Source organism: Cynocephalus volans, chromosome 5, assembly GCF_027409185.1.
Source record: "Cynocephalus volans isolate mCynVol1 chromosome 5, mCynVol1.pri, whole genome shotgun sequence".
Taxonomy (NCBI): Eukaryota; Metazoa; Chordata; class Mammalia; order Dermoptera; family Cynocephalidae; genus Cynocephalus; species Cynocephalus volans.
In genome coordinates this window covers 75367713-75618088 of record NC_084464.1, presented here as the reverse complement: position 1 = coordinate 75618088, position 250376 = coordinate 75367713, and the positions used below count along the sequence as shown (strand labels likewise).

At 35.6% G+C, this 250376-nt stretch overlaps 1 protein-coding gene across 1 annotated transcript; it reads left to right on the top strand.

The window, feature by feature from the left end:
• The first annotated feature begins 69183 nt into the window (after nucleotides 1-69183).
• LMBRD1 (LMBR1 domain containing 1) lies at nucleotides 69184-184999 on the top strand. The gene is made up of 16 exons (XM_063097218.1): nucleotides 69184-69471; nucleotides 78039-78215; nucleotides 86385-86445; nucleotides 108731-108828; nucleotides 121832-121899; nucleotides 130922-131010; nucleotides 134403-134476; nucleotides 144657-144782; nucleotides 150751-150903; nucleotides 165195-165259; nucleotides 165603-165705; nucleotides 166375-166479; nucleotides 168212-168361; nucleotides 169732-169810; nucleotides 184223-184314; nucleotides 184488-184999. Exons 1-16 carry the CDS (start codon nucleotides 69391-69393, stop codon nucleotides 184599-184601), a joined length of 1635 nt encoding a protein of 544 aa, XP_062953288.1. The 5' UTR covers nucleotides 69184-69390; the 3' UTR covers nucleotides 184602-184999.
• The last annotated feature ends 65377 nt before the right edge of the window (nucleotides 185000-250376 follow it).

Here is a 250376-nt window from a genome sequence, read left to right as displayed (position 1 = left end):
GCTACGAAAAGGACAATACAGCAAGTACAAGCTTTACAAGTGGCCGACCCCACTAAGTCTTTTGAGTTAGACATATATATAACCCAGGAGGGGTTAGGATGGGGTTTATGGCAGAGACGAGACTGATTCCGCACATCTGTAGGATTCTGGTCTCAGCTCTGGAAGGGTGCTGAAGTGCATTATATCCTGATAGAAAAGCAGTTAGTAGCTGTGTATTCTGGCTTGATAGCCACTGAAGCTATCACAGGAACTCCCAAAGACCTAGGAAGGATGGCATACCCCAGAACAGATTGGCTGCACATGTGGGCAACCAGCCCTAAAATGGGTGTAGCTCAGACTCCCACTCTGTCTAAATGGGGAGCATATATAGAACAAAGGAGCACTGTGTCAACGAGTCCTCTGTCCAAAGAGCTGCAAACTGTGCTAGGCCTGGTAGAGGTTGTGGAGGAAACTTTGACACAACCGTTACCCATGGAGATGGAGGCTACACCTTTCCATGAGTGATAGAGACCTATCACAGAGCAAGCTTGGTATACAGATGGCTCTAGCATGGGACCTTCAGCATCATGGACAGCAGTTGCTGTCCAGCCCTTAACAGATACCACGTGGTATGAAAATGGTACAGGGCAAAGCAGTCAATGGGCTGAATTGAGAGCAATATGGATGGTGATAAAAAATGAGCCTGGGGGCCAGCCCCGCGGTTCACTCGGGAGAGTGCAGTGCTGGTAGTGCCGAGGCCGCGGGTGTGGATTCTGTATAGGGGTGGCCAGTGCGCTCACTGGCTGAGCATGGTGCAGACCACACTGTGCCGAGGGTTGCGATCCCCTTACTGGTCAAAGAAAACAAACAAACAAAAAAAATGAGCCTGGGCCATTAACCATCTGTACTGACAGCTGGGCTGTATGCAAAGGTTTAACCCTTTGGATTTCTACTTGGAAGTATGAACGGTGGATGGTAGGCCACCATCCCCTGTGGGGACAAGCCACGTGGCAAGAGTTATGGGAATTAGGGCATGAGAAAGAAGTAACTCTTTTCCATGTCACAGGACACTTCCCCTTAGCCAGTTCAGGAAATGATGAAGCTGATGGCTTGGCTAAGGTAAGATGGCTGGAAAGAGCCCCAACTACTGATGTAGCCCAGTGGTTACATTGACGAATGCAATGTGCTGGCAGTAAAACCATGTGGATGGCAGCTCAAAGATGGGCCCTGCCTATAAAATGGGAAGATGTAGTGAATGCTTGTCGTGCTTGTCCAGTGTGTGCTCAAAAGAGTCCACACCCCCGGCGGGTGCCCCATACAGATGGACAAATAACTTGAGGAACAGTGCCCCTGACTCAATGGCAGGTGGACTTTGTCAGACCACTGCCAAGGTCAGAGAATTTCAGATACATCTTCACAGCTGTTGATATGGCTACTGGTCTTCTGTTTGTATGGCCTTGTAAGGCCCCAGACCAGGTAAACACCGTGAAGGCACTGAATAGCCTTATGGCTATGTATGGTCGGCCTGTAGTCATAGAGAGTGATAATGGAACCCACTTTGCTGGACATGTGGTTCAGAGGTGGGCCTCCCAGTTGTCCATTCAGTGGAAGTTACATGTGCCATATCATCCCCAGGTGGCAGGAATGATTGAAAGGTACAATGGCCTTTTTAAAAAGGGACTAAGGCTATCTGCCCAACCCCCATCCCTGAAGCGGTGGGCACAGCGATTATGGCCAACAGTCAGAATTCTAAATGAGAGACCCTGCAAGGGCAGGCCCACTCCAGTGGAAGCTCTGTTGTAGTGGGCTGTAGCACCTATACAGCTGCAAATCACTACTAAAGATAAGCTTTTGAAGCCAGGATATGGCAAGAATGGAAATATTCTCTTACTGGCTCCAGCCTATTTGCAACAGGGACAGACAGTACAATGGGAATGGCTTTGGAGAATAAAAGCCCCTCGTCTATGCTGGGTAGGTTTAATAGGGCCTTGGGGAAAAGGATTAGAGGAAGGCTTGCAAGTTTCACCTTGGGTGACAAGTACCTGGCTTGCTCAAGTAAAGGTGACATGGCCTGGAACAGATGAGCACTCCATTCCAAAAGGGCATATTTGTATTATCATTATGGCCAATTATGAGTACTCTTATCCTGTTACATGTAGAACCTACAGATCCAACAGTGTTAGCAGATAAAGTATGGTATCATAAGCCAGGTAAGATACCTACCTGGTTGCAGGACAGGATGGCAATCTGTCAGATGGTTGCAGGACAACCATCCTTTCTCAGGATGGCAAACTGGTATGTATCTTACCAAAGGGGCGAGAACTTCTCCTATTGGTACCAATAACTGTTCTGTCTTTTCGCCCATAGTCTTCTGGCTGCAGGCACTGCACCAGAGTCACATGATCAACGTGTCGGCCTGCTGAATATGCATTGAACTTCCCATCAGTATGACTGCAGGATTTGCATGGAGGATCACACCAATGGTGACTACTAACCAGACATATGCAGCTGACAGTTAAAAGGACAGAACTACAAGCTTTAAGGCATATTGAAGGGACAATAGGTTATGTAAATGTAAGGGTCATTTATCCTCACGAAGGGAACATTGTGGAAGATTCTGAATATGTAGATTCTATGGCAAGGGACCCTGAAGGGGTGGATTGATGGGAAAATGGAGCAATGTGGTCAGGCTCCCCTCACCTCAGAGCCGGTTCAGGGTTGTTCAGTAAACATTTGTGTGGGTGGGTGGAGTAACTGCACCTGCAACATGTGCCACTTTGGCTGGTGTTTAACTGCCTCAGGCACCTGCCCTATGTGGCCATGTTTTTCCAGACCTGCAGTTTCCAAGGACGGTGTGGCCAGTTACCTAGCTTATAGACCTGCGTGAAGGGGTCTGGTGACCCAGCCTGGCATGTGAGGGGTTTGTGACCCAGTCTGTGAATGGGCTTGAGGGGTTTGGGAGCTCTAGAACCAGCCCTAGCTCAACCATCGGCTCAGTCGGTGCAGGATTACCAGCAGGTAAAAAAGCCCGACAACTGGCATGGTCGCCTAGCTTTACAACTGGCATCATAAATGGGACTAAGAGCTAGACAATTGGCACTGTGAGCAGGATACATGACATCAGCCTTAGCCTTAGCCTCACAGTAGCCAGACAGGAGTGCATGAGGGACAACTTTAGGTGGAATAGCAATGGAAGGCATCTCTAACTAAGGTGATGGTATTAAAGCTGAGACCCAAATGCCAAGGAGCCAGCTCTGCAAAGATCAGAGGAAGGCAACAGCCGGTGCAGAGGCTCTGGGTGGGCAGAGCTGGGCCTGCTCAATAAACATAGAAAGGTCTTCAAGCTGGAAGTGGGTGAGCAAAAAAGGACCAAGTAAAGGATGATGTAGTCTGGGACCAAATCCTTCAGGGCCTTTTAGATACCAGTAAAGAGGTTATATTATATACTAAAAAAGCAGGAAGACATTGGAGGGTTTGAGCAGGGGAATGATATGAACTGATTTATGTTTTAAAAAGATCACTGGCTTCTCTGTGGAGAATGGACTGTAGCAAGGCAAGAATGGAAAAGAAACTATAAAGAAACTATTTCTGAGGCTGTTGTATCCAAGTAAGAGAAGATGGTGGCTACAATGAGAACACTGGTTGTAGAAGGTAAACAAATTCAAGCACATTTTAGAGGCAGACTTGACAGGACTCACTAAAGAGCTGGATATAAGGGCTGATGGAAACAGAGAAGCACAGAGCAAACATATCTCAGAGATACAATCCTTAAATGTGGTTTGGGCCAATCATGTTTCTATGCTCATTTTAATCAGTAATATTAAATTAAAAGTTGCTTTGCTTTCGAATGCTCATCCTTTAGGGAAGAGGGGAAAGAGAAAAACTTCCTATATAAATGACAGATAAGCCAATGTGTTACGATTTGTATTAAGTGCTATGGAAGGGTAGAAGCCCTCCCTAGTGATTTTCCATCACATGGAGGGGGGCAAAGGAGACAGAGGACAGAAGGGTTTACCTAAAATTACATGAGCTTCTCCAAGATTAAAGAAGTTTGCCAGATTTTCCCCATAGAAAGTAGGATGTTAATAGCAATTCTTGTTCCCTGAATCTGAATTGGAGTTGCTATAGCCCTGGATGACTCCTGTCCAATTACCTTGGACAAACTTAGAAAAAAAGAAAAGGGGACAGTGAAGGAGGAGGAGGGGATTTCTGAAAAAGGACTCAAGTAAACGGACTTCTTTGCATTTCATGAATCATAATTATAATTATGAATACAGAGAGCCTTACAAATATAAAGGGATAAAAGGGAAATTGAACAGTATTTTTTTGAGTTGTTTTATGGACTTGGAGACATAAATCAAACTTAAAAATTCTGTGTTTTTCCAGTGTTTGGGTTTCTTTGAGACTACAGCTGCTTGCGTAGACTTGGGAAAATACTATTTTAATAATCCAGTGATTTGAATCAGGTATTTTAGTTATATAAATGACCATATTTACTCACACAATTCCCTGATAGAACAGAGGAGTTACTTCGTGAGTGGCCGAGGCCATTTTTCAAGTGAGTGCCTTCAGTCACCTTGGAGAGTTTTGGCTCGGTGTAAAGAACCAGATCTCTTATGATGTTAGGTAGCAATCAGTAGAAAGAATAGTTGGACTCAATTTCCTCACATTTCTTCCTTTATTTAATAATCCTTCAATGTTTGGGAGGCTGTAGATGGTGATAATAACCCAGTTATTTTTTTAAAAAACTGGTATTTGGTGTAATTTTCTTTTTTTTAATATTGAGGCTCCAATAGCATTCATATGAACAAGACTGAATTTAAGGTAAAAAATTGTTCACATTTTAAAATCATTTATATACACATATGAAAACATTGAAATAATTTACAAACAGCAAGATGTGTTCTTTAAATGATCAAATCAATTCTTAGGCCTTTCTGTGTCTTTCATTTTAATGAGCCTCTTCAACGGTGTGGTCTGCAAAGAGAAATAGCAGGGACGATTCCTGCCTTGGAAACAAAGAAGCTTTTCACTTGATTGTATACAGAGCAGTTTAAATAGAGTGGCAGAGTGACCAGATAATCTATTTCCTAAGAAGGACACTTCCAAGAATGAAAGACTTTAAAGGCCTGTACACTGGCCCAAGATTTAAAGCATGCAACAAACCAACAAAACTTCAAAAGACACAAGGGTCTAGTGTATTTACCTTTATATTTAGAATTTATTTTCGAGAATCATATTTGGGACATAAGTAACTGTGGACCAGTAAAAGCCCCTTATCACTGCTCTAGTTTTGTACACTTTTGTGCAAGTATTGTTCATTTGCTACCTTACCTTTCGGTGCCTGTGTCACTATACTGTGTATCTTACAGTTCTTACATACTGTTGATACTTGCAAGAGTTAAGTGCTTCTGCTTTCTACTAGAGCAGGATTTGCACTCTAAGCAAAACTGTTTCCTGTTCTAACATCTGTTTGTTGCATATTTAAGGTTATAGTTCTTAATACTATTGTCTAATTTCTTCATGGTTTTGTATTGGCATCCATAAAAATGACTTAATTCGTATCACAGGTATTTTTTTATAGAGAAAGTAAAAACCTCAGTCCTATATTATCTTAACACACCCTGTATAAAAATAATGGACTTTTAAAGTGGATGCGTGTGTGTGTGTGTGTGTGTGTTCTTCAGAGAATGTTGAATACTGTACATTGTTGGGCTTAAGGGAAGCCTCAAAAAGATAGATTGTGTACTGTGAAAAAATTGGAAGGCATGAACAAGAGAGATCAAATGCTATATAATACAAGGGAGAACACACACCCATTGACTTATAAAAAAGGGGTATTTATAAGTTGCAGCTGACTTGGTTTAATACCTTGGTAATTTATAAGGTTGGAGCATTTAGCTTTCTGTTTTAATTGGAGGCACAAGAGAAAATAGAATCTTTCTTCATCAAATAATCAAGTAAGAGGTTCTAATGTCATAAATCTTTGTATACAGTAGGATATATACATAATATATGTATGCAAACATATATGTATAATAATTCAACAAATACTTCTTGAATTTCCTACACTGTTTTTACTTCTTTGGAAATATTCATCAACAAAACAGATAAGATTACATGTTCCTTACATGAATTATAATGGAAAAGTTAATTGACATGGAAATAGTTCTAAACCTTTCCATCACTATTTTTGGTTTAACTGGTTGTATATGTGTAGTGATTCTTCTAGGTAAAATGAATGCATGGCAATTTTTTTACATGTGCCAATACTACATTCTAATTGGAAAATTGAATTTAATTTCTGTGAATAATTATCTCCTATAGGCGTAGTAGAGTGAAAAACTTCCTGAAAATGCTTCCTTATTGTGCATTCAACTTTCATTTTTTTCAACAAATATTTATTGAGTGCAACCATGTGCCAGGGACTGTTGTGGTCTTTGAGATACAAGAGTGAACAAAATGAACTTTCTTCCCTCATAGAGCTTATATACCAAGGGAAGAGATGAGTAGTATTTGTAGAAATAAGTGAATAATATATAGTATGTCAGATGGTGATACAGGCCATAGAGGAAAATAAAGCAAGGCAAGAGACAGTGCCAGGATGGCTGCTGAGGGTGGCACAGAGTATGGGTTACTCTTTTACAAAGGGTAGTCAGGGAGGCCTCACTGAAAAGGTAACATTTGAGCAGGAACCTGAAAGAAGTAAAGGAATAATCTATGGAGAGACCTAGGGGGAAAATATTGCAGGCAGAAGGAAAGGTTAAGGCAAATGTTCTGAATTAGGAATGTGCTTGGCATATTCAAGGAGCGCCACAAATGCTAGTGATGCTGAAATGGAGCAAACAAGGAGGAGAGCAGCAAGAGATGAGGCCTGAGAGCCTGTGTTGCCTCTAATTGCTACCTGGTGGTCTACTGTACAATATAAGCTAGCAATAGAAAGGAGTGTTCACTTTAGTTTATTTATGCTATTAAATTGTTTCTAGGCTTTTATTTCTAATCCTTGTGATAAAAATGTTTCATCTTCAGACTATGTGTGCAAAATAAGATTTCTTAACTTCACTTTCCTGAGATTTTTAAAAATTTGTTTTTTGGCAAAAGATATAACATCCACTCACCAAAGTGTTATTCAGAGGAGAAGTGAGAACATTTATTTCAGTTCTGGAATTTGTGATATATTTAGTTACCAGACAAGTGAAAGATTTCCTTATGATCTGCTATGTGAGGGAAAACATATTCTTTCTCTCCTATACACATATATATGTGTGTGTGTGTGTGTGTGTGTGTAACGATGTACATGCAATATGCATGTTTTCATTTTTACAATCTATTTTTAGCATATTAACAACCTAACCCTGTCTCAAATTACATAAAATTCTATAAAGTTCTGTATTTGTTGGCAGTTTAAGTTGTGGATTGATGGGGAAGATAGTTGATATTTTCTTACAGGGTTAGGGAAAAGCACCAAAGAAGAGAAAAAAATAAACTCCTAGAAACAGAATAGTTTGCTCCCTTTCATATATGTTAATCTGTATCCGCATCTGTCTATCTATCTATATATCTCTAGGTTTGTAGATTTTTAATTGTCTATGAAAAGACATTTTTCTGTTCTTATGATTAAAACCTTAGGCATCATAGAATAATGGTTAAAAGCTTTAGGGTCAGACAATCCCAAGTTTGACTTTCTCCTTTGCCTCTATAGGGTAAGTAACATACCCTCACTCTAAATGCCTACCTCACAGAGAAACTGTAAGTATTTTCTGATACAATGTGTATGGAAAATTCAGAACAATATCTAACATATAGTAAATGCTCAACAGCATGGTAATTACCATTTCCTTACCTCCTCCATATTCTTTCAGTTCCTGTGTTTAGCTAATCACCATTCCCTATTAGCCCTTCACCAGAAAGGGTGTGAGTTCTGTTCCTTTATCTGTATTTCTAATGCAATTAATTAAAGCACTTGTTTGTTTATTCAACCAATTCTTATTGAGTACCTGCCCTGATTGGTGAAACTGGAAGAAAAGTCAGTAGAAATAACCAGATGGATGTATGAAGACCAATGAATAGAAGCTAGTCTAAGTCATCTGAGACAAAATAAAATATCTAAGCTATGTGTAATGAATCCCTGTAGGAAAGTATATAGAGAATAAATCAATAATATATTGGTTAACAGACACAAAGAATCAGTATGTTTTATAATGATGAATATGCTATCTTGATTTATCATCAGATATTGTACACATATACCCCACATATTTGTACACATATTGTCTACTCTATACCCCACAAATTTGTATAATCAATTATGTTTTGATAAAATTTTTTAGAAATTCTCAAAAAAGAAAAAAAGTGTATTTAAATATAAAATGGCCAATATTTTTCCAAGACTGGTGAAAGACAGAAAGCTACAGATTCTAGAAGTGCTATCAAACCAAAGCAGGAATAAGAGAGAGTTCTTCAAAAAGTTCAAGGAAGAATTTGTATTATTTTTTAATTCATTTTTTTCATGAACTTTCAGAAGTACCCACATACAAGGAAAAATCACATCTATGCACATTATAATAAAACTGCAGAAAATTTAAAGGCTGTGGAGTGGGAGAAAAACACAGTTTTAAATTGGAAATGCAAGATAGACAGCTGACTTCTCCGAAGAAATGTAAGCCATGGGCAATGTAATAACATCTTTAAAGTGTTGAAAAGAAATAACATCCAACCTAGAATTTTAGACCCCGAAATTATTTTTAAACTAAAGAGAAAACAAAAGCATCTCCAAGCAAACAAAAGTGAGATATTTCATAACCAATGCATCCTAACCAAAAACAATAAAGGGAGTGTTCAGACAGCAGGAAAATAAACCTAGATGGTAATAAAAAAAATTCAGAAAAAGAAAAAAGATCAACAGAAAAGGTAAATAAGTGAGTAAAGTAAAATAAATAAATTTTGACTAAAAAAAACAAAATATAATGCATTTTAAGTTTAAAATACACATATAACATATATATGTGTATATATATAATAGCACAAAGGAGGGGGAAAATATAAAAATTGCACAAAAGAAGAAGAGGTGTTCAAAGCTTATTGAATTGCTTGGGGGTAGTAAAGTAACTAAATTTTATGGGAGCCTAATTAGTTAAGTATTCATGTTTTATGCCGTAGGATATTCACTTTGAAAGAATAACAAAATAATGCATAGCTAATAGAATAACAAAGGGGAAAATGAAATTTAGAAGTACTTGAATAATTTAAAGATGGCAAGAAAGGAATAAGAGATATAAGGATTGGAAAGAAACAAACAGAACTTTCACATTTTTATAGATAACATAATCAAATGATAGAAAATTCAAAAGAATTTTTAGATAAACTACTAGAATTAGTAAGTGAATTCGACGATGTTACTCACCAATGAACTCACCAATGTTAATTGTATTTCTATACTAGCAAAATAATTATAAAATAAAATTTTCTCTTTAAAAAATGTATAATAGCAACAAAAACATAAAATACTAAGAAATAATTTTAATAAGGTGGTGCAATACCTCCACACAGAAAGCTGCAAGACACTACAGAGGTAATTTTAAATACCTAAATAAATGGAGGTATATACCATGTTCATGATTTAGTAAACATGCTGTTGTAAAGATATCAGTGTTCCCCAAATTAATTTACTTAAATGTTATCCTAATCAAAATTTCAGGAGTTATTTTTTTTAAGTGTATGAGCACCAATCAACAAGCAGATTCCAAAATGTTTATGGAAATGCAAGGAACCAAAGCAATATTGTAGATAATGAAACTTTGATTTTCACTTCCAAATGTCGAGATTTATTTTTAAAACTCCAGTAATTAAGACTGTAAGGTTCCGGTGCATAAATAAATAGACAAATAGATCAGAATAGATAATCTAGACACAAACCCACATATACACAATTAATGTCAAAAGTGGTATACAGGACAGTGGAGAAAGGAGTCTATCAAAACATTTTTTCAATAAATGATGAGGAGGTAACTCCTACATGACACCATATTTTTTGAAAAATCAATTCCAACGAGACTATAGATCTAAATATAAAACATGAAAATAAAGATTGTGGAATTATAATATAGCAAAATACACTTATTACCTGGTGATTAGCAAAGATTTTTAAACAGAACACACAAAAAATATGCTAATCAAAAAAATGACTGAACTTTGCTTTATATTTAATGTAAATTTTCATTTAAAAATTTTGTCACTCTAATTAGACTCTATATTTTTACCACCACAGTGCTTTGCACAAGGTACTGTGGGGATGCTGGTCAGACCTTACCCGACTTTTGCAGCATTCAAAGCTTCCCTCTGAATGTTTACAATCTTTCCTTTCACCTGGTCACTTAGTGACTAGAAAAATGGAATGATATGTTTGTGTAAGATAAGGGACCAATCACTCTAGGTCAAGCAAGCAACCCCTAGGATAAACAGCAGGTGGTTGCGAGGTGTCTGGGAATCATCCACTTCAACAGACTTCTCTCTTTGGCATAGTTCCATCTTTGTCTCTAGCCTCAATTTCCCTCCCAGGTGTTGTGAGACACAACTGCAGATTTCTGGATTGTCACCCATCCGATCCTTCCCATATGCAATTTACCCATTAATAAACTCCTGGTAATACTTAATGGAGTTGCTTGCTTCATTTTTCGGTCTCAAAGTCCCTTCCAAGGTCCAAGGCTATTTTACCTTAGCTCCGTCCTCATACAGGTAAGTATTTGAAAAAATCTTGTTGAACGTTGAGTATTCAATCTTGGGCTTTTGCTCCATACCCCCCCCTCCCCTTTTCTATAACTTTTCTGTAATTTATGAAATATTTATGCATGTGACAAACTTTTAAAATGCATTATTTATATTATTGTTTGTGTATTCTCCCACCGGATGGTAATGTTCCATTTCCATAGAATCTTGGTAACAATATTTTGAAAGAATTTAAACTAAATCTTGCTCTATGCTCATTATTTATAAGCCATGAATTACATAATTTTAGAGTCTAGAAGACTGGAATGAAGGCTTTGTATTGGTTGATGTCTGTAGTGAAGAAAACTGGGGTTCACAGATGTTCAATTTGGTCCCCACAGTCACTAGCACAATTAATGTCGTCACCAAGAGAGAAGCCATGGTTCTTTACACCCAGATGGTGCTCTTTTTTAAAATTTATTTCAGCAATTAAAAAAATTCTGACTACATTGTGGGTGTTTGGAACAGAAAAATAATGCTTGGTACCCCTACCATTCAGACCATTCTGACATAATCTTGGTTTCCTTTTTAAATGTTTACTTGTTTGTATAATAGTAACACACATAGCATACTAAAATGGCTTTTTTTTTTTTTAAGTATGAAAACAAACATTTTGTTTTGGTCCTAATAACCTGTATTTATAGTGTCTATATAATAGTTCATCAAAAAGATGTAGATAATAGTTCCCCTAGTTTGAAATGTTTAGTTTGTTTCCACTGAAACAAACTAAACATTTGTTTAGTTTTTTTACTATTGAAAACCATGATGAACATATTTACAAATCTAGAGTTTTCCATATTTGAGGTAACTTCCTTAAGTTGTATTCCTTAAAATTGCTACGCTCCTATGACTGTTGATACATAGACTGCTAAATTATTTTTTTTAAGTTCACAACATTATTTATTTATGTAAATCATTTGTATGACTTACCTTTCATGACAATAAAATAATCATTTTCTATGTTTATTTTTCTTTTTTCTCTTTTAAATTTTTTAGCCATATTCTTTTCCTACATAGACATATGTTTTAGAGTTTTTTGCCCTATTTATTTCCCATCTATTTGTCTATCATCTATGTATCTTCTAGAAGTAGGATAGTCATCCTATATCTGTTATATTTGTTAAAACTTTTTTTCTTCTTTCTTCTTTAGCCTCTTCTACTATCCATTACAAGGTAATCTGGTCTTTAAAAGTTATAATATTTACTAAATCTACCTAGAAGAAAAGGTAAATAATTATCCTTATGGTTGGTAGATTTTCCTTCTTTCTCATATTTTAGACAATGGTCTGAGGATATTTGTGAATGTTCATTGTCATTATGAAAATCTTACTTTTCACTTGTGTCATGATAGAACTTATGAATTGCAAATTTATGCATACCACAACTTGGATGAGTATATCATTGACTTCTTCATTTCACTATAATTGATTAATTTCCATGACCCTGCCCACATTCAGAAGTGGGCACATGACGTAGCCCTCCTCTTTAGTCAGGGCAATTGGTTCAAGGACGTGTGCATAATCTAGGTCGTCCAATGGTACTTAGTGATGGGATTTTATTGTAATTATTCAGAAGAGAAACTCCTTTTAACTGGAATAGCTAGCATTAAGCCTAGACTTTCTGGAGGCCACCTAAGGTAGATGAAGCATATAACTGACATAAAGCAAATTTGAGCTGGAAAATGAAAACAGAAAGATTTAATTTGAGCCTCTGAATTTAGTAATCCCTGAATCAGGACCAAACACTTGAGTTTTTTATGATGTTAGTCAATGAATTCCCTTTTTTGTTTTAGTCAACTTGAATTTAAATTTCTATCACTTGCAAATGAAAAGACTGCTGAATAATATAGACTGTAATGTTTTTATTGCATACCTCCCCATTGCCAAGAGTTTATCCACATCCCTTATAGTTCATTTAGATTCTTTTCAGAGGACTAAATTTAGATTTCTGTGGAAATGCTTTCTATGTCATGATCTATGTGAGAGTAATAGAGTTTCTGTTTATTATCTCTCAAAAGATATTATTGTAATTGAGTAAAGAATAGTGCCTTGCAGATTGTGCATATATAACAATTTTAAAAAACAACAAATCAACCAAACAAACAAAAAAAAAACAGGTGGTAACAACTTGGCGAGAAATTACTCATTAACCCCTGCTGGCATCTCATTTCAAGTTCTGAAAGGCAACACTTTTCAGCTACTTTAAACATGAAGGCAAATCTAGTGACAGAAATTCTATCACTAGGAGGAATAATCAACTACAATATTTTAAAGTGGTGATAAAATGTAAATTACATTTAAAATGTATGATGGTTGGTTGATAGATGACTGAAAGCTTTTAGCAGGATTTGCTTACAGATTATTCAAAAATTTTATTTTAAAGCATTTTTGTATATTCCTAGAAGATTATGGGCCAATATATTAACTTTTCAACAGCAGCAACAACCTTTAGCCATTACAGAAATTGCCTTATCTAGATTAGGATTTCTATAAAGTCTGCAAAAGTAAAGATTTTCATTTTTAGTAAGTTAGCCATAAAGATATGTGGGGCATCCATATTACAGGCATAACTCCCAGCAAAACTTTAGGATTCTAGAGTATCTCAGAAATAATATGTATCTTAAAAAATATACCATGAATTTTACCATGGGGTGCTGTAGAATAGGAGGGGATAGTCTAGTTATATCATTAAGAAAAGTTTTTTGACAGGCTAAATACATTCATCATGTAATTGTAGCATGCACATTATGTATCGAACCATGTATACTGTTTTAAAAATTAAATATGCTATACTTGTTTCTAAGTCGGCTTAATGCATAATAATTCTGTGTAGTCTCAATAGCAACAAAAACAGGAAGTTTTCATGACTCATTGCTATTTATATTTTTGAAAGATTAAAAAAAGAAATCAAAGTTTTAATAAAATGGAGACTGAGTATGCTGTCATCACAATTTAAATATGCGAAATCTAGCATTATAAAAATAAACCAAGTTTGAAACTAGGCCTTTTATTAAATATGAGGATACTTCAAAAAGTTCTTGGAAAATGGAATTAAAAGATAATATTAATCTTTCCATGACCTTTTTGAAGGCTCCTCAAATATACGTATATGTGTATATATATTCAATCTAATTTGAGGGAGACAGACTCAACACTGAGTGTCTGAATTCATTAATAAAGCTACACACTGCTTTCTTCTCACTCCATGTAATTCAGCTGGCAACACATGATAAACAGTAACCTCATATCTTCCTTTAATAAAAATTGACTGTCAGAGTTGGGACTTTCTTCTCATGAGTAAGTGATCCAAACAACACACAAACCTTCATAAAGTGACTTAAAAATCATAATTGTAGCAGCAAAATTAGTCCCACCTCAAATTTTAAGCTTTCTTGGAAAGAAAAACGTTTAAAAAACATGACAAAATGTAGCATTTTATTTATTTATTTATTGGTGAAACACTGTTCTGAAACTTTTAAGAAAAATAAATAAATTGTTTTTTATCCAAGCCAAAATGTTAAATGAAGCAAAACATTTCAAGCAAAACTTGTTTCCTTGCCCACACTTTTAGCATAACAAGTGTAAAGTGGAAATCTTTATCTGTTTGTCTAAAATGTTGATAGTATTTTTAAAAACTTTAGAAAAATTACTCTGATGTGATCCTAGCCTCCTTTATGATGGGGGAGGCTATCTGGCAGTGCATAAAGAGCATCAATCTAGGAATGCCACACCCACCCACATAACTATGCCTTTATCTATGTCCCCCTTGGCATTGTGTTTAATTTCCTTGTTATGCTATACTATCAATTTTAGTTTGTTGTACAAGAACCACTTTGAGAGCAAGCAATAATTTATTTATCTTATAATCCAGATGTTTTGTATTCCGAGGTCTATTCAAATATTTCTTAAAGGGATGACTAGTTAGATGGAAAGGTAAACAAAAAATGAAGAGCCCAGGTTTACACACTTGGCTCTTACACTTGGCATGTAAGGTTTATCCAACATTGGATAAACCATCTAACCTCTCTGGATTTCAGTTTCCTAAACTGTAAAGTGATGAAGTTGAACTAGATGATATTTGAGCTTTTCTAGACCTAAAGTTCTATGGATTGCTTAGAGGGCTACAGCCAAACAATCAGACACTTTCTGAGGCAAGCAACCCTGAAATGTTGTCTAACCCTATTCTAATGTTTTATAACTTCATAATAATAAAACTCCCTGAACTTAATATCTCTTTACTGTCTTACATAAAATCCATTAATATCCTCCATGATGTCTTTTTCCCACACCTCTGTGATGCCAGTAGTAAATAAATATAACATAAGAGAGAGCTCTGGGAAGGTAGATTCCTTTCAGATTTCTATACCTTTAATATCTCTCTTAGTGATTGTAGATAATATGATTCAACATCTGTTTATTGAGGAAGTGTCTAACAAATCCTGATCTTTAACCTTTTTTCTTGCCTATTTTATAATGTTTAACTTCTTTCCATTTTTTTCAATTGATATTGACAATTCTAAATATACCATCTGACATACTGAATTCATATCTCTATATGTAGCATAAAATTTTCAAATTTAAATGTAGATAATTATTAAATCATGAGCTATGCAAATAATCATCCATGTATTTTCCTAAAGCAAGTATATCAACACAGGGTGAATGATTATATTTGGGTATCTAACTTTTGCTTTAGCATAACTGAGCCTACACACATCTGCTACTCACAGATGAAAATAGAGAAAATGATTAAAAATAAGAGTCAGGAAATCAAGAAAAAACAATTTGAGAAGAAATTCAGGCAAGAGAATTAATACAAAATAGAAATTGTCTTTTGAGATTGAAAAGCAGTATAGTGAAAAGAAAAAGATATTACAGAAAAGAATCAATTCTCTGAGAAAGAATATGAAAAAAAACATTTCTCAGGTCCAAGCCTACAAATCTAGACAAATATTTCTATTGGAAATAGATGCTTTAGTCCAAAATAATTGTTTTCATATTTCAGTTCATGTTTCAAAGGTAAGCAATAAAAGGAAGTGAAGATATTTTGGACTAATAGTAGATAATGATTTTGCAATGCCTCTAAACACTAGAAATTAGCTAAAATGGAAAAAGCATGTCAGGATACTCTATTATGGAATCACTAACTGAGAAAAAGGGAGCTCGAAGACAGAGAAATTTGAACTCTCAGGGTATATGGAGAAATTTAAAACACATGATCTCATCAAAGTCAAGGGTGTGGAAGAATGATAATGCTTTGGACTTTTTCAAAAGCTGAGATTGAATAGGAGATAGTTCTGTGAATAGCAGGTTGAAATGTAAGCAATACAGAGCCTGGCTGGTGCTAATAAAAGAGAGAGAGAGAGAGAGAGAGAGAGAGAGAACTAACAACAGATCAGGGAAACAGACACAAACACAGAGACAAAATGAGAAAGAATTCATCCACTAAGAATATGTGGTAACGCAGTAAACAGTTACAGTGCACAAGTGTTACCAAAATGATATTGTGGAAAGACCTTTGATCTGATGGAATTCAGAGGAATGGTTTCAAGAGTCCCTTCCCAAAGTTAAATAGCTGAGTAACAGGCAAGTTAGCTATTGTCTAGGATTATTCAGTAATAAACATCTCAGATTGCATTTACATATCTCTGAGCCAAGCACCACCAGGAATGGGAGGTATAAGAAAGGGGACACGGAAAAGAGTGAGATCTGACTTTTGCTCTCAGGGAGCTTAGATTCTAAAGGAATAGACACACATGTGACAAGGGCTTTCTGGCTCAGAGTTGAAAGATATGAGTGGTAAATAGCACACTATGAATAGGGAATAAAGAAAATTAATTCTCCCTTAGGGGAGCGGAAGAGAAATGTTTTAAACTGAGTTAAAAATTTGGCATGAGCAAGGGTTCAGAAGTAACAAAGTGCACAATCCATTTTAGGGGCTAATGAGTAGGCTGATGTCACCTGAAGTGTAGGGATGGTGCAGGTAAGTCTGGAAAGTTGTTAGGGGTCAGGTTTTACAAGAAATGTCATACTTAATTCTTTTGGCAACTGATTGCAACTACAAAAGTTTTTGCAACATGTGTAATCTGATCTAACCATTATCTCAAAAATATTTTTTTAAATTGACTATTTCAATATCTAAAATAGCATTTTTAGCTATTTCAAACTCCATTTAAATAACTGTTAATGCCATCTGAAAATTAAAAGGTAATAAAGTACATGAAAACAGAAAGAATAACAAAGGTCATGTGCAAGTAAAAAAATTCATTAATTGCTGCTTATTATTTTTAACACCTTGATTTTTAAAAATCCATTTTCTCACCAAGAAAAGAAAAGCACAAAATCAGAAGCTTAAGTAGATATTACATATATATATATATATGTATATATATATGTATATGCCAATGAGGAGATACCATGCAAGTTATATCAAATATATTTAAATATCACCTTCCCCAGAAGACAGGACAGTTATTCAGATGTGAATACATTTTGGTCATGTACATTCTTTTTAAGTTCTCAGCTATGTTTGTGCCAAAGAGAACTTGAAATTTGTATTGAGAATAAGAAAAACTTTAATTAAAAAAATCCATAAGAAACAATGTACACTATTCCTAGAAGAAAACAGAGGGGGAAAGTTCCTTGATATTGGCCTTGACAATGAGTTTTTAGATATTACGCTCAAAGTTCAAGCAATAAGAGCAAAAAATAAACAACCGGGAGCACATCAAACTAAAAAGCTTCTGACAACAGAATAAACAATAAAATAAAAAGACAACCTATAGATTGAAAGAAAATATTAAAAAACCATATGTCATAAAAGGGGTTAATATTCAAAAAATATAAGAAACTTACACAATTCAATAGAAAAAAAACCCCAAATAACCTAATTTAAAAATGGGAAATGGAACTGAAAGATATTTTTTCAAAGAGGACCTACAAATGGAAAAGTATATTAAAAGATGCTCAACACTGTTAATTGTCAGGGAAATGCAAATCAAAATCACAACGAGATATCACCTCATCCTTATTAGGATGGCTATTTTCAAAAAGTTAAGAGATGATAAGCGTTGGTGAGAATGTGGAGAAAAGGAAACACTTTTACACTGTTTGTGGGAGTATAAATTGATACAGCCATTATGAAAAACAGTATGGAATTTCCTCAAAAAAATTAAAAATAAAATTACCATATGACCGAGACATCTCTCTTGGGTATATACCCAAAAGAAATAAAATCAGCATCTCATAGGACTCCCATGTTCATTGCAGCATTATTCACAATAGCCAAAGTATCCATTGACAGATGACTTAGTAAAAAAATTGGGGTATATATCTACAATGAAATATTTTTCAGCCTTAAAAAAAGAGATACACACTGTAGGAATGCTGGTCAAAACTCACTATATCTACATGGCCTTTGGGTCTCTGGCTTCAATAGTTAACAATTTTTCCCCTGAATAAGTCACTTAGCAACTGAGGGAGGATCGGGAACAGAATGTTATATTTGAGATAAGGGGAGTGACACTGGCAATCCCAAAGATAAGCAACAGAAGCTGCAGAGTGCTTGGGAATCTTGCACTTCTACAGCCTTTGTCTCTTTGGCATAGCTCCACTTTTGTCTCTGAGTCCTTTAGAAACCTCAGCTCTCCCTGTCTCTCCTCCTAATCCTGCTCCACCCCACCTTCCCAGGGTGCAAAGAAAGCAGCTGCACAGCACTGGGATGGATACTCAGGTGATCCCTGTAAGTAACCATTCAATAATAATAATAATAATAATAAAACTCTTTGTAAACCATATGGAGTTGCTTGCTTCATTCTTTGGTCTCAGGATACCTTATCAGTTTGGTGGACATTAATTATACTGTTAACTCACACTTGGACCCAGGCATACCTCAGAGATATTGCAGGTTTGGTTCCAGACCATTGCAATAAAGCAAATATTGCAATAAAATTTCATTGCAATAAAATTTACACAAGTTTTTTGGTCTGCCTGTGCATGTAAAAGTTATGTTTACACTATACTGTACTCTATTAATTGTGCAATAGCAGTAGACAACAATGAACATACCTTAATTAAAAAAATACTTTATTGGTACAAAAGCTAATGATCATCTGAGCCTTTGGAGAGTCATAATCTTTTTGCTGGTGGAGGGTCTTGCTTGACGTTGATGGCTGCTGACTGATCAGAATGGTGGTTGCTGAAGGCTGGGATGGCTGTGGCAATTTCTTAAAATAAGACACAATGTGTTTTGCCACATTAATTGACTTTTTCTTTTACAAAAGATTTATCTGCAGCATGCAATGCTGTTTGATAGCATTTTACCCACATAGAACTTCTTCCAAAATTGGAGTCAAGTCTCTCAAACCCTGCTGCTGCCTTATAAACTAAATTTATGTAATATTCTAAGTCATTTATTGTCATTTCAACAATATTCACAGCATCTTCACCAGGAGTAAATTTCATCTCAAGATACTACTTTCTTTGCTCACCATATGAAGCAACTTCTCAGCTGTTCAAGTCTTATGAGATTGCAGTAATTCGGTCACATCTTCAGGCTCCGCTTGTACTTCTAGTTGTCTTGCTGTTTCTACCACATCTGCAGTTACTTCCTCCACTGAAGTCTTGAACCCCTTGAAGTTATCATGAGGGTTGGGATCAACTTCTTCCAAACTCCTCTTAATGGTGGGAAAGGGGGAAGAAGAGGCAGAATCAGGGAGAAATTGGTAAAGGACCACAAAAAATGTTTACATTGTGTAATGATAAATTTTTTTTAAAAATTTTAAAAATAAATTAGAAAACCCCAGACGTTAAAGAGATTTGCCCAAATAATTTTTAGAAAGTTGATATTTTGACCTCCCACCATGAATCACAAATGTTCTTAATGGCATCTAAAATGGTGAACCCTTCGTAGAAGGTTTTCAATTTACTTTGCCCAGATCCATTGGAGCAATCACTATCTGTGGCAGCTATAGCTTTATGAAATGTATTTCTTAAGTAATAAGACTTGAAAATCAAAATTACTTCTTGATCCATGGGCTGCAGGATGGATGCTGTGTTAGAAGGCATGAAAACAACATTAATCTCCTTCTCCATCTCTATCAAAACTCTTGAGGGACTAGGGGAATTGTCAATGAGCAGTAATATTTTTAGAGGAATCTTTTTGTCTGAGCAGTAGGTCTCAATTGTGGGCTTAAAATATTCAGTAAACCATGTTGTAAAGAGATGTGTTGTCATCCAGGCTTTGTTGTTCCATCCATAGAATATAGGCAAAGTAGATTTAGCATAATTATTAAGAGCTCTAGAATTTTCAGAATGGTAAATAAGTGCTGGCTTCAACTTAAAATTATCAGCTGCATTAGCCCCTAATGAGAGGGTCAGTCTGTCGTTTGAAACTTTGGAGCCAGGCATTGACTTCTTCTCTCTAGCTGTAAAAGTCTTAGATATTATCTTCTTCCAATATAAGACTGTTTTGACTACATTGAAAATCTGTTGTTTAGTGTAGCCATTTTCATCAGTGATCTTAGATAGATCTTCTGGAAAACTTGCTGCAGCTTCTGCATCAGCACTTGCTGCTTCACCTTATACTTTTGTGTTATGGAAATAGCTTCTTTCCTTAAACCTCATGAACCAACCTTTTCTAGCTTCAAACTTTTCTTCTGCATCTTCCTCACCTTTCTCAGCCTTTACACAATTGAAGAGAGTAGGGCCTTGCTCTGGATTAGGCTTTGGCTTAAGGGAAAATAATTTGTGTTCACTGGAGTAGCACTTTCAATTTCCTTCATCAACTTCTTCTATGCATTCACAGCTTGGGTGTTTGGCACAAGAGGCCTAGTTTTCAGCCTCTTTCTGCTTTCAACTTGCCTTCCTCACTAAGTTTAACCATTTGTAGCTTTTTATTTAAAGTGAGAGACGTGCAACCCTTCTTTTCACTGGAACACTTAGAGGCCATCGTAGGGTTATTAATTGGCCTAATTTCAATATTGTTATGTCTCAGGGAATAGGGAGGCCCAAGAAGTGGGAGAGAAATTAAGAAACAGCTTGTCAGTGCAGCAGTTAGAACATACACAGCATTTATCGATTAAGTTTGACGTCTTATATGGGAGCAGTTAGTGGCACCCCAAGACAATTACAATAGTAACATCAAAGATCACTGATCACAGATCACCATAACAGATATAATAATAATGAAAAAATATGAAATATTGCTAGAATTACTTGTATACGACTAAATGAGCACATGCTGTCGGAAAAGTGGCACCAATAGACTGGCCTGATGCAGGATTTCTACAAACCTTCAATTTGTAAAAAATGCAATAATTGTAAATTGCAATAAAGCGAAGCACAATAAAGCAAAGTATGCCTGTGCTGCCATTTGCAACATCATGGATGAACCCAGAGGGCATTCTGCCAAATGAAATAAGCCACACACAGACAGAAAAATACTGTATGATTTCATGTATATGCAGAGTCGAAACAAAGAAGAAAAAAGAAAGATTGGATAAATTGAAACAGAGTAGAGAGTAGAATGCTGGTTACCAGGAGCAGGGAGGAGAAGAAATGGGGAGAAGTAGGTTAAAAAATACAAATTTGCAGTTAGGTAGGATGAATAATTGTAAAGGTCTAATGTATGGCATAAAGAATATTGTTAATAAAATTTGCTAAGACAGTAGAGTTTAGGTGCTCTTAACACATACACACACACAAAGTAACTATGGAAGGTGAAGGATATGTTAATTTGTTTAACTTTAGCAGTCATTTTACTGTGCATATGTATATCAAAACATCATGTTGTACACCTCAAATATATACAATAAAATTTTTAAAAAATCAATAAACAAAAATGAATATTAAATGACAATGATAAAAAATCCCTAAAAGTCAGGAAAATAACCAACTTTAAAAATCTCTCTTTTCTTAATCTTTAAACACAAGTGTAATTCACTGGCTAGAAGATACTGAAGCAAATAGTTTTGTAAGAGTGAAAAATGATACATTTATATAGCTAAGAATAGAACTAGCAGTTATAGTACCTAAGATAAAATTACAAGGAATGCAAATCTTTATCCTTTAGGGTATACTTCTGAGATTAGGAAGAAAATCTATTTAAGATTTATGCTCTTAATAGTTTTGAGATTTCTAATGGTTTTCTTCCTTTTTTATTCCTTATCCCAGCTTTGCCCAACCTAACTATGGAATTTGGAAGATACATTCTGTAGTGGAAATACACCGTATGAGCATGATCTATGTTCAGTGTCTTGGTAACAAATATTCCTTATTAATACATATTATCAAAATATTGCTTCTTGTGAAAAATTTTAAGTCCAAATCCTTAGTATTTCAGAGTATATCACACCAGGAAGTGGAAAGAGATGAAGTCAGCTATGAATGTGGATCAAGGTGTTTCATCAGCCAGACAAAGCATATATATATATAAAAAAAGCATATCTATATATATATATATATATATATATATATATATATATATATAGACAGAGCACAGCCTAGCCGTGTTAGGAGAACACAATGAGAAAAAGGAATACTTTCTTTAAGGTCACTTATTAATATCCCTATAGCTCTGTTCATAGAGAAAATAAACTGCTAAAGAGAGACAACGATCTGTCTTTGGATAGACTGGGCAGTATTTTTTTAAAAAGTTATTTCAGTTCTTATGATCTGCTTTGATTGTTTATATTGATGAGATCCACTAGATAATCACCCAATTCCTCAGGCATCTTTGAGTTATAAATGGATATAAGCTGGTTATCCAGGGCAAAAATAAATGAGTTTTTTACTGTAGTACAGACCTATGAATTCCAAATGGGAGTTGATCAGAACCAAATGTCCTAAATAGCTTGATGTAAATGTACGGTCAAAGTTGCAGTGACACACGAGTGGAGGTAATGTAAAAAACACCTAAAATAAGAAGAAAATAATCTCTGTGAAATTTCAAGATTTGTGGGATTTAATGGTAAAGATGTTTTTAAAAAATGTTTATTATAAGCTTCTTGAATTTCCAAGTAGGCAACTTATTAAGCCATTTTTGATGAGAAGGTGTTGATTTAAAAACAAAAACAGGAGCAGAATTAGAGTAGGCTAATAATAATATAGAATAGGCCTATGACCTCCAATTATTGGCATTTCCTGCTCTTCACTTTCTGATCTTGATTCTTTAACCACCTAAAGGAAAGTACAGAGAGAGAATGGTAAATAAAGAAGAGCTACTCTCAGCACGTATTCCCTGATTTCGTCTGTTATTATGGTCTCATATCCTTTACCTGGCTGGAATGTGCTTCAACAGTAAAATGTATATCCACTTCATTTCTGACCTCAAATTTCTCCTGATATATCCTGGTAAATTTTTATTCCTTATAGATTGCAAAGAGCCATGATACATTTTATGCCATTAAATTCTAATAACACCTCTGTGAGAGGCCAAACTGTTTATCAAATCTATCATGTAGAAGTACACAGAGAGCCAGAAGAACAGAGTTTAGCCTGGGTTTGAAGCAGGGTTCTGCTACTTGCTAGCTGTGGGAGTTAGAGAAGTCATTTTAATCTCTTGGTGCCTCAGTTTATTTAACTGTAAAAGAGAGACAAAAATCCAGAGTGGCTATTATAAAAAAAACAGAGAATAATAAATTCTGGTGAGGATGTGGAGAAAGAGGAATGCTTCTGCGCTGTTGGTGGGACTGTAAATTAGTACACCCATTATGGAGAACAGTATGGAGGTTCCTCAAAGTTCTACAGATAGAACTTCCATATGGTACAGCAATCCCCCTACTCAGGATATATCCAGAGGATTGGAAAACATCAGGTCAAAGGGATACGTGCACTCCTGTGTTTATTGCAGTTCTGTTTACAATAGCCAGATGATGGAACCAACCTAAATGTTCATCGATGGATGGCTGGATAAGAAAATTGTGGTATATTTACACAGTAGAATACTATTCATCCATAAAAAAGAATGAAATTCTACCATTTGCAGCGACATGGATGAGCCTGGAGAAAATTATCCTAAGTGAAACAACCCTATTACAGAAAGAGAAATACCACATGTTCTCGCTCATAACTGGGAGCTGAATTCATAAATAATCAACTAAACAATAAATAGAGACAGAGAGAGAGAAAGAAAGAAACAACAATCACAGTAATATGTTGAACTTTTAGAAAGAGAGAAAAGAACTGTGATTACTAGAGGTGGAAAAGGAGAGTTGGGGGAGAGATAGCAGGGCTAACAAGGAATTGGTTAACAGACAGAAAGAATGATTGCATATTGTAATGCTGAATAAGCTAACTATCCTGATCTAACCATCGCACATTGTACACAATTATTGAAAATCAACATTGTACCCCATATGTATGTATAATAAATTACCTAAAAAAAATAGAGACAAAAATAGTACCTCACTCAAAGGGTTATTGTGAGGTTTGAGTTAGTTGGTAATTGTAAAGTGCCTAGAGCCATGTATGATACATAGTAGCTGCTAAATAAATAGGAGTTGTTAGTATTTAGAATTAGACCTAATTTTGAATTCCAGTTCCATGGGACATTTTAGCTGTGTGCCTTAGGAAAATCCTTTTGCTTAACTGCTCTCTTGTTTTCTCTTGGGCAATTCGGAGATTTAAAAAAAAAAAAATCAAGGACTATCTGGTTTAGTTCAGTTGGTTAGAGCACAGTCTTATAACATCAACAGCATGGGTTTGGATCGCTATACCAGCCAGCCACCAAAAAACAAACAAATACTCGGGAGAGTGCAGCGCTGGGAGCGCGGCGACGCTCCCGCCGCGGGTTCGGATCCTATATAGGAATGGCCGGTGCACTCACTGGCTGAGTGCCGGTCACGAAAAAGACAAAAAAACAAAAACAAACAAATAAAAAAAAAACAAATAAAAAAAATTTTTTTTAAAGAAAACAAAAATAAATATATAATATAAAAAAGAAAGCTCACAGAAGCATCGTGAAGATTTAGTGGGATAAAATGTATTAGGCTGTTGTAATTTATAATGAATAAAAATTGACCAGGATGGCTAAGAAGTTTTGGTGTCAGAAATCAACTGTACATAAATGATGCTAATCTACCCAGAACCAGTGTTCCCTGACTTTCTGACTCTGGGAGTACATTCCAGATTGGTCTGGAAATAAATGAAAGTAAATTGATCCTCAACCCATCAGGCTAACCTGAACCTACCATGGAAAATAACAACATTAAAAATTACACCTCTGACAAAAGTTACACTTTCACAGTAGCATACCATTCTACAATGAGCATCATTCCTGGTTACGCATTAATACTGTCATCAAATGTTGAGAAAAGCTAATGAAATACTGTACTATAAAATGTCAACTATAAAATTAATTTTAGTGGAACAAATTTGAGAATTGGAAAAGAGAGTAAGATCATCCTAATAATTAGCCATCAGAAAATATCTCACTGTGCATAACCAAGGTCACCTAGAGGTCAGCTGCTAAGGTTTTGAATTATCATGAATTAGAAAGTGAATAATATTCAGAAATTAGTTGAGAAACTAAAGACTTAAACCATGCAGTATGATCAACAATGAATTACACTTTAAAGATAAACACTTTAAGTCTTCAAATACATGGTAATCATGACAAGCTACACAGAAGTAGGTAATAGGTTGAAGAGGGAAGAAACACATCTTAACATCTGGTGATGGAGCAGTTTTAAGGGTCCCTATGCAGATATGGGTTTTTTATATACCAGGCAGGAAATAAAGACCTTGTCCTGAAGCCAATAGCATTTCTCCTAAATAGCAAATGGTTTCTCCAGGACTGTTTAAACAAAGGCATCCGTGACTGGGTGTGGCAGTACCTGGACATGTCTTTGTTCCTCAGTCCTTTTGGTCAGGGGCTCTAACCTAGTGTTCCTTCTATCTCCTGCAATGCCTGGGAAAATTTGGCATGTAGTAGTCAGTAAGTAAATGTTTAATGAATAAATCTTTATACATGTCTCAGCCAGTAGTTTATAAGAACCTGCAGGAAGAAATCATGTCTTCTATTTCTTTATATTCTTTAGTTTATATGGTATGATAAACATAAATGTAGACAATTGGTAAAATTTAACTGGAAGAGTTTTTATTTGTGTTTTTGAGAAATTATGGTCATAACACATATTGCTGATCACTCATTGACTAGGAAAATTGTGGATCAAGATAGTGTGTATCACTTATAGGAAATAAAGCAAACAGCAAAGATTTATGAGTTGACCACTATCATGTGCTTAAATTATACCTTAAAACAAAAATTTATTGTCAAGGGATGTAGCCTTTTTTTGGGATACTGCCACGGACTGGAGATTTGAGCTTGGAAATTTCACTTTTTATTCATAATGTGACAGAGTTAGCTATTCAATTAGATAATATATAGGGCAGTACATTGTACAGTATAAACATAGAATTATGGCATGCTCAGTAGACAGAAACTAGGAAAGAGACTATAACTGATTTTCTTGGATGTCCCAGTCACAGTTACAGGAAACCCCATTTGTTCTGGAATTAGAGTTGTGGCTGAATCTTTAATCTAATACTTACTGACTGACCTTAAGGAGTTATCCACCTGAGTATTAGATTTCTCATATGTAAGAGAGAGGTCATTCATTCACACCTCCTTTGATTGCTTCAAAAAAATAAATAAGGAAACATATGTAAAGTACTTAAATCAGTGCCTGACACATGGAATATTCTTCTCCTTCCTTTCTTTCCTTCTGCTCTTCTATCATCAGACCCTCAGAGGGGTGGCAAGGAATAATAAAGATATTCAGGAAAGGAAGCAAAAAAACTGTGATGATGGAAGGAATAGCAACAACCAGGTTTCTTTCCTAGCTCTTCTCTTTCTCATAAATGGACTTAGTCTTACTAAACATCTTTACTCACCTTGTTATTTGGTAAGGTACCTAGTCAAGATAGGTCAATGACCTGAATGTTAATTCTGGCCAACAGTCTGACTGTTTGTGTAACACTAAATATCCCCATTAACTATTACTCTAGGACTTCAGTTTCTTTATCTAACACTAGTATGTATGATCATTTTACAGGTGGTAAATAAGAGTTGAGAAATGGGATAGGGAATAACTAGGGAAACAAACAGGGGAAACACACCTCTTACTCCCTAGAAAAGTCTGTGGAAGAAGAAAGGGAGAGAGGTCAAATCTGAAATTCATGATACTTCCGTAATAAAACCCTTAAATCCAACTGCTCTTAATGTCTGGAAATTGGCTTGAAGTACTACAACTCTAGAGCACCATCTAGTTTTGGCCACTAGAACTGCAGCTGAGTCTTCTGATTCCCAAAGGTATATGAAGTAAATTCTTTGGGGGGCATGGGGAAACTTACTTTTTAGTGTTTTGAGTTCTTTAGTATTAAAATTCTAAATTACAGCTGTTGCTTTCCTGTTGCGTCAGAAAAATAATCATGATTTGCAACAGCTGCTGTTCATTTGATTTATTAGAGTTTTTTGTATGAACAATAAATGATTTATAGGTAAATATGAGATATAAAACAGATCATAATATCAAAGGTATATGTGTATTTAAGACGATGTCAGTGCTTTCATTATGAACTTTTTTTTTCTGAGCTTATGAACCAGCTCCGTAATTTATGGCAAGTGTAATCTTGGTGTATAATGTACTCAAGTGTATTTTAGAAACAATCAGTATTTTATAAAAAGAACAAGATTTCACTTAACCCAACAGTCTTGAATGAAAAATTAAGTTGTAGTTCCCTGGAATGTTCTTGCCCTCTTCATTTTTCTTTGGCTTAGAGATTAAATTATACATTTTGGCTAATCATGTATACTATCCTTTTTGGTCAATGCAAATAATCCTGCAGTTGAGTTTATTGTGCATATATAAGTATTTAGAAATATAAAAGGAAGGGAATAAAATTTTTACAAGAAAGATTTTTTTAAAAGTTAAACTACAGATTGATTTAGTTAACTTGAGTTATGTTTATAAAAAGACACCCTTCATGCTTGGCAACTCACCATCGTATATATGTTATATTTCTACATAAGTTTTAAAAATATTCATTAACTACAATGAGGATAATCATATGTAGTTTGACAAAAATATTTCAAAAGTTCAGATTGAAGAAAATGACAAATTATTAATGTTTCAAAATCATAATACTTAGAGTTTATATAGCATCATGGTATCTTATAACACTATTTAATAAGCCACTCATTTAAAGAGGAAGGATCATTTCTCTGACAAATCAGTAAGTTTTATGTAAGAGAACACTTCCACCACTTTAATATTTATCTTCTCTATTCTTCAGTTGTTCTATCTGTAATAAATTAAACTTCTGGGAAATCACTATTTTGCTAATCTAGTTAACAATGTGTTTTTTACTCCAGGGAGATATTTAACTACCTGATTCCAGGGTTCAGGGGATATTGGGAGCAGTGAAGTCCTAGTATTCAGGCCATGCAGACTTTGAGGCTCCTCAGGAGCTGAAACATTATTAGGTAAAACTGAACCTGATGAAATGTAAAATAAACCACCCTTCAGTATAGTTACTTCTATAATTGTGTGATGAATTGGTTCTATGCCACCTGACTCAACTATGCACAGCTCTGAAGAGGATTCACACATTTTTCCGTAACTCTTAAATAATCACCTTTATTCCAGTTCCAGCCCTCTAAGATCTTATGATATTGTTAGTTTCCATAGAAACCCTATTTCCAATCTTCTCCAAAATATTGCTCTGGGCTCTAATCCAAAGCAAGCATAATTGAGTCAGTTTTGAGAAAAAAATACACCTATCAGACAATTGGGAAGCAAATTCAGTGGGCAGCTAAGAGGTAAATGGTCAAATTGCTGGCTTTCTAGACATAACAAAACTGTTTTAGTAAGGGACAAAATGTGGATTTCAACTCTGTCAAAATTAAATTAGAATGTTTTGGACACAAATTAAATTGGCATGTATAATTATGCTTTTATTTCTAAATCGATTTTTGATGCCCAAAGCAAATATTTGAAATTTCAAGGGCTAAAACTGTTTGTTAACCAATTTACAGATATGAACATATTTCGTACTTTGCAAAGAGTTACCCAATATAGTATTTTTAATAGATAACTAATTTGTAAACATTCTTTTCTCAAAAATAAAAATGTTCTCATCTTACAGTTTTCTACAATTCAGGAACTATTTTTGAATACATAACTGCCTAGAGATTATTATTTATAATTTTATTAATCTAGATAGAAAATTTTAAAAATAACATGTGAATCATACTAATACCCCTGTGCAATATTTCTTAGAATCAGTAAAATACAAAAGTTAAAGAGATAAGTTTTCCAATAGGGGAGCCAGGGAAAAACTATCAAACCCTTATAGAACTATTGCAGCAGGTGGCAGATAAGACAGTTAGGCTGCATTAATCGAGAACCAAATGTACAAACACATGGAACTTTAATCAATTACGTAAAATTTCTCTGGGGATCATGATGAATAAGATTACAACATCAGATGAGAAAGAACCCTAAAACAAGTATTCTGTTTTGGGCACTTCTATCTTTTGCTTTGTACTTCTTAAATTGGATCATGTCTTTGGTTATTAAGGAATTTTTCTCTAATCCCAATTTTTTTCTGGGATAGCAACTTTCTTTTAGCAAAAATGTTAACTAATTGCCAGTGGTATCTTGAAATTAAAGGTGTTCCATGGTAAATGTGTGCATTTTATAATGATATAACTACTCAGGTCTTGAATTACATGGAATCTTGTCCATTAGTGTTGATTTGCTATCAGAGGTTGACCAGACAGTGACAAGAGAAAGAGATGAAAAGCAGAAAGAAAGAATTAGCTGAAGTACAGAGTTGTGAGAGGTGCAGAGGCCAACCTGAGCAGCAAGTCATAGCTGACAATGCACAGAATGCTGGCAGAGTGGGATGAGATATGTCATCTCACGTCTTGAGGGACATGACAGCCCCACAGATGTAGAATTCGTTTTCCATTGATTTCTACTTATTCCCATAAGCTAGAATAGGCAGCACAGTACAGAGCTGTAGAATTCTATCCAAACATTTTCCCTGTTATATTTACAATTACTTTGAAAATAAATTCAATGAAACATGAAAAATAAACCCAGAACACTAAGACTAATGGAAAAAGTCAAATCTATCAAATGAAATTTAATTTATTCTTGGTTCACTTTCCTCATATATTTATTGGAGCGTTCAGTGGTTCCAGAATTTAACAAAAAGCTAACAGTGACAAAAAGATATTGATCAAATTCCCACATCATCTCTATGATACTTTTCTTTTATCATTTTTAAACTATTTAGTTTGAGTCCACATTTTCTTATTTTGTTCTGTTATAAATTTAAGTGACAAATGGAGTTTTTTTGGTACTTACTGGACAGGACATAAATGATTCAAAATTAACTTATGTACTAATGTACACTATTAAAGAATATAGACCAAATTACAGTTTCTTTTGTCTGCCACATTATAAACTGAGGAAAGTATAGTGAACCTTATGGCTGTCCAACACATGAGCACATTTGCAGAATTCCCACCACATGAAGCAGAACCTCCTTCCTACTATAAAAGTTGAAATATGAGATACTCTCTTTCCCAACTAAGTGCACAATACAAGTGGCAATAGGTGTGGAATACAAGTATTCCACTGGACTACTTTTGTGGTGTGAGTCAGTCATTGTTTCTTGCTGCTCGCCTTGAGGAAGTTGTGTGAGTTACCCAGTACTTGTTTAACAAGTCCATTTGCTTCTTAAATCAAACATAGCTGGTTTCATTTGTTAAATGGTAGACAGAACAGATAAAGAGGCATGGTTGCAGAGCATGATATCATGGAAAAGAAGGAAAGCTAGGGGTGTAATATCTGTTCTCGTTGGAATTGAGAGCAGTGAAAATCTAGTTTATATTAATTGATGGAACTTCAGAACTCACAGTATCAAATTATTTATTGGATCACCTGGGATGAAATACCCATTGAAGACAAGGCTTTGGGGAATCAAGTAGCCAATCCCCTGGAGCAGTATGAAGGGCTTGAAGAATTAAAGGACTTAATTCTTGCAGAAAGGTGGTTATTTCTAACAGCACCATACAGCTTATATGAGGGTACTTCAAAAAATTTGTGCAAAATGGAATTAAAAGATAATACAAATATTTCCATGGACTTTTTGAAGACCCCCCCCCATATATAAAGAGAATGACAAGGTCAGAGTGGATAGCCAAGAATCTCTGTGTACTACATTAACAGAGAAAATTTATGCATTTGCCTGACTTTGTTCCCTGGGCATATATATTTTCCTCAAGGAAATTCATAATGGGATGAGTGCCCCATAGAGCAATAATATTGACTAAAATCTCTCACAAAATGTTCAAAATTAATTTTGCATTATTTTCCCCATATTGGAAAGAGACAGACACCATTAAATAATAATTAAATCCAATATAGGTGAAGAAGTAAGAGAACATGTAGCCCATAAATATGTTAAAATTGCCAGGTCCAGATAAGTAAATTATGTCATTAGTTAAGTAAATTAACATATAAGGCATGCTTCAGTTCTTGAAAATGCAGAGTGGTTTAGAGAAAAGTGAATAGGAAGCTGAGTGCAAATGTACGGAATTTGAAGACTGGAAGAAATTAATGTGACTGCAAAGATTATCCCCAACTAGAGAAGCAAGTGTTCAAAGGAGGCTCAAACAAAATTCTAGCAAGCATTAACACCAAACAATTTAATCTCCTACCCAGGGTTCAGTAGCAAGGGAATCAGGTTAATTGTCTAATTCAGAAGTTAGCAGAATCTCCACCCCTTTACATTTCCTAGGGAAGGGGGACTTACAGTAATTAGCTAAACCAATGAGACCTCAACCACTGGCTTTGGTTCAAGTTGGTGTCTTAGGAGACTATAGTAGCTAAGATAACAAGAGAACTAAGATAATTGGGGACTAATATATAGACTTGGAGGTGGGAATCCAACCTGTTAACTTATACCTACACAGAAGCTGAATAAGTAATACAAGATTTAGTATCACTGTAGGTACCTGACTGATAGCACAGGAGTCTCAGGGCAGCACAGGAGTTATGCAGTGCAATTAGATTCTTGATATAGGAAGTAAGGCTATTTTCAAAGTTCCTGATAACAAAATTTCCTGCTTCAATTGTAAGAATTGGCTCTTCAGGAGCTAGATTGATACTAATTTTTAAAATTGTGTGGCATTCATTTGTATAGCACCAGGAAGTCTGAAGAAAACAAAACAAGTCACGGTTGCAAAATTACCCCAGAGATAATCTTGAAGATTTTTGTCATCATGTTTTAGAGTGTTACAAAAGACCAGAGATGGTAAATGTAGCCTCCACTTTCAAAAAAGAAAAGCAGAGAAATCATTTTAAATTTTAAAAAGTAGATTAAAACAAAAATAGACCTTGCTTCCTGAAAAAATTCCATTTGGATTATTAAGTAGAGGAATTGTGAACTTTGGGGAAATAATGTAGCAAACTGAATAAATTAATGAGTTACCTAGATAATATATGCCAAAACAGTATCATTTTCTTTTCTAAAAAATAGGGTTTCTAGACAGAGGACAAAGTAAAATTCACATATGTAGTGTACCTTGAATTGAGCGATGCATTTGGTTCAAACCCTTCTTGGAAGACCCATGGAAAAGATGGTGAAATGTTAATTGAGTAAAACTGTAAATTGTTTGGAAAGTGTAAATTGTGTAAATTGTTACACATTGGATATGAAGTTGAAACTTACTTTTTTCTAACTATAAAATACCTTCAAATATTAAGAACATTAGTTACTTAAATTTTTTACAGAAACATAACTTAGGCCATGTGGCCTAAGATAGAGTTAATACAATTAAAAGAATGTATATAATCATTAAATAGCTTTACAATCTCCCATTTCTTCAAATTTCCACATCTTCGCAGTTACTCCTGTTGAGTAGGCTTTGATGAGGAAGAATCAGATGGAATTGAGATTTGTATCTTGCCTTGGCCTGCATTTCATGGCACCCTTGTGTTCTCTTTGTTAGATGTGTTATAATGAATGATGCTTTTTCCAACATCCTGTAATTCCTCCTATGAAGGCAGGACCACCTGGAGGGCATTCTGCTTTCTCTTTTTACAGGTTCTGATAAGAACAAACTTTGATGGCAGTTTCTCTATTTCTGAGAATGGTTTCTGTGACCCCATGGCTCCTCTTGCTTTGATATGTGAACATTCATCTTGAGTAGCACACTTGGAATGCAGAATCTTTAGTGCCCGGGAGATTCTGAAACTTTTGCCAGGCTGATGATAGTTCATGCAGACAAGTAATAGTCACAAATATTGAATGAAACTTCAAAAGTTCCCCACTTGTCTTTCTGATAAGAGCCTACCTGTTCATCAGGGACTGTGAGATGAGAGCCTAAATTGGAATGAAGCTGGAGGAGATACTGCCTTACAGTCAGGGATGTAGCTCCTTTTAGATGTAAGTCCTAGGCTTGTGCCTGCAGGTGGGCTTCCCGAGGCCATTAAGTTCCACAAGTTTTTGTGAAACACACTGATCTGTGTTTTCTGCACCCCTGGGTTCCCAGGGTGGACACAACTTTAAAAGTGCAACTCTGCTCTTAGGCTTCCTTTTTTCTATTTTTCCTATATGACTACTTCTCTACTTATTGGATCCTTACTCTTGCTTTCCTACCTTCCAAACGGTGGGCCTTCCCCTGGGACCTTTTAGCCTATTTTTTTCCTACTGACCAACCGTCTGTTTTGATGACTTATCTAATTTTAGAAGTCTTCTACCATCTCCTCTATGAGAATGACTACCACCTCCTATTTCTAGTCTAGTCCTGAACTTCTCTACTAATATTTAAATTAAATTTTGAACTACTTGAGTACCTTCATAGCATATACAACTCAAAATTTCCAAAATTTATTCTCTATTCCCATACTCTGAATTCTCAGAAATAAAAAAGATAGAAATTTTGCTTCTCTAATTTAAAAATATCCAAACTTCTAAAAGTGGCATCACTGATACTGTATTCCCATTCTCTAAACATGAAAGCTCAGGGTATTTTTTTGTTTGTTTGTTTGTTTTAACTCCTTCATCATAGACTATGTTGCTTACTATAATATATTTTACTTTTAAACTTATATATATATATATATATATATATATATATATATATACACACCCCTAGTTCACACGCATTTTACTTAAACTATTATGATATTTTCTACTACATCCCTCAACTCCAAAGAATGCTGTATACTGTTGCAATGTTTATTTTTCTTAAGTGTAGGAATAATTATGTCACTCTTCTGCTGGTAATCCTGAATGGCTCCCCATGGTCTGCCAAATTCAATATAAATCCTTGCCTCACATCTTGACAGCACCCTCTCATCATACCTTTTGACTTCATCTTCCACCATTTACACCAGAGATGAGTGAGTGGTTTTTGCATCACTTGCACACAAATTCCTATTTATTTCTTAAAGTTTTTATTTCCAGGACCTACTTTTTTACCTACTGAAGCAAAATCTGTAGGAATAGAGGTTTGGGACTTTGAGGTTTAAAAACCTTCTTATACACTATAAAGTTTTAGAACTATTATCCAAAGTGAAGTCACAGCTGACTGCTGATTGTTAAACATGTCCTATGTATTCTCACCTCTTTCCGTTTGTTCATGCTCCTCCCTCTTTCTGGAATGCCCTCTTCCTTCCAATCTGTATGTATTTAAATCCTACTCATTTTTCAAGAACTATATGTACTACATGCCAGGCCCAAGGTAAGTGTTCCCAGTAAATAAATGACTTTTTCTTAGCAAGTTCCTAAACTTTTCCAAATCAGAATTTCCTCAATGTCAAAAATGTTGTTGTGAACTAAATTATCTCTAAAGTAATGTTCATCTTCTAAATTGTGATTCTTGTTTTTATGTCCCTTTAGTGCTTATCACAATCTGTCTAATGTTATTTATTTGTATAATTGTCTTTTCACCTTTATACTTTAGGGACCGTAAGAATACAAACTACATCTGTTCATGCCCTGAGGTGCTTGTGGCAAGCATGTTAAAAGTACTGCAGGTCATGATTAAAAACAGGTGGTATTCAATAAATGACTATTTCATTGAATTGATTTAAAACAGGTAGATATTTAATTTTTCATGGCCCAATGGAACAGAATAGAGAAGCCAGAAATCAACCCACATATTTACAGCCAACTGATCTTCAACGAAGGGACCAAGAACATACAATGGGAAAATGACAGCCTCTTCAATAAGTGGTGCTGAGAAAACTGGATATCCATAGGTAGAATGAAACTAGATTTATACCTCTCACCACATACAAAAATCAACTCAAAATGGATTAAAGACTTAAATTTAAGATGTGAAACTTTAAAACACCTTGAAGAAAACATAGGGGAAACACTCCAGGATACAAGACTTTATGAATAAGATCCCCAAAGCACAGGCAACAAAAGAAAAAATAAACAAATGGGATTATATCAAACTAAAAAGCTTCTGTACAGCAAAGGAAATGATCAACAGAGTGAAAAGACAATCTACAGAATGAAAGGAAATATTTGCAAACGACACATCTGACAAGGGGTTAATATCCAGAATATACAAGGAACTCAAGCAATTTTACAGTAAAAAACAAATAATCTAATTTTAGAAATGGGCAAAGGAGCTGAATAGACATTTCTCAAAGGAGGACATACAAATGGCCAACAGGTATATAAAAAAATGCTCGACATTGCTAATCATCAAGGAAATGCAAATCAAAACCACATTGAGATATCATCTCACTCCAGTTAGACTGGCTATAATCAAAAAGACAGAGAATAACAAATGCTAGCAAGGATGCAGAGACAGGGATACTTTTCTACACTGTTGATGGGACTGCAAATTAGTATAGCCACTATGGAGAACAATATGGAGGTTCCTCAAACAACTGCAGATAGAACTGTCATATGATCCAGCAATCCCTCTACTCAACATATATACAAAGGAATGGAAATCACCATGTTGAAGGGGTACCTGCACTCCCATGCTTATTGCAGCTCTATTTACAATAGTTAGACAATGGAACCAACCTAAATGTCCATGATGGATGACTGAGTAAGGGAAATGTGATATATATACACAATGGAATACTACTAATCCATAAAAAAGAATGAAATTCTGCCATTCACAGCAACATGGATGAGCCTGGAGAAAATTATGCTAAGTGAAACAACCCAGGTACAGAAAGAGAAATACCAAATGTCCTCACTCATAAGTGGGAGCTGAATTCCTAAATAAACAAATAAACAATAAAAAGAGAGAGAGAGAAAAGAACAACAATCACAATAATACATAGAACTCTTAGAAGAAGAGAAATGAACTGTGGTTACTAGAGGTTGAAAAGGGAAGGGAAGGAGAGAAGGGGGTTTAATGAGAAATTGGTTAATGGACAGAAAGAATGATCACATATTGTAATGATGAATAAGCTAACTATCCTGATTTGACCATTACACATTGTATACAACTATTGATAGTCAACTTTGTACCCCACAAATAGGTATAATTAAAAAAAAATTACTGTGCTTTTGCATCCTTTATTTATTATGCTTTGACCATAATAATTTAGGCATATGCACTTCATTTATATTGAGAATGAATTTGAGATTCCTTCCAAAATTTTGAGTGATTTAGTACTTATTAATTAAACACGAAGTGTTAAGGGCATTTATTGTGGTATTAACATAAAAGAATGGGAGGAGTGAGACACGGAAATGAAAATTTCATAAGAAGTGATATTTTTAGTTCTCTTCAGAAATGTTTTTATAGTTCAGTGTGTTTATGATACTAGTAGTTCCTTAATATGCATAACAGATCAACTGCAGTGCAATGTTATCAAAGAAAAAGCTTTATTTGAAAGAAGTCAACACATATAAGTTAATTACATTGAGTTATGAAATGCAAAAATCCCAGAAGGGATTATGCTTTGTATTTAAATATTTTAAGAAATGTGTCTGAAATTTAGCCTGCAGATTAGCAGGGTGTCAAGGGATTTGACTATTTCTGTATATATGCAGATATACTCTCTGATAGTGAGTAAAGATTTATTCTGGGGTATTCGAGAAGGAATTAATTAAATAAGCTGTAGCAGGAAGAAGAATGATTACCTATGAGGAGGAATTTAATATCACTATAAAGTCTATAAAGTCATAGAAATAATATTAAAAGTAATAATATTAGAAATAGTGTTAGAGAAAGGAAGTATGTAGGCTCTTCATAGAAGATGAAAGGATTGCTATCTTTTCAGTCTGCATAATGCAGAAGTGGTCATAGCACTTACCACTTATGCCATGTGTAAAGATATGAAATAGGGCTTATTAGGGGAAAACTTACAGAAACAAGCAGCAGAGGGCACACAAACCACTGAACCCATTAACCCATGGCTTAGGACAGGCAAAGATAGCTTGCAAGCACCATGCCTCAATGGTCCAGACAGGACTCTCTTCTTCAACGTTCTGCGGATTTATAGGATAGAGAGTAAAAGAGCATCTATCTATATGAACATGTAACAGTGAAAACTCCTGCCTGAGGAAGTGGCCTTGTTGGTTACACTAACTCTGACCTGCAGAATCTTTCCCCTGACAAGCCACTGAAGGGAAAGAAAATAAGCTTCTAAAACTATTCTGTCTCTCCTCAATCTCTCCCCTTGCCTCTTGGGATTCATTAAATCTAAGTATCTCCATCAGCTCCCAATGACTCTAGGTTGTAGTGTTTTCAATAGTGTTCTTGGGTTCTTGTTCTGCAGCATTGTCTGGGAGGGAGGCATCATTTTGATCCTATGCCAGACTTCTGGTGCTAGCTAAGATGGAGTAGCCCTCTACACTAGCACTCTCACTGATTACAACCACAAAATTTGGACAAAATACAAAAAGAACTAACTGAGGACTCCGAAAAGAAAATAACAGTAAGCAGGTAAGAGACGAAAACCAATACTTGAAGAATGACTAGTATAGTTGGGTTGAGTTTCTTGGTCTTCTTTCCTTCCTTCCACCCTCCCTCCCAACCTCCTTTCCTTTCCTCTTTTGTCTCCTGGCTTTGATCCTGGGGTGGGCTGAGTCAGATGGCAGCAGACACTAAAAACTCTGAAAGAAACATCATTCTAACGAGAGGGCCAGAAAAATGGGCCCCTGTGAGCCAGAGGTGTGGGGGTGGGAATCCTTAATTTTTTTCTTTCTTTCTTTTCCTTCAGCCCTTCTGAGATCAGCAGTAGCTGCAAAACTGAATTGCCATCACTATGAAATCTGTAACAACGAACTTTGAATCACTGTGAAGTGATATGCCTATCATATGCCTGTGGTGATGATACAGGCACCTAAAACCCTAAGGATTTGGATAGAGGAATTAGAAAAACAACAAAAAAAGGCACCCTGTTGTGCAAAAAATAAGGGGAAAAAATTCCTATCAATTTTCTTTCTCTTGATTTTCTTGAAACTTCATACTGAGGGTACTTCAGTCACACAGCAAAATTGCACAACAGTTTGGGGGACTAAAATTCTGAGAGAATTCAAACTTTTTGGCCAGAGGAACCAGGGGTCTCTGGGAGCCAGAGAATATGGGATAAATTCCAGAAAGTAGAGAGATAACTGACAAAAAGTCTCAGGCTTACTCCCAAGCTGCATGCACAGAACACAGCCAAAGAAGCATAGCAAAGGCTTTGAGGAATAAATTGTGGGATAATCCACTGTCCTAGTCTCAGACTATCCTCTGAGTGCCTCAGACAAAGAGCAGACACAAAGAGCATAGCAAAAACTTTTCTACTAAACCAACACTGCACACAAAAGATGGATCAGAACTTTGCCTATGAAAACACACACAAAAAAAAAACACAGAGGATTTTTTTTCTTTTTAATTCTCAGTAGTTCAAAATACTGGGATCTCCAGAGGAATTTAACAGGATACAGAGCTTCACTACATAATACACAAAATGTTCAGGATACAATGTAAATTACTTAACATACAAAAAAAAAAAAAAACAGTAAATTTTCAAGGGATAAAACAATCAATAGATGGAAACTCCAAGATGATGCAGACTATTGTAATTATCAGGCAAAACTTTTCAGTAACAATTAGAACCCTCCTCCTTGAGGTAAAGCTGAACACTCTTGAGATAAATGGAAAGCTGGATGTGCACAGAAGAGATAATTTTGTGAGTGTTCTCTGTGTGCTTAGAAGGAAGAAGTATTCTGCATTTGTTGGTTGCCATGTCCATTAGGTCAAATATGTTAACTGGACACTTTAAACCTTCTATATCCTTGCTGATTTTTTTGCCTGCATTTTCTAGCAATTACTGAGAGAGATTCTATAATTGTAGATATTGTTTATCTCTCCTTGTGACTATGCCAATTTTTGATTTATATATCTTAAATTTTTAAGTGCATACAAGTTTAATATTTGAAATCTTGTTTAAAAATTGAACATTTATCATAAGAAGGTTACTCTGTTCTTAGTAAATATTTTGAAGCTAAAGTCTATCTTTTATTTTAATATATAATACTAATCATATAAAATATATAAGAATATAATATATATTATACATGTTATATATATAATATAACCAGCTCTAGTTCATTTAGAATCTGCTTGTTGTAGGATTTTTCTTTATTTTTCACTTCAAACCTATCAGTATCTTTAGTTTTTTATGTGTCTTTTATAAAGAGCATGTAAGCAGAATTTTTTAAATACAATCCGATGACATTTGTATTTTATGGAAGCATTTGGTCCATGTACATAGAATGTAATTACTGGTATAGTTGGGCTTTAATCTTTCATCAAATTTTCTGCTTTTTATTTGTGGCCTCTTCCATACTTCTTTTCTCTTGTTCCTTTAAACTGATTATTTTTAACATTTCATTTTTTCCATTACTAGTCTGAGAATTAATACTGTTTTTTCTTTTGAGGTTACTCTAGAAATTACAATACACATTACTTCTCAAAGTCTAACATTAATATTTTTATTCTTTGCAAATAATACTAAGAACACCCACTATCAATATTGGATAGATCATCCAGGCAAATAATCAGCAAAGAAACGCAAGATCTAAACAACACTCAAGACCAATTGAACCTGGCAGATATCTACAGAACATTCCATCCAAAAACCTCAGAATATTCATTCTTCTCATCAGGACATGGATCATTCTACAGGATAGATCACATGTAAGGTCACAAATCAAGTCTCAACAAATTCAAAAAAATTGGAATTATCCCATGTATTTTTTCAGACCATAATGGATTAAAATTAGAAATCAATAACAAATGAAATTCTGGAAACTATACAAACACATGGAAATTAAACAGCATTCTACTTAATGACATATGAGTCCAAGAAGCAATCAAACAGGAAATCAAAAAATTTATTGAAACTAATGAAAACAATGATACATCATACCAATCAATACCTGTGAGATACTGCAAAAGCAGTACTAAGCGGAAATTTATTGCATTAAATGCTTACTTCAGAAGAATGGAAAGATGGCAAGTGAACAACCTAATACTTCACCTTAAAGAACTAGATAAACAAGAACAATCCAAACCCAAATTTAGCAGATGGAAAGAAATAATTAAGATCAGAGCAGAACTTAATGAAATTGAAACCCAAAAGATGATACAAAAGATCAATGAATCAAAACGTTGGTTTTTTTAAAAGATAAATAAAATTGACAAACCATTAGCATGACTAACTACAAAAAGAAGAGAGAAGACCCAAATAAGAAAAATTAGAAATGAAAAAGGTGATATTACAACTGATAACTTTGAAATACAAGGAATCATTAGAGACTACTATAAACGACTATATGCCAACAAATTTGAAAATTTGGAGGAAATGGATAAATTTCTGGACACATGCAAACTACCACAACTGAGCCAAGAAGATGTAGAAAATCTGAACAGACCAATAATAATAAAAGAGATTGAAGCTGTTATCAGGAGGCTCCCAACAAAGAAAAGCCCAGGACCAGATGGATTCACAGCAGAATTCTATCAAACATACAAAGAGGAATTAACACCAATTCTCTACAAACTATTCCAAAAGATTGAAACAGAAGCAATTCTCCCAAACTCATTCTGTGAAGCAAACATCACCCTGATACCAAAACCAGGTAAAGATACAAGAAAAAAAGAAAACTACAGGCCAATATCCTTGATGAATATAGACGCAAAAATCCTCAATAAAATACTAGCTGATAGAACACAGCAACACACATGCAAAATTGTACACCGTGATCAAGTGGGATTCATCCCTGGGATGCAAGGTTGGTTCAACATATACAAATCAATAAATGTGATACACTATATCAATAAAATCAAACACAAGGACCATATGATCATCTCTGTAGAAGCTGAAAAAGCATTTGATAAAATTCAACACTCATTCATGATAAAGACTCTCTACAAGTTAGGTATAGATGGAAAGTATCTCAACAGAATTAAAGCCATATATGATAAACCCACTGTCAATATCATCCTGAATGGGGAAAAGCAGACAGCTTTTCCTTTAAGAACAGGAACTAGACAAGGATGCCCACTCTCACCACTCCTATTCAACATAGTGTTGGAATTACTAGCCAGAGCAATCAGAGAAGAGAAGGAAATAAAGGGCATACAGATTGGAAAAGATGAAGTCAAACTGTCCCTGTTTGCGGATGACATGATCCTATATATCGAACAGCCTAAAGCCTCAACGAAATCCTCTGGGAGTTGGTAAATGATTTCAGCAAAGTTGCAGGATACAAAATCAACACACAAAAATCAGTACCATTTCTATTCTCCAATAGTGAACATGCAGAAAGAGAAATCAAGAAAGCTTGCCCATTTACAATAGCCATTAAAAAAATAAAATACTTAGAAATAGAGTTAACCAAAGATGTGAAAAATCTCTATATTGAGAACTACAAACCACTGCTGAGAAAAATTAAAGAGGACACAAGAAGATAGAAAGATATCCCATGCTCTTGGATTGGAAGAATCAACATAGTGAAAATGTCCATACTAACCAAAGTGATGTACAAATTCAATGCAATCCCCATCAAAATTCCAATAACATTTTTCTCAGAAACAAAAAAAAACTATCCCGACATTTATATGGAATAATAAAAGACCACACATAGCCAAAGAAATTCTTAGCAAAAAAAAATAAAGCTGGAGGCATAACACTACCTGACTTTAAACTGTACTACAAAGCTATAATAACCAAAATAGCATGGTACTGGCATAAAAACAGACACACTGATCAATGGAATAGAATAGAGAATCCAGAAATCAACCCACACACCTACAGCCATCTGATCTTTGACAAAGGCACCAAGCCTATACCTTGGGGAAGAGACTGCCTCTTTAGCAAATGGTGCTGGGATAACTGGATATCCATATGCAGGAGAATGAAACTAGACCCACACCTCTCGCCATATACTAAAATCAACTCAAAATGGATTAAAGAATTAAATATACACCCTACAACAATACTTCTTAAAGAAAGCATAGGAGAAACACTTCAGGAAGTAGGACTGGACACAGACTGCATGAATACGACCCCAAAAGCATGGGCAACCAATGGAAAAATAAATAAATGGGATTATATAAAACTAAAAAGCTTCTTCACAGCAAAAAAAAAAAAAAAAAAAAAAATTAACAGATTTAAAAGACAACCAACAGAGTGGGACAGAGTGGGAGAAAATATTTGCAAAATATACATCTGACAAAGGATTAATATCCAGAATATACAAGGAACTCAAACAACTTTACAACAAAAAAATAAGTAACCAAATTTAAAAAACGGGCAAAAGAGCTAAATAGGCATTTCTCAAAGGAAGATACACGAATGGCCAACAGTCACATGAAAAAATGCTCAACATCACTCAGCATTCGGGAAATGCAAATCAAAACCACACTGAGATACCATCTCAGTGTTAGGATGGCTAATATCCAAAAGACTGTGAATGATAAATGCTGGCGAGGTTGCAGAGAAAAAGGAACTCTCATACATTGTTGGTGGGACTGCAAAATGGTGCAGCCTTTATGGAATGGTATGGAGGTTCCTCAAACAATTGCAGATAGATCTACCATACGACCCAGCTATCCCACTGCTGGGAATATACCCAGAGGAATGGAAATCATCAAGTCGAAGGTATACCTGTACTCCAATGATCATTGCAGCACTGTTTACAATAGCTAAGAGCTGAAACCAGCCCAAATGTCCATCATCAGATGAGTGGATACGGAAAATGTGATATATCTACACAATGGAATACTACTCTGCTATAAAAAAGAATGAAATGCTGCCATTTGCATCAACACGGATGGATGTAGAGAGAATTATATTAAGTGAAATGAGTCATGCACAGAAAGAGAAATATCACATGTTCTCACTTATTTTCAGTAGCTAAAAATAAATACACAAATAAACTGGGGGCAGGGAGGGAAGAAGACACAACAATTACAATTCCTTGAATTTGATAGGACAAGCAAACAGATATGGGGTTGTTAGGAAGGAGGGGGGTGAGGGAGGAGGGAGGGAGGTTTCAGTAATGGGCTGCAATAATCAACCACGTTGTATATTGACAATTAAAATAAAATTTTTTTAAAAACCCAGAAATTATAGCACCACACATAAATGGGAAATGAATGTATTGTTTAAAAAACCTGTCTAATTCCAAGGAAAAAAATAAAACAATTCACACTGAGTAAAAAAAAAAAAAAAAAAAAAAAAGAATTTGAGGCAAAAATCATAATCTCAAAACCATATCAATAAAAATAAATAATAAAAATAAAAGCAGAAATTAATAAAATGGTAAAACAGTGAAACTAATAAGTAAATCAAAATATTGGTTCTTAAAATCAACAAACATATGAAGAACACAAGATAAAAATGACTAGAGGAAAATAACAACTGAAAGAGAGGTATTTTTAAAAAATAAAAAGTCTACCTTGCACAAACTTTTTCAAATAATTTTTAAAACTTGGATTAAGTGGATGCTTTTCTAGGAAAATACAGCTTACCAGAATTGACCATGATTAACATAGAAAGCTTCAACACACTATTTTCCATGGAATATAGAAAATTTTTAAGCAGTCTCTACTAAAGCTAGACATATGTATACTTTATGACCAAGTTCTTGCAAAGAACTACCCACAAAAAATATTACAGGAATTTTTAATAATGGAATTGTACAAAATCTTTGAAATTAATAATTGATTGATAATTACATGTTTCAGAACTTAGAAAAAATAGAGAAAACTTCTAAATTATTTAATGACGCAGGTATAAAATTAACAAATAGCCTTAAAATACACGAGTAATAACCAATTAGAATATGTAATGTAAATGAAAGTCCTATTTACAATCAAAACAAAAAAGATAAAAATACTTAGAAATAAACTCAACAAGAAATATGCAAACCCTATATTTTAGTCCGTTTGGGCCACTACAACAAATATTGTAAACCAGGTGGCATATAAATGATAAACATTTATTTCTCATAGTTCTGGAGGCTAGAAAGTCCGAGATCAAGTCTCTAGCAGATTCAGTGTCTGGTGAGGCCCTTTTTCATAGATGGCACCTTTTTCTTGTGTCCTAACATGATAGAAGGGTCAACACTGGGCCTCTTTTATAAGGACACGGCTGTAGACTGGGTGATCTCAGCCCAACTTCATTGAGGCTTAATCCCCACTGTCACTGTTGAGGGTGGGAAATCCTATGATGGTAATTGAAAGGTGGGGCCTTGAAGAAGTGATTAGATTGTAGTACTATGCCATAGTGAATGGATTAGTAATGATGGTCAGGAGTGTGTTCTGAGGGCTTTAAAAGGAAGTGCACTAGTGACCCCTGGGTCACTGTCACCACACCAAGGAAGACACTCATCAGTTCCAGAAGTTGGGACTTTGGACTTCCCAGCCTCTGAAACTGTAAGCAATAAATTTTGTTTTCTTACAAATTACCCAGTTCCATGTATTTTGTTATAAGCAAAAGAAACAGACTAATACAGACACTAATCCCATTTATGAGGGCTACACCCTCGTCAAAGGCCCCACTTCCTAATAACACAATCACCTTGGGGATTAGGATTTCAACATAGGAATTCAGGGGAAACATAAACATACATACCACAGCACCCTATATGAGTAAAACTTTAAACATTCCTAAAATATACAAAAGTAGACTTGAAACTTGAGCACTTAGAAGCATCATATGTCTTCATAATTATCAATGTTTTATTTTTTTAAGTCAATTTCAAGTCAGTTAAAAAACTTACATAGAAAACAAAAGCAAGAATATCTAGAGTAATCCTGCAAAAGAAAGGCAGTAAGGGGCGTATTAGTTTGCTAGAACTGCTTTAACAAAGTACCACAAACTGAGTGTCCTAAACAATAGAAATTTATTGTCTCATGGTTCTGGAGGCTAAAACTCCAAAATCAAGCAGGGTTAGTTCCTTCTGAGGGCTATGAGGGAAGGATTTGTTTCAGGCCTCTTTCCTTGGCTTGTAAATGGCTGTCTTCTCCCTATGTCTCTTATGCCATCTTCCCTCTATGCTTGTCTCTGCTTCCAATTTTCTGTTTTTATAAGGACACCAGTCAGATTAGAGTCCGTGCTAATGATTTCATTTTAATGTGATATCTCTGTGAAGACACTGTCTCCAAATAAGGTCACATTCTGAGGTACTGGGGATTAAAACTTCAACATATGAATTTTGGGGAAACACAATTCAGCCCATAATAAGGCAGAACACTGTCAAATATTAAAATATATCATAAAATCAGTGTGACACTCGTATGAATAGAGAGACCTATGCAACAGAATAGTAAGTCCAGAAATAGTCCCAAGTACATAAGCAAATTTAGTGCATGATGAAGGTGGCATCTCAAATCACAAAGGAAACAATAGTCTTTTTAATAAATGATATTGGAACAACTAATAGCCATCTGGAAAAAAAGATCAAATTGGATTTATATCTCACATTATATCTTAGAATAAACTACAAAATGATCTTAGATCCAAATGTAAAACCCAAACCATACAAATACTAGAGAAAAACATGGGTAAATTCTTTCATAACCTGGGGGGGGGGGGGGAGGGGGGCATTTCTAACTTTTTCTAAAAAAGGAAAAGAAAATTAAACTCAACAAAAAAATTCTGATTATTCAGTTACATAAAATTTTGTAAAATTTACTTGGCAAAAGAGCGCAATAAGCAAGCAAAAGACAAATGATAGACTAGGAGAAAATTATTGCATGTATATTGCAGTTTAGTTAATATATAATGAACTTTTAGAAATCAGTGGGGGAAAAAAGACCAAAACCAGTAGAAAATGGGTTTTTAAAAAAACCAAAAATGGCTGGCCAGTTAGCTCAGTTGGTTAGAGCACAGTGTTATAACACCAAGGTCAAGGTTTTGGATTCCCTTACCAGCCAGCCAAAAAGTAAAAATAAAAAAACAAATAGATCTCAAAAAAAATTAAAATTGCTCTAAACATATGAAAAGATAGCTTAACCTCAGTCGTACTAAGAGAAATGCTAATGAAAAATGTATTGAGATATCATTTTTTCTCCCTTAGATTGGCAAACATTCACGTGCTTGACTGCCCATTCTGTTGATGAAGTGCTCATTTATTGCTGGCAGGAGTGCAAAATGGTATATCCCCTATGGAGGAAAATTCAGCAATATTTAAGGAAAAATAAATATGGATTTTTTTCTCAAAAATCACACTTCTGGGAATTTACCATGAAGATTAATTCCCACAAATATATATCAACATCTGTACAAAGTTATTCATCACAGCACTATTTGTAAATGAGCAAATAGCAATGCCATTAACTCATTGATAATAAGGAGCAAAATTATGAGTTCACATTTGAATATGTAACCCTGAGATGTTCTAAATGTAATACCCATGGTATATGTCTACAAGGCCATGGAAACTCTCGAGGAGATTGGCACAAACTGCCACAGTGCTTGCTGCCCTACACGGAACTTCAGAGCATAACAAATATGGCTGCTATTTCACTTCTGCCTTCCTAATATCATGCAAAATGTCCTTTGTGACCAACACTAACCTAGATCTGTAAAGGTTAAAGGATTCTAGGAGATGTAATTCTAGTCTAAGTTAACACAGTAGAGGAACACAGATGGTAAGCTGTCTTTGAGGGTTTTAGTTATTTATGCAAGGGCCTGCAACAAGTGGGCTGCATGCTATTTGATCTTAAATCTGGTGTTCTTTCTGCTATATTATACTCAAATTTTTACCTAGGATTGGCTGCACACACATGGGAAAAAATACCTGTAAATGGAGGCACTTTTCTTGTGTGCAATCACGTATACACATAGTATAATATGTATTCTTTTTATGGTTCCATGCCACTGTAGATAGACACACAAAATCGATGAGGTATGTGGTTGGAAATGCTACCCATGCGAATACTGAGGAGCCAGCTGCTGCTCTGACAGGAGAGAAACCTGGTGCTATTTTTGCTCTTTGTTTTTGGAGGGTGAGGCATATACTGGAAATCCCCAAAGAGTGTTGGCTCAGGAAACCCATTTACATAGTAACCTACTGGTTCTTTAATGTTTGGGTGGGCAGGATTTCTATATGACAACAACGTATTTTATCTGTGAGTTTGTTTTGCTGTAGAGACACTTATAACTGTTTTGGAAATGAATATTTCTGCAAAGCAGATGAATGCACAGACAAAAAGCTAATAAAAGGTACAGTCAGACTCCATGGGACTGTGATCTGTACAGTCACATGAGGACTCACACTTAGAAGGGCCCCATGCTTGGTTTAATGTTCTGCTGTCACTGTCTTGAAATTCTTAATAATTTTATTTTTGAATTTGTTCGAACTTCAAGTTTGAATTTCTCTAATGGGGAAATGGAGTATGTGTGTGAGGAAAGAAGTAGAAGAAACATGCAAGCTTTATATTTTAGTACCTTTAATGTTTTCCTGTTTTTTAATCTAGGTATCCCACAAATTATGCAGCCAGTCTAGAGTACAGTGGTAATGTGAAAACTTGCCCCTCCAAAATGAATGAAATGGGTATTTGATGTATGTGTTAAAACCCGCATTAATAGTTAGGAGTCAGTAGTAAAGAGACCATGCTGTCATAAAGTAGTAAGTGCTTTTAATTTAGCAAAACTAAGGCTGACCATTTAGCTTGGTTGGTTAAAGCATGGTGTTAACAATACCAAGGTCTGAGGTTCAATCCCTGTACCAGCCAGTTGCAGAAAGAAAAAAAAATCAGCAAAAATGGGGTTGTCCACAGGATTGAACTACATAATAACAATATACTATAGATAATATACCTATCATGTATTATTAAGATGTTTGACATGGAGCACTAACCTTTGGAGATTATGAACATGGAAGCAAACATTACTTATGCCATGCTCTAAGATGGAATAATGGGATAGGTGGGCATAGCTCCATAGAAAAAGCAATGATTGAAATGCCTTGGAATTTGGAATTTGGGGACTCCCTATCTGTTCTTTATCATCACTGGATAAAGCGGGGAGGTCAGGCAAATATGCCTGGAAGACAGCATATGGTTCAGAGTATTTTTAAAAAGTGGCAGCTGGGGGACCCCTAGAAAAGGCAAACGGAGCTGATGGGCATGTGACAGTGGTAGGAGGGTATACCAGGAAATGGCAACAAGGTTGTTGGCTGGCCCAGTTCCAGGACATGTGGAAGTGACAAGCTGGAGGGCATATACCAAGCAAGGGAGAGCACATTCCCTTTTACAAGCAGGTTCAGAAAGAAAAGAGGAAAGCAGAGGAGACTGTGGAGGAAAGAAAAGATCAAATATATTCATAAAGAGGCAAAAATTGTACAAAGAAATATATTTTAATAACCTGCTATTTTAATGTTAAAACTAATTATTGAATCTCCAATGTGCCTATTACCAATAGGTTTAGTATCACCCTCTTGAGGCATTCCCCATGCACCCCACACCCTAATAATCCAGTAACCCTCAGGGCATACTCATTCTGAAAGCATTCAATACTGCTTCTAACCATGGAGAATGAGGGCCAGAGAGAAAGGGCAAAGCTTCACTGCTTATTCCTACTGTGCAGCATGGTTGGTGTAGTTCGAGTCTTGACCATCGCTGCAGGGATGCTCTTGCTGGTTCAGGACCATGCATAAAGTCATAATGGTGTCCCACACTGGGAGGCAGGGTAGCCTCTCTTTTAAATTAACTTTCCCTTGCTCAGTCCTTATTCTCCAAAGCCTAACAACAGTGGAAGGGTCAGGAGGCACCTTCCAGACCAAGTCAGAGTAGATCTTCACATAAAGCTTGAGGACCAACTAGGCATGCTATTTTAGGGACCAAATTTTCCCAAGATAATTTCATTTCAAAGATTTCTTGCTCTTCCTTGAATGCTGGGGCTTCATTAAAACCACTGTGATGGTCCACACAATTGAGTATCCCAGTTTTGTATCTCAGGGGACAGAGTTTGAGGATTGATTCACTTTTCTTCCAGAAGACCCAGGATTCTCCTCCCCAATAACCAGTTTTTGTATATCTGGACCTTTAGGGAGGGGCAACATTAATCAAAGATAAAAGGTTTTATTGTGTGTTTTCTCATGTCCACCACCAATGAGTCTATTTTCCCTGTTCTTATTTAAATGAGGGAGACCCTCAGTGATTCTTCATAAAAACATAGCTGCTTGAGAGTGGCTGTCTGTCTTGCCTTTCTGAAGTTAACTAGAAGCAGCAGAAACCTCTCTTATTAAAATACTTATTCATGTGTACGTGTATGTGTGTCTAATGCATCTGCCAATAGGCACCCTATTTTGCACAAATGAAGCACTATACGTAGAGGTGATTAAAGACTAGTGTGCTTGTTTGTAGTTTTTTAGAGTGAATGTTCATTTATCCATTTTACAGGAAGTTATGGTTAACTTCCTACGTGTTGACACTGAGGATATATATAATAGATATAGCTTCTAGTTTAGAGGTTCAGGAAGAGGAAATCGGTAAGTTAATAGCCCATTTTAATACAACATAGTAAATGCATACGCTAGCTAATGAGTACACTGCTGTGCAATTATAGAAAGTTTGTATTAATTAGGCCTTTTTTGTTTTTGCAAAGACAGAGGTTCCCTGAGAATGTCTTCGGTTATGTGGAGTTTATTAAAAGGCTCCATGTAGAAATAAGTAAAATTGAGGTCTTGATCATTTGTTATGGCCTCCTGGAAATCCAGGAAATGTCCCCAAACTAGTCCCCACAGGAAGAACTGGAATCTTTTTTCTGTAGGGCTGGGTTTCATACACTTGAGGAATGTAGAAAATCATTCAGGATCCAATCAATTCTATCATCAATTCCTCCACTGTGTACATTTATCTTATCTGCTACAGCTGATTAAATCTTCACTTACCTCCTTTCTGATTTGCAGCTTGTGTTTCTTGCTATGTTCTCCTGGCTTTTGGTTGCCCGCTGCTTCTCCCTTGTAATTTCTATTGCCAGAAGTTTGCTACTGCTTTCTTTTTGTATAATTCTCCTCCTGCTCGGTTTACTAACTGACTAATTCTCTCTCTCTCTCTCTCTCTCTCACACACACACACACACACACACACACACACACACACACACTCTTCTCTGAATTCAGAACTTCCTGAGTTTATACTCATTTTATTCTCATTGCTGGGCAAAGTTCTTGGACCAGCCGCCTTCATTTCCCACTGGTCAGTCTACAGACTGGCTGCTCTCCTCTTCTCCAGCCTTGTCATATGCCAAGGAACCAGAATCATACAGGGCATAAAATGTCCTCTAATGTGGTTCACTATTCTCTGCTAAATGTTTACAGGCATGGTTCAAAGTGCCTGTGGACATGAGAGGCATTTGATGACTAGGTCTGCCCAAGAGAAAGATGAATTCAATATTTATAATAATATATAAAATACTTGTAACAATGTTAAAGTTACCAATCACAAAATTCTGTTGGAAGTATAGGAGTTGTACAGAGGGTGTCAAAATACCTTCATAAGGTGATACCTAAAAGCTTTTAGGCTTCTATATTGCAGATTCCAGTTCCGGATAGAAAGCCACAGATGAGTGGCTTCATGTGAGTGGCTTTATGTGAATCCTAGCATTATAATTTTTGGTTATTTGGTATTCTCTTCTACTGTCTAGTTTTATGTATACATTACACATAAAAATTCTACCAAATTTTAGTAACAAATTTACAAGAAACATTTTTGTTATTGTCTTATTTAGTAAAACAAATATCAATTAATAATTGAGAGTTCTCCAAATCATTTTTTCCACTTTCATTTTCATAAAAATCTTACAAAATTAATATAAGCATATATTGGATCTGGATAATTTGAAGCACCCGAGTACTATTAGTATCTTGCAGTTTACATTTCCTGTCCCATTTGCACTGAGTAAAGGTCAGACAACAATGAAACTGAATGTATGAAAGTGGTTCCTTGGTTGGAACAGAAAAATATGATGGTAGAATGGATAGATCCCAGAGAGGTGGGGCAAGATGGTGGACTAGAGTTGCCCAATGCATGATCCTTCCATGGAAAGGGACCAGAGCAAGGAGAGGAGAGCTAAGTACAGGGAAAAGCATTGGTGGGAGAGCATGGGAGGGCAGTGGGAACCTGGTGAGGACTCTGTGGAGCACAAAAAAAACAAGCAGGGTGCAGTAGAGAAGAAAGAGGCATTCTGCTTCAACTGCTGCCACATCTCCCAAACCAGGATCAGCCAGGAGGAATTCTCCCTTACAGTGGAAAGAATCTGCTTACAGTGAGGACTTCCCAGTGGTAACCCTCCTCCTGCTCCTGCCCCAGCCCAACCCCCCCACCACTAAGGTTACCTATGCCATTGTCTAGTCCCAGAGCTGTGGCCCTTCTCCCTGCACAGGAGTTCATCCTGTGCAGCGCACCCCACTGCACAGCCAATGTTGACTGTGCAGTGTTAGGTTCTTGATGGCTCCATCCTTCCAGCTGCTTCCATGGCCCTGGCCACCATGTGACCCCAACTGCCTGGCTGCCGGTACAGACCTTGACAACCAGTTGCTTGTGGGATCCCAGCTGTCACAGACACCAGTGTTGCCCCACCTGCACACATGGGCCCAGTTATCCAGCCACCCACACAGCTCCAGACACCCAGCTACCTACACAGCCCCCACTCACCTGCATGAGCTCAGCTGTGAACTCAGTCCCAGCCACAGCTGTAGCTGCTGATGTCCCCTGAAATACTGACTCAACCCAGAACTTCTGAGTCTACCCAGAACAACTGAGTTTACTTGGAACTACTGAAATTACTGAGTACCCAAAACCAAAACTAAAATATCCCACCCAAGGGGCAATATATAACATCTACAAGAGGGAGTCTCTCTCCTCAAAAGCCAGCCAAGAGTAACCACCACATGACTAGGCATCAATGTAGGGATACTAGAAATATGAAAAAACAAGACAATATGACACAACCAAAGGAACACTGCAATTCTCAAATACTAGACCTCATACACAGGAACCCCTTGATATGTCTGAAAGAGAATTCTGAGTAACAATCTTAAAGAAACTCAGTGATATACCAGAAGACTCATTTAGACAACACGACAAAATTTGATAATCAATCCAGGACATGAAGGAGGAAATTTATAAAGAGATAAATACCATAAAAAAGAATGCAGCAAAACTCCTGGAACCAAAAGACTCATTCAATAAAATAAAAACTACAATTGAGAGTGTAAGCAGCAGGCTAGAGCAAGCTGAAGAAAGAATTTCTGATTTTGAAGACAGTCTTTTCCAAATAACCCAAGCAGACAAAAAAATAAAAAGAAAAAGAATAAAAAATGAAGAAAATGTAAGAGAGCTAGCAGACCACCTTAAGCACACAACCATCCAAATCATGGGTGCTCTAGAAGGAGAGGAGAGAGGAAAAGGCATTGAGAACATAGTCAATGAAATAATAGTGGAAAAGTTTACAGGTATTGGTAGATATATGGACTTCCACATCCAAGAGACTCAAAGATCCCCAAACAGATTCAATCCAAAAAGATCCTCTCTAAGACACAACGTAGACAAACTGTCAAAAGTCAAAGACAAAGAGAGAATCCTAAAAAGAGCAAGAGAAAAGTGCCAAGTCACTTAAAAGGGAAGTCCCATCAGACTAACAGCAGGTGTCTCTTCAGAAACCCTACAGGCCAGAAGAGAGGGGGATGATATATTCAAAGTATTAAAAGAAAAAAAACTACCAGCCCAAAATACTATATCTGGCAAGGCTATCTTTCAAAAACGAAAGAGAAATAGTATATTTCCCAACTAAACAAAAATTGCAGGAGTTTACCACCACACGACCAGCTCTACAAGAAATCTTTAAGAAAGTTCTGCACCAAGAACTCCCAAAATGATAATCCTCACCATGAATACTTGAGAAAGAACAAACGCCACTGATAAAGCAGATATGCAAATGAGAAAGATAAAGAAACTATACCATATCACCTCAAAAAACCAATGAACACTGATGACAAGCAATAAAAGGAAAGAAAGGAACAAAAGATACTAAAATAAGCATAAGAAAAGAAATTACATTTCAGGAGTAAGACAATACCTTCCAATAACAACCTAAATGTAAATGGATTAAAATCCTCACTCAAAACACACAGACTGACCGATGGATTAAAAAACTAGACCAAACTATATGCTGTCTATAAGAGACTCACCTAACTTATAAAGACACACAGACAAAAAATGAAGGGATGGAAAAAGATACACTATGCAAACAGAAACCCAAACTGAGCAGAAGTAGCTATTCTTATATCAGATAAAATAGACTTTAAACCAAAAACATTAACAAAGAGAAAAAGGTGGCCATGGCATAATGATAATGGGATCTAATCAGAAAGAAGGCATAACAATCATAAATATAAATGCACACAACACTGGAGCACCCAGACACATAAAGCAAACACTATTAAACCAAAAGAAAGAGATAGACCCAATACAATAATGGTTGGGGACCTAAACACACATCTCTCAACATTGGACAGATCATCTAGTCAACAAATCAATGGAGAAACAGGACTTAAACTACATATTAGACTGATCAGACTTGGCAGATATCTATAGAACTTTCCATCCAACAACTACAGAATATTCATTCTTCTCATCAGCACATGGAACATTCTCCAGGATAGACCACATGTTAGGCCACAAATCAAGTCTCAACAAATTTTAAAAAATTGAAATCATTTCAAGAATCTCTTCAGACCACAATGGATTAAAACTAGAAATCAGTAACAAGGAAAACTCAGGAAACTATACAAACACATGGAAATTAAACAACATGCTCCTGAATGACTTATAGTCAAGGAAGAACTTAAAAGGAAATAAAAAAATTTATTGAAACTAATGAAAATAAAGATGCATCATACTAAAACCTGTGGCATACAGCAAAAGCAGCACTAAGAGGATAGTTTATTGCAATAAATGCTTACATCAAAAGAATAAAAAGATTTCAAATAAACAGCCTAATGCTATACCTCAAAGAACTAGAGAAACAAGAATAATCCAATCCCAAAATTAGTGGTTGGTAAGAAATAGTTAAGATCAGAGCAGAACTAAACAAAATAGAGACTCCCCCCAAATGATGCAAAAGATCAATGAAACAAAAGGTTGGTTTTTGAGAAGATAAAAAAATAGACAACCATTAGCTAGGCTAGTTGAAAAAAGAAGAGAGAAGACCTAAATAACAAAAATCAGAAATGAAAGAAGAGACATTACAACTGATACCACAGAAATACAAAGAATCACTAGAGACTATTATAAATAATTATATGCCAACAAATTTGAAAACCTGGAAGAAATGGATAAGTATCTGGATACATACAAACTATCAAGACTGAACCAAGAAGATATAGAAAATCTGAACAGACCAATAACAAGCAATGAGATTGAATCAGTAATCAGCAATCTCCCAAACAAGAAAAGCCCCGGACCAGATGGCTTTACAGCTAAATTCTACCAAACTCTTAAAGAGGAATCAATACCAATTCTTTTCAAACTATTCAAAAAAATTAAAACAAAGGCCATTCTCCCAAATTCATTCTATGAGGTCAACTTCACCCTGACATCAAAACCAGACAAAGATAAAGCAAAAAAAAAAAAAAAAGAAAGAAAAAGAAAACTATAAGCCAATATTTTTGATTAGCATAGACACAAAAATCCTCAAGAAAATATTAGCAAGCAGAATACAGCAATACATTAAAAAAATTATACACCATGATCAAGTGGGATTCATTCCAGGGATGCAAGGATGGTTCAACATAGGCAAGTCAATAAATATGTTACACCATACAACAAAATCAAAGACAAAAACCATATGATTATTTCAATAGATGCAGAAAAAGTATTTGCCAAAATTCAACATCCCTTCATGAGAAAGACTTTTGGCGAATTAGGCATAGAAGGAAATATCTGAACATGATAAAAGCCATATACAACAAACCCACCACCAATATCATCCTGAATGGGGTAAAGCTGAAAGGTTTTCCCTTAAGAACAGGAACAAGACAAGGATGCCAACTCTCACCACTCCTATTTAACATAGTATTGGAACTGCTAGCCAGAGATATCAGGCAAGACAAAGAAATAAAGGTCATCCAGATTGGAAATGATGAAATCAACCTGACCCTGTTTTCAGATGACATGATCCTATATATAGAAAAGCCTAAAGACTCTACCAAAAAACTCTTAAAGCTGATAAAGAATTTCAGTAAAGTTATAGGATACAAAATTTACAAAGGAGTACAAATATTTACAAAAATTTGTACTCCAACAACAAACTAGAAGAAAAAGAAATCAAGAAAGCTAGCTCATTTACAAAAGTCACCAAAAAAATAAAATACTTAGCAATTAATTTAACCAAAGAAGTGAAAGATCGGTACGAGGAGAACTACAAATCACTGCTGAAAGAAATTAAAGAGGATACAAAAAGATGGAAAGACATTCCATGCTCTTGGATTGGAAGAGTCAACATTGTGAAAATGTCCATACTACCCAAAGCAATCTACAGATTCACAGCAATCCCCATCAAAATACCAGTGAAATTCTTCACAGAACCAGAAAACACAATCCTAACATTCATATGGAACAATAATAGACCCTGAATAGTCAAAGCAATACTGAGCAGAAAATAATAAAGTTGGAGGAATTCCCTTCCTGACCTCGAACTATAGTACAAAGCTACAGTAACCAAAACAGCATGGTACTGGCATAAAAATAGATACTTGGACCAATGGAGCAGAATAGAGAACCCAGAAATCGACTCACATACTTACAGCCAACTGATCTTTGATAAAGGCACCAAGAACATCCATTGGGAAAAATACTGCCTCTTCAATAAATGGTGCTGGGAAAATTGGACATCCATAAGTAGAAGAATGAAATTGGACCTGTACTTCTCACCATATACCAAAACCAAGTCAAAATGGATTAAAGACTTAAATATACATCCTGGAATGAGAACATAGGAGAAGCACTTTGGGAAGTAGGACTGGGCAAATACTTTATGAATAAGACCCCAAAAGTACAGTCAACAAAAGAAAAAATAAACCAATGAGATTATATCAAACTAAAAGACTTCTGCACAGCAAAAGAAACAATTAACAGAGCAAAAAGACAACCTACAGAATGGGAGAAAATATTTGCAAACCATGCATCCAACAAGGGATTAATATCTAGAATATACAAGGAATTCAAACAATTTAAAAGTAAAAAAACAAGTAACCCAGTTAAAAAATGGGCAAAAGAGCTGAAAAGGCATTTCTCAAAGGAAGATATTCAAATAATCAACAGACACATGAAAAAAATGCTCAACATCACTAAGCATCAGGGAAATGCACATCAAAACCACACTGAGATACTATCTCACTCCAGTTAGACTGGCTATTATCAAAAAGACAGACACTGGTGAGGATGCAGAGAAAGGGGAACCCTCCTCCACTGTCGGTGGGACTGTAAATTAGTGCAGCCATTACAGAAAACAGTATGGAGGTTTCTCAAACAACTACAGACAGAACTATGATTTGATGCAGCAATCCCACTGCTGGGTATATATCCAAAGGAATGGAAATCATGATGTTGATGGGACACCTGCACTCCCATGTTTATCACAGCTCTATTTACGATAGCCAAGAGTTGAAACCAACCTAATGTCCATCAGCAGATGACTGGGTAAGGCAAATGTGATATATATACACCATGGAATACTCCTCTGTCTTAAAAAAGAATGAAATTCTGCCATTCACAGCAACATGAATGAGCTTAGGAAAATTATGTTAAGTGAAATAAGCTAGGTGCAGAACAAGAAATACTGCATGCCTTCACTCATAATTGGGAGCTAAACATAAATAAATAGACAAACAAGAAGGAAAGAAAGAAAAAAAGAAAGGAAGGAAGGAAGAAACAGCAATCACAATAATACAATGAACTTTCAAAAGGGAAGAACAGAACTGAGGTTACCAGAGGTGGGAAAGGGGGAGGAAGAGGGGGGTTAGCAAGAGATTAGAAAAGGGCCACAAAAAAAATGATTACATTGTGTAATGTTAAATACAATAATTATCCTCATATGACCATCACATATTGCACAAAGGTATTGATATTCAACATGGTACCCCACAGATATGTACAATCAATTATGTTTCAATTAAACAAAAAAAGAATCAATAGATCCCATTACATAAGATAATGCAGACTAACAACCTCACAAGAACATCTCTGGTGAGTCAGTGTTATATGCACATTGTGAACAAGTGGTTTTAAGAATCCTATCATGTACATTCCATTTTGTAGTACTTCATTAGCAGAAAATGTGCAATGATAAATAGTTCTATTTCCAATTCCAGTAATAATTGGATTACATACCCATTTAATACTTCAATAGTGCCCATACTCACAATATCTCCAAGTGAAGAAGAAAATTCACGCAATTATGAAGTGACTCCACTTTAAAACTGGTACTCAAGTGTTGCTCCCTTGCAGAGATTTTGTTAAGCATAAAGTGTGATTATACTTAATTAGCAAAGACTTGAAGTTATTAATACCATTTTGTACCACATACTTTGGGAATAGACATTTTCTAGATTTGTGTTATTGAAATCAAGATTCCAAAACAGATTAATTATAAAACTAGATATGAGTGTACAGTTTTCTACTATTAAAGCTAGGACTGAATGATTTTGTTTCAGCAAAACACCATCATGCATCACATTAAAATAATGTTATTAACATGGATTTTTATCTTCTTTTTAAGCTTTGCTTGAATTTTTGGTTTAAGTTATGTAAGGTCTATAAGCTCAAGGCATTTATGCATAATTTTATACTTTTACTTATTTAAATAGCATCATAAAAATAATTTGAGTTGACACTGGATTTCCCCACAATACTTTCCCCTTTAGAAGGGATCCATTCATATATTACTCAACTTTGAGAAACACTTGCTAATTTTGTAATGGAGGACTTTATTCACATTTAATTCCAAAAGAGAGCACTACTTCTCAAGAAAAAAGCAGTCAGAGAAGAGAAAAAGAAAACCCAGACATTTAGCAGGAGATCTGTGAGTGAGAACAGCGTACTTAAAAATTCAATAGGGAGATGGAAAAGGTAAGGGGTGGGGACGCTGTGAAGGAGGTGGTGCTTAGTGTGAACAGTCAGCCTGTCTGGCTGCCAGGAATATTTTCTGGAGAGGAGCTAGGGAGAGGGAGGTGAGAATTTTTTTCTCACCTGCAAGGCAGTTCCAAGAGATTGAAACTTTAAACTTTGTGGGGGGGTCCTCCTTAAGAAAAAAAAATAGAAAAGTATGAATATAAAGCTAGATTTAGAATGAGAAAAGGAAAACAAATTAGAAATTTTTAATAGCTGACAATAGCTCCTCTACTACCTACACACTTCTGGTGTTGTGCGGTATGAGATATATTCCTATCATAAACCTTTGGTCCTGCCCTTTGTGTCACGGTGATTATTAAATTGGAATAGTGGGTAATAAGAGATTTCCTGAAGCCATCCTGCACCCATTTCCTAGAAATAACAATACATGAGAGTAACTATGTGCTACATAAAAATATCCCACTAAATGTAAACTAAATGTATCCCTAACCCTACTTAACCTGAGCTGGATCCTCAGAATGCCTGTGGCCACTCAAATGACACTCTTAGGAGGGGAAGTATAATAGAAGGACAGTCAAAATGGAAAGAAACAGTGGTCTCAACAGATTAAATTGAAAATACATTACCTACAGCAATTTTACAGAAAACATACGACTATGTGAACACATTCCTAAGGCCTCTTTGGGGCCCTAGGTAATACCTGTGCAAGTGGGTCACTGAAGTTTAAGCTTCATTAGCATCATGGTAAATCTGCTTTTGCAGACATGTGACAGAAAATGAGAGTAAGACCTAAAGAGGACTTTAAAGCAGTTTAATTACCTTAATTACCTTTTGGTAATTTCTCAAGAGACTGAATAAGATTTCACTTGCTTCTAATTATATTTTTATGCCCAACTGGTGTTTCTTTGAATGTGTGTATCCTAGATGGGATTACAAGCTCTATAATCATGCAGGTTGCAAAGTAATTAGATAATAATAAATAGATGGCTGATTTGGATGGATAGAAAAGGTAAAGATTAAATAGTTTTTGAAATGGTTGTAAAAACTTGAATTCGCATGGTTATAAAAAAAAAAAAATCTAGCCTGAGGAAAAATGAGTTGTAATCATAAGAAATGAGACAATTCCCTATCTTTTACAAAGCTCTATATTCCCTTCAAAATTAAGCATACTCTAGCATTGGTCAGACATTAATTGGCATAATTGCTTAGCGAAGAAAAAGAGTGGGGTTCTTTTTGTTTGTTTTGGTTTTTTTGAGTTTGCTGAAAAGATATGAAAAGGAAATTTCTTGTGGGTTTTCTATCAAATCTAACTACCAAAGCTGCCTTCCACTTCAATATGTGAAAAGGCTTCTCTAAAACGATAATTAATCCAGAGAGTGTACATACATGTAGACACATGTTTATGTATTGATGAAAGTAACTTTAAAAGTCAAAATTTGATATCCTACTGGTTCTAGGCGCTTTTTTTCTAAGATCCCATTTGTACAAATAGCAGTGGCTTTTTATTTGGTATGCTCCTTAAGCTGTCTGCTAGCTAAAGGTTATGTATACTTGTGTTTAAAATGAAATAGATTTGGAATCAACACAACTGAAGTCACTTGGTCTATCAAGACTTGATTACATCACAGAGCAAAAAATAATAACAACAGCCCACGTTTAAATGAATAAATTTCATTTCAAAATTAAATAGAAATACTGAAGACCTATACAAATTTTAACATTGTTTCTTTTTTTCCAAGGCTAAGCCTAACCAGTGGTAATTATCTTTTAAAATATCAATTTATTAGTATTTTTGAAATAAAAAGCATACTTTTAATAGGAAAGCTGTATTTTAATATGAAGATGAAACATTATCTGTAGTTATTATGCAGAAAATTACAATCCTTTTTAAGCCATAGATATCATTGGCTGTCTTCATTACACACAATACAAAATGAACAATGGACTTTAATTAAAATGAGGATAGTAGGCCTTTTCTTATTTAGAAATATTCGTATCTCATTAACCACGCAAAAATTAAAATAGCATTTTTTCTGCCACTGCTGGAATATATCATAGAACCTGTAAAAAAAGCCCTCTGTTTTGTTGTCGTGAGTCTTACTCCCATTTCAACAAGTCTTACTTCTGCTGAATACCTTCCATTTGCTCCGCTAGATGCATTTTCCACTCTTCTCTCTGCTCTGTGCCCCAGGAGGCTGATCATTATGCCCTGCATTAAATAGACTTCTTAACTCTCTGGCTTCCTGTTAAGTTCATTCAAAAGGAGGCATGGGCAGGGGATGAGAGGGTGGAAGGAGAGAGAGGTCAAGTTGTTTATACCCTGGCTCTCTCCTTGGGGGACTCCAGGTTGACAACAGCTTCTAGGAAGCTCTTTCCTAAGCTTATAGGTTTTGCCGGATTCCAAGAAATTCTCCTTCTGGAAAAGGGAGTGTTTTTTTAGAGTCGGTAGTGACTTCCTGCTGTTGACAACCCTAGGGTTAGTTTCTCTTTTTCCTACTCATTGATCTCTCTTAAATCACCTCATTTGAATGTACTCTCTGTTCTTTGACAGACTCCTGACTGATTGACTCATGTCCTCCCTCTTACCTGAGTACCTCATTTCTTCAGAGTTCAAGTTTTCAAAAAGATGATCTGACAACAAACATTGGCTGATGTGCTAAAGGTGACTCATGCCTTTTCTATTCGTCTTGGAAACAAGTTCAAGTGTGAGTCACTCCTAAGAAAAACCACCTTTGACCATATCCCCACTATTTAACATTTTTTATTGCTTCATCTCCTTAGTCAAGATTTTTTAAAGAATAATTTACATTCATGACCTCTGTCATCCTAATTGTCCTTCATTCCTCATCCAATGCAACCTAAATTCTTCGTAATCACTCCACTGAAATCATTCTGGAAAAGTCATTAATGACCCCCATATTGCCACACTCAGTGGGCGCTTACTAATCCTCTCACTGCCTTTGACACTGACAACTACTCAGTAGATTTTAAAAGTATCTTCCTTTGCTTCAATTCTGATTATGTTTTCTAATCACTCCTTTCCATTTGTTTCCACCTTAATGTTTGCTGTTCTTCAGGGTTGTCTATTTAGCTGACTATTCTTTTCACTTTTACACATTTTCCCCGGAAATTTTATCCATTTCTATTGTTTTAATTGAGTACAGATGACTCCAAAAAGCATATCTCTGTGGCAGGTCTTGGCTGAGTTTTCTGCGTGTACATTCTATGAACTAGAGCTATCCATGTCCCTCAGGCACCTCAAATTCAAGATACCAAATCAAACCCACTACCCTGTTTCCTTCAATTTAAGATGCCATTCGTTGTAAGATGCACCATCATTTTATAAACTATTAAAATTGGCTATCTCAATTGGTTCTTCTTCATATGTTCCCCGTCTTAATTGGTGGCACCGTCATTTTCCATATTTCCCAATTCAGACTCCCGAAAGGCATCTCTAATGTTAGTTCTATGTGTCAATTCGGCTAGGCTATAGTACTCAATTTTCAAACACTAACTAGATGGTCCTGTGAAGGTGTTTTGTAGATGTGATAAATATCTATAATCAGTATATTAGGCAAGTGAATTATTCTTGATGATCTGGATGGATCTGATTTAATCTGTTGAAAGGCCTTAAGAGCAGAAATGAGATTTCCCTCAGAAAGAAGAAATTCTACCTGTGGACTGTCAATGTTGGGTCCTGCATGAGAGTTTCCAGCATGCACTTCCTGATGGACTGCTCTATGGATTTCAGTCTTGCCTAGCCAGCCCCCACATTGCATAAGCCATTCCTTGTAATAATCCATCTATCTATCTATCTATCTATCTATCTATCTATCTATCTATCTATCTATCTATCTATCTATCTATCTATCATCTCCCTCTCCCCTACTGTTTCAGTTTCTCTGGTGGAGCCCTGACTAATACAGCAACCCACCTCCTTCCTCCCCTTCCTTCACCATGCACACCTGGACACCATGTCTTGAAAATTAATCTTTATTACTATATCAAATTTATCTTCTCTATTCCTATCGACAGACTTAGTTTAACTTTAATCATCTCTTGACTGTAAAAACAGCATCTGAACTGAAATAAATCCCTGCTCCAAGTCTTCCCACCTCCAACCCAGCATTCAGATTATCCCAAAAGAAACTTTCTAAAATGCAAGTCTGGTTATTTCTCTCCTCTGCTTAAAACGCTTCACTGGTTCTCATTCCTTGCAGGATGAAGCCCAAGTTTCTTTGTGGGACACATGTATCCATTTATGATGTAGACTCTAACTGGCTACTTTCTGCCACTCTCACACTGATTGCTGAAGTAATACTGAACATGGTATCTCAAGCTTCTATGCCTTTGTACATGCTGTTCCCTTGGTGGAATGTTTGCTCACTGTTCTCCTAGTCTGTTTGATAAACTCTTTTTCATTCTTTAAAGCCTAGCCCAATGTTACCTTCTCCTAAAAGCTTTTGTTAACTCCAAAAAATATATTTTATATTTTTAGTTAAAAAAAAAAAAAAATATATATATATATATATTTTGTCTTTTTCATGACCGGCACTCAGCCAGTGAGTGCACCGGCCATTCCTATATAGGATCCGAACCCGCAGCGGGAGCGTCGCCGCGCTCCCAGCGCCGCACTCTCCCGAGTGCACCACGGGCTCGGCCCCTAGTTAAAAATATTTTTAAAAACAGGATTCAGATATAAAAATGGTTGAAATTTCCTACTTCATATCTTTATACCATTAAACAGCAATAGAAAAATTTATTTGGCAACAAATGAAAATGTAAGGATAAATGTCTTTAGTCTATCCATTGTTTAAAAACTTAAAGATCAACTTTAAATTATTTCACATTGTGCTACAGATATGATTATCTAGACATGAGCTACTTTAGCCTCATAAATTCCAATACCAATTCATTTTATAAAATTTTATTACCTACAAATCAGTAACATGTGAAAATTGAATACTAAAGTTTACACTTTGAATTCAAATATAAGCTGAGAAATTCTGGCCAGAAATGAAGTAAACAGAACCACACCATGAAAAAGAATAGATATTTGAGTCAGAAGAGGAAACCTATTACTAGAAAAGAGTAACATATGCTACAAAAACAAAAAAAGCATCCTTTGTTAAAATTACTGAGTGTGCTATGGATCATTTTTAAATGTCATAAATTTAAAAGCAGTTTTTATTATAATTTCTACTCATATTATAAACTCATTTTGACATTCTTATATTTGAGTTGAATATTCAAGTTTATGTTTTATACCTGAAAGTACATAAATACCAGGTTTAAGAATTGACACAATAAAAAACACTTGAAGGTATTAAACAGTATTTTAACATGTCTGAACTATAAAGAAATCATTTCTTTCATAGCTAGAAGAAAAATCTTAAGTAACATGAATTACCAGTTCATGTGGAAATGCTTGTTCCATTAGAAGAGAAGTTTATATATATATATATGTGGTATCCATTGACAGCTTATAATTGTACGAATATGGAAATGTGAATTTTGTATTTCACATTACGATACTGCGTGCAATCTTATTTTAGGATGACAAATAGGAAAGTTGCCTCTGTGTCCACAAATCAAAAATGTCCAGATATTAACATTTCAGTGGTATTTTCTTTTTGGCATTTTTTTTTCTATTAAATGAAATAGATAAACAATGTTTTTGAATGTACTTTATACACTGATGCTCAAAAAAAATAGCTATTTTGATTTTGAATGAAAAAAATATAGACCCTAAGTATTTAATTTTTCATGAATTGACTCTTGTGCAAAAACTCTGGCTCCCCATTGGGTTATATATAAATGAGCAAATCTAGCAGAACCACATGGGCCTCTCAACCATATGGGCCAATTACCTCATAAGCACAGTTTAAGCCCTTTCACAAAGAAAAGAAGAAATTTCTAACTGCTGTGTGTTGATGACAGTTGAAGAATAAAGGGGGGAAGGGAGATAATGTTTTGAGAAGAAAAGTCAGGTGTGCTCAAAACTTCCTCAGGCCCACATTAGTGTTCACGCACATCATTATTAAACCTTTTGACAGAAGATTAAGTATAGGTGGTACATAGAGCACAACAGAGAGTTAAATTCTAAATCAACTAATTATGGATCAGGACAGACAAGTGCAAAGTCACCAGGATATGAGACGAGCAAGGCTTAACTGTAATCTGACTGAAGGAATTAAGAGTTAAAGAGAGAATTTGTCAATCACAAGGAGAATTATTGAATAGCAATCGAAACAGACAAAATAACAGTCAGACAAATTTTGAGCCTTTCTAAGTGTCTTATTTGGACCAATACAGCCCAGTATTTTCAGTTTCCAAGAAGGTAACAAATTTTAAAAACTAGATGTATAATAATCAGCTATTTAGAAAAAAATAATCAACATGTTAACATCCAGAGGTACAACAAACAAAGTTAATTTGGATGTATAACTAAATTTCATTGCAGTCTAAATTTAATTTCAGGGAAAAAATCACACCCACCAGCATAGTTCCCATTATGAAGTTAGCTTGACTGTTTTGAGTGGCTAAGTTTTGAAGTCATCTCCATGGGGCTATTTTAGATGGTAGACCCCTCCAATAGGCTTGAGGCATCCACTCCTCTACTCTGCAATTCTAGGCCTAGTTAATCTCTATGTCTTGGTTTTTAGGTTTTGGGAAAAGAACAGTCTTTTTCTTTGTTCTCTTTATCTCCTTTTTGTCCCATTGATATAAACTTTTCTTCCAGCTTGTTCTTTCCTCAATACTTTCAATATTCTTTTTGTTCTTTTTACCAATTCCAGGGCAAGATTATTTTTACTTATTTTATCTCCCGGTTGTCACTTGATTGTAATCCTACCTTTGGTTCTCCAAAAGTACCTTACAAAGGGAAGAAGAAACCATTCTCGTACCTCCAAGACCCCAAACCCACCCCCAAACCCCAGGTCAGGGAGGGGAACCCATTGAATGCCATGGGGGTTAGGGAAGGGAGGAGTGATTGTCCTTGCTTCATGAACTCTTCTGTTAAGAGTTTTGGCATCTGTGTACACAGTAGTTTTCTTTTTTTGTTCTATTTTTTTGCTTTGTGTTGCTTCGCCTCCCATGGATTTGTCACCCCTCTTCACCTGGGTGACGGAGATGCAAAGGATTACTCAGAGCCCATCTCTTCTGAGCAGTGAGAGACCCTGAAGTGGTTAATCTCCTGATGGAACCCTCAACTGAGAGGCATCCCTTCCTTGGGAAATTAACCCCGAATTGGGGTTCTCTTCCTGCATTTATTTTCCAGACTAGGAAGTTACAGGAAGAGAACATAGGTGGGGTTATAGTTTAACAATATAGGCTGGTAACTTTCAGTGAAACAAGCCAGATGACATTCCATTAGACAATTAAGTGATCTTACAGCAATTTCTCAGTATCTTTACATAACAATCAGTAACTAGTCTGTCCTTGAGCCAGCAACCTTGCTGTGCCACAAATCTTTGTCTTACACCAGAGACTTTATAGCCTGAGGAAAGTTTCTAGTCCTCCACAAGGTCAATATTTGAAACTCCAAGCCTTCGGAAAACCAGGCCCTGTGAATTACATTTGCTTTATAGAATATTCCACAGTTCTATCTTTGTCTGGCTTGGTAACAAGGTGATCTTTCTGTAGGCCATCATTGCCTGGTCTGGTTTTTCACTTGGGGCTGCTACCCAACTTTCTTCTGTCCATGTGTTCCTGGCCTAGGTCAAGAGAATTCTTGGGAAAGCCTCCTCCCACAGAGATTGTTGCAGCTCTCCTTAGCCCTCCATAGGAATAAGCACATTGATAGGGTGATTCTCAAGGGTAGTCCACCAAAGCCTTCAGTGTGAGTTTCATGGGCTAGTGTGAGTGTATATGTGTGTGCATGTATGGAGGGGAGGTATATGGAGAGGGCTTAATCCATACCCTTCTGCACAAAGATACTCCTCAGCACAGGTGTTTATGTCAGCTCAGCATTAAACATGTTTATAAATCAGCCACCCTCAGCAATTGCAACAAGGTGCAAGCCTCTTCCAAAGTTTAGGTCACACCCTACAACCTTATGGGTGATTATTTTCTTTGTCCTCTCTCAACTGGCTTTAGGGGAGGGCAACTATTCAAAAGTTGAGGGCAGAGGAATGAGGGGAGGAATAGTTGCTCCCTCACAAACTCATAAACTTTTTTTTCCCCGAGGACATCCAGCTCTCTTACTACAGCCAAGAAAGTTTAGGTTTTAATAGAAGGTTTTTGGGAATGCCTCCTCTTATTAAACCCCTTAGGACTAATTGGCTTCTTACAGCCATTTCTTCAAATGTAAAATGGAACAGAGTGCACAGAAATCCTGGTACTTTTTGTAAGTTGTTGGGTGGGGGTAAAGTCAAATGTATTCCACAGTAACTCCAGGGGAGCAGGAAAGGAATATCTACAAGTTTTCTGCATCCTCACCGAACACATTAGACTATGCATACAAAAAACTTGGAGCTCTTAAAGGGAAGTATCTTAGGTGAGGAGGATTGTGTAAATTTATAAGAACTTTTTCTAAATTATTCATGTTTGAAATATTTATAAATGAACATATATTCCCTTTGTAATTATAAACAACAAAGGTATTGTTATTTTTAAAGAACTCTGGTCTGATTCAGAGGTTTCTTAGTTTTAAGCACATCATTCAGGAGAATGTGTTCAATACTTGCTGGTCTGGTCTATATGTTAAGTGAATAGCATATCTTGGCTAGACTTAAGAATGGACTATTCATGCCTCTGCCTACCCAGATGTGTCACTTTTTCTCTTCCCTCTCTCAATTTTGCTGATTCCAACTGCTACCCTCCTTGCAACTAATCACTCTATTCAGCAACATAGGAATATCAGGCTTTTCCAATCTGAGTATCAAGCAACCACCCAATATTACTTCAATGGTTTGGTAGTCAAAGGTAGTAAAAGGGTTGAAGTAGCTTATTAAATGGGCTTAACTGAATGGAGGGTACATCGGATATTGAAAAGTTTCAGTCTAGACTCACTAAAAGCTCCAATCTCACATATAATTTAAAGTGGTGGAGATTATGGTCATTTTTTGTCTCCCTCCTAACCACAAATTCTCCTTTACATGCACAATTAAAAAGGGATTCAAGAAGAATTTAGTCTATAACTCTTGGAACCCTCAGCCAATAAAATTTCAATAACCGTATTATAGAGAGGAGAAGAGAAATTGGTGAAGAGATTTAATGAGAATTGTTGCTGATCTTTGGAACCCCACTACTAATCTCAGAGTGGTACGTGTATGGGAGAGAGTTGAGGTGGGGTGTTACCCTCTAACCCCTAGTGTAGTAAGGAAGGCTTCAAGGGAGATATTTGAAGAATTTGAAATGCAGCTTCTGAAATTGGGAGACACAGAGGGATGGTGCCTGACTCAGGCCTGAGAGAACTACAGCTGACTGTAAACTGTGGGCTGACTCCCTTGAGGATATCCAAGAAGGGCTGATTTCTTTGATGTAGAACTAGGAGAATACAGCTACATTGGGATTGCCCTATGCTCCCAAAGTTGTTAGTGCAAGGTAGTATGATCATTTTCTATAGAGGGGATTTGGGCTATGTGGGGTGAAGTGGGAGAATTGACCTAGAGTTGTCTTAGATCTCTCCCCTAAGCAAAGTAGGCTTCTAGGAGAGAATTAGAAGACCTTGGCAGAAAGAGTTCTATGCAAGTGTACCCCAGTAGGTCCTAGGGCTAGTGGAGGAATTCTAAGTGACTACCTGGAATAGAGATGTTTCTATTTATTTTAAGGAAACTATAGGAGTGAGGTTTCCAGAGATGTGAATGTACTACAGGAGAGAGAATCTAGTTCAAACATTTTCAGGTCCACAGAGTTTGAAGCCAGCTTATGATGGCACCAGTTCAAATTAAAACGGTATTCTGCCCTATTCTCTTCCTCCCTTCTTACTTTGTCCTGACAGGGAGGACCACCCTACCCCTTCTCTACTGCAGGCTTCTAGCCAGGTGTAGGTTCTAAGTCAGGTATAATTCATCATCACATAATAAATTGTAAAGAGATGATGGCATTTTTATAATCTTGTGTTTTAACTACATCACAAGTTATGTTTGTTCAATTCAGTGGTTAAATATGCACCCGGCAAACTTGTGCCAGTGCATATTGGCACAAGTGCCAATATGTGACCCAGGCAAACTATCCCAGGAATTCTCTCCCTGCACTTAACTATAGGCCTATGGCAGTGTCTGTTTTGTTCACTTATGCATATTACAGGAGCCTGCAATTTCATTATGAATATATTCACAAACTCAGATACCTTTAGTGTATAAAGCCATCATGGAAATTCACAGGCATGCATAGATCTAAACAGAAAGGCCATAACATCACATGATAAGGCAGTGTCCAGCCAAGCAGTTACCCGGGCTGGGCACCAGTGCCAGCAAATTAAGAGTCATTTGGGTAGCTGGTAAACTTTTATTCAGAGTCAGCCAATCCTGCAACCTGGTGAGGAGTTCTGCTAATCACACTGCCCATTCTGCCTTGGACTCTAGTGACAAACCTCATTTTTTGGAAAGAAGTGGAAAACCCTAAAGTTGGCTTGGATCTCCAGAGCCAACTAGTCCATCCTTTGTGGAGCTTTCCAGCTTTTCAAGCCCATCAATTTAGCCTCAGTCAAATATTCCAAAAAGGCTGCTTTGAAAAAAAACAAAAAGGCTGCTTGGCTCTCAGACAATCCCCGGCTTTAGCGACCCCGCCTTTCAGCCGGCGCGGAAGAGGGCAGCGCGGTGACGTCACGGCGCCCCGGGCGCGCCCCGCCCCTGAACCAACTTTGCTGCCCCGCCTCCTCCCTGCTCGTCGCCAGGGGACGCTCGCGGGTCGGGTCTCCTTGGCTACCAGTTGACCCACCCCCTCCGCCCCTTTAACCTTTAGGGTGCGCGGGTGCCGCGTACCTGGCACGCTCTCCCTTTTCCCCTCCCCCTCCCCTAGCCCCTTCGCTTAGGCCTGTCAGGACCGGAAGCGAAGATGGCGGCGGCGGCGGCGGCTGCTGGCGCGGCTTCTGCAGAGCTGGTGATCGGCTGGTGCATATTTGGCCTCTTACTACTGGTAGGGGAGGCGCTTGGAGTTTTCCCAGTGTTTGGACTGGTGGGAGGAGGGAGGGACCGGTCCTTCAGCTGGCCTCTCCAGGCCCCGGAGACCTTCTTCGCCCCGCCCCGCTTTCATCTCCGACTGTGGGGGGCTCTTCTGTCCCGGGGGTGGCGTTCGGAAGGCCGGGGAGCGGGCACTGGTTTCCGGCTGCTTTTGCTTTGTTTTCATTGATGACGTCTAATGTTGCAGGTTTCCTTTTTGGAAACTCTTGCCCTCATCCCTGATTTGGGCACTGGGGCCGGGGAAGTTTGAGGACGGAAGAGACCCTCGGGGTTGAGAAGGGCGTGGTTGGCCGTTGGTCCCGGTGAGACGGGAGCTCACGGTGAGGGGCGGCAGCACCGGATCTTTGCTAGTTCAGTAGATGCTGGCGTTGTTGACGTGTCTGCTGCTTTAAATGTTCCCGCCCCCCCACAAGTTCCCTACACTTGGGGTTGATGTGTCTCCAACCTTCTGTGTCCTTTGTGCGATTCTGCCTTGATGACGTGAGTTGCTCGTTCTGACTTCCAGGTGTCACATTTCCTTCCAGTCTTTTTTGATAAATGTACAAAGTTGTTTAGGGCAGACCTGTAGCCCTCTTTACTGCCAATATCAGAGTATACTACTACCTGTTTGACTTCAGGTGACTTCTTTTCCACTAACATTATTTGTGCTTATTCCGTGAGCGAAATGTGGACTGTAATGGCCCACAGCGGCCTGTTGTTACTTCCCTATCCCATATTAAAAACCTTGGGTTTATTTTATTTGGGAGTTCAATCTATTTCTCATTATACCCTCCACATTCTCAGAACTCTTTCCTCATTGCCTTCATCCTGTCGTTGTTTTTTCAGTGTTCCAATGTATTTTGACCTTTTGCATTACAAAAAAACAAAGTAAACAAAAACCTTTCATCCTGGAAATCAGACTTGTTTGATTTGACTTTAATTATTAGATTTCAGTAGAGTGTCTGACACCAATGTAGTATGTTTTTCTAGTAAATTTTTGCAGCAGAAACTCTACAAATAAAAAGATAGAGTGAAAATTTAAGAAAAGCCTTCTCTTGCTACCTTTAGTCTCACAGATAATAAAACTGCCTTTACACTGGAACATACTTTACTCTTGTCATGGAGGAAATTGAATCTCTAAAGATTGGCTGTGGTCTCTAGAGTTATCCAGTCCCATACTTGGAAAATTTGTTGGCTTTTCCAGTCCATCAGATTCAGATTGTTTAGAAGCAAACAAACAAGTGTGTAACTGGTATCAAAGTTTTGTGGGACTATCTTGGCAGTTATTAATTAATAAACATTTAAGGTACATCAGTTGTGCTGTAAAGGAGCATGCAAACAAAACAAAATATGGCCTTTAAGAGGGCCTGAAGATAGGTGGGAAAACTAAAATTCTTGAAGCATGTATTTTAAGTACAGAAAGCCAAAGTATGATTTTATAAATGAAATAAGACTGGAATAGAGAACGATAGTGAAATGAAGTGAGAATTGAGGTAGGCCCTGGATAGATGAAGGGGAGCCACTGAAGATATTACAGCAGGAACAAGTAAAATGAGAAGGGAATTAAGGAGTTTGAAACTTACATTTTGGACTGGAAAAAAATTAGTAATAAGGGCCATTGTTTATATCCCTGCAGATCTGTTTAATTCCTGCTTTATTAGAAGAGAGCTGGATTCTCATGTCTGCTTCTACATTTAATCTTTTGGGATATGTTATTTTGGTTGAAGTATGTGAAGAAAATCCAGTTTCACTGATATGTAGTCAGAAGCAGAGGAGTATTTTTCAGATAATTGTGGATGTTCTTTGATACTACATCAAAGCTCAAGTGGAAGCTTATTAAAGGTTATTTGCAGTATGGAATCTGAAACCCATTAATGAACTTCATTCTTTTACATTAAAATCCATTAGTCCATCTTACACTTTGAATGGATCTTTTACCAATGCGTGGCTTTATAACATGATGCATTGGTTGTGTAGAGAATACTGGTTCATTGAGTTATGCACATCTTCCAAATATGGACACATTTCATTGCACAATATCAAAACGTCGTATTTCTTAAATCACCCCCTATCTTGTCCAAAATGTCTCCAAAAATTCTAAGTATCAAGAAGTTGTCAAATCATGGACACAGGTTTTCCAAAATTCTAATTGTCATTTGAAAGCTCTATGTTTGACATTAGTAAAAAATACTAATGTCAGTTTTTCTTGAAGTGATAGATAGATTCCCTTTGTTTGTTTGACAAAATCTGTCAAATACCTACATCTGTATAACCATAGTTTGTCAGTTGTTCTTTCAAGTAAAAATGGTGTTCCTTGAAGAGAGTGGCTGGTTTGGTTTTCAACTCTAAGTATTGAGGTACTTTTCTTGAAGACAGTCATCCTACCTTGGTATGCAACAGGGCACTTTATGCATGCTTCATATTTCACCCTACAGAGTATTAAAAGACTCAAGGGTTGAGGTTTAATAAAGTTTATTTTTACTGCTTCATCAAACACAGCCTTGTTAAATTGTATTTTTTTGAGTGTATGGTGGTGAAGAATGCAATAGTTACTGGTACATTTTGGTGTCATTGTCTTGATTATGCTAATGCACCAGCAGTTTTACCCACCATGACTTATGAACCATGAGTGCAAATATCTGCATAGTGAAAAAGGCAGATGACATCTTAGTATTAATATGAGAATAGTTTTTAATTTTTGAATCCCCAGAAAGGGTTCTGGGGACTACCAGGGGTCTTCACGCTTTGCGTACTGCTGCCAGTCATCTACCAAAGAATCAGGACATAAATGTTGTCTGTTTTTATGATCTTGGGCAAACAGAATGGAATTCAGTTTCTTTTACCACATAAAGAGTGGTTGGATTTGGTCTCTCACCTGTAATCTAACTATGTATGTTTACTATGTAAAATCTAAACTTTTTTACTAAGCTCCCAAGGTTTTTAATAATATGGCTCACACCACCTTTAAACTGCATTTATAAATTGCATTTATCATTTCTGTGTGAGACCGTCTCCATTTCTGTCTTGTAGGTTTATTCTTGTTCCTTAAAGTGTGGGCATCACCTGGGAACTTGTTAGAAATACAAAATATATGACCCCAGCCCTACTGAATCAGAATCTTCAGGTTAACAAGATCCCTGGCAGTATTATGCTTATTAGTTTAAGAAACACTCATCTATTCTCATTCCTTTCTTTGCCCCAGTGGTTCTCAGTCTTGGCCACTCATTAAAAGCACCTAGGGAATTTTTAAAATCCCAATTCCCAGGCCAATTAAATCAGAATTTCTTGGGAAGGACTGGGGGACTATTCTAAATTTTTCCTTGTAATTGTTAAGGAAAAGTTATATATTAGTTCCTTTTATGAAATACTGTAAGATGTTATTTCATATGATACTTAATAACAATTAACAACAATTTGTTCAGCAGTAACTTTGGCCAGTGTAAAGCTACTCGACTATACCAGTTGTTGGGCTCTTTTACCTGCCCGTAACCCTGCCGACTGGGCCAATTGTAAAGCTAGGCTAATGTTGGAATCCTGCTGACATCACCAATATGCCAGGCTGGGTCCCCAGACCCCTCACAGGCAGGTCTATGAGCTAGGTAACTGGCAAACAGGTCCTTGGAAGCTGTAGGTTGGAGAACATGGCTGCACAGAGTGGTGTCCGCCCGAGGCAGTCGCCAGCCAAACCATAGTGCTGTGCATGTGCACCAACTCCACCCACACACACAATTTGTTTACAGAGAATGCGCTGAACCACCCCCAACCTGCCCGGAGGGGAGGGGAGCCTGATTAAACTATTGTATTTTCCCAGCAATCCACCCCTTCAGGGTCCCTCTGCTGTATAATCTATGTGTTCAGAATCTTCCATGTTGTTTCTTTAGCCAGGATAAATGGACCCTTACATTTACATAGCGCATTCCATCCCAGTCCCAAAAGTCTTCAGCTTATTGCAGTACCAACTCAAAAGTCCAAAGTTCATCTGAGACTAAAGGCAAAAGTCCTTCCGGCCGTGAACCTGTGAAGAGTCAAAAACAAGTTTATCTACTTCCAAGATATGGTGGGACAGACATTGGGTACACACATTCCCATTCCAGAAGGGAGGAATAGAAAGGAAAAACAGGCCCACAAAACCCAAGCAGGTCAAATGTTAAGCATACTGGGGCAGCTGGACCCCTGAAACGTTGGGCAACCTCGCTCCTACAGCTCTGCCAAGCGCAGCCCTTTGAGCTGCCTGGTGCCTGTGGCTTTTCCAGGCCAGCGCTGCACACTGCCAGCAGCCCCATGGTTCTGGGCTCCTTGTGGCAGTCCTGCCATCCTGGCTCCACTAGACATTTCCTCAGTGGGGGTTCTCTGTGGGGGCTCCAACCTCACTTTTCTGCTCCACATTGTTCTGTAGATGACGTCCGCAGTGGCCTCACCCCTGTAGCAGGTCTCCGGCTGAGTCTCCCGACTTTTTCATACATCTTCCAAAATCTAGGTGGAGGCTGCCATGCCTCCACTGGTCTCACGTACAACTTAACACAACGTGAACGCCACCAAGGTTTTTGGGTTTTGCTCTTCGGAGGTGCTGAGGCAGGATTGCTCCAGCCAGAGTGGCTGGGATGCAGGGAGCAGTTTGCTGAGGGTGGCAGTGCCCCAGGCCTGTCCTCCAGGATGACTCAGTCCTCCTAGGATGGGAGGGGCGCTCTCCCAAACTTCTCAGATGCCCTCAGGGCCTGTGATGGGTGGGGCACCCATCCAGACTGCTCGAATGCCTTTAGGGCTTTTTTCCCCATTGTCTGGTTCTTAGCATCTTGCTGCCCCATCCCCGGCTCCTGAATTATTTCAATCAGCTCAGTTTACACCAGCTATTCACTCAGTCTCAGGCAGTTCAGTGGCATTTGCCCACACAGTTCAAACAGCTGCATTCGCCCAGTCTATCAAGGAGTGGCTGCCCTGCCCCTGTGCATAACTGTGGCTCTCCTGTAACTGCTGCCACTGAGTCAGGCAGGTAGTAATGGAGACTAACTTTTCCACCTTTTCACCAGGTGAAAACATACTTGAAATTCTGCAAGGGCACCCGTCCTCAGGTCATCTGCCCATCTGCATGTGGCACTCTTTTCTCGGGTTTATATGGTACCCATCCAGCCATCAGGTTTAAGTGGCACCCTCCGAGCTTTTTGCCTTCAGACAAACGCAACATGCGTTTACTACATCGTCTCTAAAGCACGGGTTACACCATCTAACCCTAGGTCCCATAGTTGCAGCAGCCAGGGACTCTCCCTGTTTCTGCTTTACTGTCTCAATTTCTCATGCACAACAGGTTGTGCCTGGAGACGCATGGTTTCCCCCAACTCACCACTGTGTTGGTCGTCTTCCCTGGTGTGAGAGGCAGGAGTGGCCAGTTACTGCACGTCATCCTCCAGTACATTTTTCTGTGCTTCCAATAAGTCTGCTTTCTGCTGCAAATCTCGATCAGTTTGCAGCGTAGTGAGCAGCAGCCAGGCTCTTGTCAGTAGAAAAGTGGCCACTGGGCACCACATGCTCAAGGACTGCCACATTTCCTCACCTCCCAAGGGGTTTTCCATTGTAGTGCCTGGTCTATGCTGCCTTGCAGTACAGTGTGCAGCAACCAGATCCTGGTCAACAGGAAAGTGGCCATAGGGCAGGGCATATTCAAAAGTAGCCACATTTCTTCCTCCTTCCAAGGGCTTTCGGCTCCTGTACCTGCTCAGAATCCTGTCGGAGACTACGCCAATTGTGGCGCTCAGCTAATGTCAGAATCCTGCTGATGACCAGGCACGGTGCTAAACTCCACATCTCATTTAATCCTTACAGCCTGCTATTGCCATTTTACAGATGAGGACACTTGGTTTGTTTTATAATACAGTAACTATTGATAGATATAATGTATATAAACAGAGAAAGCTCTTTGAGGTTCTCAGTTTTAAAACTCTAAAGGGAATCTGAAACCAAAAAGTGAGGGAACCTCTGGCCTAACTATTCTGCCAGCTTGTCTGCCTGATATTGGCATGCTCCTTTTTTTGTGGTAGTATCTATTACTTTGAACTTTGTAAAAGTGAAGATATTTCACTCTTGAAATCCAAAAAAATTTTGACTTGTCACTTACCAGTACTTATCACTTTGTGTCAAGTACTGCTAAGGTTAGAAAGATAAGGCTCAGCTTCCAGTAACTTCAAATTTGTGGAATGTTTAAGATATTTATGAATTTATTTAAAAACAAACCCATTAAAGGGAAGGATGAAGGGCAAAAGATTTTCAGGGCAGTGAAACTATTCTTTAAGATACTCTAATGGTGAATATATGACATTATGTTCTTGGAAAAACTGTTTTAGGCGTCGGGAAAAATCACCCTCGGAGACCGATATGAAAAAGAGAAAAAAACCTTTATTTCCAGTGGCCAGGACCGCACCAGCCAATTCAGAGTGCAGCCCCAAGCCATTTTTACTTTCGGTTTTTAAAGCTGCAAGTGCGGCAACTCGGTCGCAGCATCACTGCCTTGGGAGTTATTAGCCAATGCAAGCAAGCCAACAGTACATAAGCTAATTTTGCAGTTAGCGGAGCTCCTCCCATCCCACCCCCACATTCCCCGCCTAAACTTTCACAAAATGGAGGGGTTATCTTAAATGGCGTCAGTCCTACTCTGAAAAAGGACATTACTTCAAAACCCATAGAACTGTATGACACAGAGAGAGAATCCTAATAAATTGAGTTAATGATAACATTTCACTATTGGTTTATAATTGTAACAAATGTACCACACTAATGTAAGATGTTAATAATAGGAGAAATGTGTGGGGGGGGCATGTGTATGGGAACTGTCTGTATTCTGCTCAATTTCTCTGTAAACCTGAAACTGCTTAAAAAAAAGAAACCCAAACTCATAAAAATGTTAGCATAGGTAACATTTTGTAAAAAAAAATTGCTGTTTTCCAAAACAAAATGTTTTCCAAAACAAAACAATTAGCAAGCAATTAAACAAGATTTTTGAACCTAGGGTTTTTTTTTTTCTTTTTTTTTGCTCCAACATCCAGGTACCAAAGTCTTGATTATCTTCTCACTAAATTTTTTAACGGACATTCTGTCACCATTTGAAATGTCAGCAATATAAAAGAATGACATGCAACAACTTAGATGTATTTCAGATGCATTATGTCAAGTGAAAGAAGCCAGACTCAAAAGAGGGCATATTATATGAGTACATTATGACATTCTAGAGAAGGCAGAAACTATGGGGACAGATAACAGATAGTGGTTGTCAGGGGCTGGGGGTGGAGAGAGAGGTTTATTACAAGAGGGCAAGGGGTTATTTTCTGGAGTGATAGAACTGTTCTTATATCTTGATTGTGGAAGGAGAATTTGGAAGTTGTGAAACTAATTAGGTGGTTTTATTAGTTCCCTTCAGGCTCCTGAACTAGGATACCTGGAAAGGAAGTAACAGATGAATCTGTTAAGAGTAAAAGGACAAAACAAGGCTTTTGTCCCACAACTCTCAGGCATTTAAGGATTGATGCCTGGAGGAGCCTCGCTCTCTGATTGAATTGACCTGGGGGTGGGGGTGGGATAGGGTTAAGTGTATTTAAAAACTATTCAGGTGATTCTGAATCACAGTCAAGGCTGAGAACCACTGATTTAGTATCTATCTGCAACCCTGTGTAATTCATTAGATCAGAGATTCTCAAAGTGTAATCCCTGGACCAGCAACTGCCCTTCCTGGAAACCTGTTATAAATTTTCAGTCCCCACCTTAGACCTCTTGAATCTGAAAACTGGAGGTGGGGCCCAGCAATCTGTACTTTAACAAGCCCTCCAAATGACTCTTATGCTCCCTAAAGCTGGAGAATCACTAAAGTCCTATGCTGTGTGTTAGTCACTAGAAAGGCTATTAAGTAACTATTAAGAGTATACTGGTTGATTAGATAGGTCACCCTTAGTACCTTAGTGTGCTGTTTTCATGGGAAAGCTTCCTGCTATGCACATGTATCTATTTTGTGTTGACTTTTCTTTAATGTCCTTTGAACTTTAAATTATAGTATAATGTGTTAATTGTATGATGAGTATTGGCATTTAATCTTTTTTTTTTGGCATTCGATCTTTAGTTGAATGGTATTCTTGAAATATTTTAAGAGTTTCCATCCAAGTTATATTCTGTGATGCTTCAGTAATAAACCTAGGATAGAACATCTTTTAATTATATCTCCTTCAGGATGGAGAGATTTACAGGGAAAAATTATTCAAATCTAGTTACAACTTTAACGTGTGTGAAACCATTAATGTTTGCACTGTGTTTGGTGAAAATATTTGTAGTTGAGCACTGTAGTTAATAATGTGTGTGTGTGTCTTAGTGAGGTATTGCATTCATGAAATAGGCTTTGAAAATTCCAAATCTCGAACAAGTTTATAAGGGGTTGTGGGCATTTCTTACAGATCTAAAAGAACCTTTACTTGACATGAAATTTCCGACTGGAAACTTTGGAACACATACTAAAATCAGTATTAGGAAGTACATAGGATAATAACAACATTTATTTTTGTTCTGTTTTAGGCTATTTTGGCATTCTGCTGGATATATGTTCGCAAATACCAAAGTCAGCGGGAAAGTGAAGTGATCTCTACCATAACAGCAATTTTTTCTCTAGCGATTGCACTTATCACATCTGCACTTCTACCAGTGGATATATTTTTGGTTTCTTACATGAAGAATCAAAATGGTACATTTAAGGTAAATATGATCATCCTGTTTGATTTTTTTTTTTTTCTTTTAAATTCTAAGCAGTTAAGTGTTTAAGTTTAGCAGTCCAGTATATGTTTTATTTTTGTACCTGGGAACAAATGAGAATGGAAATGCAGCATAGTGGCAATTAACATGGTAGATTAGAAGCAGACTATTAAGTGACATAAGAATTGTTAATCTGACAACCCTGCAAATGTGAGGAATGCCTTTTGTTAATCTGAAAATGTTTTAAGTAATCATAATAGGTTTTATCTTTGTGCCTCTCATAACTTGCTTGAAGCTTATTTGATTTACATTAATGCAATTAATAAATAATTTAGAAGGACTTTTGTTAGTGGCAGTTCAGGATCTTAATCTTTGTTTCATATCGAGTGTTTTGAGTCACGATACCACTAGGCTGGGAATAAGACCTGAGTTCTAGTCTTGACTCTTATTTTGACCAAACTTCTCTGGACTTCAGGTTCCTCATTTTAAAGATAAAGGGTGTGGACTGGAATATTTTTGAGTTCCCTTTCAGTTATGTAGATTACTTTCAAGTTTCTTATTAGCTTAATCTTCTGTGAGGGAGGTACTATATCTTTGTTGTTGTATCCCTAGTATCTAGCACATGGTACTTAAGTATTTGAATGAAATAGTATTATTTCAGTAATCTTAATAATGGATGGTACCAAAATAACTTCCTGAATTGGGCCAAATGGTTTAAATAATTTGATAATATTTTTGTAGTTAGATTTTGATATATTCTGATTGTTGTGAAAACTATAGTTTGTTTCCATAGGCCAGTCATTCATTTAGCAGGCATTTGTTGAGCCCTTAGTATGTACCTAATACTGTAGTGTTATGAAGATAGTGACAAACGTCTATAGAATATTTACTATGTGTCAGACCTTGTATTAAGTGGTTTATGTATATTAACTTACTTTGGTCTCTCAAACAACTCTATGTGGTAGATAATATTATCCATGTTTTTATGGGCGAGAAATCAAGGTTCAGAGAGGTGAAGTAACGTACAGTTTGTAAGTGCTGTAACTGGGATTTGAAGCTCTGCAGTGTAGCTCCAGAGCGCTTGTTCACAATGTTTCTTGGAAAGATGGCCTCTCAGGTACTATAAGATAATTTCAAGTAGCTCAATGAATAGGATGTCTACTTTTTTTTTTTTATTTAAACTTAATTCACATTTTATATTTTGTGTTGAAACATTACTTTAGGAGAAAATGACTATTTTTAGTGGTATCATTGGGTTTTCTCTACTTTTTATTATTGGACAAAGTAATATACCTTTGATAATTTTAGACATAGACAATTAAATGGTTGATCTTAACATTATGATGTCATTTCCTCTGAGAAATAAGTGTCATTTTGGAGTAACATTCTATAAAAATTATATAAAAATTTCTGTGGCTCTTTATACAACTGTGTTTCTTGGATAAAAGATTTTTTCAGTTTCAGAGTGTTTCAATATTATTTTTATTTTAAAATGCCATAGTGTAATTCCAAATGTACAACACATGATTATAAACTTCTAGGATATTTTCATCTCTGAAAGCTGTTAAAATAGGTAAATATACATATGTGTGATGTATATATATGTATATTGATATGTATGTATTCTGATATAATAGAACTACTATGATCCCTTGTATAATTAGTGCTTGGATAGGAGATTAGTTTTGAATTTAGAATACTTGATTGGATAGGAAATCAGTTTTGAATTTAGAATATTTCATTTGTTTAGATTTTGTGGGGAAATGTTTTTATCTCAAAATTCCTAATGTAAGTATTTTCATGAAATTTTGAACTTTCTCTTAGATTAAGAAGTTGTTTTGGGTCCATGCCTAAATTAGTAGTCACTTTCTGGGTACTAGTTGGTTTTTGTATGTTTTAATCTATGAGACTGCATTATACTTGTTTGAGCAAGATTTTAAGATTTTAGGAATTCATCCATCTAAAGAAGTAAAAATATTACCTATAAACACTTAGTGTCTGTTTTATTAAATATCCCCTAAAAGAAGAAAATAGATAGCTCTAGTTAATGCATTACTTTATACTTGTTAAGTCTAAATGTCTAACCAGTAATTAGAAGGGAAAACAATCCATTTTAATGTTTTATTTTTTTCTTCATTTTTTGAAAACTTTTTTTCCCCCATTATTAGGGTATTATTTATTCAGCAATTGTAGGTTCTCTTTTTTTGTACTTTTTATTTAGTTAGTTATTTCTAGTTCTATTTGTTTTTAGCCACCTCAGAGCTTAGATAATGTATCAGTTTTTTTCTTGGTACTTTGATATTTTTTTCTTGATACCTTAAAACATTCTTTGCATCTGTCTTCTCTTCCTTCCACCTCTTTTTTTTTTTTCTTCTTTTTTTGATTAGTGAAATTTGTAGGAGTTTTCATTTGAAGCTGGCCTATGAGCTAACTCTCCAAAATAGAACTGAAAGATTTAAAAAAAATTCTTTTTTTTTCTAATAAACTCTAGAAAGTTACTGCTGAGTTCTCTTCAGGTGCCTAGTGAAAGACAAGTGTTTAACAATTAATTCTTCGGACTTCATGCCACAATTGTAAATTTAGTCATTAGAGGAAAAGTATGCCACAGTAGCTTTAATCTGTTCCAGCCTTATTAGTTACAATAAATGTACAAGTAGACATTGTTTTCCATGATGAATGATATTGTATCCTAATTTTTACTATGTTCATTTCTTACTCCTAAATGAATATATGCATTATTTAACCTTCTCCATTTCTACCTCAAATATTTTGAAGCCTATACACTGAATGTGTAGTTACTTGCAAGGTCCTATTATTTGGAAACTCCACATATCAATGAGTGCCAACATTTTGCTTAAGAATAGGAGGTGCTCAGGCTTTTCTTGTGAGCAGGCAGTCAACACTACTTTCTCTGGTTTTTTTTTTTTTTTAGAACTTCATCTTTATTATTATTATTATTATTATTTTTGTCTTTTTCGTGACGGGCACTCAGCCAGTGAGTGCACTGGCCATTCCCATATAGGATCCGAACCCGCGGCAAGAGTGTCGCCGCGCTCCCAGCGCCGCACTCTCCCGAGTGCACCACGGGCTTGGCCCAACTTTCTCTGTTTTTGTCTTAGTTTCCCTCCTGGCTTTCCTTGCCTTCTCATTACAGGGGTATGTTCTAATGCCCACTTTGTTTCTATTGACCTTTCTTTCAACATATGGCATTATGAATTATTTTAGCTAGATAATTTCTTTTCCGGCTTTTTAATGAAACAACCAACTTTTTAGATAAAAAAGAACCTTAAAGCATCGCTAGAAGTGTTTTATTAAACAATCTTGTATAGTTGGCCAATAACTTTGGATAGTGATACAAAGTATACCAATCAAAAAACAAAAAAACCAAAAAACCCCACACAGAAATTGACACTAATGTGAACAAATATTCTTTATTTTTACAACATGTAAAAATTAAAAAAAAATAGTAGTTAAGATATAGCATCAGAGTATTTGAGTGTTTGATGTTCATTCTCATCTTACTCTCCTCCCCTAATAATTAATCTATGGCCTGTTGTTTTAGATGTCTGGGTTGAATTCTTTTGCCTCATTCCTATTTTCAAATGGTGGTAATTGTATCTTAGAACTTTGTATTCTTCATTGAACCTTAAATATATTTATTTACTTAGTATTTATTAAGCACATAGTATAAGCCTGACACTTGTAGGTTCTGGGAATTAACAATGAAAACAAATGAGGTTGCTGCTCTCTTGGAGCTTACAGTATGTAAGGCCAGACCAGCAGTCAGTGAATGAATAAAACAAGATAACTTCATAGTGATAGATTCTTTGAGGTAATATAACAGATAGATATGAGAGTCTAATTAGGTTGCGGGTAATTCAGAGGGGGTTAGGAAGGCCAGATTGTTGAGATTACTTGAGATGAGACCTGTATGAAGAGCCAATCAAGTAAAAAGCCACAGGGAGACTCTTTAGGAAACAGAGCAGCAAATACACAGGCGCTTAGGCAGGGATGAATTTGGCTTATTTGGCTGAAGTGTGGTGTTGGGGGTTTTGCTTTGGTATAAGCTGAGATCCAGAGGAAGGCAGGGGCCATATTGTTTATGACTTTTAAGTCATGTTAATGAGTTTAGATTTTCTCCTAACTGCAATGGGAAGTTAATGAAAGTAGAAGATAAAGGTGACTTGTACTAGAGTAGTGATAGTAGGAAAAATATTATTAAAGTTGGTATATATTTTAGAGGTAGAGCTGCTGGTGGATTACATTTGGGGAGGAGATTTAAAGAAAAATTGGAGCACCAATCCCTAGGTTTTTTTAACGCAAAACAAATTTTGTAGAGAAATTTGGAAACCTGGAGGAATAACAGGAATAACAGGGCATATGCATGATTATGGGCAAGTGAGAGAATGTAGAGAAAAGAGTTATATTTTAGACGTTACCTTCAATATACCTATTAGATATATTTAAGTGGAGGTGTCAAGTAGGGAGTTGAAGCTTTGGGAAGAGCCCAGAGCTAGAGAGAGGTATTTGAGAATCAACATATGGATGGTATTTAGAGCTGTGGACTGACTAGTAGCTGGGGAGACTGAGTAGTCAGAGGAAACTTGACATTGGACCAAAGACTGGAAGTGCTTGATTTTGTAGAGGCCAGCCAGAGGGGAGAATCTGTGACCTGAGAGGTAAGAAGAGAAATAGAAAAGGAAGCCTTCATGAAAATCAGGAGAAGAATGTTTTTCTGTAAGAGAGAATTATGGCTTTTTTGAATGATATTGCGAGGTGAAGTGAGAGGAGTAGAGAAGTGACTTGGCTTCGGTGAGTGGTGACTGTGAAGAGTAGTTTCAGTGGAGCAGTTTCAATGGTCAAGTTGAAGTGGGTTAAATGTAGACAGGGAGGTGAGGAAGTAGTGATGGAGAATGCTGACAACTTTTCAGGAAATGTTGTCCTCTAGGAGAGTGGGAAGTGGGATCGATGGAGGTGTTTTTATTGCAGTGGTCTTGTATATATTTCTTTGTTAGTTTGTATTCTTTAGAATTCAGTGAAATGGAAGAAATTTTTTTTTTTTTTTTTTTTTGTCCTTTTCGTGACCGGCACTCAGCCAGTGAGTGCACCGGCCAGTTCTATATAGGATCCGAACCCGCGGCGGGAGCGTCGCAGCGCTCCCAGCGCCGCACTCTACCAAGTGCGCCACGGGCTCGGCCCAATGGAAGAAATTTTTGAGAGAAGAGAGAGAGTATCATTTCAGTTGCAATGAACTTGAGAAGGCAAAGGGCTTAAATAGGAGTCCGGACACTTTGGAGGAAGGAAGACCTAGAATTTGGATGCACATTGAGGTAGGTTTCAGATTTGGAAGTAAGTTCACTGAGCTCCTAACTTTTGGCTTCAAATTATTTCAGAGACCTCTAAGTCAGTATTTCTTAAGCATTGCCATTTTGCTCTGGATAATCTTTGTTATCCAGAATCTGGATAGTTTTGTTGTTGGGGGGCTGTCCTGTGCATTGTAGAAGTTTAGCAGCATCTCTGGTCTTTATCTACTTGATGCCTGTAGTGCACTGACACTCCCACTCTGCCCACCTCTACTGTGACTGCCAGTGTCTCTAGACATTGCCTACTGCCCCATGAAAGACAAAATGGCTCATTAATGAGAACCACTGGTCTAAGGTGAGATTATCATCTTAAATAAGGAAAGGCATGTTAGAATTTTGGGTTGAGCAGAGAGTTTCAAAAAATCATTTTGAAAATAGGAAGGGAATTTACATATGCAACATACTACGTATTTGTTCTGTGGAATTCATATCCTTTTCCTTTCTTCTGAAATTTTCATCTTTAATATTCTCTATTTAGTATTAGTTCTTGGTTGTTTCACATTCCTTTGGGTCTTAAATGACTTTGAAGTTCCTTTTAGTTTCTACTTTGGGAGGCAATAGTTTATAAAACATATCAAGGGCACAGCAGTTCCCAAAATGTAAAAGGAAGGTTTCATAAACTAAGCTTTCTTGACAGTGCATCAAATACCTTGGAGGCAAGACAGTGTATAAAAGCTAAATACACTAATAGTACTTGAGTGATGTTGTATATTTTACACATATTTGTAGCTTTAAAATAGTAACAATAATATTCTCTTATTGCCACAAGAATTGGTTAGACATAAAAACCTTGTAGAGTAAAGATGCTAAATTTCATTGGTTCTTTGGTTTTAAATTAACTTCAGACTCTTTACTTTTAATTTTTTTTTCTTCTGAGATTGGCCTCTTGTCCAGCTTTAAAGTTTAACTTTCAAGTGATTCTCAGTGGAGACATTACTACCTTGAGGGGTTGTCTTGGAAATTGGTGAGAAGTTTGCCTAATGTGTAATAAGTAAAAAGGGATAGATATAATTATCTTTTGGTCCATTTATACATTGTTCTTAATTTTGTCATATTCATAAAAAATCTTTTTTAAACTTCTGTTTCGATGCATGAGCAATCACCAAAGAAGCACTGCTCTTTGGTTAGAGCGTGGTGCTAATAACACCATGTTCGAAGGTTTGGATCCCCGTACTGGCCAGCTGTCAAGAAAAAAAAAAAGCCTAGCTCTTAGGAGCTGAAGCTTTGATTATGTACATAGTCATCTGGGTACTTGAATCACTGATGAAAACATTTCTAATCATTGCATAGAATTTTCCCTAGTGCTTTCCCATTCCATGTGATAAGCTCTATTTACACTTTCTTTCCATTTTTAAATATATGTTTAGGTGTTTCTTTCATTACACTTTTTAGACAAAGATGGCATGTGCTGAGACTTTTGGTTACAACTTGTTATGTTTCTCCTTACTCAAAAGGACTTAATGGATACCTATCTAAGTGAGTTTATATAGGTCTCATTGTTTTTAATGTTTACATGGTTGTACAATAATATATTTTACCATTTCTCCCTGGGCATTTAGATTTTCTCCAGCTTCATTTTTCTTTTTCTCTTTTTAAAATATTTTAAACAACACTACGCTGAATATTGTTGGGTAAAGGGCTCTTTAGTTTAGAAAACTAAACATTAGTAGGTACAGGCTAGAATTTACTAGGATAAGGGTCAGCAAGTGCTCAGATTCTTATACTAACTCGAATTATGCAAGGCGATAAATTCTCCCAAACTGCAGGTGCTTCGGTAGAGGAACGTCCACCTCCTTTTCTTCTCTCTTCTGATAGGGCAAGCAGGAGTGGTCTTGCAAGTAGATAAAATACTTTGGATTTGAGTACCAAGTAGTCTGAGCTGAGTAGGTAAAATCTGTTCATGAGGTGCTAGGACGTTCCAGTTGTTGAACACCTGGAGACTTTGGACCCTGTTGGTCCTGTGAGTAATTGCAATTGGGTGCAGTTCCTCCTACTTTGTGGAAAAGGGAGGCCGCATTGGGGCTAGCTTGTTGCCAGACAACCCAGTAAGAGCTTCTGAGGTCATTCATTGGATAATACTACTTGTCTTTAAAACATATCTATGTACTGATGTCCATTCTAATATGTGTGAATATTTTTAAGATAGATTCAAGGAAGAATGTCTAGTTATAGACTATCTTTCCTGTTATTACTGTGTATGAGATGGCTTTTCCTCCACATTTTATAGCTACTGATATTATTAATATTTTAAATTTTGCCAGTTAGGTAGGCAAAAGGTTACTATCACAAGAGATTTTCATGTTTTATTAGTAAAGTGTAGTTATTGGGAAATTCCTCATTTTTGGTCTTTTTCAAATTTTTCCTGGCCCTTGCCTATCTGTTTTTTCAGATGACTTTTAGAATGAACATGTCAAAAAACTCCACCCACCAGCACACTGGGATTTTGATTAGGAATATATATTGATTTTATAAATTAATTTGAAGGGAATTAGTATTTACCATCTTTTCATGTAGGAGCAGGTGACTTTCCATTTATTTAGATGTTTTATATCCTAAGATTAAGTTAGTGTTCTTTATATAGTTAATTTTTTATTTTAAAAATAAAAACAGAGCTGTGTTGTTATCTTATTTCATCATTTATGTATTGAAATTTGTCTGTTCACTTGTCTGCTTCTCACTTCTTAAAGACATAGACCCTACCTTATTGAGTCAATGATAGATTTGAGAAGTGATGTTCAGTCAATTAAAACAACTAAAATTGTTAGGCAAACGGATGTTTCATTATTTCTGTTGTTTCTTTTTATCCTAGGACTGGGCTAATGCCAATGTCAGCAAACAGATTGAGGACACTGTATTATATGGTTACTATAGTAAGTATTTTTCAGTTTTATTTCCTATTTGGGCTGCTGTCCAAAATGTAGAATAAAACTATGGATAAACTTTTAATTTTGACATCATAAATAAGATTACTGTTTTCTATACAAGGAATAAGAAATATGCATTCATTCTCAAAATTTGGAAACTTCTTTAACCTACTTTGCTTCATTTTGGTTCACTTGTAACACTTCTTTGTGGTGGTTCAATCAAGTTACTTTAAATCTTATGTTTCTTCTTTGTTACCATTATGAATTTCCCATACTAATGTTCTTTATTTAAAGTCTCAGTTTTCTAGGAATTTTTTTTAAGTATTGACAATAGAGGTTACTCTCTGGGGAATTTGTACCATTAAACTTATTGTACTCTACAGAGCCATTTTAGTCCAGGGATTATTGTTGATTGGTCCCTCTCTCCCTCCTGGGAGCTCACTCACTCTTCGAGTGCATTAATCTATTCATGAGGGATCTGCCTCCATGATACAAACACCTCCCAACACTGCCACATTGGAGAACAAATTTCAACATTAGTTTTAGTGGGGACACCCATATTTCAGACTCTATTAGAGCCTGAAATGATTGCACAGTTTCTGAGATAGTTTCTGTCCTCAAGTCCAGCTGTTTTTCCTGAAATGCTAGATGCTGTCTAAGTGCTTATCTTCCCCTGGATCCTGAGGACCACACAAACTCCAAATAATCTAAAACACTCTTTTTATTTATTCCCTCTGTCAGATTATACAGTGCAAGACTTTTATATTCAACATCACATTTAATTTTCATGAATTCCTTTTGTTTTAGTCCATTTTGTGTTGCTATAACAGAATTACCTGAGACTGGGTAATTTATAAAGAAGAGAGGTTTGTTTGGCTTACGATTCTGGGACAGCAGCATATGGCGTGGGTGTCAGGCTGCTTCTACTCATGGCGGAAAATGGCAGGCAGCCGGCGGGTACAAGCAGATCACATGGCGAGAGGAAGTGAGAGAGAGAAGCAAGAGCAAGAGAGAAGGTGCCAGGGTCTTTTTAAGCAACGAGCTCTCGTGGGAACTAATAGAGCAAGAACTCACTCATTAATCCCCCGTCCCCAAGGGAGAGCATTAATCCATTCATCAATCAGTTTCCAACACTGCCACATTGGAGATCAAATTTCCACATGAGTTTTGGAGGGGACAACACATCCAAACTCCATCACCTTTTTTTTTTTTGGTATTCCTTCCTTTTACAGATGAAGAAATTGATGTTTAGAGATGTTGAAGATCACTTTGTTAATGAGTGGCATGACCCAAAGTAGATATTATTTCCTAAGCTGGAGCTGCTTACCATTAAGTGAACAGATTGTTCTGGGATGTTACTATGCGAATGGTTGATACTGGGCCACTCAGCTCCTGGCTGGCCGGCCAAAATTTGCTTCCAGGCCCAGGTCTGGCTGCCTGCCCCTTTTCAAAAACAAACCACTCAGAAGTCAAATGTTGGTGAAAATGGAAGTCAGCTTTTTATTCAGGAATACTGGTGAACTGAGGAGAGCTGTTAGGCTAATCCATCTCTCCAGTAAACCTGAAGGAGAATGGCCAGACTAAAGCCATCTGAAAGACTCAGATTTACTGAGGGGTTTTTAAAGAGAGGTTTGAGGAAGTGAAACATGGGACTTGAAAAGTAGGAGGGAAGGGGATGTGAACTGCATGGGGCTGCATGCAAGGAGCCAGGTGCAGGGTCTCACCAAAGCTCCATCTAGTTTCTGTTCCCATCCTTATCTCAGGATATCCTCTTGGATAGTATGTGCCTACTGGCAAGTCTGCAGCTTCAGGCTGGGTGGAAAACAACTTTACATTTATGTAAACTCATCTTGTCCCATAAACAAGGTTCAAAATATCAAATAACCATAGGAAAAGAGGGAATTCAGAGAAATGCATTCCAAGGAAAAAAACCTGTCCTTTTAAAATCTTTTAGAGCCCATGTATTTTTATTTTTTATTTATTTATTTTATTTTATTAATATATATTTTTTTACATTCTGTGATGTTGCATAGAAGTTTGGAGGGAGGGGGAGGGGGAGAGGGGAAAGGGGAAGGAAATGTGATGGAAGGAGGAGGAAGGAGGAGGGGCGGGATTGAGGCCTGTGGCAATCCCCACATTCCCACAGTGGAGACCGGAGGGCTTCCAGTGTTGGCTTGGTCATTGCCAGGCTGGGTGCAGGTTTGTCAAAAGCCCTTGCCTCCCACCTCCCCAGCTTGGGAACGTGGGGCATTTCCTGTGGCAACTTGGTGGTTGTTGCTGGGGTGGTTGCACTTGTTGTGGGGGTGTGACCAAGGCCCTTGGCCCCCACCCTTGGGACTAGTTGCGGGTGTCGGGGGCATGGCTGAGGCCCCTGACCCTTCCCTCTTTCTGGTTTGGTAGCCCAGGGGACTTGCGGTGCTTCTAGGTGTTATAGGTGTTTTTTGAGACCTTTACTAGTTAATATCAAACTTTGTCTCTGGTTGTGGGTACTTTGTTTTTTCTTTCAGTTCTGTGTTGGATTATTTGCTGTTCCCACCACTCAAATTCTGTGCTGGATCTAATTTGCTGTTCTTTGCTTACTTCTAAAATGGGGGGACTTCCTGTGAGGACCAGTACTCAAGCTGTGTGGTTGAGCTAAATTGCTGCTTTGCTGCTGGTTCCCTAGGGAAGGCTTCTTGTGCAGCTCAGTTTTTAATGGTTGATCTTATAGGTACTTCCGGGTCTAGTGAAATCTGGTGCACCTGGGTTGTGTAGAAACACTGGTCTGGGCCTGAGTCTTTTCATCAAAGTGCACCCCCTGCCATTCTATTCCTGACCAGTCTACACTGAGTGGTCCTGTGCTGATTGGAGGGCAGATCAGCTGTCCTTGCTATGCTCCAGTGTTCCCCCAGTGGGCCCATCTCCCCCACCAACTGTGCTCCAAACACTTCCCATGGGACGGGCTGTGCTCTGGTCCCTTTCGATGACTCACTGGCCTCTGAGTGGCTCCTTTTTTTCCATTGTTGTGGCTCCTTAGTCCTGTGTGGGTTCATGGGAACCCTATTAGTGGTATTGATGGCCTGGGGGCCACCAAGGCCCTCTTCTCCCCTGATGCTTCCAAGCAATTTCATCCAAAAGGCACAGCTGCGGCTTTTTGCCAGCTCCTGCTCCGTGTGCTCAGCAGCTCCAGCCTGGAAATGGCTGGGATTCAAAGTGGTTGGAGGCATTTTTTCTTTTTCTCATTTTGGCTTCTCCCACCTTCATGCACTCTATAGGTCTCTCCTCCTCTTCCCCTGAGCTCTAGCAGCCGCAGCTTGGCTGTTGTTGCTTTTTTATAGTTGTAAATTGGTTGATTTGTGGGAGATAATGATGCTAGGGACCGTCTATTTCGCCATCTTGACCAGAAGTCCCATGTGTTTTTAGTTCCCAACATGGCTTCAGTCCTGTTCACTCCAACATGGTTAGCAGCATTGAACCCCCAGGGCAGCTTTAGAAATCATCTTTGAAGTAATATGAAATCCTAGGTTATGTCAAGAGAGATTCTGATTTACTTTGGTGTGATAGGCAGCCTGGGAATCTATTACTAAAAAGTTAATGGTGCTGATTCTCATTTTAGCATACCTAGATTTAGGAACCAGTGGCCTAGGTTGCTGGTTTTTCGTAAGCTGTCTCATTTCCATGTGTAGTAAGAGGGAGGTTTGGGGGATAGGGAGGTTAAGCATTGAATCCATGAGACCTACTGTGCTTTTAGTTGTCTTCTATGTTAGGGTTCCATGTGTGTTTTTAAAAGAAAAGCTTTCTGCTAACAAATAATTTGGTAATCACTTTACTGAAGTTTTAAGATTAATATTCAGGTGCTGTGTTAGGGTTCTCCAGAGAGGCAGAATCAATAGGATATGTTATAAATATATGAGAGGGGATTTATTAGGGAAATTAGCTCATGTGATTGTGAAGAGAAGTCATGTGATAGGCTGTCTGCAAGCTGGATGCTGGGAGCCTGGCTCAGTCCAAGTCTGAAGCCTTAGAACCAGGGAAGCCAGTGGTGCCGTTGATGTAAGTTCTGGATGCTCATCGTGTGGCTCAGTGTAGCTTCAAAGGCCTCAGAACCAGGGAAGCTGATGGTGTACTTGTTGCAATTCTTGGAACCCAAAAACTGAAGAGTCTTGAGCTCTAATCTCCATGGACAGGAGAGAAGAATATATCCCAGCTCCAGTGGACAGAAAGATTTGCCTTTTTTCTCCATTTTTTGTTCTCTCTTGGCCCCAAGCGGATTAGATGGTTCCCATTCATGTTGAGGATGGATCTTTCCCACCCAGTCCACTTAGGCTCACATGCTAATCTCTTCTGGAAACACCCTCATGGGTAAAAGATAGCTTTATCAGGTTTTTTTATATTCCTTAATCTAATCAAGTTGACACCTAGAATTAACCTTCACAGATGCTTAATTTGTGATAATTTAGAGTATATTGTACACATATTTTCTTTCAAGGAGCTACTGCTGCAGGGTTTTTCCTATACTTGTCAAGTTTAAATTGCCAATTTAGGTGCCATTTCAGATCCTAGTTGGTTTTCTGTGGAAGAGAAACTGATAGAAAAGGCTTAAACTTTTAAAGCTCTATTAAAGTAGTTTTAGTTTCTTCCTCAATGAAAATGTTTAGAAATGTTAACTACCTTCAAATTGCTAATTAAAACTTATACCCTCACTGCCTTTTCATACTTCATTACGTTGAAATCCATTGGTCCATTTGCACTTTGAGTGGATCTTTTACCCATTCACACTTCTTGACATTATGCCTTATTCATTTCAAAAATATTGGTTCACTGAATATTATAGGTCTTCCAAATGTTGACATATATCATTATTCATTGAAAAACCACATTTGTTAATATCAGTACTATTCTTAAAAGGAAAGTTTAAAACTCAAGGTGATGGATTTAAGCTTTCTAAAATTGTAATTTTTTCTTAAAAGCTTGAGTTCTATCATTGGTAACAAATACTGTTTGTTTTTGAGAAACTCTGCCTAATGCTCAAGTCTGGGTAACTATTGCTCATCTCTCAGTTGTTCTCTCAAGTAAAAATAGTGTTATTTGAAAAAAGTGGCTGTAGCTCACAGCTGAAATAGCACAAATGCTATTGAGACATTGTGAAACACAACTATGCTTTATGTATACTTCCTTTCACCAGAATATTAAAAATTTTTACACTCAAAGGTGGATATTTAATAGAATTTCTACTGCTTCAAAAGAGACTTTCCTGAATAAAAGTCTCAAACTCTCCCTGCTGCCCCCAAGATACAATGATTGCTAGTACAGTTTGAGTCTGCTGTCTTGATAACTTCTAAAGGGCCAGCAGTTTTATCCACTGTTACTTTTAACCATCGGTTCAAATATAAACTTAGTGGAGAGGCAAATAACATCTTAATATCATTATGAAATTAGTTTTCAAGTTGTGGGTGCTCTGAAAGGATCTCTGGAAATCCTAGGGTATAGAAACGACATTTTTGAGGATCATCTGTTACATTATTGGAATACTGGGTGTTTTTTCCCAGAAAGTTTGCAAAAGATAGGCTGACTACTGCTTCTACCTATGGATAATGTCCAGCTGTTTATTGGTTATAACAATCCTCAGTGAACTAAGCTGCCTGTAAAGGATGTACAGTTTCCTAAAGCTTGTTGAAGGATGAGAGGGTAGAATTGTTCATTTCTGCCCCTTTGCCTTACACTTATAGGGCCTTGTAATCAGAAGATTCCCTCATCCAGGGAGGTTGTGCCCACCCCAGAAACTTTGCTTCATTTTTTTGGAATATTTTAACTTATTTTTTCATCTGCGTCTTCAAGCTTCTTTGCTATTGACTTTTTAGTTCTCAGTTCTGTTTAAAGTTTCATGTTTAAGCCTGTTATATAATCCCTTTATCTATTATGTATGTGTTTTTAGCCTTTTATCTAACTAATTTATTTTTATGTTTCAAATTTATTTTTATTTTTAAACTGTTACCTTTTCCTTATTGCAATATTTTGTAATTGTCTGCTTTATTCTCATGTTTGCTCTAACTATACTTGGAAAAACTGGTATATAAAACCATAATATTTTTAACTCTTTCACCATCTACTATCTGTTAATTTCTTTTAAATGAATTTTTCTTTTACTTAATGTTTTTTTCCTAACTTCTTGTTTTGTTTTTGCAGGCATTCAGGTATTATAGAAATGGGAAGAGCCCAAACCCTAAACAGGAATTATTTGAGGCTATTTTTGTTCAGCTCTTCAATAATTGTCCTGTCACTTCCCCCCAGAGACTCTTTCTCTTCTTGACATTGATTCTCAGGTTGTCATTTTGTGTGTACATCTAAATTGAATCATATAATGTGTATTGTTTTGTGTTTGGCTTCTTTCAGTGCTCAACATTGTATTTGAGATTTATCTATAGTGTTAACAGTTAACATTACTATGTTGATTCTTATTGCCGTATTAACATATCATAGTTTATTCATTCATGCTAGCATTGGCTGCTGCACTGGGGATTAAGTCTTTAACACATGAACTTTAGAGGAAACATTCAAATCATGGCAGGGTTTACAACTCCTAGAACTTAATTTGAGAAGAGCACATGGGACCTGAAGTCATTTAATGTCTCTGTGACTTCTCAACCTGTGAATGGTGATAAAGTAGTATCTACTTCATAGTGTTTGGAGTGTGGAAGTGTTATCTGCTATAGTTTATTCAAATCGGATAACAAGAAAAATCTTCTCTGTTAGTGCAATGATATGGGAAAGTTAATATTGAAAGAATTGACCTTGCTTCTCATCAAATTTCTGTCTTTTTTTGACATTTTATTATTTTGAAAACATCTCTAATAATATATTTCAGTGCTCTTCCAGACAAGTTTGAAAGACTGGCACTAATTTTAGAAGTTGGGTTTTTTTTTTTTTTTTTTTTTTGATTCAGGTCTGTAAAGCCCTTTTTGATAAGATACAGTTGTGTCCTGTCTCTTGTCCCCTCTCCCCCTTTTCAAAAAAGTATTCTTAATCACTGAGGGTGTTTTTTAAGTGGGTTCTGCTTCAGTTTGCTCAAGAGATTATCTAGATAAAGACTTCTTGAGACCTAGTAGCCTAAGAATTTGTTTTCAAATAAAAGCGTTAGGAAATCAAGTTATCTTTAGGACTTACAGCTAGTGTGACTTGTTGTTGAGCTCTGTTACTTGCCTGTAATCCTACCGACTGGGCCAGTTGTTGAGCTAGGGCTGGGTCTGGAGCTTACAGACCCCTCAAGCCTGTTCCAGACTGGATCACAAACCCTTCACATGCCAGGCTGGGTCCCCAGACCCCTCACATGCAGGACTATGAGCTAGGTAACTGGCAAGCAAGTCCTTGGAAGCTGTAGGTTCCAGAGCATGGGCATTCAGATGACACACAGACACACAGACACACAGACACACAGACACACACACACACACACACACACACACACACACACACACACACAGACACACACACAGACACACACACACACACACACACACAGACACACACACACACACACACACAGACACACACACACACACACACACACACACAGACACACAGACACACACACACACACACACACACACACACACACACACACACACACACACACACACACACACACACACACACACACACACACACACACACACACACACACACACACACGTTTGCTGAACCACCACCCCCAACCAGACCTGAGGCAAGGGGAGCAAATTTGGAGAGAGAGACACATACTCTTGGTTTTTCTTTTTACGTCCCTGGTTGTGCCTTTTGAATTTCCTTTTCTGGTTCTTTCTCTTCTTCCTGACTTAATGTTTAATGTTTAATGTTTATATGCCCCAGGGCTTAATCCTTGGACCTCCTCTCTATCTCAGTTAATCTCTTGGCAATTTTATACTATTGTTTGACTTTCAGTATCATCTATATGCCAAAGTCCCAGATTCAGATCTTTTTGCAGACCTATCTTGAACTTCATATTCCTGTGTCCAACTTTCATAGGAATTTTTACAAGAAATCAAAGACATCTCAAATTTAACATTTCTAAAGCAACTGACCTTCAATCTGTTATACTCTATAATTTTCCCTGTAGTGGATAACAACTAAAAGAAAAGAGTTGCCCAGGCCAAAAACCTTGCAGTCATCTTTGAATCTTTATTTTTTCACATTTTGAATCAAATATGGGAGGAAATTCTCTTATACTTGATTTTCAAAATTTATCCATATACTGGTCACTGCTCACCACCTTCTGGCTACTGTCCTATTTAAACTGCCATTGTCTCTTTTTGGGTTCTTACAGGAGCCTCCTCTTTTTACGTTTTTTTTTATTCACAATACAGGAGTCAGAGTGATCCTTTAAAAATGTGACAGATCCTTTCCCTTATCTGATCAAAACCCTAATAGATTCCCATTTCACTCACAGAAAAAGACAAAGTCATCACTAGAGTTTTCAAGGCCTTATGTAATCTGGCATTCTTCTCCACCCCTCAAACCTCTCTGACTTCATCTTATTCTTCCTGTGTTAGACAAATGCTTAAGATGGTCCGTGAGCTCTCTGCCTCCTCATAGTCATACCCTTATGTAATTCCCTCCTCTGAGTCTGTGCTGGATCTAGTCATTTGCTTCTAACAAAGAGAATGGGGCAAAATGATGGGATGTCACTTTTGAGATTAGGTTATATAGTAACTTCATCTTGCTTTTACTCTAGTTCTTTTCTCTTGATTTCTCTGATTAAGCAAGCCACCGTGTTGTGTACTGCCTTATGGAGAGGCCCATGTAGTAAGGAATTGAAAGCAGCCAACAGCCAATGAGGAACTAAATCCTGGCAATAACTATGAGGGTACTTCAAAAACTTCATGGAAAAATAGAATTAAAAGGTAATACAAATCTTTCCATGAACTTTTTGAAGACCACTCATTTGTGAGTGAGCTTAGAAGTGATTCTTCCCAGTCAAGCCTTGCTTGACATAACTGCTACGTTGGCCAACACCTTGATTGAAGCCTTGGGAGAAGTCCTGAGCTAGAAGATCCAGTTAAACTGTGCTCATATTCCTGACCCACAGAATCTGTGATAGTAAATATTCTTTTAAATTACTAAATTTTGCATAATCTTTTACATGGTAGCAGTTAACAAGTACATCCCCTTTCACTAATGAGATTAATGTTGCTATTAATGTTTGTTGAACATTCCAGGTTCATGTCTACCTTACGGCCTTTGCTTTATCTTCCCTTTGCCTGTAATTCTTTTCTTCCAGTTATCTGCTTGACTAATTTAACTCCTTTAGTCTTCAAGTCTTTGCTGAAATATCACCATATGAATGAGGCCTACCCTCTTCAATACCTGGTCTTGTTTATCCTGGACTTTTTTTTTTTTTCTCCTGTGGCCCCTAATCACTTTCTGGTGTACCATATAATTTAGTTGTGTTTATTGTTTTTGTTCCCCTGCTAGAATTTACTCTTCACTAAAGAAGGAATCTTTATTTTTTTTTGTTTCTTGACATATTTCAAGCACATAGAAAAGTTATTGGCTCATAGTAGATGCTCAAATATTTGTGAAATGAATGAGTCTTTTATTTATTGTGTAACTTAAGGCAGCTTACTTAAGTTTCTCCCTCTGATAATGAGAGAGGATAATGTGTACTTCTGTGTTGTTAAGATCAAGTGAGCTGGGTGTGGCATTCAGCCACGGCCAAGTAAGAAATTTGGGACATTCTCTCCCCAAAAATCAAGTGTAAAGCTGGATGAAATTGAACAACAACAACAACAAAAACAATAACTTCAATGCTTTGGCAGTCAACCAAAGGCATACAATATTACAAGAAGTGTTTATGTTTAAATTTGCTGAAGGACAGTAATAGTCTGTAGTATTTTAGCGTGGGACTATTACCCTTCTATCACACCCTCCTTCCAGCTTGATTATTGTGAAGAACTGCCAGGACAGGATGGCCATGAGGAACAGAAGCAATACTGCTCTAGTAGAAGAGGAATCACTCAGTTGGGTGGTGCTCACTTCCTATGGTGTTATTGGTGGAGTGACAATCTTGGAGTCACGTGAGTGGAGAGGGCCATCAATTCTACTATCATGGGATTGTGGTCATTATTGGGACAAGCATATTCCTGGCTGAGTCTGCACATGTGTATATTGGAGACTGGAGAGAGCCCAAGCTAGTCTTATCTTCCTGGCTGCCCTGGAGGCTGTGTGCATGTGTATAGGAGACCAGAAAAGACCCAGCAGAAAGTAAAAGCCAGGACTGACATGAAAATGGCCTGAACTTTTAATGTGTTCTCCTACTAACATGCAAATATTGGTGAGTACTGGAAGCCTGACTGCCTCACGGTATTTGAGCAAAATTTCTTTCTGGTAATTGGCTGATCATTAACCTGTGCAAACACAGGGGCAATCCCTAGGAAGTCAAACTTAAAAACAAAAAAAGCAAGAATTAATTTTAAAAAGCCCCAAAACAAAAAAATAAAGCAACTGAGTATAGATATTAGCATCTGCACACCTTGTGGGAAACCGATTTCACAGATTTAACCTTGACAAATAACTGAACAAAGAAGCAAAACTGTAACAACAACCTTGAAGGGGAAGTAGCACAATCCAAAGTTGTTACAATATATTATCTAAACTGTCCAGTTTCAATAAAATTATGAAGTGTGCAAAGAAATAGGAAAATGGGACCCATGTTAAGGAAAAAAGCAGTCAGTAGAAACAGTATAAAATTAGATGTTGATTTTAGCAGACAGACTTCAAAGCAGCTCTTGTAAGTCAGGTCAAAGCCCTAAGGTAAACTATTTAAAGGAAAGTATGACAGATTTTCAATAAGGAGATAGAAATAATTTAAAAATCAACCAAATGGAAATTCTGAGATTGAAGAGTATAGTAACTAAAATGAAAAATTAATTAGAGTCTCAACAGCAGATTTGACATAGTAGAAGAAAGAAGTGATGAACATGAAGATAGATGATCTAATCCAAAGATGATTGAGGAGACAAGACTGAAGAAAAATCAACAGAACCTTAGAGACCTGTGGGTCAACATCACTCTTACCTGTGTAAGTGTGATGGGAATCTCAGAATGAAAGGAGAGAGAAAGGGGCAGAAAAAAATAGTTGAAGAAATTATGGCCCCAAACCAATCTGCACATCTAAGAAGCTTAATGATGCACAAATAGGAAAAATAGAGATCCTGACCTAGACACATTATTGTCAAAATATTCAAAGCAGCAAAAAAAAAAAAAAGTAAATGAGAGCATCTGTATTGCTTAATGACTTTCTCATGTAAAACAGTGGACATCAGAAGGCACTAGAATGACATATGACATATGTAAGGTGCTGAAAGAAAAAAAAGTCAAGATAAAACCACCTGAGAGAATTCATTGCTTAGCTTTATGAGAAATATTAAAGTTCTTTAGGATGAATGGAAATGACAGTAGACAGTGAATCAAATTCATAGGAAGAAATAAAAATTCCTAGGAATAGTCGCTAATGTAAATGGTTAATTATTAATATAAAGACATTTTTCTCCTTCTACCTTTAAAAAAACATAAGATTGTATAAACCAATCATTATACTACTATAACGTTAGGTTTATAATGTATAGACACAATATATATGGTGGTAGTAATAGCACAAAAGGAGAAGAGAGGGTTTAGAACTATATTGGAACAAGTTTTTTATTTTTTAATATTTTGTCTGTTTTATGCAAATATTAATTAAAAGTAGATTGTGACAAATCAAGGTATGTACAGTAATGCCTGTAGCAACCACCACAACAATCAATCCAAAAATATACATTAAAATAACTCAGGAATTAAGGTGGTACACTAGAAAATAACTATTTAATTCAAAATTAGGCAGCACAGGAGACGCCTGGAACAAGAAAGATGGCAGACCCAATAAAGTACAAAATGGCAAATGTAAATACAGCCATATCAATAATTGTTACATTAAATGCAAATAATCTAAATACCCCAATCAAATGACAGAAATTGTCAGAGTGGATAAAAAATCAAGATCAACCAATGTGCTGTCTATAAGAGAAACATCTTAGATTCTGAGACACAAATAGTATGAAAATTAAAGGTTAGAAAAGGAGATGCCATGCAAATAGTAACTATAACAGCTTAGGAATGATTATATTAATATCGGACAAAATAGACTTTAAGACAAATATTACTAGAGACAAAGAGGGGCATTTCATAATAGTAAAGGAGTCAATAAATTAAAAGGATAGAACAATTATAATTGTATATGCACCTATTACCAGAACTTCAAAATATACCAATCTAAAACTGACAGAACTGATAGGAGAAATAGACAAACAGTATTAGTTGGAGATTTGAGTAGCCAACTCTCTATATTGATAGAACTACACAGAAAATCAGTAAGGGATAAGACTTAAACAACACTATTGATAGACTTACATATAGAGAAAATACTGTCCAATGAATGTAGAATACTACTTGCTTTAAACACACATGGAATATTCTTCAGTATAGAATATGTGATAGGCCATGAAATAATTTCCAGTAAATCATACAAAAATGTGTTTTACAACCATAATAGAATTAAATTAGAAATTCACAACAGAAAGAAATCTTGGAAATCCATAAATATTTGGAAATTAAACAACATACTTCTACGTAACCTGTAGGTCAAGATGAAATCACAGGCAAATTGGAAAATATTATGAACTGAATGAAAATAAAAATGCAGCATATCAAAATTGATGAGACGCAGCTCAAGCAGAACTTAGAGGATAACTTAAAAAAATAATTTGCAAGTGCCTTAACTTTTACCTTAGGAAAGTAAGAGAAGAGCAAACTGAAGCAGAAGAAGGAAAATAAACATTAAAGCAGAAATCATTGTAATAGTCAGGCACAGAAAGAGAAATACCACATGTTCTCACTTATTGGTGGGAGCTAAAAATTAATATATAAATTCACACACACACACACACACACACACGCACACACACACACAAAACCGGGGGGGGGGGGGAGAAGATATAACAACCACAATAACAACCACAATTACTTGAAGTTGATACGACAAGCAAACAGAAAGGACATTGTTGGGGGGGAGGGAGAAGGGAGGGAGGTTTTGGTGATGGGGAGCAATAATCAGCCACAATGTATATCGACAAAATAAAATTAAAAAAATAAATAAATAAAATAAATAAAATAAAAATAAAAATAAATAAATAAATAAATAAATAAAAGACTAAGAATGAAGATCCCCTGAATCCACAGTTCAGTTTCTCTATCAGTGGGCTTATTCAGGGTACCCATCAGTAAACATTTATTGAAAATCCAAAATGCACGTTAAATATTATGGGATCAGCAAAAGAAATATAAAACATGAGCCCTTTCTTTAGGGAACTTTCAGTCTCACTGTAGAAAAGGCAAGGAGGAAGAGCAGGGCAGGAGACTTATAGGAAATAAAATAATAGACTCAAAGCAATTGGTGACATTGAAACTGTGTAGTTCAGGCTATCTATGCAATAACAGATTGCTACTATCAACATGGAATATATTGTAAAATTAAGAAATTGGAAAAAAAAATCATTGTAATAGAAAACAAAAAAAAAATAGAGAAAAATCAATTAAACCAAAAATAGGTTCTTTGAAAAAAAAAAAACAACAAAATTGGCAAGTCTTTAGCTAGATTGATGGCATGAGAGAAAGGGAAATAGTGAGGGAAAATGGATACAAATTATTAAAATAAGGGATGAAAAAGGTGGCATTACTTTCCAGAAATCAAAAGGATTTTAAAGGAATATTATGAATAATTTTATACCCAAAAAATAGATGAAGTGGACAAATTCTTAGACAGACACAATTACCAAAACTGATTCGAGAAGAAATAGCCTTATAGCAAGTAAAGAAATTGAATTAGTTATTTAAAATATTCATACAACGCTGGCTGTTTAGCTCATTTGGGAGAGCATGGTGCTAATACCATCAAGGTCAAGGGTCCATATCCCTGTACAGGCAGCTGCCACAGAATAAAAATTAAGTAAAACCTTATACCTAGATTTCTCCACTGGTGAATTCTGTCATATATTTAAAGAAGAAATTACACCAATCCTTCACAAACCCTTTTAGGAAATAGAGGAGGAAGGAATAATTCCTGCCTCATTCTTGAGGTAATTATTACTTTGGTGCAAAAATCAGACAAAGACATCACAAGAATAGGAAACTATGTGGACTATTCCTCATGAACGTAGACATAAAAACCCTTAACAAAATTTTGGGAAATTGAATGCATTGTCATATAAAAAGTATTATACACCATGGCAAAGTGGAATTCATCCTAAGAATGCAAAGTTGGTTTAATATTTGGAAACCAATTTATGTAACTTACTGTTAATAAACTATAGGACAAAAATTCATGATCATCTCAATAGATATGAAAAAAGAATTTCAAGTATCCATTGTCCACTAAAAACTCTCAGCAAAGTGCTTAGAGGAGGGGACAAAGGGCATCTATGAAAAACCTACAGCTAACGTATTTAGTGAGGAAAGACCGAATGCATTTGCCCTAAGATTAGGAATAAGGCAAGAATGTCTGCATTCACCACTGCTACTCAACATCATACTGGTGATTCTAGCCGGTGCAATAAGTCTAAATAAGTAAATAAATAGATAAATAAAATTAAATAAATTTATTTAAATGTTGATTTTTATTAAGTGTTTAAATAAGTACAAACTGGAAGGTAAGAATTAAGGCTGTATTATTTTCACAGCTGACATAAGATTTTATAGGTAGAAAATCTTAAGGAAGCTATATAAAGACAAATAAAACCAGTAAACGAGATTAGTAGGATCACAGGATGCAAGATTGATATGAAAACTAGAAACATATTCAAATTAAATGAGGAAAGCAGTTCCAGTCAACAACCATCAAAAGGAAAAAGCGCTTCAGAATAGATTTAACAAAAGAGATGTAATACTTCTAAACTGAAAAATACAAAAAACTGCTGATAGAAATTAAAGATGTTCTAAATAAGTAACGATTCCATATCAATATACATAATACTGTGAAGATGTAATTATGGCAGTGTTCTCTCAAAGTGACCTGTAAATTGAACACAGTCCTTATCAAAATCACATAGGCTTTTAAAAATTTTTTGAGAAATCCATGAGCCAATCCTAAAATTTACATGGAAATGAATAGGGTCTAGAGTAGTCCAAAACAATTTTGAAAAAGAAAAATAATATTAGAAAATTACATTATCATATCTCAAAACTTAAAACACAGTAAACAAGACTGTAGTATTGTAGATAGACAGGCATATAGAGCAATAGAATCGAATTCAGAGTTCAAAATTAAACCCTATATTCATGGTTAATTGATTTTCAGTAGCTATCCCAGTTCAGTTTAATTCAATTTAGTTCCAAAAATTTTTGCTGGGTAAGTTGGATAACCACATTCAAAAAAGTAATTTTTTTGAGGCTTACCTTACACAATACACAAAAATTAGCGCAAAAATCAACCATAAACCTAAACTATAAAAGTATAAAACTTCTATAAGAAATCAAAGGACATATCTGGTGACTTTCAGATGGACAAAAAGTTCTTAGATATGATGCTAAAAGCATGATTCATAAAAGAAATCTTAATAAATTATACTTTGTCAGTATTGAAAACTTTGTCCTTTAAAAGACACAATTTAAGAAATGAAGATAAGCCACAGAAAGGGAGAAAATATTTGTGAATCATATATATCTAAAGGGCTTGTATTCAGAGCCCTTTAGATATATATGATTAATATATCATATATGATATCATATATATCATATGTAATCATTAATAACAAACCACTCAATTAAAAAATGAGCAACTATTTGAATATGCATTTCGCCAGTAAAGATATATGAATGGCTTATAACCACATAAAAAGATGTTCAACATTATTAATGATTAGGGAACTGCAAATTACATTTTCAGTGAGATATATAACACACCAACTAGAATAGCTATGTCTTAGTCAGCTCAGGCTGCTATAACAAAATATCATAGACTAGGTGGCTTAAACAGCAAACATTTATTTCTCACAGTTCAGGATGCTGTGAAGTCCAACATTAAAGGATCAGCAGATTTGGTTCCTGATACAGGCCCTATTTCTATCTTGCAGATGGCTGCCTTCTCCCTGTGTCCTCACATTGGCAGAGAGAGAGTGCACTGTGGTCTCTCTTCCTCTTTTTATAAGGACACTAATCCATCATGGGGCTCCATCCTTATGCCCTCATCTAAATCTAATTACCTCCTAACCCCCACCTCCAAATACCATCATTTTGGGGTTAGGGTTTCAACATATGAATTTTGGGGGTACATAAATATTCAGACTGTGGTACCCTATGTAAGTAAACTTTAAATACTCCTAGATCTAGTGGCACCTTGTGATGCTACCACGTTCAGTTGCAAAAATTATTTGAGATCTTTTATACCCATGCTACATAGGCAGGGCTACTGAGAGCTTGGGATAGCTAGGGAATAAATGAGTTTGCCTATTTCTAGTACCAAATTCTGTTTCAGGAATTACATGTGGCTGCTATTAGTGTAGAAACACATGGCTTAAATATCGTATAGTTTTTCAGTCTCACTTAAAATAAGTCTGGAGATAGGATATCCAGGATTGGTACGGTAGTGCCATGATCGTGAGGGTCTCGAAATTTGTTTCTTTTCTTCTCTCCGTACTTAGCACATGATTTCCGTGTTATGGCCACCACAGAGTCCAAAATAGTACTGGAGTTTAAGCCATCATGTATCAATTTCAATCAGGAAGCAGGAGGAAAGGGGAAGGACAAAAAAGGGAATGCCAGCTGAAAGCAAAATAGGTATTAGATAAGCAGCTATCAGTTTTGGCCCCAGATTTGTTCAGCTGGGTACATGGATAATTTTAGAAGGCTTTTAGAGTTTCCAGAATATCTTTATACTTTGATCCTGTAAAACAAAAAGCTTTGTAATGGCTAATTATTCTATCACAATATTGGCTAAGTTATTCTTTGTCATAGTGTTTTAATTTAAAGTATAACTGTTTTCATTAGTAGTCAGGAGGAGTACATCTTTTGAACTTGAACAATTCAAAAGCCTAATGTAACCAAGTTAATTTTCCTGTGAGTTATAATTCAGTGATACACAGCTTTTAAAAGGCAGATTGCTTGCTTTGTATATATATAAAAAAATCACAGGAATTTTCATGTATTCTTTGCCACAGTTTTTGTCCAAGACCTTTTAAGAATTGATGGCTCTGTATTCACTTGTTTTCACTAGTTCTTGATAAGTTTTAAAAAAGAGCTTGTTATATGAGCTTAATTTTTGTCAATTTCTGTGAACATGAGGTTTTAAAATTTTTTTCTTAATGCATTCTTTGATGTTAGTGGCTCTACTAAACCAAAAGTCTGTTTATCTTTTATTTGCTAGTAGCAATCGTCTAACAAAAACATTTACAAGTAAAAGCATACTTTATAAGGATGTCAGGATATGAGAATGTCATAACTGTTGGAGTTAAGAATAATTTTCTTTTGAAAATAGCTGTGAGTTTGAAATAGAACTTTAAAAGGAATTACTCTGTTTCATGTTAGTGGTAGCAGCAATATATATTTTTTCCGTTTATAAATATATAAGCCCAACTTGACATTAGAACTGATCCAAAACATACAGTAAATTTTAATTTAATTCTATTTTTACATTTAACATTTATGGGCTAAAGGAAGACATCTTTATGAAAGACACAGAGAAAGACAATCAGATTACCAGAAAGTACATTGGTGTCAGGGAAACAAAGATTTAGAGCAGTTGTTCTAAACCTACTTTGCGTCACAGGCTACTGGGGGTATATTATAGAGTCTCTTCAGAATTGTCTGTTCCCCACTTTCTTCCTTCAGGTGTTGATTGCTAGAAACTGTCTTTTTGTGGGCACTGCTATCAGCATCATATGAGAATTTTGGTTGCCATGCACTCTTGTGTCTGTTTACAGTCAGTAGCTGCCCCAACCACTTTTTTGACTTCTCGTAACAGATTAGTTTTGCCAGTTCTAGAACTTCCTTAAGTTCAGTCACAGAAAATGTAGTTTTGTGCCTGGGCTTTTTTTTATTCAGGGTAAAGTCTGTGAGATTCATCCGTGTCTCGTATCTTATTTATTGCTGCGTGATAGTCTTTTGTATGAATATATCACTCATTTTACTTATCCATTCACCTGTTGATGGACGACATTTGGATCATTTTCATCTTTTGAGCCCTGCAAATAATGTTGCTATGAACATTCTTTTCGTGAAAGAGTTAATGCAGCAGACCTGATATTGTTCAACTCTTCTCTGTCTTCAGGAGGGTCTACTTATGTAGCTGACCCTTGAACCAACTCCTGGGAACTTAATCCTTGGAATGTTCCTTATGTTCCTAATTGATAAGATAGTTTATTGCTAGAGGAATAGAATTGTTGGGTCATGGTGATAGGTATATGTTTGACTTGATAAGAAACTACTCAGCATTTTTATATAGTGTTGTACCTTTTTTCACTCTCACTAGCAAAGTATGAGAATGTCAGTTGTTCCTGTTAACACTTGATATTACCAGTTTAATTTTAGCCCTTCTAGTAGATCTGTACGATCTCATTGTGAGTTTACATTGCATTTCCCTGATGGATTTTTTTTTTTACATTTTTTTAAATTTAGTTTTTTAATTGAAACAATTGAATATACATATCCATGGGGTACAGAGTTGACTATCAGTATTTGTGTGTAGTATGTGATGATAAAATCAATATTAGCATATTCATCATTACAAATCATAATTATCTTTGTGTCCCTTACCCAGTTACTCCCTAACTACCCTCTCCCTCCCCCTTTCCCACCTCTAGTAACTATAGGTCTCTTCTCTCCTTTTCAAAGTTTAACGTTTTATTGTGGTCATTCCTTCATTCCTCCCTTTCTCCTTCCCTCCCACTTATGAGGGGACATGCGGTATTTCTCTTTCTACACCTGGCTTATTTCACCTAACATAATTTTTGCTAAGCTCATTCATGTTGCTGCAAATGGCAGAATTTCATTCTTATGGTAGAGTAGTATTCCATTGTGCATATATGCCACGTTTTCCTTATCTAGTTGTCTGTTGATGGACATTTAGGTTGGTTCTGTATCTTGGCTGTTGTAAATAGAGCTGTGATGAACATGGGAGTTCAGGTATCACTTTGACATGATGATTTCCATTCCTTTGGGTATATACCCCAAAGTGGGATTGCTGGATTGTATGGTAGTTCTATCCATAGCTGAGAAACCTCTATACTGTTGTGTGTAATGGCTGTACTAATTTACAGTCCCACCAACAGTGTAGAAGAGTTCCCTTTTCTCTACTTCCTTGCCAGCATTTGTTATTCTGTCTTTTTGATAATAGCCGGTCTAACTGGGGTGAGATGATACCTCAGTGTGGTTTTTATTTCCATTTCCCTGATGATTAGTGATGTTGAGCATGTTTTCCATGTACTTATTATGATGAGCACCACTTAAAATGAGCTTATTGGCTATTGTATATATCTTCTATTGTGAAGCATCTGTTCAAGTCCTTCTTTTTTTAAAATGGGTTGTCTCTTTATTGACTTACAGGAATTTGTTTTGTACCTTGTTGTGCTGAGTGAATATAATGGTAACTTATGCAGTATAAGATCATTGATCACACAAGTTCGGGGACACCAGGAATGTTTTAAAATAGTCATTAGGCTCTTTCACAGTCTAAAGGCCAGTGCCATTAAGTAGCAGAAACATGCAGCATACTGAGGCTGAAATCAAACCTTACTGTCTTAATTTATCAAAGTTGTCGTATGGCTATCAGCCCATTAGAGTCTGTTGTGCAATTATCAGGTTTTTTCCTATTTTACACAGATTATTTGATTATTTAAATCACAATATGGCATGGTATTTAGGATGATTTACAATCTTGGCACTTTTTTTTTAAAGATTTAGAATACTTATTTTGGTTACTTTTTTGAATATATGTTTATTTCCATTGGTTCTTAGATTTGCAGTAGGAATGTTAATACTATTTGATTTGTAGTAGAAACCTCAATATTCATTATCCTAAAAGATTTAATGTTATCATTAGTTGCTCATAATTTTAAAAGATTGCATGAATTCTATTAATGTCTTTAGTGCTAAATTCAGTATCTGGCAGTCATTTTGTGATTTCTCAGTATAAATTAACTCTGACCTTTCTATTGGTTATTTAGAGTCCTCTTTGCTCTCAGTGTTTTTACTCTGTGTTGAATGTAGTGAGTGGGGGCTGTTTATAAGTGGCCTCCAGATAAATGAGATATTGCTAGCAATGATTAAGATTATGTTTAAAAATTCTGTAACTCATACAGTCATTCCTTCCAATAATAATTGGGGTCTTATTGTACATTACTAACAAGTGCTCTCTTTTTTTTCCATTTTTTTTATTGTGGTAAATTACACATAACATAAAATTTACCATCTTAACCATTTTAGGTATATGGTTCAGTGGTATTAAATGCATTCACAATCTTGTAATAATTATATAATATCATATTATATTATAATATCATAATTATCACCACCCTCCATGTCCATAATTCTTTTCATCTTGTAAACTGAAACTTCAATACCCATTAAACAATAATCCCATTCTCTCCCTACCCTCAGCTTCTGACAAACCACCACTCTACTTTCTGTCTCTATGATTTTGACTACTCTAAGTACCTCATTTAAGTGGAATTATACGGTACAGTCAGTTGACCCTTATTAATACGGAGATTAGGGGTGCTGACATCACTCCACATCCCAGTCAAAAATGAATTTATACATTTCCCCACATCATTACTTATGTACTTAAGTTGTTGACCCTGTGGAACCCAGGCATACCAAAAGTTGGCACTCCATATATGTGGGTTCCGCATCCCATGAATACTGTATTTTCAATTTGTTGTGGTTTAAATCTGCGGATGATGATGTCTCCTATAAGTGGTTTAAACTTGTGTTGTTGAAGGATCAACTGTATTTGTCTTTTTTGTAACTGGCTTATTTCGCATAATGTCCTCAGGGTTTATCCATGCTGTAGCATATGTCAGATTTTCCTTCCATTTTAAGGCTGAGTAATATTCCATCTTATGTATATGTCATATTTTGCTTTTTGATTTATCCATCAATGGACACTTAAGTTACTTCCATATTTTAGCTTTTGTGAGCAATGCGGCTATTAACATGGATGTACAAATAACTGTTCAAGACTCTGTTTTCAGTTCTTTTGGACACAGAGCCAGAAGTGGAATTGTTGGATAAAACGGTAATTCTGTTTTTAATGTTTTGAGGAAGCATCATACAGTTTTCCACAGTGGCTAACCATCTCCACCAAAAGTGTACAGGGTTCCAATTCCTCTAAATCTTTGCCACCACTTGTTATTTATTTATTTTTGATAGTAGCCATCCTAAGGGGTGTGAGGTGGTAACAAATGCTTTCTTTTACAAAGGAATACAATGATTATTATTCTGTAAATGCTTTATATAATTATACTATTATTTTTCATGAGCTTGTGGGTTTCTTAGGCTTATTAAGTTGCAAAAAGTTGTTTATGCTGTTTTTATTGGTAAATATAGTATATCTTTGGCTATTCAAATTTTAATATAAGCCCTATATTGAATTAAAAGTATCTCCAATCTAACCTTATTTTAAAGCAGATAAATAGTAATTCAGTTGCTCTGAATCTAGTTTTACTGTTCTTAGTACCTTTTCTCTATCTTGCATTTGTGTAAAATCAGTTTCATAATACTGCGTATTTTAAATTTAGGACAGGGAAATTACTTATATCAAAAGGACAGTATCATTTATAGCTGTTTCTTTAACTTGACAGAGTAACTAGCAAATATGTCAGTTGTACTCAATTTTAAGTTGGAATGAGTTCAAAAGTTAAAGTTCACTTAAATCACATGGTTCACAGGAATTTCTTAGCACTGTAGTTAGTACATAGTAAGAGTTCAGATGCTGGCTTCCACAATTGTTATTAGCACAATTATTGTCATCATTATTAGAAATTGCCCTATAGTTAACTTGAATTACAATTTGTTTTTCTAATAGTACTATTGATTTCTCAGGGCAGGGAATAGAAAATGCTGTTTAGATATCACATGGACACACAGATTTATGAGTATAGGGAATCAGATGAGGAAATGAATTTGGTAAGTGAATATGTATACATTTATACATCCATACATATGGATAGATAACTATGAAAAGAACATATGTGTTTAGTAGAACTCAATTTATTATTTATTTCCACAGCTTTATATTCTGTCATACTGTTCTGTGTATTCTTCTGGATCCCTTTTGTCTACTTCTACTATGAGGAAAAAGATGATGATGATACTAATAAATGCACTGTAAGTATCTTTATTTTAGAGGTCTCAATTTAGGGGAAAAAAGGTTATTTCCTCCCTTTTCAGAGAGTGATATGACTCAGTTTGAATTTATTCTACTGCAGTATTATCTAATAGAAATACAATGTTAGTTAGCCACATATGAAAGTCTAAATTTTCTAATAGCCACAATAAAAAAAGTAAAAAGAAACAGTTAAAAATAATTTTAATTATAAATTGTGTTTAATGTAATATATTCCAAATATTTTCTTTTTAAATGTAGTCAAAACACATTATTAACGAGGTTAAATTTATTTTTTTCATGCTGTGATATTTAGATTATATTCTACACTTACTGCAATTCAAGTATTCACTAGCCACATCTGTCTGTGACTATTGTTTTAGACAAAGCAATTCTAGAACAGGAGACAGCAAACTTTTTTTTTTTTTTAGTTGGGAAATAACTCGGTTTTATCTTACCAACAGTTTTTTTTTTTCTTTTTTTCTTTTTAATTTATTATTTCTTAATTGACCCATGATAATTGTATATATTTATAGAGTACAATATGATATTTGGGTACACTTATACAGTGTGCAATGGTCATATCGGGGTACTTAGCATATACATCACCTAAAACATTTGTCACCTCTTTGTGTTTGGAACATTCAACATCCTCTCAATCAGCTACTTGAAGTTGTACAGTAATTTGTTGTTGACTGTAGTCTCCCTATATTGCTATAAAACACTAGATCTTGTTCTTCCTCTGTCTACGATTTTATATCCATTGATCACCCTTTCTCTTGTCCCCACTTTTCCCTCCCCTTACTAGTCTCTAGTAACCACTATTGTATTCTCTACTTCTATGAGATCAACTTTTTAAGCTTCCACATATAATCTAGAACATGTGGTATTTCTTTTTTGTGTCTGGCTCATTTCACTTAATGTAATTTTCTCCAAGCTCATCTGTGTTGCTGCAAGTGACAGAATTTTATTCTTTTTTATGGCTGAGTGGTATTCCATTGTGTATATTGTTTATATATGCCACGTTTTCTTTATCCAAACATCTGTTGATGGACCTTTAGGTTGGTTCCAAATCTTGACTATTTGAATAGAGCTGCAGTAAACATGGGAGTGCAGGTATCCCTTTGGCATGATGATTTCCATTCCTTTAGGTATACTTAGTAGAGGGATTGCTGGATCATATGGTAGTTCTATTTGTGGTTTTTGAGAAGCCTGCATACTGTTTTCCATAATGGCTGTAGTAATTTACATTCCCACCAAAAGTGTACAAGAGTTCCCTTTTCTTCATGTCCTAACCAGCATTTGTTTTTCTGTCTTATTGATAGTAGCTATTCTTACTGGGGTAAGACGGTATCTCATTGTGGTTTTGATTTGCATTTCTTTCATGATTAGTGATATTGAGGATTTTTTCATATAGCTGTTGTCCATTTGTATCTCTTCTTTTGAGAAAAGTGCATTCAGCTCATTAGCCCAATTTTAAATTGGGTCATTTGGTTTTTTACTGTTGAGGTCTTTGTATATTCTGGATATTTATCCCTTGTCAGATACATAGTTTGCAAATATTTTCTCTGATTCTTCAGGTTGTCTATTCACTCTGTTGATTGTTTCCTTTGCTGTGTAGAAGCTTTTTAGTTTGGTATAATCACATTTTTTAATTTTTACTTTTCTTGCCTGTGCTTTAGAAGTCTTATTCATAAAATCTTTGCTGAGTCCTATATCCTGAAGTATTTCCCCTCTGTTTTCTTCTAGAAGTTTTATAGTTTCAGGTCTTACATTTAAGTCTCTAATCCATTGAGTTGATTTTGATATATGGTAAGAGGGAGAGGTCTAGTTTCATTCTTCCGCATATGGATTTCCAGTTTCCCAGCACCATTTATTAAAGAGACTGTCTTTTCCCCAATGTACATTTTTGGTTCCTATTTTGAAAATCAGTTGGCTGTAGGTATGTGGATTTAGTTCTATATTCTTTATTTTGTTCCACTGGTGTATGTGCCTGTTTTTTGTGCCAGTACCATACCATTTTGATTAGTATAGCTTTGTAGTATATTTTGAAGTCAGGGAGTGTGATGTCCCCCACTTTATTTTTTTTTTGCTCAGGATTGCTTTGGTTGTTCTGAGTCTTTTGTTTTTCCATATAAATTTTTGAATTGTTTTTTCTACTTCTGTGAAGAATGTCATTCGTAGGTTGATGGGGATTGCATTGAATCTGTAGACCACTTGGGTAGTATGATCATTTGACAACATTGTTTCTTCCAATACATAAGCATGGGATGTCTTTCCATTTTTTTGTGTCATCTTTAATTTTTTTTAATCAGTGCTTTATAGTTTCCTTGTAGAGATTTTTCACTTCCTTGGTTAAATTTATTCCTAGGTATTTTATTTCTTGTTGCTATTGTAAATGGGATTGCTTTCTTTATTTCTTTTTTCTGCCAGTTTGTGGTTGATGTATGGAAGTGCTATGGGTTTTTGTACATTGATTTTATATACTGCAACTTTATTGAATTTGTTTATCAGGTCTAGGAGGTTTTTGGTAGGATCTTTCAATTTCTGTTTATGTAAAATCGTGTCAGCACCAAACAGGAACAATTCGATTTCCTCCTTTCCAATTTGGATGCCCTTTATTTCTTTCTCTTGCCTAATTTCTCTGGCTAGGACTTCCAGTACTATGTTGAATAAAAGTGCTCAGAGTGGGCATCCTTGTCTTGTTTCAGTTCTTAGAGGAAAAGCTGAAAGTTCAGTATGATGTTAGCTGTGGGTTTGCCACATATGGCCTTCATAGTATTAAGATACTCTCCTATGCTTAATTTGTTGATAGTTTTTATCATGGAGGGATGTTGAATCTTATCAAATGTTTTTTCTGTGTCCATTGAGATGATCATATGGTTTTTTTTCTTTCATTCATTTGATGTAATCTATCATGTTTATTGATTTGTGTGTGTGAGAGCATCCTTACATCCCTGGGATAAATCCCACTTAATTATGGCATATAAACTTTTTGACGTGCTGTTGGATTTGGTTTGCTAGTATTTTATTGAGGAGTTTTGCATCTGTGTTCATCAGAGATATTGGCCTTTAGTTTTCCTTTTTTGTTGTGTCCTTGCTTGATTTTGGTATCAGGGTGATGCTGGCCTCACAGTATGAGTTTGGAAGACTTCCATCCACTTCAGTTTTTTGAAATAGGTTAAGAATTATTGGTATTATTCTTCTTTAAATGTTTGGTAGAAACTAACAGTAAAGCCATCCGGTCCTGGGCTTTTCTTTTTTGGCAGACTTTTTATTACTGATGGAGTCTTGTTATATTTTATTGGTCTGTTCAGGTTTTCTATTTCTTCTTGGTTCAGTCTTGGTAGGTCATTTGCGTCCAGAAATTTATCCTTTTCCTCTGTGTTTTCAAATTTATCGTCATATAGTTCTTCATAATAGTCTCTAATGATCCATGGTATTTCAGAGTTATCAGTTATAATGTCTCCTTGCCATTTCTGCTTTTATTTATTTGGATCTTTTCTCTTTTTTTCTTGTTCAGTTTGGCTAACAGTTTGTCAATTTTGTTTATGTGTTTTTTAAAAAACTAACTTCTCATTTGATTTATTATTTGTATGGTATTTTTAGTCTCATTTTCATTTATTTCTGCTCTGATTTTTATTATTTCTTTTCTTCTACATATTTTAGGTTTGATGTGTTCTTGCTTTACTAGTTTCTTGAGGTACATTGTTAGGTTGTTTATTTGAAATTTTTCTATTTCTTTTATTTAGGTGTTGTATTTGTTTCTGTTGCTTATAACAAAATACTTGGAACTGAGTGATTTATAAAGAAAACAAAATTTATTGCTTACAGTTTCTGAGGTTGGGAAGTCCAAAGTCCAGGGAACACATCTCCCAAGGCCTTGGTGGTGGCAGCAGTGACCCAGGAGTGTCATATGGCAGAAAATGGTGGAACAGAGAGAGAAAACTTCTAATGTGCTCTTCCCTAAAGCCTTCCAAACCATGCCCCTGAAGACCATTATCAAGCCATTCACTATGGCATGGTCCTGCAATCTAATCACCTCTTGAAGGCCCCACCTTTCAGTTACCATAATAAGATTTCCCACCCTCCCAACAATCAGTCATAGTGGAGGCCAAGTTTTTAGTACATAAAAGTTGGGGGACACATGTTAAGCTTCAGTCGGTTTGCGGGGGACATTCAATCCACTATAGCCATTTATTGCTATAAACTTTCCTCTTAATACTGCTTTGGCTGTATCCCATAGGTTTTTGTGTTTTGCATTTGTCTTTATCTGTTTCAAGGAAGTTTTTTTTCTTCTTAATCTCTTCTTTGACCCATTCATCATTCACAGGAGCATGTTGTTTAATTTCCATGTATTTGTGTAGTTTTGAAAGTTCCTCTTGTTATTGATTTCTAGTTTTAGTACATTATGGTCAGAAAAATTACTTGGTATGATTTGTTTTTTTGAAATTGTTGAGACTAGTTTTGTGGCCCGGCATGTGGTTAATCCAGAAGAATGTTCCATGTGCTGATGAAAAGAATGTGTGTTCTGCAGGTATTGGATGCAATGTTCTGTAAATGTCTGTTAGGTCCATCTGGTCTATGGAGCTGTTTAAATCCTGTATTTCTTTGTTGATTTTTTTCTCTCAGTTATCTCTACAATGCTGAGATTGGGTGTAAAGTTCCCAGCTATTATTGTGTTGGTGTCTGTCTTTCCCTTTAGATCTGATAATATTTGCCTTATATATCTGGGTGCTCTGGTGTTGGGTGCATAAATATTTGTTATATCCTCTAGCTGTATTGATCCATTATCATTATATAATGCCTTTCCTAGTCTCTTAGAACATATTTTGATTTAAAGTCTGTTTTATTTGATATAAGTATAGCTACTCCTGCTCACTTTTGTTTTCCATTTGCATAGAATATTGTTTTCCACCCTTCACTTAAGGTCTATGTGTGTCTTTGTAAATAAGGTGTGGTTCTTGCAGGCAGCATGTGGATTTGTCTTTTTTTTTTTTTTTCTTTTCATCCATTTAGCCAGTCTTTTTCTTTTAATTGGGGCATTTAATTTATTTACATTTAAGGTTATTATTGATATATGAAGTCTTAATCCTGTCGTTTCATTGCTTGTTTTCTGATTGTTTTGTATATATGCTTTGTTCCTTTCTTATTGTTCATCCTTACAAATTGGTGTTTTTCTGTATTGATAAGCTTTGATTCCTTTCTCTTTCTATTTTTGTGTATTGAGTCAACCAGTGAGTTATATTTTCATGTGTTTTCATGATGGTTGTTATCACTCTTTCTCTTCTAGTTGTAGGACTCCCCTAAGCATATTTTGTACAGCCAGTCTAGTGGTGATTTATTCCCTTATTTTTTGCATGTCTGAGAAAGACTTTATTTCTCCTTTATTTCTGAAGGATAGTTTTGTTGGGTGTAATATTCTTGGCTGGCAGTTTTTTTCTTTCAGTACTTAGAATATATCATCCCATTCTTTCCTGGCCTGTAGGACTTCTGCCAAGAAGTCTATTGTGTATCTAATGGGGATTCCTTTATAAGTGACTTGATGCTTTTCTCTGCTGTTTTTAGAATTCTCTCTTTGTCTTTAATTTTTGACACTTTGATTGCAGTGTGTCTTGAAGAGAAACTTTTTGGGTTGAATCTATTTGGGAACCTTTGAGCTTCCTGTATTTGGATGTTCACATCTTTCCTAAGACTAGGGAACTTTTCAGCTCTTATTCCATTAAATATGTTTTTAATACCTTTTCTGGTTTCTTCTCCTTCTGTAATGCCCATAATTTGAATATTTGTTCACTTAATATCATCCCATAAATCTTTTAGACTTTGTTCATTTTCTTTCTTTCTTTCTTTCTTTTTTTTTCTTTTGTCTTTCTGGGTTATTTCAAAACAGCTGTCTTCAAGATTTCTGCATGATCTAGCCTGTTGAGACCTTGCATGTATTTTTTTATTTCATTCAATGAATTCTAAAATTTTAAGATTTCTGTTTGGTTTTCTTTCCAATATCTATCTCTTTGTTAAATTTTCTCATTCAGATCATGAGTTGTTTTTCAGATTTCATTAAATTGTTTGTATTCTCTTGTATCTCAGTGAGTTTCCTTAAGATTATTAATTTGTTTCCTTTTCTAATAAGTCAGCAATTTTTGATTCTTTGGGATCAGTTATTGGAGTATTATTGTGTTTCTTTGGTAGTATTATCTTTTCTTATTTTTTCATGTTTCTTGTTTCCCTGCATTGGTATCTGTGTCTCTGGTGGAACAATTACCTCTTTGAATTTTGTACAGTGACTTACATGGGGAAGGACTTTTACCTGTCTGTGTGTCTTTGGGTGTTGAGTGGGTAGACTACAATGGTTTGTTCCAGATGGGTGCAGTAGCATAGACTCTTTTTATTTTTCCACTCTGTGTGGTTTGTGTGTGTGTGTGTGTCTGTGCGCGCGTGCGCGCGTGTATGCGCGTGTACGTGTGTGTGTCTCAGCGACCTATGCTTAGCAGGTTTGTGGTTGTAGTAGCACAGCTTTGCCAGGGATCTACTCTGTATTGGTTCTCAGGCTGGGAGTGTGCATGTGTTCACTGTGTGTCAATCATCTTTGGAGCTGTCTTACTAAGGATGGGGTTGCTGGATTGATTTTCAGGCTGGGGGTGTGGGCGTATGGCATGACAAGGATTCTGGGGCTGTTTCACCAATGGCAGAATTACTGTGCTAATTTTGTGACTGGGTGTTGGCCCACCAGCAGCATGTCAGCCAGGTTGTTTCTCACTTAGAAGCTTATGTGTATGATGACATAAAGACTCAGGGGCAGGTCCACCAGGGGTGTGACAACTGGGCTCTTGCTCTGAGTTGGACGCATGGTTGTTCTTTGGCTTAGCTGGCTGGCTGTGGGTCTGCTGGGAGCCAGTCCACTGTACCATTTTTGGGGACCAGTTGTGAGGTTGTACTTCCCTTGGTGGTTTGGGAGTGGGTCTGCCTGGGGTGGGACTGCTAGGCTGCTGCTTAGGTGGTAGGCAGGGCTGCTAGGCAGGGCTACAGAGAGAGAGAGCCCTGCTAGTTGCTTCTCAAACAGTGGGCGAGGCTGCTAGATGGGGCTGCAGAGAGGGTGTCTAGCCAGCTGCTTCTTGGGCAGTGATTGAGGCCATGAAGGAGGCATGTTGATGGGGTCACAGCCTGCTGATTCTTGGACAGTGGGCACTGCTACTAAAAGGGGGCTACAGAGAGGGGGCCCAGCTAGCCACCTCTTGGACAGTGGGTGAGGCTATTTGATGGGGTTGCAAAGAGGGGATCCAGTCAGCTACTTCTCAGGCAGTGGGCGAGGCTAGGAGGCAGGACTATCGAGGGTGAGATAACCTGGCCACTTCTCCAGGAGGCTGCAAATGCACTTTACTTCCGCCGGCCTGGGGTGTGTTTGTTAGGGTAGGGTTCCGTGAGATGTTTTTCCAGGTTGAGAGCTTGGGTACACAGAACTCAGCCCACTGGCAGTGGGGAGGATTTTGCCTATCTGATCACTGGCCACGGATGTGTGGGTATGTCAGTTCAGCAGGCCTGGGATTGGCTTCGCAGACATGCAGGACTGAGGTCACAGCCACTTCTGGGTCTAGGCTTCAAGCTCTTGGGATCCAGGCATTGTAGCCTTTCCTGTGAGTGATTTAGAATAACTGCTGAGCCTTAAGGCTGAGGAAGCACAGTGTCTACTAGCCCCAGGGCAGGGCATGCTCCCTTAGTGGATCTGGTTTCAGGATGGTGCCCTTCTGTATTGACTTGGGTCACAAGGGTGGGTTGTGGGGAGTGCACAATTTGTGCTCCTGTTTTGGAGCAATGTAGTGCATTTATTCTAGGCAGCTCCCCACACTTAGCTCTGGGCTTGCAAGGGCTGTGGAATCCTCTATCCTCCTGCAGTAGGAACTGCAGGCCTCTGTGATTCCTACTCGCCCCTCCCACCCACCATCTCCTTCCACCAGGGAATGTCTTTCCTGTGCCTTTCTATGCAGATTTGGTGGCCATGTGCCTCTCTCTCCTGTCTATGCTGCCATCCTGGCCTTTTGTGCTCCACAGGGATCTCACCAGTCTCTTGCTGCACTCCAGCAATCTCCCACAGATGTTTCTAAAAATATTTAGCTATTAGTTGTTTGGTCCTTTTCTGTGAGAGAAGTGTGCCTCAGACACCTCTAGTCTGCCACCTTGCCCTGACTCCCCAGCAAACGTTTTTCTGTAGAAGGCCAGGTAGTAAATATTTTAGACTTTGTGGGCCTAAAATATATGGTCTCTGTCTCAACTATTCAACTCTGCCATTGTAGTGTTAAAGTATCCATAGACAATACTTTTTTTTGTTTGTTTTAAAAATGTTTATTTTACACTTATGCTTGATTATTTCTTTGATTAGAGAAATCTCAGTTGAAAATCATTTTCCTTTAGGATATTGAAGGCTTTGCTCCACTGTCTATTATTTTCTTCTTTTAAAAAAAAAATTATTTATTAAGATTATTCATGAGATACAAAGCTAATTGTTCCCCCTCCTGCCCATGATGTGAGGGCGAGATTCATACTGGGGCATACTCATTACCAGAAATTACTTTTGCACCCTTTGTCCTCTCCCAATTATCCCCCAACCTCCTTCCCCCTCCCCTCCTGCTTGTGCTTTTGGGCTCATGTTCATAAAGCCTGTGCCCTGACCTAACTGCTGAAGTGTTTCACCTGTATTTTCCCTTAGTAATTTTACAGTTTTGGGTCTTATACCTAGGTCTTTAATCCATTTTGAGTTGATTTTAGTGTATGGTGAGAGATGCATATCAAGTTTCATTCTTCTGCATATGGATATCCAGTTTTCCCAGCACCACTTGTTGAAGAGGCATTCTTTTCCCCAATTTAGATTTTTGTTGCCTTTGTCTAATATCAGATGGCTATAAGCCTGAGGAGTGATTTCTGAGTTCTCTATTTTACTCCAGTTGTCTGAATGTCTATTTTTATACCAGTGTCATGCTGTTTTGGTTACAACAGCTTTGTAGTATAATTTGAAGTCAGGCAGAGTTATGCCTCTGGCTTTGTTTTCTCTGCTCAGGATTGCTTTGGCTGTTCAGGGTCTTTTGTTTTTCCATATGAAAGGTAAAATTGTTTTTCCATTTCTGTGAAGAATGTCATTGGTGTTTTGATGGGGATTGCATTGAATCTGTAGATCGCTTCGGGTAGTATAGACATTTTCACAGTGTTAATTCTTCCAATCCAAGAGCATGGAATATCTTTCCATCTTTTTGTGTCTTCTTTAATTTCTTTCAGAAGTTGTTTGTTATTCTCATTGTAGAGGTCTTTCACCTCCTGGTTAAATTGATCCCTAGGTATTGTATTTTTTTGGTGACAATCATAAATGGGCTTACTTTATTTCTTTTTCTGTTAATTCATGATTTGAGTATATAAATGCTACTTATTTGGGGGCCTTTATTTTGTATCCTGCAATGTTACTGAAGTTATTAACCAGCTCTAGGAGTTTTTTGATAGAGTCTTTAGGTTTTTCTCTGTATAGTATCATGTCATCTGCAAACAGGGAAAGTTTGACTTCATCTTTTCCAATCTAGACTCCCTTTATTTCTTTCTCTTGCCTGATTGTTCTAGCTAGTACCTCCAGTACTGTGTTGAATAGAAGTGGTGAGAGTGGACATCCTTGTCTTGTTCCTGTCCTTAAGGGGAAGGCCTTCAATTTTTCCCCATTCAGAATAATGGGCTTGGCATAAATGGCTTTTATTGTGTTAAGATATTTTCCATCTATTCCTAATTTGTTGAGAGTCTTTATCATGAAGGAATGTTGAATTTTGTCAAATGCTTTTTCAGCATCTATTGAGATAATCATATGGTCTTGAGCTTGTTAATGTGATGTATCACATGTATTGATTTTGTATGTTGAACCATCCTTGCATCCCTGGGATGAATCCCACTTGATCATAGTGCGTAATTTTTTTAATGTGTTGCTGTATTCTGATTGCTGATGTTTTGTTGAGGATTTTAGCATCTAGGTTCATCAAGGATATTGACCTATAATTTTCTTTTTTTGTTGTGTCTTTATCCGGTTTTAGTATCAGAGTTTTGTTGGCCTCATAGAATGAGTTTGGAAGAGTAGAATCTATTTCAATTGTTTGGAACAGTTTCATGAGAATTGGTATTAACTCCTCTTTAAAAGTTTGGTAGAATTCAGCTGGTAAATTCAGGATGGTAAAGCCATCCGGAACCAGACTCTTTTTTTTTGTTGTTGGAAGATCGCTAATTACCGTCTCAATCTCCTTCCTTGTTATTGGTCTGTTCAGGTTTTCTATCTCTTCTTGGTTCAGTCTTGGTAATTTATATGTTTCTAGAAACATCCATATCTTCCACATTTTCAAATTTGTTGTTATACAGCTGTTTATAATAGTCTCTAATGATTCTTTGTATTTCTGTGGTATCAGTTGTAATGTCTCCCTTTTCATTTCTAATTTTTGTTGTTTGGTTCGTCTCTTTCCTTTTTTTTGTTAATCTAGCTAATGGTGTGTCTTTTTTGTTTATCTTCTTGAAAAACCAACTTTTAGTTTTGTTGATTTTTTTCTATTGTTTTTTGGGTTTCTATTTCATTTAGTTCTGCTCTGATCTTAATTATTTCTTTCCATCTACTGCCTTTAGGTTTGGATTGTTGTTGTTTTTCAAGTTCTTTAAGATGTAGTGTTAGGTCGTTTATTTGGAGTCTATCCATTTCTTTGATATAAGCATTTACTGCAATAAATTTCACTCTTAGTACTGCTTTTGCAGTATCCCAGAGGTTTTGGTATGATGTATCTTTATTTTCATTAGTTTCTAGGAATTTTTTGATTTCCAGTTTAATTTCTTCTTGGACCCATAGGTCATTCAGGAGCCTATTATTTATTTTCCATGTGTTTGTACAGCTTCCAGCATTTTTCTTATTGTTTATTTCAAGTTTTAGTCCATCGTGGTCTCAAAAGATTGTTAGAATGATTTCAGTTTGTTTAAATTTGCTGAGACTAGATTTGTGACCTAATATGTGGTCTTTGCTGGAGAATGTACCATGAACTGATGCGAATAAAGTGTATTCTTTCGCCGTTGGGTGAAATGTTCTTTATATATCTGCCCAGTCCAGTTGGTCTAGGGTGTAGATTAAATCCTGTGTCTCTTTGACTTGTTGCCTGGAAGTTTTGTCCCACAGTGAGAGAGGGGTGTTCAGATCACCCACTGTTAATGTACTAGGTCCTATCTCCTTCTTTAGGTCTATGAGTGTTTGCTTGATATATCTGGGTGCCCTGGTATTGGGCGCAATCATGTTCATAATTGTTATGCAGAGATGGTACTTAATAAGCATTTTGTGATCTAGTAAAACAAGAGGTGGACCAGATGTGGCACATAGGATGTAGTTTGCTGACCCTCGTTCTAGGGCATAAAGAAGGAACACTTACAATTGTTCTTACTAATACAGGATGGTGTTTTTACAGAAATCGGACAAATGTGGCACACATGCATATCCAAAACTGCAGATTAATGTCACTTAAGTACTGATATAAAAATCTTACCTAAAATATTAGTAAATATAATTCAGGAGTTCTTTAAAAATATTATTAGTATTGTAAAACCTAGTTGGGCCTATCTTTAGGTTGCATGGGTGATTTGGAATCAGGAAATCTATTAATATATAGCAACCAATAGATCAAAGAAGAAATTGTATGTTGAAAGGTATTTGCATTAAGATCAGGAGCAAGTAAATCAACAATATTTTATATGATTCCTCAAATGATAATCAGTACAGTGTCTTAGAGAAAAAAAAATATGGTGCTTAAATATTTATAAAGAAGGTAAAAATTATTATTTGCAACTAATGTATAACTCTATACTTGGAAACCAAAGGTATGTAAGGTAATGTGGCTGGTTACAAATTTGATAAAATCTCAGTGAGATATGCGCTATCTCTATTCACTTTCTCTAAAGCACTTCATTCCCTACCCTTTGGTTGGTTTTAGGATTCTCCTTATCTTTTCTTTAAGTTTTTTTTCTAAAGACTATCTTGCCTCCTTTGTGAACAAGAACTTCCTGTATTAAATATGAATTTAAATTTAAAGAAGTGATTTTTAGAGATTTCATTAGTCTGAGAGGACAAATAATGTTATTTCTGATTTATTTAACTTTTTCTTTGAGATTGTTATTAACTTTTCTAACCATGTTCAGAATGTTCCATCTTTGTTTGTTTGTTTTTAGATTAAGTTATAGACACCAAAAAAAGTACAGCCTTTAAAAGTTCTTGGTTTCAAGTCCTTGTTTAATCACTTATGACCTGTGTGACTTAGGGCAAATTATTTAACCACTCTGGGCCTCAGCTTTCTTATCTCCAAAGTAGGGATGAGAGCACCTATCTTAGGGCTTTTTTGAGAATTAAGTCAGTTAACATATGTAAAGTTCTTACAATAGTGCCTGGCATAATATATGTTTTTGTGTATGTGAGTGTGTGTATATATATATCAAAGCATGTATGTATTTATATATGTGTGTATTTTTATATATGTGTATGTATATAGACTTGCATATATATGTATATATGTGTATGTTTATATATACAAAAATATATTTTATATATGTACACATATATACATATATGTATATTAAATGTTTATTATTATTATAACCCATTTTGATGAATTGGATTAGAGGCATTGTGGACTCTGTTTGCTCTCTGTTTTGGGGAATATGTTTTTAAATATTCTGATAATTTTACTAAAGTTGCCCACTGGAGAATTAAGCTTTAGGTGTATTGCTTATCACAAGGGCTTAACCACCGAAAAGATTTTAAAATCTATTGTATTTTGCAGAGATGCTTAGGATGTGATAGATACATTATTTATTCTTTAAATTTTAAGTTTTTTTTTTTAACAAGCCAAGCTTTACACTGTTGACTGTAAATGTATATTTGATGTAAAAGTACTGTCATACTGTTACAAGAATATTTTATGTTTTAAAGGGCTTGCTAAATGGTACATTTTTCCCTTTGTCAACTAGCAAGTAAAAACGGCCCTCAAGTACACTTTGGGATTTGCTGTGATTTGTGCACTTCTTCTTTTAGTTGGGTAAGTCTTGATTTTTTTATCCTGACAGTGGAAATAGAATTATTTGAATAATAGTAATAAAAGGCTTATTCAGAAAAATCTAGTAAAGAATAAAGCAAAATGTAAAAAGAACAAACAACCTTTTATATCACCACTGAAAATAGCCACAATTAACATTTTGGTCTATGTTCTTTAATCTCTGCATTTTTTATGTGCTTGAGTGCATGCAAAGTGCTCCTCTCTCCTTGCTTATACCCTCCATGTTTTACTTTTACACAAATGTGATTATATTTTATCTAACTCTTGGTTAACGTTGTGGGCATCTATTCAGGATAGTAGGTGTAGATCCATCAATTTTTTCTGTATTGCATTCCCTTCTTAGGATACAATTTATTTGACTGAACTTCTAGTGATGACTACTTGAATACTTACGATGTTTGTAGTTTTCCCATTACTATAAACAACAGTTTGATGAAAAATCCTTGTCCATGTATATTTTTAGGTATTTGACCCATCAATCTTCAAATCCTTGTCAAAGAGTTTCTTCCTTAATTCTTCTTCCTTAAGTTTTTATACTGATGTAATAATGTTTTGCAAAATTGTTTATGCATCTAAAATTTGTGCATGTTAGTGGAAGACATTTATCCTTGTTAAAATAGGTCTTGATTCTTTAACAAAACCTATTTTTTTACATTAGGAAATAGATTAGGTGCTAATAAATCTTTAAAAGTTTCTGCTTATAATTTGGTTTCACAAATTTCAATACATACTTTCAATAAATAGAAAATTTTATTTATTAAATGTAATTTGTGATGGGAATAAAATTTGTCAGTAACTTTTTGTAGTTACAGGAGTTCTTAGAATGCAAATGTTTTATCATCAAGTCATGTTTACAGTTCCTTTTGCCTGCCTTGATGTGTCATGAAAAAGAGTACTCATTGAAAGGACATTTTTTAGTAGTTTAGCTATTTATTTTAGCTATGGAATATATTTTTTAAAGTCTTTTTTGGCTTTTTAAAGAAAGCCAAACCTACTCATATTAATTTGCTTTGTTAATGTACAGGTCCGTTGTCTGTAAACCTGAATTATCTATAATACGGATCAGCAAACTTCTTAAAGGTTATGTGGTCTCTGTGGCTCATCTCTCTTGTAGTTCTGACGTAATTGTAGACAGTATGTAAACAATAGGACCTGACTATGTTCCTATAAAACTTTATTTACAAACACAGGCAGCCAGTAGTTTGTTAACTCCCGATTTATTTATTTTTTATAGAAACATAATTGATTGTACATATTTGTGAGGTATAGAGTTGACTATCAGTATTTGTCTACAATATATGATGACCAAATCAGGATAATGCTAACCCCTGATTTAGAGCATGACTGAGAACCATCAATAAAACTACAGATCTTTGCAGCAGCTAGAATAAAAGAATAGTGAATTAAAGACTAGTAGTGTTTTGGTTGTCTAGGACACTGTTCTTTTCAGTACCATATGTAACTATTTGCATTAGGTATACATTTGGGTTAAGTTATTGACTAAATTTCTTGAAATTTTCTTGACGGTATTATTGTATTAGTCCATTTTTTGTGTTGCTATAACAGAATAATTTATAAAGAAAAAGTGGATAATTTATAAGTAGATAATTTATAAAGAAAAAGGGTTTATATTGGCTCGCAATTCTGGGCTGGCTGCATCTGGTAGGGGCCTCAGACTGCTTCCACTCATGGGGAAAAGTAGAGGAAACAGCACATGCAAGAGATCTCATGATAGAAAGCAGAAGAGGATTATGTTGTGAAAGATGAAGCCAGACTTTTTAATAACCTTTTCTCATGGGGACTAATCCATTCCCGCAGAGTTCAGTCACTCCCCTGGGAGGGCATTAATTTATTCATGAAGGATCCACCCCCATGACACAAACATTTCCACTGCCACCTTGGGAATCAGATTTCAGCATGAGCTTTGGTGGTGGCAAACATCCAAACTATAGCAAGTATATTTATAGTTTCTTTTAAGTGATGTATTTTTGCTGATAAAACAGTAGATAATTTTATGGCAAAGAGGTGGTCTAGGTTTAACTAATTCATACAGTGCTATGAAGGATGCATTAAAAGGGACATTTGGGGGTGGGGTTTGAGAAGGAGCCATGCAACTTCCTTAGTGCCTTCCTTAGTGCTTTGCTGATTAGTAATTTCTTCTGCCAAATACCCTCATTCAGCAGCTGGAAGTTCCATATTCCATAAAACTTTTGGGCATGAACAGAATGCATCCAAGTTCCTTGCCAGTTTTTGTAGCAAGAGTGATCTTTGCCCCAGTTTCCAGCAAGTTCCTTCTCATTTTGTCTGATATCTTCTCAGAATGGCCTTTACTGTCCATATTTCTATCAGCACTCTGCTCACCACTATTTGACGAGTCTCTAAGAAGTTCTAGACTTTCCTTGGTTTTCTGTAGTCTAAACTCCCACCAGCAGCTAGGCTTTTTTCTAGCTTGCTCCTTCACATTCTTCCAGCCTCTCAACACCCAGTTCCAAAGCCACTTCCACATTTTCTAGTATTGTAAGCAACACCCCACTTGTCTGGTACCAATTTTCTGTTGCTTATAACAAAATGTCTGGAACTGGATGATTTATAAAGAAAACAAAATTTATTGCTTAGAGTTTCAGAGGCTGGGAAGTCCAAAGTCCAGGGAACACGTTTGGTGAAGGCATTGGTGGTGGTGACAGTGACTCTGTGGTATTACATGGCAGAAAATGGCAGAGCAAAGAGAGACTAACCTCTCATGTGCTCTTCTTTTAAAGCCCACCGAACCACGTCCCTGACCACCATTATTAATCCGTTCACTATGGCATGGTCCTACAATCTAATCATCTCTTCAGGGTCCCTCCTTTTAATTACCATAATAGGATTTCTCACCCTCAACTGTTACAGTGGGAACTAAGCTTCTAATAAATGAACTTTGGGGACAGAATTCAGTCAATCCACAGCAGCTAGGTAACCATGGTAATAGTTTAGGTGAGATGTGAGGGTAGGAACTAGAGTAGTTATAAAGAGTAGACAAAAAAGAAACGATAAACTGTTTGGAAGATAAATGTGACTTGACTTGGTGATTGAGTGTAGGAGGTGAAAATCTTATTTTCAGTTCAGCTAAATTCATCATTTCAGTTTCATATCTGCTGAAATTCATTAGCCTTTCTTTTGTCTCTTCCTGAAGAGATAATCCAAATTAAGATAATTTGGTGAGTCAGATTGGGTACAAAATATTTTTACTAAGCAATTTTCCAGTTTTATTATTTTCAAGGGTGTGAAGGAAAATTGTAATCTTATTATGCTCCAGTTTTTATTTTGATCTAGTACTATATGTCTTTGGAAGCTGAGATACTCTGTATTCATTTTTTTTGAGAAGGGCTGAGGTTAAGAAAATATCTGTAGTTTTCTATTACACAGATGTGATTATACATATTCTAATTCTTAATTACTTTAGTATTATCATCAGCTAGTAAATTCCTGATAATCTTATTAACTGCTTTCTCCTTCCTCAAAACCAATATATCTATAATACAGCTTCGTTTGACTTCAATTGCCTTTTCATCTTTAGAAGGTATTCCTTTATATATCTTTATCTACAGGGCTGATATTTGGCTAGTGAACAGTGGTTTGCTCCTTCTGGTGGTTAAAAGGTTGAAATGGTTTCATACCAGTCAGCTGCTGTTCTCTGCCTTACTAAGTCTTCTTACCCTACTGTAGCCCCATTTAAAGGGTAAAGCCTGGTTTTTCAGTGTCCTACAGAATTAAAGTCAGTGTCTGTGCTGATTGGTTAGTGTCTTTCCCATTTTGGTTGTTAAATATTTTGAATATTATTGTTCAGGGTTTATAAATGGATTTAGTTAACTGTTTTGAATTCTGCTTATGGATATTTCTTAGTTTATGTGAAAATGTTTCAGGTCTCTTTCTTAGACTATAAAATCCTGGTGGTAAGGTAGCTGAGAACTTATTTTGAGTTTGTGCTCTAATTTCTACTTAAAATAAAAGTGAGTGCTCAAATGTTAACTCTGTGATGGATCTCTTCAAAATAAGTATTTTTTTCAAGTGATTCTGGTAGTAATTTGGGCCACTTGGTCTTTTTTATTTTTTTATTTTTATTTTATTTTATTTGTTTGTTTATTGGTTATGAATATTCATGATGCACAAAGCTGATTGTCACCACTCATGCCCAAGATATGATGGCCAGATCCATACAGGCAGCATGCTCATTACCACAAATTGTGATTATACTCCATGTCCCCCACCCAGTTATCCCCGACCTCTCCCTCCCTATCTCATTTACCCCACTCCACTTTGTATCCCTAGGTATGCTCTCTCCCTCTGCAAGTTCAACGCACCACTGTAGTCTTTCTTTCCTTCCTTCTTTCTCTCTCAGATCCCACTTATGAGTGAGTACATGTGGTATTTATCCCATTCTGCTTTGCTTATTTCACTAAACATAAGTTTCTCCAAGCTCATCCATGTTGTTGCAAATGGGAGAATTTCATTCTTCTTTATGGCATAGTAGTATTCCATGGTGTGTGTGTGTGTGTGTGTGTGTGTGTGTGTGTGTGTGTGTGTGTGTATAAAAAACACATTTTCCTTATCCAATCATCCATTGATCGACATTTAGGTTGGTTCCATGTCTTGGCTATTGTAAACAGAGTTGCGATGAACATGGGAGTGCAGGTATCCCTTTGTCATGATGATTTCCATTCCTTTGGGTATATACCCAGACGTGGGATTGCTGGATCATATGGAAGATCTATCTGTAGTTGTTTGAGAAACCCCATACTGTTTTCCATAGTGGTTGTAATAATTTTCAATCCCACCAACTGTATAGAAGCACTCCCTTCTCTCCACATCCTTGTCAGCATTTGTTATTCTCTGTCTTTTTTATTATAGCCAGTCTAACTGGGGTGAGGTGATATCTCAGTGTGGTATTAATTTACATTTCCCTGATGACTAGTGATGTTGAGCATTTTTTTCATGTATCTGTTGGCCATTTGTATATTTTCCTTTGAAAACTGTCTATTCAGCTCCTTTGCCCATTTTTTAATTGGGTTATTTGTTTTCTTTACTGTGTAATTGCTTGAGTTCCTTGTATATTATGGATATTAATCCTCTGTCAGATGCATAGTTAGCAAAAATTTCTTCCTACTCTGTAGGTTGTCATTTCACTCTGTTGATTGTTTCCTTTGCTGTGCAGAAGCTTTTTAGTTTGATATAGTCCATTTTGTTTATTTTTTCCTTGGGTGCTTGTGCTTTTGGGTTCACGTTCATAAAGTCTGTGCCCAGACCTAGTTCGTGAAGTGTTTCACCTATATTTTCCCTTAGTAATTTTACAGTTTTGGGTCTTATACTTAAGTCTTTAATCCATTTTGAGTTGATTTTAGTATATGGTGAGAGGTGCATGTCTAGTTTCATTCTTTTGCATGTGGGTATCCAATTTTCCCAGTACCACTTATTGAAGAGGCAGCCTTTTCCGCAATGTATGTTTTTGTTCCATTTGTCCAATATCAGATGGTTGTAAGCCTGGGGGGTGATTTCTGGGTTCTCTGTTCTGCTCCACTGGTCTGAGTGTCTGTTTTTACGCCAGTACCATGCTGTTTTGGTTACTGTAGCTTTGTAGTATAATTTGAAGTCAAGTAGTGTGCCTCTGGCTTTATTTTCCAATCCTAAAGGTAGTAGATGGAAAGAAAGATTTAAGATTGGAGCAGAACTAAATGAAGTAGAGACTCAAAAAATGACAAAAATATCAATGAAACAAAAAGTTGGTTTTTCAAGAAGATTAATAGACAGGCCGATAGCTAGGTTAACAAAAAAAAAGAAGAGAGAAGACCCAAATAACAAAAATCAGAAATGAAAAGGGAGACATTACAGCTGATACCACAGAAATACAAGGAATCATTACAGTATATTTTAAACAACTGTATGACAACAAATATGAAAACCTGGAAGATATGGATAAGTTTCTGGACACATACAAACTACCCAGACTGAACCAAGAAGAGATAGAAAACCTGAACAGACCAGTAACAAGCAACGAGATTGAAGTAGTAATCAGCAGTCTTCCAGCAAAGAAAAGGCAAGGTCTGGATGGCTTTTCAGCTGAATTCTATCAAACCTTTAAAGAGGAATTAATACCATTTCTCCTCAAACTATTTCAAAAAATTGAAGCAGAAGCCTTTCTCCCAAACTCATTCTATGAGGCCAACAAAACTCTGATACCAAAACCAGATAAAGACATAACAAAAAAGAAAATTACAGGCCAATATTCTTGATGAACATAGGTGCAGAAACCCTCAGCAGAATATTAGCAATCAAAATACAGCAACAAATCAAAAAAATTATACACCATGATCAAGTGGGATTCATCCCAGGGGTGCAAGGATGTTTCAGTATACAAAAGTCAATAAATGTGATATATAAACAAAATCAAGGAAAAAACTCATATGATTATCTCAGTAGACACCGAAAAAGCATTTGACAAAATTCATCATACCTTCATGATATAGACTTTCAAGAAATTAGGCATAGAATGAAAGTATCTCAACACAGTAAAAGCCATCTATGACAAACACACTGCCAGTACCATTCTGAATGGGGAAAACCTGAAGGCTTTTCCCTTAAGAACAGGAACAAGACTAGGATGACCAGTCTCACCACTTCTATTTAACATAATGCTGGAGGTACTAGCTTGAGCAACCAGGCAAGAGAAAGAAATAGAGGGCATCCAGATTGGAAAAGATGAAGTCAACCTGTCCCTATTTGCAGGTGACATGATATTATATATAGAAAAACCTAAAGACTCTATCAAAAACAACTAGAGCTGGTTAATAATTACAGTAACATTGCAGGATACAAAATAAATGCTCCCAAATCAGTTGCATTTATATTCTCCAATAAAGAGCTATAACAGAAAATGAAGAAAGAAAGTCCATTTACAATAATCACAAAAAAAATAACATACCTAGGAATCAATTTAACCAACGAGGTGAAAGATCTCTACAATGAGAACTACAAACGCTACTGAAAGAAATTAAAGAAGACAAAAAGATGGAAAGACATTCCATGATCTTGGATTGGAAGTATTAACATTGTGAAAAGGTGCATTTTACCCAAAGCGATCTACAGATTAAATGCAATCTGCATCAAAATACCAATGACATTCTTCACAGAAATGGAAAAAACAGTCTTAACATTCTTATGGAACAACAAAAGACCCCAAATATCCAAAGCAATCCTGAGCAAAAAAAAAAAAAGTATTTTTATTTAAAAAAATTTTTTTGGTCATATGAGGTCTCCTCTTGTGTTACTCTTGGTTTAAATGTTTGAACTGCTAAATAGCCCTGCTCAGGAGTTTGAATGTGAAAGTGTCATGAAGAGGAAGTGTTAATTAATTTACATTTGATTCCCTAAAATTGACATATTGAGACTGAATATTCTGAGTATGAATTTTTTTTTTTGATATTTACAATACTATGTATGTCTTTTTCAGTAGTACTGTAGATGACATTTTGGACAACATAGAAATTTTTGTTTTTCCACACTCACAGATTGGTTATTCCTGACTAACAAGTTCAAATCATACTTTCTAGGATATCCAGAAAAAACTTTATCAATTAAATTAGAGGGATATTATGTAGGTAGTTTTTTCTGATAATTAAATTTATATTAAGTTTATATTTCTGATAATTAAATATTAATATTAAATAAGTTAGTATTATTACAGATTTATAATATACAAAAGTTGTTAACTTTTGTTTTTGATTCCACCTTACTGCTTTAGTTTAATTGTTTGATTTTACAGCTGGGGCAACAAATAATAAACTTTTTATATTTATTGCTCTATGCTTGTGAGTAATCACTTGTCTTTCTAAAATGGTGAGAAATAAATTTCCAAGAATAAGAAGAATATAGTAAACTGTTGATAGAAACAGAAATTTAGGTAACCTCCTGACATGCTCTGCCCAGTCATCTTTTTATAAGAATTATCAGTAATACCAAGGCTTTTAAAATTAAAAACAATATTTTAGAGTGATTATTTTGTTTTACTTGAAAACATTATCAGAGCAGATACTTTAATATATTGTTGAACTCATTCAATATTTCTTCTTTACAAAAGAGGATAGATCTTGCTGCTTTGGTTACAATTAAAATTAAATTGGGAAGGAAGTAGTATTAGAGTTACTTTTTATATTCCTGTTTGATTTTCCACATATTTAATCTAAGTGATATCCAGACATTTACCTTAATCTCTGGATTATCTTCTTGTTTATTGATCTGGGCTAGATAATAAAGTGACCATTTATTTATTCATTCTTTCTGCTTTCCATATTCTCCCAGTCTAAGCTCCCCAGTCTAAGTCCTATGTCTCTGTTATTTCTGTGATCCTACTTCAGTTGAGGATTAAAAAATAAATAGAAACTACTTTCATTATACCTATCGGATAGAATCTTGAAAGATACAGAAAAATACTAAGAAGCAAGTAAAAATCACCCCTAATCCAAAAATGAGATATTTACTGTTTTATTATGATGTTTTTCCTTTGTATTCTTTTATATGCATATACATATATTGAAATAATTGCACATATTTATATTCTCTTCTATTGATTTAACATAGAGGTCTTTAACCTTTTTTTGTGCCGTGGACCTTTTTGACCATGTTAAACCTATGATCCCTTCTCAAAATATTTTACTTATTTAATTTTTGTTTTGTTTTCTCCAGCTTTATTAAGTACAGTTGACAAATCAAAATATTTTTATATGTAAAAAATAAAATATTTGGGATTACGAAGGAAACTAATCGAATACAATAATAAAACTATTAAAGCAAACGTGCTAAATACACAGATGAGAGCCTTCTTACACTCCTCTGTGCATGATAGAGATTTGATTTATTAATTCTTTTGGGCAAAAGTTGATCTTTGTGTTAAAAAGATTGAGTTTTAGACTGTTTTCTTTTATTCAGCTTTTTTTATCTTTAAAACCATTAAAAAGAGTTTTCTCCTTTGTAGTGCTTTTGTTCCATTGAATGTTCCCAATAACAAAAATTCTACAGAGTGGGAAAAGGTGAAATTCCTGTTTGAAGAACTTGGAAGTAGTCGTAAGTATTTTTCTTAAAAAAATCATAGTAATTCATTTTTCCTGATCCTTGGGATTTTTTTTGAGAAGTAGCCTATTTTTACTTTGTTAAAAATTTAACCCTACACTTCTTCTAACTTGCGGTTAAATGTATGCTAGACAAATTAGGAGCTTTGTGTTGCTAAGGTCACTACTAGGCATGTAGTTATTATGTAGCTAGTTTCTTGACTTCTTCATAAAATTACCCTGATGAAAAGAAACTTAATCTTTTCTTCAAAATGTTTTAGAAGTGAAGGTCTTATAATTTCTATATGATCTTTAATTCACTTAGGGTAATATAGAATAATATGCCAAAGAAATGTACTGGGTACTGGGTATATTGGTTTTTATTTTTAATTTTTAATTAATAAAAGAGAACCCTATATGATTGTTTGAGATTAATTTTTTATGCAAAATATAAATTACAGAGGTTTCATATGAATTAAATAATGTTTTATTATAAATTTATCTCACCAAAACATTTTGGCATTGCATTTCCACAAGTTTTTCCTAACAATCTGTGTGACCTATGTTTTTAGAGGAAAAAATAGGTAGATTCAGGGGTTTCAGTTGGAAAGCTGCTTAATCACTGAAAAATAGGTTTGACATTAGAAAGTGATATCAAATAAGAATGTGTACCATATTACTCATAATTTCCTCTGCATTTGAGCATAGTAACTTTATTTTCAAAGAAATCTAGAATACTTATTTTTATAAACATTATGCTAAAAAATTTTATTGCCTTTGTGAGTATTTATTCTAATAGGTACTGTACATTTTTTTAATCAGCTCTTCTTTCTTTTTACCCAGATACACTATTAAATGATGATTAAATTAAGTCTTGAACTCTGCTGTATAATTTCTTAATTTTCTTGCTTTCCACTTAAGATTTCCTTTTGTAAATTGTAGTCCATTAATATCTTGCTGATACCAGCAAGAATAAGGATAGCAGGCCTGACATCTAGTAATACTGAATTGTCAGGATTTATGCACCTTGATCCTATTGCTGAGAAATAAATTGTTTCTCTTCTTGCAGTTAACTCTTTCGGGTCTCTTGAGTAACTTGCTCTTCTACCCTAAATATTATTTCATAAGTTATACTAGTCTTTGAGTATTAGTGTAACTTGAATCAGTGATTAGATAGGTAGCAGTACTCTAATTTTTACACTCTCATTCACTTTAATGTTTATTTTATTTTATTTTATTTTTTGTCTCTAATCTGAAACAAGATATTCTAGGGTACATTTTGCTTGGCACTCTAGATCAGCTGTCTTTTTAGATACAAAACAGTCACCAACTATACTTAATTTCTACTCTTATTGTCAATCACTGCTCCCTCTTCCCTACATCAAGTATATTTAAGCCTCATGGATATTTAACCTCTTTAAAATTTAAAAAAAAAATAGATTTTATTTTTATAGCAGTTTTAGGTTTAAAGAGAAATTGAGCAGAAAGTCCAGATCCTATACCCTCCACCACCCCACACAGTTTCTTCTGTTATTAACATGTAACATTACTATGGTACATTTCTTACAATTATGAACCAATATTTATATATTGTAATTAACTCAGTTTTACATTAGGGTTCCCTCTTTGTGTAGTTCTATGGGTTTTGCCAAATGAGAATGCATAGATATTATGCATACATGTGTGCAGTCAGCATAACTGATTGCAATCAAGGTATAGAACACATTCATTATTCCGGATGATTCCTCAGTGTGCCTGTTCAGTTAATATCACCCATGAGAGGTACCACTGTTATGCTTTCTGCCACTGTATATTAGTTTTGCTATTTTTTTTTTTTTTTTTTTGGCTGTCATAAATGGTATCATATATTATGATTCTTTTTTGTGTATGTCTGGCTGCTTTCATTTTTAAATATGGTTTTAAAATTTATTTGTATAAATTGTTGGTTTCTCTTTACTCCAGCAGAGTAATACCTTTTATGAATATGCCACAACTTGTTTATTAATAGGATCTATTTATTATACAATAAAGATGTATGTGTCCAGATCATAGACCCTACCTACCATATCATATCATATGTTTTCAGCCCACATTTATTCATCCTTTATCCAAATGGGAATAATTCATTATGATCACTTTTGAATTCTTTGGTTCGGTTGATTTTGCCTGTTAATGTTAACTTTATGCTTGGCCAAATATAATAGCATAATATGCCATTTTATCAATTCTAAGATGTATTTTTTTCACATTTTCATGTCTCTGATTTTGGGATGTATTTAATAAGCAATGGTACCTTAAAATTGCTATCAGCTAGATGCCAGACTTGTCCTAGTTGTATGAACACCTTCTATTGATACTCTGTTAAAATCAAGAAAGTAACAGCATCAAAATATCTTTGATTTGATAAAATATAGTCTTAAAAAACTAAGGCTTAGAAATTTGCCTTGTGTAATTTGTGAATTTGTTAATAATATGCTCTCTTTACATGTTATGTGAAACTGAGCCATGAGTTTTAAGAAGATAGATCATTATAATTTTATTAATAGCTATAAAAAGATTAATGTTTATTAAATTAATCAGAACATTTTATTTGGTCCCATAGACCCTGAACTTAAACTAGATCAATACAAGCCAATAGGATCTGTATAAAAATCAGTAAAATTATTACTCCCATTTAAGAATATTCAAATTTGCATAGTATTTCATTACTTAATCCCATATATTTATTGGAAAGTGTCACCCCTACCCCTCACTCATTGGTCTTCCTTTAAATAATTTCTTAAATCCAATTTGTTAGCATAGTATTCATTTTTCTGGTGTTATATTTAAATCTGTTTTCTGTTTGTGTTTGCTTTTAGTTTTCTGCCAAGTGGGCAAGCTAGTCCTTTCAAGTTAAAAAGTGAAATTAACTTTAATTAAGATTTTAGTTTTAGGCTACATATTAAAAATTTATTTGAAAATTAGGAACAAAGAAAGTGGAAGTATCGAGATTGAGGGGTGAAAGGAGAAAGAGTCGAGGTCAATGGCTTTCCTATGTAATGTTATTTCTCAGGATCTGCCATTGAGAAAGGCCAGACAATCTTTTTTATCACCTTTTAAGTGTCTAATATTTTGCTGATCTCTTTTTAGGTCCAATAATTAGACAGTGATTTTCCTCTTAATTTAAGAGGTGAAGGGAAAAAAATCTTAGCCAGTCTGAAAGATCTTCTACAAATCAGTTTGTTAAGAGTGCTTTAAAAACTCTTTTCTTTGCTTCGAATTAGCACTCCAAGGACATGGTAGTATATATTGGTTTTATTCCTTCCAAATATATAAGGAGCCCGATTTTTTATATTTTATATTGATTTGCTGAATATAAACATTTGTAGTATATATGTACGTTTTTAACAAAGTTTTTCTTTCTTGCAGATGGTTTAGCTGCATTGTCATTTTCCATTAGTTCTCTGACCTTGATAGGAATGTTGGCAGCTATAACTTACACAGTAAGTGTAATGGTGAAAATTGAGTTAAAATTAAAGAATCACCTTATAAAGCAATTTTTTTTAACCTTAGTAATCTATTCAACTTAATTCTATTTCCCTGTTTAATATTTTAGTTCTTTCTTCAGTTTTTCTTCAGTTTTCTTTACCTAAGAGGAGGGTCAAGTGTTAAAAAATTAGTCACAGTCATTTTATCTTTATTTGTGAAATTTAGAAAGAGAAAGCCAATATGTAATATTCAAGAAAAAATTTTTAATTTCTGAATCTTGAAGGTGATTATATACAGTTCTCCCTTATATTCACGGGGGTTTGGGTCCAGGACCCTTCATGGATACCACAAGCCACAGATGCTCAAGTCATTTATGTAAAGGGTGTGGTCTTTGCATATAACATATGCAAATCATCCTGTATACTTTAAATCATCTCTAGATTATTTACAATGCCTAATACAATGTAAATGCTATGTAAATAGTTGTTATACTGTATTGTTTAGGGAATAATATCAAGAAAAAAAAGTCTGTACATGTTCGGTACAGATGCAACCATCCATTTTTTTCCCCAAATATTTTTGATCCACAGTTGGTTGAATTCATAAGTGCAGAACCCATGGGTACGGAGTAATAAGAGATTTAGTGATTTATAAGCATACCAGAACTCTGACCATAAATCAGTGTCTGTCACTGATTCAGTAGATTCATCCTACTTGAAGATATAGGATTTTTAAAATCAGATATTTTATGTAACTTGATACTTCTCCAGTATAAAGGATCTAATCTTATATTCTCAGAGATGGATTTTTTTTCAGTCTTTCTGGAAGTGGTAAGGTGTGGATTATAAATGACTGACAAACTTGTGTAGAGACTCCTCTTTGAGTCTTTTGCTCAAATTTAGAGGAAAAGGCAGTAAGAAATGCTTCCTTCTTACCTACCCCTGAGTTGTGCAAGAAGCATTAAAATTACCTGGAATCTTTTCAGATTAATGAAATTTATCTTTAAAGCAATCTTGATACTTGGAAAGATAGAAAATATTAGTTACAAAAGAAGCATTTTTTTGACATTTTCTCTATATGTATTCCTTTAGACATAAAATAAATGGGCTATTAGCAGGATGTAGTTTTCTTACATGCCCATTCATGTGCTCTGTAATAAAAGCTAAATGATGTATATTGTAATATCTTTAAGGTGCTTATTTAGGTACTCAGTTTTATTATTCATTTCCATTTTTGTGTTTCCATGTGTTACCACATAAGAAATTTGCCATTTGATATCAGTGGGTGATTATCCTCCCATCTCAGAGAATGCATGTACAGCGTGTTAGTTGTCTTTTAAGAAGCAGTCACAAGTTAATAACAAATTAGGAGTTAGACCTGGGCTGTAATTGCTATTCTGTGACTGATTTGTTTTGATCATCTTGGGTTTGTCTTTTAACCTTCCTGGATAAGTATCTTCCTGATTAAATGGGAATAGAAAATGCCTCACAGGGATTTTTGAAGGTCAAATGATACTGTTTGTAAAAGTGCTTTGAACACTGTAGGAAAATAAAGATATAGTAGTTAAAAAATTAGGAGAAACAAATGGAAAAAGAGAAAACCAATATGTAATCTCAGTATGAGAACTATGAAGAGTCTAGGATTTTACCCTACTTGCAGCCTGCCACAGTTTTATGGATGATGGACAAAGATGCAAGATTTCTGAGTCAGAAACAAAAGACTTTATTACTCACAGCAATAGCAGTAATCATAGAATCAGCATTTTCTTGAGCTAGTTACGTGAGTCCCAGTTCCCACAGGGCAAAGTGAAGAGAACCAGATGAGACCTGTACATAGTGGCATGCATTAAAGAAGAGTGGGTCTGTCTAGTTAACTTACTTGGTCAGAGTGTGGTGCTAATAACACCAAGGTCAAGGGTTCAGATCCCTGTGCCAGCCGGCTGCCAAAAAAATAAAAATAAAAATAAAATCAGAAAAGAAGAGGCAACCTGAGAAGCTGAATCTTTTATAATGGACAATAAGCATGCCTGCTCTTGGCTGCAGAGGAAGATGCTATCTGTAACTACCAAGGCTATTTGCTATACAAATATCCTTAAAAAGATAGTGTAGGAAAAAAAGGGCAGTTAGTGCCTAGCTTGCAAAATGTTCAGAAATGAAAGACCGATGGAGAATTGTCTCCCAGTGGTCAAGTGGCAAATGCTATGAAGAAAAATAAGGTGGCATAATGGGACAATAGTGGAGGCTGATACTACTGTAAAGGTCAGGAGTGATTTCTCTAACCTTTAAACAGAGACCTGAATGAAGCGAAAGTAAGCCAAAATGGAAGAGTCATTGCAAAGATTCTGAGGTGAGCACGTGTACAAGTATGCTGTATTTAGATAATAAGCAAGGAGGCAAAGCCATTGTGGCTGGAGCTCAGTTAACAAAGGGAACAGTGGCAGAAGTTAAGATGTGCTGTAGTGAGAGACTATGTTGTGGAGCCTTACAGACCATGGTTATGATTTTGAATTTTATTCTGATTGTGTTAAAAAGCCATTGTGAGGTTTTAAATGGAAAAGTAACAAGATCTAACAAACATTTGAATCGTATTACTTTGTTGGCTCTGAATTATATAAGCTTATGGGGGTGAGGAGTGGGAATAGAAAAAATGAGTGAAGTTATGAAAACTATTTGAAAGAGAGATTCCCTGTAGGAACAATACTATAGCGAAATAAATATTTTAAACTAATATAATTTTTTATATTGTTCAAATTGAAAAATTGAAAATAATAATTTAAACAATCAAACCAAATATAATAACCATATTGAAGTAGTTAAGGTATCCTTAGAAGAGATTTACTTTTTTAGAATACAGAGAGCTTATCTGAGGACATTGGTAAAACAACCAGAGGACCTTATGATAGGACTGAGACTGAGGTTGGGAATGAGAAAGACATGGAAGAGTTGCCAGATAGATAGGGAGGGGCCACTTAAGGCCTAAGGTCAAGGGAAAGATGCCAGTGTAATAGCGCACCGAGATCAAACTACCTGGGAGTTACGTGTTTTCATTAGGCAACATAAGCAATAAAATTATGATGCTTGGTGGAGAGGCTTAAGTGTGGATCTCAAGTCCGTTCGTACCTTGACCTACCTTACCGTCTAAATTTTTTTATCTTTGAAGTGGCAATAATATTTAAGTAATAAGGTTGTGGGGATTTAATTAAACAGTTCTTCAAGTCTTAGAATTTATTGGCCACTCAGTAACAGTTACTATTAGCTTAAACAGTTGAATATTCACAGTTTCATATGGTTTAAACTGTAGTTCCCATCTCTTTCCTCTCTCAGTCATAGTAAACCGGATGCTAAAATCAATTGTGTCATGGTCAGTGAGAATGTGCATTATTTAAGAATGAATATATCAAAGCTATATTCATAATTGAATGGTGGTTAGTTGGACTTGAAGGGGTTTGGATAGATAGATAAATATCATTTGAATAGCATGACAAGTGTGCTCAAAGCTCAGTGAGAGAACATGTTGCCACCAAGCCATGGTTTGAAGAGTTTTAATACCTAGTGTGCATAGAGGGAGAAGAGTAGTTTAGCTGAGATGCTGCTTAAGGGGGCATCATCGTGTGTATAGCTGAGCTCTAGTCATGAGTATGAGTCTTTGTGTGAAATCTGATATCTGATCCTTAACTTCCCCATCTGTAAAAATGGACCAGTAATACTTACTCAGGTGGTTTTATTGTAGGTCGGTGGTTAATAGTACTAATTATTATATATACTTGCAGTTGGGATACAAAGTTTTCTCCTAACTTATTATGAACAAACTTGAGAGCTGGGCTTTTCGTATGTTGTAGCATGAAAGAGGCTGTAGTACATATCCATGAATAGAAGAGCTTTACTTTTAATTAAAGTACTCTAAGTGAGAAATTAATACTTATAGTACTTTGAATATGAGGAATTATTAAATGTAAAATCATGTTTGTTACATAATATGTAACTGATTTTTGTATTGAGACTAGAAAAGTTTTTGTACTTTGTCAGTCAAGTGTGAATTTTGTAGGTATGTATTATTGTTTAGTTTAGAAACTAGTTGATTATTTAAATTTTATTAAGATTCTGACCATTGTCTTAAGGAATAGCCAAATAATTGGGCACTCGGTTTTAGGAGAAGCATATCAAACAGCATATTAGCTTGCCTCTTGTTTTAAGCTTAAATTGAAAAGGAACCTGATACTTTTTAAATTAAAAAAACTGAAAACTCTAGGTGCAATTATCTATGTAGATATTTTAATTTTTTGGTGCCACCAAGTGGGGAAATGTTGAATTATGATGTTTTCATGCAAAATGTATCATATGTATTGGTGAAGTGCCTATAGAAGCAGTAACTGCAAAACTTTTTATTATATACCCTTACAAGTAAAACTTTATATATGTCCTCCAGGATATTTATGAATTATAAATGCATATTGTTATGCTAGTCTATGTACATTTTAATGTAAAATATAAACTAATAGATTAAAGAAAATTAAAGTGATAAATTAAGGATTCAAATATAGAAATAAAACATTTAATATTTTCTTCTTATACCCATCAAAAGTTGTCTTGTCCCCATGTCTTAGTCAGTTTGAGCTGCTATAGCAAATATACTATAGTCTGGGTGGCTTAAGCAACAGTTATTTCTCACAATTCTGGAGGCTGGGAAGCCCAAGATCAGGGTGCCAGCAGGATTTTGGGTGTTTGGTGAGAGCCCACTTTCTAGTTTTCAGTTGTCTGTCTTCTCATCATATCTTTTCATTGTGGTGAGCAGCGAGAGAGAGGCAGCAAGGTGCATTGTGTTTCTTCTCATAAGGGAACTGATCCCATCCATAAGGGATCCACCTTCATGACTTAGTTTCCTTCAAAAGGGTTTTCTAGATACCATCACACTGGGGATTAGGTTTCAACAAATGATTTTGGTGAGATACAAACATTCAGTCCGTAGCACCCTATGATCTAGAGCAGAGGTTCTCAATATTTTGAGACAAAAATGCCTTTTAAAAGTCAAATTTCTCAGGCTTTAATGTGATATACCATATTTTATTGAGTCTATGCCACTGATTGTAAGATGTACCATTATTTTGTGTACCACTATAAGGAAAAATCCCTGACAGTGCTTTCCTGTCATTTATAATTTTTGTTTTATATGCAGTAGGAAAAATTTCTTGGGCTTATATGGATACTTTTAGAAAATCACATCACTTCTGTATACATAACAAGGAAAATATGAGTGAAATAAATTGGAAATGTATTCCTAAAACTTTACATTTGGATTGTGGAAATTCTGAATCACTTTTTGAATTGGTTATTGATGTTTCTGTTTTACTACACAATATTGTCTTTTATGCTATTAAGAGAATTGATGATTGAAGCTTTTCTTGAGTGCTCTACTCTTGTCTCTGGGATTTTTTAAAAAGATGCTAACACACCCATTATGTAAGTTGTTTTGTTGTTGTTTCTTGTCTTGCCATGTGAAAGGCAATCCCTTTGCGTATACCTAAGTAGAAAAATGCAAAATAGCTTCTACTTTGGGTATCCCCTTCCGTTAAGCTCTTAAAGCACTTGACTGTTGGCTTTGCAAGAAACCATAGAATTATGCTCATTGTTCCAATGAGTATTTGCTTTACTATTCATGCTTCTTTGTTCTCTTTCCTCCTGATATTTTAACTTTTTGTTTTGTTGTCAACTTCTAACACTTAGGGCAACTACTCTCAATAGCTGTACCGAGAATGCATGTAACTCAACTGAAGTGACTATAATAGTGTGAATGCACAGGTAATGACAACTGTGCCCTGACTTCTGCCTAGCCAATGCTTATAAGATGTTTTTAATTTCAAGATGCATCCAAATTTCAATGATGTTAAATGTGAGAAAATGTATGTCTAGAATCAATGAATAATTAAAAGTAAAGTTTTGAGTACTTGTTAAATGGATTGTTCATTAATCCTAATGGCATGTATGTCCTTGAATAATAGATTTTACAAATATGTGGAAGACATTTATTCAGTCTGCAGATAGTGCTCAGTGTTGACCCTTTGCAGTAATCTGAGGCTCACAGGTTTGAAACCGTCATTATCAATAAAGGAGAGATACACAGAGAAAAGGTGCCATCCCAAACTGAGCAGTGCAAGAAGATATTAGAAGTGTTTGTAGTTTGTCTATATTATTTTTAAATGTTTTGGTTTTAAAATAGAGTTGATGATTTATTCTTGGAAGTAGAAACAAATAAAATTGCCTGGCACAGAGGGAAAAATACCACATGTCCCTCACGCTTAAGTGGGAGCTAAGAGAGAAAGAAGGAAGAAAGACCACAGTAATGTGTTGAACTTACAGAGGGAGAAAACAGACCTACAGTTGCTGAGATGTCAGGGGGTGGGGGGAGGAGAGAATTGGGGAGACGTTGGGTGGGGGACATGGGGAATAATTGCAGTTTGAGGTGGTGGGCATGCTGATAGCATTGATTTGCTCACCACAACTTGGGCACAGGTCCTAACAGTCAGCTCTTGCCCCATGAATATGTATAATCAATAAAAAAAATTAAAAAGAAAAAAAAAGAAAAAGGTAACCACAGACTGAGAGAAAATATTTACCATAAAGATATATCAAAAAGAATTGTATTCATGATATTAAAAAAAACCTGTTACAACTCAATAATAAAAACCTAAACAACCTAATTTAAAAAAAAAAAAAAAGCATTTAAAACTGTTTTTAGCCATGTTGATTTTCCAGAACTTCGCTAGAGGGCAGTAGTAAGCAATAAAAGTTTTGTCTTTCTGAAAAGAATAGTGATTTTGTACATTTTTTCCAAAGAAGTCTGAGGTTTAATTAAAAAGATTGTTGTTTAAAGTCCTTAAAAGTTGTGATTTTTGTATAATGTTTGTCTTGCTTATAATAATCTATATATTATAATTAAATTTTCTAATAATCATTGAAAGTTAAACATACAATCCCAAAACAATCTAAAAGCTTGGTAACCAAATGGTGGCTACTTCTTTTACTTGCTGTCCTCAAATGATGAAAAATTCAAAAAAGTTGTTGTATTCTTGTCCCATATTACCACAAATTGTTATCAAGGACATATTTTTATTTTCTAAAATCTTCTACTTTGCGCTGTTTGGGAATTCATTTCAGCTGTTCTCATGAATATATCAGCTCGTTGTAAGGGAATAACTTTGTGTGAATTAAAAGCTTTCTCTTCTTAAAATATTTTTGGTCAAATATTATCTTCTTAGGTAAATCATTCTATTAATTTAATAAATGTTTGTTCTTGGAATAAATGTAGGAGGGAAAAGAATTAGGACCTAATTCTTACTTACTTACTACTGCAGTTATTACTAGTCTGCCTCAGAAATCTGATTAGCCAATTTTGGCAGATCTAGTGATAAAACAAATATGCAGACCAGTAATGTTAATTTACATTGCTATGTGCTATAACTGGGTTATAAGCAAGGCGCATTTACAAGTCAGGGAAGATTTCTCAGACATGGTGTAATTAAGCTGAGACCTGAAGGGCATTGAAATTTGCTAATGAAGTAGGGTTTGAAGGTAGGCATTCTAGATGAGGGCACTGCGTGTATTAAAGTATGGAGGCTGGACAAAGTCTGAAGTAGTATAAAATTGCAGTGTTTTAAAACCTGTGAACGATTAAGAGGCATGTGATAAGGTTAACAAGTTGAAGGAGTCAGGTCATGAAGAGTTTTGTATGCAGGATTACACTGATTTCTATTTACAAGACCAATAATTTTACCTCTTACTGAAAAAAAATAGCAAAACCACTTTTCTAAACAATCTTATATGCAGTTATATATATATATATATATATATATAATAGATGAACAAGTAAAATTTTTCTGGTTAAAGTAGCTGGCAGGCCCTTTCATGGCTAGCTGCCTTCTTATCTTCTGTAGTGGCCCTAGGGACAACTTTCCAGAATCCTAGGAACTCTTACCAGAACATTTTGAAAAATACCCTTATTCCTAGAGAATCTTAAAGGGCATTAACTAGAGGAATGGCATAATCTGACTTGAGTGTTAGAGTAAGGTCAATTTGGGAACAGTATAGAAGATGGATTTGTAGAAAGTAAAACAAGTAGACCAGTTAGGAAAATTTAGACGACCTTGTATTTGACAGTAGACTCTAAATATGGGCTACGTTGTTGATATTGACTAGACCCAAAGATTTCTTGTATTGAGTACTGAAGTTAGTACATTAAGGGATCCAAATCCATCCAACACAGATTAGAAAGCATTGAGGTAAAATGAGCTTAGTTTGGAGGTGGCTGGGAAGAGAGAAAAAAATACTTGAATATAAACTGGGTATAACAAAATATTACTGCCTTGGCATTTGGTTGTAGAAAGCAGCATGGTATATTGGACTGTTAAAATAATATGTGAGTGTGAAGAATCAGTAAATAGTTATAATGTAATGCTGTATTTTCATCAGTCTTAAATTATTATGTTACCTTTTTAAAATAATGTTTACAGGATGGATATAGAAGTACTAGAACAACCAAATAGGTCAAAATGATGATAGGGATAGGAAAAGTTAAAGGATCTGTGGAATACTTTGATTTCCATATGCTTTATTCTTCATATTTTCAGTACTTTGAGAATATAAAATTTAATATTAAAATATTAATTTGAACCCAATTATATATTTTTATTTTTATATTTTATCAAAGTATACATTTTATAAGTACATAATTATAAGAATTGAGTTAATTAGAAGAAAAGTGCTCTACTCTGTCCAAATTACATTTTCTTCTAATACAAACAGAACCTTCCATGACCTCTCCCTTTTTTTTTTTTTTTTTTTTTTGGATGATAGGGAAGTCAGAGAGCACTAACTTATGTTTTAACAATATTTAAAATGCAAAGCCTTAAATATTTCTTCTTTAGCAAATATAAGGGATTCGCATATTGGGTAATCATTTCAGCTAGGTAATTATCTAAATACAACATCCTGTAGAGTTGATATTACCTGATAGACTTATTTCTTATTTGGGGGATTTTCTTTTATTCATGTTCTTTGTTCATATTCTCTCTTCATAAAAAAAAGAAGGTCTAGTTTTTCAAAATTTATGCTTTGCTATTTGAATTGCAGTTTAATCAATATTTAATCAATGAATAAAGGAAGGAGACTCAGTGACGAATATTAAAGTAATTAAAATTGACAGTAAAAAGATCTGAGGACATCCTGGGAGTTGACAACCAGATAACAGCATGAGAGAAAGCATGCAGGATCGTGTAGGATATTTTGGGGTTTGAAGTAAAGCCAAAGAAGTGGTGTTTATTATCGCTTCTGCCCACACTCGTTGGCCTGAACTCAGTCCCATGGCTCTATAACTTCAGGGAAGAATGGGTAAAATAGTTCTGTTGTGTGCTCAGAAGGAAAATGAAAAAGATTTGAATATGAACTGTGATATCTGCTTCAGAGCCTGTTGCTGCAACCAAGAGGTGATTGTTGTCCATGTTTCTTCTAAGGATTTAAGGTCAATAGTAATTCTAAATAATGGTCACATGGCAAATGCCATTAATGTTATTAATGATTACAATAAAAAGTTATCATTTGGGACTAGAGTATGGAATTGGGTAGTATATATAATAATATGTATATTATTAATGCTGATTAATAGTTAAAAATTAGTTGTATGAAAATATTTAAAATACTTAGTATGAAGATTGGTTATAAATATTTAGAACTTTTAAATAAACTATAGGTAATTGATATGCTAATAAAATACCATGTATATATTAAAATACTTGTGTTTTACTAAAGGTTTATTGTTTACACTGGGAGGAAATTGTTTTCTTTTTCATAGAAAATAATTTTGTAAATTGTCTTTACTAATTCATACTATCTTAACCATTGATTAGCTTCAAGTTGTAATTTATTACTTTGATAAAGTATTATATTTACACTAAGTTTGTAACTTACCCTTTGAGGAATAGTTTATAAGTTTAACTCCGTTTAAACATAGATATGAAATAAACAGGAGAATTATGAGACAATATAATCATGATTTACTCCCATATACTGTATTCTTCAGTGACTATACTCCTTTACAACTTCTGACTCTTTTAAATTATTACTTTAAAGGACACTTTTACCTGAAAATTGTGTGTATTATGTTTAAAATAGTATTACTAAAATATTTTAATTTTGTTTTTTTTAGGCCTATGGCATGTCAGCCTTACCTTTAAATCTGATAAAAGGCACTAGAAGCACTGCTTATGAACGTTTAGAAAACACTGAAGACATTGAAGAAGTAGAGCAACACATTAAAACGATTAAATCAAAAGTAGGTTGATGTTTTGTTGTAATTGGGAAACACAAAATTACTTCGTCTTTGAACTGCTTTCGAATGGAACTTAAACATTAGCGAACCCATTTTTTACATTGTTTGAATTTTTTGCAAGGTATCTTTTAAGAAACACATCTATATTTTTAAATTTGTCTTCTGTGTAACGTAGGGCACTGGCAATTTGAGAATTTCTATCAGTGTTCTAACCACTAATAAACAAAACTTTTGCTTATGTATGATCAAGACCTTGCTATAGTCAGATATCCTGATTCCATGTGTAACATCATATTTTACTGTATCACTTATGTTCAAATTTTATGTATTAGTTGAATAAGTTAAGACTATATGTAAACACTTGCTAGTTAAATTTATTAAAAAATAAAAGTTGTTTTCCTTTATCACCTTCAAGTAACAGATAAATCTTAAAGATTGTAGGAAAAAAGGGGCAAGTTTTCAAAATTATTGTACAAAGCAATCGTGATCCTGATAAACCAAACAGTAATAGCACACACAAAACCATATACTGTCTTTCTTATGAAAGTAGAAAAAAAAAATTTTAACATAAATAAAAATATTAACAATTAAAACTATACTGTAAAAAAAATTTCATAATTATGAGGTTAGGTTTGTCTTAGAAATGCAAGGATGATACATTAGAAAGTATATTAAAGTAGTTTGACATATTGAGATTAATGAGAAATACAGACATCTTAATAGATGCCAAAGAGTATTTGGTAAAAGTCAATTTGTAGTTATGATTTAAAAAAAAAAAAAAGTCTTACCAAATTAGAAGAGAAGAAAATACTGAACAAAGGAAGCCTCTAATAAGTGTCATACTTTACAGTGAGTGAATAGAAACATTTCCATTAAAATCACATGTACTTTGTTTCTGGGGTCTCTCTGTCTCTCTGTTCTGTTCCCTTGGTCTGTTTCTATACCAGTACCATGCTGTTTTGGTTACTATAGCTTTATACTATATTTTGAAGTCAAGAAGTGTGATGCCTCCAACTTTGTTCTTTTTGTTCAAGATTGCTTTGGCTATGCAGGATCTTTTGTGTTTCCATACAAATTTTAAGATCATTTTTTCTATTTCTGTGAAGAATGTCATTGGTATTTTGGTAGGGAATACATTGAATGTGTAGATTGCCTTGGGTAATTTGGACATTTTGATGATGTTAATTCTGCCAAGCCATGAACATGGAATATCTTTCCATTTATTTGTGTTCTCTTCAGTTTTTTTCACCAGTGTTTTATGGTTTTCATTGTAGAAGTCTGTCACCTCCTTTGTTAAACTTACTCCTAGTATTTATAGCCAACTAATTTTCAACAAAGGTGCCAGGAATATACAGTGGGGAAAGGACAGCCTCTTCAATAAATGGTGCTGTGAAAACTGGATATCCAGATGCAGAAGACTGAAACTAGAACCCTATCTCTTACCATACATAAAAATCAACTCAAAATGGATTAAAGACCTATATTTAAGACCCAAAACTATGAAACTACTACAACAAAGGATAGGGGTAATGCTACCTGAAATGGGAATGGTCAGCACTTTTTTGAATGAGATCATAAAGGCACAGGCAACTAAAGCAAAAGTAGACAAATGGGATTATATCAAACTATAAAGCTTCTGCACAGTGAGGGACGCTATCAACAAAGTTAAGAGACAACCCACAGAAAGGGAGAAAGTATTTGCAAACTACATATCAGACAAGGGCTAATATCCAGAATGTACAAGGAACTTAAACAACTCAATAGCATAAAAACAAATAACCCAATTAAAAAGTGGAGACCTGAATAGAAATTTTTCAACAGAAGACATACAGATGGCCAAAAAGCACATGAAACAGTTCTCAAAATCACTAATCATCAGGGAAATGCAAATTAAAATCACAATGAGATATCATCTCACCCCAGTTAGAATGGCTATTATCAAAAAGACAGAACATAAATGCTGGTGAGGATGTGAAAAAATCCTGCATTGTTGGTGGGAATATAAATTGGTACAGGCATTGCAGCCATTATGGAAAACAGTTTGGAGGTTCCTCTGAGAGCTAAAAATAGATCTACCTTATGATCCAGCCTTCCCACTACTGGGTATATACCCAAAGATAATGAAGTCAATATATCAAAAAGATACCTATCCTTCCGTGTTCATTGCAGCACTATTCACGATAGCCAAGAGATGGAATCAACCTAAATGCCCACCAATGGATGAATGGATTAAAAAACTATGGTATATGTACACAATGGAATACTATTCAGTTGTAAAAAGAAATGATATCCTTCATTTGCAGCATTGTGGATGGAAATGGAAACCATGTTAAATGAAGTAAGTCAGGCACAGTAAGACCACTGCATGGTCTTACTCATATGTGGAATCTTAAAAAGAAAAAAAAAGTGGTTCTCATAGAAGTAGGGAGTAGAATAATGCTTACCAGAGGCTGGGAGTGGAGGGAAGTGGTGGGAGGAGAAGGGGTGGACTAATGGGTACAAAACTGTGCTATCTACCCTAAGTGACTCATTGTGCAGTATATGCGTGTATTGAAACAGCACACTGTGCCCCACAAAAATAAATATAAAATTGAAAAATAAAATAAGATGAAGATACAGGACAGTGATGTCAGTGTCATTGCTACACTTTAGCATATTTCTGGAGATTCTAGTCAGATAAGGAAGAATTTAGGCATAAACGTTGGCGGGAGGGGGAAAAAAGGAAAACAGTCTTTGCTATTTGTGGATATTTACCAACACAATCTACAAGAATCAACTTGACAAACTGGTAGATCTAGTAAGAGTTCATCAAGGTGCCTACATACAAACTTATAAAAAATCGTTAGCCTGTGGGAGGATGTAATAGAAAATGATCCCAGTCTCAATAGCCACAAATTATAAAATATTAAAAAATGTCAAGATCTTCCTGGTGGAAATTATAAAATTTGCTGAAATACATAATAGAAAATTCAGATAAATGGAGAACTCCGTCAGTTCCTAATTGGGAAGATTCAATATTGTAGAGATGATAGGTTTTCACCATTAAGGTGTAAATTGAATACAATCTATAAAAGACAAAAAGTGAAATTTGCATAAAACCTCATACCATTTAAAAGTGTTTTCTGAATTCAAATTATATATAAAATTTATAAAACATTAGCCGAAAGTAAGTAAAATTTTATCTTGGTGTAGAGAAGACCTTTCTAAAACAAGCCACAAAACCCAGGTGCTAATTAAAAGAAGACTGGTGAGTTTTAAATTTTTATGTTTGAAATTTATGTACTGAAAAAGGGCACTAAAAAGAAAATGAAAAACCAACAATAATGTGGGACAAAATCTGTAATACAGGTGATATATAAAGAGCATCTTCAAGTCAATAAGAACAAGCAACACAGAAATAATGAACAAAGGATCCAATAGGTAATTCACTGAAGGAGGAATAAAACTGTTTAGTAAAAATATGAAATGATGCTTCAGCTAACGAGCAATCAGTATGTTGACCAAGCATCCCAATTTACCTGAGACCTGAGTTTTCCAGGACATGGGACTTTTCAGTGCTGAAACCAGGAAAGTTGGTAAATCTAGTAGTAATCGGAGATGTGAAAGTTAGAACAAGTCTCTCTCTCTATATATTTTATCCTTTGGAAATCTTTTAAATTTTTACCTGTGTCAGGTGTTGATAAGAATTTGGGGATAGATATATTGTTTGTGGGAATATAAGATATACAACTTTAAAAAAAAAATTGGATGTGGTGACATGTGCCTGTACACACACACACCTTTTAATAATTAAAGGTTAATCCAACAATTCATCTCTAGGAAATCCATCCTACTGAATTATATGTACACATTTGTACCCAGATGTATAATGATGTTTATGGAATATTGTTAATGTCATTCACCAAAAATAAAAAGAAAAGGAAACAATCTAAATCTTCAAAAAAAACAGGTATTTGTTAAAGTAAGATGCCATGGTATATAATGTTCTGTGCAATGATGAAAAATAACGAGATAGATTTATGTATTTTGAAGAATATGTTTTGTAGAATCAGATTATGTCAGTTCAAATTTTGGCTCTACTGATTATGCAGATAACATCTGTGGGTGTTATTTTTCTCATCTAATAAATGAATATAATACTATTGCCTACCTCAGAAGGTTATTCTGAAGATTTAAGGAGAATAAATGTAAAAAAAGAAGACCTGTTTTAGGTACAAGAAAGGTACTTAAGAAATTTTAGCTATTATGTACAACAAAAAAAGTAAATATATTTGCATATATGTGTATGTATGTGTATGTAAGTACATAGATCATGTGTAGAAGGATGTTGGTGTGCTTAACAGTGATAATTATATGAAAGGGGAGTGGTGATAAGAGAGTAGGAAGGGAACACATTTTACTTTTTGTTAACAAGGGGTATGTATTTACATACTTTCTAACGACATTTTTTTTTTCCCGAATGAGACGGATGGTTGGCTACTGAGTTTCCATCCTAGTATTTGTTTCTCTGACCAAAAATTTTATATTGATTTAGTCATTTGGCAGTGCAGAGTAGATATCTATCCCTCATTCTCTGAAGCATTCACCAAATAGGCAGATAACTTGGATTTAAGTGGACCCTTACATAAGTTTTCTAAATATTTTTTTCTGAAAAAAAATTCCCATTTCTGGGATCCAGTTTGATAATAGCCAGTGTACTTAAAGAAATCAAGATAATTATGATCCAGTGTTTGTAAAGTGTGGTCTTTACATCACTAGCATTAACGTCTCCTGGGAATTTGGTAAAAAGGTAAATTCTAGGCCAGATCTACTCAAGATCTACTAGATCATATTCTCTGGGGGTAGGGCCTAGAAATTTGTGTTTAACAAACTTTTCAGGTGATTGTTATGCATGATAAAGTTTGAGAAGCAACAAGATAAGGTATGGAAGAGGTTGGTTGGTTCCAGAAGAACATGATGGTGCAAATATGTAAAGAGATTATTATGACTGTGTAGATCTCTTTATTAAAGGTTATTTAGTTTATCTTCATTATATCTGTTATTTCAAATTGATGCTACATTAGAATATGCTGGAGAACAATATGTTGCTTATCTGCTATGAACCTATTTAAAACTTAATAGGAATATTAAAGGCATTTTAATATCTAATGTCTTTGCATTTTTTAAATGTAATCCCATGTAAATGTTTTTCTTGTTTCCTATACAAAAAACAAATTTACATTCACGTTTTTTGTATTTGGCAGTTGTCTCATTGTAGTGTATTATTGTACCTAATTGAAGATACTTAGGGGCAGGGGAGTTCAAGTGGGAAAATGTGTCTGTGAGGTAGCATGAGAGAGGTAGTGCTAATGGTTACAGGAAGCATCACGTGAAAATAGATGGAAATTATCTGTTTGACAGGTTAGCTGAAGAAAGCATGACTTATTTGTAAAGGTACTTGCAGAATAAGAAAGCGCCAATTCTTAGCAATTATGCAAACGTTTATGTGTCACTTAAACTTGTGTTGTATCATTCTGATGGTATTTGAATTGGGAGCTGAGAATTACTAGTTCAGGGAATACAACCACTTGACTGAAGGGAGGGAAGGGGCAGGGCCAAATATATTAAAATAAGAGATAGAAGGAGTTTGGAGGGGAGGGGGAATAATTGAATAAAGTACACGGTAGTTAAACTTCTTACAAACACCTTTCTTGTGTGTTTTTACAGCTAGTTATCTCTGTCCACATAACTTTACTATATATTTGGAAAACAAGGATCAAGAGGGAGGCCAGTATTAAATGTAAACACAACCACATTTTGATGCTGACCTTGGTTCAGTGATGTTTAATGTTACATCTCAGTTTCAGTTTTTTTCAGTTTGTAAATTTGCCTAAGGATGTCCGAACTTAAGTTTTCTTGCCTGATCTACTAAATCTGGTGGGTACTTATTAAGCTTAATGGTAAAAAACTTGTTTTGTTTTGTTACTTGCAGAACAAAGATGGTCGACCTTTGCCAGCAAGGGATAAGCGCGCCTTAAAACAATTTGAAGAAAGATTACGAACACTTAGGAAAAGAGAGAGGCACTTAGAATTCATTGAAAACAGCTGGTGGACAAAATTTTGTGGTGCTCTGCGTCCCCTGAAGGTAAATGCTGTTTTAAAAAATTATGCTATCACTATTCTCCCAAATTTATGTAGTACATTTGAAAGAGATTGTGTTCGAGTCATTATAGCATGGTACTTTAAGAGCATAGATTTTGGAGTTTAAGTAATCAGGTTTTGAAATCACATGTCTCTTGTTTGGTAGTTTGGGCAAGGTGCATAACCTCTCTGAGTTTCATTTACTCATGTGTAATGTATTATAAAAGAGTTGGAAATTTAAATATGTAATGTAAATGTAAAAATACAGATATGTAATATGTTGCTAGCATATTTTGCAAGTTTGTACTTTTTTGTAAATAGGTGATCGGGACACTGAAAGTAATAGAATTTGCCTCGTTGTTAGATGATGCTTCTGAAAGTATGTAGAAAGATATTATTTGAAATGGAAAACTATTATTTTCTTATTTTGGAAACCATCTTTTGCCAGCCTTGAATTTTGAGGGCTGTGGGTACCTAAACATAAGTACCCAGATTGAATTAAGGCCATTATAATATGACTCAGACTAAAAAGTAACTAAAACTGCTGGTCACAGAATTCCAAATATAACAGGGAACATTATAAACACCAGAGCTTTGTGTACAATAGTATGCAAGTTGTAATTCATAAAGTGCAATGAATAGACTGATTTGAAGTGAAATTAGGCAAGATGAAGCTAGAAAGTGGGTTTTGGCTAAATTTTAAAAGAAATGTTTAGAGAACCCCATTAAAGATGAGTCATCCAGGTTGAATTCTGGCACTGCTTTGTCTACTTCTTATCATTAGAAAAAAAAAAAAAATTAACTGCTCACTCCCCAAAAGCTCCTCTTTTGAAACAGTTTTTCAAAAATATAACATGATCAGTTATTTCTTCTATATGATCACTTTTTTAACCTTCTGTTAGAATAATTTTTTTAAAGACTCCACCACAGTCTTTTTTCCCAAGATGATTTGTCTTTATAGTACTAAAAGTATGATGAAAGCCTCTCCAACCCTTATTTTAATCCTAAATTGTTATAGCTTCATATAAGTGTTCATAACCTGGTCTGTAACATCAGCTGTCTTCTTTTAAACATACTGTGCTTCATTTCACTGAACATATGTTTAGAAGGATTTTAAAATCAGTTTTATTAAGTGTTCAGATTGATTTTGCCAAATATGCATATGTAGATATGTAGAACAACCACATTGCCCCCCAAATCTACCTTGTGTCCTCCACTGTTCCCTTGAGCTCAAACCCAAGGTAACCACTGATGTCCTTTTTGTTATGAGAGGTTATTATTATGTGTTCTAGAATTTCATATAAATGGAATCAAAATGTATAATCTTGTCTGGCTTCTTTGGCACAGAATGATGTTTTTGAGATTCATGCATTTTATTGCATTTTTTTTTTCCAGTGGTTCATTTTGCTTTATTGCTGAGTAGTATTTCAGTGTGTGTCTATATCACAATTTGTTTATCCTCTCACCTGTTAGTAGACATTTGAGTTGTTTCCTTTCCAGTTTGAGACTGTAATGAATAATGTTGATAATAATGTTTGTGTACAAATCTTGTATAGATATGTGCTTTTATTCATTTCTCTTGAGTAAATACCTAGGAGTATTCTGAGTCTAATGTTTAAGGCATGTTTAGCTTTCTAAGAAACTGCCAGTGTATTCCAAAATAGTTGTACCATTTTGCATTCTCAGGGCAATATGATATTTCCAGTTGCTTTACATCCTTGTCAACTCTTATGTAGTGTTTATAAGAGTTCTAACTGATGTGCCGTGGTATCTCATGGTTCTGATTTGCATTTTCCTGGTGGCTAATGATAGTATCTTCTCATATGCTTATTGGCTATTTGTATATCTTCTGTAATATGTGTGTTTAAATCTTTTGGCCATTTTCTAAATTCGGCTTTTCGATTATGAGTAAGTTATAAGAATTCTCTATATGTTCAGGATAAAGTACTTTGTCAAATATTTGTATTGTGAGTATCATCTCCTAGTTGTGGCTTGTTTTCTTTATATTTTGGTTTTTTTAGACTGTCATTCAAACAGATGTTTCTTAAATTTTGATGAAATCCAATTTATTTATTTTTGGTTTATATTTTTGTGTCCTCAGAAATGTTTGTTTATCTTTAGTTAATAAACATTTTCTCCTATGTTTTCTTCTAATGGTTTTATAGATTTAACTCTTATGCTTTGGTTTGTGGTCGATTTTAAGTTAATTTTGTTGTGTGGAATGACTTAAGGGTTAAGGTTTATTTTGTTTTATTTTTTGTTTGTTCTTTGGCAGCTGGCTGGTAAGGGGACCCAAACTCTTGACCTTGGTGTTGTAAGGCAATGTTTATTTTATTTTCCATATAGGTATCCAGTTGTTCCAGCACCATTTTTTTGTCAAGACTATCCTTTGCTCAGTGAATTTCCTTGGCAACTTTGTCAAATCAATTGATTATATATGTGTATGTCTATTTCTGGACTGTCTTCTGCTCCATTGGTTTATATATGCCCTTATACTGATACTTAATTACTAGAGGTTTATAATCAGTCATGAAGTCAGGCAGAATAAGTCCTTTAGTTTTATTTTCCTTTTTCAAAGTCATTTTGGTTATGCTGGATCCTTTGCATTTCCGTATAAATTTTAAGACCAACTCATAATTCCACAAAATACCCACTCAGGTATCTATTGGGATTACTTTGAATCTACAGGTTAATTTGGAGAGAATTGATATCTTAACAATATTGAATTTTCCAATCCATGAATTCATGTTTTGTAGTGTTCAGTGCAGAGGTCTTACAAACATCTTGATAAACTTATCTCTGTTTCTTTTTTATGCTCTTGCCAATTATGTTTAATTTCTATTTTCAATATTTATTGCTAGTATGTAATTTTTTTTTAACATTGACCTTGTATCCTGCAACCTGGTTAGGTTATTTCTAGTATCTTTATTGTAGATTCCTTAGGAATTTTTACATACAAGACTATGTCAGCAGCTAAAAGGTAGCTTCTCTTGTTCCTTTCAAATAAGAGATTTCCAATTGCTTTTATTTTTTCCTTTCCTTATTTCATTGGCTGAAACCTACAGTCCAATCAGTTTACCATTTATTCCTTTTGTTATATAAATGTGCCTTTCCTGAATATTGATCTAAATTTTTATCTGTCTTTCTAATGTTTGGTCCTATTTTAGGAATAGGGTAATAGGCATTTTTTTTATTATTATTATTTATTAAGAATATTCATGAGATACAACGCTAATTGTCACTCTGAAGGAAATTTCTGGGATACAAACTGATTATTATGTAATTGAAGATTTAACATATATGTGAAGAAATAAATACTGCTTTTTTCCTTAAATGAGATACAAAAGTTATTTATTATTCATTATTTCTGTATTTGTCTGCAGTTGATATAATTTAGAAATAGGAAGTCACATGTTTGTTTAGTGCCTCTTAAACGTTATCATCCAAGTCAACTTAGCAAAAGAAGATTAAGATAGGTCTCACCCCTTCTGTACTGCTCATTACATGCTGAAGTTGACTGAAGACCTTTAGAAATTCCTGATACAAAATTTCTTTGAAAGTTATGTTGTATCTCAAAATTTTGTGCTAGTGTTACCTTCTACTCAGTGCTATAATCCATGTTTGTTTTATTATAAAATATATTAAATTTATATTTTTACAAGTGCAAAAGTTCAAAGTTATTTCCTGCAAGTGTTTTTTCCCTAAGAGTAGAGAGTTTTTCCCCCATGAAGATGCCTATTGATCTTGTGATTTCGTGTTGCCATGCATTCCCTAGGATATTCATGCACATCGCTTTAGAAGCATGATGGTTCAGAGCATGGGCTTTGCAGTCACATACCCAGGTTTGAGTTCTTACTCTGCTCCTCACTAACTATATAACCTCTTGTTACTTCAGCTTTCTGAACCTCAGTTTTATCATCCTTAAAATGGAGTTATATACTTATTTTTATTATGGAAATTAAATGAAATAATGGAGGAAGTATGGTGCCTTTTGATTTAAACGGCTCAGAAAATTGCAGCTGCTATTGTTTATAGTTCTCTATATAGGATTTTTCAACTTCTTAAGTACTATCATAGAACTCAAGGGAGAAGATTAGTTTTGTGTTAAAGACAATTATAAAAATAAGCATCTAAGTAGAATAAGTTAATGGCTCTTTAAATCAGCATTTGTGTTTAATACAGCATTTCTGAGCACACAGTCTAATGTTTATTAAATATTTGAATAAAGTCTCCCCTGACAGAAGAGAATACTTTGAGCTTGTAAACTAATTGGCCTGGGTAATCTATAGATCCATTAGGTTTTAAATATAAACCTATATTTTATGTTTTACTGAAATTTTATCATATATACACTTCTTGTGTTTATATAGAAAGTTTTAAATTCACGTTCATGATTATATTGCATATATTTTTCGGACTTTTTATTGTGGTAAAATATATATGCCATAAAATTTACCACTATCTGTGTTTAGGTATACATTCAATGACATTAAGTACATTTACAGTGTTGTGCAACCACTATCCATTTCCCCATCTTTTTGTCATCCCAAACAGAAGCACTATACCCATTAAACAATAATTCCCTATCTTCTGGTGACCTTAGTTCTACTTCCTGTCTCTTGGAATTTGCCTATTCTAGGTATCTAGAACAAAGAATACGGGAAGCGTAATATATACAAAATCATCTAACAATAAGATATTGTTGAGATTAAATGTCAGTCATATCAATAAATGTGAATGGACCTAACTCACAATTAAAAGAAAACTTTTAATATTCACAAATCAAGATCCAACTGTATGCTGTTTAAAAGAGACACACCTAACATAGTGATTCAGAAACACTGGAAATAAAAAATTCAAAGATGTATTAGGCAAGTAGAAACAATAAGAAAGCAAATTATGATTTCGATATTAGATAAAGTAGAATTCATGCCCCAAAACATTAAATACAACAAAGAAAGACACTCTTTGTGGTAGGCAGAATGCCTCACTCCTGCAGTGATGCCCCTCTAATCCATGGAACTTGTGAATATGCTATATTAAGTGGCAAAAGGGACTTTGCAGATGTAATTAAGGTTATAAACTTTAAGATACAGAGGTTATCCTGAATTATCCAGGTGGGCCCAGTCTAATAGCATGAGCCTTTAAAAACAGAGAACTTTCTTGACTAGAGTCAGAGTGGTAAAGGGTAAGTCAGAGATACTGTAAATGTGGGAATGACTTGACTTGCCATTACTGTTTTGAAGATGGAAGGGGCAATGTGACAAGGAATGCAAGCATCCTTAAATTGAGAGAGGCTTCCAGACAGTAGTAGCAAAGAGATGAAAACTTCAGCCCTATAGCCTTAAGGAACTGAATTCTACCAACAATCTGAATGAGCATGGAAGAGTTTTCTACCCAGAATTTCCAGAAGGAAACACAGCCCTGCTGACACATTTGTGTTTTAGCCTTGTGAAACCTTAAGCAGAAAACCAGTTAAGTCATGCTGACCCATGGAAACTATGAGATAATAAGTATGTGTTGTTTTAGGCCACTAAGCTTATAGTAGTTTGTCGTGGCAGCAATACAAAACTACATTATTTAATATGAAAAGTCACAATTTACAGTAAAGGTGTGAATATCTGTTCGAAATATGCAGCAACCATCTTTATGAAGCAAAAACTATAGGACATTCCAGGAGACATAGATTGAAATGTAATAATAATAGGAGACAAAAGAAATCAAGTGAAAGTACAAGGGAGAAAATAAAAATAGAAACAGAAAGTAATGAGATAGGGAGAGGAAAAAAGATCAATTAATAATTTCTCTGTGTATGTATGTATGTTTTACTTAATAGACAAACCACTAGCTAACTTCATCAAAAGGAACTGGGGCTGCTTTAAGAAATAACTGACCAAAACCACTTCACATGATCCAAGTTAAGCTCATCAGTAATGGGGCAAATAGATATGATTTTGCCTCCTGATATGATGTATTGAGAAGGACTCAATAATACTTTTCTGTCATTTCTGCCAAAAAAGCATAATCTGAATATAATCATGAGAAAATAGGCAATTCAAATTGAGGGACATACAAAATATCAAGGTTATGAAAGACAAAGCAATTAGGACTTGTTCCAGACAACTAAAGAGACATAACAATGTATGACCCTGGATTGCATTTTGGACCAGAAAAATTTTTTTTTCTATAAAGGACATTAATGGAACAATTGAAATATATTCTTAAGTAAGGTCTTTATTCTTGAGTAGGTAATAGTGCTGTATCAATATTGATTTTCTAATTTTGATAATCGAGCTATGATTATGTGAAAGAATATCTTTGCTTTTAAGACATAGGTAGTAAAGTATTTTATCTGCAACTTATTATCAAACAGTTCAGCTATGTAGAGAATGATAAAAAGCAAGGTGAGATGTTAACATTTGAATAATCTGGGTGAAGGGTTTACTGAAATTCTTTGTACTATTTTTGCATATGTCTGAAATTACATCAAAATAAAAGGTTTTGAATTCTTAACTTTCACAGATTTCCCTCCCCCACCAAAAAAATATATATATAATTTTTGGCTGTATCCTTAACCATCCCTTTCTTCAGTGTCGAGTTTTATAAAAATCTCTTCTATCAGAATAATATTAAACTAAAGAAACTTCTTTTAACAGATAATAGGGAAAATTATAACCTAGTTCAAGAGCTGAGTGATACTACGTTGACAAATCACCTTGAGAATCTTTGCAACTTGGAAAATATTTTGTAACTAGAGCTGAATATTTTTGATGTTTTAACATTTTAAAAAACTTTACGAACTAGGGCACTTGTAACATGTAAAGAAACATAATTCTGCCCACAGAATTATAACTCCTATTATAATGATTATAATGAAAACCATGAATCTTACCCTTTTATCTATGAGAAAACCTTGAAGACTAATCAATTTACTACTTAATTTGAGTTAGGGCCTAGAAACCACAACCGCTCATAATGAAGAACCTAGAACCGGACCTGGAATGTCAGATGGCCTCTGAAGAGAAGAAAGTTTAGTTTGGGTTAAAACTTAAATCCAGTTATCCATTTCTAAATTCTCTTTTCAAACTCTTAACATGAACTGAGTTGGCATCTTTTTGTTGTAGTCATCTAATATTCTAAATGACTTTTCTAAGGAAGTGTTCCTCGAATTTTAACGTGCATAAAAATCACCTGGGAATCTTGTTAAAATACAAATTATGATTTAGTCAGCCTAAGGTAGGTCCCAAGAGTCTGTATTTCTAGCAAGTTCCCAGATGACCCTGATGCTACTGGTCCATGACCACACCTTGAATAATAAGATTCTAAGCAATTTCAAAGGGATAATGTACTTATGTTTTCTATCCTCATTGTTATTAAAGGTTAAGAAAACTAGAAAGAGGTTTCCCCTCCTCAGACCCTTCAACCTGTGTGAAATACATTCTTTTTTTTTAAAAGAAACATTCTTTACACCAGTCATTACTCTTAACAAAAATAGGAAGAAAAGCAGGCACTTTGTTTAGAGCAACATTAATAATAAAATATGATATAATCACCTTTTGTTTTACATTTGTACTTTTGGATTGAGTTTCCAGGTATGGTAACTTTACTCTCTATTCTTTTTGTTAAATTTCTGGGTGTACAAATACCATTTTATGGATATAGGCAGTTCATCTATGAAACCTGGTGAGAAGTATGTCTTTAAAAAAAAAAAAAAAAGATTGACCTTATGTTTTTTCTTTTCACACTGCTTTGAATTTTTGTTTCACTGTGTCACACAGCATTGAATTCTAGGAGTAGAGATTCATTTGGGTTAATAAGCATCTTAAAACACCATCAATTTTGAAAAAATGGTAAAAAGTTTCTATTTGCTATAATGGTAGTTTATTCATGCTGCTTTCTAACACCATACAGAGTTTAATTTAAACCAGAGTTTCTCAATCTCAGCACAGTTGGCATTTCAGGCCCAATAATTCTTTGTTGGGTGGGGAGATGTGGGGAAAGGCTATGCTGTGCATATCCTATATGATATTTAGCAGCATCCCTTGTCTCTACCTCTTAATGCCAGTAGCACTGCCCCCCTTCCTCAAAATTATAATAAAATGTCTCTAGACATTACTAAATGTCCTTGGGGGAAACATGCTGGTTTAACTGGAAAGAATACAAGGATTTTTACTTATGTAAAAGGGAGAGGGAAGAGATTTTGCGGAATGGCATGCTTTTAGATAGAGGTACTGTAGTCTTTTTAGCTAATGCGGAAGAGTGTTTTGTAGAGAGTTGATCCATCATTGTTTTTTGTAGCATTATGAATAAAGTTAGTAGCACTGACAATATTTTTACTTTGGCAAAAATAACGTCTTACTTGGTATTCTTTATAGAATATCACATATCACCTTTTATTTCATTTTAATAAAAATCACATAATATCTGTGAAATATTCGATTTCTGTCCTGTTTATGTGTCTAAAACAGAACACTTTGTTCTTAAAAATGTCAGCTCTTTTTAATTTGATGTATAGATTCAATATAATTGCAGTCAAAGTCCCAGCAATATATTTTGTGGATATTGACAAACTGATTCTAAAATTTACATGGAAAGGAAAAAGACCCAGAATATCCAACACAGTACTGAAGAACAGCAAAGTTGGAGAACTAACACTACCCAACTTCAAAATTTACTATAAAGCTATAGTATTCTAGACAATATGTTATTGGTGGAAGAACAGATACATAGATCAGTGGAACAGAATAGAGAGCTCTGAAATAGACCCACACAAGTATAATCAACTGATCTTTGACAAAGGAGTGAAGGCAATTCATTGGAGAAAGGATAGTCTTTTCAGCAAATTGGTATTGCAGCAATTAGCTATCTATAAGCAAAAATGTGAATACAGACACAGACCTTACACCTTTCACAAAAATTAACTCAGATTATAGACCTAACTGTGAAATACAAAACTTTGAAACGTACAGAAGAAAACATAGAAGAAAATCTAGGTGACCTTAGATTTGGCAATGAATTTTTAAATACAACACCAAAAGCACTATCCATGAAAGAAAATATTTATATGTTAAACTTTATTAATATTAAAAACTTCTGTGAAAGACATTGTTAAGAGAATAAGATAAGCCACAGACTGGGAGAAAATATTTGCAAAATACATATCTGATAAAGGATTTGTATCCAAAATATACAAAGAACACTCAGAGAAACTCAGTAGTAAGAAAACAAGCAACTCTGTTAAAAAATAGGCAGAAGTTCTGAACAGACACCCCACATAAGAAGATACACAGATGGGAAATAAGCTTATGAAACGATACTCAGCATCATGTGTTGTTACAAAATTGCAATTTAAAACAATAAGATGCCACTTCATACCTATTAGAATGGCAAAAATCTGATAATACCAAATGCTAGTGAAGATGCAGAGCAGGAGAAACTCATTCATTGCTGATGGGAATGCAAATAGTGCTGCCATTTTGGAAGACAGTTTGGCAGTTTCTTACAAAGCTAAATATTGTCATTCCGTGGGATCCAGGAATTGTAGTCCTAGCTATTTGCCCAATTGGGTTGAAAACTTATATCCATATAAAAACTTGTACACAGATGTTTTTAAGCAGCTTTATGAACTAATTGCTAAAACTCTAAGTAACCAAGATGTTTTTCAGTAGGTGAATGCATAAATAAATGGTTGTACATTCATTTAATAGAATAATTCAGTGATAAAAAGAAATGAGCTATCAGTTCACAAAAAGAGATAAAGGAATCTTAAATATACATATTGCTAAGCAAAAGAAGCCAGCCTGAAAGACTACATACTATATTATTCCAGCTATGTGATACTCTGGAAAAGGCAAAACTATAGAAACAATAAAAGGTCAATGGCTGTTAGGGGTTTGGGGTGAGTGGGTAGGATAAATAGGTGAAACACAAGGGATTTTAGGCCAATGAGTGAAACTATTCTGTATGACTCTGATGGTAGACACATGACATTATCCGTTTGTCAAAACCTGTAGAACTGTACAACACAAAGAGTGAACTTTAATGTGAACCATGGACTTTAGTTAATAATAATGCATCGATAATGTTTCATCGGTATAACAAATGTACTATGTTAGTGCCTGATGTTAATAAGAGGTGAAACTGTGGTGAGGCAGAGGGGTATATAAGAACTTCTGGACCGTTGCCCTTAATTTTCCTGTAAACCTAAAAAATATTCTAAAAAATAAAGTCTATTACATTTTTATGAATTCTTTTTGTTTGTTACACTGTTGCTTCTAATAACCACATAGTGAAAGCAATCAGTGTACATCAACAGGAGACTGGCTTAATGAATTGTTACCTCCATACCTAGGAAGTATTCTGTTATATGGCCATTAAGATGAGTGGAAGCTCTATATGCTTATATAGAAAAAATAATTTTTGAACAAATATTTAAAATGTTTTTCAGGATGTGTTATATTTTAACTGAAACTAATGTCTGGGTTGCAAATATTGTATATGATAGATACTCTTTTTGTTAATATTCTGTATGTTTGAAACAGAATTTGTTGTTCTCTGTTTTTTTGATAATAGCCAGTCTTACAGGAGTGAGATGACATCTCTGTGTGGTTTTGATTTGCACTCGCCTGATGCTGAGTGATGTTGAGCATTTTTTCATGCACCTGTTGGTCATTTGTATGTCTTCCTTTGATAAATGTCTATTCAACTCCTTTGCCCATTTTTTAACTGGATAATTTGGGTTTCTTTTTTACTGTGAAGTTGTTTGAGTTCCTTGTATATTCTGGATATTAATCCCCTGTTGGATGCATAGTTTCCAAATATTTTCTCCCATTCTGTATGTTGTCTTTTCACTCTGTTGATTGTTTACTGTGCAGAAGCTTTTTAGTTTGATATAATACCATTTGTTTATTTGTTCTTTTGTTGCCTGTGCTTCTGAGATTTTATTCATAAAATCTTTGCCCAGTCCTACATCCAGAAGTTTTCCCCTTATGTTTTCTTTTAGAAGTTTTATTTTAGGTCTTACATTACGTCTTTAATTCATTTGTCATCTGACAAGAAGTACAGGTCTAGTTTCATTCTTCTACACATTGATGCCCAGTTTTCACAACACCATTTATTGAAGAGACTGTCTTTTCCCCAGTATATGTTTTTGGTGCCTTTGTCAAAGATCAGGTGGTTGTAAGTATGTGGATTGATTTCTGGGTTCTCTATTCTGTTCTATTGGTCCATGTGTCTGTTTTATGCCAATACCATGCTGTTTTCGTTACTGTAGCTTTGTAGTATAACTTGTAGCATAAAGTCTAAATAAATTGTAGTATAAATTTGTAGTATAATTTGTAGTATAAAGTCAGGAGTGTAATGCCTCCAGCTTTATTTCTGTTTGCTCAAGATTGCTTTGGCTATTTGGGGTCTTTTGATACTAGGATTGTTTTTTCTATTTCTGTGAATACCCACGACATGAAAGTTTAATTTTGATGAAATCTAATTTATCTTTTTATTTTGTTGTTTGTGCTTTAAGTGTCTTATCTAGGAAACCATAGCCTAATTCAATATCATGGAGATTTATATCTGTGTTTTCTAAGAGTTTTTATAGTTTTAGCTTAGCTTTTTACATTTAGGCCTTTGGTCCCTTTTGAAATAATTTTAGTTTATGCTGTGATGCAGGGATCCAATTTGTTTTGCATACAAGCATCCATTTTCCCCAGCACCAGTTGTTGAAAGACTCTTATTTACCACCATTGAATTTTTTTGGCATGTTTGTCAAAAATTAATTGACCATAGAGGTATAGTTTTATTTGGATCTTTCAGTCCCATTCCACTGGTCTGTATGTCTATCCTAAGGCCAGAACTACAGTCTTACTTACTGTAGTTTTGTAGGAAGTTTTGAAATTGGGAAGTGTGAACCCTCTAACTTTTTTTTTTTTTTTTTTCAGGATTATTTTGGCTATTCTGGGTTTCTTGCATTTCCATATAAATTTTAGAGTGAGCTTGTCAATTTCTACATAGAAGCTGGGTGGGATTTTGATAGATAGAAATTACATTGAATCTGTAGATCAGTTTAGGAAGTATGACCATCTTGCAATTATGAACATGGGATGTCTTTCTATTTATTCAGGTCTTTAATTTCTTTCACCAATGTTTTGTAGTTTTTGATTTACAAATCTTGTACCTCCTTGGTCACCTCTGTAGCTTAACTTTTAGTTCAAAATTGACAATATAGCTAAAGTATAATATATAGCATCTAGGTGAACCCAACATGATTATCACTATGATTCTATAAGTACTAATTTAAGTTCTCATATTTAAATATACAACTGATTCTTGAGCAACACTGGTTTGAACTGCATTGGTCCATTATATGTGGACTGTTTTCAATAAATATGTTAGAAAGTTTTTTGGAGATTTCTCTAGCTTACTTGTGGTTTTTTTTGTTTGTTTGTTTTTCCTCTAATTTTTTCTTTCTTTAGTTCAATTTATTGTAAGAATACAGTTTATAATATATGTAACATACAGAATATGTGTTAATCAACTGTTTACATTATCAGTAAGGCTTCCAGTCAACAGAAGGCTATTAATAGTTACAATTTGGGGGAGTCAAAAGTTATATGTGGATTTTTGACTGCATCATGAGTTGGTGTCCCTAATCTGTACATTGTTAAAGGGTCAACTTGTATACAGTTTTCTTGGTCTGTAAAAAATATTTATCTTTTTTATGTTTATTATGTGTTCTGTTACTAACTGATTGAACAGTCTATGGGTCATTCATTCCAACAGATTGGGAAGATAGTTATGGATTTTTTTTTTTTTGCCAAAATGGACATCAGGGAAAGGGAATCTTAACTTTAAGTGCTATTTCTATGTCATGTTCCTCTACTAATAATTGGCATTGGGTAGTTATTTTGCCTCATGCTACATGCTATTTTTTGTTAACAGGCTCTTAAGAAGTAGTGTGTTTCACTTGTGGATCCTCAGTATAAGGATATTGCCTTCCATTTCACCTAGGTATAAAATATAGTTTTCTGAATCTAGTAGAAAAAGGATGGTAACTCTTATGCCCTCTACTAATGAACGTTTCTTACTGTAAAGGAGTTACTTCAAAGTTTTTTAGCAATGAAACCCTTTTGGAATAATTAATTCTCCTGTGGAATCCCAGTATGTAAAATAGATACATGCATTGTTACTCTATTTCAAGAGGTGACCATAGCCTTCTTGGGCCTCTTGTTGCCAACTCTTTCCTTCCTGACGAGTCCCAAAGGCACCCTGTCAGAACTGAAGAATTCCCCAGAATGAAGGCCTAAAATTACTTCCAAAATCATCTTTATATGCCAGGTAGGTTGACCTGTTGTTATTTTACTTCTTTTATCCCCTCAGCATCCTAAAATATACTTCAGAAACCATGTGAAATGAAATGGAAAATCTCCCTAACATTAATGATTTTATCCATCTATTTTTATCAGTTCCAGTCAAAGGAGAAGCCAAAAACATTTAACTGTAGGACTTTCCTGTTTCTCTTTTGCCTTGCTGACTCTTTAGCCCAGCTGTCTCTGGAACTTGGGGAAGGTGTCAGGAAAAAAAAGAGCCTAAGTTATTAGTAACGTAAACTTCACCTCTTTCTTATTATGAACTTATTCCTTAGAGACTGAGTTTCAGTATTTTTCTTTTTTTCTACCATTGCTACTATAAAGTTTATGCAGTAGAAAGAAATGTGTTTTACCAGTTACAATGCCTAATATTTTCCCACAGAAACGTTGTTTTACATGACAGTTTCTTCAGTGTTGTTATTTCTGTTTCAGGAATAGTATCACTTATATAGACTTTTCTGGGTTGTGATACAATTTAACCACTATATATATCTATCATTATTGCTATGGGAAAATGTTCCAAATTCCCTATTTTAACTAATAGGGTAATAAAACTTGGTGAGTTTCTTTGTTTTGTGTGTGTGTTAGTCTTAATGTACTTTTTAGTTAACATTGAAGTTTATGTTGGAGTGTGATAAAATGAAAACTTTATGTTTGATCTAACAAAGAGTTGCATTTGTTTACTTATTAGTGAAGAAATTTCAAATGCTTTGTCTGTTTTGTGTCCTTGTTCTCAATCAAATGGTCTCATAGTGAACATTTCAGTACAAATGCCTGGGACTGTATTCTAAATTAAAAGGTATCTTGGATCATTTTATTTAATCATTTTTGTTAGCATTGTCTTTTGCTAGCAACTCATATTGAGCATAATGGTTTTCTGCTTTTGCTATCAACTTTTAGAACTATGTTTTAATGAATATATTTTTGCTTTTAGATCATTTGGGGAATATTTTTCATCTTAGTTGCATTGCTGTTTGTAATTTCTCTCTTCCTGTCAAAGTAAGTACACATTTTCTAAAGCACTTATACCTTCCTATGATAGTATACATTTTTGTGCTGAATTACATTAGTGCAGCCTATTCATCTTAAGTAGCTATTTTACCTGAAGTGTTCTACAGCATTAATTCAAAGAATGTCTAAAAGGTCCAATAGTAGACACTATTTCTTTATTCTATATCAATTGAACAATATCTGTGAGACATTTAAATGAGGTTTAATTTGTTATCCATGGTTTTATTTGACTGAACTGAATTAGCATGCTTAAGTTATGATACTCTTTCTAAGTTAACTGAAATTATAATGTTATAACATAAATTCACTCTTTATAATTTTTTTATTTTAGTTTAGATAAAGCTCTTCATTCAGCTGGAATAGACTCTGGTTTTATAATTTTTGGAGCTAACCTTAGTAATCCACTGAATATGCTTTTGCCTTTACTACAAACAGTAAGTAAAATATCAGTCATTTTATCTTCTAGCAAACATTCTTTTTTTTTTTTTTTTTTTTTGGCAGCTGGCCGGTACGGGGATCTGAACCTTTGACCTTGGTATTGCAACACCATGCTCTAACCAACTGAACTAACTGGCCAGCCCTCTAGCAAACATTCTGACACTCTTTTCCACATAAAACTTATGCTACAAACCTATTAATAGTTTGATATATACTTGTGCCCTTTGCTAATTTGACTTTTTATTTGCTTCTGATTTTTACATTGACATGTTGCTTTAAAGATTATATTGATATATTGCTGGACTTTTACGTTGTACGTTATTTGATTTGGGATACATTATATAACATAAGGTGAATTTTTCCAAACAATTTTTGTTTTTAATTTTTAATGAAGTATTTTATTTTATATGTAAATATAATTTTTAGTTTAATTTGTTTTAGGATTTTTTTGTAGTATAATGGTATTAAATAATTTGGTAATGATTTGGTATTAGTTTGTTTTTTGAGGATCTTTGGGGGGGTGTTATTATCATAGTAGCCTAATCTAAATCAGAGTTGATAGTTTAAACATTTGCCAATATGAATAATGAAGTTTTCAGTTAATTTTATGTGAGTTCTAGAGCCCTTATAATTTGTGTATTAAATTTAATTTTAACTTTTTTCAGGTTTTTCCTCTGGATTATATTCTTATAACAATTATTATTATGTACTTTATTTTTACTTCAATGGCAGGAATTCGAAATATTGGCATATGGTTCTTTTGGATTAGAGTAAGTATAATATTACAATAGTATTTTGAATTTTTTATTATTATTATTTTGTGCATACTTTCCATTATTGCAAACTATCTTAGGTTTAGGATACAGAAGTTGTAAATATCTTGATACCAAAAATGATGGAGGTATTAGTTTTTTCACTTTATGTTAATAAAAAAGTGCTTTTTGTCTAGAGCATTTGTTCTTTAACATGGGTGATTACCGCACACCTCTACCCCTGGAGACATTTGGCAATGTCCAGATGTATTTTTAATTGTTATCACTAGGAGGTGCTACTGGTGTATAGTGGGTAGGAGCCAGAGATGCTGCTAACATCCTAATTGTACAGGGCAAAGACTTATGCAGCCCAAAACGTCAACAGTGCCAAGGCCGAGAAACCCTGATCCAGAACTTATGTTTTTTTCTTTAGTGTTTGGCTGCATGGAAACACAGTGAAACACATTGGATATAACTGAAGCTCAAAATATGGCCCTCCCTATTAGGAGTTAAAAATTACTATATGATTGGTTATTTTGTTCTTATACTCATTTTGAGATAAACTAAGAATTTTAAAATAAAGCTATTTCAGATACACATTACTTCCAGCTATGAGTAAAAGAAAATCCAGCTAAATAGTGGCTTGAACTAATGAAAGTCTTCTTGCTATGGGAAAAAAAAGTCATCTAGTATTGCTTCAGTAGCTCAAACATGTCAGGTTCAATATTTCTATAATTCTTTGAGTGTCTCCGTCATTATTGCAGTATGGCTGCTACAGCTCCATTTATCCTGTTCATGTTCTATAAGGAAGAAGGTAAGTAGGAGGGAGGGGTATACACCTATATCAATAAAGCAAGACTTTCCCAGAAATTCCTAGCACTTTTGCTTTGATTTTGATGTTTAAGGTTTTATCACCTTACTGCTACTAGCTGTAAGGGAAGCTGGAAAATGTAAATTTTTAAGTGATTTTATTGTCATCCCATCCAGAATTAGAGTTCTGTTAGTCTATACTGTACTACAATCTACTAATAAAACAGGAGGTAATACCTAAGTTGCTAAACTAAAAGTGTGCTCCGCTGTTGAAAAGAAGCCAGTCACCTTGTTCTTTATATTTTAGTTACCATGTCTTAATTTTTCTTTAATATAGATACATGTGAATATATCTGTAGTCAGATTATCATAAATTAAATTTTATAGAAGAGTATATAATATGAAGATGTCATGAGTATTTCATAGGAATGAATATTTATAAACATGACATCTGTTCTTGTGTAGTAATATTATATATAACCATAGATATATAAAACCATAAATATATTACTAATACAGTTTAAACTCATACTTCTAATATTTACATAGGACTAGAGGTAGTTCACAATTCTTCTTAGCTCTGTGAACTTCTAACATATTATTACACAGTAAGATTACAAAGTCTATCTGGAAACAGACTGTGTGAATTCCAGTATATTCTGTAGGTCCTGAGTTTTTAATGGATCTTTTGGATCTTTTTAAATAATGCCTTGCCATTATTTAAAAATAAACGAAAAAAAAATCTAAAAGCTTTACAGGGAAATAATTGTCTTTATTATTCTTATAGTTATTTGGAATGATTAAGAATTCTTAGTATTTATATTGGAAAAAAGAAATGGCTGATTGAACTGTGTAAATCACTCTTTTTAACACAAGAGCAGGATTTAATGTTTTGCAAATAAAATATATGGCTGAGATTTTGGCACTTTTTTCTTTCCAGTTATATAAAATCAGAAGAGGTAGAACCAGGCCCCAAGCACTCTTATTTCTCTGCATGATACTTCTGCTTATTGTCCTTCACACTAGCTACATGATTTATAGTCTTGCTCCCCAGTATGTTATGTATGGAAGCCAAAATTACTTAATAGAGGTAAGTGCAATATTTTAAACTTGATTATTTTTATATTGTAAAGATAGTGTTATTTAAGAGCAAATTTTAATTGTGATGGCTGCCATAAGATATTAGCTCTCCAAATTAAATTTAATATTGCTAGAACTGGTTTTTCATTTCATTTTTGAGCATATTTATATCTGTTTGATATTGTTGCTTTTTAAAAATAACACAATTTTACTGTAATAGTTCCTTAAACAGATCCCGTGGTGCTAAGCTGCTGAGCTTCATCTCAGCACTTCATTAAAACTCATAGTCCTTCCTCTAAAACAATTTTTTAAGTAATTTTAATATTAAAGCTCCCAAAAAGTTTTGGTGAGCACAGTATGTCTGTTCATTGGTACTATGAATCCCATAGGAGAGGTTTTATAAATATTTTATTTGTTGGTAACTGGGCTTTTTTTTTTTTTTCCCATTATGATGGTTATTCTCATGTCTGTTCTGCTGATTCTTGATGCTGTTGATCTCTCAAAAGCCAATTGTGGTTTTTAGTTTTAATTGGACAACAAGTTTGTATTTTTTGACAGATTAAGATATTTTGACTATATGTGATTTAATCTTTGGTTTGTTTCCTTTTCCTAAAATACAGAGCCTAGTGCAAGTGTTGCTTTAATGGAGTCTTTTGTTATTAATCCAGTCTGCCCACATCACTCCTTTTTTATTCTGTACTTCTGTTTTTTTTGTTTACTTTAACATGTAATTAGAAACAAAAAATCTAACAATCACATCAAACCCTCGATAAATATCATTTATAATATTGCTAAGTGTTAAAAAGCTGATTCACTGAAAAATATTAAATAGTAATGTAGGTGGAAGAGGTAAGGCACAGATCATAATAGAGGTACCAAATGACCTGAGTTTGGGAAATACCATGCTAGAAGATCATCTGAACTGTATTTCTCACTTCTTATACTTCTTATACCTTTTATTCTCTTCCTACCTCATAACCTGCACCTAATTCACCTAAGCTAATGCTTATTAAACATTCTTCTGTGAACAAATGAGTGAAGATTATGCTTTTTTGTGTGGCCAAAAGATATTCTTTGCTTGTTCCATTCTGAAAATAAGTACTCTGTTTCTTTTTGGATGCCACCTTTGGACTAGAAATGGGATTTGTTAGTTCTGGGAAGGAGCCAGCAACTAAGGGATTGTTACAAAAGCGCTAATGTTAAATTTACCATAATTCTTTATCTTCTAAATGCAATTTTGCATAAAATTTGCCTTTTAGAATATTAGATAGATGTAGTTAGTAGGAAACAGATTCTAAAGTTTATAATGTTATTACTTTTTAAATCCAAACCTATTTGTTAATGTAGTATTTACATTTTAATTATATTTTTATCTTTCAGAGCAATATAACTTATGATGACCAAAAAGGCAATTCAACCCTTTCTGTGCCAAAGAGATGTGATGCAGATGCCCCTGAAGGTAAATCAGTTTTTATCAACTGACTTAGAATTTATAACTGTGAGAAAAAAATTGTCTTGCATTTTTCTGTGTTAATCATTTGATACATTTGTTTTAATGTGTAGGAACATAGGAACTTTTAGCAAGTAGAAGTTGATAAGTCTCTTCAAAAGAAATTCTTGGTGATGGAATGATTTCCATTAGGGAAAGAACCATTGCAAATTAGTTACTTAGGAAGTAGCAAAAGGTAGTTATTATTTAATCACATTTAGTATAACAAGAAATCACTCTTAAATGATTTTTTTTTCCTTAAAAAACTCAAGAGAGTTTGGTGGAATACATAATTCTTACTACTGAAACCAAAAGTAGCTATGACTTAGAACAACTTCTAATCCATCCAAGTATGCTCACTTAAGTTAATAATAATAGTGTTAATTATAATAGCAGTTAAATTTTAAGAAAATACAGTTGTGTTCCAGGCACTGTGCTAAGTATTTTATGTGTATTCTGACAAAAACTCTGATTTTGTGCTCTTAACATCTGTGTATTTTTAGAGAATTGTTATTTTCTATATCCTATGAGTTGTTAAGGTGATTTTTTTTCTTTGAATACTGTAGTATTAAATTCTAACTAAGTACTTCCAATTGATTCTTTCAAAATTTGTAAAAACTTTTTCTACTCTTTTCTTCAAAATGCTTTTATTTCGTGGTAAAGTAGTATATCAAATATAGTGTATCTTTTCATAAAACTTTCATGGGTACCATTATTAAAAACAAATTCTGAGTTTTATTAGTGGGGTGAACTACATAATATGATAAATAGAGTAATAGGAACAGGTACAGAGCACAGTGATATAGCCCAGTGTAAGGAGCAATTAGCATTACCTGGTGGAAATCATTGTGAAGAAGTATTCAAAAAGAAGGTTTCAGAAAAGAGATACCAGAACTGCATTTCAGTGTTAAGAATTTATCTGATATGTGCATCAAGGGAAAGCTGTTCTTGGCAGAGGTACAAAATGCACAAACAAAATTATCTTAAATTTCGAGGGTGGGTGTTTAAGAGAGTTTAGAACATTGTTATTGTTTTGTTTTTTAAATTACGGGGGTGGAAGTTGGAAGGAGGGAGGAAATGAGATTGCAGAATTAGGAGTCAGATCACGAAAGGTCTTGGAAACTGACTAAAGAACTAATGAAGTGTTTTAAGCAAGAAAGTTATGATCTAATTTATTTTCAGTAAGTTAATTATAATAGTTACATAGAGGATGGATTTCAGAAATTGGACCACAGCTTGGAAATTAGAGGAAGGAAACCTTTCTAAGTAATCGAAGAGAGATGGTGAAAGCCTGAACTAAACAGTGGTCATGAAGGTGAGAAATGATGAAAGACGTTTAGAGAATAAATTGAAAGAATTTCTAATTGCTTGGATCCAGAGTAGTGGTGAGGAAAACAGAAGATTATACTCTAGTTACTGAGTAGTTTGGTAAATTTTGGTATCATGAGCTCAGTTAAAAATTCTTAATACTAAGGTTAGAGAAAAATGTAAGAAATGATTAGCTGACTCGTGATGTCTCAGGGACATTCAGGTGGAGATCTCATAGGCAGTTGGATATATGTAAGGTACTCAGAAGGTAGAGAGTGAGAAGAGAATGGAGACTGGAACTCAGGAAAATCATTATCTAAGGGCAAGCAGATAAAGAAGACGGGGAAGAAGACTGAAAAGCGAAAAAAATTTCATGGTGGATGTAAAAACTAATTGGCATTGAGTAAAAAGGAATATGAAGTAGTGACTGAGTTTATTAGTCATATAGATATTCTTAACCGAGACCGAGAGGTTGTATGGAAATCAGAGAAGGTGTGCTGGATCAAGACATTTTTTTTTTTTTTTAAGATTAGGAGAGACTTCAGGGATAGTGGGGTGGAACAAGTGGAGGAGGAGAGGATGAAGAAAAATGTCATAAAAGATGAATGATGGACCAATCTCAACTAGTTCTGGAAGATACGGTATTAAGAACATCCAAGACAAAGTGCTTTAGATAGAATACTGCTTTCTCTAGATTGCAAGGAAGCAAGCAAGGATATGGGCTCAGATAGTAATTTTTTACTATCTGAGGGTGAGCAGGAAGTGGCATTTTTATATGATGTCTCAATTTTCTGTGAAGTATACGTTCAGCTCATCTACTGAGAATTAAGCGGACCGTGGGGTAGACAGTTGAACAAAGTGGCAAAAGCTTTTGATAGTCCATGAAGAATACAAGGTACTTCAAAAAGTTTGTGGGAAATTGAATTAAAAGATAATATGAATCATTCCATGAATTTTTTGAAGAACCCTCATAGAAGAGGGATGTGACTGAAGCTAAGTTTGTGTCAGGTAAATATATCAAGGGACAAAAATGAAATTATCAATTTGCATTTTTGTTGAACAAATCTGTACAAATGGTATGATTGTTCTCCATCAGTGATTAGGTTATTTGAAGGTTAGGTTGGATTGAAGGATTGAATTAGGATTGGTGATTTAAGGATGAAAAGCAAAGGGCAAATTGAGGGTTAGAGAATAAAGTGACCAACCAGAGTCCAAAATGCATTCAGAAATAAGGGAAGAGACTAAAACTGGAAAAAAGGAGCAAAATCAAGAGATGAGGTGGAGATACAAATATGATGGGGATAACTTTACTATGCCTGAAGAAACAGTAGTAAAATGTGTTAGCATAAATACCACTTGATTTTCCATTTCTACTTTACTAATAACTTTAGTGCCAGATTTTTAACTTTGAAATGTTTACACACATGACAAGTAGGGCTGATAGTTGAAATGCTTTTGGTTGTCATTTTTAGCTAAATGAAAATAGAATGAAAAATTAGCATTGAGTGGTTTATAATTTTTTTTTTTAAAACTAAAGGAGCAATTACCTTGAAAATCTAAAATAGACTCTTTTCCTCAAATTGTTACAGTAGTATTGAAACCTTAGCAGAAAAACAAATAAAAACAAATTGAGTTTTCAAAATGATATTGTATTGCTAAAGGGGGCTTTAGAATGTTCCTATATTGCTGAACTGAGTGAATTTGTTGTTATAGATCAATAAAGCTTTAGTCCAGTCATACAGTTGACTATAACTTTTTTATAAATCACATTCAGTATGTTTCTTAAGTCTAATTACATCTAATTTAAAGTGGTTAAAATGACTTTGAACTACTGAATATTTTTCTTAAACATTTCAGTTGACTCATCCTTTGAAATGTTACTTTGCAGAACAAAAACATACCCTTTGGGTTCATAGATTTAAGTTATTTTTTTCCAATCTTTTTTGTTCTGTAGCACATCTCTAAAGATTAAATTTGCCTGTGCATACTTAGAAGAGAATGGTAGAAATAGGATAATTGAATTTGAGGTGTTAGGGTAGATTTTTTAAGAGAACACATTAAATGATGTTAGAGAAAGATGAAGAAGCAGATTAGAGCATGAGATTAGACACACAAGGGTAGATATGAGGTAGCATGTATCGCGAAGGACTTAACAGTATCCAGTTAAATGGAAACTAGGAAATCTCAACATGTGGAGAAAAAAGTTAACACTATTCTTTTTTTTTTTTGTCTTTTTGTGACCGGACCGGTGCACCGGTCATTCTTATATAGGATCCGAACCCGTGGTGGGAGCGCCGCTGCGCTCCCAAGCGCTGCACTCTCCCGAGTGCGCCACGGGGCTGGCCCTAACACTATTCTTTGTGACATTTTGGTGGGAACATTTGACTAGAGTAGATGATACTATAATATAAATAACCCGTAAGGCACTTGATGTCACCTTGGCCATGTGTTTTTTGCAGGTAACAGAATTTTAGAGAATGATTTTTAGATTTAGAAACAAAAAATATAATTTTATGGGTTATAATTAAAATTATTTCTGAGAAAAAGATAATCTCCCTGGAAAGGTGTTAAAGCAGCAGTTTCTAAAAATTCATGTTGATCTCTTATCAATATTAAGCACATTTTAGAGATTTTTTAAGGTAGTATTTTGATCATATATGGGGTGGTCTGACATTTGTTAAACATGTAGAAAATATTGCTGAAACATTTGTTTTAAGTGTTTAGGATTCAAAAGAGAGTCATTCTTTTAAAAATAGGTACTTTTGTGTTTAAAATAATCTATTAAAGAGTAAAATGATTTAGCAGTAATCTTGTAAAGAATGCATATAATACTATATTTACAAAGTTCTCTTGAAATGACAATAGTGCTTATTTATGCTGACAGGTAAAACATAGTTTATATGTTTGAAGTGAGTTAACTGAACAAATTAGAAGTCAAGTTTTAAATTTAATGCAAAGGGACCTTTGCATCTCTATCTTCTTTAATTGCTACTTAATCTAATAAGTATTAATACATAGACTTAATTTGTGTGTAAATGTGAATAAAATAGTTTTAAACAAAGTATTACTAAAAGAAACATATGCATTTTGAAACTATAAATACTTGGGTCAAAATAGGAAGATGAAAGACCAATGTTCCTTAATGGACATGCACAATAGACATTGTGAGTACTGGGTTAGATTTGGGGAAGGAGAAAGTGTCAGGGGAAACACATATATATTTCCTACCTTCAAAAAGCGTACATTCTAATGGATCTGAATCTGAAAATAAATAATTGTAATGACAAAAAATAAATGGCAGGCTGTGATGAAATTATAAACAAAATGCTGTGGGAAAGCGGGAGGGGATAATGATTTATTCTGCCCAGGGGGCAATACGACATTTCATTTGAACTGAAAAGAATGTTAAATCTAAATGAACAAACAAAAAAATCTGAGGATATTTCAGTCAGAGAAAAAATAACTGCATTAACAAGGAGTACAGATATAAATGTATTTGGTGTGGTATAGTAACAATAAATTGAGACAGGACCATTGACTATTTGGAGAATACAGTGAATGATAAAGCACAATAATATGTTCCCAAATGATCATTTTTAAAAATCTGTGATTCCAAAGTCTTACTTCTGTTCTATGTACTTATTTTATCTTTTATTGATATAAACATGTGTTGTCATATTTGGACATTGAAGTAACTAGAAATGGAATGATCTCTGTAAATCAAACTTGATTTTTGTAGTTTTATTCTGGTTAAGTATATTAGTTCAGATAATATTTAGAGAGAATGACCCTTAAAAAATAGTCAAATGAGTTCTAGAATTAGGTTTTAGCTCGGGGATATGATGTTGCTAGAGCAAATGGTTAAGATGACTCAAGTTAGCAGATGCTAACATAGAAACTGGTGTGTTAAGCCGAACTACATGAATTACAAAAAACTGAGCAGACAAAATTAATAGCTAAATCGACTTATAATTAAATAGAGGAAGTACAGAAGGGGAAAAGTGATAATTATTTTGAATAATAATGAGGTTAGAGAAAAAACTAATAAAGTAAAATTGTATTGATATCTTACTTTAGAAGGTAGTTGAACACTAAGTTCTGGAGTAAACAAGGCCATCATCAAGAGATGATTCAAAATACAGTCTGTATAAATAAAACTTGTTCAATAAGCTATTTTGCTTTTGCTAACACATAAAACAACTTGGCCTATATTCACAGAACCTCAAGCATCTATCTTTCTGAAACCATTTATCTGAGGTATTACATAGGTTAGGATTAGAGAATCTTCCCCTCCTTCCACCCCCCATTTTTTGTACAGGAGTCATAGAAATGGGAATAAAGGCCATAAAGTAAGTTGTAAATAACTTAAAAAATATAAACTAGAATGTCAAAGAAAAGAAAAACTTTAGAAGGACCATTTAACTAGTTTAATGCAAAATCTAGGGACCCAAGAGATAAGAGTTAAAAGTAGCACAGATAGTATGAGACTTGAAACTTTAAAGCAAATGTCTGGGTTCCAAGCCTCTTTTTTTCTGCGTTTAACATTTTTGAGTTTTGTTTGAAAAAGAGAAAATGTAACACCATTTCATCATCTGTTTTTTACATTTTAAAAATTTAAAAGCATTGTTACTTTTTAAATATAATGGAAATGATCATTTGAAGCCACAGAGAATGAAAGTCACAGACAATATAAAGAAAAACTAGAGGTTAAAGGCTAAAACCAAGGTTATTGGAGAAGACATAAAAGTTTGGAAAATGAGAAATGAACCTGAATACTATAGCTTTATAATTTTTAGGAAAGTGTCATGTTCAGTGATCAATAGTGTTGATGCTTTGGAGATAGATTTAGCAACTTATAAATCTTAAACCTTTGAGAATGCAGTTTTAGTAGGATGGTATGGGGTGAAGAAATAGAGATTTGAGGATGAAATTTTAAACTGAGGAAAATTTTATATCTTAATGTAGTTTTGGTTTGGGCTTTCTAGATAGCCTAAAAAACAATCCCACATATTTAATGTCACATGAACTAAAAGCATGTGGGCATCACCGAACATTGTATATAAATATCATTTTTAATGTGGAATCTTACTAAAAAGGCATTCAGGAGCTCGATTCTCAATTCTTTATATCTATTTTCTTAATTCCTGCATTGAAGGAGAACATAGAGTTTGGTTTTGACCATTTTTGTTTGAGTAATTCATTAAACATCCAAGTAGAGATTTAGAGTTGGCAGTTGAGTTGTATCAAGCATTCTGGAGAAAAAGATTACGATAGATTAGTCAGGTATAGAAGGGAAGTAAAACTTTGAGATTGGATGAGAGATCACCAAGAGAATGAATATAAATGGAGATTTGTGAGGACCTGAAATTGGAATTATCAACACATATTATAGAACAGGTAACTAAAGGAAAGAAGTACGACCAGCTCAAAATACTAGCAGGGAACAAGAAATTAATTTTAAAAAAAGAAAGAAAGAATGAATGAATGAATGAATGAAGGAATGAAGGATTTCAACCCTAGCAGATTTATAAATGACCCAAATCAATAATTGAAATTAAACTCCATGTAGGGAACTACAGATTAAAACCACAGTGAGGTCTATCCACAGATTGTTTACTAGTTGTGTAAGAGGAAAAGTATAGTAGCTGTGCATCAGAGAAAATAGGCAATATCTGCACCAGGTGATCAAACTTAGCATCATTGAGGGGTATTGAGGGATGGACGTGTATCATGTGCCTCAGGATATGATACCCTGTGAAGAATGAGTAACGTGAATCCAATCATGAAGAAATATCAAACAAACCCAAATTGAGGAACATGCTATAAAGTAATTGACCTATGCTTCAAAATTGTCAGTGTTATAAAAGACAAAAAGGCTGAGGAACTGTTACAGATTAAAGACTATTAAAGAGACATCAAAAGCAATGCATGATTGTGGATTGGATCCTGTATTGCAGGATGAGAGTAGAGTACCATAAAGAATATTACTGGGATAAGTGACAGTTGGAATATGGACTGCACAGTGAATAAAAATATATTATCAATATTAAATTTTCTGAATTTAATAGCTGTACTGTGGTTGTGTAAGAGAATATTCTTCTGTTTAAAAAATGCTAAAATGTTAAGAGGTCAAGCTCCATGATATATAGTTCAGAAAAAGTAATTACGTATATACTGAGAGAATGAGAAAAGGGAGGAAAAAAATACAGTGAGTACCATTATATATCACCCAAATGTCTGCTGTTTTAAAAACTGACAATACCAAGTATAGGCCAACACATGGAATTACTAAACATAACCATTTCTAAGTACTATTTTAGGGGTATTAGATACTATATTATTTATATAATTACACATTAGTCATATATATTTTAATTTTACATTAATATACATTATTTTTATAAATTTCATAAATTTATGTTCACAACATGATATATTTCATCCTGCAAAATGACAAAATTTATTTTGAACATAATAGTGCAATGCTACCTGGTAATTTCCTAATCAGTTTAGATTAAAAGGTATAACTCTTTATGAAAGTAAATTAATCTTTCTTGTTTACTTTTAATTTTGAATCTCCTACAAAATAATTCATCTCTTACATTTTCTTGTTATTTCTGGTATAAGTTTCTAGCATCAAATAAAGTTTGATTTAAATACAGACATAATCATGTAAAATGAGTCATTGTTTGACTAAGTTTACAAGATATATTTCTTTTGAAGATGCATGCAGCAGGACAGTTAAATTCAACAAAGAACATTTTAAAAACTCTTCAGAAATTAAACCTGTTCTCTAAGGATAGATAGTATTTTAAAACTTATTGAAGAATTTTTTTCACATTTTTAATAACTCACCAATGTAAATGCAAATATGATGTTCTGTATTTAGTGATATAATCGAGCTTTCTTAAACAGTTTAAGATTTTTTTATAAATTTCTAACCTATTTTTAATGATAGAGCAATTTTTACATTTTCTTATGTGAAACTTTTGCTATGAGCAGAGTTTGGCAAATTTTCTAATCACAGTAATTTTGTATGATAGCGTCAGCAACCTAACCTTCTTCTTTCTGGTTATTTTCCAAATTTGCTCCATCAGCTCTAGCATATTGTCCATTCTAGAATACCATATGTAATTTTAACAATTTATAATAAATATAAACCATTCCCAAATGCAGATCAATACATTTTAAAAGCTTTTGAATCCCCTGAAATGTGGGGAGATGACACCAACATAATGTTGCTATGCTGAACAGTTCTGGGCACAGTCATATTTCCCTGCCTCTATGTTAAATAATAGTTTGAACAAGCAAACTTAATTTATCTACTTAATCTAGGAAATATTTACTCCTGACTGAAACTAAAATAGCTTATATATCAAGATTAATTGTTCTATGCGACTTGCTTCAAGACTTTTCATTTCATTGTGCCCACCAATTCAAAGCTACTTTGTCATAAACTTAGCCCAATTCTAACCAGTTCCCCACCTTACAAGACCTTGGTTAAATGGTCCAGCCATCCCAGCCCCTAAAACCTTAAAAATATCCTTCTCTGTCTTTCATCTTCCTGTTCTCCCTCACTGCAGTTAGTCTAATAAACTTAGCTTTGCTAGGTCAATGAGTTTTCTAGTGGTGTCTGTAGAGTTGACAGTTGGTAACATACAGGTCCAAAATGCTTGGGACCAGAACTATTTCAGATTTTGGGGTTTTTTTGGATTTTGAACATTTGCATTTGTACTTACTATTGTATATACTGATTCCACATCCCTAATACCAAATCTGAAATTCAAAATGCTCCAGTTAGCATTTCTTCCAGTGAACATCATGTCAACACTCAAAATGTTTCATATTTTGGAGCCTTTCAGATTAGGGATTTTTGGATTAGGGATTCTCAACGTATATAAACTAGTTATGCTGAGTAATTTAAGGGGGAAAATAAAGAATTCAGAATCTTAAGTTTCTGTTCTTATTTTCTAAATGCCTGCCATTTATCTGTATGGACATATATGTCCTGCCAACCCCTGAAACCTCAAGTCTGAGATTGAATTCTTTTCCTTCTCTCTTCCACTTATCTTTGTTATCCCATCCCCAGTCATGCGGGAGGTGGGTTGGGGGAGTTATTCTTTTTTTCTGTCATTTCCAGTAACTAACTAGTTCTCAAGTCCCACCAAGGTTAGATAATAAGTAGCAAAACAAAAAGGAACAAGTGGATATTTGTCCATCAATAAGGATACTTTAAATAACAATATAAATGTGCAATGTAATGATATAGCTTTATATGTTTTGACATAGAAAAGTAAACACCATATGATGGTAGATGGAAAAGTGTATATGTTATCTCATTTTTTAATGCTTTTGTGCATAAACAAAGTCTAAAAGTCTGGTTGTACCTCAGGCAAAAAATAGATACTCACTTTTTTTTTTTTTTTAATAAATACCTTTAATTACTTCTATAAGTAAAAAAAAAAAAACCAAACAAAAACACTATTTAGTATTATTTAAGAAAACAGTGATAGACAAGATAGTGACGTGCATCTGCCAAGTAGATATTGGTTTTAGAAACTTTTTCCTTCCAGTTTGTTGAAAAGTGGTAGTGGGGAAAATAGTTACAGAGACCTTTTTTAAAATTTAAAAAGGTTCTTAAATTCTTGGTACCATCTTTCCCCAGAATGTGGAATATTTTTCTTGCCAGTTTTTTGTCACTAGTGAGACAAAATACTTGCTTTAAAATTATTCTCCATGGTATGTGAGTTTTCTCAAATTCCTTCTCTGTGTATGCATATGTAACATAAAGTTTTATTTTATAAATTACAAATATAGACTGTAATTAATTATAAATTGATTTCAAGTGAAGGTTTAACATGATGATGACTCAATTATTGCTTAAATCAACACTAAGTATTTTTAAAAATATTTTTAAAGTAAAAGTTCTCTTTACCATGGTTAATAACCAAAGTTATCTTAGTGGCAGTCAATATACATTAAAAATGACATAAGAAGTAGTCTAAAAGGAAACAAGAAATATACAATAGAAGAATTATCAGGTAAATCAATAATGGGTGCTGTTATGAATAATGGTTTAATTCTGTATTCTGTTAGTTATTTCTCTGTGTGATATGTGAGAAAAAATGGAGGAAGGGTGGAAGTAGCAGGATTCAAAAGTCTTTCAATTTTATTAATGTACTTCAAATGCCCTTTTTGGCTTTTTAATTTTTGATCCTTTTTTGGGTATGGCCACTCTGTCATGGGGGGGCGGGCAACATCTACCTGAGCCCTCTATTTTTAGTTCTTTGTTAAAATTTAATCTTTAGTCTAATTGGAACTTTTATATGTCCTTTTGAGGAACAAGAGTCAGAAGTCTCCTGAACACTTCTGATTTTGGAACACGATCTCTAAATGAAACATCCTATAATTTAAATTTACTTTGATGATCAAACCAAATTCAAAATATTTATTGTGATTTTCTTAGTTGGGTATCCATAGAATGAAACCCATAGATCTCCTAGGTATCTGTGAATTAGATGAGCAGCTGGAAGAAGGCAGATGGTGAAGAAAGAAGCTCCCCTCCATGTATTCAATGTGGAATCATCACTTGAATATGAAGTATATTTGTGGAACTTATTAACAAAAATTCTTCTGTAGGTACATGCCACTTATATGTATGTGTGTGTTTGTGTGTGTGTGTGTGTATAGATATAAAGATAATTATAAAGAGCTGTTACATACTTGTGTGTGTGGATTTTTAGCCTAGTGTCATTTTTCAACAATGAAGAACACTAATGATGATTTTACCTTTTTATGTTATTTTAGAAGGCTTATGTCAAAGAGAGCGTAAGCCAATTTGAAATGACAGTGAGTGGATTATTAGACCTCTGGAGAAGAACGATTTGATTTTACTTGCTTCTGCCACCTCAGTCTCTGTTTTATAATCCCTGTTCTGGCCCTGAAATTTCTAATTCAGTCAAGTTCTGACTCCCAAAATACCTTTAAGTATGGAAATGAGTAATAAAACTCTTATTTTTTGTTTAGAGCATTAGCAGTACTGAGAGGATTGAGGGACTTTTTTTCAAACAGTTTTACACGTGTAAAATAGAACTCATGTAATACTTCAGCCATGGAAGATACTGTTCTTGTTTTTAAAATAATTGTGAACAGGTGTTTTTTCCATCCCAAGCAATCGCTTTCTTCCTTTTTGAAACATTCAAATTGGTTATTTTTAAAGGTATAACTATTTAGTAATGTATCCTATTACTGATTTATACACATTTGAATTTTGCCAAATCCATTTGTATCTTTTTAAACTATAGAGACAGAAAAATACTGAACAATGTACAGAATAGTCATGATACTAATGCATAAGCAATTATTTTTCTTACTACGATTGGAATTGGACATGTACTTTCAAGATTAATTATTTATTTTGCAGCCATTTGAGCAGCTGTGCAAAATCATGTTCTTTATCATGGGTTCGGTTATGCCTTGAAGAAGAAAAAGGAAGAACATCAATATTAACTGCCACTTTGCATGGGGCTTTTGATATACTTCATTTAATCTTTACAATGATCCTGTGAGGAAAGATGGTGATATCCCCATTTTCCAAGTGTATAGGCTCTGCAGTTCAGTTTTTCCCATTTACATGGCAAAGAAGAAGCCAAGTGATATTCACCTCCAAGTCTATCAGAGTCCAGAACCAGGGTTCCTCTTCCTTCACCGTGCTGGGCACTTTAGTTCTACTTTCATTTTCAGGATGCATTCAAGTGTCTTATTTTTACATTCTTGGAATCTTTCCAGATTTTAATTTAAAAAAATTAGAAAATGTACTGTGTAGCAATATGAATTTTAAATAAAATATCTCTTTTAAAATTTATTTTACTTGAACAAGTAGTCATATTAAATATGAATGAATGTGAGTACTTCGATGAGTACTTTAGTGTACTCAGGCTTGTCTAATAAAAAGGTAGACAAGTTGAATAGTTATATTACTGTGAAGTAACATCTATAATAGAAGTGAGAATAAAATGTGTGGGAGCATAGTAAATGATGAAGGAATTTCCTACCTAGGAGTCTCCTCTGCTAGACTGAACTCCCAGCACATAGTGTAAAGCCATAATCCTTAGGTGCTAAGAGAAACTTTTGTTCAGACACTGCTACTTAAAAAGTCTTTTTGGTTTTCTTAAAGAACTGTGAATATTCCTTCTAGGCTTTTCTGTTGATAAAGAGAGCAAAGAAAATGAAAGAAGCCCTTGGGGGATCAATAGATAGGAATTAAATTGGTGGTCCTTGCTCATGAAAGGAAGAGGCTGCTTGTCTATATTACACTGCATGTTTTCCTGCCACAAAAAGAGATGGCTTTGTCTGGTTTGGTATTGAGCAATTCTGAAGTAAATGTTGAAGTACAGTGGAAGGGATTAGAGTCGATAAGATTTAGATTATCTGAATCTTTGCATAACGTATCTAAGGCTTTGAAATAACAGGTCTTGTATTTTGATAAAATACAACCTAAATTCTACTTTTCAGAAAATTATGTGACAGCCAAAAAAAAAAATAAGATGTATTAGATCCCTTATGTAGTAAGATGGACTACAAAGCTCCCAGCTCCCAGCTCAATTTTATGTTTTAAGGGAAAATAGCATTCACTTACTGAACCTTAGAAGAGAGTTCATAAAAATAGAAATAAAAGGTGTATTTTCTTAGTTAGCAATAAGATGTGATATTGGTCTCCTGATTGCATGTAGGATTTTTTGCCATTGTCTATTTTGGATAAAAAATATGCAGAAATCATAATCTCTTTTGCAATTAATAGACTGAAAAGAAGTTGCCTTGTAAAATAAAGATTTTCTTCTGTAAAAAATAAAGGCCCTCTGAAGTTTGAGAGATTGATATCCTGTATGAGCTGCAGCACATATAATTTTTCAACAAGTTGTATTATATTGTGCTGCCCAGGACTTTCTGAATGGCTTGAATAAACAAGTATTTTCTTAGACATCATTTACTAGATAAGGGTCAATATAGAGATGACTTTGAAACATAATGGAAATAACATCTTTGAGTAAAATGAATAAAGAGTCTGACACAATTATTAAATAACCAGTCTGCTACTTTCTCTTTAAGAGTTACATTTTATTTGAAGGAGAAAAATATATTAATTTTTAATTCTAACTATAATGCTGTCTTAAACTCGAACAGGAATCATATTAGTAAATAATGATTTTTGTATTTCTTTAGAAGAAGAGCCATTTTTTCGATAATAATCTTAAAAAGAAAAAAAGCTCAGAAAAAACCTCTCAAGTTCAAGCTGTCCCGAGAATTGGTTTCTTAGAAAAGTACAACTTAATACTAACCATATCTGATTACAGTCGTTCCTCAGTATCCTTGGGGGATTGGTTCCAGGACCCTCAGAAGATGCTCAAGTCCCTTGTATAAAATGGCATAGTATTTGCATGTAACCTACACACATCCTTCCATATACTTTAAATCATCTCTAGATAACTTGTAATATCAAGTACAATGTAAATATAGATTTTCAGATATTCTTGATTGGATAAATTGTATGTAAATAGTTATTATGCTATATTGTTTTTTATTTGTATTTTTTTTAAATGTTATATTCATATTTTTCATTTTGTTTTGTTTCAAATATTTTCAAACTGCAGTTGATTGAATCTGTGGATGTGGAACCTGTGGACATAGAGGGTTGACTTTCTTTGTTCATTTTGTCTTAATGTTCATCAGGAAAACTTTATCTTTGTTTTCTTTTAGGATATGTCTGGCACTTCAGGTTAAAACTATTTTTTTATTGTAAATAAATTGAGCTAGCCAATTTTTTTTTTAAAACTTAGGATCTGTATTACATAGATAGCATTATTTTATTAAAAAATGTCATATTAGTTGGCAATTTAACACAATATTAAGGTGTTGAAAGGCTTTGGAGAGAGACCTAGATTTCAATCCCATCTCTAGCACTTATTAGCTGTATGATCTTGGTCATTAGCTTTGATTAATAATCTTTTAGGTACAATTTAATTATCAATTTTAAGCAAGAAACTATCTCATTATAGTCTTTATTTGCTTTTATAGATCAATGTACTGTTACTCGGACATACCTGTTTCTTCACAAATTCTGGTTCTTCAGTGCTGCATACTATTTTGGTAACTGGGCCTTTCTTGGGGTAAGTACAGGTATCCTAGGGCTGATTTTACCTTCCTTTATAAAGTAAAATGTACAAACTCTTTGTTTGTATCTTAGTAGTCCATTTGTGTCACAGCACTGCTATTTTAAAAATATTACTTTCTGAATGATTTTAGATTTGAGAAATAATATATAGCTTATTTAAATTTACAGGTATTCTTGATTGGATTAATTATATCCTGTTGTAAAGGGAAGAAATCAGTCATTGAAGGAGTGGAAGAAGATTCAGACATAAGTGATGATGAGCCCTCTGTCTATTCCGTTTGACAGCCTTCTGTCTTAAAGATTTTATAAAGCTGACTGAATATATGTTATGCATTTTTAAACTATTAAACTGGTATTGGGACAAACTAACTAGCTTTCATCAAAAATGGGAGCATGGCTATTAAACAAAACTATATTTTTTATGTTTCCTGAAGTAACATTATTGTATCATAGATTAACATTTAAAATTGCTGTAATAACACTGTGTAAATATAAAACTACTGGCTTTGTGAGGGAATGTTTGTGGAAATTTTTTTTCTCTAATGTATAATAGTGTTAGAAATCTTCCAGAATTAATATTACTTTTGTTGCTTTTAAAAATGATAATAAATCATTTGTATCTGTGCCTTGGGTTTTCCAGAGTAATGTGGGATTTTAAAGTATCTATATCTGATTGTCTAAAAATAATATTCAAGTATAGCTGATGAATAAATGTTACTCCCATATGCAACTTGTTTTTAATTTTCTACATAAAATCATTGGTGCCATTCAAGTAGATTTTATGAAACGATTTTAAGCTACTTAATGCTCTAAGAACATGGCATTCCAAGATGTATTATATTGCTCACATATTAATCCATTAGGTATACTGCTACCTCTACAATATTTAAAGCATATATTTAAGTATTTAAGGCATATTTATTGTTGTGGGTAGCTTTTGTTTTACAGCTGGCCTCAAATTTGTGTTCCAGAATAAATGGGGGTATTATCAAGAATAATTAATCTTGAAAGAAGTTAATTTACTGATCATTTTAAGATACATAACATTATATTTTGACTTTAAAGATTTTTTTTCATTGTAAAGATTTGAAATTTGTAAAAGATATAGTGAAAGCTATATAACATCAATATGACATTTGGAACACATTCTGAAGAGTGAGAAATAATCACAAATGATATTTTAATTTACTAACATAAGCAAGTTAGAACTCATAAAGAAACACATATCATAATCCTGGAAGTAAAATACTGTTAAGTTTCTGAAAATGATTTAAGAATTAACGCCCATCTTCAACTCCATTCTTCTCTCCTTTAATTTTTGTACTACTTTTCTCTATTCTCATTATTTGTCTCTCTTTATATACCTTCACAGCCTTCATGTTTGGCTTCTGCTTCTTCACCTAACCTTTGATGTTATTCACCAGGATGTAACTCCCTTCTGTTCTTATATTTGTGGACAGTTTCTCATACTCTTAGCTTTCATCTATATTACTTTTTCTTAACCTCTGAACTCTTAAGTACCTGTTAACTAAAAAATACTGCTTCATTTGCAACATGTTGAAAATTGAACTTCTCATTTTTCTTGGCATGCTACACCTCCTTTTGTACTGTTTTTTGTTTGTTTGTTTTTTTAACTAATGGCACTAGCGCATATCTGATTACTTAAACCAAAAATCAGGCAGAACTCCTTACCTGTTGGGTATACCTGACTCATCAAACAGTAAGTCATGTTGACTTCTACTTCCTACCTATCTTTCCATTTGCCCCTTTTCTCCATTCTTACTGCCACTTGCTGTGTTATGGACGAAATTGTGTTCCCCCAAAATTCATATGTTGAAATCCTAACTTCTAGTACCTTAGCATACGACTGTATTTGGAGAGAGGGCCTTCAAAAAAGGTAATTAAGGTAAATGTGGAGCCCTAATTCAGTATGACTAGTGTCCTTATAAGAAGGGGAAGAGACATCTGGGATGTGCATGTGCAGAGAATAGGCCATGTGAGGACCCAGTGAAAAGGCAGTGATCTGCAAGCCAAGGAGAAAGGCAAATAATCAGAACAGAGAAAAGTGGTTCAGAGAAAAGATGGGCTTTCAAAAGAATCTGACCCTGCCAGCACCTTAATCTTGGACTTCCAACCTCCAGATCTGTAGGAAAACAAATTTTTGTTGTTTAAGTCACCTAGTCTCTGGCATTTTATGGCAGCCCAAGCAAACTAATACACAGCTTTCTGCCAAGTTCTGCCTCCTTTCAGTCTTTCCTCAACATTTGAAATACAAATCTGATTATTTCATTTCTTTGCTGTGAAAAGTTTTCAGTTATTTTAGAAAGAAATCCGTAAGCCTTCGTGTGACATGCAAGGCCTTTCTGCTGTGTTTCTTATCTGACTCCAGCTTTCTCTGACATCCCCACACCATTTTTATGAGCCATACTAACAAATGTCTTAGGATTATCTGCATGGCTGTGATTCCTAACATCCCCAGTCTGTTCCACTAATCCTTCTGCCTTCCTTTTGTCTCCTAAGAAAATCCTTATTCTTCAAGTGTTAGCCTTAGTCTTATCTCTTTGGGTCCCTCCTCCTTCGTGTCCCCCAGGCAAAGGTAGGTGCTGGCTGTTTCCTACTCACGTGGCACCCTGTGCAATATATTGTGATTTATTGCCTCCTCTGGACTGCAAGTGTTTGAACACAACATCTGGCTTTTCAACTTCATCCTGCATGCCTAAAATAGCAATGTGGAAGGTACTCAATTAACAGGTGAATTTGCTAGTTAGAAGATTTAAACCTGTCTACATGGTTTAAGGCTACATAAACTGTATTTTGATTAAAGGGGAATGTGTATTTAGCCAATTTTTTGCTACCTAGAAGTTTAGAAATACCACATTTGTTTTGAACACTCCATACTCTTTTCATTACTTCTAAGAATATTTTGTTTTTGTCAGATGAATTCTTAGCTTTTTAATTTACTAATATATAAGTAAATATAATATAGTTGTATCTTTTAACTATAAATATAGTTGTATTTTTTAACTGTATTTTTTTCTTCCTAGATTCTAATAATTTGTTTTCTACGTATTTGGGAGTTTACTTTTATTCTCACACTAAGGTTTTTCTCTCCTGGTCATATGGAAATGTCTTTAACTTTGTATTTTCGTGAATCTGATTTAAGTGTTACGATTTCCACTAATGAAGAACACATTTCCTTTGAAGTCCTTCTGAAAATGCCTAAATTATAGATCATCTCAAGTGATGACTTTCCAAAAGGCCAAGGCCCTCATGTTACATGCAAACTTCAAACAAGTGATTATTTAGCCATACAGCAAAGTACTGGCAAAATGAGAACTCTGTAACTAATTTCTAGCTCAGTACTACTGTAGCAAAAGAAATGAAAAATGCATAAGAAAAGGAAAAGAAAAGAAAAGAAAAAAATAATTAAGAAGAAAAGCAGTTGGGAGCTCCAGGAAAACAAAACGCAATACAAGAAAGAATGTTTTCAAAGTGTGCTACTGAGCTCTTCAGTGAATGCTTTGTAGATAGTTACAGTAATACACTGTTTTAGAATCAATCCATACACAAAGCACAGTAAACTTTAATTACAGCACTGAATTTAAGTATTAACCTTGACCACATAATAAGACAATTGATATTAGAAGGTCAAAGGAGAGGAATGAAAGCAAACCTAAGGGCAAAAGGTTGTTAATGTCCTTATTTTATGAAGGGGGGGGATAGAAGAGGGACATCAAGAGATACTGTCTCTGGTAGAGGGAGTATGAGTATTAAAGGATGGCAGAATATGCCATCCCTCAGTGTGCCATTTTGGCATAAAGATTAGTTTGAGCCAAAGGCACTTTAATAAAACAGCAGGTGCAAGAAGGGCACTTTGACCTCCCTTTTTCTTTTCTAAAAGCAAGAGCTAAAACTCCTTATAGAAGATGTCATCCCTATACCAGAAAGAACGTAATACTATTATCACCAGTGCTAAAAATATCTGTACAAACCTTGTTAAACCATTGCTTATCTTTCTAGTTACATATCCACCATTAACTGCCCTAGCTCAAGCCTCCTTGTCTTTTCGTGTTTTCGTAGTGTACTACTCTTCATCCAATTCAGTATATGAGCATTCAACTTTATTTCTTTGAGTCTTTATTTCCTTATTTGGGCTTCTATGTCACATAAAACTTATATTAGACAAATCTGTATGCTTTTCTCCTATTAATCTGTTCTTTATTACAGAGCCCCAGCCAGAATCCTAAAATGGACAGAGAAAAGATGGTTTTCCTCCCCTACAGTTTATTAAAGTTATGAAGGTAAATATAACCAATAGAGCATCTAAAATGGTAACGTAACAGTGTTAGGAGATGGGGAAAGAAAGGAGAAGCAAGGGGGAAATGTCTCAAGCAAGCAGAAATCTTTTATCATAGGAAGTCAGTAGATAATATTTAAAATAGATAAATTTAGAAATGGCAATATATTAAAATCTATACCAAATATATTAAAGATAAAAAAGATCAGATATTATTTAAAGGAGAAATTTTATCAGAAGATAAAATAGTCAATGCAATTTTATGTAAATATATCATTGAATTTCCTGGCAGCCAAGACAAAAAGGAAATGATGGGTGATGAAGTTTTTACATTTTGATGAAGTACTCAATTTGCCTGAAGATAATTTTTTCTGGCACTAAAATTTAGAAGGAAACTAGTTACATTGTGAATTCTTATGTAAAGAATGTTAACAATGAACAAATGTCTTCCCTAAAGTTTAACTAGAAAAGCATCTTCTCGGAGACAGAATTTGGGATCTACAGGGGAAATCTGGTTGGCTATTAAGAAGTCTCAACATGTATTAACTTTGTGTGTACGTCATTAATTCACTCCACTCAGCAAATTTCTAAGCTCCTCCATCATAGTCCAGGCACTGGAATCCTAGTGAATGTCTAGTATTGAAGAAGATAACCCACATTCTTTCAGAACTTGGTTTAGTTTGTAGCCAAGCAGCCCTTGGCAGCAACTAGCATATCTTATCAGTATCTACTAAGATTGTATGTGCCTGATATGATGAGTAAATATACATAAAATAAATTATAAAGTTAGAGTTACTATCAAAAATACTCCAGTAACTGGAATGCTCACATCTCCAAACCAAAACACATGATCTTTAAGACCAGAAGATTATTGATGAGGATAATTGAAGTGATGTGAGATAGGTAGTTGTAAGGAACATTACAGGCCTTTTTTGGTGATGCTTGATTAAATACGCACCCTTCTTCATCAAAGACCACCTACAAGGTGACCAAATTGCCCAAGTTCTCCAGGTTGAGTTGTGCTGCCCTTGACAGTCCTAGACACATACCACCTGCATTTAAATCCCAACTGATTTTATTAAATTTTATTAGATTTGTGAATATAGATTAAGCTTCACCCTGATTCTAGGAAAGTCTCTCTCCTTCCCTCCCACATTCCCTCCCCACATACATTTTGATTTAATTAGTTATATTGGGGGCTGCCTTATTTTCCTCGTTAGCAAGTTCTTGGGAAGCACTTCTACAACCACTCATAATTTTCACCTGTGTTTTCACAGGAAATGTGAAAACTTTCTTCTTAGAAAAAGCCAATAAACATATTAACTTATAAACTTAAAGACAATATTTCTCTGGACAACTAAGCTAGTATGGTCAGACATATAGTTTTCTGCATGGTTGGCTCATAGACTCATATGTACTTTGGCTTTACACTGAAGCTGCTGGATGGTACTCAAGTTAAGGCTGAGTTCTCTGACAAATCTGTGGGTAAAGCAACATCTTCTGTTGTCCATAGAAGACATATATTGTTGATAGATGAGGAGGCAGCAAAGGTAACACTTGGGGGAAATTAGAAGGCTCTCAGAGCTGCCTCATTTCCACATCAAGAGCTGGGGTATCAATGGATCAAGACAAACTTTGTATCTAAAAGAATTTTTTTTTTTTTTTTTTTTTACTTGAACAGAGTTTATTCAATGACTATCCAGTTAATATCTGTGATGTATCAGATTCTGTTCTGGACCTCATTCTAATATTTGATGAAAAACACAAGCAAACTTGATAACCCTGCTGTTCTTAAAAGTTCCAATTCCACTTTCTACTATATCTGATGCTTTTTGAAAACATCAAGTGTGTGTGTGTGTGTGTGTGTGTGTGTGAAGTAAATATTTATACACACACAAAATCTCAATTGATAGAAGATGAGTCTGCCCAGTAAAAAAATAATTTAAGGGAAATTTAATTTTATTCCTGATATATACAATAACTCGAATGCTGACAAAACTATAGTCAAGTCTGAAAGCCTCCTTTAATGGATTTAGTGATTCATTCACTTGTACCAATATTTGAGTGCCTAGTATCTTAGAAACTGCTATAAACTGAAGACACATAAATGAAAAGACAAAATGGTGTCTGTTTTCAAAAAATGTTTAGAAGCCAGGGGGCAAATTTCAAAAATCGAAAATTATAACATCAGTTAAAAATGCTATAGAAGAGGAATTACAGAATGCAATGAAGCTGAGTGATATCTTCCTGAGCTTAGAAAAGGCCCATCCAATTACAAGCAATAAATTGTTTAAGCAGAAAGAAACTGGCTCCTGTTCAGTTAGTCCATAATAGCCTTAGACAGTGGCAAGGAAGTAATGGTGGGGAGAGTCCTGAAGGGGTTGTGTTAATGGGAAGCAGGGCTGCTGCATGAGAGGCGAGACAGATGGGGACCCAGGAGCAGGAGCAGGGCCTGTCTCAGCTGGACAAACACGTGGTACTCGGTAATCAGATGTTCCTCTCAAAATTAGAGTCAACCCTGAGAAAAAGAGGAACCCCAAATTGACTGACGTTAACTTTCAGCTTCCCAAGTGCAATGAGAAACAAATTAAGTCATTAAGGAAATAAATTTTATTTCTTGCTTGCGTAAGTTTGCAAAATGATATTTGTGTATGTCAAAGATAAGTACACTTATTTACAAAACCAGTAAACATTTTGATTTGAATTGTGACTTAATTGTTCTGTACATTCTCAACCAGTAGAATAGAGAAATGAATTTCATATTTACATTGTGAAAGTAAAACCTCCGTAAATTGTACTCATTTTTTCAGAATGTTTGATTATTCCAGGAGTTAGCAAACTTTTCCTGTAGAGGGCCAGATAGTAAATACTTTAAGCTTTGCAGGGCCACACAAGGACTGTGCCACGTATTCTCCTTTTTCTTGTTTTTCTTTTTACAATCCTTTACAAGTTAAAAAAACATTTTTAGCTTGAATTTGGTCTGCTGGCTATAGTATGCCAACCCCTGAATTATTCCATTAATAACTTTGCTTACAGTAGTTTGACGGAACAAAGAAAATTTGGCTAAAGACATAAATATAAAATTAGAAGGGGGACCGTTAAAAGACCTTTTTTCAAATGTTTTTAGCATGTTTCATCGTTTTTTGAAAACTAACCTTGACTTTTATTTTGATTAGTGATATGAACTTGTAAAAGAATTCAAACAATTCAGAAATTGTGACTGACCGAGAAAGAAACAGAGAGAGAAAGAGAATACAATTTGCATTGATGTCCAAGTTTATTTGATCAGGGATCCATTTGTCCCACATCTTCTCGTATGGAGCCCAGTTGGAGAAGTGATGGATAAGATGATCTCTGAATTGCCTTGTACCTCTAATATTTGTTTACTATTTCTCTCTTTTATTTGAAGAGAATTATAAGCGAGACTCCAGGGTTAAATTTTTTGTGTACTAGTCATTTTTCTTTCTGTGCCACAGTTCCCTCATCAGTAAAGTTGAAATAATAATTACTACCCCTTTCATGAGATTATTAGGGGCAGTAAATTAGTGTAAGGTGCTTAGTATGGTGCCTGTTAGGTGGTAAACTCTCAGTATTTATTAGCTATTGTTACTATTTCTAAGACGTGTTATCCTTATTTCATATTGCTCTTTAATCCTCCGGTCTTCAAAAACTTTATATTTCTGAAATATCCCTGTACCTTAATCTCTAGGTTAAGTACCTAATGAGTCAAAAATAAGCATTTAATTGTATTATGAAAGCTGAGAGTGTAAGAACCCCTAGAGAGTATTTTTGCGACTAAATAATAAACTTTTTGTAATGTAAATCATCACTATTAACATCTCCATTTTTTGTTTAGAGGTCTTATATCCTTCAAACTGTATTTAAAACTCCAAATAATGAAATGCAAGAATAACGTATCCCAATTATTTCAAGCATAGAAGCAATCAGAGCACTTAATTACAAAGCACAAGCTATTGTGTTCCACCTTCCTCACGTTGCTCTCTTGCTGGGTCACTTTGAAAAGACCACAGTATAGTCTTTGTCTCTCAGGTTTTATTTTTCTGTTTAATGTACAGAATGAAGGATTTCTGTTCAATTTCTCATGGGAACATTGTGAATTCAAAAAATAACATTTGTAAAGGTTTTCTTCTTTAGGAATGAATACAGAATTGTACATGTACCATCATTGCAGAATATAAAAACAAAGTAAAATTGAATGAAATGTGTGCTGTCACTTTAGAGGTTAGAACTTGCAATTTAGTGCATAAGCTTCTATCTCCTTATGCTCACGCCTCAGCAGGACTGCTGCCTTCAACAGTGCAGGTAAAAGTAGAAAGAGAAGACATGCCTAGCTAAAACTCCAACCCAGAGTCTTAGGGTGATTTTAGGTAAGTTATTTTACTTTTTTAAGCCTGTTTCTTCATCTGTAAAATGGACTCACATAACCTGTCCTGTTGCATTACCAAAAGGATTTACGTACCCACAATACAGTAGGCACTCAGCCAATGTCACTGAGAACCCCTCTATACACATACAGCCTTAGCAAAGCACAGGGTTTAAACCTAAAATAAATTTGGATGTTTTGGGGTGGGGCATATATACTCCAGTTGGCCACACTCCTCATCCAGTAGCATCACATATTTGCAAATACATGATTCAAGTAGGGTTTGGGGTTGGGCCCTGGGTCCTAGATTCTGTTCCCAGAGTTCAAATGGATAAGCTTCCTAAAGGAATAGTTGAACCAAAACCCAAAAACACTATGAGATCTCATAATACAAACACAACATACAAACAAACACACTACACTGATTTTTTCACCATTAATAACATTTCCTGTATGCTGACAACAGAAGAGGAGGGCTACAAAGTTTTTTAAAGCATGGCCTCTGGCAAGTAAGTGCAGCAAAATTTAAAAGCATGTAAATTCCAAAATTATGAGTTAATTTTCTGTTATACCTTTAATTGTTCTCAGTTTTAAACCTTTTCCTCTTTTTCCTAATGCTTAAAAAAAATTGTTCTCAGTTTTAAACCTTTTCCTCTTTCTCCTAACGCTTTAAAAAAATGAACCTTTACTTTTTCATCTGTGCTACCTCAGGTGTCAATTCTGTATAAAAAATACGGTTTCACGAATATCAAAAATGAGAAACCCCCAGTAGCCTTTCTCAACGTGGTACATGTCCATTATTTCAACCGCTCCCTATTTAGTTGTTGAAGTAATTTCCCTAGGGGATTTTTTGATTGTTCTCTTTAACAACCATCTTTTTCTTTTCTTTGGTTTGACAGAGAAATTTCCACTATGTAGGTCCCACATTTCCCAGCATGACATTTTTCTCTTTAGTAAAAGCAATTTCTCACCTTTTCCAAGCTACAGTCAACTCTCTCTCTTCTGGATTTCTTTATTACTATTGCAAATTTTTGCCTTGATCCAGGCTGCTCATATGGAAAAGGGCCATACTTTTCCCCCAATGTACGGTATATCAAAACAGTATTGAAATATGCATCTAACTGACTCCACACTTTTAAGCCTATACATGAATTTGTCTCCCTACCATAAGTTTTTAAATGAAATAGTCAAAAACCAAACAACAAACAAAAAACAGGGTTTGTGCTCACTGCATAAAAACAACTATAGTTACACTTTCTGTTCTGACTGTCCTTTTGAAGTAGAGATATACATATTATATATTTATAAGATTAGCACTTTTAAAATCATCAAAGAAAAGGAAAATAATTAGGATTGGTAGCTATTTCCGGGTGGTCCCATAAAAGACAGTTGGGGGGTTGCCCTGGCTGTAGTCTCAGGAGTCCCACCAGAGGGCTTTCCGGTTCCAGTTCTGCTATAGCCATTTATGCAACTGTCTCAGGAAAGAATGCTCTTGTCATTCTCCTCAGACCTAGTTTTTGCTTAGTGCTCCATCTCAGTCTCTATCTTTCTCATTTCTCAGCAACTTACTACCATCCCCTTTTTGTTTGCTGCTGCTCAGCAACCTTGCTTGATGCTCCTCTCCACCCTGGCTTTCCTGGAACAACCCTAGAGAAGTCCACCAACCTGGCAGACTGGGGAATCTGGCAGACCCTGAGCCTGTATTTGGCTCAGCTGCTTATTAACTCTGTGATCTTAGGCAGCTTGCTGTGAAAATTAGCAATAACATGGAAAGCACCTAGGGTGATGCCTTGGCTTTTAGCAGGCATTCAATAAAAGGTAGTTGCGATTATTTTACACACTGGCATTCCTGCAAGCAGAACTAGTTCTATCCAACCATGTCTGTCTGAGTAGTTGGAGAAATGGCTTACTAATCGATTTTATCCCCACTCACACCCCTCAAAACCTTGCATAAAAATTATTTTGTTGGGGATGTTTAGGCATTTAGGTATAGCAGATGAAGTTTTCTGCCAAAAGAAACTTTTGGAATTGTTTCAAGAGTTTTTAATTTTTGAGAGCATAGAGACCTTACTTAGGCAGTCTCTTGTTCAACCTTCAGTGAACAGATATTCTGAGGAGGTAATCTAGCTGTGGCTATATGAACATTTCAGGATAAATCTCTATATTTATAGCAGCATTTCTTTGATACTATTTGCCTGAGAGCAACAATTATTATAAGACATAGTTACTTATTAAAAATGCAAAATTCTCCTTCAGTCAGAAACGTGGTGAACTTTTACTGTGTGCCAGATTCTGGGCAATCGTGAGATTACAAAGACAAAAACCACAAGACTGAATCCTCTCACACCTTCAAGGAAGTCACATTTCACAAACGGGCTCACTCATGAGCTCTCAGAAAAGCACAGATTTGATGACTTAGTGATAGATAGAATGTGAGGCCGATAATACAAACAGCCTTTATTGACAAGACTACTGTACGTCTTTGGTTGGTGGTTACTGACATGGTTTCTTTTTTTTTATATTGTTTATTTTTAAATTTTTCTTATTGAAACACATTGTACATATTTATGGGGTACAGAGTTATATTTCAATACATGTATACAATGTGTGATGATCTATTGAGGATAGTTAGCATATTCATCACTGCACAACTTAATCATTTCCTTGTGATGTGCACATTTGATATCCTCTCTCTGTGTCATTTGTTAATATGCAGCAAATCATTGTTAATTATAGATTCCTGGGTCAACCGTACACCAATAGGACTTATTTTTCCTATCTAGCTATAATTTTGTGACCAGTAACCGTTCTCTCACTATTTCCCCCTCCCTTTTCCTGCCTCTAGTAATCACAGTTCTCTCTCTTTTAACAGTTCAACTTATTATTATTTATTTGGTTTGTTTTCTCTTTTAGCTCCTACATATGAGCAAGAACATGCTGTATTTCTATTTCTGTGGCTTATTTTACTTAACATTTTTTTCTAAGTTCATCCATGTTACTGTGAATGGCAGAATTTCATTTTTTTTATGGCCGAGTAGTAATTACATTTTGTGTATGTACCACATTTTCTTTACCCAATCATCTGTCAATGAACATTTAGGTTCGTTCCGTATTTGGGCTATTGTGAACAGAGCTGTGATAAACATGGAAGTTCAGGTATCCCTTCAACATGAGGCTTTCCATTCCATTGGGTATACTCTCAGTAGTGGGATTGCTGGGTCATATTAGTTCTCTCTCTAATTGTTTGGGAAACCTCCGTACTGTTTTCCATAATGGCTGTACTAATTTACAATCCCACCAACAAAGTGTAAGGGTTCCCCTTTCTTTGCATCCTCACCAGCATCTGTTATTTTCAGTCTTTTTGATAATAGCTATTCTAACTGGGGTGAGAGGATACCTCAGTATGGTATTGATTTGCATTTCCCTGATGATTAGTGATGTTGAGCATTTTTTCATACACCTGTTGGCCATTTGTATGTCTTCTTTTGAGAAATGTCTATTGAGCTCCCTTGCCCATTTTTTAATTGGGTTATTTCTTTTTACTATTGAGTTGTTTGAGTTCCTTGTATATTTTGGCTATTAGCCCCTTGTTGGATGTGTAGTTTGCACATATTCTCTCCCATTCTGTAGGTTTTCTATTCACCCTGTTGATTGTTTCCTTTGCTGTGCAGAAGCTGTTTAGTTTGATAAAATCCCATTTGTTTATTTTTGCTTCTGTTGCCTGTGCTTTTGAGGTCTTATCCTCAAATCTTTTCCTGGTTCTATGTCCTGGAGCATTTCCCCTGTTTTCCCTCTAGAAGTTTTATAGTTTCAGGTCTTACATTAAGGTCTTTAATCCAGTTTGAAGTGATTTTTGTATATAGTGAGAGACAGGGGTCTAGTTTCATTCTTCTACACATGGACATTCTGTTTTCCCAGCACCACTTATTGAAGAGTCTGTCCTTTCCCCAATGTATGTTTTTAGCGCTTTTGTCAAAGATCAGTTGGCTGTAAGTATGTGGGTTTATTTCTGGGTTTTCTGTTCTGTTCTATTGGTCCAAGTGTCTGTTTTTATGCCTGTACCATGCTGTTTTGGTTACACTATAGCTTTGTAGTATAATTTGAAGTCAGGTAATGTAATGCCTCCTACTTTACTCTGTTTGCTCCAGATTGCGTTGGCTATTTGAAGTATTTTGTTGTTCTGTATAAATGTTTGAGTTGCTTTCTCTATTTCTCCAATAGTGTTGTTGGTATTTTGATAGGAATCGCATTGAATCTGTAGATTGCTTTGGGTAGTATGAAAATTTTCATGACATTAATTTTACCAATTCATGAAATGTCTTTCCATTTTTTTTTTTGTCCTCATTAATTTCTTTTATCAGTTTTTTGTAATTTACATTGTAGAGATCTTTCATCTCCTTGGTTAGATTTATTTTTAGGTACTTTACTTTTTTTGGTAGCTATTGTAAATGGGATTGTTTTCTTGATTTCTTTTTCTGGTAGTTTGTTATTGGTATATAGAGACACAACTGACTCTTGTAAATTGATGATATATCCTGCAACTTTACTGAATTTGTTTATCAGCTCTAAGAATTTTTTGGTAGAGTCTTTAGGTTTTTCTACAAATAAGATCATGTCATCTGCAGACGAGGACAATTTGACTTTCTCTTTTTCAATTTGAATGACCTTTATTCCTTTCTCTTGCCTACTTGCACTAGCTAGAACTTCCAGTACTATGTTAAATAGGACTGGTGAGAGTGGGCATACTTGTCTTTTTCCTGTTCTTAAAGGAAAAGCTTTCAACTTTTCCCTGTTCATGATGATGTTAGCTGTGGGTTTGTCATATATGGCTTTCATTGTGTTGAGATACTTTCCTTCTTAATTTGTTGAAAGTTTTTATCATAAAGTGATGTTGAATTTTATCAAATGCTTTTTCTGCATCTTTTGAGATGATCATATGGTTTTTTTCTTTCAATTTGTTGATGTGGTATATCACATTTATTAATTTGTGTATGTTGAACAGTCTTGCATCCCTGGAATAAATCTCTTTTGATCATGGTGTACAGTCTTTTTGACATACTGTTGCACTGTTTGCTAGCACTTTGTTGAGAATTTTTGCATCCAAGTTCATCAAGATATTGGCCTATCATTTTCTTTTCTTGTTCTGCTTTGTCCAGTTTTGGTATCTGGGTAATGCTGGCCTCAGAGAATGAGTTTGGGAGAACACCTCTGCATCAATTTTTTTGGAATAGTTTGAAAAGAATTGGTATCAAATCTTCTTGAAAGTTTGGTAGAATTCAGCAGTGAAGTCATATGGTCCTGGGCTTTTCTTTGTTGGGAAACTTTTGATTACTGATTCAATCTTGTTGCTCGTTATTGGTCTGTTCAGGTTTTCTATTTCTTCTTGGTTTAGTTTTGGTAGATTGTATGTGTCCAGAACTTTATCCATTTCTTCTAGATTTTGAAATTTGTTGTCATGTAGTTGTTCATAATGGTCTCTAAAGATTCTTCGTATTTCTGTGGAATCAGTTGTAATGTATCCTTTATCATTTCTGATTTTTGATATTTGAAACTTCTCTCTTCCTTTCTTGGTTAGTCTAGCTAATAGTTTGGTTTTTCAATTTTGTTTATCTTCTCAAGAAACCAACTTTTGGTTACATCAATCTTTTGTTTCATTTTTTGGTTTTCTGTTCCATTTAGTTCTACTCTAATCTTTATTATTTCTTTCCATCCATTAATTTTAGGCTTGAATTGTCCTAGCTTTTCTAGTTCCTTGAGATGTGAAGTTATATTGTTTATTTGGGATCTTCCAACTTTTTTGATGTAAGCACTTATTGCAATAATCTTCCCTCTTAGTACTACTTTTGCAGTATCCCATGTTGTGCTTTTATTTACATTAGTTTCAAGGAATTTTTTGATTTCCTGTTTACTTTCTTCTTGGATCCATAGGTCATTTAGGAGCATGTTGTTTAATTTCTATGTATTGGTGTAGCTTCCAAAGTTTCACTTGTTATTTATTCCTAGTTTTATTCCATTATGGTCTGAAAAACTACTTGATATGATTTTAATCTTTTTAAATTTGTTGAGACTTGATTTGTGGCCTAATATGTAGTCTATCCTGGAGAATGAACCATGTGCTGATGAGAAGAATGTATATTCTGCAGTTGTTATATGAAATGTTCTATAAATGTCTGTCAAGTCTATTTGGTCTAAAGTGCAGATTTAATCTAATATTTCTCTGCTAATTTTTTTGTGTAGATGATCTATCCAATGCTGAGAGAGGAGTGTTGAAGTCCCCAACTATTATTGTATTGGGATATATCTCTCCCTTTAGATCCTATGACGTTTGCTTTATATATCTGGGTGCTCCAATGTTGGGTGCATATATATTTATGATTGTTATATCTTCTTGCTGCTTTGATCCCTTCATCATTACATATTGTCCTCCTTTTCTCTTTTTGTAGTTCTTGGATTAGAGTCAATTTTATCTAATATAAATATAGCCACTCCTGCTTGTTTGGTTTCCATTTGCATAGAACATCTTTCTCCATCCCTTCACTATTAGCCTATGTGTGTCTTTACTGGAAAAGTGAGTTTCTTGCAGGCAGCGTATAGTTGGGTCTAGTTTTTTAATCCATTCAGCCAGTCTATATCTTTTAAGTGAGGAATTTAATCCATTTACATTCAGAGTTGTTATTGAAAGGTATTGCCTTACTTCTGCCATTCAAATAACTTGTGACCTTTGCTCCAAAGTAGTTCTTTACCTTTTTGTGATCTATTGATCTGTGACCATTTGTCTCAGCTATCAGCTGGTATCCTAGAACCAACCTTGTGAGGCCTATGTGTATACCTCTTTTTAAACTCATAGATGTACACACCAAGCTAGTAATCTGTACTACTGATTTTTTTTTCTGATTAGAATGCCAACTATGGCTGTTTATTCCATCTCACTGGTAGTCAAGCATGAAAGAAGTCAGAATTTCTACAAATAAATTAAAGGATTTAAGAACAAAAAGCTCTAGGTAAACACTGTCAAAAGTAAAGGATTAGGAAATACTAACACCGGGCTTTGACTTATGATGTTAGGATTTTAAAAATAAATATTTACAGGCAATAAATAGAATTTTTCAACTAGAAACCCTGAACATTTTCACAAGATCTCCTTTAAGCCGTGTTTTCCTGTTCTCTCAAGGTAAACCTGGTATCTGAACCCCAAAGCAGGACTTCATATTTATCCTCTTTCAATTTCATCAGCCCATTGTTCCAGTGTGTTGGGATTCTGTCATTCTACCCTTCACTTCTCCTCCTGGCTTTGTATTACCTGCCATTTTGCCACACCTGCTTTCATGCACCTTGCAATTAAAAATAGTCAAATGAAAGGACCAAGGAAAGAGCTCTTGATGGGTAGTTTCTGAAGTATTTCTCTGTACCCTAAATATAAGATTGGATTTTCTACCCTAATCTATTCTCTATAAAGGATTGTATTTTCATTAACATTTTCGTCCTTTTGGATACAAGTCCTGTCACTCCAGGTGAAATGAAAACCCACCTATATCGTTGGGATTGGTCCCTGTTGACCCAAGATGGAGGAGTCCGCACATGCTCTGGGGGTTCTGTTTTGCTCACCTTACCAGAGAGTCTGGGCCCTTCTAGCATTTGCATGCTTCAGCATTATGGGAGGTGTTAAATACCCTGTAGACTTTTTTGGAAGCCCTCTAAGAATTAAATGTATCCCTGTGATATCTTGCAAGACTGCTGTACTCTTTCTTTTTTCCCCTTCATTTTTAAGTCTCTTATTAGCTCCTCTGTGCTTGTGACACCCAGAAATGTCTTGTCTTGACCCACAGGCTACTCTGTCCCAGGATCATTGACAGCATCCCACAATTTCTGCTTGGATGCTCCACCATCAGCTCAACTCAGCTTGCTCAAAACTAGACTCATTATCTATCATTGCCTATCAATGATTGCCTATCATTGCGTTATCAAACTCATTGCCTATCACCATAGGCAAGCTTTCTCTCTCCAATTTTCTATTTCATTAAATAGTACCACTAGTCATCTAAATAACCCAGGTTCAAAACTTGGAACTTACCTTTGCCTCTTCTTTTCAGTCTGTATATGTAGATGATTGTCAAATCCAGCTGATTCTTTTTTCAACCTATTCCCCAAGTTGGCTTACTGTTACCTTCCCAGGCAGGCCCTCATCACCTCATGTCTGAGCTATAACAGCCTCCCAGTTGTCTTCCCAGACCTAGAATATCACTCCAGAGTGATCATCCTTGGCCACATTAAGTCACTGCTCTGCTTATATGCCTTAAGTGTTATCCTCTGGCTCTTCAATAATCTGACTTCACTTTACTTTTCAACTATTGCTACCCAGTTCAGACCCTACTCCTCCATCAGGCCAGTCCCTTCACTTCTGGTGTTCTTGCTTATATGCCCTGCCTCTCTTCCCACCAATACAAAACTTCCTTTAAAGCTAAAATCTGGTTATGAGGAGCTACTGCTCAAATCCTTCCTGTGTGTCTTCCCTGCTCTCAGATAATTTTTGAAGCTGTTTGATAGAGCTAACAAGGTCCTCCAGCGTTTGGCCTCTCTCTGGTTTTCAAGCCTCATTAGTTGTCTCTCCTTCATTCACTCCATATGCACCAGTTCTAACAAGTTACTTGATATTTCACTAACTCACCCTGCCTTCTCATTGTCCTCCTGCCTTTGCCCACACTGCCCCCTCTGTCTGGAAAGTTGTGCCTCCTTTATTTACCTGATAAACTCCTACAGAGCTTTAGGACCTAAATCAGGCATCACCTGTTTTGTCAATCTTCCCTGGCCAAGCTTAATGTCCCCACCTTACTGGAGCTTATCTCAGTGATGGCATATCTAGTCTGTAATGCCATTGTCTTTTCACTTCTCTGACTTTGCTACCAAACTGAGCTCCTTGAGGTCAGGAACTATGTCCGATTTACTTTATTCCCAGCACCTGGCAAGGGGCCTGGCACAAAGCACACATTCAAATATTTGTTGAATTAACTCTTTTATTTATTCAATAAATATTTGTGGAGCATCTTTCTTGTGCCTGGCACTGTTACAGATGCTGGTGATCCAATGGGGATCAAAATAGGCCAAGCCCCTGCTTTCAGTGAGTTGACATTCTACTTTGTTGAATGGCTGGATGAAGGTATGTATGAATGAACAAATGCATAAATGAATAAATGAATGAATGAGTGAAAGAAATTTCAGTCAGGTCCTATCTTAATTTTATACTTAATTGAGTTTCACCTTAAATTTAGTGTGACTGGTTTCATGTCTATTGGCATCTATCTTTAATTGTGCAGGAAGCTGTCAGTGGCCGGGATGATGGCTTTCCTTCTTTGTGCTCCTATGACCTTGGCTAGCACAGCACTGGACAATCCAGCAACATTTGCTGGGTGAGAGTCCCCTTGATTTCAGAGTGGCCACTAATGAGGATCCATTTATCAGGTGGAGAAACTTAGTCTTAGAGAAGGAAAATGACTTTGGGTTTGAAGACCTGGTAGAGAGTCTCCTTTTCATCACAATACTCCTCTTATCCTAACATAAGAATGGCACTGGATCACAGTCTTTTCCAAAGACTCCCAACTATATGCCTTTCCCAACATTTTAGGGACCCGACTAGATAGTCTTCATCTGCAGCATGAGCTGAACATTTTCCAAGATTGCCTCTCCAACCTAAATGATCACACACATCACAGGAGACAAGGTCACTGGGGATGTCCTTTGTCGCTTACCACGTGACTGGCTTTGGGCACAGAGGCTCTGGACTCAGGATTGGTTGGTTTACATCTTTCTTATAGCAAGTAATTTTAGAGGTAAAGTGTACCTTTCTGAAAAGGGTAGGGGAGATAACAAAGTATAAAATGTGGATGTCTTTTAAGAGTTTTTAGAGTTGGGTTTTTGGAACAAAAAGATTATTCAGAGACAGACTTGTTCACAGCCTCTGTCACAGTGATGAGCCTTCGACTCTCCATGGAAGAGTTCTGGCTCCTTAAGTGAAGTTTCACTAGCTTTACTTAACAGCTCTTATTTTCTGGTCATGAAAGCTTTTGAAAAGCTAACAAAGTCTTTAGATTAATGCTGTCCAATAGAACTTCCTGTGGTGACAGAAATGTTCTGTATCTGCGCTGTTCAACTTGGTGGCCACACGTAAATCTATTACTTTTTTTTACCTCATTAGTTTTTTAAAATATTTAATTGACAAATTGAGTGCCTATATTCAAAGTGTAAAATGTGATGATGTTATATACATATACATTGTATAGTGATTATCATAATCAGATTAATTAACACATCCACCATCACCCATGCTGTACATTAGATCCCCAGAACTGTTCATCTTATAGCTTAAGAATTATGCTGGGAATTACTCAGAAAGCGAGGAGTAAAGAGATAATTGCAAAGATACAAAATATAGCCAATGAAAAGAAACATTACTATGCAAGCTCAGAGGAGGAGTAAAAGTAAGAGGAAGCCAGTGATTAAAGAAAATAAAGAAGAGTAACCAACTTAAATTTAAAGAGCCACCTGTGGCTAGTAGCTACTGTATTGGACAGCATGGCTCTATAATTTCATCCACCCTCAAAACATACATGTGAACATAAATGTACGTATATAGTTCAGGGGGTTCATGGAGCCCTGAAGACTGGTTTATCAAACTTGGCTCCCCAAACCCCTCAGGGTCCCCCACAGGTGGGGATTGAGGGTTGAGGGATGGTTTTCTTGTGAACCTGAGAAGTTCCTTTGCATATGCATGTGTGTGTATATACACATGAGGGTACTTCAAAAAGTTGGTAAAAAAATAGAATTGAAAGATAGTATGAATTTTTTCATGAGCTTTTTGAAGTATCCTCATATATATTCTACATATGTGGTTTTTCTATAAACTTTAGTTTTGGGGGAAAGGACTGTTACCGTAAAAGAAAGATATAAATCACTGTTTAAATCTATTATCAGTCCTTTTGTACTTGAATGTGAATGACTTGCAAGTTCTTGATGGACTACAACAACTTCAGGTGCCAGAGGTCAGAGACAGGAGTGAGAGAGAGACCCTCTTTTGCCTGCTCCCCAGTATACCCCAGGGCCAGGCTGGAGCAGAGAAAAGATTTGCTTTGCTAGTGGGAAATTCAGTAAAATGAAGCAAAACAGACAGTCATCTTGGGACAAGGGGATAGCACTATCATTTTCTTCTTCCACAGCTGGGACTTGACTCCACCTCCTATACTCCCAGGTTCTCCATCATGGTCCTTAACCCCTCAGGTTGAAGTGGTCTTTCCCTGAGGGTCAGCTCCTTGTTCACTGCTTGTATCCTCAAGGCCTGGCTGGTGGTAGGCATTCCATAAACCCTTGTTGAATGACTGCATGAATAAATGAACAGTGTGAATGGTTCCCAACCCTCCTCTGTGCCTGGTATGGAGGGCATTTCCCAGAAGTCCCTGAGAAGAGTGTTTTAAAATGTACCCAGGACTTTGTATTCAGGTCTGGTGAGGCCAACTGAGTAGGAGACAACTGCCATTGAGAAGATAGTTTGTTACTCAGTTCTCAAGGGGAGGAGACAAGCCACCCCATGCAGAGCCACACGGGGAAGCACGGGGAAGCACGAGGGTTGAAAGGAGGTGAAGGAGCGAGGGCAAGTGTGGGCAAAAGCCAGTGTTGTGGTTTTCACAGGAAGGAATGAGCAAGGCAAGGTGAGCATCTGAGCAGGGTTAAGATTGGCTAGTTTGAACAATTTCAATAGGCTCCAGGCTATAGGGGTTAGCTATATAGGGATGATGAGGGCAGAGGAATATTGCCTCCTGGGTATGGAACCAGATAGAGGAGGCAGGTTGGATGTATGGACTCAGGACTGGTTGGTTTGCATATCAAATGTACACTCACAGGCAGGTGGTTCACTGTCTCTAGGAATTAGCTAATTCTCGGAGGGGCAGTCTCTCCATGGTCAGTGAGGCCCCACATGCCAAAGCATCAAGAATACAGAAAATAAGAAAATATAATTAACGTAGTTGAATATAGTTAATCTCCAGGGCTCTAGTTATGTGAGGCCTCCTTGGGGATTGGCTCTGTCTGCTCTGGCTGAGCCCTCCCTTCATCCTCTTTCACATGGCTGCAGTCCTCACAGTCAGGAGCCCCTTTCCCAGTCTTCAGACTTCCAACAATGCCATTTTACAGATGCCCGTTTGAGGCCGAAGCAGTCACTCTGCTCGATTTCTCACAATGATGCCCCTGGCAAATATTCCATCCAAGATCAGACCCTAGGTCACAGCCAGTGTTCAGATTGTGGACTCGAAAACCACCGATATAGGGAAGATTGCTTCAAAAGTGTTACCTACTAGTGGCCATGCAGGGACAGATGCAGGCAGATGTGGGGTCTGCAGCTTATAAAATTTGGGAGACCCTCTTTAAGAAAAAGAACAAAAAATAACTAATAGAATAATAAAGGGCCTTGGAAGGGGTGCATGCAGGTGAAGGACCCTGAAGCTTAAATACTCCTCCTTGGTACAGCTTAGTTTTGTTTGTTTATTTCTTTCTGTTTTTTTAAGCTTGGGTCTCAGGAAGTGGACAGAAAACATATAAAACAAAACAAAACCCTGGGGTGTGTGTGAGGTCTATGTGTACTGTGTTTACAATCATACAATTCTGGAAAGCAGAAAGATGGATGAAATATATCACTGCAAATCCTGCCCTGCAGGGTAAACACCACTGGCATTTGGACATATTTCCTTTCAGTCCTGTGTCCACAGAAAGCTTTTGCTTTGCTTTGCCTAGATGCAGCAGTACTGCGTGTCTTTGTCGCATTTTTCCACTTTATTGCAAACTCTTCAGAAATGAGGATGCCTGGAGCAACCCATGAAGGGGCCAGGTGAGAAATGCAGAATGCTGGAAGGGGAGGCAAAGTAAGGGGCTGGCTTCTAGGCGTCCTTGCTTCTCAGAGACTTCCAAGTTCTCACTCTGGGTTGAGAACAGGAACACCTTCTGGGGTAATTTGGATTCTGCGCAGCAGATAGATAGCTCTCTCCAAGTGTCTGTTCTGGGAGGCTTGTGTAGTCTAGGGCTCGGGAAGCTGGAGGCTTTCCTGCTTTCACTGTTTAGTAACAACCAGGGGTTTATTCCAGCCTTGAGGAGAGGCTAATTATAGGCTCTGACTTGCCAAAGTACAGCTTGCTGGCGGTGCCTCCCGTCTCCATCACAGGTGGGGATTCTAAAATTAACTGAGTCGCCACCACTCAGCCCTAGAGAGCCCTTCAACATTCTTGTGCAGTCACCCTAGGCTTTGCAGAGGCAATGTCCTCAGGTGTAAGTGGTTGCTCAGCTTCCCCAGATGTAGGAAATAAAGGCCAGTTGGGCAGCATGAGAAAGGCCAGGACCTTGGCTGTGGTTTAGCACTAGGACAATGGCCCAGAGGGGTAGACACAAAAAGTAAAGCTAGGAGCCTTCAGGAAACAGGGAACATCTTTGTCTCTACCTGGGAAAACCTTCATGAAATCTTCCCCAGGGCTGTGGAAATTAAAAGAAGAGGGAATGGAAGTCATATTTACTGACTGCCTATAGATGGGCCCAGTCCTGTGCTGCAGCTCACTTGTGCTGGCTTGCATTAGCTTGTGAGAGTGAGTGTTAAATATTTCAGGAGTTTTGTGAGCTGGTTGTTAAACATACCCATCATGAAAAATTAAATTATGTGAACTTAAAATTAAGTGAGTTTTATTTTTGTTTTGTATTTTGTCTTTTTTGGCACCTGGTGGGTAAAAGGGATCAACACTACGCTCTAACCAACAGAGCTAACCAGCCAGCCAAATAAGTTATTTTTTAAAAAGGCAATAAATACTCAAAATACAAAAAATAAATTCTTTTATGCTAGAGAGAAGGACACTGCTCCTTTAGCTTACCTGTAGAAATTGTAAACAGAGCTTCAACCCCTGCTCCCCTCTCTCTCATTTTCCTAAAGCCCTGGGGCTTTGCAATTTGGGTAGAAGGTAGTTTGTCTTTTATCATAAACAATGCTAAAAGTCTTAACTTAATCAAATCAACTTGTCAAAAAGATATTTTTAACTAAGTGTTTAATCTTATATTTATCTATTTTTAAGACTTGGGGTCAACACTTTTAAAAGGAAAGCATCTCCAGTTAAAAGTTAAAAGGGTCCATGGAGAAAATATGCATTCATTTTCAGAAATTCACTATGGAATCAACTTTCTGGAAATTAATTTTAAGCTGTTCTGAGAGATACACCTAGGGTACACATTTGCACCACGTTTATGCTTTTGACTTAAAAAGTAATAGACTCTTGCTAACTTGCATAATACTTTCATGTCTTCTTGTACTGAGTCCTCACTTTCAAAAAAAAGATAAAGTTTGGTTGGTATGGTGAAATTTGGTATTTCTATTATCTTTCTCACTTTAAATATCTTCAAAGTTTCATTTTTTATATATGAGTTTATTGGGTGAAGTTTCTGTTATTAAAAATGATGTTACATTTACAAGGCAAAAGTGGCAGCCTTTGTAGCAACTTTTTTGGTGCTCTGACTTCTGTAGCCTCATGGTTCTCGAAGTTTGGGCCCTAGACCACAACATAAGAAAAGTGATAAAAAGAGAAAATGAATGGAAATGATTCATCCAGATGACTCCCTGAAAAGGCTCCGCACTTCCCAGGTTTTCAGAGCAGTGTTTCCTTGATCCTTTTTACTTTCTTCAGCTCTTTTTGGTTTTGCTCTGTGATAGGTTTACTTATTTTCTCAACTGGTTAAACTGCTCTCTGTTATGACCATCTTCTCTTTTAGTTTGTCTATTGAAATTTTTAATCACTTATTATATATAATATATAATTATGTGTTTAATTTAAATTAAATAAATATATTAGAATTTTAATTGATTATATGGTAAATATATTAAAATTGAATTAAGTGATATTTATAGGCATTCCTGTGGTATTGCTCTCAGCTTTACTGTGCTTCATAGAGATTGCTTTTTTTTTATGAATTGAAAGTTTGTGGCAAATCTATCAGAGCCACTTTTCCAATACCATCTGCTCACTTCACCTCTGTGTCATATTTTGCTAATTCTCTCGATATTTCAAACTTTTTCATTATTATATCTGTTACGGTGACCTGTGATCAGTGATCATTGATGTTATTATTGTAATTGTTTTGGGGCTCCACATAGTGCCCATATAAGATGGTGGACGACTGGCCATTCCCATCACTCTCCCTTTCCGAGGTCTTCCTCCTTCCCTGAGACACAACAATATTCAAATTAGGCCAATTAATGACCCTACAATGACCTCTAAGTGCTCAAGTGAAAGGAAGAGTTGCACGTATTTTGTATTCTACAAAAAAAGTTGAAGTCCTAAGTTCTAGTACCTGTGAATGTAGTTTTATTCGGAAACAGGGTCTTTGCAGAAAGTAATCATTAATGAGGGAAGACATGAATGAAAGCGTTGGCTAAATGAACATGCAGGGGGAAGCATTCTAGGCAGAAGAAAGAACTAGACTAAGGCCACAGGCCAAAGCATCCTTGTTCTGTTGGAGTACAACAATGTGGTCAATGTGGCTGGAGTTGAGGAAGTATGGATAGAACAACAGGAGATTAGATTACAGTACAGAATGCACACCATTGCAAGGTTTTGAACAAAGGAGTTACATATAGTGGCCTGTTTTAAAAGGATTGCTATAGCTGTGGTGTTGAGAATGGGTGAGGTTAGAAGCAGGAAGAACTATAGTAATTCATGGCAGTAACAGGTGAGAGATGATGGTAGCTTGGACTACATTTCCAGCAGTGCTGGTGATAAGATGTGGTTGGATTCTGGGTATAATTTGAAGGCAGAGCCAACAGGGCTTCTCTCAAACTAGATGTGGAATGTGAGAAAAAGAGAGAGTTGAGGATCCAGGTAATCAATAAGCAGGATGGAGTAGTATCAATCTCCCTTGGAATTCACTGGACTTCTTAAAGCTGAGGAGTAGTATTGTAAAATAATTATGAGAGATCCTCAGCTATTATCTTTTTACTTCTTCTTTCTGAAACTCCAATAAAAGGTATTTTAGAACTTTCTAACTGTTTTCCATGTTTTAAAAATCTCTTTATTCGTATTTTGTATCTGTTTTTTCTCTGAGCTACATTATGGGTAATTTCTTTAGATCCATTATTACTTTATTAATGTTTTCTTTATCCAGGTATAATTTTTTGTTTAACCTGTACATTGAGTTTTAATTTTACCTTTTTTTTTTTTTTGCAGCTGGCCAGTCTGGGAATCTGAACCCATGACCTTGGGTTTCTAAGACTAAGCTCTAATCAGCTGAGCTACTTGTCCAGCAAGAGATTTAATTTTATTTTAAAAATTTTGTTCTGGCATTGCTGTAGAGTCACCTTACCAGATGTGTTCTCTGAACTGTGGACTTCCCAGCCCCTAAAACTGGTGAGTTGAATACATTAAAATGTGTCAACTTCCAGTCAAGATGGTAGAATATACGGTCCCCAGCATCACTCTCCCACAAATCAACCAATTTACAACAATAAAAAAGCAGTGACAGCCAAGCTGTGTCCAGTAGAGCTCAGGGCAAGAGGAGGAGAGACCTACGGAGTGCAAAAGGTGGGAAAAGCCATTATGACAGAAAGAAAAAACTGCTCTGACTATTTTGAGCCCTGGCCATGTCCAGGCTGAAGCTGTTGAATGCATGGAGCAGGAGCCACCAAAAGCTGCAGCTGTGCCTTCTGAATGGAGTTGCCTGAAGGCAGCAGGGGAGAAGGCAACAAGACCACTAACAGGTTCCCATGGATCCACATAAGAGCAAGGAGCCACAACAACTGAAAAAAAGGAGCCACTCAGAAGCCGGTGAGTCATTGCAAGGGACCAGTGCATGGCCTTTCCCATGGGAAGTGTTTGCAGCATGGGCGGTGGGGGAGACGGGCCCACCAGGAGAACACTGGGGCATAGCAAGGACAGCTGATCTGCACCTCAATTAATGAAGGACCACTCAGAGAATATAGAATTGCATGGGGTGCAGTTGGATGAAAAGACTCAGGCCCAGACTGGAGTTTCTACATAACCCAGGTGCACTGGATCTCTGGAGAGCCAGTAGTACCTATAAAGTCAACCATTAAAACCTGAGCTGCACAAAAAGTCTTCCCTAGGGAAACAGCAGCAAAGCAGCAATTTAGCTCAAGCGCAGAGCTCAAGTACTGGACCCCACAGGAAGTTTCCCCATTTTAGAAGTTAGCAAAGGACAACAAATTAGTTCCAGCACAGAGTTTAAGAACAGGAAATAATCCAACACAGAACAGAAAGAAAAAACAAAGTACCCACAAACAGAGACAAAGTTTCATATAAACTAGTAAAGGTCTCATTTCACCAAAGAACACCTATAATACCTGAAGGACTGGAAGTCCCCTGGGCTACAAAGCCAGAAAGCGGGAGGGGTGGGAGCCTCAGCAATGCCCCCCAACACCTGCAACCAATTCCAAGGGTGAGGGATGAAGGCCTTGGCCATGCCCCCACTACACAAGCAACTCACCCAGTGGCAACCACCAAGACACCACAGGAAGCACCCTGGGCTCTCCCGAGCCACAGCAGCAGGGGACCTCAGGCCTTGGCCATGTCCCTCTGACACACAAAGCCAGTCCGGCAATGACCACCAAGCCACAGCAAGAAGGACTCCGGGTTCCTGAGCTGGGATGGTGGGGCATGAGGGCTTTTGCCACGCCCCCCTGACATCTGCACCCAGCCTGGCAATGACCAAGCCACCGCTGGAAGCCCCCCGGTCTCCCCTGTGGAAATGAGGGGGGTGCCACAGGCCTCAAACTCACCCCTATTCCTTCTTCCATCCCATTTCCTTCCCCTTTCCCCTCTCCGCCTCTCTCCCAACTGCTCCACAACAACATCCTAGCATGTAAAAAATAATATTAATAAAATTATATTTTCTTTAAAAATAAAAGTTTGTTTCACTGCCTGGAAATTCTCTCAAGGCAGTGAGATGGAGCAATTTTAGAGCTATCCTCATTTGCTTTCTGGTCTCAGGGATCACTGTCCTTCAGTGCCTGTGTTTAATATTTTAAAAACCAATATTAATATTTTGTTCTTTTTGTTTTTGAGTTGTCTCAGTAGGAGGGCAAATCTAGGCCCTGTTACTATAGTTTAAATAGGAGCAGATATGACCTCAAAGATGACATTTAATCTGCCCTTAACAGCAAGTGAAAGTACATGACAGACAAAGGGCACAGCAAATGAAAGTTCCAGGATGGAAAGGAGCTTGATGTGTTCTAACAACTAATAGTTATGTTCTAATAACTAAGTGAACAGCAAATAAGAGAAGTGGCTTCTGGTGAGGATGGAAATGAATGCAGGGCCCTGATGATGCAAGGTCTTTCCTCTGCTTTCATTTTTGATATATAAATTGGCATGCATAAGTTTGTGACTATTGTAGCATCTTTATAATTGTGCTTGTTACTTTTATATAGTGTTCTTTGATTCTGTTTGGTCTGTCAACTTTAGTTCTACCTAATCTGAAATTAATATTGTGACTCATTTATTTTTGTTGCATTTGACTGGAATCTCTTTATTTACATTTTGGTTCATAATACGTTGGTCATTTTGTTTTCACTGTGTTTTTATTAAATTTCATTAATTAATTAATTAATTTTTATTGAATCATAATTGATTATACATATTTTGGGGATTCAATGTTGATATATGTCAATCAAATCAATATTACTAGCATGTATATTATAATAAATTGTACTTATTCTTTACACCCCTTATCCACTCTCCCCCTCTCTCTCCCCCTTCTCACCACTGATAAACCTAGATTTCTTCTCTCCTTCTGAAAGAGTAATAGTTACTCTGTTGATTTGTTGCCTAGATGACCTGTCCAATGCTGAAAGGTGTGTTCAGGTCCCCCAATATTATCATAGAGCAAATGCTGTTTCTGTCACTCTGGAATGGGCTTTGTGCAGATAGACATCCTATACTCTTCTTTGGTCTCTGCTGGTGACTCTCCTTCTGTCAATACACTCCAGTGGCTGGCAGACCATCTGCGTGGTGGTTGTGATGTCTAGACACTTTCATGGCAGCTGTGATTACTGTGGTGGTTGTGGTGAGCCACCCACATGGAGGTGATACTTTTGGCATGCTCCTTGATGCTGGTGGTGTGCCTGGTTGTGGGTGGGGGTTCTGGTCCCTGGATCCATACTCCAGGCCCCTGGGCAGGCCCTGAGGCACTGGCAGTGTGCCTGGATGTGGGAGTGTGTTTCAGTCCCCGGCTCCAAGCTTTGGGTCCCTGTGTGGGCCCCAAGGTGCTGGTGTTACTTGTGGTTGTGGGAGGGTGGTCCAGTCCCGGACTCCATGCCTCAGGTCCCCTGGCAGGCCGCAGGATGCTGATGGTGTGCCTGGGCCAGAACTAATTTTTTGTCCTTTGCTTATTTCTAAAATGGCAGAACTTCCTGTGGGAACCAGTACTTGTGCTGTGTTGTTGAGCTAAATTGCTGCTTTCCTGCTGTTTCCCTAGGGAAAACTTTTTGTGCAGCTCAGGGTTTGATGGTTGACCTTATAGGTACTTCTGGCTCTCCAGAGACTGGGTGCACCTAGGTTGTGTAGAAACTCTGACCTGGGCCCAAATCTTTTCATCAAACTTCACCCCATGGAATTCTGCATTACTGTCCTGTCTCCTCTGAGTGGTCCTGAGCCAATTGGGAGCTGATTGGGGGCAGATCGGCTGTCCTTGCTGTGTCCCAGTGCTCTCCTGGTGGGCCTGTCTCCCCCGCCACCCATGCTCCAAACACTTCCCATGGGATGGGCCCTGCACCGGTCCCTTGCAATGACTCACCAGCCTCTGAATGGCTGCCCTTTTTCAGCTGTTCTTGTTTCTCACTCCTGCATGGGTCGACGGGAACCCTATTAGTGGTCTTGCTGTTCCAGGGGCCACCAAGGTCCTCTTCTCCCTTGCTGCCTCCAAGCAACTCCATCTGAAGAGCACAACTGCGGCTTCTGTAGGCTCCTGCTCTGTGTGCTCAGCAGTTCCAGCCTTAAAACAGCTGTGGCCCAAAATGCTCCAAGCAGTTTTTCTTTCTCTCATCATGGCTTCTCCTGCCTTCATGAACTCCGTAGGTCTCTCCTCCTCTTCCCCTGAGCTCCAGTGGCCTCACTTTGACTGTTGTTCCATTTTTATAGTTGCAAATTGGTTGATTTGTGGGAGAGAGTGATGCTGGGGACTGTCTATTCTACCATCTTGATTGGAACTCCCTGTGTTTTTTATAAACAGCACTTTGCCTGGATTTTTTTTAAAAATTTTTTTAAATTTTATTTTTGGTGGCTGCTGATATGGGGATCCAATTCCATGAACTTGTTGTTACCAACACCACGCTCTCCCAAGCGAGCTAACCGACCAGCCTGGGTTGTTTTTTTAAAAGAATCTGACAATCACTTTGTTTTTAAAGGCAGAGTTTACCTTTTTCTCTAAGAATTGATATATTTTATTTGAGGATTTTTTGGTTTTATGGTTTGTTTCACATTGCTTTTCCCTCATTTTTTCCTTTTTTTTAGTTTTGAAGTTTGAATTAATTTAGTTTTTATTTCATTTTTTTTCATTAATATGGAAGATCAACTACACTTTTTCATTCCCTTAACAGTCACTTTACTTTTTTCTTTACTCAAAATCTGTCATCTATTTCTCTGCTATTATTTAAAAATTGGTTGCTAATTATTTTGTCTCTTAAGTTGATATATTTTCTCTTAAGTTGTTCTATTCCCCCTGCCCTCAAATCTTATTAGATAAGACCTTTAGAATATCTTAATTTCTAAATTAAGAAATTTAATTTCTCCCGCCCTGCCACCCTGAACCGGCACCATGCAGGTGAACCTGCCAGCACCAGCCAGCTGGCAGAACCATGCAGCTCCACACGGCCCCCCCACCCTGCTGCCTTGGACCCAGGCAAGGGGGAGCTCCAGACCCTGCCCCACTGCCCCAAACCAGCACCACGTAGGTGAGCCTGCTGGTGCCAGCTAGCCAGCAGAACGACAGTGTTGCATGTGGCTCCTCATCCCACCTCAGACCCAGGGGGGAGCACCAGCCTATGGATCCAACCCACCAAGTTTGGCCCAGCAGAACTCCATGCATTAGGGGCTCATTCTATGACCACAGAGTCTAGAATAGGAACAAAGTTTGGTTTAACATAACCACCACCACACATACTGTCAAGTAAGACAGTTCACCCCCGACGGTAGCAACTAAGGCCACTCCACAGCCAACCTTGGTGTAATAGAAGAAGCAAACCCCCTACCAAATGACCAAGCATTGGTGAAAAAACACTAGAAATACAAACAATAAAGAAGAAATGACACCACCGAAAAGATACAGTAGTGCCCCAAAGTCAGACTCCATGGAATCCTTGAAATGTCTGAAAAAGAATATCAAGTAATGATCTTAAGAAAACTTGAAGAAATAAAGGAAGACTCAATTAGAGAACACAATGAAATAAGGAAAAACATCCAGAATATGAAGGAGGAAATCTACAAAGAGTATAATACCATAAAAAAGAGTGTAGCAAAACTTCTAGAAATGAAAGACTCACTCAATGAAATAAAAAACATGACTGAGAGCTTGAGCAGCAGGGTAGAGCAAGCAGAAGAAAGAATTTCAGTGCTTGAAGATGGTCTTTTTGAAATAACTCAGACAGACAAAAAAAAAAAAGGAAAAAAGAATTAAAAATAATGAGGAAAACCTAAGAGAGATAACAGACAATCTCAAGCACTCTAACATTGAATTGTGGGTATACCTGAAGGGTGGGAGAAGGGAAAAGGTATCGAAAATCTACTCAAGGAAATAATAACAGAAAACTTCCCAGGTGTAGGGTGAGATACAGACCTTCAGATCCAGGAAGCTCAAAGTTCCCCAAACAGATTCAACCCAAAAAGATCCTCTCTAAGACATATTATAGTTAAATTTGCAAAGCTCAAAGACAAAGAATTCTACAAGCAGCAAAAGAAAAGCATCAGGTCACTTGTAGAGGAACCCCCATCAAACTAACAGCAGACTTCTCAACCAAAACCCTACAGGCCAAAAGAAAGTGGAGCGCAAAATACTAAAAGAAAAAAACTGCCAGCCAAGAATTCTTTACCCAGCAAGGCTGTCCTTCAAACTGAGGGAGAAATAGTGTATTTCTCAGAGAAACAAAAGTTGTGGGAGTTCACCACCACACGACCAGCCCTGCAAGAAATTCTCAAGGGAGTCATTCATCTGGATTCTGAATAATGGTGCCCATCAACATGAATACACAAGAAAGAGCAAAACCCACAGTTAAAACAAAAATGTGAGCAAGAAAGAGAAAGAAGCTAAACTGTTCCACTTTAAATCCCCAACTCACATTGGAGAAGAGAAATAAAAAGGGAAATAATGATCAAAAGATATTTAAACCACCTAATTAGCAATTAAATGACAGGAATTAAACAACACTTCTCAATAACTACTCTAGATGTGAATGGACTAAACTCCCCATTCAAAAGACACAGACTAACTGACTGGATTAAAAAGCTAGACTGAAGTACATGCTGTTTTCAAGAGACCCACCTCACTTTTAAAGACACTAATAGACTAAAAGTGAAGGGATGAAAAAAGATATACCATGCAAATGGAAACCAAAAATGAGCAGGAGTAGCTATTCTTATATTGGACAAAATAGACTTTAAACCAAAAAACATTAAAAAAGACAAAGAAAGCCATTATATAATGATAAAGGGAACTATCCAGCTCGAAGACATAAGTCATAAACATGTATGCTCCCAATACTAGAGCACCCAGATATATCAAACAAACACTCTTAGACCTAAGGAAGGAGATAGGTCCTAATACATTAATAGTGGGTGATTTGAACACCCCTCTCTCAGTATGGGACAGGACTTCCAGGCAACAAGTCAACAAAGAGATACAGGATTTAATCTACACCGTAAATCAACTGGACTTGGCAGATATATACAGAACATTTCACCCAACAGCTCAAGAATGCACTTTCTTCTCATCAGCTCATTGTACATTCTCCAGGATAGACCACATTTTAGGTCGCAAATCTAGTCTCAGCAAATTTAAAAAATTTGAAATCATTCCAACAATCTTTTCAGACCACAATGGACTAAAACTGGAGATAAACAATAAGCAAATCACTGGAAAATATACAAACACATGGAAAATAGGCTCCTGAATGACTTATGGGTGCAAGAAGAAATTAAACAGGAAATCAAAAAATTTCTAGAAACTAATGAAAATATAGATACATCATACCAAAACTTGTGGGATACTGCAAAAACAGTACTACAAGGGAAATTTATTGCAGTAAATGCTTATATCAAAAACAAACAAACAAACAAACAAACAAAAAAACCGGAAAGACTGCAATAAATGACCTAACCCTAAGCTTCAAAGAACTTGAAAAACAACAACAATCCAAACCTAAAGGCAGTATATGGAAAGAAATAATTAAGTTCAGAGCAGAACTAAATGAAATAGAGACCCAAAAAACAAAAGATTAACAAAACTAAAAGTTGGTTTTTTGAGAAGATAAACAAAATAGACACCATTAGCTAGATTGACAACAACAACAAAAAAAAAAAAAAAAAAAAGAAGAGAAAAGGCCCAAATAACAAAAATTAGAAATGAAAAGGGAGACATTACAACTGACACTGCAGAAATACAAAGCATCATTTGAGACTATTAAAAACAATTGTATGACAACAAATTTGTAAATCTGGAAGATATGGATAAGTTTCTAGACACATATAAATTACCAAGACTGAACCAAGAAGAGATAGAAAACTTGAACAGACCAATAACAAGCAAGAAGATTGAAGTAGTAATTAGCAATGTTCCAACAAAAAAAAAAACTCAGGTCCGGATGGCTTTACAGCTGAATTCTATCAAACATTTAAAGAGGAGTTAATACCAATTCTCATGAAACTGTTCCAAACAATTGAAATAGACTCTACTCTTCCAAACTCATTCTATGAGGCCAACAAAACTCTGATACCAAAACCAGATAAAGACACAACAAAAAAAGAAAATTATGGGCCAATATCCTTGATGAACCTAGATGCTAAAATCCTCAACAAAACATCAGCAATCAGAATACAGCAACACATTAAAAAAATTATACACTATGATCAAGTGGGATTCATCCCAGGGATGCAAGGATGGTTCAACATATGAAAGTCAATAAATGTGATACATCACATTAACAAGCTCAAGAACAAAGACTATATGATTATCTCAATAGATGCTGAAAAAGCATTTGACAAAATTCAACATTCCTTCATGATAAAGACTCTCAACAAATTAGGAATAGATGGAAAATATCTTAACACAATAAAAGCCATTTATGCCAAGCCCATTATTCTGAATGGGGAAAAATTGAAGGCCTTCCCCTTAAGGACAGGAACAAGACAAGGATGTCCACTTTCACCACTTCTATTCAACACAGTACTGGAGGTACTAGCTAGAACAATCAGGCAAGAGAAAGAAATAAAGGGAGTCTGGATTGGAAAAGATGAAGTCAAACTTTCCCTATTTGCAGATGACATGATACTATATAGAGAAAAACCTAAAGGCTCTATCAAAAAACTCCTAGAGCTGGTTAATGACTTCAGTAATGTGCAGGGTACAAAACAAATGCCCAGAAATCAGTAACTTTTATACATTCAAATAATGAATTAAGAGAAAAAGAAATAAAGAAAGTAAGCCCATTTGTCACCAAAAAAATACAATACTTAGGGATCAATTTAACCAAGGAAGTGAAAGACCTCTACAATGAGAATTACAAACAACTTTTGAAAGAAATTAAAGAAGACACAAAAAAGATGGAAAGATATTCCATGTTCTTGAATTGGAAGAATTAACACTGTGAAAATGTCTATACTGCCCAAAGTGGTCTAAAGATTCAATGCAATCCCCATCAAAATACCAATGACATTCTTCACAAAAATCGAAAAAACAATCTTACCTTTCATATGGAAAAACAAAAGACCCTGAATAGCCAAAGCAATCCTGAGCAAAAAAATAAAAATAAATAAAAAAATAAAACTGGAGGCATAACTCTGCCTGACTTCAAATTATACCACAAAGCTACAGTAACCATAACAGCATGGTACTGGTATAAAAATAGACATTCAGGCCAGAGGAGTAGAATAGAGAACCCAGAAATCACTCCTCAGGGTTATAGCCGTCTGATATTAGACAAAGGCAACAAAAAACTATAATCAGGAAAAGATTGCCTCTTCAACAAGTGATGCGGGAAAACTGGATATCCATATGCAGAAGAATGAAACTTGATATGCATCTCTCACCGTACACTAAAATCAACTCAAAATGGATTAAAAACCTAGGTATAAGACCTGAAACTATAAAATTACTAGGGGAAAATATAGGTGAAACCCTTCAGCAGTTAGGTCAGGGCACAGGCTTTATGAACATGAGCCCAAAAGCACAAGCAGCAAAAGAAAAAATAAACAAATGGGATGATATCAAACTAAAAAGTTTCTGCACAGCAAGAGAAACAACAGAGTGAAAATACAACCTACAGAGTGGGAGAAAAATTTTGCAAACTTTGCATCCGACAAGGGACTAATATCCAGAATATACATGGAACTCAAGCAATTATACAAAAAAACCAAAAACAAAACATGACTCAATTAAAAAATGGGCAAAGGATGAATAGACATTTTTCAAAGGAAGACATACAAGTGGCCAACAGATACATGAAAAAATGCTCAACATCACTAGTCATCAGGGAAAGCAAATTTAAACCACATTGAGATACCACCTCACTCCAGTTAGATTGGCTGTAATAAAAAAGATGGTGAATAACAAATACTGGTGAGGGTGTAGAGAGAAGGGAACACTCCTGCACTGTTGGTGGGAATGTAAATTAGTACAACCACTTTGGAAAACAATTTGGTGGTTTCTCAAACAACTACAGATAGATCTTCCATATGATCCAGCAATCCCTTTTCTGGGTACATATCCAGAGGAATGGAAATCATCATGTGGAAGGGATACCTGCACTCATGTTTATTGCAGCTCTGTTTAAAATAGCCAAGATATGGAACCAATCTAAATGTCCATTAATAGATGAGTGGATAAGGGAACGGTGGTATATATACATTGTGGAATACTACTCTGCCATAAAAAAGAATGAAATACTCCCATTTGTAACAACATAGATGAACCTGGAGAAGCTTATGTTGAGTGAAACAAGCAAAGCACAGAGGGATAAATACCTCATGTGCTCATTCATTTGTGGGAGCTAAGAGAGAAAGGAAGGCAGGAAGGAAAGACCACAGCAGTCCCATGATCCAACAGAGGGAGGGAATATTCCTAGGGCTACAAATTGAAGTTGAGAGGAGAGGGGGTGGGGGAGGGAGGTTGGGGGATCATTGGAAGGGGACAAAGGGTACAAAAACAATTTCTGGTAATGGATATTTCCCCAATGTGAATCTGGCCCCCACATCATGGGCAGTAGGGGGGATAATCAACTTTATATCTCATGAATATCTGAAATAAATAAATAAATAAATAAATAAATAAATAAATAAATAAATACAATTTCTGTCTTCCTCATTCTGTAGACAGAGTATCTACCTTCTCCCAACTACATGAGACATTTGGAAAAATTTTATTTTCTTCATCCCCTTTCTATTGTATCAATTCTTAGATTTTACTAAATTAATTTAGTATTTTTTAGTTGTAGTTTGTTATTAGAATTTTTATAGAATTTCTTTTGCAGAAACTACTGTTTTATGTGCTGTTTCAAATTTAGAAAACATTAACATTAATAATAACATCTTTATTAATATAATATATACAATATATAATATAACATTACATACATTTAAACACATTTTTTCAGAAAGTCCAAAAGATAAATCCATTCAGACATACCTGTCTTCACTGTTTCTTTCACCTCATAGATGACTACATTGAGGTCTCTGTATTACAACAATTTTTAGTTTGAACAAAGTCCTTTCTTGAGGGTTTTTTTTTTTTTTTCATTTGGGATATGTGATCTGCTCTCTGAAGTCTTGTATATGTAAAATAACTTTCATGATCTCTGGTGAATCCTTTTTTGGCTGGATCTAGAGTTTTGGATTGCAATACTTTTCTCCCATAGTCTAGTTAGATCTCAGCTTAACATTGGGTTCTCATAAGCAACACTGGTGACAGGAAAGATTTGGACTGCCACAGTCTAGATTATTTTACTGCCTTCTCCTACTGCAGGTGTTATATATAAGAAGTCTGATGAGTCTAACATGAATCTATTTTCTTTTAAGTAACTTACTATTTTTTTAAAGGTTTTTTTTTTTTGTTGGTCCTAATAGCTTAAAAATTATAACAAAATATGCCTAGGTGTGTCTCTTTTCCCACCATCCTGCCTGAACTCATCAAGTCATTTGAATCTGCAGGTTCAAGATTTCATCAGTTTAGATAATTATCTCCCATTACATATTTAAACAATTTACTATCCTCCAAGTGTTCTTTTTCTCCTACTAAAAACTTTTTTGATTCTTATGCTTTTTGATTGTCCTAACTTCCATCCAACTCTCTTATGTTTGCCATCATTCTCTCTGTAGAAGGCTGAATGCCTTCTACATGCCTTTCCCACAAAAGATGTCCATGTCCTAAACTCTGGAACCTGTGAATATCTTACCTTACAGATGCAATTAAGTTAAGGATTTTGAGATGAGAAGATTATCCTGTATTATCTAGGAAGGCTGAAGTAATCACAAGGGTCTTTTTATAGGGACCTTCCCTTTTATAAGGCAAGCAGGATGTCAGAGAGGAGAGAAGATGCCACACTGCTGGCTTTGAAGATGGAGGAAGGGGCCATGAGCCAAGGAGCGCAGGTGGCCTCTAGAAGCCATGTCAAGGAAATACATTCCCCATTATAGCACAGTCCTGAAAACTGATTTTGACTTCTGACCTCCAGAACTGTATGATAATAAATTTCTGTGGTCTTAAGCTACTATGTTTACAGTAACTTATTACAGCAGCGATAGGAAATTAATACACCATCTTTTTTAGATTTTTAATGTGGATATTTTCCACGTTAATCATGTGTGCCTCTAATTCAAGTATCAAAAGCTTTAGCCTCTCCTTAACTTCTCCTACTAAAATATTTAGTCAGAAAAAAATTTTTGTTTAAACTCCAGAAATTCTTTTTCGTTTACTCTTGAATCTCCTTAAGTGTGCTTATGGTTGTTCTGTTCATGTTGTCATATGCCTCCTTTGTTGTCGAGTGTTCTGCCTGGCCTGATGTTTCTCTTTCTGGTTTCTGGACCTATGTGATGTGGCATTATTTTTCTTTGCCAGCCCACTGGGAATTCCACATTGTATGGGAAGTACAGCTGTTTTTATCCTTGGTCCAACTTTGAGGAAGCAGGCAGGTTATCAGTCTCCTAGCCAGGAAGTCTCCCTGCTTTCATGTCTCTTTATACTTTCCTAGGCTCCAAGGCAAGGAGGACCACCCAGTCCACCATTTCAGCTCCTCTGATCTCTTCAGGGCCAAAGAGATTCTCTGCATGCTCACTCAGGGCTGCTGTTGACTTATCCACCTGGAATTCACCTGCATGCTCACTCAGGGCTGCTGTTGACTTATCCACCATAGACAACTCAGTTATGATTCTCTCCCTGGGGCTCTCTGCTGCTGGTCTCCAGGTGCTAACCCAGCCTCAAAGGATTAGCCTCATACCATTTCTCGTACCTAGGAAGCCCACTGCACACACAGCTTCACTTGGATTTGGTTCCCTGTTGGCACCAGCAGCCATTTGACACAAGTGGGGCAGAATGTTTGGAATTTATACGGGAGAGGATGGATGCTACATTCACATCATTATCTTCCTGGAATCCAGGGTTCAGGATTTTTTCCTTATCCTTTTGAATATTTTTTTTTATATGTCCCACCTTTTCCCATTAAGTTTAATTTGTATCAAAACTAATTATAAATGTTTTCAGTGGTTCATCTTCATTCAAAAATTAATCTTCATATCTAGTATTCTGAGATATCTCTTCATTTGGCTTCTCAGAGAAGGTTAATATGTTTTGGAGATCTGGGGATTTTATTTTGGTGGCTGTCCATACAAGCAAAAACCTTGAATCATTCTTTTTCACTATTTATAAATGAGTTTGCTTCAGATATAACTCCTCCGTTCTAGCCTTGATTTGTCCAGAAGAGAAAAATTTCTGATTTTTCATTTTCTATTCCTTTAAATATAATGCTCTTTTCAGATTGTAAGTTTGCCAAATTGTTTTTACTTGTAGCCAATTATTTTTTAAAACCTGATGCATGATGATGACTTTTTCTAATGTTAGTTGCTATTTGACTTATGTCTAGGACTTTTCCTTAATTGGAATTTTTATTATTGACGTTTACATCCATTTATTCCATGTTCTTTGCGTAATGCTATCATTTGAAAGTTAGATGTCTATGCTTTATTCTCCTTGACTGTCATCTTTTTGCAAAGTTTTAATATTTATACTTATTCCTCCAGTGGCCAGGATGTGGTTGTCACTTTAATCTTTTACTTTGCTGGTTCAGCATTTTGTCATAAGGTCTGCATTTTAATGTTTTCAGGTGAAATTAAAATGTATGAAGTGCCTACTATGTGCTAAGAATAGGCGCAATAACAGATTTTTTCATAGTATGACTATAGTGTATTGTATTATTCAACTCCAGGCATTATCTGTTTTTATTCCCCGAGGTTGTACAATGGAGTGTTTCTGAGCAGTCTAGAACATACTATTAACCTAATTTTACATATTGAGAGTTTAAGTGCTTTTTCTTACGAATAAATAATGAATAAATAACTAAGCCAGTTTTTGTAAAAAATGAAAAATAAAAGCACAACATACTAAAATTTATAGGATGCAGGGCTCATGCAGTGCTTATGGGAAAATTTATACTTGTAAATACCTGTAGTAAAAATAACAAAAATCTCAGATCAGTAATGTAAACTTCTACCTTAAGGAAATAGAAAAAGAAGAGCAAACTAAATGAAAAGCAAATATAAGTAGAAAATAACAAAGATTACAACAGAAATATATGAAATAAGGAATTAAAAAATAGTAAAGAAAATCAACAAAACCCAATGTTGATTCTTTAAAAAAGATCAACGAAAATTGCAGACCTTTATCTAGACTGACCAAGCAAAAAGAGAGAAGACTGAAATTACTAAAATTAGAAATAAAACAGGGGCATTATTACATTGTCGTTATGGCTTTTTGTGGTTGTAAAATTTAGTTTCTTTTTCTCATTTACATTTTTGTTCTACCAGTGGGTTTTGCTTTTTCTTGTGTATTCGTGGTAGTGATTATTGATTTTCAGATTCTAGATGCAGGACTTCCTTGAGGATTTCTTGTAGGGCTTGTGTAGTGGTGAACTCCTGTAGTTTTTGTTTGTCTAGATACTATTTCTCCCTCATTTCTGAAGGAGAGCCTTGCTGGGTAAAGTATTCTTGGCAGGCAGTTTTTTTCTTCTAGTATTTTGAATATATCCTCCCATTTTCTTCCGGCCTGTAGGGTTTCAGTTGAGAAGTCTGAAGTTTGATAGGGGCTTCCTTATAGGTGACTTCATGCTTTTCTCTTGCTTCTCTTAAGATTCTCTGTCTTTGAACTTTGTCTGTTTGACTATAATGTGTCTTAGAGAAGATCTTTTTGGGTTGAATCTGTTTGGGGCTCTTTAAGTCTCCTGGATCTGAAAGTCTGTGTCTTTCCCTACACCTGGGAACTTTTCATTATTATTTCATTGAATAGGTTTTCAATGGCTTTTCCTTTCTCCTCCCCTTCTGGAACACCTATGATTCAAATGTTTGTGCACTTAAGGTTGTCTGCTAGCTCTCTTAGATTTTCTTCATTTTTAAAAATTATTTTTTTCTTTTTTTCTTTTTTTTTTGTCTGCCTGGGTTATTTCGAAAGGCTATTTTCAAGATCAGAAATTCTTTCTTCTGTTTGTTATAGCCTGCTGCTTAAACTCTTGGTTGTGTTTTTGCTTCACTGAGTGAATCTTTCAGTTCTATGAGTTCCGCTACATTCTTTGTTAAGTTATTAATCTCTTTGTAAATTTCCTCCTCGTATCCTGGATTTTTTCCCCCCCTCATTTCTTTGTTGTCTGAGTCTTTTCATTTCTCAGTGAATTTCCTTAAGAAGGTTGCTTGAAATTCCTTTTCAGTCATTTCAAGGGTTTTCCTGCTCTATAGGGTATGGTATTTGAGAATTACTGTATTCTTTTGATGGTGGCATATTTTCTTGGGTTTTCATATTTCTAGTATCTCTACATTGATACATGGTCATCTGGTAAAGCAGTTCCTTCTTATATTACTGTGGAGTGGGCTTTGAGAAGATATGCCCTCTTCTTTTTCAAGTCTCCACTGGTGATTCTCCTTGTGTCATTGCAGTTGAGTGTCTGGAAGGTCACCTGCATGGTGGCTGTGGCTACTGTTGGGGCATTGAGCCACTTTTGTGGCAGCCTTGGCTGTGATGGTGGCTGTGATGGGCTACTCACATGGAGGTGGTATTTTCGGTGGGCTCCATTGCCTGCTTCCAGGTAGAAGGGGCCACCCTTGGCTCCTGCCTAGAACCCTGGGTGCTACTCTCTTGCCTGCTTCTGGGCACAAGAGGCTGCTCTCAGATCCTGCCTAGGACTCTGGGCATTGCTCTCTTGCCTGCTTCCCAACTAAGACAGTTTTAGTACAAGTATTTCAGACTCCGTCTTTCACACTCCTTCTATTCCATTGTACAGCAGCTTCCCCATAATAACCAGCTTATAGTTGCTTCCAACAATGATTTTATTTGGTTTATTGCAGATTTCATTTTGTTTTTATTTTATCTTGAACTGCTCTTGTTTATTAGATGTCATGTTCCTTTTTTATTACTTTGAGAATAGATTTGTATCCCTTTTCTAAAATCTTCTTCAACAAATCTATCTCAGGGTCATGTTTATTTATCTCTGAGCTCCCATAGTTTTCTTCTCTTTTAGTGTAGACAAAACACTTGGTGAAAAAACAAAAGTTTTTCAATAATCCACATTATTTTTTCTGTTTACTCACACTACCTTGAATTTAGCCAAAGGGACTTTGTGTTTCTGCTGAAACTATTCTTTGTATAAGCCATTTGATAGTTATGCAAGTTCCTTTAAGACAGGAACTGAGATGTAGCCATTTACAATCTTTGCTTGTTTGCCTATTTATTTACTTTTGAGAAATTCATATCTGCATAACATGACAATTCCCAAACTTTTATTATATTCCAATGTTTTGAAAGGGATGATTGCCTCTTGAATAAATAATATTCTTTTTGTGGCCTATTCCTCAAATTTCCCAACTTCGTATAAGGGAAGGCCACCTTCTTACATGACAATGAGCATCCTACGGTTCTAATAAGTTCTTTCTATTATTATCAGTTTTTCAATTCTATATCCTAAAAAATCCCCTTCAAATAATGGAGGTTGACTTATTTTGGAAAATACATTATTGTCAGTAGATGAATAAAAAACTGCTCAATACCTGTAATATATGCCCTTACATGACATCTCTTCAAAATAGCTATGGATTTATTTTATTAAATTTCCTATTTGTCTAATATTACAAGAGGAATATTCTATTTGTCCATTTATATCAGTTTTTGAAGGGTTTAGCTTGGAGCAAGAAAGAAACTAAATTAATCAGAGTTGCATATTCCTGTCCAGTGGCTTGTGTGAAATAAAATTGATGGCCTTCTCTTATATTATACAGGTGTTTCTTTGTATGGAATTAAACCCCACATGTAAAAATTTACTTTAACTAAATATATAAGGAAAGGAAAACATTTGTCTATTGTTCCCAAACCCAGTTTTATTTTTATGGTGTCTTCAGTCCCACCTTATTTCTGTCGTCAAATTGTTCTGACTGAAAATAGTTCAGAATAGTTCAAAATGACATCTTTGCTGCTCTTGTTTATAATCTGTTGGATTTACTTTACGGATGAATAGGAGGATTAAATCTTAAGGGTGAGTAATTTTCAACAAAGTAATTCAGAGATTATCAAGCCCTTTCTAATTATATTTGTACCTTCAAACAACATTTCAACAATTAGTTTAAATAAGTTTTTAACCAAGATCCAATTTTGATGTTTAGACTCTTCTCTTCTTCCTTTCAGGGACATATATAAGCAGTGAAATACAGGCTCACTAAATCTATAAGCTACATTATCTGCTAAATGCATAATGCAGGTCACCTAAAAATGTCAACTAGTTGGGCAGGCATGACAGGGATTCTGAGCAGATCTATTAAAAGATGTGATGAGATGTAAAGGCAAAATAGCAAAAGAGGTATGAAGAACTGAGAGTAGAGAGGGACAGACCTCAGAATGGGAATGAAGTGATTGATAATGTGTTCATTGATAATGATGTCTGCAATAGGCAGCTCCTATTTCAGTATCAACTGAGCTTGCCTTGTGAATCACTGCACCAGGCTCAAGCAAATGGGTTTTGTAGAAATCAATGTACAAAACACCAAAGGCATCGAGTATCAATAAGTTACTAGGAAACCTCTTGTACTTATGCATATTGGTGAGGACAGGTTAGAAGGGATGAAAAGACTATACAGAATTGAGGGATTCTTAAATATGAAACTAATTGGGAAGAAGATGTGTTACTGGAAGTTAGAGTTTATCATTTATAAGGAGTTAAAAACCATCTTCCCCATAGCAGTGAGTTTCCTTATGCAAAATTCCAGTATGTACAGCTTCACTAAATTATGCCCTTTCTTTAACAGTATTGGCTATTGTTCATCACTCTTTGCTGGGGGGGTGGGGGGGGGTGAGATAAATAGAAAAAGAGGAATTAATATTTGTGAACCAGAAATGGAGGTAAAGCAAATGTCAGACAGGAAAAAATATCCCTGAAACAAAGTCTTGGCAAGATGAAGAAAACTGAAAGTCCTGGAACTGAGTTGAGATTTCGCAGTACTGCTGGGATGTTTTCTTAGAGACAGCTAAGCTACATATCTATGTGGTTTGAAGAGAACCTTTGAGAAATAACTTTTAAAAATATTTCAAATACCTAAAATGTTTCCCTAATCATCTTACTATTTGTTCATTTGTCAGAGGTACCTTCATTTGACCATTGGAACAAGTTCTCCTTACCCCTAAAAGATTTCAGTCAATGAATTAAAATCAGTGCAGTTAGCAGAATTCTCATAGGCACTTTCAGCCCATGACCACTTTTGCTTTTGCATTTAAATTTACTTCCTAGTTCCTGAGCTCATTAGGATTTGGTCAGCCATTTTTTGTGTGTGTGTGTGTGTGACCAGTAAGGGGATCGTAACCTTTGGCTTGGTGTCGTCCGCACCGCGCTCAGCCAGTGAGCGCACCGGCCATCCCTATATAGGATCCAAACCCGTGGCCTTGACGCTCCCAGCGCCACACTCTCCCGAATGAGCTATGGGGTCGGACCTGGTCAGCCATTTTTCAGTTGTAGCAAAACCCTTATTTCTTCTATACTAGAGCTTCAGCCAGCAGTTCTTCCTCTTTCTGGTCAGTATGTAAGTTTTTCTGCATTTCTGCATCTTGGATGCTAAGTTTGGGTACAGAAGTGAGTCTACAACTGAGATATCAAATCACAAAGGAACTGCAAATTTGTATGTGAGACCAGACATAAAAAATATATATATATTTCTCAGAATACATTTTAATCTTAAATTTGGAGTCTCACCTATCTTACATCCAAAATGTGAAAAAAAAAAAATGTTTTGGAGACAGATGAGTTGCATGGTTCTCTCTGTCTCCCAGACAGCCAGAGCCACATGTAAAACTCTCAGGACCATGGGATGATAGTCTTTGTAGAAACCATTGCTCTCATCCTCCCAAATTGGCATCATCAGTTCTTGTCTATAACAAGCTAGAAACAAAATCTTTGCTGCCTTTGAGAGATATGTTGATTCTTTCTGCCTAGCATCTTCTGCTTTCTCTTGGGTCATTCCCCTTAGCTAGGCTCTTTCTAAGGAGATTTCTTCACATGCCTCTTGTCGAAAATTGATAGTAAAGGACCTCAAATTCTGCTTGGCATGTCAGTATGGAATTAGAAAGCCCTACATGACTTTGCTCCTTCCTTCCTCTTTCACTGCATCCCTTATTGTTTTCAGGCCACGTTAGCATTCTTTCCTTTCCTCAAAAATGTCCCATTTCCTCATGGTCTTTGTACTTGTCCCTTTGGCTTGGGTTGCGCTCTGTTTCCAACTCTTCACTTTACTAGATCCTTCCTGTCACTTCGAATTCAAAAGTCTTCTCTTCAAAGAGGCTTTCCCTGATCACCCTATCGAAAGTAGTCTCCTTTCACCCTGCAATTGCTTTCTATACCCCTATCCTGCTTTATTTGCTTCATAACAGTTATCAAAATTATTGGGTTTATTGATTATTTTCTATCTCTGTCCACTAAATTGTAAGCTTCATCAGAGCAGGGCTCTAATCTAATCTGCTTATGGCTGTATCCCCAGCACATGGTGCAATCCCTAACACATAGTAAGTGTTTGGAAAATATTTCTGAGTGAATAAATATATATGTGAACAAATGGAAATAGTTCCCACTTTCTGTTCCAACATCTCATACAGAGCAAGGCCTTACATGTTTGGAAACCCAAATGATCCTGACAGCCTGGAGATACAATCAGGAAAGAGCACAGCATGACCGTTTAGTGAAGATGAGTTTGAATTTTTGGTGCTATGCCTCTGCAATGCTGCTCTATAAACGGTAAGCCCAGAGGGAAGTGGGCTGCTGGCAGTCCATCCATCCAAAGGCACCTACAGAAACCTGATGAGCATGGTTTAATAAAAGGACTTTTACAAAGGTGGGGGTAGCAAGTAAGAGGAGCAACAGGGGTGGTTCAGTGCCCTAGGGATTGAGAACTTCACAGGACATTACTGCCAGTAGGCATGAAGGCATAAGAGAAGTGGTCATTGGAAACTGCCAGCACCAGGGGCCCTCAGTAGAGAGAAGCACCTATCCTCCAGAAACCTGGCAGGGAGGAAAGAGATGGAGAGATTACCTTACCCGTTCTTGTCTTTCTGCGTCCTGGATCTCAGTATAGCAGGGGAGCCTGTTGAGGCATAAAGCAGGATGAAGTGGATCTAGAGGAGCTAATGGAAGGTCCAGCACAGCACCCCTTGCTCAAATTGTCAGTGAAATCCAGGAACTCTGATGTGTTGACAGGGTATCTGGCTTCTCTATTATGTGTATATACACACACACTTTTTTCTTTTTCTGGCAACAGCTAGAGAAGCACAGTGTACTGATTAAAAGCCTGGGCATTGGAACTGAACAGCTGTTGAATGCTAGTTCCTTTACATACTAGTTGTGTAATTGAATATATCAATTGCCTCATAGGTAAAATGGAATCAGACAGATTTGTTGTGAGGATTAAACAATTTAAGTAAGTTAATATGTGTAAAATGCTTAGAAGAGTGCCTGACAAATAGTAAGTAGGCCCTTGATAAGTGTTTGTTCTTATTATAGGCTTCTTCTTGACTTCGATCTTGATATGGCCTTTTATTGTATATACAAGATATACAATAAATTGTTTGGCTAGGTCAGCAGCTTAGTTATAGTACCTTACCTTAAAGTGAACATTTGCCAAATTCTTGAGTCCAGGGCCCTGGCCTGGGGTTTTATCTTTTTTATTAATGCCCCCATCATACTTTATAACATCAAGTTAGATCAAAAGGGTGATTGACTCTCATGAAATGTTTTTTACAAACTTCCAATGAAACCTTGGACCCAGGATTGCCTTAATTATCTATAATTAATGGATTGTGCTCCATCTTTTCAGAATTGAAGTTCATTGCTTATTGTAACTTCCTAATGTCCTGTAGATTTTGCTTGTGGCCTAACAAAATGAACATTTTGTCAAAGACAAATTCCAGGCAGCACAGTGCCTTGAAGAGAGGATGGTCAGGATCTTCCAAAGTCCTGATGAGGACAATAATGTCATCTAAATTGAATTAGTACAAGGTCTCTTTTTCCACCAACAGCTGGAAGATAGCAGGGCCCTCTAAGTACTTTGGAGCATTCTTTCATATTCCTCACATGGAGGTGAAAGCTGTCTTTCTACTTCCTACTCTGAGCATTTACTAATGACCACTCTTCAGGCCTAGCACTAAATCCACTAACTTTCTAGAAGTCTAGGGCATATTGTAGAATGTGATTCCAGAGATCACGGATGCATATATACCTGGATTTTATCCATTTTTTCTCAATTATAAAGTAAAAGCTCCTGTACATGTAAATTTTTTAAAAAAAACAATAGATTATAATATGTGTGGAAACTGCAGCAGCCAGACAAAAATACCTTTTTACTTAACATCTCATTGAAAGAATAGAAGGTTAAAATCGAATGATGGATGGTAAATTGGATATCAATTGTACAGAACTATTGTTAATTGGTGTAAAGGGTCTATTTTGACATTTTAGTTAATATAAATATTTTAGGGCTTTCTTGAATTTGCTTTTAGCATCTACTACCTTAAACTTCTCTGTCTTCTAATTTAATGGTTTTCAGAATCTATTCGGGGACTAGGACTAACATACTTTCACTGGATAAATACAGGAAACCACCCTTCGTAACGGATGGCTGTAGGTCAGAGGGTCAATAGGACAATGACCACGAAGCCAAAAATCATGTGTTCATCAAGATCTGGGACCACATGAGATAAGAGTAGAAGGTAGGATGGGGAAAGAGACTTAAGTCTTGAAGTCAAAGAGTAAGAAAAGAAACCAAGATAATGAATGATCCATAAATGGATTCAACGTTTAAAACCCCTTGAGTCCTAAAAAACAGGATCAAATATTGATCTAGTCAAGGTATCAAAACATAATTTAAACTGAATACAATGGGAAAAATGGGAAATCTTTTTTTTTTTTTTTTTGGTCTTTTTCGTGAGCCAGTGAGTGCACCGGCCATTCCTATATAGGATCTGAACCCGCGGCGGGAGCGTCGCTGCGCTCCCAGCACCGCACTCTCCCAAGTGTGCCACGGGCTCGGCCCTACAATGGGAAATCTTAGGAAGCCAATAAAACATATGAAATACAAATGAAACTTTGGTATAAGTTTTCTCAGTATTTATTTTATCTACAGAACTGAGAAAGGGGATGGTATTTTTTTTTTTAACAACACATGAATACATTTCCTGTCCCCAATACAAAAGACCATGGCTCAATAAATACAAAAGTACATGTTAATCTACTTGCAATTTGTATATAATACATTTTTTAAAATGTCAGCCTACAATTTGACTCAATTTTCTTTCTAAAGTTCACAATTATGCAAACAGTAAGTACATTTAATTCTATATAATTACAGTGCAAAAATACTTTCAGAAAAATATAAAATTCATTCTTATTATATAGGACACATTTATTACTTTGGATTTAAAATATAAGACCACAGTTCCTTAATAAGAATATCAGATTCCAGTTATAAAAGTTATTCTGTTGTCTGAAAGTAAGTAAAATTTCCCCCTTTAATGAGATGTTTGACTCGCAAGTTTTATATTCTTTGTAAACCTTTAAGAAGTTATCCATCTACAGTACAAAACAAAGTATTATTTTGATAGATTCTGAACAAATAAGAAGATAGAGATGAAAAGCTGAATAGTCTCTATTCTCAGGTTTTACCATTTGCCAAGCAGCTGCTCTCTGGTATTGACAACAATTTTGAGAAAACTACATTTTCTTTATATCTCTTTTCATCATAGGGATCTGATAGCTTTTCTGAGTTGTTAGAAATTCTTTTTTGATCAGGAGTTTTTTTCCTATTGTACTATTAACACATATACAATCATCCACTCTTTTCTCTGGAATAATTAGAGTCATTTGCTATCTGTTAGTTTCAGCTGGGCTCTGGAGTAGTGACTTGGGACACATTTTATTGTTATCAAATTACTTGGCTGCAAATTAAACTTTGGATTTGGGTAGTCTTTCTTGGACTTCCTATACTTTCCTTATAAAGAGAGAATTCATTAACTTTCCTTTTTGAACATAGAATCTGGTCATTTCCAGCACGGGCAATTATTTTTACGTGTTCAGTTTGCTAGAAAAATACAAGCATGGGCACATTTAATGTATATTATTATTCTAATGGATGAACTGGGGGGCATGCAAAGTAGTAAGTCTCTATAAAATTAGTCAGAAATAGTCTAAACCTAGAGTTGTTACCAGAGAAATTCAAGTGGACATTAGCATCACCTTTTGAGGAATTTAGGGGTTTAAAGATTTGAGGTGGTAGTTAATGTCTTTGCATTATGACATTCCTAATGCTTGTCACCAAAAGGAAAAAAGAAAAGAAAAGAAGAGAAAAGAAAAGCACTGCCTCCTATCTACTTGGATGAGCAGTTAGCACAGAGAAGAAGGAATGAGTGGCTTTGGGTTAAGAAAACAACCTGTCCTTTTCCAAAGTGCATTTGCTCCTCCAGTTAATAAGCATTCAAAAAAAAAAAAATGATTTCATGTCAATTTAATGATGTGAGGACCTGGGTGATTTGCTGGACTTCTCTAAGCCTTGATTTCCTCATCTGAAAAATGTAGATAATCATATCACCTGTGGCATTGGATTGTTCTGGGATCAGGTAAAATAATTTAAGGGACTTAGCATGGGCCTCTGATATGGGTTGAATGTCTGTAGCCTCCAAAACTCATGTGGAAGATTGATCCCTAATATGGCAGTGTTGAAAGCTGGAGCATTTAAGAGGTGATTGGATTGTGAGGACCCTGCCTTCATGAATGGATTAATCCACTAATGGGTTAATGGATTAATTGGTTGTTGTGGGCGTGGACTGGTGGCTTTATAAGGAGAGCACACACAAGAACTCGTGCCATTCTTGTCATGTGATTGTCTGCATTGTCACGGAACTCTGTACAGAGTCTCCACCAAGAAGAAGGTGCTCACCGGATGCTCCTCTTGATCTTGGACTTCCCAGACTTCAAAACTGTAAGAAATAAATTTAATTTCTTTACAAATTATCCAGTTTCAGGTATTCTGTTATGAGCAACAGAAAATGGAATAATACAGCCTTACATAATGTAAGCTTGAAAAATGATAGAATTTTAGGGTCCTTTGTATTCTGTTGTGCATTGTGAACATTCAATAGTGTGATGTTTAATTTGCAGTATTTCTGTACTGTATCTGACAACAGCATTTCTTACTTTTTATCAGGCATTTTTTGCATTATCATTTTGTGAAAAAAATTTTTAGAAGACACTTTTCAAGGAACAGCATTTTATATACACATTATAAATAATGTATTAAGGCAAAAGAAAGAAATTTCAGATAAATAAAACAAAAACAAATAAATTCAAAACCAAGTACTAAAAAATAATGGCAACTTCTCTTATGCCTATTCCCAATTGTTTTAAATACTTGAAGTATAACCACTTAAAGATGATATTAATATTTCATTGCCAAGTCATCAGACAACATTTTTATTGCTTCTGTTCTTTCTTGCTATTCGTAGCCTCTATCTCTGTTACGTACTGGCTTTAATTCTTGGCCACTTCCAGAACTGACTAAGGGCTTCCTCTTCAAAAAGGTCTGCACATTGAGACTTTTTGACACTATCTCAAGTCATACAAGTAGTCATTGTGATTTTGTGTGTTTATTAAAGGCATTAGTTTACAAAAGGCATTGACAGGTAATATATTATATATATTCTGTTTCTATATATTTTTCCATTTTGTAAAATACTAGAAGATGGGGAGGGGGTGTGGAAGCGCTCAGGTCTCTCCACCTCTGAGTGGCACTGTCTGTGCCTTCCACTGATTGCATAGGTACCTCCGGTGTGCTACACCCTGCCCTGACCTCACGATGTTGTCTTCTAAACCTAACCTTCGTCCATGGGCCAATGGGGACTTCATCTTTCTCTTCAGTACTGGGGGCTCAAATAGTGGTCTTTCCACCCCACGCTTCTTATTTACTTTTTTCTCCTAGGATTAAATCAGTGGCCAAATGCTGTTGAATCTCTGCTCATATCTGCTCTCCCATCTGTATTGCTACAGTTACCAGATTTAGTTTAACATCCTTTTTACCCCCCACCTGGCAATAACTTCTTACCTGCTTTCCTTGTCTCTGATATTTTCCTATTCTTACCCTCTATATTGCTGCCAGATTAAGATTTGAAACATGGCCCTAACCTTGTTCCTTACCCTGCTTAAATACCACCGATGGCTCCCTATTCCTTACAAAATAAAATCAATAATTAAATCAATATGAGTTCCTATTACTCCATCATAAATATTGTTTTTCTTATATCTCCACAGATTAAAAAAAGAGTCATCTCCCAATATCCTACTAAAAGCCATTTCCTCCGTAAAAATGACTTGATTCTCTTTTCTTCTGCCACCAGCACTTAATTTTTCCCTGGAGAATGGACAGGCAAGGAAGAACATGAACTAAAGTGCTCTATGACCTGATTAAAGAAATTAACATAAAAATATTTAACATGACTTTTCCAGTGCTGCCAATTTAGACAGTCACAATGTAGAGAAAATGTGTATGCTCGACTCCTATGTTGCATTTTTTTTTTTTACAAATCTCTCTTTAATGACTCCTTATGCTCTGGAAGCCCCAACTCTGGTTGTGGGTATCTTGAACAAGCACATTAAGTGCTTCATATATCAACAATGCTTGAATCATTGTCAATACTTGAATCAACATTTCTGTTTTAGGCAAAGATGCTAGAGCTCAAATGGGTTGAGTCAGCTCTGTTCCCTGGAGGAGATTTTAAACCTAGAAACTCACTTATTTCACAGGTTAGGATTTGAGGCCCAGAAACCTACCTAGCCCAAGGCCTCACAGCTACTTAATTATCATTAGATTCAGCACTAGTATCCAGGGCTAAGGATTCATATTTCAGTTGTCCTTCTCAATGGGCAAACATGGAAGAAGCCATCTATTTTGGATTTGTGTAGGCCTGTCTTTTATTCATAATGCTAATTCTGGTACTAGTACATCAATATTCAGTGCAATATTGAACATGGACTGAAATGTTGTGCTATTTCTTTAAAAGTAAGTCTTTTGTCCCTTGACTAAGCAAAGTTGTATTCCTTTTTTTTTACTTTTAGATTGAGATTGGTTTATATTCCTTATTTATATTGAGGCCAGGTGAAAAACAAGAGAGAAGAACTGAAGAAATTATAATAGGTCCCAATCAAAGCATGATAAAGAGAAACTAGACCAAAAGGTTTTTTTGTGTATTTTTTTTTTTAGCTATATGGAGAAAGTAAGATTATTCAGTCTACATGTTAACTGGCCAGATCTGCTTTAATTATGAATTTTGAATCACTTTCTATGCCAGTCTAACCTCTGATTTATGAACTAAATGGTACTAAAATACATTTGACTATATCAGACATGGCTTAATGAGATTTCTTTATATAAAAAGATATTATTGGCCTCTTCCAAAAGTTTAAAGAATATCTTGAAGTCATATGATCAGTAGCCATCTTCCATTTTTTATTTAAAAAATTTCCCTGATTTCTTTTTTACATTTCTTCATTTATAATTTGTTGAGCACCTACTGTGTATCAGCTATGCTTGGAAAAAGCACACATTATCTTTTTCCTCAAAACAGTTACTGAAAAACTGCATTGAAGCTGACCTCTCTTATCTACTGACAAAAAACTAAAAACAGTCAAGTCAGAGCTGGTTTCTCTTCCTGTGTCTCCACAGGTGACACAAATAAGCCTGTATCTTTTTTCGTTTTACATCCCAACTTCTTTTCATGGTCTACTGTGTTTTTTCTATATCCCTTGTTGCTTTTTGTTCCAGACCCTTCTTTCTTAAGATAAAGTTCCAGAATCACACCTATCAGCAGGGAGTCAGGCTGCATGAAGAATAGTCAGAGGCAGACTACTGGAAACACGTGGCTTTTTAATTTAAAGGTTGACTAGGTTACTCTGTAGCAGAGAGGTTATTTTTTGGTTGGTTGTTTTGTGTTTTTCTTTTCATAGGTTCACAAAAGGGAGGTGGGCCAGGCAGTTCCTGGAAAGAAAAGAACAAGGAAATTGCAGCAATCATAAGCCCTGGGCACAGAGAGATAAAACCTTCACCTTGAGAAGCAGACTTGACCTGAGCTCCAGTTGTTTGGTTTGTCCTTTCTTGGATGATTTTGCAAGACTTTCCCTGTGGTGCTTGTACTGCAGCCACAATGGCTTGCAGATCAGCCTCCAGCCCTCAGTGAGCAGATGAGAACTTGGGTCACCACCCTTCCCATTTCTGTCCCACTTTCTGCTTCCCAGGAGCTCAGGCTGGGTGTATATTCTCCCTCAGCAAGAACCCAGTCAACCTCCTTCCTTCTAAATTGTGCCTTGTGTGCAAAGTTGAAAAAGGATAGCTGTCTACAGAGACTAAATAGACATTGCTCTCAAGTCTGTCCCAGAATAGGGGAAATAATACACAGTGGTGAATGGGTGGGGAGTGGGGCTCTGAGAGGCAGATACCAAAGACAAAACCTACTGAATTTATTAGCATACTGCTCCTTGCTGTAACAGATAAACCTGCAAATTTCAGTTGCTTAATCCAAGAGAAATTATTTTTTTTTTCCACATAAAGTCTAAAACAAGTGTTTCTGATTACAAGCAGCTCTTTTCCCAAGCTATGATTCAGGGACCAAGATTCCTTCCATCTTTAATATGTAGCCTCGAAGCTTCTCCACCTACTTCAAGCCAGAGAAGACAAGAACCTGGAGGGTCAAGTGTGAGGGCTTTACACATCACTTTCTCTCACATTCTGTTGGATAGATCTCTGTCACATGGCGTGCCTAATGGCTAGGGAGGTTGGGAAATGTAGTCTAGCTGAGTGCTTAAGAAGAAAAAAGGGTTTGGTGAGCACCTAGCCAGTTTAACATCATCTACTTGATTTTGCACAAGGGAAACCCAGAATGTAGACCAAGGTTCAGATTGATAGGTTGGAGTCATCACATTCCTGGAACTAAAGGATTTCTCAAAAAGTAATAAAACCTGGAGAATCTTTGGATTGTGTATGTTGCCATTTCTGTCTTCTGATCGTCTTAATGGCTTATGCTAAGATATTTTGGCTTCCACTTCTGGCCATCAAAACATTGCAGAATCAAGAACCTGAACCTATGGTACTGAAACTTGCCTGTGTTCTTTGCTAATAGGGACAGGCGCTCTGTATAATTATAAGCACCAATGGCTTTTTACATATTTTTTCTTTAAGGCAAACTACCACATCTCTCTATAAGATTTTTAACCTATATAATGTCACCCTGCCTCCAGCAAGGTATACATATGTTACCAATATATCGATGAATGTACATACCTTACTAAAGTCATTTTAAGGATAAAATGATAAAAAGTTATGATGCCTTAGGAAAGTTAAATCATCATCAGATTCAGAGATGTGTCCTATTATGTGCCAGGAACTGCGTTAATAGAGGTATGTTTCTTTGTCATTCAATAAGTTTGCTTCGTCTAGAGCAGAACTAAGAAGTCTATTTCTAATTAGATATTTTCACCGGGTATAGAATTCTGGGTTGAAATGTCTTTTCTTTCAACATTTGAAAAATACTGTATCTTTCCCTAGTGGTCTTCATTGTTTCTGATGAGAAATCTGTCATTTATTCAAATGTCTTTTCCCCCTACATATAAGGTATGATTTTTCTCTGGCTGCTTTCAAGATTTTTTCTTTGTCGCTAGTTTTCACATGTTTAATTTTGATGTGTTTTGGTGTTAACTTCTTTTGGTTTATGCTGTTTAGGGTTTTCTCAGCTTCTTGAATTTGTAATTTGTAATGTTTCTTGTTAACTTTAAGGGGGTTTCAGCCATTATTTCCTTGAGTAGTTTTCCAGCTCCAGTATCTACTCCATTCAAGACTCTGATCACACAAATGTTAGATCTTCTACTGTAGTTCCACAGGTCCTTGAAGATCAATTTGCTTTTCTTCAGGCTGTCTTCTCTTTGTTGTTCAGATTAGGTAATTTCTATTGTTCCATCTACAAGTTCATTGATGCTTTTGTCTGTCCCTTCCATTCTGCTGTCCCATCCTGTAAACTTTTAATCTTGGTTATTGTATTTTTCAGTTTTAAAAATTCCCTTTGGTTATACTTTATGACTTCTATTTATTTGCTAAGGCTTTCTAGTTTTTCATTTGTTTCAAGTGTGTTCATAATTGCTTGCTCAAGCATTTTTATCATGGTTGTTTAAAATCTTTGTCAACTAATTCTAGTAGTTCTTGTCATGTTCTTATCTCTATAGCTCATCTTTTTTCCTTCAGTTTGAGATCTTCCTGGTTGTTTTCATAAGTGATTTTTTTTTTCAATGAAACTTGGACATTTCCTTTATTAAATTAGGAGACTCTTAATCTTATTTTAGCTGCTTTCTCTGAGATTCCTATTGCAGAGGAAGTGGGCAGGGATTGTCAAATAAAATTACAAATCCAGGTATCCCACTCAGTCTCTGCTGACACTTGAGGTAGGAGCTCCTTTTTACTATTGAATAAGGGCAAGAATTCCATCTTCCCGTGTGTTTCCCATTGACACCAGGATGGGGCTGGTGCACTGTCAGTGGTCACTGTTCACAATCCCCACTCTCCAACAGGCCTGCTCTGACACCACTCCAGCAGGGAGGGAAAAGGGCACCTCATTACTGTTGGGTGGTAGAAGTTCAGGCTGCTATGCGACCTTCACTGATACCCTGGGGTGGGGGGTTGTTATCAAGTGATGGAAATGAAATGATGGGGATGAGAGTCTTGGCTCTCTATTTAGCCTCTTTTGACAAAACCTTAGTGGGGGTGTTGAGATGTCTTGTTACAGCCTTATGAGAGTAGAAGTGCAGGCTCCCATTTAGTTCTTGCTGGGTGGGTAGAGGTAGGGCTATATTTTTTTCTGTGGTGTTTGTCTGGAATCGAAAAGTTACTATCTAAAAGTTTTCTGTCTTCCTAGATTGCCCTTTTTTGTTCCTTTGACTAGAGAAAGCAGGCTTTTGTTGCAGCTTTTTGTCTTTTTCTTTTTAGTCTATACCTTTCGGCATTTCTGGGTAACCAGTTTCTTCAGCACCTAGTCTGGGATATATGAAGCAAAAATAAAATCCAGGGAACTTACCACCATGTCATTTCTCAAATCAGAGCCCCTAACCAATTTACCTTTTCTGTCCACCTTTCATAGTCTTCTCAAGGCTTTTTGTATATAATGTACAAAGGTTTTAGTTGTTCTTAATGGGGAAATAAGAAAAGTTTGTTTATTCCATCTTCCCAGAAGTAGAAGTTTAATCTTCATGCAGCTTTTTAACATGATCGGATTTATGTTAAAAGGACTGCTCTGGTTTCTGTTATGGAGAACTGACCATGGGGTGGATGAGTGTGGGGAGGCAGTGGAAGTAGGGAGACTAAGAAGGAGACTATTACAGACTTTTGGTCTAGATGGTGGCTCATATTAGGGTGGTTGTAGAGAAAGTAGTGAAAGTGGCTAGATTAAAAATATACTTCAAATATAGAGTCAACATGGAAAAGCAGGTACACGCACAAACACGTGCATACACACAGACAACGAGAGACTGTATGCCCAAGTTCCTGTAATTCCTGGGGCCTGATGGTTCAACTTTTTTTAGTTTACATGGAATACTCTAGAATGCCTAATAAATTCTCCTTCCGACACATGTGGCAGGATGGGGTTTTCTTTTCTTCCCTGTCTTTTATCTCTAGAGATGTCTTTATTATGATAAAAAATAGAAATGAAAACTTTATTTACAAAATGCTGCAATAGTTAACACTGAGAAGAAGGTTTACAGTAGCAAGAGAAAAGATGATTTTCTTACAGATGTTCCTTCTCAAAACTTGGAAACTCAGGCTCCACCTTTGATTGACAGAATGGACAGGGTCACGATTCTATCAATTGATTTTCCAGTCTGCATCTGGAACACAGCAAAGACTTGGTGGATCTCTCTCAGGACTCGGAGCTAGGTTGTGGGGATGAGAAAGATGACAATGGGACAGAAAAGATGGAAATAAGAGAAAAATCTCAAGAAAGAACAGTGACACACACCTATCTGAGCCATGCTCTGGATAAGTGTCTACAAATGTAATAATATAGAAAAATTTGTGACATTTTCTGAATTTTATGTGCTATGTTATCTTCATAGAGTAAGAGAGTCCCTGCTCACTCTCCTGATGTAGTGAGCAAATTGAAGGGATACTCATAATATGATATAAAATGGGCTTCTATAATCTGCAACCAAAGAGTTTCAAACTACAACAGTGCTTTGAAGTAAACTATATAAGAACAAGAAGTGTAATCCAAGGAGGGAAATAGACTATGAATATAAAGACTAAAACCTCCTAATGAGATACATAGTTATCATAAATTTGGCCACTTCTTGGCAACAGAAGTAAAAGGGTAAACATAATCTGTTATAAAGGTCTTATTTACCATTAGAAAATAATATACCTGGTCCTCAAGTGAATCAATGGTTATAGAATTTAACTCTGAAACAAATTTCTAACATGTCTTTTCATGGAAAGCTGGCCAATTTATTGGAAGTCAATTTGCCAAGTGGCCAATATGTTCTCCTTTTTTCTTTGTTTTATTTTTTTGTGGTGAAATATATATATAAGATAAAGTTTGCAATTTTAACAATTTTTAAATATACAGTTTGGTGGAATTAATTACATTCACAATGTTTTGTGACCATCACCTCTATTTCCAAAATTCTTTTGTTATCCTAAACATAAATTATACCCATTAGGCAATAAAATCCCATTATTTCTTCCCCCCGGTTGTGGCCAGTATATTCTTGAATATAGTCTTAAATGTGTTTTTGACCATGAGTCATTCTTATGAATGAATAAATAGTATATTCATAGGTAATCTGCATATCCAGGAATGCATTTTTTTAAACAATTTTTTAATTGACAAATAAAATTGTATATATTTATGGTGCACAATATACTGTTTTGAAGTATGCATACATTGTGCAATGGCTAAATCAAGCTAGATAACATATGCATTACCTGACATGCTTATCATTTATTGTGGTGAGAACAATTCGGCAATTTTTCAAGTATACAAGTATTCAAGTATGATGTGTTAGCTATAGTCCCCATATCGTACAATAGATCTCTTTGAACTTATTTCCTTCCACCGAACTTAAATTTTGTATTCTTTGATCAACATCTCCCAAGTTCCTCTTTCTGACCTAAATCCTTGGTAACCACCATTCTACTCTTTGCTTGAGTTCTTCATTTTTATATTCTGTGTATAAATGAGATCATGTGGTATTTGTCTTTCTGTGCCTGGCTTATTTCACTTAGCATAATGTCTTCCAGGTTCTTCCATGTTGTCTCAAATGACAGGATTTCCTTGTATTCCTGTATCTATGGACACAGATTAATTCCGTATCTTGGCTATTGTGAACAATGCTGCAATGAACATGAGAGTGCAGACATCTCTTCAACATAGTGATTTCATTTCCTTTGGATATATACCCAATAGTGGGTTTGCTGGATCATATGGTAGTCCTATTTTTGAGGTACCTCCATACTGTTTTCCATAATGTCTGCATTAATCTACCTTCCCATCAAAAGTATGCAAGGGTTTCCTTTACTCCACATCCTTACCAGCACTTATCTTTTATCTTTCTGATAATAGGCACTCAAACACATATGAGGTAATATCTTAATGTGGTTTTAATCTGTATTTCCCTGATGATTAGTGATGTTAAGCATTTTTTCATATATCTGTTGGCCATTATGTCTGTTTTCTTTAGAGATATATCTATTCAGCTTCTTTGCCCATTTTTAAATCATGTTTCTTTCTTGCTATTGAATTGTTTGTTTCTTATTAACTTCTTATCAGGTATATGGTCTGCCCATTAATATTTTCTCCCCTTCCATACGTTGTCTCTTCACTCTTGGTTGTTCCATTTGCTGTGCAGAAGATTTTAAATTTGATATAATCTCATTTGTCTATTTTTGCTTTTGTTGCCTGTGCTTTCGGGGTCATGTCCAAAAAAATTGTTGCCCAGGCGAATGTCATGCAGCTTTGCCCCTATGTTTTCTTTTAGGAGTTTTACAGTTCCAATAATGTATTTTATGACCTACATTTTCCCTCTCCTTGTTCCTCAGTCTTCTCTCTGAACTTGAGTGTTCCCTTCTCTCTGACCCCTCAAACACTCTACAATAGTGGGAGCTAAGTTGGAGACAACCCAAACATTCCTTATAATAATATCATAAAAACAAAATGAAAGCTGATAAATAGAAACTAAGAAACAAACAAAAAAAAGTTTGTTTAAAAAAAACAAGTAAACAGCCTTGCAAATTAGACCTTCCTTTAATCACCTTCCAGTGAATTGATCTACAACTCTTCCATGTAGGCCAAACAGTGAAATATAGTAAGTATGGTCTTTAGGAAAATGCAGTAACTGATTGCATGAAACTCTTGTCAATCTTAGTAAAACCTGATAATTTAACTCTAAAATTTAACTTAGTGAAGGCAATCTTGGAAAAATAATACAATAACCATGAAATAATAACTTTCATCAATCACTTAATATGTTCAGTTACTAAAGTGCATTGCTTTTCATTGTCTGATATAATTCATGAACAACTGTGGATCAGGACTTGTTCTAGAATGCCAACTCCTCTGTGAATCTGTTGAAAGTTAAAGAAATTCTGGAGAAAGCAGGCTCCTGATATTTAGGGGATACGCCGTGATCACAAACTGGCTGACAGCTGTTTGGACAGGTCAGACATACATTCTGATTGGATGGTGCCTAGGCCATACTGGTTGTTAAATATTTTAAATATTGGCTGTATATTATTAGCACCCGATTTTTTAATGAAGTGTCAGGAGGTTCTTGAGCTCCTCCAAAATCTACTCCTGGACCAATCAGGCACCATGAACTTCAAGGTAAGAGCCCCTGATCCAGAGACTGAGATAGGTGTGGATTGCTTTTCTTTCAAAACATTTTTTGTAAACATCAATTTTCTGACCCAGGTTTGTATTACTTATATGTTACTTATCTCAGGAAGGGGTTATATACAATTAGACATGTCTTCAGTACATTCTCAATCACTATTTAATAAAATTTTGGCCTATACTCCCAGCTTTAAGCATAATTTACTTACCCTGATTCTCAAGGTCCTTCTGAGACTTGAGTCCTTGACATTCAGCTATTTTTCTTTGTATCAAACCTTACACAGAATCTCTTATGTAGATTGCTTTACTCTAGTCCCTTGCTTCTCAAAGAGTGGTATAAGGACCAGCAACATTCGAACACCTGGGAACTTGTTTGAAATACAGAATTCATTCTTATTCAACCAGAATCTGCATTTTAACAAGGTGCCAAGGTGATTGCATACTTTTAAAGTTTGAAAAGCAATTCTCTAGTAAAGATTACTTTGATTTCTTCAGCAATATTATGGTTGCCCCAAGTCACAGAGGGAAGTTAGTGAAACACTTTGTATAGGATGCCAAGTTTACCAACAATGAATTTAACTTTGTTTTCCAAATAAATCCACTTATAAAATCAACTCAGCTGCTCTTTCTGATGATTTTGCTTTTCAGGTGAAAATTTGTTTTTGAGATTGATTTTAGAAGAATGTATGTGGCTAGATATCTCTTAACAATGATTCCCTTGAGACATTGTACCAGAACATTGCAGTTTTCCATTCAGCAAGAATGATGTAAAAAGCCTCATCCTTTTTGTAAGCATCAGAAGTTTAGTCTCTAATGATGATTTTAGGGATGGCTAGGGTTGCCAGATAAAATACTGGACACTTAATTACATTTGAATATTATATAAACAACAAATGCTTTTTCAGTATAAGTATGTCCCAAATATTCTATGAGACATACTAAATATCCATGAGACATACTTATACTAAAAAAAAATTGTTTATCTGAAGTTCAAATTTAGTGGGTGTCCTATATTTATTTGCTAAATCTGGCAGCCATAGGGAGGAAAATTAATGGGAAATCAGAAGACAGTATTTGAATATCAATATTTACATTTATATTTTGATGTAAAACATAAAGGTACCTTTTGAGACTCCTGAGATCACTTTCTTGATGTCAGGACAGCCAAATCTATTCCTACCAAATTGGTGAAAAAAGCAAATGGAGGAGAGTTTGATTTTGCATTAATACAGGTCTTACTTTTATGAATGTGTATACCCTTGATGTAAAACATCAAGCACCAGTCCAAATCTCAAATCAATCATATGATGTTAGAAAATCAGGTGTGCTACCAGGCAATTAGGTGTTGACAGCTGCTAAATTTCATGGAGATTTCTGTAGCTATGTCCTTTGAGACATTAAATTCTTGACTGTACAGCTGCAGAGAGTAGGTACTCCAACATATTACAATCAACTGTCCTGTAGAGGACACACCTGTGGCTCTTTAGGCACAAGAAATAGGAAAATGCTTGTTAATTCTATCTCACAACTCAACCAAATTAAATTTGACTAGTATTCCAAAACCACATGATTTTCCAGGTAACCAGTTTTTCAGCAGCTTAGATGATATGGGAAGTAATAAATTGGATGGTAATTAATTCCTTGGGTAACTTATTTCTCTGAATGTAGACTAACTTGGGCTATCAAGTGCTCCTGGGTAATTGTAAAGTGAATTATGCCAGAGCAGTGTTTCACATCAGCAACATTTTTTTTGTTGTTGTTGATAAAATTAAATGCTTCAAGCACACTGTTAAAGAGACTAACTCATTTCAGTGTACTTTATTTTGCATCGTCTAAAAATGGGGAAGTTTTGTCTGTGGTAGTTGGCAGAGTTGATACTCGATTGAGAATCTGTACTTCCATATGTATTTCCTCTTAGGAATTCTTTTCTGTTGGTTACTACACCATCATTATTTTTATTAAAAAAACCTGACTGGTGTTTTTAAAAAATCCTTTAGTATGGAAAATATCAATCACAAAAGTAGAGAATCATGTAAAATCCACATGTCCTGATAGCCAATTATTACAATGTTTGCTTTCTGTCTTTACTTCCTCTTTCCATGTGGAATTGCTTTGAAAAAATCCCAGACATCATGTTCCGCCTCTACACATTTCAGAATGTATCTGAAAGACAAGGATTTCCTTTTTAAAGCATAGCTATTATATTATCATCACACCTTCAGCCAAATAAACAATAATTCTTTAATATCAAGTATCTAGTCATCATATTTCCTCTATTGATCCATAAATATTCATTTTGTTTTTGTAGTTTATTTGAATTGGTATCAAAATACGGTCTCATTTAATCTATAGATATCCCATCCCTCTTTTCCTCTTTTTTTTTTTTTTTTTTTTTTTTTTTACTTACTATATTAGTTTGTTTCTGTTGCTTATAACAAAATACTTGAACTGGGTAATTTATAAAGAAAATGAAATTTATTGCATACAGTTTCAGAGGCTAGGAAGTACATGGTCCAGGGAACACATCTTGTGAGTCTTCTTTGGTGCTTTGGTGATGGCTTTACAGCAATGCTGGGGTCTCACATGGAAGAAAATGGTGGAGCAGAGAAAGTGAGGGACTCTCCTACCTCTTCTTTTAAAAGCCCTCAGAACCGTGCCTCTGACCCTCTTTTTAATATATTCACCACGACATGGTCCTACAATCTAATCTCCTCTTCAAGGCCCCACCTTTCAATTACCATAATAGGATTTCCCACCGTCATTACACCAGGACTTCCCACCCTCTTTACACCTTTTAGTCACAGTAGGGACTAAGTTTTGGAGGGACATTCAACTCAAGGCACTTACTTTTTTTGGTAATAAACTGTGCATTTATTCAATGAAATTTGCTGATTACATGCCTGTATTATCATTTACCAGATTCTTCTCTTCCCTATTTTCTGTAAATTGGTAGTTAGTGCTAGAGGCTTCATCAGAGTTAGGTTTAATTATTTGGCAAAATTATTTCATAGGTGATGTTGCATACTTCCATCAGGAGGTAGCTAAAGTGTGATAATCATAAAATAGTGATATAAAAATCCATTTTATAGCTGGAATAATTCTATAAAGAGAAACTTCCCCTCATTGACAATTTGCTTATGCTGAAGTATAGTACACATAGAGGAAAGCTGAAAAAATGCTAGATTGTTTTTCACCAATGTACCAGTTTTCAAAATTATATTTTGATTTCTTACCAGACTCCAAAGGTGACCAATGAGTTGTTTTTTTAAAAAAAATTATCATGTACCCATAGATTTCATGTGTTTTCATTCATTGCCATTAGTATTCTTATTGATTGTCCTTATTCAGATTGACTTCTGAGTCCTTTTGACATGATCCTAGTAGTTTTTGGTAACTTTCTTTTTTTTTAATTCTGGGATACCAAGATGTTCCAGGGTCATTCTAATGCATTTCCTGCCCCAGACTTGGAATAAACTATTTCTCCAAGGAACTCTGGTTTATTTTAATGGAAAATGATATTTAGAGACAACAACAGGGGTACTAGGATTATTCTTTACTACCAGGCAGGGTACTGTTTCTAGATATTTTTAAGAACTGTGAAGGGTCTGAGATTTTACCCACTTGTAAGCTAATAAATCAGCCTTCTGTAGTTTCACGAATATTGGTGGAAGACAAGAGACTCCCATCAAAGACGGACAGTTTATTACTCATTTCAGAAGTGGCCAGAGGACCAGCATTTTTGCACCAATATCCCAAATCCCATTTCCCACAGGTCATACATATAAAGGGCCAGATGACACCTGCAAATGAAGTGGATGTATTACAGGAGAGGAACCTGAATTTAGGGAACCTGGATTTTTTTTTTTTTTTTTGTCTTTTTTCGTGACCGGTAAGGGGATCGCAACCCTTGGCTTGGCGTTGTCTGCACTGTGCTCAGCCACTGAGCGCACCGGCCAGCCCTATATAGGATCTGAACCTGCACGGTGGGAGCGCCGCTGCGCTCCTAGCACCGCACTCTCCCGAGTGTGCCACGCGGTCGGCCCAGGAACCTGAATGTTTTCTAATGGGCAATAAGCATGCTTGCCCTTTGCTCTGGAGGGAGACACTTTGTCTATCTTCCAAGGCTGTTCTCTACACAATTGAACATAATTGAAATGATAGTTGGGCACAAAGGGAAGGCAGTGCCTCTGCTTAAGATGTGCAGAACAGTGAGGCGCCTATACATTATTGTGCTCTGACAGGTGTTTTCAGTGGACATTTGCAATTGTATTATGAATTGATTCTGACACTTGTAGTACAAATTCAGAATGACAGTGTTCTTACTTAACTTTGTTGAGGCTGTATCTGTGCTTTTTTCTTCCCATGCCCCATTTCCCAGTTCTCACTGACACCAACGTAATTATCTATTTTCTTATCCAACACAACAGTCTCAGAATAAAAACACCAATACCACCACTGATGTCAGAAGTAGGGTCTGGTGAGGCCCGATAGTAGGCCTCAACTCACCTTGTCCTCTTACCAAGTTCTTCACTCCATCACAAGAAAGAATTCAAGAGCAGAGTCCCAGCAGAAAATGAGAACAGGTTTAATATAATGAATAAAAGATACAGATTTCACAGAGAGAGTGCAGCATAGCTCCAGAAATTGAGCAGGACCCACACCAAGTTTAATACACAAATAAGAAATACATATTTAAAGCTCAGTACAGAGTGCAGGCTGGCTCAAGAGAATGAGCAGCAGTTTGCTGAAAGTGAGTTTGATTCAAAAAGAAAGAAACACTCCACAGGCAAAGTGTGGGCTGGCTCCAGGAGAGTGAGCAACAGCCTCAACTTCTGCCGAGATTCAGCTTTTATAGTTTTGCTATTTAATGAATATCCAATTAAGGGGTTGGTTCCCAGTTATGTAACATTAATCTTGCACACAGTCAGTTGGTTTCTTCTTGGAGCATGTTCATTGGTCAAACCCTCTCTCACCAGACTATTCAAGAATATTCTGTGCTCTCTAACACCTCTAGAGGAAGGTCATTCAGCTACCACGGTTATAAAATCCTTCTCTACTGAGCATGCCCAACCACTGGCTTTGCATAAGCCAGCCCCTTGTCTCATTTTCCCCATGTTGGTGCTGAAAATAGGTCTAACTGGCAACAGTAGCTTTCCTACAGGGGAGGAGTCAGAGGAGGGGACCAAGACCTCAGGGAGTGGCTTGAAACCGAGAGGTGTGTCCTGAAACCTGAGCCCAGGAAAACTGAGCACCTCCTATCTCATCACTGCAATATGACTCAATATGATTACTATCACAGCTAAACAATTTTTTTTTTTTTGTATTTTTAAAGGGTCTATCATACAAGGGATATACAGTCAATTTGCTATTCTTTAAAGTCATTTGGATTATTTCTCCTCTGATTGATTATTACATCATCTGCATACATAGTATATTTCTTATGTTACTTTCAGTTTTTAGGGATTTCTCTTTTGAAATTTAATTTTGACTTTAAAATATGTAGAATATTTATGTGGCTTCAAAGTAAAATATATAAAATCAGGTAAATTAAAAATGTCTAGCTTCTATTCCTGTTTCTTTCAACCAATATTACTGAAATAAAAAGCCCTGTGGATTTATATTTTCAGATTTTTGCGAGCATAACCCTGGGATAGATATATTGAAGTGGGATGGCTAAGTCAAAGGGTAAATGTATATACATGGTGTCCCACAAGCTTAGTATGTTTTAAGCTTTTATAATGTCAGAAACAGAAATGTTAAAAACTTACAAAAACATTATTTATCAGTTCAATTATTTAAATTTTGTTTACACATTTAATTCTCTGAGTTTCGAATTCAATCACAGGGCCTAAAAAGTAAATAAAAATTATTTAAATTTCACAACACTAAATAGGTATATATGAAATATAAACAAAAATTCAAATTATTTTTTGAAAGCTGTTTCACTTGTAGTTGTGAACTTAATAACACACAAAACTGCTGTAAGACTTCTGGGACACCATTATAATTTTGTAAGTGTGTTAGTTTCTTAGGGCTGCCATAACAAAATACCACAGGCTGGTTGGCTTAAACAACAGAAATAGGTTTTCTCACAGTTCTGGAGGCTAGAAGTCTGGGATCAAGGTACTGGCATGTTTGATTTCTTCTGAGCCCTCTCTCCTTGGCTTGTGGATGGCTGGACGCCTTCTCTCTGTGTCCTCGCATGTTCTTTCCTCTGTGGGCACACATCCCTCTTGTGTCTCTGTGTTCAAATTTCCTCTTCTTAAAGGAACACCTGTCAGATCAGATTGGGGCTCAACCTAATGAACTCATTTTACTTTAATCACCTCTTTAAAGGCCCTATCTCCAAATATAATCACATTCTGAGGTACCTGGGGTTAGAGCTTCAACATATGGATTTCGGGGGACACAATTCAGTTGATAACAGATACTGTCAAATTCTCCTCCACAGAAGCTGTGACGTACAGTGTTATCTTTAGCACTGCTTGAGAGGGCCCCTTTTTTCACATTTTCCCTCACAGAATTTACTGTCAAAATTTTTATTTTTTGACAAACCGATAGGTGAGAAACAATATCTCAGTGTAGTAGTTTCTGTAAATTATTTTATTGAAGTATGACATACATGCTTCAAGTACACAAATCTAATGTACAGCATATTAATTTTTCCAAAGTGAACATATATGTATATTCATTACCCAGATGAAGACAGAATATTGCCATTATTCCAGAAATCTCTCTCATGCTCTCCTTCATTTACCTCCCTACTAAGGTGACATTCACTGACTTCTATCACAATAAATGATTTTGCCTGTTTTTGAACTTTATATATATGACATCATATGGTAGCTACTCTTCTATGTCTGGCTCATTTTGTTCATTTGTGTGAGGTCCATGCATACTGTTTATGTAGCAATAAATTTTTTTTCATTATTTTATGATATCCAATTATGTGAACATACAAAAAATTATTTATCCATTTTACTTGGTGATGGCATTTAGGTTGTTTCTACTTTGGGGCTATTATAAATAATGCTGAGCCTAAGATATAAGTATATTCAGCTTTAATATACAATAATTAATTTTCCAAAGTAGTTGCACTGATACACGAGGGTACTTCAAAGAGTTCATGGAGAGATTAGTATCAATTCTGTTTTTCCACAAGCTTTTTGAAGGACCTTGTACTTTCCCATCACCAGTGATTATAATTTCCAGTAGATACACATCCCCACCTTAGCACTGTTAATTCTTAAAGTGATAACCATTTGGGTGAATGTGGAGTGGTTTTTAACTACAGTTTTAATTCCTTTCACATTTTATATACTTATATCTGTATATTCTCTTTTGTGAAAGTTACTCAATTAAATTGACCATTTTTCCTCATCCAGTTGTCTTTTTAAAAATATATTCTAGATATAAATCTGTTCTTTGCGTATTCTGTATGAGTCCTTTTCCAGGTATAGGT

Excerpts from the sequence above, each read along its gene's own strand:
- LMBRD1 (XM_063097218.1), top strand. The coding sequence starts at position 69,391 with ATGGCGGCGGCGGCGGCGGCTGCTGGCGCGGCTTCTGCAGAGCTGGTG. Across the intron at positions 86,446-108,730 it reads TGTATTATATGGTTACTATA|CTTTATATTCTGTCATACTG; the intron begins GTAAGTATTTTT and ends TTATTTCCACAG. Across the intron at positions 131,011-134,402 it reads TGAAGAACTTGGAAGTAGTC|ATGGTTTAGCTGCATTGTCA; the intron begins GTAAGTATTTTT and ends TCTTTCTTGCAG.